General features: G+C 39.9%; 2 protein-coding genes across 2 annotated transcripts; one reads left to right on the plus strand and one right to left on the minus strand.

The window, feature by feature from the left end:
• The first annotated feature begins 45,025 nt into the window (after nucleotides 1–45,025).
• On the plus strand, nucleotides 45,026–220,394 carry LOC131903458 (cytochrome P450 7B1). Its single transcript, XM_059254045.1, has 6 exons — nucleotides 45,026–45,319; nucleotides 180,287–180,423; nucleotides 188,050–188,640; nucleotides 189,099–189,305; nucleotides 207,452–207,627; nucleotides 215,920–220,394. Exons 1-6 carry the CDS (start codon nucleotides 45,204–45,206, stop codon nucleotides 216,214–216,216), a joined length of 1,524 nt encoding a protein of 507 aa, XP_059110028.1. The 5' UTR covers nucleotides 45,026–45,203; the 3' UTR covers nucleotides 216,217–220,394.
• A 9,990-nt stretch (nucleotides 220,395–230,384) lies between these two features.
• Nucleotides 230,385–233,172, minus strand: Bhlhe22 (basic helix-loop-helix family member e22). Its single transcript, XM_059255690.1, has one exon. The coding sequence runs from the start codon at nucleotides 233,170–233,172 to the stop codon at nucleotides 232,060–232,062; it is 1,113 nt and encodes a 370-aa protein (XP_059111673.1). The 3' UTR covers nucleotides 230,385–232,059.
• Nucleotides 233,173–288,358: the final 55,186 nt, after the last annotated feature.

Genomic DNA, 288,358 nt, shown 5'->3' on the forward strand with positions numbered 1-288,358 from the left:
AAGAAATGTGCTGTGTAATGTCTAAATTGAGGTGCAGTTTGCTGGGAATGCCTCTCCTCGTATAAGCATATTGCTCCTTTTGAAACCTATTACCTGTGCTTAACATATGCATGGATTTCCCCATAAGCAGAGGCGTTAAAGTTACTCTAGTAATTGTTCTTAGTAAATATTCTTGTCTTAGGTCCTTCACATATATGTAAAATCTGGAACAGAACAAGAGGACCTCAGTTGTTTTTATGGCAGACTTGGAAAAGCACCAGCCCTGCACCAGTGCAGGAATACCCACTGTCCAGCTGCTGCCTGTGTGGTCAGATGTAGGCTCCAGTTCTCAGTTGCTCCAAGGCCAGTCTTGGCTTTAGGGGATGTTCCACAGAGCACAGCATTCTTAGCTCACACTCGGTGATGGTGTGTAAAGACTTGGCTAGTGTCATCCTGTGAAGGACACTCTGACAAATATCTATCACCCAGCATTCTCAATAGGTTGACTAGGACTGTAAGTCTTAGATGGCAGCCAAGTGTCCAGCCAAATCTGCCTTTTCGACTGTACTGGCTGGTTTTGTATGTAACTTGACCCAACCTACAGTCATCAGAGAGGAAGGATCCTCTTTGAGGAAATGCCTCCATGAGATCCAGCTGTAAGGCATTTTCTCAACTAGTGATCAATGGGGGAGGGCCCAGCCCATGGTGGGTGGTGCCATCTGTGGGCTGGTGGTCCTGGCTTCTGTGAGAGAGCAAGCTGAGCAAGCCATGGGAAGCAAGTAAGGAAGTAGCACCCCCTCCATGGCCTCTGCATCTGCTCCTGCTTGCAGGTTCCTGTCCTGTTTGAGTTCCTGTTCTGACTTCCTTTTGATGATGAACAGCAATGATCACGTTAAGCTGAATAAACCCTTTCCTCTTCAACTTGCTTTTTGGTCACAGTATTTTGTTGCAGCAATTGAAACCAAGACATCTACATTTCTTAATTAATTCCTACAAAATAGCCTGTGCCTCAAACTGTCTGAGAATCAGCATCTACAGAGAGCAGCCTGGGGGGGTACTTTGTCTCTTTTATAGTCTTGTGGCAAAACTTTGAACAGATTACAATATACATTATATTGGTAAATTATCATATGCTGTTTGATGTTGTTGAAAGTTGACTCTGAGAACAAAAGACTTATCTCAGACTGACACACATTTATGTCAAGTGTCATCCCAACCTCCTTATCCTGGGTCAGGCTGACCCTAGCCTCTGTGAGGGGAAGATTGGAAGATAGGACATAGCAAAGTGTATTAAAACCATTTTGTTCTCCAAAACAGGTAGAAGGTAAAAAATATCCAGTGCAGGTACAATGTCTATGGTGGGAATAAGAAACAAGAAGCTTGTCAATGGAGAGAAAGCTCTCTGCCCACAGCTCTCAGCTGGACATGCCAGCAGAAATCAGAGCATTCACTTGATGATGTTTCATCATCTATGTGCTAGTTCCTATTGTTCTTTTAGTTGGAAGCCTTGTCTGAAAAGAATGTTCTGCTCTACCTGGAATTCTGAATCAGGAATCCCAACTGAATGTCTCAGTGGGGCTTTCCTGGTCAGTTTCCACTGGATGTTGTAAGTACTCAATTTGATGCTATTCTGATATTGCTTTCAATCAGCATCTTGTGCTGGTGTCCTTAAGATTGGATGATGATTTCCTACCTTCCTCCTCCTTAATATTTTTCTTTTATTATTTCTTGCTATGTACTTAATACACTCATTCATTCAAAATGACAAGGACAGCTATCACAGATCATTCTCCAGATAGAAAAAAATGGCGTTGGCTGAAACCTCAAACCTAAAAATTGGTTTTATCCATTTGCCTGCAAATTTTATGATGTCATTGTTTTTTACTTCTGAGTAGTACTCCATTGTGTATATATTTTTGTGGTGCTTGAGGTTGAACCCAGGGCCTTCCACATGCTAGGGCCACTGAGTTGTATTCCCAGTCTATAAATACAAAATTTTAAAAAGTTGATTGATATGATATGCTTTATTGGAAATCAGTATAGCGTTTTCTCAGAAAATTGGGAATCAATCTCCCTCAAGACACAGCTATACCACTCTGGGGCATATACCCAAGGAATGCTCAATCATACCACAAGGACACATGCTCAACTATGTGCATAGCAGCATTATTCATAATAGCCAGAACCTGGAAACAACCTAGATGCCCCTCAACAGAAGAATGAATTAAGAAAATGTGGTATATATACAATGGAGTACTAGTCAGCAGTTAAAAAAAAATGACATCGTGAAATTTGCAGGCAAATGGATAGAACTAGAAAATACCATCCTGAGTGAGGTAACCCAGACTCAGGACAAACATGGTATGTACTCACTCATAAGTGGATACTAGATGTAAGGCAAAGGATAACCAGACTACAACTCACAGCTCCAGAGAAACCAGCTAACAAAGAGGATCCTAAGAGAGATGCATGGATTGCCCTGTGAAGAAGAAATAGATGAGATGTGCGTGAGCAAACTGGGAGTGAAGAGGGGTAATGGAGGGTAGGCAATGGGGGATGAGAACATAAGGGAACGGGATATTTGGGCTGGATCAGAGACAGAGTGGGAAAGCAAGGAAAGAGATACCATGATAGAGATAGATGGAGACATTATATGAATAGGGAGAAACCTTGTGCTAGGGAAGTTCCCAGGAATCCACAAGGATGACCCCAGACTAGACTACTAGCAATAGTGAAGATGGTACCTGAACTGACCTACTCTGGTAATCAGATTGGTGAATACCCTAACTGTCATCATAGAGCCTTCATCCAGGGTTTATTCAGCTTTATTTTATCATTGCTGTTCATCATCAAAAGGAAGTCAGGACAGGAACTCAAACAGGGCAGGATCCCAGAGGCAGGAGCTGATGCAGAGGTCATGGAGGGGAGCTGCTTACTGACTTGCTTCCTATTGCTTGCTCAGCCTGCCTTCTTATAGAAGCCAGGACCACCATCCCACAGATGGCACCACCCACCATGGGCTGGGCCCTCCCCCATTGATCACTAGTTGAGAAAATGCCTTACAGTTGGGTCTCATGGAGGCATTTCCTCAAATGAGGATCCTTCCTCTCTGATGGAAGCAGATGCAGATTCATGGCCTGGTGCCAGGCCAAGCTCCAGGGATCCAGTCAGTGAGAGAGAGAGAGAGAGAGAGAGAGAGAGAGAGAGAGAGAGAGAGAGAGAGAGAGAGAGGAGGGATTCTATGAGCAAAGGACATCAAGATCATGATGGGGAAATATACAGAGATGACCAGGCCAAACTAGTGGGAACTCCTGAACTGTGGGCCAATAGCTGTGGAGCCCCCATGGGACTGGACTAGGCCTCTGCATAGGCAAGACAGTTGTTTAGCTTGAACTGTTTAGGGGGCCCCCTGGCAGTGGGATCAGGATCGATCCCTGGTGCATGAGTAGGCTTTTTGGAGCCCAGGGCCTATGGTGGAACACTTTGTGCAGCCTTGGTGCAGAGGGAGGGCCTTGGACCTGCCTGTACTGAATCTACCATGTTCTGCTGACTCCCCATGGGAGACCTTGCCTTGGAGGAGGTGGGAATGAGGGGTGGGTTGGCGGGGGGAAGGCTTGTGGGTGGGAGGAGGGAGGAGAGGAGAATCAGTGGTTAATATGTAAAATGAATAGAAAATTTCTTAATAATAATAAAAAACAAACAAACAAACAAACAAAAACCCTGAAGATTGGAATCAAAGCCGAGAGCCAAGAGGTTAGGAATCCACTATTGAAAGTGGGGACCTCCTCTGCTTTTATTCCCAATAAAGCTGGCATTGTAATGTCTTCTACCCCAGGTACCAGAGATAAAATGAGGATGTACTAAGACCACTTTCTTCCTTTTCTATGGAAGGGTGGAGTTCTCTCCCATCCAAAACCAACCCTGGAACCAAGATAATTAGTCATAGAGGTTTGGAACTTCTTACACAGAAATTATCACAGTTCTTTTTTCCAATTAATCTGTTAGTGTGTTTGTTTATGAAGGAGGGAGATGTAAGATGGAAAGAGAGAGGAAAAACAGCAGAACTGAGAAGCCTGAAGTATGGATATAGACCAAAGTGGACATAACTCTATGATCATACTTGATCACTCAAGGAGGCAACTATAGGAGGAAAATTCACTAGATTCCTGCCAGGGAATGGGTCTGTGAGCAGAGATCTTATTAAAGTATATGTTCTGCCTCCAGGACCAAACAGTAGCCAGATCCTGTACAGCTTTCCCTGAAGGGATGCATTTGAGAGCCCAAATGGATATGTAAGCATTTCCCATACCTAGGCATTGCTGGCTACACATATCATTCAAAAAAGAACACGATATGCTGCAGCCAAATTGCAGTTATTTGTCTTGCTTTGCTGCTGCCTCAACCCTGGAGGATAAAGAACTTGGGATGTAGTGGGATGAAGAAAGTGAAAAGGGCATCCTATGAGCAAGGTTTCCCCCTCCTTATCCACGTCCCTCAACAGAAGCCCAGCAGACACAGGAGAGGGGAGAAGAAAGGGACGTGTAAAGCTGATGTAAGACACAGGTTTAAACTAGATTAACTGAGCTGCAGTTTTTATGCCTAGAAGTAACAAATGAGCTATTAGGTGTATGAGAAATGCCAGTTACAGACCCAAAAAGGAGATTTCCAACAGAACAGCTTCAGCAAGCAATCAGAGGAAATTAGACCCTTTACTGTTTATACTTCATTGGGTTATTACTCTTCACCAAGCTGTGTATGCTTACGCACAAGCAATAGTTTCAGAGTGTTTTCATGCTGCAAGGAAATGTTTTCTGTGTATTGATCTATGGTCAAAGAATTAGAATTCCTATTTTATCCTTAGCAATTCTCTTAGTATATGAAGATAGGCTCTGGAGAAAAATGGAAACATAGGAGGAAGAGTAGATTGAGTCGGGGGGAGAGATGTGGGGAGGGACTGGGGGGGACTGCAGTCAGGATGTATAAACAAAATAAAAATACAAAAAATTATAATAAATGAAAGACACTAAGTGTCATTGGGGGGAATTTTTTGCCCCTGATCAAAGGGTATAAGGCACATGTGAAATGGGCTGAAATCAACTTAAGTGTCCTTCAGAGTACAGCCTTATTGTAGCCCGTTGATCCTGCTTCCTAGCAGCCTCTGATGTCAGTTTGCTTCTGCCTTCTTCATTTGCATAACTTTCCTTCTGTATGTATGTATATATATGTATATGTATATATCCATATATGAAATAAAATCTAAGACAAAAATTGAGATACTTGACTAAATATCAATAAAGGGTATCATATCAACCTAATTTTTAAAATTTGGTATTTATAGACTGGGATACAACTCAGTGGCCCTAGCATGTGGAAGGCCCTGGGTTTAACCTCAAGCACCATAAAAAATATATTGTAATGTGTTTAAAATTTAGCAAATTTTTTAAATAACTTAGAAGTTTGACTTGGCCATTTCACAAAAATTTCTAGAAGGAACATGGCCGATGGCATGAGCCTCTAATTCCAAAACTCAGGAGGTCGTTGCAGGAAGACTGAGTATGAGGCATCCTGGATGGCACAAGAAAACCATGCCAACTCCTGTCACTACCACCCAAAGATATCATGGGATACTTGGTGCCAAACTGTGTGCAACACAACTCTCTTAGGTAGAAACTGCTCACCCCTGCTGTGACCCCACTCTCACTACATGAGGACCACAGGCAGAATTCTGTGTATCTCTTTCAGCTATCACCATGAAAATCCTACAGTAACCTTAGTCTCTACCACCTAAAGACCACCTAGAGAACCTCTTGAGCCTTACAGAGACTTCTGAGGATCTTCAGTGAAAACCTGCTAACACTATGGAGGATTTGGTTGTGTGCTCAAAAACTGCAGTTGCTGTAGCTGATCTAGAACCACTTCTGATACCCTCATTGTCTTAGTTAGGGTTTTTATTGCTGTGAAGAGACACCATGACGATGCCAACTCTTACAAGGAAATAATAGGGTGGCTTGCTTACAGTTTCAGAGGTTCAGTCCATTATTATCATGACGGAGAGCATGGCAGCATGTATGCAAAGATGGTGTTGGAGTAGTACCTGAGAGTCCTACATCCTGCAGGCAAAAGGAAGTCAACTGAGACAATGGGCGGTATCCTAAGCATAGGAAACTCCACCCCCACAGTAACACACTTCCTTCAACAAGGCCATATCCACTTCAACAAAGCCACACCTCCTAATAGTGAAACTACCTATGAGATTGTGGGGGCCAATTACATTCAAGCTACCACACTCACTGTATATCAATACTGGATGGCCCCAAGCATGGTTCAGTTGGTCCCACCAAAAAAAGGCCCAGGGCCAGACAGATTTAATGAAGAATTCTACCAGAATTTTAAAGAAGAGTTTGTGTCAGTACTCTTCAAATTATTCCACAAAATAGAAACAGAAGGAGTATTATCAAATTCTTTTTATGAAGCCACAGTCACCCTGATAACCAAAGTACAAAAAGACTCAACGAAGAGAGTTACAGAACAGTTTCACTCATGAACATTGATGCAAATATACTCAATAAGACACTGGCAAATGGAATTCAAGAACTTATCAAAAACATCATACACCATGACCAAGTAGGCTTCATCCCAGAAATGTAAGGATGGTTCAACATAAGAAAATAAGTCAATGTAACCAACCATATAAACAAACTGAAAAAGAAAACCACATGATTAACTTGTTAGATGCTGAAAAAGTTTTTGACAAAACCCAACACCCCTTCATGATAAAAGTCTTAGATCAAGGATACAAGGGGCATACCTAAACAAATAAAAGCAGTATACAGCAAGCCTATAGCAAACATCAAATTAAATGGAGAGACAGTCAAAGCAATTCCACTAAAATCAGGAACAAGATAAGGTTGTGCATTCTCACCATATTTATTTAATATAGTACTTGAAGTTTTAGCTAGAGCAATAAGACAACTAATGGAGATCAAGGGGATATACATTGGAAAGGAAGATGTTAAAGTGTCATTATTCGCAGATGATATGATGGTATATGTAAGTGACCCCAAAAACTCCACCAGGGAACTCTTGTAGCTGATAAACACCTTTAGTCAAGTGGCTGGATACAAGATTAACTAAAAAAAAATCAGTAGCCCTCCTACAAACAAACTATAAATGGGTGAGAAAGAAATCAGAGAATCAACACCCTTTATAACAGCCTCAAATACTATAAAATATCTTGGTGCAACTCTCACCAAGCAAATCAAAGACCTATATGACAGAACTTCAAATTTTAATTTTATTTATTTATATGTTATGTATACGTGTTCTGCATGTATACCTGAATGCCAGAAGTGTAGCTCCAGAATCAGTACAGGAACTTGAAGATAGGAACTGAAGCAGAAGCCATGGAGAGATATTGCTTACTCACTTTCACTCCTTGGCTTGCTCACCTGCTTTTTCATATAAGCCAGGATCATTTACCAATGAATAGCAATGCTGACAGTGGTTTGGGTCCTCGTACACACATCAATCATTAATTTAAAAAAATCCCACAGCTTTGACTACAGGGCAATCTCATTTTCTCTGGGCTCTTGTAAACTACAAATTAAGTTTCATAAAAAATGTACTATGGGATAACGAGGTATACAAGAAGTGGTTTAGTTTCCTCCTGGTTTGAGAGGGTCCAGTCCTTCCTCTTTGCTTTATTGATTCTGGGGCTATACTGAGAGACAATATAGTGAAAATGGGAGCATATGGCAGGGGCTACTTACCTCATGAGGGGAAGGAAGCAGAGGGAATGACAGAGAGAGGCCAGGGACAATTTATAGTCCCTAAGGAGAGCCCCATCAGACTGACTTTATCCAGCCAGGACCCACCTCCTATTTCCCAACCAGCTGGTGTCCAGGCCTTCAAAACATTGAGCCTTATGGCAGGGAGGGACAAACACTATATACAAATAATGATATTACACGCCTTCCTCCAAAGGCTAATGTGTATCTTGCAATGCAGAATGCATTGTCTATCTTCAAGAAATCCCATAGTCTTAGTTGAGCATGGTTCAAAAGTTCAAATTCAAAATCTTACCTGTGATTCCCTATAAATGTTTTTTCTTTAAAGTTGCATATTCCTAAGAGACAATGGCACAGAATACGTGTTTTTATTAGAAAAGGGGGGAATAGTGGAATGGAAAGGTGGGGTGAGACCCAAGCAAGGCTAAGACCCATCAGACAACCATTAAGTCCTGTAGCTCATGCCAGGCATCTAGAGCACATGGTAGCAGTGTGAGCTCCAAAGACTTGGGCAAACACATCTCTATGGCCTTGCTAGCTGCAGTTTTAAAGCCTCTCCTTTGTCTGGTGACACTCATGGTCTACATCTTTCCTTAGCAGATGTCCCATGTCCTGGCCATGTCCAATATCCTGGAGGTATCCACTGTAGCTGGGTCTTCACCTTTACAGTGTCACTTATCTGAGTCTCAGAGGTTATCTTCAGGTTGACTCTAACCCTGTCCGGACATTTCCTGGTCTTCTGTCCACCTGCCCTGTGGCCAGCAAGGCCAAGTCTCCTCATATCGAAAGACATTACAAAGACATGAGTGGAGTACCAGGACTCTTTAGGCATTTGAGCTCAAGCATAATGCAAACAAAGCACTTTTCATTTTATTGTTAAAGCAAGCAAAAATCAAGGTGATGTTTACATTTAGATTAAACAAATACAAGCACAGCAGGGAAATACAACTGGTGTTATGTCTTATCTTTGGTCATGTGAAAAGAACCAAGAATAATATTCACGGGCCATTGCCTTTCCCACAGAGATAGTGTGGACACGCCAGGGTATTCCCTTCATGTCCTTGCTTCCAAGTGCATTCACTTACCATAGTTTATGCAATTCTTTCTAGAAAGTCGTCTTATGAGAATAACATTTTGCACTCTGCCCCATTAATAGTTCACAATAAGTTCACAGCTTTCTTACACAGGCTCCCACAGTCTTCCATATGTCTTTTTGAAACTTAGGTAAAACCTTCCATGACTACTAACTCTTATATTTTTCATGTCTACAAATATCATCATCATGTAGAGGATCCCAAGCTCTGCCTTTAGCATAGGTCTCTTTAGAGTAGGGCTGCATTGGTTCTTCTGTGCTCTAACTGCCCAGGTAGCTGAACACAGTGAAATTAATTCTAAGGAAACACCTTCTAGGTGACCCTGTGCTAGCAAGGTGCCCTTGGAGGCCTTCCTTTCTTAAGGGCAAGTAATTCAAATTAGTTTATTTATTCTCTCCAGTCTGTGATGACTGGGTTCTGAACAATTCCTTAAATGCCCTCAGAGCATTTTTCCTACTGTTTCAATTCAAAGCATCTGGTTTCCTTTCAGCGAGGCTAATCTCTTCAACTATGCCTTCTACAGCCCCAACATTACATACGTTGATTTTCTGACTAAAGCACAAGTTTGTAAACTTTTCTGGTTTTTGCTAATTCTGGCTAACGGTAGCCAAGAATACATATGAAGTAGCTTGCATGCTGCATTGTCTTAAAATTTTCTGTCAGATTAATCAGTCCATCACTTTGAAATTCAGCCTTCCATTAAGTTCTAAAGCATCAACAAAATACAGGTTGTTCTTTGGCACAATATAACATGAACGGCCTCTAGTTGAATTCTCGATATAATTATCATTCTTATCTGAAACCTCCCAGCCTGGTCTTCACTGTCTTTTCCTGTAGGCATGTTGGTGTCTTATGATTTCCTACAACAACTGACCATTAAGCTTTGCCTAAAGAACAATAGGCTTTCTGTAGCTCATATCACTAAAGTTTTCTAGTTCCTCCTTCACATAGTCCCCCAAACTTAAGAACTATATGGTCGAGTTTAGTCTCAGAAATAATCCCTACCTCTCTGTGGGAGTTATCTTTCAAATTTGGTACCTAATAGAAAAACTTAAAGGAGAAAAGATTCATTTTTGGTTTATACTTTCAGAGGCTTCATTCCGTATTTTCTGCTCAATAATTCTGGGTCCATCATAAGGCAGAACAAGGCTGAAGGCCGTGTAGCACAGTTTAAGATTACCTGCTAAGATTGCACAGGATGGAGAGTAGGAACTTCATTGAAAGAGAAAGATGAGAGAGACAGAAAAAGAGAGGCCCAGAAAGAGATAAAATCCTAATGAACACACCTCCACTTCCAGCAACATACTTTTCCCATTAAGTCTCGTGTACTAAACTTTCTAGTACTCCTAAAGCAGTACCATCGTAACCAAACTTCCAGTATGTTAGTCCTTTGAAGGGACACTTCATATCTAAACCATATCACACACTAGATAAAGAGTCATAGTAACTAAAATAGCATGGTCTTATTACAAAAGACAGACCAAGAAAGAGGACAGAGCTGCTAGAAATAAACCCACGATTTGCTGTCAGCTATTCTTTAAGAAAGAGGTCAAAATATACATTGGAAATATGAGAGTCTATTCAACAAATGGTGCTCTGAAAATACACTGCAGAAGATAGACATTTGACCATTTTCTCTGAAATTTACTGAAATCAAATTGTGGTGGTTTGAATGAGAATGTCTGCAGTAGGCTCACATGTTTGAATACTGGTTACCAGTTGGTAGAACTCTTTGAGAAGGACCAGGAGTGTGGTGGCCCTTCTTGGAGGAAATATGTTACTGGAGGTGGGCTTTGAAGTTTAAGCAGAGGAGTGACATTCCCAGAGAGGAGAAAGAGTCAGGAGAAAGGAGATAGGAGAAGGGGAGAGAGAGAGAGATGAGGAAGGAACAGACAACTATGGAGAGGAGAGAGACTATTGGTGAAATTATGAAGGCCACTCCACGTAGTTAAAAGGGAGGTTTATTAGTGGCGTAACTTACAAATGAAGGGATAGGTAGGTCGCAGGGTTAGGGGAAGGTGTGTCACAGTCTGGCGGTGTTCACTGGAGAACTCTGCTCAGTCAACCTCCACCGTCCAGGGTCCAGGAACAGAGAGAGTGGGGCATCTGGATCTCGGGTCTTCAGGGCCCTCTCTTGGCCCCACCTTGTAGGCGTGACAGTTACCGAAGCCTCAATGGGGGTTGGAACTTCCAGATCAAAGCTGGAATGGCTACCCACTACAAGAGACAGAAAAAAACATCCTGCTATCTCTATCCGAAAGCAAGCCCACAAAAGATGGACAGTCAAAAAACAGAATACTTTTTATGTAACAAGCACTATATTACAGCCCATGGACACAATAAAGCATGTTCTACCACTTCTCATGTCTCTGAAGGCTGAGGGGATGCCAGAGCTTATGCCACTGCTGGGCTTTAGTGAAACACTTAAACATTACCATGGAAAGACATCAGAAAAGACCAGAAGCCAGGGTGTTGATCCTTATTGGGTTTAATAAGGGCTCTTATTCACTCATCTACCCAGGGGAGGTCAAGAAGAACAGCCACGGGCATCTCTATCCCTTTATTTCTTCCAGAGAGGAGTAATGACCACCCTTGAGCACCAATGGCAAAGATTTCCAGACTCTCAAGTACCAAAGGAGACCAACTGGGAACCTAGGGCTTCCACAATCCAGGGACATATGACACAAGATACTAAAAGCATCCAAGTTTTTACTGGAAATTGTTCATCAGTTCAGTAATTGTAATGATGCCAAGAGGAATAGATAGGACAGTCAATAAAATCCAGGACTAAAAACAAGAGAAACATGTTTTTTAGTTCTATCAGCCATTACGCAACCACTTCAATGAGCAATAAAAGTTACCCTTAAAAAACAAGAGTATACTGATACATCATAAAAGTAGAAAAACTAAACGAATAGTTTAGAACTTTGAAACTGAGTAAGGAAAATACTGAAAAACTCAATGAATGGGCTCAGGACAAAATTAGTGGATTAGAAGACAGGAGAGAAATTCACTGAATCTCAACAACAGAGAAAAACATTAAAAATTTTTAAAAGTTCACTAGGCCTGTGGGACAATATAATAAGAGATAATAACATCCATGTCATTGGAGACCAAGCAGGTAAGGAATGAGGATGAAAAACATCTAAGTAATGACTCGAGGCTCCCCAAAAGGTGAAAGGCATGAACCTTCAGGAGCAGACGCCCAATGAATCTGCAATACTGAAGGACACTCAATCCTGTGAGGGCACAGCAGCAAAGCTTCTGAAAAAGAAGAGGTGAAGAAAAAAGATTAAAAAACTGCAAAGTAGCATGAAAACCAAAAACAGCTTATTTACAAGGAAAAAATAGTTTGAATGACCTGAGTCCCCCTCCGAAGCCATGAGGATCAGAAGCAAGTGGCAAACAGTTTTCAGGTGCTATGAAAGGTTGTTTTTTTTTTTTTTAAAGATTTATTTATTTATTATGTGTACAGTGTTCTGCCTGCATGTGTGCCTGCAGTCCAGAAGAAGGCACCAGATCTCATTATAGATGGTTGTGAGCCACCATGTGGTTGCTGGGAATTGAACACAGAACCTTTGGAAGAGCAGCCAGTGCTCTTAACCTCTGAGCCACCTCTCCAGCCCCTTGTTTTGTTTTTTTAAAACATTTTTTAACCAACATTTTGGATAGTATCTTTCAGAAAGGGAAGAGGAAGTCAAAATTATCACATGAACAGAAATGAGAAATATTTATTTCCAAACATGACCTATGATAGTCCTCTAAAGACAAACTACTTTATGAAGACTGACCCCTGAACACAGAGGGACCTAAGAAGATAAGGTGGGGGTGAACACAAGAAACTTCAAAGTCCTGACTGGTGGAGTAAAACTGACTCATGGCACTTTTTGGTGTGGTTGTAAATGTATCTTGGGTTTAGTTTGTTTTCTTGTTGGGGGCGTTGTGGTTGTATTGACTTTTTGTTTGTTGTTTGGGAAAGAACTTAAAGTTGGGTAGGCAAGGAGGGGGAAAGGATCTGGAGGAACTTAGGCGAGAGGAAGAATTGAACTTGAAAGTTGTTTTAAACAACAAACAATATTATAATGATACTTTTTAAAAGTAAATGTATGTTGGGGACATAACTCATAAGGAAATGAGTTAAAGGAATGGTGGAGGGTAAAGGAAGAGGTGAAATTTTGCACTTAAATTGTTGTATTAGGTTCTATATAGAGACCAAATAATAGAACACACAGCTAGAAATATGTAAAAGGCTCACATTATCACAGCAGCTGAGAAGTCCAACAACAAGCTGTCCACAGACTGGTGATCCTGGCAGGCCAGTAGCATAGCTCAGTTTGAGTCCAGAGGCCTCAGAGCCAGGGAAACCAGGGAAGAGATACCAACAGGAGACCAAGAGCCCAGGTTCCTGGTGAGGGAGCTTTTGGTGGAAGTCTTGGGATCCAAAAGCCAGCCAGCCTCCAGTTCTAGATTTGCAGACTGGAGCCACACAGCTCTTATACGGGAGAAATTAAAGTATTTCCTATAGCTAGCTGTCTCCCCAGCCAACCACATGGTGCTCAAGCATACTGTGGATCTTCCTCACCTGAGAGTTGGCAGTTGTCTCTGAAAATACCCTCCCAAGGCACATATTAAAATGCTTCCCTAGATTTCTAGATGGTCCTCAATTCAGTCACATTGACATGTTGAATTAATCAGGCATAATGAGTTATCAAATAAAGTTTGGGGAGCTCACTGATTTTACTCAAGCTCTTACACCAAACACTAACTGGCCAAACTAATATGGAGTTTAGTCACAATAGCTGATTGTCAATTAACTGCAGGTGGCTCTTTAGCCAGCTGGCTACTTACTATGATAATAAGCACATTAGCTCTAATCTCACTTCTGTTTTCTGGGAACGCCACTAGGGCAGGTCACATTGGTCGTAGGGCTCAGAACCTGCTCTGGTTTGGGGAACTGTGAATCAATATTGCTTTGTTTTTCTCTTTAATCCTGTTTTTTTTTTTGTGTAAATGAATGCTATTAAATTTAGTTGGTGTAAGAAAATTTCCTTTTAACAGACTATACCCTAAGATTGACAGGTTATATGTATATAATATCTAGAGAGGCCACTATAAAAGCTATACATGGTGACACAATGGGAAATGAGTCCATTTAAACCTTAAGAGATGAATTGAAGGAAATCATTAAATAATTAAAAGACACATATCAGCACAGTGATCCATGCCAATGGGTCACAGAAAATACCTCAAGCACATGCTGTCTAGAAAAATTTAATTTAAATATAGCAATATAGTCAAGCTGCAAGTAAAGCAGAACAGATATATTTTAAAATAGAAGGCAGAGCAATAAAACTAGCCCTGAGAGACGTGAGTGTTATAGATAAAGGGGCTAGCCCACCAAGAGCACAAAGCAATCCTAAGTGTAGCCAGGCCAGAACTATATTGAAAAACTGACAGAATTGAGGGAGAGATAGTAAACCTACAATCCTCTCAACAACCGACTGAGCATTTGATTATCAGCTAAGAAGTAGATTAGAACTTGACATCACATGGAGGAGGAGCTAACTAAAATGTATAGGCCACCACAAGGAAGAAGCAGTTCAGCGCGTTCTTTTAAGGTTCTCTAGACAAACACTAAAATAGACCCTATTCTGTACCGTAATATTGAGTGTGTTTTCATGCCATAACAGAGCCTGATTAGAAGTCAGCAGGTTGGTTGGAACTACATTAGCAGCTGCCATAGAAGCAAAGAATAGGGGAGTGCCTGCTGGACTTAGGGCTTGGAGATAGAGCTGTGGGGACAGACATGCATGTGAAAGCCAGGCAGAGTAACATACACCTGTGATGTCAGCACTTAGAATGCAGAGGCAGGATCAACACAAGTTTTTGGCCCTCCTGGGCCACGTACCAGGACTTTTAGTGGAAAAGAAAAAACAAACAAACAAACAAACAAACAAACAAACAAAAACACACAAAAATGAAACCCCCCAAACCAAAACCACATTTAATTCAGAACGTTAAGTTACGTTCTATAGCAAAAGGGCAACTGTAGTTAACATCATCTATTTCAAAGTATCTAGAAGAATGGTGTAGCTGAAGTTTTCTCCAGTCCTACACAGCCCCATGGACTCTGCAGCTGCTTATAAAATAATCACTCAGAAGCTTATATTAAAACTGCTCAGCCATTAGCTCAGGCCTACTACTAACTAGCTCTTACATTTAAACTCAGCCCATTTCTGTTAATCTATATGTTAACACGTATTCCATGACTTTATCTGTGTGTCATCACATGCTGCTCCCTGGACCCTGCATGGTGGGCTGGTGTCTGCTGACTCAGCCTTCTTTTTCCCAGAATTCTCCTCTCTGCTTATCCTGCCTCTACTTCCTGCCTGCCTACTGGTCAATCAGCATTTTATTTATCAGCCAATCAGAGAAAGACATATTCACAGCATACAGAACATCCCATAGCAGAATGGAGTTTGGATGTTCCCAAAACAAAGAAATGAGAATTAACTGAGCTTATGAATATGTCAATTACCTTGACATGTCATATATATGTAGCAATATTCCACACTGTTCTCTGAAAATATGAACAGTTTTATGTATGGCAGACACAAGACCCTCATGAATGTAGACACAAAAATCTGAACCCTATAGTAGCAAATAGAATTCAGCAATACATAAAGTCTAAACTGCACGAAATGAGTTTTATCACAGAAATTCTGCAGTGGTTTAGTATTTGAACACTAATGCATGCAATCCACAATAGGTGGTAACGAAATATGTAGCATCCATAGTAAAGAAGCAAAATACATTATCCTATCCAATGATATTGGAAACATATTTCAAACTTAAGTTAAGTTCAAATTTAACAAGCATCTGATAAAAGTTTCTAGGAGAGACACCTGTAGCCCAACCACAGGCCATGCTTATCAGAAGAGGAGATAGGCCATCCACCTCTCCCTAGACCTTCTCCACTCTCTTGGTTCCCACAGGCAATCACACCTCCCTCCCATCCTCCTACTCCCTCTCCAACCACAGACCGAGTCTACCCAAAGAACAGATAGGCTTCTGGTAGGCCTCTAGTCCATAGACATTTCCCACTCTCTAGTTTCCAACAGACCTAATCCTCAGTTGTCCTTCTCTGCTTTTCCCCTTTGTCCCAGTCTCCAGCTCCAGCAGACAGCCCTCCCCAAACATGGGCCATGCCTGCCACAAGAATAGATAAGCAGCCTGCCCTGCTGACCTCCTCTACTCTCTTGGTTCCCCCCCCACACACACTATCATCAATCCTCGTCCCCTCCTCCTCACCAAATCCAAACCTGCAACTTGGGCAGAGACTCCCTGCTGGATCAGAGACCACACCAGCCACCAGAACTTCAGGTAGGCTGCCCACTCACACACTTCCTCCACTATCTCCTGCTCTCCTTCTCCCAGTGTTCCAGCCTCTAATTGGAATGGAGGCTCCCTGCTGAACCAGAGGCCATGCAGGTCTCAAGAACTTATACCCACAAATCAGGGGGAGACCACCTGCTCAACCACACTGTAGCATGGATCCTAATTGGTCTTAATAAAAACCTCGAGTCAGATATCAAAATGAAAGCTGAAAGATCAGAGAAGCAGAGCAGCCAACCACTAGACAATTCTTACCTCTACCGAATACTCAGCCTGAAAGAGAGCTGAGCTCCTATCTCCTCCCACCTTATATTCCTCTCTTTGCCCAGCCATATCACTTCCTGTCTCCACCTCCCTAGTGCTGGGGTTAAAGCATGAGATTCCAAGTGCTGGGATCAAAGGTGTGTGCCACCATTGCCTGGCTCTGTTTCTCTTTTAGACTAGATCAATCTTGTGTAGCCAGGGTGGCCTTACACTCCTCATTTTCCTGCTTCCTCCTCCCAAGTGCTGGGATTAAAGGTGTGTGCCACCACTGCCTGTCCTCTATGGTTAGCTAGTACCTAGCTCCACACTCTGATCTCCAGGAAAGCTTTATTTGTTAAAGTACAAACAAAATATCACCACATAGGCCAGAAGACCAGAGACGAAATAGAAATCAAGGAACAAACCATCCATCCAACAAAGACAAATTCAGAAACTGGCACCTAGACCTATGATCACCCCAAAGTCAGATGCCTAGACATCAGCATAAGAACACAATAACAACCAGGGCAATATGTAACCACCAAAGCTGAGCTATCCTACTACAGCCCTGAACATTTCAACACAGTTGAAGCACAGCAACAAAAAAAACTTAAAACCAACTTGACGAAGATAATAGAGGTTCTTAAAGAACAAGTGGATAAATTCCTTAAAGAAATCAAGGAAAAGAGAAACAAAAAATCAGAGGAAATGAGTAAATCACTTAAAGAAAGCCAAGGGGGGAGGGGGGAAACAGTTGAAGGAAATGAATGAAAATGTTCAAGACCTGCAAATGGAAATAGAAGCAATAAAGAAATCACAAATGGGGAATTCTAGAGATAGAAAATCTAGGTAAGCAAACAGGAACTACAGACAAAAGCATCACCAACAAAATACAAGAGATAAAAAAGAGAAATTTAGATGTTGAAGATATGATAAAAGAAATAGACATGCTGGGCAGTGGTGGCTCATGCCTTTAATCCCAGCACTGGGAGGCAGAGGTAGGTGAATCTTTGTGAGTTTGAGGCCAGCCTGGGCTACAGAACAAGTTCCAGGAAAGGCACAAAGCTACACAGAGAAAACCTGTCTCGAAAAACCAAAAAAAAAAAAAAAAAAAAAGAAAGAAATAGACACACTAGTCAAAGAAAATGTTAAATCTAAAATATTCCTGACATAAAACATCCAATAAATTGGCACTATGAAAATATCAAACCTAAGAATAATAGGAATAGAAGAAGGAGAAGAATCCCAGTTCATAGAAGAAAAATTTCCTAACCTAAAGAAGATACCTATAAAGATACAAGAGCCACAGAGAACAGCAATAGATTGGACTGGAAAAGAAAGTCATTTACCGCAGAATAACCAAAATACTAAACATACAGACCAAAAAAAAATAATATTAAAAGCTGCAAGGGAAAAGTAGCAACTAACATATTAGTGTAGACCTATTAGAATTACACATGACTTCTCAATGGAGACACTAAAAGCCAGCAGGTCCTGGACAGATGTCCAGCAGACTAAGAGACTACAGATGCCTGCCCAGACTATTACACTCAGCAAATCTTTCAATCAACATAGATGGAGAAAACAAGATATTCTCTGATAAAGTCAAGTTTAAACAATATCTATCTACAAATCCAGCCCTACAGAAGATACTAGAAAGAAAACTACAGACCAAGTAGTTTAACAACACCCATGAAAATACAGGAAATAAATAATTTCACACCAGCAAAATCAAAATATGAGAAGCACACACACACACACACACACACACACACACACACACACACACACACATGAATACCACACATACACCATCACCACCACCACCAACAACAACAAAATAAAGGGAATTAACAGTCATTGCTCCTTGATATTTCTCAGTATCAATGGATTAAATAACCCAATAAAAAGACACAGACTAACAGAATGGATTCCAAAAAGTATCTGTCCTTTTGCTGCATACAAGAAACACATCTCAACATCAAAGACAGGCATAATCTCAGAGTAAAGGGTTGGAAAAAGATTTTCCAATCAAATGGACCTAAGAACCAAGCTGATATAGCCATTCTAATATCTAACAAAATAGACTTCAAACCAAAATTAATCAAAAGAGACAGAGAAGGACACTTCATACTCATCAAAGGAAAAATCCACTACGATGACATTTTACTTCTTAATATCTGTGCCCCTAACACAAGGGTACCCACATTTGTAAAAGAAACAATACTAAAGCTTAAACCACAGATCAATTCTTATACATTGATAGAGAGAAACTTCAACATTGGGATAATGAAGTCTTCCTCTCTCTCACCAATGGACAAGTCATCCAGATGAAAACTAAACAAAGAAACTAGAGCTAACAGACTTTATAAAGCAAATGGTCCTAATAGATATCTACCAAACATGTCACCCAAACAAAAAAGAGTATACCTTCTTCTCAGTGCCTCATGGAAAGTTCTCCAAAATTGATCACATACTAGGTCACAAACTAAGTCTCAATAGATACAATCGAAATAACCTTTGCATCCTATCAGATCTCTACAGATTAATGCTGGATTTCAACAACTGAATCAACAGCTTACAAACTCATGGAAACTGAACAGCTCTCTACTGTATGCCTGCTGGGTCAAGGTAGAAATAAAGAAATTAAAGACTTCCTAGAAGTCAATGCAAGTGAATCTCAAACTTCTGGGACAAAATAAAAGAAGTACCAAGAGGAAAGTTAGCACTAAGGGCCTATATAAAAAAAATTGGAGAGATCTAATACTAGCAACTTAACAGCACAGCAGAAAGCTTTAGAACAAAAAGAAGCAAACACACCTAAGAAGAGTAAATGGCAAGAAATAATCGAACTAAGGGCTGAAATCAATAAAGTAGAAACAAAGAGAACAATACAATGAAAACAAAGAGTTGGTTCTTTGAGAAAATCAACAAGATAGTCAAACCCTTATCCAAACTAACTAAAAGACAAATAAAGAATATCCAAATTATTAAAATAAGAAAGGAAGAGGGGGATGTAACAACACCACAGAGGAAATCCAAAGAATCATTAGGTCATACTTTAAAAACCAGTATTCCACACAATTGGAATATTTAAAATAAATGGATAATTTTCTCGATAGATACTACTTACTAAAGTTAAATCAAGATCAAATAAACAACTTAAATAGACCTATAATACATAAGAGAATAGAAGCAGTCATTAAAAGTCTCCCAACCACAAAAAGCTCAGGACCGTACAGTTTTAACACAGACTTCTACTAGACTTTGAAAGAAGAGTCAATACCAATACTCCTCAAATTATTCCATAAAACAGAAATAGAAGGAACATTGCTAAATTCTTTTTATGATGACACAGTCACCCTAATACCCAAACTACACAAACACTCAACAAAGAAAGAGAATTATATACCAATATCCCTCATGGACACAAATACAAAAACCTCTGCAAAATATTGGCAAACCAAATCCAGGAACACATCAAAAAGTTCATCTACCATTATCAAGTAGGTTTCATCCCAGAGATGGGAGGATTGTTCAACGTAAGAAACTCAGTCAATGTAATCCACCGTATAAACAAACTAAAACAAAAATAACATGTAATCATCTCATTACATGCTGAAAAAGCCTTTGACAAAATCCAATACCCTTTCATGATGAAAGTCTTGGAGAGATCAGGGATACAAGGGCCATACCTAAACATAATAAAGGCAATTTATGGCAAGCCCATAGCCAACATCAAACAGAGGAACAATGGACAACGGATGCGGGAGAGAGGGAAGGTAGGGGGCAAACTGGGGAAGTGGAGGGAGGAGAGGCTGCAGTCAGAATGTACTGAAAGTAAATACATAAGTAAAGTAAGAATAAGTAAAACTAATAAAAATGTTTCCAGAAAAAAAATAGTAACAGAGAAGCCTTTCTAAACTTTATAAAGAACTGCTATTTGTTTTTTTGTTACTAATCATTGAATGTTTCACAACCAGTATCAAGGTAAGTGCCTGAGTTATTACTTTGTTAAACATCATGCTGACTGTCCTCAGCAGGACCTAAGGGCAGAAATAGAAATAAATGATGGATAGTCTGAAAAAGAATCAATCAGACTATTCGTATTTGTGGATAACATGATTGTCTGGATATGAAATTCTAAGTATTCACACACAGAAAGCACAGAGTGAGAGTTCATAAATGACAGAAAATCAAAGATTAGGACATAAAACAATTTGTACTTTTATATACTACCAATAATCTTACAAGTACTAAAATTTCTCTTACATTTCATTTGTAACCACACATAACCCAAATTAAGCACTAACATATAAATCCAGCAGTGGCAGAGAACTTGAATACTGAAAATTGAGAAGCGCTATAAGAGAATCAACACAACTTTAAATTAATAAAAAGACATTTGGGTTAATGAATTAGAAGACTAGAAATAGGTAATCAAAGGCAAAACCAAACACAAAGATGTGAAGAAACTGACATACGGATATATTTCTCATGAAAATAAAGTGGTATGGGTGATGGGTAAAATGGCACTGCTTGGTCAGGGGAAAAGTCAAGGGCCACGGCCAGGACTACCAGAGTGATAAAGAACTTTATTAGAAAGAAAGAGAGGATAGGTGGAAGCCAGGCCTGGCATGAGAGGGAGCAGAGAAAAAGCACAGGGGGTGGGGGGAAACGCAGAAAAAGTATGGGGGTTCACATCCAGCTTTGTAAGGCGGGGATTACATGACCACACAGCGGGTATGCAGTCGCCTGCGTCCCCTGATGATGTAAGATGCCAGAACCCAGAAGAGTAAGGGCAGGATCCTAATAATGGGCATCTTGGAAAACAATTTGTGGCTTTCTATTAAAAAGCCTAAAAACTGAAAAATATAAGTACCACAACTCTAGATCTTGAATGCTGGAGCATTGTCCCATAGAAGTTAAAATTCATGTTCACAGAAAAGCACATGCATGACAGTTTATATCAACTTTATGCCTACCAGCCAAACTTCCTGGGTGTATTTCCATGCCATAGGAGTTAAGTAAACTGTGGGCATTGTCATTGTGTCACTGTAAGAATCCTCTTGGCAGGGGAATGAGTGAACAATCAATGTGAAGTCCTGAGGACTCCCTACAGAATTACAATGAGTGTAAAAACCCAAGGCTTCAAACTTTCCCATGGTGTCATTCCATGTCCATGGCTTTCTAGTGCTGAGAGTGTTATAGGAAGGAGTAACTGATGGCGCTTCAGGTTGAAGAATGTTGGCGTGGGCGTGAAGACTACAACAGGGCAGCAGGAGAATCCTTGTCACTACAGGATTGCTCTGCGTCATGGCTGCACTCTCACCCACATCTTGGTTATGACATGGTACTCTAATTTGAAATAGATTATCATGAAGAATCTGTATACCGCTTCCTCTTTGTTACCTACAACTGCTTGTGAAGTTGTACTCACAAAACAGCTTATTCTTTTGAACCATTTATTCATTTTTTAAAATTTATTTTGTAGGGAAAGGCTTGAAGGAATTTTTAAAGATTCATAGTACTGGTAGTAGGGTAGGGCGGGGCAGAGAACAAGAAAGGAATGTCGCTGCGGACAAGCTCATGGGGTCAGGACAGTATCAGACAGTGTAAAAGCAAGATGTTTGTTGCTGTCAGAAAACACGTGAGAGAACAAAGAACTTATCATGGCTTTTGCTTTCAGAGGTTTAAGTGTAGTCTGGCTGGCTCTGTTGTTTCTGGGCCCATGGTGAAGCAGAAGCTCATGAAGTAAGGGTCCGGGGAGGAGCTTCTCAAGTCATAGTAGCCAGGAAGCAGGGGGAGGGGCAACAGAGGGAGGGAGGGAGAAAGGGAGGGAGAGAAGTGAGGAGGGAGAGACAGAGACCGAGACAGAGAGAGGGAGATTGACTGACTCAAAAGTATAACTTTCTGCTACCTCATCTTCCAAAACAGCACTATTAGCTAGGATGAGGGCCAGGGCCCTGGCTTCAACACAGAAGCCTGTAAGGGATATTGTATATTCAAACCATAACACCTAGAAGTAGTTGAGGTGTAGAAAACCACAGAGCCTCCCCAAACGTTAAATTACCTGCTGGAGCCCTGCAGTCATGAGGTTCTCTACCCACTACTAGTCTGAATTATGTCTTTCATGGTTTTCAGGGTCAGTCTGTACCCTTTCTAATTATGCTGATTCCTCTCATCTAAGGATTCCTGTTGTTTGTTTTTGCTCTTTTTCTCTTTGGGGAGCTTGCCACCCAGCTCCCAAATAAATCACACATGGAGGCATTAGCTAAAAATGCCCGGCCTTAGCTTGGCTTGTTTCTTGCCAGCTTTCCTTAACTTAACCCATTTTCTCTCTTTTGCCTCTGGGCTTTTCCTGTTCTCTTCCTTCTGTAAATCTTACTCTTTTTTTGGCGGGGGAGGGGGGGTTCGAGACAGGGTTTCTCTGTGTAGCTTTGCACCTTTCCTGGAACTTGCTTTGGAGACCAGGCTGGCCTCGAACTCACAGAGATCCTCCTGCCTCTGCCTTCCGAGTGCTGGGATTAAAGGCATAGGCCACCACCGCCTGGTTGTAAATCTTACTCTTACTTCGTAGCTGGCTGTGTAGCTGGGTGGCTGGCCCCTGGAGTCCTCCTCCTTCTCTGGCTACTTCTTCTTTTTCCAGATTTCTCCTCCTATATATTCTCCCTGCCTGACAGGCCCACCTATCCTTTCTCCTGCCTTGCTATTGGCCGTTCAGATTTTATTAAACCATCATGTGTTTTAGATAGGCACAGTAACACAGCTTCACAATGTTAAACAAATGCAACATAAACAGAAGTAAAACTCCACTATGTACTTACTTATTCTATGACTTTGATAACTGCTTATAGCTTTTTGTGGGGTAAAAAAGAAGGCAGGCTTAGTAACAGTTTCATTGGTTTATTCTAAATGTAGAATAAAGTTACTTCCAGACAATATAGACAAGGTGTTTATAAGAAACACACTTCTGTTATTTGATTTGGCTCAAAGTTCAAATACATGTATCATTTCTGCAAATATTCTAAAACTTAAAACAATATACTCTGGTTACTTTTAAAGTCATACAACTCATGAATCCTCAAAAGGGCTGAAAAGGTCCTCCTTGTGTTTATGGAACCACATTATAATGGTACACATAGCTTACTTACCTTGCTCCATCATGAGACTGTATTAGCAGACAGACTGGCTCTAAGGCAATGAGATTTGCTGAAACACATTCTTGGTTCTGTTACCTCATCTAGACTTCTAGCTGGCTTCCCTTCACTTTTCTGTGTCCAGGGCATACTCCATGACCATCACTGTAAGCCAAAGGGCTCCCTCCAGATTTGCTCCACCCTCCTTAATAGATCTCAGGCTTTGAAATGGCTGCTATACCCCCACCTCACACTTCCAGCAAGCTGAAATGCTTTGGATGCTAGAAAAGAAGCAACACAATGATTAACCTCATTCAAGCAAAGAGCTGACGGGCATTTCCATTTTTGCATCCGAATTTGAAATGTTGTGAAATTCTAGGCTTGGGGGAGAATTTTGTTTCCAGAGAAGGAGTAGGATGAAATAGGCGGGTTGGCAAGATCTTTCCCTGGCTTGAGGAACTTTACACAAGTCTTGCTACATTCTTAAATAATGTGTGTAATGCTAATTTTTTCTCAGTGTTTTGATGTAGGATAGTAACAGCTTCAGGCTTTTTACGTGTTTCTAACTGGAGGGCTTTTCTTCCCCCTTCTGTTTGCAATGCTGATGATCTAACACTAACCTTGGATATACTAAGTAAATACCCTATTACCTGCATCCCCAGCTTTTTTTTTTTACTTGTTTCTTTGGTGCCAAAATAAGCCAGTGGGTTGATAAAAAAAAAAAAAAAAAAAAAAAAAAAAAAACAGAAACAGAGAACTAGAGATGTGAAACAGCTTTCAAAATGCCTTTAAGGATCTGTAGTTGTTTGAATGAGAACGTCTCCCACAGACACCTGCATTTGATTTGTTGGCTCCCAGTTCCTGGTGCTGTGTGGGGAGGTATGGGGGGTGTCACTGGAGTAGGTTTTCAGAGCTAAATCATCCCTCACTTCCATGTTGCTTTCTCTGCTGTGTGGCTGGAGTTCAGGATGTGAGTGTTGAGCTTCCTGCCCAGGCCACATCTTACTTGCTGTGATCTGCCCCACCGGGGTGGATTCATCCTTCTGGAACCTTAAGCCCAGTTCAACTCTTTTTTCCATAACCTGCCTTGGTCATGGGGTTTTGTAACAGCAGTGGAAGAGAAACTAACGTAAGATCCCTTTCTCTAATAATGGATCCAATGCATGCTAACCATACAGACTTTGGAAAATGCAGATACAGGTATGAAGTGCAGTTTAGCCGCCTATACATCACCAGCCACTTTTATATTTTGGCATATTTCCTTCAAGTCCTCCTTACTCCGAACATGCTGATTCCTAAAATAATTCCTCCCCTTCGATTGATATTAGCAAGGTTAAATTATTTATTCTTGGTATATAAAAATCTCTATCTAGCTATCTATACACTTAAATTTTTTTAAAAATAATTGTAGTGATACAAGCTTGCTGAGTTATAATTGAAAATAGCAAAAAGTCAGGAAAGAACAAACTTTTCAAGAGTCACTTAGAATTCAAGCATTAGGTGGCAAACACTGATCTCATAATTCTGATATATAGTGAGAAAACTTTATTCTATCCCCACAGTGCTGCCTAAAATAAATAGAAACAGCCAAATTCTTCTTTTCCTATTATTCCTTTTAAATTTGTTTTCTGTGACTCATCTTTCTGGCAAATACTCAATTTTCACATTATACAATAATCTACTCAAAATGAATCATAGACTCAAAACTCTGAAACTGTATAGGGGAAAACATTTCAAGATATAGGTATAGGCAGTAATTCTTTTCAAAAAGGGTTCCAATAGCTCGGGACATTTCAAAAATCGACAAAAAGGATTCTGTGAAATTATGTTCTGTTGTCTCTCCCACAGCGGAGTGAAGAGACAGACCAGAGAATGCCAGACAATCTTCTTTAGCTATATATCTGACAGAGAATGGACATCTATAATCTATAAAGAACTCAAAAAATTAAACACTGAACTAATTCACTCAGTAAATGGGCAAAGGAAGTTAGAAAGCAGTTTTTCAACGAGAAAGCAAAACATGCAACTAAACAAATGAAAGAAAAAACAAACTGGCTAACATCCTTAGCTAGCAAGGAAATGCAAGTCAAAATGTGTGGTGGTGACATTTTACTTGTGCTGAAATGTGGTGATATTTTATTTGTATGTTAATAAATAAAGTTTGCCTGGAGATCAGAGGAAATAGCAAGGCATTAACACAAGTCAGGCAGTGGTAGCACACTCCCTTAATCTGATCACTTGGCAGGCAGAGTCTTTGTGCGCTCAAGGACACACTAGGGAACAGCCAAGCGTGGTGACACACACCTTTAATCCCAGTACCAACCATAGAGACCTGGAGGTCTGTACAGACAGGCAGTGACAAGGAAGTGAGGTAGCTGGGCTAAGAGCCACTGAAAAGGCAGAACAGCAAGGCAAGAAAGGTGTGGGTAGACAGGAAGTAGCTCACTTTGAGGGGCTGCAGAGCTGGTGAGATAAAGTGGTTGGTGGCTCTCACTATTTCCCTGATCTCCAAGGCTTTCACCCCTATATTTGGCTTCATGCTTTTTATTTAATAAGACCGTTTAGAAATTCGTCTACAAAAATGACACTGAGATCATCACAACTCTGTCACAATGGCTATTGTTAAAAAAGGAAAGAAAACAAACAAAACCAAACGCCGCTCCAGGCCGCTCTGCCTCCCTAGGTGGGCACCACTATGCTGAACAAATATGTGATGGAGAGATGACAAAGATGCAAAGAAGGAGCAGTATGTGTGTGTGGAGAAAGGCGGAAGTGGAGATTTGACGACAGTGACAGGTATGAGAGAGGGCTGAGGTCCACAGTGGAACCTGTGGTTGCCCAGTGGGGTCAGTGGGGTAACGTGCAACAGCCTGGAACTTTGGCAGATCAAACGTGTTACCCGCAGGATTGACCTAGCTCTGGGCAACAATGGAGGCCTGAGTTGAGGTACAGTTGGTTCGCTTTCTGGATTAGACCTCCTAGAAGGATCACCATGGTCAGTGATGCCACTGGAGGCCATGTTGGTGTCTGTGGTCCATGATGCTATTATGCCCAGAGAAGTAACATGCTCCCAGCACTAGGATTCTCAGTCAATAAACTACCAGCTTCTGAAAGCACTCGGTTTTATTCTGTCAAGGTACCTTTGTTCACTCTGTAGCACCGCCAAGCATGAGCTGTTGCAGAATCTTCTCCATCTTCTTGATGGCTATCATCTGTACTTTACCAAACTGGGAAGCTGCACTTGGCCCCTGCACTCTTTGTAAGCTGATTGCTCACCCTTAACTCTTCAGGTGCACTCATATTTCTCTCGAACATGTTCTGCATCTGAAAATCACTCAGAGGGTAGAATCGTGTCATCTGTATAACAAAGTGTCTTTACTTAGGATGGGCAGGATAACAAAAGCCTGCAAAAGTCCTGGTAAAGTACTCGGAAAGCCCACTGTCATCAACTCCAAGCACATGTCACATGATCTTGGATGTTTGAAAGTAAGGAGATACTAACATAAAATGTTAATGAGGTCCACCACAGCATGAAAATTTTCCATCCACTGTATCAATGGTCTATCTTCTCCATCCTGGGGCACTTTCCTGAGGCCTGCCTGACTTTCTTTACCCACAATGAACTCAGCAGGACTAGCTCCAGCTGTTAGGCTAGATCTAAAACCAGGAATGCATCTTGGCTACCACGGCTTCACTCACCTGACTGCCAAGGCTTCATCTACCCAATGTCTGAAGCTGGTGGACCCTTCACTGGTATTACACAGGAGCTGTAGTCAATTGATAACTCTCCTTTGACCTCTGAAAGGAGCCCTGGTTGGATGATCGAATATTTATGACTAAAAAAGAAATGTACAATATACATAGGGAGGGAGTACCAGTCCCTAGATCAAGCTTAACCCTTTTTACCTGCACTGCTATTACCCCCTCATATCCATCAGCTGATGCCCATTGCCTGTGACGGTCTTAGGTTTACCAGGAACCAAGGCAACACCTGATTCCATGCCCAATATTTTGAGAACCAAGAACCAAGAAATGTTCAAATTGACATGGGGCATCCAGGCACCCCACACGGTTCTCACCTGAAGGCACCCTTGGACAGCTTGTTAGAAACTGGCTGTCACAGTTCACACAGACAAGCACTCCTTTCCCCACAGAGGCTGGCCCAGTGAGGCTCACTGTTCTATTTCCAGGGATCTCTCTCGGCCTCTCTACCACTAGGATTACAAATGCTCACGGCCATGCCCAACTTTAAATCAAATGTGGATGATGTGATCCAGGTCCCTACACTTACTGTCTGGACGATCTTCACAGACTTTTAGTTTCTTTATTTGTTCAACTGTTGATGGGCATTTAGGCTAGTTCCATGCCTTGCCTGTAATGAATAGTACAGCAGTAGGCACAGCTTATAAGTATGTCTGTGGTATATTCCTTCAAGTCTTTCAAGTCCAACATTCAGAACTATACAGTTCAGTTTTCTGGTGTGTTGAGGAGCCCCCGTACTGATTTCCATAGTAGCTGTTATGGCTGCCTCAGTTTACAGTCTCATCAGCGGTGTTTCGAGGTTTCTCTTTCCCAACACTCTGGCCAGTATTTGTGGGTTTTTGTTTCCTTGACAACAGCCATTCTTACTGAAGTGATGGTGCATGAGGCCCACATGTTTACAGACAGCACTAGAGAAACCAGACTTGTTAAACACGTGGACTTTTTCCTTCAACAGAAGAAACTGACACCTGTTCACCTGGAAGGCTGGAGCGGATGTTGTTTAATGACCTGGTGAGCTTTTGCTCTTCTGTGGAGCCAGCCTTCACCTGAGTCCCCCTTATTTTGAGCATTGTTTCTCAGCCAATAGAGTCCATCCTCGAAGTCAATTGGACCCATCCTTATGCTTATTAGAAACCCTTATCCTGAGCATTGTTTCTCAGTCAACAGAACTCATTAAGAGGTCACAGGTATTTTGCAAAGGACACATACTTTGCAAAGGACACATGGAGTTTAGATGTGGTCACACTTTAAGCTTTGTTGTGATAATGTCATGCAGAAACTTTTTCCCAAAGTTTTACTGTATTTAAATATGTAAAAACTAAACTGCTCAGGGTCACACTCCAGAAGTTTGAAAAATCCCAGCTAACTAAGTCCTGCTGAACCAGGTTTCCTTCTTATGCCATGCAGATCTTTTCCCTGCTGTCTCTGAAGCTTGCAAGAACTCCCACAGAGTGAGACTGAATCTCAATGTGGTTTTGAGTTTCTCTGTTGGTTAAAGATGTTGAAGATGTTTTCATATGTTATTGATCATTTCTATTTGTTCTTTGGAGAGCTGTCAATAAAATTCACTTGCACATTTATGGGTTAAATTCTTTTTTGATGTTTAGTTTTTGAGTTCTTTATAGATTCTAGATGTCAGTTCCCCTGCCAGTGTATAGTTTGAATAGCATGTGCAGTACATGTAGATATTTTTTTCCATTTCTCAATCTGTTTCTTTCCTCTGCTTATTATTTATTTTTAAAAACTGACAATAATAGTGAATTTTACAAAAATAAAGGGGAATAGTGAAACATCCTATGAGCATGTGGTTTTTGTTCTTGGTGGTGTTTTGTTTCATTTTCATTTTTTTACCTATCATTAGTAAAAAATTGTCAGCAAAATCCAGGACACCTAAGCAATTTCCCTGGTCTATTTCTGTTTTTAAACTTCTTTTTGTTTCCTAATCTAAAGGCGGTGGGAGCTGAGATAATAGTTCAATAAATGAGGCAGACTAAATTCTCATGCAGTAGCCAACTGTATTCTGAGCTTCAGACAATTTATACTCTGAGGGTTAAGAAGAGTCACCTAGGTAAAGTTATCATGTATTCAAGCTGTATACAATCACAAGGACAAGCTGCATGGGGCAAAAACATGTTTTCCATAGAGACAGAAAAAGAAATAACTACAACCAGTTGTAACGAATAATCTGAAGTAAGCTCAGTCCTATCTTCTCCTACTGAGAGGAGCATGAAAGCATAATCCAAGAACAACTTCCTGTTCTGAAGAAACGGGGGTCACAAGACTCAGGTCTTGTTTTCTTGGAGCATTCTCACAAACATTCAGAATTCTCCTCACATGACTCCACTCTTAGAATGTGTTCCAATACTTTTCTTCAGTAGCCAAGCATTTTCTGGGTTGCGTTCTTCCCTTAAACAAAATAACTTTCAAGCATCCTTTGGTCACTGACACTGTAATGAAGTTATGTTGCAATATGCCAAGGAATATATGCCATATAAAATGCCAAGGAAGATAAAGCAAAACATGATTTCAAAAGCTTTGAAGTAAGGAATGTGATACTAGTTCTGTTCTATGTCTGAAGTTTATTGTTATTGATAAACACGAAAAGTACAAAATGAGCACACAGCTTCCATTTAAAATCAACTTCTGCATTCCAGAATTCCTTTTCAAACAATGAGAGGTAGACTGTATGTGTATCCCTTCCAAAACTTACATGGGGATTTAACTGCCATGGTAGCAGAGCTAAAAGTTAGAACATTTAAGAGGTAATTAGGTCATGAGTGCTGTGCTCTCAGGGGACAGCTAGTGCTGTTTAAAGGGCCTTTGATCTTCTGTCATGTGAGGTGCAGTTCCCTCCACTCTGAAGAACACAACATCCAGGGTGTCATCTAGAGGCTAGAGGCTGGCCCTTCACTAGACACCATGGCTTCTGCTAAGATGCTTTGGAGTTTCTCAAGCTCTAGAATTGCAAAAGATACATTTGTATTCTTTATTAAGTAAGCAATCTTTGTTACTCTGTTATAGCCACACAGAAGAACTAAGACAGGGAAAGAGGTTGACTTCCCAAGAAAATATCCCAGTTCTGGTGTGCAGAAAACTCAGATTAAATCAAGAACTTTATGAGTTATGTGGCACCGTGAAATGTCATTTTCTAAAAAGGTTTTGTGTGTTATACCACAGCCTATTGAGTGATTTTGAAATAGTCTAAAAAACAAAAGTGAGAATTCTGAACCCAAAGGTCTTCTCAAAAGCAGAACCTCCAGCCACAGTGGAGACAGGTATGCTTTGACACAGCACCTTATGGGAAAGGATGACACCAAGGGCCAGGCATGTTCTGGTGCAGCTGGAAGGAGTGACACACCATGTGTCATAAAATGCCAAGGAAGATAAAGCAAAACATGGTTTCAAAAGCTTTCAAGTAAGGAATGGGATACTACTTCTGTTCTATGTCTGAAGTTTATCGTTATTGATAAACACAGAAAGTACAAAATGAAAACACAGCTTCCATTTAAAATCAACTTCTGCATTCCAGAATGACTGAAATGGTCACTGAGAGGAACCCATGCCTCATCCCACCAAAATCAATAGATAAAACCTGAAAACTAAACATCTAACAAAAGACATCGAAGTATAAAACACTCACAGGGCATAGTAAAAGGAAGCCAGTATATATATGGTGGGTCTCACCAGTTCCCTAGACCACCCTTCCTCTTTTCAACATCTACAGTTGCTCCAGACCATTTCATTCACCTTAGACACTTTTAAGACACAATTGTAGATGCTACAAATTACAGGACCTGATTAATAATTGGATGCTTTCCTATGTAATGTGTTTCACAGTAAGAATATTGCTTAAATGTATACCAAACAGTAAATGGTAGCCATTTAGATGTAGATGTAGAGCAGTTTTTTTAATAATTCTGAAAGTTGCAGCTATTAATTATAATCATAAAAATATTACATCATTGGCTTTTGAATAAATTTTATATGAAGGTGTGCTGTGTGATAATGCTCTTGTACACTGGTTTAATAAAAAATTGATTGGCCAGTAGCCAGGCAGGAAGTATAGGTGGGGTGAGCAGATTAGGAGAATTCTGGGAAGAGAAAGGGCTGAGTCCGGAGTCACCAGCCAGACACCGAGGAAGCAAGATGACAAGGCAAAACTGAGAAAGGGTACCAAGCCATGTGGCTAAACATAGATAAGAATTATGGGTTAATTTAAGTGTAAGAGCTAGTCAGTAATAAGCCTGAGCTAATGGCCAAGCAGTTATAATTAATATAAGCTTCCAAGTGATTATTTTACAAGCAGCTGGGAAATGTAGGTTGGGCTGGATGGGAGAAAACTTCTGGCTACGAAGGTGGTTATGGATTATGGAGATTTTTCAAGGAAAGCTGGACAATATGAGTAGTTACTCTATGAGAGAGAAATGGAAGGAAAGGGGAGGGAAGAAGGAATGATACAGAGCAACACTGCAAGGGTTAAGTCAGAGTTAAGGAATTCAGACTTATAGGAGCAACGTCACATTTCTCATAACATGATGAATCAGCTTCAGATGTCAATGCATAATAGAAACTTGTCATGGATATGGCCACCCTCAGTGCACTCCCCTGTTTCTTAAGGTAGGAAAAACTCTTTTGCTCATATACTAACATTATTACTTAGGCTTATGGAAGAGATATCTGTAACAGCAACATTCACAATCCCAGAGCATTTACTTTCAGAGCAATTTGGAGCAAAGACACAAAAGCAGAAAGCATTAGTGGCTGGATCATCCAATGGGCATGGTGATACAACTGTATGGGTAAATTAAATATACCAAAATTGTTAAAAATTCATTTTGCTTTTAGTTTTAGAACTTCACATTTTTCCAATTGGATCTGAAGGCTACTCCACTGGAGGGAATCCATACCCAGTAGCACAAATCCTTTCAGGAGCTCATTGTTTGGGAGCTCATAAGCCCTAGTGAGAAAACTACTACCGCTATTTTATACATGGACATGTTAGCAAAAAGTCTTCTAAATATTTGTGTTCATACTCACAGATTTCTGCTGCTCTCTCCTTTGTAGAAGAAATTATCTTCTACAGTGGGCAACAGTTAACCCAGAGACTCATAACTTATTGGAGTACTGAGAATAAAAGGAATGATGAGGACCCAGTCCTACATGGGACGTCTATATGAACCCACAACCCAAGGCTTAGGACACAGTATGAGAAAAGAGGCAGAAAGGCTGTTGAGAGCCAGAGAATGGGAAAAAGTGCTCTGCTGTCTTCTGGACATAACATGGCTGTTATACCCCACAGAAGCTGTGTTTACCTACACAAGATCAAACCAAGATCAAACCAACAAGATTTATCAACATTCCAGTCAGAAGCACCAGTTGGATTCCAGCTGGACTCAGTGGATGTAACAAAATTTGAGAGGACATGGAAGTCTGTACTTAGAGTTTTCCTGCCTGGCCCACAGTCAGGACAAATCTCTCTCACCTGCCAGTCCCACAGCCCCTCAGACCCAATCAAGTAAACACAGAGACTTATATTGGTTACAAACTGTATGGCCGTGGCAGGCTTCTTGCTAACTGTTCTTACAGCTTAAATTAATCCATTTCTATAAATCTATGCCTTGCCACATGGCTCATGGCTTACCGGCATCTTCACATGCTGTTTGTCATCTTGGCGGCTGGCAGTGTCTTTCCGACTCAGCCTTCCACTTCCCAGCTTTATTCTCCTCCTTGTCCCGCCTACACTTCCTGCCTAGCCAATGGCCAATCAGTATTTTATTTATTGACTAATCAGCAACACATTTGCCATACAGACCATCCCACAGCAGCAGTGGGAGGAGGATATGTTGGAGAGATGTCTGAGGGAACAGGAGGAGGGATTTTTGTAGTGGATATGATCAATTTATACATGTGCAGAATTAGTCAAACAATAAAAGATAAGTAATTTATGTCTTTAAGTAAGAGAGATGGTTTCATTAATATAGCAAAGATGAAACATTGGATTTAAGAAGCAAAAAGTTAAAACAGAAAATTTTAAAAATGACCTATATTTTCTAATGTATATTTTTCTATCTTATCAGTGTAACTTAATCATTTGCATTAATAAATGGCATTTAAACATATTTCATCTCTCTTCCGTCCTCCCTCAATTTCTTTTGGCAAAATTTGGTCCAAGAGTTTGTAGATGAGAGAGAGCAAACTATCCCAACAACTCCAACAGCACAAGCAGAAGCCTACATAAACAGTGTGAGAAGGCATCTGCATATTTGCCCTGTGCAGAGTGCAGAATCCACTGGGAAGCAGGTTATGAGAATGGGGCTATGGAGGTACTGGAAATAGGAAGCTGGTTACATAGAGACATAACTGATGAAATAAAAATATTGATGAGTGAATCCATTTCCTCATTGTCAGAAAAGGGTGACACATATAAGCACACATACATATATATTAACATAATAAATCTGCATTGCTAACTGATCTTAACTTTTGAGGTTTACTTATCAGTCTCTATAATACACTTACCTTTCTTTGCTCATTTATGTATTGATTGTAATTATAAAGATACCTTTAACCAGAGAAAATGATGCTAGGTCATATGGCAACAGAGAATATAAAAATTAATTTCAATTTATATACAAAATTTTATTATAGCAAAATATAAAATGTTATCAATAAAACTCTCCAAGCATAAAACTATATTATGTTAGGATAAAATTTTGTGGGAGAAATGGAGTGGAAATACAAGTTAAAGAAGAAAATGGAACAATGTAAAATTTCTGGTTACTAAGAGCTTACTACTGTAATTTTAAAATTAATGAGGGTGTGCAAGAAATTGCTATTGTGTTTAGAGCACATTGCATGGATACATGAAAAAATAATGATAATATGATTTTATTATAAACTGTCAATAGCTAAAATATGTGAGTTAACACATCTTCTGAACCTATTTTAGGATTATGAAATTTCACTGTCAATTTAGAAATGAGTGTGGATCTTTTGAAAAAAATAAGAGATATGCAAATATGAGTATTTCAACTATATTTATAGCTAGATAAACGCAAGTTCATGGAACTAATTAATGATGCCAGTGATGGAACTGGAAGATTGTCTGGCTTTAACCTATACTCCTCTCTGTGGCTTGACTTGCCCAGTGTTTTAGTTAAGGCTTCTATTGTTGTGATAAAATACAATGACAAAAATCATCTTGGGAGGAAAGGGTTTATACAGTTTGTAATCCATCTTCCTGAAAAGTCAGGGCAGGAATGCAAGGCAGGAACCTGGAGGCAGGAACGGATGCTGAGGCCACTGAAGAGTACTGCTTACTGGCTTGCTCCTTATGGCTTGCTCAGCCTTCTTTCTTTATAACATAACCCAGGACCACCAGCCCAGGGGAGGCACCACCCACAGTGATTTGGGCCCTCCCGTATTAATCACCAATCAAGAAAATACACCACAGTCTTGGACACAGGACAATCTAGTGGGTGCAATCTCAATTGAATTTTCTTTTTTCTAAATCACTTTAACTTGTATGAAATTGACACAAAACTAGCTATCACACTAGTTTCCCATCTGCCCATCATGTCTAGCTTATCTGTTGGTCAGCTGACCCACAACTTCTCTAAACCTCTACCTTTCACTTAGCCTCAAGTGCACAGACCTCCCATAACTCTTCCCAGTTTGCCCCTTCCCAGCCTAGCTTAGCTATTGGATATGCCCAGCCTCACAATTTCTTCGTAGGTCACTACAACATGCCTACTAGCTATGTTTCTTTCTCTGATCTTTCAGATTTCCCTTCCTGTCTTCATTTCCTCAGCTCCTACCCAGACTAGTACAGTACAATTCCCACAATAAATTTCTTCTTCTGCTGGTGATATAGTCATTGTTACCTAAAGTAAATCCATAGTAATATAATCTGCATTCTGGCATGGACTGCCTGATCAATGACTGCACTGCAAGTGGCCAATGGGATGTGAGTAGTTCAGGACATGCAGGCACTTAAGGACTGGAGGGCTTGAGTTTTCTGGGACTGTCTCTGAGAAGCCAGACTTGGAATTGATTTCCAGATGCTTCGGAATCAAAGAAGGGGAAATAAAACAAAGAAACAGAGATAGAAGGAAACATCTGGAGGTCCAGGAACACCTAAAAGGAGGGAAGAGGAATTCTGCTCAGCCTCAGTTAAGACTTCTTACGTGTCTCAGCTGAGAACAGGAATAGTTAGCTATAGGAAGAGCAAAGTGAGGAAAAGACACATGAAGCCTAGAAATACAGTTCTTGATAAATGCAGGAAAGACACACACTGACTGACACCTGTTATTCCTAAAGGCTCCGATTAGCCAGTCACAGCATCTTTAAGAGCAGACATGAGAGGATTCCATTCTTCCTTATTTTCTTAGCATCTATTTACATTTATGAAAGAGAAAATGATGAATGCTGTTTCTTTAAAAGACTTCAAATTGTTGCTTATATGATTACCATTTCTATGATTATATTTTGAAAATATTCTATGATGCTTTTTCAGAAGAAATTATTGATAGCTACTTGTCATAAGAGATGCCAATTACTGGACCAAAAAAAGATATGAGCTGAATTGTTCTGTATTTCAAAGCCAAGAGAAATATGGTATTTGAAGAGGCAAATCTGGTAGAAGAGGAGAACCAGAGAGGCTGAACTGTGTTAGGGATAAATAATCCTACACGCAGATGGTCCAAGAGAACTAGTGTATATGAAATGTTGAGGATTCTTTGAGAAGTACCTGTGAAAGTTGTCAGAATTAAAATGAAACTACTTTTTTATTAAATCCTAAATTAAATGATGCAGAAAGTATGCTGGTTACTTTTATGTCAAGTTGACAAAAGCTGGAGTCATTTTGGAAGAGAGGAATTCAGCTGAAAAAAAATGTCCCTAACAGGATGCCCTGTGGGCAAACTTGTGGTGCCTTTACTTGATTGATGATTAATGAAGTAGAGCCAGATCACTGTGGGCAGTGCCACACCTGAGCTGTCGGTCCTGGGTGCTATAAGAAAGCAGGCTGAGTAAGCCACATGGAGCAAGCCGGTAAGCAGCACCCTTCCTTGGCTTCTGTATCAGCTCCTGCCTCCAGATTCCTACCCTGCCTTGAGTTCTGCCCTGATTTACCTCAGTGATGAGCTGTTACCTGGAAGTTTAAGTGAAATTACACTCCTCCATGCCCCAAGTTGCTTTTGGTCATGGTGTTTTATCACCGCAATAAATATCCTAGCTAAAATATAAATTTAAGGAATTCTGCAGGAAGGTAGCATTCTAACATACACCTCAGTAGTTATGTGAGTTCACTAAGTTTCTTGAAGTGTGGTCACTTTGTAACAGGAACAACTCACAAAAATCTCTAACTCTCAGAAACACACACACATGCTTCTGGAAGAATGACTATACAACTCTGTAATCTTGGCATGACATCACCTTGGTTATTAATCATAGCCAAAGATTATTATTTATAGTATTTTATTTAATCCTCCTCAGCATAGTTTACTATGATATGTGTACTCATCTTGCAATGCTCTGATATTCTCCAATAAACTTAATTATCTATACAGAGCCTTTGTATATTACTTAGGTTAACACTTTTCAGAGAATCAGCTCAGCCCAATCCAAATAAAATATTTGCAACCTATAAAATGTTCCATTAGTGAACAGAAGTAGACAGGGAACAGGATTAAAGGGAGTGGTTCTCACTGAAAGAAATGCGTAGGGTGAGCTTCATACTCTCACTGTTCAGAAATCCAGGTTCAGAGAGTAATTGGGACATGAAATGTTGGGAAATCCAGTGTAAGCCAGGGACAAAGAGTATGAATTGCAGGACTTGGCATGGGAAGTTTGGTCAGATCGTGAGAATGAACAGTTAGCCCACGATTATGATTTTATAAACCAGAGTATTCAAAACTCAACAGTGTACAGTTCATGCCAAATAGTTAAACAAGAAACAAAACCTCTCCAAGCCTTCCCTTCCTTTGGAGATAATCAGAGCCATCTGTTCCACCATTTTTAAAGCTGTTGCAAAATAATATACTCAGGACTTACTAGACTTGTACTTCATCTTCACAAAAGAGGTTTACATTGAACTACATTGCTGTGTCACCTTGCTTGCCCATTAGTCCTTGACTTGTTACATCATTAACTTATTTAGAGACAAGAACTCAGTTTGCATCTCAGCCTTGTCTTGAACTCCAAATCATCCAGCCTCTGCCTCCCAAGGCCTGGTGTACACCATCACAGCCAGCCAACATCATATTTAATGAAGATTCCTGCCTATACTGTCTATATGTGCTCTGCCTAAACTGAACATTCAGTTTATAAAGTCTTGCTCTATAGGAGAAAAGAGAACAAAACCCAAGGAAATAAATGATATTACCTAAGTTCTAAATGACAGGACAAACGGTGGTACTGTAATTTAAGACATTTTTAGTCAGGTTCAGTTTATGCATTTTCAGTGTCTCACCGGTGGTTTGCTATGTAACAACATTTGGACTTAGCAGCCGTATTTTACATGGTTGTGGCTAACTCAGCTGAGGTAAGAATCTTCGGGAAAGAATAATTTACATTTCATGGGACAAACGTAATAAGTCAAAGTACTGACACCTCAGCTGAGACAACCACATCTGGAGAACTTGTTTCTACCCTTGTTCAATGCAGCAGAAAATGCTTGATTCTGAAAACAGGAGAAACTCCATCATTTCCACTGTTACAAGTTACTCATCACAGGTTAATTTTCATATACCCACTAGGAAGAGTAGCTTCACACCCCTTTTGTTTTCAGAATAAAAAAGGTCAGATTAGGCTCACAGCTTCCTAAAGGCCAAGGAAAGCCAGCCTGGAAAACAGAAGCTCAGGTTCTCCACGGGCTGTCTCAGTTATGAACAACACAAGGTAAAAACTGGACCCATACAGACAGAGGCAAGAATGACTGGATGAATTTAGCTAAGCATTTGTGAAAGCTGTGAGGATAGGATGGGAAAGTCATAGACAGGTAACTTCACATTCAGAAACACAAGCTGAATAAGCATGGGTGTCCTGAAACTCCTAGTCTTGATTTTCTTTTATGTAGAAGAGAATTTACATTGGATATTCTCAATATGAAAAAAGTTGAAAATTGAAAATTTTGAACACTGATTGTAGCTGGAGAGCTTCCCTCCGGGTCCTGCCAAACTCCCGCAGTCCTGTAGCCCACTTATAAAATAAACACACAGACACTTATATTATTTAAACTGATTAGCCTAATGGCTCAGGCTTCTAGCTAGCTGTTCTTATATCTTAAATCAACCCATTTCTATAAATCTATAAGTTGCCACATGGCTCATGGCTTACCAGTATCTTAACATCTTCTCATGGAGGTGGCTGGCAGTGTCTCTCTGCCTCAGCCTTCCACTTCCCAGATCTCTCCTCTGTCTTTGTCCCACCTATACTTCCTGTCTGCCTACTGGCCAATCAGTGTTTTATTTATCAATCAATCATCCATAGCAACTAATGATTGCCACAATGGAAAATTCTACATTTGCCCTCAGGTAAGAAGTCACAACCAAAATTTTGGTGCATTGGAGGATCAAGTGTCAACATCAGTCTCAAAATAATAATAATAATAAAGAAATTAAGGTAGGTGTACTAAAAATACTGTGATGGCTTGTGAAGTTACCCTTAGAATATGTGAATACACATATACATATCCTAAAGTAACTCCCTAGACAGCTTACTTCACAATGCAAATATTATAAAACCTGAAAAAGTTCAAACTCCAAAACACCTCTGTCTCAACCAACCATTTCAGATAAGCAGCTTGTGATAACAGTACCTAAACCAGAGCTTTGAGAAGCAGATGAAACAGTGTATGTGAAACAGGTAACCCATCTTTTCTTCTTTTTCCTCTTCTTGACAAGTTTGTCCAGTCATGGTCTTGATTCTAACAGGAAACAGGAAATCAGAGTTACTGCAGGAAGAAGAAAAAGGAAGAGGAGAAAAAAAAATCACAGAAAGTCATACTTTGTAATTTGGAACTCAGGCTACATTTTATGTCAAAATATGATAGGGCTTTTTAGGCTTACTATTCAACCCTGATTTTAGATGCTTTATTACGTTAGGAAAAGAAAAGGTGGAATGCCTCTTGGACGTTTCCCATGGTGGTGCCTTTAAATGTTTCTCTCTTTCTTTTCTCTTCTTTCTTTCTTTTTTTAAATTCTTCTCTTCTATTGGAATTATATTGCTATCAATCCAAGGAGTCTGCTCACTGATCAAAGGAATTTATTTGGGGGTTAACTCATAAAACAGAATAAAGAAATTTGTGGCAGGATTCTGGAAAGGTGAGGCACAGTCCAACGCTGTTCTCTGGAGAGCTCTGCCTTGGTCTGTCCCAGCATCCAAAACCATGAGGTAGTAAAGAGAGAGAGAGAGAGCTGCTTAAGGGCACTCTAGGTCTTAAGGGTCCCCAAGTGGCCAAGCCCCAAGGGCATGTACCTTAAGGTCATAGGCAGGAGTATCAATTACCTGCTACCTCACTAGGGGCAGTGCTTCACAGCATGGCTCAAATAGCTCCTACTACACTCTTCTCCTCCCAGCCCCATCTGTCAGATCCACTCCTCCTGTTTCCCTTCAGAAAAGAGCAGGCTTTCTAGGAATATCAACTGAACACGGCATAACAAGTTACAATAAGACTAGGCACAAACCTCATATCAAGGTTGAGAGAAGCAACCCAGTAGGAGGAAAAGGGTCCCAAGAAAAGTCAAAAGAACCAGAGACAGTCCCAACTCCCACTGTTAGGAGTTCCATAAGAACAGTAGGCTACACAACCATAACATGTATACAGAGGACCTAGCTCAGACCCATACAGGCTCCGTGATTGTCACTTCAGTCTCTGTGAGCCCCTATGAGTCCTGCTTAGTTGATTCTCTGAGTTGTGTTCTCCTAGTGTCCTGACCCCTCTAGCTCCTACAATCCTTCCTCCCCCTCTTCTGCAGGGTTCCTTGACCTCAGCCTAATGTTTGGCTGTGGGTCTCTGAATCTGCTCCCAAGAGTTGTCAGATGAAGCCTCTCTGATGATGATTATGCTAGGCTCTGGCCCACAAGTACAGCAGAGTATCATTAGGAATCATTTCATCGAATTCCTCTCTCTCCACAGAAATGTTGGGGTCTCTGGGCTGTCCTGCATCTGGTTTCTGGCCTTCTATACAGTGTCAGGCATGGACTCCCTCTCCTGGTATGGGTCTTAAGTTGGGCCAGTCATTGGTTGGCCACTCCCATAAGTTCTGTGCCACTATTACCCCAGCACATCTTGCAGACAGGATAAATAGTAATTCGAATGTTTTGTGGCTGAGTTGGTGTCCCAGTCTCTCCACTGGAAGCCTTGCCTGGTTACAGAAGATGGCCAGTTCAGGCTCTGTATCCCCCATTACTAGGAGTCTTTGCTAGGTCACTTATGTAGATTCCAGGGAGTTTCCACTGCACTAGGTTTCCACATTGTTCCTGAATATGTCATGTACCAGATCCCAACTACATCATCTGCTTGGGGGAAAACTCAAATGATTGAAAGCATGTGGGTGCATGCTATTAAATTCCCCCATTATTACTCCACAATCCCATGTTGACTAATTTCTTTTCTTACTTTTATTTAATATTAATTTCTGTTCACTTCATGTCATCTTCTTTGAAAGAAGACACTGTATTTATGTTTTATAGATCCCACAAACCAAATGTAGTCCGTGGACCTGGCTTACACTTAAGAAATTACCTATAGAGGTAGGCTTAGTCCAGTGTAATAGAATCTGAGTCTGAACAGGAGAATTAGAAACACTAAGTTGAAAAGTTGGGGGGGAAAACCGTTACTCATTTTCCCTGAGAATCAAAAGAGAAGCTCTGAAGGAAAGGAGGGTCAGAATTTCAGCCTTAATACCCCGTTTGAAAGAGAGCAAAGGGGCTAGAAATTGGTTTCTTATTAGACCATCTGACCCCAGACTCAACCACTAGTGCAGAAACAGAGAAAGTATTGGCCACCTGTATTTGTCCACTTTTGTTGGTAAAACAAAATAACCTGAGCTAGATCTTTTGTTAAGAAAAAAATTGTTTAGATCAATTTTAGAGGCTGGAAGTCAAAGCTAGGTTACCCACATTGGCTGACCTCTAGTAGAGGCCCAACTACAGATGGCGTTGTTACTGTCTAGGGGTCTTGATGAGGTTCATTTTTTTCTACCAATTAAAGAATTAAAACGCCAAATCAGAAAGGCAAGCACATCTGGTTTGGAGTGGGAATGGGGTCCTAATGGGATTTTATTACCAACCAGAGGCACCTGTGCCTTCTTCTGAGCGGTCAGAAATGGCCTCACAGTCTTACCAGAGTGGCGACAGCAACAGAGCTGATAAGCATAATGCAATGTTTACTAGAAAGTATGCCTTAAATGTGTTTTTTTACTCAAAAGTGCTGACTCTGGAAGTATTTCTGCTAAGTGCTTTTTGTTTGTTTTTGTTTTTACGTTTTAAAATAAAATAAAATTACATCACTTTCTCCTGTCCCTTACCTCCCTCTGTCCCCTCCCTCCAACCCCTCTCATGTCCACCACCCTCTCTCAAATTGAAAGCCTCTTTTTCATGGATTGTTTTCTATGTATGTGTGTGTGTGTGTGTGTGTGTGTGTGTGTGTGTGTGTGTATCATACATATATACAATTGTTTATAGAAACAATATTGTTTTGTACATATAATTGTATAGACATGTGTGTGTCTTATCACGCAACCCCAGTGATTGCACACACACACACACACACACACACACACACACACACACAGAATATAAATACAAACATGTTGAGTCCATATACAGTTTTTCAATAGTTTTGTTTACTTTAACCCTTTCATAGAAAAGACAGTACATTTTGCTTACATTTCCCGCAAGCTCACAATGCCCCATTTCTCAAAGATCCAACCATCACACTGAAGACTAAGTCTCTAGCACAAGGGCCGCTCATGGTCAACCACATCTAAACTATGGTACCATTACAGTTATGTGATAGATAAGGGTGACCTGAACAGCATCCTGATATCCATGGCTCTTCTGGATGTATTGCCCTTTCTCTTGACTCTGCTTTTACTTCAGGTTTTTTTTTCTTCTCCTTGTCCCCACCCCCTCATTGGTGTGAAAATATCTGTTCTCAAAGAAAATGGTCTGATAAGATATGGTTTGTCATCTAACTCTGAAGACACTTCTGTTTTTGGAGACCTCAGGTCTTAAAGCTAATCCATGATGGCTCCTTTAGATTTGATTATTGATTGTGGTCCAATTAGAGCATCCAAAGTACACAAGATATTGCTGAAATCCAATGTTGAAACAACTGTGGCTGACTTCTGAAGGGAACCGGTAAGTAGCCATAATCACACAGTTCTCATAGCTCTTTGCAGTATAAGTCCACATTGGAATTAAACCAGTTTTTTCAGGTTTAACAAACAAAACCCAGATTCTCCAGTTAAAATGTGAATTGTGAATAGACAGCGAATAATACTGAAAGCAATATTTGGTATCTATTTTATTCCTTGATGTGTTTAATTGTGCTAAAATGATTCTTTTGCTTCAGGCACAGTATGCACCTATTCTAGAAGGAGAAACAGACATAGAAATAGCAGATGTAATGGAAAATGAATTCGCAGGGATGATAGTGGCAACAGCGGACTAGAAGGAAAGAGTAACAACAAAGTAGAATTTTGGATAATTTTATGAGGAGAGCAGGATTTAAATGAGGCAAACACCTGTAATCTCAGCACTCAGGAAGCAGAGACCGGAGGATCACCACTAGTTTGGGGCTAGGCTGGTCTATATAGGGAGTCCCAAGCAAACATGAGTTGCATCCTAAGACACAGTCTCAGAAAATGAAACAAACAAACAAACAACAAACAACAATAACAACAACAAAAACCTTAAGCAGTGGAATTAGAGCTGGACCTTGATAGGTAGGGATAATGTGAGCATTTAGAGGAGAGAGTACTTTTTGTTTTCAGGCAGAAGGAACTCTTAATCATAGGAGCGTGTGGGTGGGATGTGGAGTACAAAACGGCTCAGGCATGAGTTTCATGGGAACTGTCATAGAGCAAGGTGACTTGGTATCAAAGAGACAAATTGTGGAGGGCTTCTGATGAACTAGCCTGCCTCCATCTTAGGCTTGAAATCCATCTTGTAGTAAAGACAAACTGGGTTCATTTCTGTTTATGATTTAATCTCTGTTTCTCAAGGATTGTGCTATGCCCCACCTGTAACCTTAACTACGAATGGCTCTGTACTGCCTGTTCCAGGAAGTAGCAACCAGGCCTTTGTTTCAAAAGATTATATGACACCTGTTGTTATGACCACCTTGCAATCATGTCTTTGTTTCAAAAAGTTGTAATGACCATCTTGCTACTCAATTCTTTCAAAAGGTTATGATTACCTTGTTCTGACCATCTTATTATGACCACCTTGTTATGTTCTGCTTCTATAACCCTCCATTTGGAAACCCCCACCCCCGCCCTGCCCTATAAAAATTTTGTCTTCCTTATGTCCAATGATGACCTCTCAAACCCCACCCTACAGGGAGGCAGCCCCTGCATTCGGATAAAAAAGCTTGCATGAACTAACTTGGCCATGATGATTTGGGTTGGTGATCTTTCTCCTTGCATCTTTGGCATTGACACTTCTCATTGCACATGTAGTACTTATCATTTTCAGAGTCTGGGACAGGGTAAAAGCAGATCTGTGTAGAAAGGTGAGAGGCCTGGAAACCAATTTTGAAACTGTTAGTAATAATTGTTCAGGGATGGGGTGAGGGTATAAACTGTCTTGCCTAGTGGAGAAGATAATGAGGATTTAGAATAAGATTTAGTTAGCAGGGAAAATACTCACCAACTGAGTCCACAGGACAATTTGAATATCCTGATATTTTCTATGAACTACTGCTGAAACTTAATTGTAAGTTTTGGGAGTAGACACATAAACTGTCTGCTGGGTAGTCATTACTCAGGAAAAAAGCTATGTGTGTGTGTGGTGGTAGTGGGGTGTGTGTCTACTTGTGTTTGGTGTGGGTTCTTGTGTAGTTAAACATCAGGTCTCTTTCTCAACAGGTCTCACTTTGTTTTTTGAGGCAGGGTTTGACAGCCGCAAGCCTGTATCTACTGAACCATCACCCCAGCCCCCATGAGAAGATACTTTCCAAGTGTCTTCCTTCTCTGCCTGTACAACGTGCTGTACACCTTGGCTTGTGGTCTACTGCTGATTTTTACCTGTGGCTTCTTTCTGAGCTGTGCACCTCAGGTAATCCTTCTGGAAGATGGCCTGGCCTTCTTAGCCCAGTCTGTGGTGTGAGCACATATTATGCCTTCAACCTCAATCTAAGCACAGTAGGATGTTGGTGATGAAGGAGGAGGGGAGCACATCCTGTGCTATGTGCCAGCAGTTTAGGAAGACCTGCGCCACAGGGCCCAAGTTCCAAGCATGGTGGGTGGGAGAGGCGTCAGGCAGGGTCCTTCCTGTGGGTTCAGGGCTGACTCAGAAACAAAACCCCCCTCCTCCAGGCCTCCATCTGGGGAAATCCTAATCCTTTCCCTCTCCCTTGGCAGGGTTCCTGCCACTGGAGCGGGAGGCGGCGCGAGGCGGTGCGCTTGGGTCAGGGGGAGGCGGCGGGAGGAGGGGACTCCACTAACTTTGTAGTTCAGCTTCAGGGACCGCGGGGACATTCTGCTCGGCGCCGCGGCCAGGCCAGAGCCTCGGGTGGAGAAGAGAGGGCACCGTGCAGAAGCCATCGCCCCCTGCAGAGCCGCCAGCGTGTCGGGATGAAAGGAGCCGCGACCCCAGACGCGGACTTGACCGCGCTGCTCACCCTCCCGGGCCTGCTCTTCATCGCCACCCTGCTGCTCCTGGCCCTGCACCTCCTCACCCAGCGCACCAGGTAAGCGCAGAGGCTGCCCGGGGCCACGCATGCGCGGGATCGCGGACACAGGACCTTTTGGGCACCGGAGTCCCTTGGGGTGGCTGGTGCAGGCAGACCTTGCTCCGGGCCACTGGCGTCTGCGGGAGCCTGGGGCGCGGGTAGTGGTGGTGGGGGATATCCTAACAAAGGCTTCGTCCACCTCTGCATGCTCTCACCGCAGGTTACAGCTGTTGTGCCCAGCTGGACTTGCAGGCTGTAGCTTCCCAGGTTTGGTTAAGCATGATGCCACGGCCTTGGCCTGGGCCCATGCACGTTTTGTGGTCCAGAATTCCCCGAATTTCAAGGGGAGAATTTTCTTGAATTTCATCTAGTTCAGAAAGAAATGTTCATAAGAAAATGTTGGTGTGTGATGTGGGTGCTGCTCCGTGCCTCGGTTTACCCGTTTATACCTCACCTGGAAAAATAGAAACAACAGAACTTACCTATCATGGGACTTTTGTGAGAAGCAAATGTGTTAATAGTATTTATGTCTTCGCTCTATTATTTTTCTTAGGACAACAAATAGTAACAACAGTGAAACTCAAGTGCATAACTATCTGGCTTGAAACTTGGACGTAGAGAAATGTAAATAAAATTATTCACTTCCAATTTATTTCATTTTTTCCATTAGTGTCTTATCTTTTTCATGCACAGTTTTAATGGCTTTTGAGAATCAATTAATTTGGGGAGGATAGTATTACTATTTAAATATCTATCAATGGTTTTGGGGACAATGACACAGTCGAGGACGTTTCTGAAATCCCAGTTGAAAAATATTCAAGATAATAGTATTTGCATTTTCTCATACATGAGTTTTCAGAGAACTTTCTGGAACGTTCCCTTCCCTCTTCTGTAGTCTTTTACACGCATGCTGCTTCAGAACACAAGGTCTTTAACTTCGGGCTCATGTGATTCTACATGGGCTCCAACTTCTCACCATCAGTCATATGGTACTGCTACATAAGTAGTTGTGAAGGCTGTTTGTTCTAGTCTCCATTTACATGCAGGGCAGGAACAGACAAAGCTAAGTAGTTCATTGTAGACCATTGAGGGTAACTGGGTGAGAATGTGGAACTCGGGAGGACCACAGGGAGGTAAAAAGGCAAGTCAGGCTTTCCTCAGGGCATTCTGAGAATAGGCTGGTTTTTCTCTAAATAATGTTTGCTGAAATGTGCATGCCATCAATTTTCAGTTCCTTCTCACCTGGAAGACTCTATTGTAGGCCTGTAAAGCACTACACTCTAGAGCAGTTCACTGTGGTTCAATATGGAAAGATATGAGTATGTACCAGTTGGGAAAGACCCATGTGTCTGATGGCTTCTGTTTTCTGTGTCTGGACAATTTATTCTATCACCGTAGGAAAGCCCTGTCTGATGTCGCCTGTAAAACAGAAACCATGGTTGTAACAAGATATTCTCAATGTTTTGTGTATAATCATATGCTTGAATGCCTATCAATACAAATGTATAAGTAGAAGGAAAACACTCTATTGCAACTTGCCTTTTCCTACTGTATAGTATACTTAGGTGCCATTGCTGATGAATAGAGATAGTAACACACGAACACACACACACACACACACACACACAAACACACACACACACACCCTTGGGCTGTTGTGGATAGTGGAGTTGTAATAGTTGTGAAACCTCCTCAGTCACAATCTACCTCACTACTAGTTTTTTTAAGTCCCTGTCATATCACAATTAATTTTGATTGTGCTAGTCTGATTAAAAAAAATAAAGCTTTCTCTCTCTCTCTCTCTCTCTCTCTCTCTCTCTCTCTCTCTCTCTCTCGTGTGTGTGTGTGTGTGTGTGTGTGTGTGTGTGTGTGTGTGTGTGTGTGCGCGCGCGCGCGCATAAGAGCTGCTGAAAGTCAAACCCAGGGCCTTGGGCATGCTAGGCAAGTACTCTACCACTGAGCTACCTCCACAACAAAAGCTTCATTTAAAAAGTAAAAATTCCAATTTCTATTTGCTTTTGATGGAGTTATCTCTGAAAGTTTCTTTAATAACTTATTTTCTTTATAGATATTTATTTCCCCCCCACCCCAGTCGGCATTGAGCCAGGGCCTTGTGTATGCTAGGTAAGCACTCTATCACTGAGCCACATCCTCAGCCCTTTCTTATGAGGTTCATAGAACTTCACACCCTTCCGTCTCTGCTGCTGTAATTCTATTACTACTTTACTTTGTATTTAGGAGTGTCTGTGTATAAGTTTCCTTACTTAGAAAGCATTTTTAAGTCCTGACATGATAAAAATGTCCACCAGTGTTGTCCCTCATCACCAACTAATGTTTAAGGAGATGGTATACACACATTGGTTATATTCACTTCCCATCCTTTGGACAATTGTGTCGGGAATGCTTGCAACACAGTGTTTTATGGGAATGCTGCATGCTTTACTTGCAAAACTGCTAAGATGAGGGGAGAACGGGGCAACCCAGAGGCCGTTTATTGCTCTTGCCTGCTTTAGTGTATCTTTCATTTTTTTCCCTCCTGCCCTGCCCCATGCCCTACCTCCACACCTTTCCTTCTGGTTTTTGTTTTTTTGGGGGTTTTTTTGAGACTGAATCTCAGGTTAGTTTGAACTTCTGGGGTCAAATGATCCTTCCACTTTAGTAGCTGAGAATAGAGGGCATGCCACTGCTTTCAGGCCACTTGGATTTTTTTTTTTTTTTTTTTTTTGTGTGTGTGTGTGTAATTCTTTTTCCTTTCCTGGAAGATGACTAGTGAGATTGTCAACCACAGATACCATCATAGTGCGTCAAGGAAGGAGAAGAGGCGTAGCCGTGGTTATCACTTAGAAAAGATGGGAATTACTTAGAATCACCATATATTTTCGACAGTAGAGTTAACAGGATTTCCTAGTGGCAGATAAGAGAGAGAGGAATCAACAGTGAACTTTACATTCCCTAGGTTTTTCTCTGTAGTTCTCGGGGTGGAAATGGAGTTGGAAAATTGCTACTTGTCCAAAGCAGTCACACCATTTTTTAACCTTTCCAGTAGTAACATATTCTATTTTACTTGCTCAATAGCATCACCGAAATATAATGAAAGCTTCTCTGTAGGCCACAGCAGAAAAATGGCTCTCTGCTGACCAGAAAGCAGGACCTCACTAGATACTGAGTGGACCAGTCCCTTGGTCCTGGACTTTCCAACCTCCAGAACAGTGAGAGATAAATTTCTATAAGCCACTGGGCTTGCGGTATGGTGTTACAGTAATGCTTTGCACTAAAGAAGATGCCATTCAACCCTCAGTGCCCTCTAAATGCCGGCAGCTGCTGAACTCTGCTCAACCTACAGCTCTGGCACCTTCCCGGCAACTCCACACGTAGAGAGTTGGCCGAGAATCTGAGTGCTGTTTAGATGCAGGTATTTTTAAAGATGCTCATTTTTCATTACTTAGATTTCTTTCCTTGATTTTTGGTTACTCCAGTCGCCTCAAACCGGCACCTCAAGTGATAGTGTAGCTCTCCTGGGGAGCGCGTAATCCTCCAAACTTGGTCTCCTTTCCCCTTGATTTGTTCTTTAAAGTTCTTAGTCTCTCCACCACCTATTTGGGTCCAATTCTTCAGTAAATATATAATTTCTACAGTCATCTGTGGTAATGCCAATTTCCAAGCAACTCCATATTTCTAGAACCCAAATTCTATGTCAAAATATCAGGTATTCTGAGCAGGTGAGGTGAAAGGTGTGTGCCCATGCATACACGTTTTGTTTCTCTTTTATGAACTCACAGATGTTTTAATTCTAAGGTTTATTTTTTACTTTGTGTGTATGAGTGTATTGCTTGCATGTGTTTTTCAGGTTTCAAATCTTAAATTAAAATCTTTGATTCACTTGGAGTTGATTTTCGAGAAGGTAGAGAGAGAGAGAGAGGGAGGGATTTAGGTCTATTTTTATACACATGGATAGCCTGTTTAAAAGCCAGTTTTTAAGTACATGGCTAGTTAAACTTTAACTCCCTGAGCTCTGGGAATCACTGAGCTTTTTCTTATCTTCCTAATTTTGATTATCCCAGCATGTTCATGTATGTAGACTAGTAACATGCATTCAAGGCTCTTTTGTGATTGTTTATTGCTCCTGATCACTCATTAATATTCCTTCATATGAATGTGTACAGCGTGTTTTTCTACCTCCTAAAGAAAGTCTTAATGGTTTCTAATTTTGGACATCTGTGAAGAAGGTTGCTAAAAATTATTCATGTGAAGAATTTTATGTATACTTAAGTTTTCAACTTATTTTGGTAAATACAATGGCTTTACATGTTAAAGTATATTTAATGTCCTTAGGAAAACTCCAAGCTGTCTTCCAAATTGGCTATGCCACTCTGCTTCCCAACCAGTTCTGAACGAGTGTTCTCATTGATCCACATCCTTGTCATCACTTGGCATCTTCAGTGTTTAGTTCTTAGCACTCTAATAGGTGATTTGGTACTTCTTTCATGACTTTTATCTATAATTCACTGATGACTTTTGATAAGCTTGTTTGCTGTCCACTTGTTTCCCTTGGTCAATTGTCTGCTTGGGTATTTTGCCCAGTTTTTAATGAGATTGTTTTTTTTTTGTCCTTGTTGATTCTCAAGTGTTCTTGGTATACACAAAATTTTGTACTTTAAGGCAACTCAGCTTATTTCTTTTCTTCTTCTTTTGTTGATCATGCTTTAGGTGTTATATTTAAAAAGTCATTACCATATATTTTACATCTTTCTTTTTGTAAATGTTTACCCAAGTAAGTGGTTATTTTTGAGTTACATTTGTAGATTTTCTGAGAAGAGGCAGTTTCATATAACTGCATGCACCTAGCGTTCATTCCTGACTTGAATCCAGGTTCCCTCTCTTATCCGTTTTGAAATCCTCAATGAATACATTACATGTCTTTGAACCACAATATATCAAATGTACCACATGTATACTGAACACTTGTCTCACTGGAAACCTGAAATATCCAGAGAAAGTTATGATAAATTGTCATCCACTGATCACCAAGGCTTTATTCAGCAGTTTAGTCTAGTTACCTAATGGCAAGAAAGTAAACTAAAAGTGCTTTCTTCCTTTATTTGTATTTTATGTGTACCTGTGTTTTACCCACATGTAGGTCTTTGCAACATATGCATGCAATGCCCACAGAAGCCAGAAGAGGGCAATAGACTCCCCTGGAACTGGGGTTGTGAACATCCATGTAGGTGCTGGGAATCTAACCTGCATCCTCTGGAAGAGCAGTGAGTGCTCTTAATCACTGAGCCATCTCTAGAATCCCTTGAAAATATTTTCTGTCAGTGGCCAGCTACCGGAAGTGCTGTTGTTCTGGAGTACATTAGCCAACTGTATATGTTACAAATTCTCAAAGAACTGTTAATTATTTGTGCCTTTTCAATTTCTCAGTCTACTTGTTTTCTTCTGAGTCCTGCTCTGCCTATCTGTCTATATCATTAGCTATTTTAGTTGCCATAACTTAAAAGTAATCTAGACCAGGTAGTAAATTCTTTCTACCAGCCAATGCCTTTGAGGTGACCCTGTTCTACTTGTGTGGAATTTTCTTTCTTTCTTTCTTTCTTTCTTTCTTTCTTTCTTTCTTCCTTCCTTCCTTCCTTCCTTCCTTCCTTCCTTCCTTCCTTCCTTCCTTCTTCCCTCCCTCCCTCCCTCCCTCCTTCCCTTTCTTTCTTTCTTTTTGGTTTTTTGAGACAGGGTTTCTCTGTATAGTTTTAGAGCCTGTCCTGGAACTCAATCTGTAGACCAGGCTGGCCTCGAACTCACAGAGATCCACTTACCTCTGCCTCCTAAGTGCTGGGATTAAAGGTGTGTGCCACCATTGCCTGGCTCGGGATTTTCTATTGCACTGCTTCTCAGCCTGCTTTAATGAAGAGCTAGTTTTGCTTTTTAACTTTTTCTTTATATTTGCATCTGTTAAAAACATTATTTGGAAAATTAATGTAATTTTTCATAGAGTAAAATTTAAATGATACTTAAACCCAAGGTGATGTTTCTTTAATATTTGATTCAGTACAAATCACATGGTTCTGTCAAATGGGTTTAAACATTATGAAATCTTGATGTTCAGATTTTGTACTTATTTCTTTGCAGATGAGAGCCAAGAACACAATATGTGGTTTGTACCAATTTGGACTGCACTTCTAATAACAGCCATTTTTATTTTTTCTTTTCGGGATTATAACTTAGTTGCATTTCTCCTTTCCTTTTCCTCCCTCTAAACCCTCTTATATACCTTTCCCACTCTCCTTCATGACCTCTTTTTTCACTAATTGTTATTACATGCATATATATGTATATATATATATATTCCCAAATATGAACTGTTCAGTCTGTATAACGTTACTTGTATAACTGTATAGCGTTACTGCATAACGAAAACATGCTGTTTTCAGGGCTAACTGTTCAGTAACAGACAACCAATTGGTGTGCTCTTATGTGGGAGGACTGCCTCTCTCTCTCTCTCTCTCTCTCTCTCTCTCTCTCTCTCTCTCTCTCTCTCTCAGATTTCCTCAGTTTCTTATAGTTCTTCATGTAGACTTGAGGCCTCATGGGCTTTTCTCCATCCAGTTTGGCATGTCCATTGGTGTCATCCTTCTGCAGCTCATGTTTTGGCAGTCGGGCTGGTGAGACTTTATGGGTGTAGCCTCTGACATTCCCAGGAGACACACCCTCACAGCAAACTGCCTGATCCTCTGGCCCTTACAGTCTTTCTATCCCCTCTTCTACCATGTTCCCTGAGCCGTAGGTGTGGGAGTACTTTTGGTACTGGAAACTTATCTAACTACTCAGTGCTAGTGAAGTCATGGTAATTGGAGGAAAATTGACAACAACTAATTTACTAAACCAGGATATTCCCTAACCACAACCTATAAACATTTGTCCCTATATTCACAGATAAGTATAGTCTTCAGCCCTTATTAAGGAAATTTCTCTTTGCAACAGAGACCACTATAGAAAACCACAACCATTTAAAATGCAGAGTGTGGCGCCCAGTCCCAATGGATACACCAAAAGCTGCTATGTTCAAGTACCTGCTATAATAATGTAAACTTTGCCGGGCGGTGGTGGTGCACGCCTTTAATCCCAGCACTCGGGAGGCAGAGCCAGGCGGATCTCTGTGAGTTCGAGGCCAGCCTGGTCTCCAAAGCAAGTTCCAGGAAAGGCGCAAAGCTACACAGAGAAACCCTGTCTCGAAAAACCAAAAAAAAAAAAATGTAAACTTTAACTATCTGTAGTTTACTTTAATACCTGATACCACTGTGCTGTATTACCTAAGCATCTGATGAGAAAAAGTTCATTTGGTACAGTTGCTGTTTCTTCCTGGATAGTCTCAGTCTTCAGTTGGCTGAATATACAGCTAAGAAATCAGGAAATAAGGAATGTCAGCTGTGCTTAATCACTCCCAAGTAAAATGGATGAAGCTCTAGATTCACTCATTGCTATTCCTGCCCACTGAAGGAGAAGAACTATGCTGCCATCAACAATGGTTGTTTTACTTTAATCTCTCCCATTTTTCATAAAAACAGGAAAAGGATGTAGGCCATTCTGAGAAAAGTCCTGTGGCATTGGAGAGTGCACCAGGCTCACAGGTGGAATTTTATATTTTCACAATACATGAGAGATGTCAGGGAGCTCTCCATCAATGTCGGTGGCTCTTGGTTGAATAGCTGAGCAGTGAGTATGCCGTGCTATATAGTTCCTCTTCTTAAGCCCCAATTTTGGATGGATCTCACCACCATTTAGAGCAAATCACTGGGGTCTGAAAGAAGGCTAGTGGGTAAAATGCTTTTAGTACAAGCTCGAGGACTGAAGTTTGGATCCCCAATACCCATGTAAAAGCCAGGCAAGCTTGATGGCCTGCCTTGGAAAGAAGAGATTGGAAATCCCTAGAGCTAGCTGGTTAGCTAGACCAAGAGTCCCGGGTTCAACGTGAGAGATTCCATCTCAGTATATAAAATGGACACTGTGGTGGTTTGAATGAGAATGGCCCCCATAGATTCATATGTTTGAGTAGTTGATCCCTATTTAGTGGAACTGTTTGGGAAAGATTAGAGAGTGTGGCCTTGTTGAAGTAACTGTGGCCTTGTTGGAGGAGGTGTGTCACTGGGGGTGGGCTTTCAGGTTTCAGAAGGTCACACCTGCCCTAGTCTTCCTCTCTTTCTCTGCCTGCAACTTGCAGATCAGATGTGAGCTCTCAGCTCCTGCTTCAGTGCAATGTCTGCCTGACTGCCAACACGCTTCCTACCGTGATGATGATAGACTAACTTGTAAGCAAGACCCCAAATAAATGCTTTTCTCTTTAAGTTGCCTTAGTCGTAGTGTTTTGTTATGGCTATAGAACAGTGACTAAGACAGAAAGTGAGCGAGAAAGACACCCAATGTCAGTCTCTGGCTCTGTGCTCACACACGTACATGAATATGCTCACCTGCACATTTGTCCCCACACCTCACACACATAACCACATGTCCGTGAATATATGCACATTCATCCATAGTATGCACATGTATGCAAATACTGGAGAAGGAAGACAGAAACAAAAGAGTGGTGGTTGGGATGGGAGTACGAAGTAAGAAGGACTTCACTGTTGCTGGCTTGTTTTGTTTTGTTTTTGTTTTTGTTTGGGGGGAATTAGTTAGGCTTGGAGTTTGGACCCAGGAACTTGCTACTGGTCTTGCAGATGGATCAAGGATGAAGGAATCCATGACCAAAGAATACAAACAGCCTCTACCAGGTGGGACAGGCAAGGAAACATTTTTCTTAGAGGCTCCTGAAGGTGACCTAGACTCACCTGCCCTGTCAACACCATGATAACCCACTGAGACCCATGTTGGTCTTCTGGGCTCCAGATTTGTCAGATAATAAATTTGCAGTGATTTGCTCTGGCATTCATTGGAAAACAGCCTTATTTTCTATGCTTCCTTCATTGAACTATAATGCCTCTTCAAAGGCGGCTCCAAGGAGGGACAGGTTTGGGTTGTGGCTGACTGTACTGGTTGTCCCTGAGGAGCAGCATTAGTTACTCATAAATTCCATTCATTTTCTACCATGTAAACATGGTATTTTGAAAACTCTTCATCTTAGGCTTCACAGGTGGTGATGAATTATCCATCTATGTTTCTTCCTTATCTAGTAATTCACAGTAAGTTTTGAGTGTTTGTTATGTATCTAGCATCTCAATGCATCTATCTTCCAAATGTTTGAAAATGGGACACAGGCTATAGGCATTGGACCTCAGATGTGATTCAATCTGGAAGCTTCTTCTAACATAGTCTTGATACATATCTATGATGGTTGCCTTCAGCGGGGGGGGGGGGGGGGGGGGAGGGGGGGGGCTGGAATGACTGAATTATAAAGGGACCTGAGGGACTACATTGTACTGTCTTTCCAAAATTAAGAGTGGATCAGGCTGCAGGCTGTGGAGAAAGGATTGACAGCCTCTTGCAGCAGAGTGGCTCTGTACTTCATCCAAAGTAAAATCCCACTGAAACTGCTCCAGGTTACTGTTCTGTGAAAGGCAAAGGACAAAGCTGCAGAAAGCTACCTTGCTGAATAAGAGAAGGGGACATCAATTATATCCTGCCTTTTATAGCTGAAGTGCTCACTTTATGGCTTGGCTTTCTTTCTTTCTTTTTTTTTTTTAAACACAGAAGTATGTGGAATGGACATTTTTGTCTATAGAAGAGCAAAAAGGATTAATTAATTCTGTAATTGCTGAATATAAAAATTAATAGAATTTCTAACAAAAGTGTAACTACAGTATGATTTAAATTCATTGTCATTTCTTCTTGCACCTTCATCCTAAATAGTTAATGAAGGAAAAATTTACAAGTTTTACTGGATTAAGCACCTAGTTGAACGTGGGGCACTGAGTACCCAGGGAGAATGAGTGAATAAATGAACTGTTTTGAGCTGTCATAGTTATTTTTCTTCCAGTATGAATATTTTAGGGCTATCTCAACATCACAATATACAAAATCATACAAATTGATACTCAAAGCCATGCATATCACTTCTTCTTATTTAAAATGAAAAAGTGTCTTAAGCAAGTTCTTCTCAACCAAGAATGTTTATAAAAGTGAGTGTACTGGTGCAATGATTATTCTTCAGCATAAACCTATTTAAAAAGCACAGTAACTGGAGTGTAGCCAACACCTAAAATTCCTGTTCCTGAGAATTTGCAGTTTTAAAAAATGTCTAGTTGATTTTCAGTTTTAGGTGCTAGACTTTTATATCATATTCCCTCTGTCATATAGATGGATAGATACTTTGTTTAACAAAATAGAATTTATCTGTGAAAAAGTTAAGCCTGTTTTTGATAATCATACCCAATCATTTATAAATGTTTGGCTCTAAATACATTTAAAAACATGGCAGGACCAATGGTCATAGAATGTTAAAGGGACCAGGTTTTATAATTGAAAATCAAAGTTGTCTTGGTGAAAGCAATGCTTTGTAGTGACTGTAACTTAGGACGCAAACCATTTTAGCCCCAGAAAACAAGTGGCGTATTGTTTGATCACATTCATCTAGGGCAAAGTGCAGTTGAATTGTATTTTGGTAATGCTGGTGCTGGTCTTTGGGGATAGGATGTGAAGGAATAAACTACTTTGGATGTCAGACATCACTTTTAGAGTTCAAAGCCCCAGCACCTACATAAGTCAGGTGGAACAGCATGAGTCTGTAACTCAAACACTGTTGGGATGGGAGGAGTGGGTGGAGACAGGAAGATCCATGAGGCTTATTAGCCAGCCACCCTAGCCAAATCTATGAATTTGAGGTTCAGTGACAGATGTGTCTCAAAAAATAAAGCAACGATTCTGATGAGCTCTGGACTCCACACACAGATATAAGTGCACACACCCACACTAACAAATATACATCATGATACATAACAGCACATACACAAATTATTAATAAAATAAAATATAAAAGACATAGTGTTTGCAATAAGCCCATCTGTCTCTTTTTTTTTTAAGTTTTAGTTTCATATTTTTTTTTAAATTTTATTTTACAATACAATTCAGTTCTACATATCAGCCACGGATTCCCTTGTTCTCCTCCCTCCTGCCCCCCTCACCTTCCCCCCCAGCCCATCCCCCATTCCGACCTCCTCCAGGGCAAAGCCTTCCCTGCAGACTGAGATCAACCTGGTAGACTCAGTCCAGGTAGGTCCAGTCCCCTCCTCCCAGGCCGAGCCAAACAACCCTGCATAAACCCCAGGTTTCAAACAGTCAACTCATGCAATGAGCACAGGACCGAGTCCCACTGCCTGGATGCCTCCCAAACAGATCAAGCCAATCAACTGTCTCACCCATTCAGAGGGCCTGATCCAGTTGGGGACACCTCAAATGAATGGAAACATGTGAACTATGAAGCAATAAGCCCATCTCTTAATGCCACTATCTCCTCCTTTTTACTACTATTGTGTCTCTGACATAGGCACTCCCCCTTTATTAAAAATGAGCAAATTAAGACCTGATACAACTTGAAAACATTTCTAGTAGAAAGATACGCATACATGGATTAAAAATTTTAAAACAAATAGCATACTGTTAAAGAAGGCAGGCACATTTGGCTTTCCATTTCCTGTTTGCAGTAGACTGTGAGGCTGAGACATGTGAGGGGTAAGATGGGAGAAGTGGATCTCTCTTTTCTTGTCACATCTACTTTCCAACTCAGCAGAGCATTTGGGGTTCTCTGTTTGTCCAGGCTGCTCCATATTCAGATGATGTAGAGAGAAAGGATAATGATACTGGTTCGTCGGCAGAAGAGTCAAGAGCCATGGTTACCAGAGTTAGAATGGTTAGAGAAGAGGGGATAGGACAGAAGAAGCCAGGTCTGGCAGAGAGGAGACAGAAGAGAGAGAGAGAGACAGAGAGAGACAGAGACAGAGAGACAGAGACAGAGACAGACAGACAGACAGACAGGGGAACATGGCATTGCCTTATAAAGGCCAGGATGCATCTGAGCACACAGGTCCATGCTCAGAGATCTTATCATCATGTCCGCGAGACTATGTGACCATATAGCCATGGGGCATGGGTCACGCAGGACTTTGACCTGGAAATGACTAGACAGAGATGACTAAGTGTCCCACGGGGCATGCACGACCATGGGGCATGGTTGGAATTCCTATCATAGAGAACAGGACCCATAATACTCAGATCTGTAACATGGGGGAATGTCCAGGTTGAGAATCACAATTTGGTCTTTTGAAAACTTGGAAATTTGCTTCCCAACCACTGGTTTCCAATGGAAATGCACCTTGAAGGAACCTAGAGCCAAAGGAGAAGGGCATCTTCATCCTCTGACAGTCCATTAAAGACAGTTGAGTCTTTCCTCTTCTAACCATCCTCTCTAAGTGGGCTATGTAAGCGGTCGCATGTGACATTGCTCTAGTTACTATTGTACTTGAAAGGTAACATTAAATGTCGAATGAGAAAGTGTTACATAGTTCACATATTTCTTGATATAGCAGAGGATAATAGTTAATGCAATATCTATGGAATGCCCTGAGGTGCATGGTAGACTTTTAATCTTGTTTCATGTTTTTAATGACATTTTATACATGGGCAAAGATTTACAGAACCATATTGTATAGAGAATTCATAGCTTTATTTATGTTTTTGTACTCATACATGCTATATCTTTCATCATATATGCAATATATATATGCATGTATAACTATATGTATGTGTACGTATCTCAGACTACTTCTACCCTTTTTGTTTGTCAATGTGTTGTACCATATGGTGTAGAGCATTGTGCCAAAAGATAAAAATACTCCCAGAACATAACAAGTCATCAGTCAGCTGAAGAAGGGTAATGACTTTTGTCCAAGGCATTTGTAATGCTGCTATCCATGTAGGCAATAATACATGCCTTTAATACCCACAGTTCTAAACAGAACAGATATTTTAAACTTAAAATGGCTATTGATTTCTAAGAGAGAGAATCTAAATGTGAAGTCCTTGTATTTTTCTAGAGAAGTGGACTAAGGTTAATATTGCTTTCTGAATCAACACTTCTATAGACATGTGTGGAACTTGCCTCTTCTCTTTAGTCTCTAGAGTAACACACACTTCCCTCTGGTTTCAGAAGCAGAGGCCTTACAGATGAAACCCAGTGCAGGTGGATGGACTCTGAGTGCTTAATGACACAGGCACTGTGGTTTATCCAACTTATTCCAGGGGCGAGATGCTTCAGCTAATAAAGAGTCCAGAAGCTCAATAGACAATGTCAATATGCATGGAAGAGTCCTTACGTAATGTAATCCCATGTACAATGACCATACATGATGACTTTTCAATTAAAAAGACAGACAAGTACAGAACGTTTGATTTAACAGCATTCCTCGGGCTTGTCTTTTCTCATTTGTAAGGAATGAGAGGTCAGAGGTCATCTGTGCTTCATCTTTCATTGCTTCCCAGAATTTCTTCATTTTAAATCTCAGATAGATACATCTGTGTTTAACTGTGCTATACTGAATGTTCTCTTCAACTACTTGATTAAACAAGAATGAATGTATGTGAGAAACGTAAGTAGTTAATTTACTAGCCAAACATTGATAATTTGTGATGGTATCCCCTTAGCCTTCTTACCTTCTAGGGTATATCTTCTTAGTGTCGTGTTCACTGCAAGATTGAATTATGATGTGTTCAAATCCCACTGCTGTGGTTGCTTCATGAGATTCAGGAAGGTCTAAAGGCTATCCAAGTCGTAGTGTCACTCCAGAAACAACTTTCTTTTGATCATCAGGGAAGTAGCACATAGCAGATTATTTGTTCCCAAATGTAATTAATAAAATTAACTTGATAGGTAAAAATCCTTTTAATTATATTGTATTGAAAAAGATATGTATGAATGATGTTCCATCATATATGCAGTGCATATAAATGGACTATATATGTAGTATATAGATGTGCTTTCTGTATATTATATAATATGTATCAATATGTTTAAATGGTTAGTCCATCTCTTTTAGAATGCTGCAGTGACCACATCTGTCATTGTCATCAGTCTGCCTCAAGTCAATTTTTTTGAAACTCTGTATACTTGATCTCTTTTAGTACAGTTTTTCTTAAAGAGAAGAGCTCAACAGACATGTGAAGTCAGACAACCTGAAACCAGTGCTTCTACAGAGGTCACCAAAACTGTTATTTTCTTACCAAAAGAGTGGGGTGAAATAGCTTACAGAACCATGTTCCAATCTATAGGGTGTTCTGAGTCATGCAATAAATTGACAGTGTTGCTTATGTTATGTGACCCTGAAAAATTAGTTGTTCTTTATTTGTCAAATGCATCAAAAAAATTACTTCTTCTTTTTAAACTTTATTTAGGACATTCAAACATTTATTTGCAAATTTACCTCTCTCCTCAGAACAGGTAATTATCCCTTAATAAAAAAGCAAGGAGATGTACAAACACATTGATTTGTTACAGGATCACTCTTAAAGGAAATGAAGTTTGGCTATGGCCAGAGCATACTTATTTCAGGGTCTCTGACACTTTTGTAGGATTAGGTGAAGCAGGACCTGTGGCAGGAAGTGCTTTTATTCTCCTGTGTGTGTTTGCTAACCTTCACTGAGATGCTTTTGGAATAGCCAGGTCAGGAATATTTATCGCTACTGAAAAGGAAAAATGAGAATCATGCTGTCCATGAAATAGCAGTAGTAAAACTTCCACAGGAGCCGGGTGGTGGTGGCGCACGCCTTTAATCCCAGCACTCGGGAGGCAGAGGCAGGCGGATCTCTGTGAGTTCAAGGCCAGCTTGGGCTACAGAGTGAGTCCCAGGAAAGGCGCAAAGCTACACAGAGAAACCCTGTCTCGAAAAACCAAAAAAAAAAAAAAAAAAAAAAAAACCTTCCACAGGAGAGGAAAAGGCATGCAGACACTTGTCACTTTCTCTGACCTTTCATTTTCTCCTCTAAAAATTAGCGAGTTGGACTGATGAATCACTTTGAAGACAAGGACATTGCTATTTTTAAGCTGACCCCCAACACGTGTATTTTAGCAGTGTAGATTTTACCAGACAGCAAACTCCACATGCGTCTTTCTAACTCTTGCAATCCCCTCCTTTCTGTACTTCTAGAATCATACCAACGGCCCAGATTTGTGGAATTTTCTGAGCTCTCTTAGGCAAATTTGACTGTCTTCTCCCCAGAACCTCAAAATTCACATCACAGAACATCACTGTTTAGTGCCTATCTCCACCCAGCTTCTGTGTCTGCAGTTTGATGTGGATCAAAATCTGTTTTATATTTGTTGCTATGGCTGCAGCATTTAGAGAAATGCCTGGCACTTTGTAATTCGTTGGCAAACAGCACATTTGTAGAAAAGCCTAGTTCTCAAGTGGAATATGGTATCTAAGCCTTTGGACAATCTGCACAGTCATTGTTGGTTTTAAAAATGCTGAGAAATCTGGCATACATAGTTCACTACCAGGAATATGACTCATGACTCCACATGTTAGTGAGAAGTCAGTTGTTGGAGATTTCTTTAGGCTATTTTAAACAATAGTTTCAGGATTCTGTGTATCAGGAACACAAGGCTCCAGATCCTGATGTAAATGGAGGAGCATGAGAATTGTCTGGTTCCTGAAGATGAGAGCCAAACTGTTTCTGAGAAGCAAAGTGAGTATTTTATTGCTGCTCTTTGATGGAATTTGATAAGGATATTTGAAACTCAAAACCAGGACTAAGAACTCAGATTTGATTAAATTCACTTTGGAATCAAGACAGCCCAGAATTCAGATTAGTGATGAGAAGACCATTTATAAAATTAAGTTGACAGGTGTGGGAGCTCACGTCTGTAATGTCAGCAGTTAGGAAGCTGAGGCAGGAAGATCTGAAGGTCACGTCAGGTCAGTCTTGTCTACATCACAAGATCCTGTCTGGAAACAACAACAACAACTAATACCTCATTTTAATGTATAACATGTGAGTTGGACGAACCTCTTATTATAAAAAAGGGTGAGGTATTTGACTTCCCCCCCTTTTATTTGTTAAGAATAAGCCAGAGAGCTGTTGTCAAAGTGGGTGAGAGTGGGGCACTCACAACACAGATGATGGGGGTTTGAATACTAGTCTAACTACTAACCAGAAGTAAGGCTGGTTAGTAGTAAATACTACTAACCAGAAGTAAGGCTTTCAATAAGGTATTTTATCTCTGATGACAGGAGTTGTGGATGATTTTTAAAAATATCCCATGGCCTCACCTACATGGGAAGCAGGCAAAACTTTTGTTTTTTAGCCCAAACTTACTGTCCTCCAACAATGTGGGAAATACTGAGGTAAATGCAAAACAGAATACCCCCTAGATTCTGTCTTTCAGGACTTCACAGTAGAGTTAGGAACATGCGTAATAAATGGAGCCTTCCAAGTTCACACTTTCCTGCTCTATGAATTCAAGATTACTTATTTCCTGTATTCCTCAGCTTTACACATTTTCTTCCATTCCCACAATCTCCTAAGTTTTGGCTTTGTATTGAGAGGAGAATGGAGACTATTGGTGCTGATTAGCATAGGAACTTCCATCCCATTCCTTATCTCTGCCAATCTTTAGTCTACTCATTCTGAGCAACAAATACTAATTGACTGACTAATGTATTGCCAGCTCCTGATTATGCATCAAGGAAACTCACCAGGAACCCAAACCTACAGAGACATGAATAACCCAGCAATTCACCGCACAAAAGGGTATGGTATCAGGATAGAGCTATCAGGATTGATACTACAGAAAATCAAGTGTTAATGGTGGGATTAGATTGGAAAATTCTTAGAGTAGTAACTGTTGACTTTGGATGATGTAGGAGGAAGGAACTAAAGAGAAGAGAGGCTTAAATTTCTGTTTTAATGGAAGGTTAGGTTTCAGTTCAAGGGATGAGCCTACTTTATTGGACAGGTTACATGTGCAGATACCTGTCTTTGTATTCTCTTTGGAAATGTAATGTATGAACATTAACTTTTATATTCAATTCTATCTTAGCGAGTTTTGCAATAGGGAAGTAGAAATTAATGGAGGCAACTACCAGCTCAGGACAGTTCTCTCAGGTGCGGCATCTTCCCTGCACTCCATGAGTTGTCATCCACTGTTCCTTCTCAAGATTATGTCTTCAGAATCGAAGGAATTGGCTGGTAGATAGCGCATGACATTTGAGTCTTTACTTTGGCTGTTTTCACACCCTGCTGTTGTTAGAAAAGTTCCTTTTCCTCTAAGTGCCGGAAGTTATAAAGACGTCGGCCTCTTAACATCTAATAGCTATTAGCCCTGCCTTGTGGGAAAGGGGAATGGAGGCAAGTGGAGGATTTTAGATAAAGATTGTCTGATTCTGGGCTGACTTCAGCATTATCTCAGGTTTGTGGCCACTGCATTAAAGTAAGGCTTCCATCAGGTTTATCTATTTTTCTCCATCCATCATCCATTGTCAGGTGATGTGTGAGCTTCTGGACAGAGCATGACACTGGTGGAGTTACAGTTTTGTCTATGAACCAATGGACAGTGAAGGAACAAGATGATTGAGGGAGACCATGGAGGAGGATGATAATGTGTCCCCAGTTAAAGTGAGAAATGAACAGGAGAGGGCAAGTGGGAGAGAGAGCCAGAAACGGCAAGAAAATCTAAGTTCCTGGGCTATCCACTGGAGTTCTGTTCACACCTGAGGCTGGGTTTGCTCTTGATCTGAGATGCCATATTAACGCCTCTCATACTGTTTAGAAGCCCTGAACTAGATGACCAGTGAATGCTTAGATTACCACTGCATGCTACTGTGGGGGAGGGGGAAGGGAAGGAAGAGATGTTCACCTTTTCCCAGGGCAACTTTTCTAGCTCCAGTGCCTACTCTCCTGCAGAGTATAAGGAGGAAGGCATACAGGCATGCATGTCATTCACCCTGACAGGTTTTGATGCTGGTACACAGGCCACCATGAGCACACTGAGGCATGGCTGCCACCTTGGAGGGCCGTGAGATTTTTATTTGTGTTATTGTTTGTTGAATGTTTATTACGATGGGTTTATTGGTTTTCAGTTTATGGTTTAATAGTTTTATTCTTTATAGTATATGAACATTTTATTGCAAATTAAGACTCCTAAAATAATAAGTGTATAAAGTATGACACTCTTAATAGGCATTTAAAGCATGGCAGTAGACTGTACTGGATAGAGCTGTGCTCCATGTGTCAGTCAGTCAGTATTTTTTTTCCACTTCCTAGCTCTGAAATTCCAAATCAGTTCCTTACCTTCTTTATGCCTTGGATCTCTTGGGAAAGGATTGGGGGACCTTGTACTCAAGTCCTAAGATTCACTGCAATTCCCAAACTTTGTAACTTCAACACCAGTTTTTCACCCCAAATTATTTTTTCAGACAGGTGAGGTTTTAAAAAAAAATAATAAGAATTTTTATTAATTGTATTAAGAGGAATTCTATTAAGAATTAATTAATTTAGAGTACTGAATAACAAAAAAAGGAAACAAAAATGAATGTTAAAAACACTGGGGCTTGTCAGCTAGCTGTACTGCTGGCTGAATTTGCTTGGGGGAGGCAGTGATGCCTGACCCCGTGTTGTAAGGGTGGGCCTTCTGGGAACAAAGGATGTTCCAGCAACTGCATGCTTGGCTGGAGGTGGGGAATATAGGTGGGAGCAGCCAAAGGTCTGGGAGGAGGAAAGTGAAGATTATATTTGAGGAGAAAAAAATCTGAAAAAACAATTTTCATAAGCCTAATATTAGAAATACCTCAGAACAGCAAATTGCAAAGGGATTGCTCTTTCAAAACAAACAATACCTTATTATATGACCTCCTTTATTTAACTATTGGGCCTATCTGTCTAACACTAAAGAAATGTATGAACAGATATTATTCATCACTAATTATAACAAAGAATAATGAAACAGAAAAAAATATTTGGGAAGCAAACATACCACAGGATCTTTGGGTTAATTTTATTCATAAGATTGATGCATAAAACAGTTATCTGAAAGGGGGCTGGACAAAGCTGAATGTTCATGTATAGTATCATGAGAAATGGTTTCTTCTAAAAAATTGACTATACTCTGATGTCTGCTTCTCATCTGCAGACATTGGACTTTATAAAACGCAGGGCCACTGCTTGAGTTAGCTAGGAAAGTGCATGGGAACTTGCTGAAGTAACTTATTTTCTTACTCATGTGTACTTGATTGTCTTAAACTAATTTGGTATAAGTAGCAATGATTCACTCTTTTAATTTCCTTGCATGTAAGCTATTACCAGTGTTACAGAAATTCTAGAATTTGGGGAAGAGGTGGCAATTGTTTGGTCAACATAAATAAAATTGATCACTAAACTTTTAGCTGTAGAGGAGTCAAGTCAGAAAAATGTAGTATGGGCTCTCATTATCAGGTAGGTTTATTTTTATGTCACATAAAATAATTTGTATATAGCCCATCTCCTATTTAGATTTAGGAGCTTAGTAAGTGATTATCTTAGATAAGATAAAATTTCAATTGTGATATTGTTATTAGTGCAGGAAAAACAACAACAACAATACAAACCACAATGGTGGGTTTGAGAGTCCCTGTTAGGATAACCGCCATCCTAGACGACATTGCATAAGCCGAGTGTGTATGTTCTACGTTATCATTTATAACAGCTTTAGCAAACTAAAGACATTTTCCACATTTGAGAATTTGGAAAGCAGCTCAGAATCTCAACTTTGGAACGGGCCTGCCTTCCTTATTTCCTGCTTCCTCATATGCCCTGCCTTCCTAGGCATCGTGGGTTATCACCACGAGCGTTCTGAAGAGAGCACAGGATACGGTTCACACAAGGTCTTGGTAAGAAGATGGGACTCACATCTTCAAGCATATGGAGTGCTGAAATTTGGGGGAACAAACCAAAATGTTAATCTGAAATCTTATTTAGGAAACAAAACTTGTGTGACTAGAAATAGACCGTGTCCTAAATATATTCTGGTACGTGTGCATTCTGGTGCCTAACAAATGTCACAAAGTGAGGGTTTAGGGGTCAGCAGAGTATGGCACGTTTTTCTAGAGAATGTGTCCACCACTCAGGGAAATTATTGGACTTTTCATAGTTTGAGAATTTCAAATCTTTTCTACCTGAGTCACAAAATCTATATTTCAATTCTTTGAGGAAATGGGTATTCATTTTAAGATGCCCTCCACATTTATTTATGATTGATGAATAAAAAGCAGTGTATGTTGGAGCTGGAGAGATGGCTTGTCAGTTTAGATTGCTGACTGTTCTTACAGAGGACCCAGGTTTGGTTCTAAACATCCACATGGCAGCTTTTTTCTCCAGTATTCCTGTTTGTGGTTGCTTTCATATTTTAAATCCTTTTGTTAAAATATAAATTTGTTTCAGGGCTAGAAAGACAGATCAGTGATTAGCAGCACTTTCTGTTCTTGTAGAGAACCTGGGTTCTGTTCCTAGTACCCTTATAGCAGCACATAGCCATCTGTAACTCCAGTTCTGTGTGATCTTATGCCCTCTTCTGGCCTGTGGGCATAGGATATGCATGTGGTGCATATACATACATGCAGACAAGCACTCATATATGTAAAATAAAATAAATAATTTTGAAACATTACATATTTGGTGTCACACAATGATGCTACATTTGTGTAATCATTTCGACAACCATGCTAATTAACATGTCCATTGCCTTTATGATGATGCTCTGGGTTTTAATTTAATATTTAGGATTTCCACAATAAGTTTCAGTTATATACAATTCACTATTATTAAATATTGCTAATAACCTATATATTATACTTGCAGAAATTACTCATTTTATAACTGAAAGTTTGTACTCTTTGGCCACCACTTCCCATTTCCCCCACCTTCCAGCCCCTATCAATCTGCACTCCACTGTCTCTTTACATACAGCTATTTAAAATGTTACACACCTTTACTGTTATGCACTGTTTGTCTTTCAGGATCTGTCTTTCTACACTTAGTCCAGTGTTCTCCGGGTTCATTTATGTGATGCACACAGGAGTTCCTTCTTTATAGAAGATCAATATTTTGCTGTTTGTGTAAACTGTATGTTGTGAACTGTGTTGCACTGAATGGAGAGATATGTTCATATTTTTGTTGTTTTGTATTTATTGGCTTAAGTTTTTTTTTTTAATTTTTATTTTGCAATACAATTCAGTTCTACATATCAGCCACGGATTCCCTTGTTCTCCCCCCTCCCACCCCCCTCACCTTCCCCCCCAGCCCGCCCCCCATTCCCACCTCCTCCAGGGCAAAGCCTTCCCCGCAGACTGAGATCAACCTGGTAGACTCAGTCCAGGTAGGTCCAGTCCCCTCATCCCAGGCCGAGCCAAGTGACCCTGCATAGGCCCCAGGTTTCAAACAGCCAACTCATGCAATGAGCACAGGACCCGGTCCCACTGCCTGGATGCCTCTCAAACAGATCAGGCCAATCAACTATCTCACCCACGAATTGTTGAGACCAAGGTTGGATAAAGCACAGGGACAAATAGCCAAACGAACGGAAACATATGAAATATGAACCAATGGCTGAGGGGTCACCAACTGGATCAGGCTTAAATTTTTAATACAATACATTTTGATCATCCCCTCTCCTACTCCCAGATATCCTCACCTCCCTGCTTTCCCAACTTCTTGTTCTTTCCTTCTCTTTCTCTCTTTCTCTTTCTCTTTCTTTCTTTTTTTCTTTCTTTCTTTCTCTCTCTCTTTCTTTCTTCCTCTCTCTCAAAAAGAAAAGAGAAAAAAGAAAACAAGTAAAGAAATATCAAAACGATTACCTTTTTTTCCCCCCCACTTTTAAAAATGAGTGTATGTGGTATATAAATGTGGGGCACACACACAGGCGTATATGGAGCCAGAGATGGACTTCAGATTTTTTTAAACTGCTCTCCACTTTACTTTTTGAAACAGCATTTCTCACTGAACCTGGAGCTCACCAATTGCCTAGAGGAGGGGACCAACAAGGCCAAGAATGCTGCCGTCTCCACCTCCTGTTGCTGGGGTTATAGGCTTATGCTGCCACTCACAGCTCTTTTACAGGGTTGGGGAGATCCAAACTGGGGTCCTCAAGTTTGTGAGAGTACTTTACTGACTGAAGAATCTCCACATCCCCAACTCCACCACATTTTTATTAAAGGATTGGGCTTGTAAATTATAAATCTGTGGGAGCATAAACATGCTGAACATTAATAGTCCCGTTTTATTGATTATCGACTATGTGTCAGCAATGTACCAGGTCCCACTCTTAATTGAACACACTCTGGGAAGCTGGTTTCATTCTCTTGCCCTCACAGAGCGAACTTGTGTAGCAAGCCAGTCTGTGGTGCTTAAGGCCACTCCCGCTGAGCAGCTGAGCTGGGATTCAAAGTCTCCAAAATGTTCGTAAACCCATATTCTTTTCACTTCTCAGGCTGTGTGACTGGTAAAGACAGAACGGCTTGGCTCTTGTTGGGCCAATGCTTCATCTCTCAGCCTGGAACTCTATAAAATGTGCTCACTTCTGGGACTCAGGCTTGTCAACATCCTGCAAGTGAGTGAGCTGGAGCCCTGGCGGGTCTCCCACAGAAAGTGCTGGAAATCCCCATGGCACTTCTGACTCAGAGCTGTGTTTCTGAACCCATGAATTTTTAAACACAACGTCAGCAAAACTGACTCTGAAAGTTCCTAGAAACTGCGCTGTCCTCCATCCCAGCAAGTACTGGGAAGCCACGTTTTCTCTAGTGTACAGAAGTTCAAAAGCAGCACCTCCAAGGGTCCAGAGAAAAGGAGCGTCGAGGTCTCCGTGTTGTCATGTTTTCATTTCTGAAACATGATGTGAATTTGCAGCCTTAGAGGTCCTTCCCCAGCTGTTTTTTATTATGTAGAGCCCACAGTGACGCAAATCGTGAGATACATTTCTGTTTCTTCAGCACTCAGCAGGCTCTGCGTTTACCACGTGATGGTGGGATACAGGAACCAAGGCATTCGTCCTGCTTTGCTCTCTTCCTCTCCTTCATAGATGTCCAACCCATCCTAGCACCTAGTCATTCTGCTTCCAAAACAAATCCTGATCTTAAACAATGGCTGAATGTTTATTCTAAGATTTGGATGAAGGACCTTAAGTTAGTATTTTGTTGTTGTTAGCTGTATTTATATGTTGAAAATTCTTCCTAAATGAGAAATTTAAAGATGTGCCCCATTAATGACAATTTAACAAGTATTTTTTCTTACGGTGCTTCCCTCTCTTTGAACACTGTGTTTATTGTACTGATATTATAATAGACTATATATAATCAAGAGAAAGTACTCAGAAGATTCTAAAGAAAAGAGGATAGATACAAAGTTTCAGGGAAAATACCTTCAGAAGTCTGTTATATAATGCTGAGATTATAACATACACAGACTTTACCATATTTCATGCATAAACTCAACACTAAATATCATACATCTATTCTACAATGAATCCTACATGAAAATGAAGAACTTTTTTGCTTTATTTTATTGAATTAGTGCTTGACAATTAATCTGGTTGCTCTCTGTCCCCACCCTCTCTTATTTCTCTGCCACCTCTATCAACTTTCCCTTCCCTATTAGGCCCTTTTCAAAGTTTATAACTTTTGGGGTTTGTTTCACCAATCATTTAGTTTACCCAGGGCGGTGTGTGTGATCATGGATTGGGGAATATCAGTTAGCACCTGGTGAGGTCACTAATGCCTACCCAATTAAAAATGGCCACCCTCTCTAAGGATGCCTAGGCCCTTCCTCCATCTGTGTCTGGCTGTTGGTGGGCCTATTCTTGTGCAGACCCAGCACAATTACAGTTGCTGAGAGTTCTGCCTATTTTTAAAGAATGGAGCATGTCTCACACTCTAAATTCGCTCTTTTGGACATAAAACTGAATTTACCTACCCTTAACTAAGAAAGAAGGCTTTCCATTTAGGTTAAAAAATGAAATTGCAAATTTGGACATTTATGGAAATCCAGTTCACTGGTGAGATAGCATGGAAGCCAGACAGTCTTTTCCTAGTTACCTGCTCTGAGGCCACCAGATATCAAATATATAGAATGGTAGAATAGTGTGGCTGTGTAGAGCCGGAGTCAGCTGGGGAGCACAAAGCCATAGGAGCAAGGTTATGTTTAGACAATGTGACACGGTTATGGATATCCGAGAGGAGTCAGCTAAAACATGGCTGACACCAGACATCCAGGAGACCATGAATCAGCAAATGATGGCTGACACTGGATGTACAGGAAAACCTAAACAACATGTCTTCTATTATATAACTATTTCTGGCCATTATGTGTGTGAGCGTTGCATGGCCTTAAGTCACAAAACTTTTCCTCTGTCTTTGCCCCTGCCCATCTGCCTGGAGGCCAATGTGCCGGTTTCTGTGTGTGCTTGTATCCCGCTGTGTGTGGCCTGCCTATGCCAGTATGTCCCTCAGTGCCTGCAGGAGACTGCCTGCCTTTACCTCTGAGGATTCTTATCTGCCTGTGACTCCTCACACAGTCTTCAACCTCGCAGCCTCCCCTGACCCTCTTCTTTTCATGGCTTCAGGGTTTGGACCTCACAGCCAGCAAAGTACAGCCTATGGGTCAGCACAGTCCATCTTCTCTGCTTTTTCAGTGTGCAGTCTAGGAATGGTGCTTTTCTTACATGTAAATATTTGCAACTAATTTAATGACCGAGGGCAGTGAACTACAAGTGAAGTAATCCACTAAGGGAATTTCTGTCTCTTAATCTCATTAATTCCAGGTGTATGAGTTAAGCCTGCACCACAGAATAAAGAATTGTACTCAGTTATTATACTCTAAATGTCATCAGTGACAGATGTGTGGCAGTACAGTTCCTTCCTTTCCACACATATATCAACAGACTAGGGTCACTTTCACTCTTGGTTTGCAAACCCAGAAATGTACAATATCCAATCGTTTGCCAGCCCTTGTCTAAGAGGAAAAGCTCCCAGACAATAGGAGGGCTTACAGGGAAACAGGAGAGGGGAGAGGGGTGCTAAAGAAACATGATGTGCTCTTACTGGTGAGTGGGAAGAAATGGAATGCTCTTTCACCAGCTGTATGAATGGAATCCTTCAAAACTGGCCAATTTTCCTATGCTCCAGCAAAAAAATTGTCATTTCTGGTCGGATGGAGCAAAAAGTTATTACATGCGTTAAAACATGTCAAACATGTGCACACAGACAGACACGCACAGAGCACAAGCATGCACCAGGAGCTGGCCTGTTCTGAGGGAAAGATGTCTGAGTCCAAATCCCAGGTAGGCTGTGAGCTAGCTGATTCCTGAAGGTCTTCCCTGCAGGGCTGTGTGTTTCCTAGAGTTGCTGGTGAAAGGCTTCGTAAAGAAAGCTAGTGGGTTCAGTTCCTCATTCTCCTAGAAACTACACTGTTCTCCACGTGCCTCTCATGGTCCTTCCTAACCACTCTGTTGTTCTAGAATCCTCTACCGGAAAACCAACCTTGCCAAGGCTCATTCCTTGGCTCTCTCCCATTTTTTCTTAACTTCCTCTAGAACATTTGACTTCTGGAATCTGATCACATCACTTGGCTCTTCCACTTAAAACTCTGCAGGACGTCGTCTTACTGTTACAGAGGTTAGGTAACTGTGGATATACTGGGCCTGAGTTCCTGCACCTTCATCACCAGCGAGCCTCAGCTGTTCCGCTTCTCATCTTGCCACTGTCTGTGGTGTCACTGGACTCACATCCTCCAGTTCTTCAGGATTGATCTGACTCCTACCTGTTAGCCAGTTTAGCCTAAGCATTTAAACATACTATAAATTTAATGGCTTCTCATTTTCAACAGTTTGCATTACCGTCAGGCCAACAATTCCGGTATTAAAACATTCCCAAACTCTGAGACCACGGGAAGATCTTAAAAACCCAATTTCTGGATGTTGTTCATCAAGTTAGCATGGCTATTACGATGCTAAAAACATATTTACGATACCCACACTTTAGACAAGCTGTTTGTAGCCTACTCAATACACCACTCTAGCTGTAGACACGGATGGCTTCCTGCTGCTCTTGGAAGAGAGTGCTCACTCTAGGCTGGGACATAGATGCTTTCAGAAGCCTCGATTCTTCCTTTGCCCTCTCTTTTCTTAGGGCTCTCTCTGGCTGTAACGACCTCCTTGTTCATTGGAGGTACTCAGCTGACCTCGCCCTCCACTTGTGATTGGCGTTTGGTTCCCACCTTTTCAGGATTAGTTCACACTTGGGATCCAGAGAGACATTTAAATGTCACCACGATTATTCATTACTCATCACCCTTTCTCCAGTTTTCTCAGTTTGTCTGCAAAATGAACCCACCTCATTTTTTTTTTTACGTAGAATTTAGCTTTCTGGAGTTCGTGTTTCTATACTGGCTCTTATCTGTTTATAGTGACTATAAAGGAACATTAGGAAGGCAAGAGTCTTAACTTTAATGTTGCTATTTCCAAAGCCATCCAGACACTGTTCATTTATTTTGAATAAACAAGGAAATGTCACCACGAAGGGTCTGGTTCATTTTATGCAGGGGAAGGTCACTTTCTCTCTCAGTGAGCATCTTACATGTACTTGGGTTTCAGGGAAATCCGGCTGATATATAGAGGAAGCCATTTTTGTTTGTGAGGCAACAGGAGCTGGTATGATACTGAATACTATTAGCTAACTGTTTCAGACTGAAGCAGAGCAAATAAATAATCCGAGTGTCATAAATAAATTAAACATTTAACAAATTCCTTCACAGTAATAATGGAGACATATTTCTCTTAGAAATCATTATTATTAGGTTTTAGGAGCTGCTCCTGTCAGGCTTTTGAAATTATGACTATTGTCTTGATTTTTTAAAGGGCATTAAACATTTATAACTACTGAACTTTGCTATATTTTCAATAAAATTCATCTCTTTAAATTTTGAGTAAAATTTAACATTTCTAATGCTTAAAGACCTTAATAATGTTTGGACATCATTTTCTTGTACTCTCCTTTAAGTTGCAGACTATTAATTGTATGTGTACTTTATCTCTTATTTATTTATTCACTCATTTTTTTTTAGACAGGCTCTCTACCCTAGGTTAGCCACAGACTCCCTATGCAGTCAAGGATGATCTTGAGCTTCTGATCTTCCTGTGTTCAATTCTTTTTTTTTTTTTTGTTTTTTTTTTTTTTTTTGGTTTTTCAAGACAGGGTTTCTCTGTAGCTTTGCGCCTTTCCTGGAACTCACTTGGTAGCCCAGGCTGGCCTTGAACTCACAGAGATCCGCCTGGCTCTGCCTCCCGAGTGCTGGGATTAAAGGCGTGCGCCACCACCGCCCGGCCCTGTGTTCAATTCTTGACTGGGACTACAGGTGTATGTTATCATTCCAAGTTTACAGAATGCTAGGTGTTGAACTCGGAGCTTTCTGCATGCTAGCTAAAGTACTTTACCAACTGAGATATATTAGCCATTCTTCTCACCCATCCCTTTGTTTTTGTGTTTTTATCTATGTGTGTGGAGGCTAAAAATCGATGTTACGTATCTTCCTTAGTTTTTCTTCACGTTATTATTATTATTTTTTTTTTGAGACAACATCGTCTCTCACTCCACCTAAGCTAAAGGACCTGGCTGGCCAACAAAACCCAGGAATTATCCTGTCTCTGCTTCCACAGTGCGGGGATTGCAGGCACATGCCAATACTCTTAGCGTATACATATACACATATAAATGTATGTATATGCATATTTATGTTATACATGTGCTTATGTGTGTGCGTTTATGGATGGATGTATTGATGTATGGATGGATGCATATTTTCCCATAGGGTCAATGTTTTAGACATATACATATATAGAGAAAAGGACATAAAGTTTTGCAATTTCAAATACTGTAGCATGTAAATTCACACAGAGAAAACTAGAAAAATATCCGTTCTTTGAATTTCATTCTGTATCTCTTACCACCTACACCATACCCCATATGTCTTCCCTCATTACAAGCATATCTTAAAGTCATTAGAACTCAGTGGGTGGCAGAGATACATTGGAGAGCAGCTCATAATTAATATAAACCTCTTGGGGAAACTTTAGGATTTAACTTGATTTACACACACATACACACACACTTTATTTTAACAGAAATTGGACAAGGCATTTAATTATGAAGGCCCATCCCAAAGTTTACAGCCATAGTGATAGAACTTTCTCCCTATAATTTTTACATAATTTCAGGTGTCTTCTGTTAATGGCCCAACTAGAGCAGTGACAATTCTTAAAGAATCTGGCAATTTATACTTAAGTTCCCTTTTCTCCTGCCTAGTATACATCCTGGATCAGGCAGTGGCATCTGCTGGCAATGAATGATATTGCCTTCTAATTCTATAGGTGGCCTGGCTGTTCATCACATTCATCCCTGGTAGCAGAATTTTTCCCCAAACCAAATCTATACATAAGACAGTAACTAACAATATGGGGTGGCAATGATGCTGTATGGTATTCCGCATGAGGAAAGGAGAAAATGATTTTGAAGTCATTATGAGCCTCCCAGTTACTGTGTTCTTAAATACACTATCAGTAGTGAAAAGACCAGGGAGGTTCACACACAGGGCAAGGTCCCTAAACTCATGTCAGTGAGGCTCAGAGTAAACCCCAATCCTAGAAACCAGTTAGGATGACTTCGTGTTTGACACAGATAAACTAGAGAGGAATTTAGATTGCAATGAACACTTTTATGTACTGCCACTTGTATATAGCTTCAGTTTTTCTGATGAACAATTTCCCTATATGCATCTAAAGTCTTAAAAGAGTTGAGTGTGTGTAATAAGGACCAATAATCCCAGAACACACCAGACTAAGGCTGGAGGATTATGAGTTCAAGGCCAGTCTGGGCTACATGAGGCTGTTTCAAAACATCAAGATCAGAGAAAAAACAAATGGGGAAAAAAGAACAACAACTTAAAAGCATGTATGCTATTTAACTAAACAACACCAATGCTAGTAACTTATCCTTGGAAAATAATCATAGATTCTCTTAAAGATTTATTAAAATATAGTTATTTCATCTCTGTGTATGTATATGATATTTATTATAGTATTTATTACATAATGAAAAATAAGTTATCTAAAATAACTAGTAGCAAGGGGTTTTCATATTATGACATGTCCCTAAAATGGAATTATATTTATCTACTAAAAATACAGCAATGTATGATGGAATGAATAAGTGTTTGTGTTATATTGTTAAGGAAAAGATAAATTAACAATACTGTATGGTGTCATTGTAGGAGGTAACACTCCTTACATGCATATGTACGTTGTCTGGGTTTATACAGAAGATGTACCCAACTGATTACCTTACAATGATTTTTTTTCCACATCTCTATTTTTACATATTGTCTGAAATAAAAGCACTCTACTATTCAATTTTAAACTGATTTATATATTTTAAAGATTTGTTTCTGTTTTATGTGTATGAGTGTTTTACCTACATGTATGCTTGTGCAGTAGTGCATGCCTGTGCCTGTGGAGGCAAGAAGTCAACGTTGGATCCACTAGAACTGGAATTACAGATGGTCATGAGCTGATATGTGGGTAGTGGGGAACTGAACTCAACAGAAAATGCTCTTAACTGCTGAGTCATCTTTATAGCCCCCAAACTAGTATATCTTTTAAGGAAAAAAAAATAGAGTGAAGAAATCACCACCAGGGATTCTGAATAAAAAGAGACCTTGTGGAAACAAAACTGAATGGGAACATGTCTGTGCAGCAAGTAATCAGCGAGAAGCTACTATAAAACAGCAAGAAGATGGAGCCATGGGCGTAAAGGGGCCATGCTGGCATGCTGCATGGACGGTCTGGAAGCACGTGAATTATCTCGTGGTGGACTTGTCCAAATGAAGGGCTTTGCCATGCTGTCTCGAGAGTAACACCAGGATTTAAATCACCTTCGTACTTAAGAAGCCAGAAGAGAGCACAAAACAGAATTTAAGTTTGGTTCTAAGAAATGTATACTGATCTGGGGAAGAGAGATGATCGGATTCAAGTAGAAGTAAGTCATGGAGCCTCAGGATTCCTCATTTCCCTTTGATGACATTCCAATCTTCATTCTCTCTCCTGCCGCCGCACTGAAAAGTTAGAGAATCATTTACCTAGCAGATAAAGCACGGTCTCTAGTATATTAAACATTGCTTAAGGCTACTCATGTACTTGGAACAAGATGGAGAACAACAAACCTAAACCAACAGATGAAGCCAAGTTCTTATTTACCTAATTTTCCTTTAGGAAACAAAGGACTATTGAAGGGAACAGAAGGCCATACGGGGCCAGTTTTAGACAGTGTGGTACTGATAAGGAGCTCTGGTATGAATCAGCTAAAACATAGCAGACTCTGGACATCTGGGGAACCTGGGGCAAGTGGTGATGTAATCTGATATGGAACTAATTTTTGGCAGAATGCTACTTTTCCAGGGTTTTTATCAATATGGCCTTTGCCTTGGTCAGTCGTTCGGTGTGTGTCTGCTTGTTGGCCTGTGTGCATACCTCTGTGTGGCCTCTATGCAGGTCTGCATCTGTCCCTGTGCCTATATATGTGCAGCATGTGTGTGCCAACATGTGCTTGGGTGCCTGGTGGAATCTGTCTGCCTAGTGGTCTACATCACAGTGAATAAAGTAATGTATTTATTATGGGTCCACAGCTCTTCAGCTCCTGATTGGCCAAATCTGTCATGACCCTCTTCCTTTCCTAGCTTGAGAGCTTGGACCTCACTACTATGACTTCAAGTGTCTCTTTAAATTGAGATTATTTGCAATATACAAGTGTTCTCAACCTGTAAAAGGTTTAAGGTTGTAAAGCTTGTAAAGAAAAGACCAGTGGACTAAAGTCAGTCAATTCTGTAACATACTGGCACTCTTAGATCTTGGTATCACTGACGGAAGAGTGAGATAAAGATAAGATGTCCATCCTATCAACCTTGAAATCACGTATCTCTTCAGAACTGAAGTTTTCTTCTTAGTTTAAAGCTCATGTGTCTCCTCTTACCTGCCCACCCATCCACCCATCACTAAACAAGGAACTATGGAGAAGAACAGAAAACACAGAAGGCCCGACTGAGGGTGATCTGGCTCTTTCCTCTCTTCCCAGAGTATCTATACAGATGGTATGCTTAAAAGTCTAGGGAGAAGTTTAGCATTTTTTTAAATTTATCAAGTTTACTCATGAACTGTTAAGTAAGTGGTTTTATGCTTGACATTTTGCAAAGACTCAGGTAAATAAAATTTAAAATTCCCTTCAGTCAAAAAACGTTACAGTGTCTATTATTTTATATTCCTATATATTGCATTTCTTCATTTTTCCTTCTCTTTCCACTTTGCTTTTAAGGCAAAATACTTTGATGGAAGTTGATTTTATATATGTAAAAATACATATACATATATATGACATAATGACACAATGATATATACACACATTTATATATATATATATATTATAAAACATAAATGCTAGAAACTACTGGACTGGTGTAGGAGATAGAAGTGTATCTGGATGGCAATTACAAACTGTCAACTTTTTTCTATTGGCATTGCCTCCAGTTTGCCAATGTCATTTACATGGATTATTATACACCGTTTCTTATTTCCTCCTTGTGTTTTCTGCACCAAAACCAGTGATCTATTTAAAATAAAAGTTAGAGAAAGTCTTTTTTTTTCTGAATTTATGTATCTAAAATCTAACTAAATTAAGTTAGATCTGTCTTATTCATGTCTCCTAATCCATGTAACTCAGTATTATGATTGTGTAGTTATTATTCTGTCTGGCTTTACTGGAGTCTGCAGCTTATTCATCAATAATAAAATAAGATAAGCACTAGGGCTGCAGAGAGTAAGTCTTCAACAGCACTTGTTGGAAAAATGAATGTTGTCATTTTGGAGGCCATATTTAGTTGAAGTGATGAGCACAGATAACATTTACATATAGTAGATGCTCAGTGAATGATTTATTGAGTGAATGGATTAAAAACTACATGTAGGGATAACAGGTGTAAACAGCACAACCCTGATGAAAACTGGCATTTTATTGTTGATAGGGGAAGTTACATCTATATGTCTAGGAAGGGAAGCTAGGGGAGACTAGCCTAGGAGGTATCTTGAAAAGAATACCTCAATGAATGTTTCCTCGGATCCCCAAGACCTTGTACCTGGGTGTTAAGAATGGGGGCATGGGTGGTAGTCAGCAGATTCAAATTCTCCAGTGAAGTCAAGTATCCAAGACATTGAGAAATGTTCATGGGATTCAGCAGGTAAGATATCCTGGGTAATCAGCTGAGTGAGTGTCAGTTTTAGTGGAAAGTTTCGCACAAAGGAACTGAAGAAGGAGATGGGGAGTACAGACCACTCTCAAAAGGAAAAGGAGGAGGATAGTCAAGATGTAAATCTAGAGGAAGACATGTTTGTCTGTATCTAAAGCAAGAGTATGTTAAGATCCAATTAATCCTGAATAAAAACTTAACCTCTTGCTCTGCTACTCATCTGCATTGAAGCTCCTCAGCAGACACTTTGGTCCTGGGTGAGATGAATGAAGTTGGTAAACTTCAAGTCCAAGAATTTGTTGGGGAATATTTGTTTACATTGTGTGAAGATGTGTCACTGTGATTGATTTAATAAAGAGCTGAACGGCCAATAGCTAGGCAGGAGCGAAGGTAGAGAGAGGAAGTGAGAGGGAGGGATCTAGGTGAGCGGATTTTGCCAGCAGACTCAGAGCAAGTCAGATGTTCCATACTGAGGGAAGGTAACCAGTCCACTGTGGCAGAGAGTAGATTAAAAAAATATGGGTTAATAAAGTTATAAGAGCTAATTGAAGACAAGCCTAAGCTAAAGGCCAACTTTTCATAATTAATAAGTCTCTGTGTCATTATTTTGGGGGCTGGTGATCCAAAGATAGTCCAACAAGAAAGCTTGCTACAGGGAGTCCAGATCTTTAAAAGCACAAGGACTTGAGGAGATGGGAATAAAAAACTGTGCCAACACTGGGCCTCATTAGTATAGCAGTCATCTCTAAGTCCCCAGAAGAAGAGTTTAGGTAAAAATAGCAGACATGGACTCTAATTGTAAAGTGCTATGTCCAAGAGAGCTGCCTGCAAGGCTAGGCTATGACCTCCATTCCTCCTTTGGCAGGGTTTTGGCTTGACCCTTATTGTGGCTTCACATACCTTCCTGTTCTGTATTTTTTTTATATTTCTCTAATACATGATAATACATATTTAGCTCCTTAAGTACCTTTGTAAGCAATATTCAGTTCATATGACCACTTAATGAAACAGATAAAATTTGTATTCACATTGTATAGGTCAGACAGGTTAGTATAATGCTATATACACTATAAATATTATATACTTATAATAAATAATATAGCACATAATGTAATATGTAATCATCTATGTTATAGAATTGTTATATAAATACATTTGTACTAAATAATGTGCAGTTGTATTAATTTACTTAGCATACTTTACACTGATCTATAATAGTAAGTTATGAGAAAACTATAACAATAGGATTTTCATAAACGTATTGTAAAGTCATATTTTAATGTAGATTTGCAAATACAAATTGGGGTGGAAGACACACAAAAGGAAATGTCCTAACATAAGCTCATAAGCATGCCCATTTACTCTCCTTTGTGTCCCTAGAGAGTTGTAGCAAACACAAGGGGAATGTAGAGAAATATATAACATTTGTTACTTGGGGGTCCTTTTCTAAATTCCTATGCTCTAAGTAATATTAATGAAACAAATAATCATAACTTGTTTACTCCTCCATTTCTAAGAATTCGATTTTGAAATACAAACATTTCTGCTGGCTCACAGTAAGAAGTTCTTACTGTTAATGCTGACTATAAAAAATGCAGCTTAATTGGAATGATATCCCAAATATGACTTGTTACTGTTTGCTTTAAATTATCAAATACAAATACATTTAGTATCAGCACTTGAGTGGTCAAGCCAGTACACGCAAGTGATTGTAAAATATATTTAATATGATTTCTAAAGGAGTGATGGTATAGTGTAAGGAATTGACGGTGTCTCTTGCCTTATTCTCAATGTTACCCTCTGGACTGATTTTGTGTGTGTGTGTGTGTGTGTGTGTGTGTGTGTGTGTGTGTGTGTGTGACTAAAGAAACTAGAAGAAAAACGCTCTTATCTCTAGAGACCAGCACTCTGTGACCTCAACTACATTCTTATTTCTGAGTTTGTGTTGCAGGAATGCTACACATATCATACAAGAGGATCTACACTGGAGGTTTAACAAAAGACCTAGCTATACATACTTATTAAAGAAATTTTATTCTCACCCCCAAAACACTTCCTTTCTTTTTAATTTAACATGGACTGAACAAGAGAATTTAAATACATTTTGACTTTATAGTTGAGAGAAGTACTCCTTAATATCAAATAGATTAAAAAACATGCGTTGAATAGTTGACTCAGGGGCTTTCACTAAACTGGCCATGAATGCTGAAACCATCTGTTTTTCTGGACGTTGTCAGGGCGAGTGTGGCAGAGGCAGCTGTTTGCAAAGGGACGCTTTGGATGATGAACCAGCCCATTGTTTCTAAGCAATTCACTGGCATTCAGAGCGTCTACCCAAGCGTACTATAGAGCAATCAAAATCAAACTATTGTTTGTACCAATCATATTGATCTGAAAAGAACGTGGTGGGATGACCCCATTGTAGATGCAAATAGTTGTTCTGAGCAGCTGTATGCTGGCCAATATGTACCTCAGTAGGAAACAGGCTTGGAAGCTAGAGGGCTCTCTGCACCCTACTGGGGGAGGAGAAAAGATTATACCAGATTGAACTGCAGTTTAAGGGGACTGGAGGGAATGAAGACACAGGTCTGTTGGTATTAGTGGTAATTTTCTTTCACACACAAAAATGTCAATATTTACTCTATGGTGGCAAAGCTATTTTTATAGCTATTTTACACAAAAGCTTTCTGCAAACTATCATTACAGACTTTTTATAAAATTAATGACCTAAAACTATCACAAAGCAGTGATTTGCTTTAGTTTCAAATGTCAAGTCCTGACGAGAGTTACAAATTTAAAAATGCACAATCTTAGCTTATGTGAAAATTTTCATACACTGTTTAAAGTTTTGCAATTTATGTGCAACTCTGAAAATGTAGAAACAATCTTGATATTGCAATATTTGCGTGAATATTAAAAAGGACATTTATTTGCCTATGCAGGAAGCAAATGGAAACAGACAAATGAAAATGATACAGTTTAGTATTTTAAATAATTGGAACTCAGTGTTCTATCCGTTAACATTTCAGACTTTTGGCTGTCCTTGTCACTTCATTGCATGCATGCTAATATCTTCTCATATAAAATTTAATCTGTTGAACTAAATGAAGGAATTAGTATTTGAAAGACATCTTTCATTAAGCAATTAACGAATCTCTCCAACGAATCTACAAAAGCATATGTGTTTATATTTAACAATTACGTGTATGATCAACCTGTTATAACATGCATGCATTTTGTGTTTCTTGGGGTATTATCATATCTCAACTTACTGTTTATAATATAGAATCCTAATAAAAATGTGTTTAAGAATTTTTCTTTGCTCAAATTGCAACCATTTGTGGATTTTCCAAGTCCTCCATGGTTCGGTTTTGAAAAGGAAAAATCCCTCAAGTAGAGGTATTTGGCTGTGGATGGAATTTTGTTTTATATTACAGTGAGATGCGTCTGGCTGAGTGGAGGTGAGATGGTTCATAGGCTTTGGTGGTGTGCACAGAACAAGGCCGACTGCACACATGAGGAGGCCTACTGCTTCTGTCAAGTGTTTAGTGGCCATGATAAGATTTTAATTTGTGTGCTTTTAAAGAAGATATCTAGTTCAGCTTATTTCCATGGCTTCGGTAATTATTTCTGAGCCACAGTTTAATTAGCTGCCTGCATCTCTTTGTTTGAACACACAGTTACCTCAGTGCCACTGTGATCCCAGTGTGGGGCAGAGCCTGAGATAGACAGCATTATATTTTTGGCTGGACTGTAAGAACTAGTCTTTAAAAACAAAAGAAAATAAAGAGAAAGAAGCCAGCTAATAGAAAAGGCAACAAATAACTTTATTAATTGGAGTTAACATTACATATTAATGGCTCACTTTTGATAATTTTTTTCTGAGTTAATTTACTGGGAAACCCAATTGTACTAATTTTTTAGAATATTCAATTGTTCATATTTCTCTAAGTGCTAATAGGAGCGTTTAAGATTCTAAAGAAAACATCTTAGACTATTAAAATGATTTAGGAAATTAATGGCCTTATTTTAATGTACTAAGTGTGTTAATAGGTAAGCTTAACCTATTTGTATGGAGGAAATGATCTACTACTCTATAATAACAAAATGAAATGTGTGTATGTATTCAAAGCCTATGTTGCTTACTCATATGCATATATATATATATACATATACATATATGCATACAATAATACTTAATGAGAAAAGAGGCCATGAATTTGAAGAAGAGCAATTAAGGTCATATGGAAGGGCTTGGAGGGAGGAAAAGAAAGGGAGAAATGCAATTATAATCTCAGAAATAAAAAAGTAAAAAATTTAATTACAGAATACATTGTATGAAATTCTCTTTAAATAAAAAAAATAAGTTATCTATTGGCATGGAACTATTATAAAAGACTAGTTAAGTTTGTCAATGTACACAATATGCTGTTTTGCAGGAGCAAATATTTAGTACCTCAAAATAACAGCACACAAATGTTTGGAACTGTAAAATCCAATTGGTGGATTTTTTCTTCAATGAATACATTGTGTTCTTCCCCAACTCTGCTCATTAGTTTTGGCTTGAACTCTATTTGATCAGATATTGAAAGACCTACACCTGTTTTCTTCTTGATTCCATTTGCTTGGAACATCTTTTACCATTCTTTTACACAAAGGTGGTATCTGTCCTTAATGGTGTGGTATGTTTCTTAGAGGCAGCAGAAATATAGATCCTGTTTTCACCTTCCTTCCTCCCTCCCCCTCCCTTCCTCCCTCCCTCCCTGCCTTCCTTCCTTCTTTCCTTCCTCCCTCTTTCCCTCCCTCTCTCCCTTCCTTCCTTTCTTCCTTCCTTCCTTCCTTCCTTCCTTCCTTCCTTCCTTCCTTCCTTCCTTCCTTCTTTCCTTCCTCCCTCTCTCCCTCCCTCTCTCCCTTTCTCCCTCCCTCTCTTCCTCCCTCCCTTCCTCCCTTCCTTCTTACATTTCTGAGACTGTCTCTCTATTATGCACCTCTGGATATTGCAGAGCTCACTATGTAGATCAGATTAGCCTTAAATTCCCAGAGATCCACCTGCCTCTGTCTCCAGAGTGCTAGAATTAAAGGCATGAGCCAGCACACCCAGCTGGATCCTGTTTTCTAATACAGTCTGTTAATCTGTATCTGTTTGTTGGGGAACTTATTCATTGCACAAACCCAAAGGCAGAACTATTTTAAGGCATAAAAATAGGAAACAAATGTGAAACATGAAAAACATGTTTGAGATAAATGCATTAATATTATATAATACTCTGAAATAAATAAATATTTAAATATTATTAGTAAAAAATATAGGGTAATTATTCAAAGGTCTAAAGATTATTAATGTTCTCAGAAATTTTATGTTAAATAACATAGTACATGTCAATCATAGTTTCTATTGTAACAAATTGGTATAGTTGTAATTCAGTTTAGTTTATCACATAATTTTCTATTCTTGTAATCATAGCTCTTATGTGAGAGCAATGATAATCTATCTGATTTTGTCAAGTGTTTTATCCCATCAACTGATGCTGTAATATGATTTGGAGGATGGACTATACGTTTTATTAATAAAACTTGTTCATTGACAATTTCATTAAGCTACATAAAGCATTCTGTTACTCTCACTCCAACTTCTCTTATCTCCTCCCCAGACCCTCAATAATCTCTCCTCCTAATAAATCCGTTTCCCACATTCTTGTTTTGTTTTGTCACCATGGGTTTGGAAGTATCTAGTAGAGTGTGCTGGGATCACCAATGAACTTGAAACTGAAGGTGATGATTCTTTCCCTCCCTGAATCTACTGGTACCCAACAGTTCAGCAAGAGATATGGGGGTTTAAATTCAAGTCCTCATGCTTTCATAGCAAATGATCGTACTTACTGAGACATTTCTCCATCATAGTTTATGATTTTTTTATTTTTATTTTGCAATACAATTCAGTTCTACATATCAGCCACGGATTCCCTTGTTCTCCCCCCTCCCGCCCCCCTCACCTTCCCCCCAGCCCATCCCCCATTCCCATCTCCTCCAGGGCAAAGCCTTCCCCGTGGACTGAGATCAACCTGATAGACTCAGTCTAGGCAGGTCCAGTCCCCTCCTCCCGGCCGAGCCAAGTGATCTTGCATAGGCCCCAGGTTTCAAACAGCCAACTCATGCAATGAGCACAGGACCCGGTCCCACTGCCTGGATGCCTCCCAAACAGATCAAGCCAATCAACTGTCTCACCCATTCAGAGGGCCTGATCCAGTTGGTGACCCCTTAGCCATTGGTTCATAGTTCATGTGTTTCCATTTGTTTGGCTATTTGTCCCTGTGCTTTATCCAACCTTGGTCTCAACAATTCTTGCTCATATAAACCCTCCTCATTCTCACTAATTGGACTCCCAGAGATCCACCTGGGGCCTAGCCATGGATCTCTGTATCCAGATCCCTCAGTAGTTGGATGAGGTTTCTAGCACGACAATTAGGGTGTTTGGTCATCCCATCACCAGGGTAGGTCAGTTCGGGCTGTATCTCGACCATTGCCAGCAGTCTGTTGTGGGGGTATCTTTGTGGATTTCTGTGGGCCTCTCTAGCACTTTGCTTCTTCCTATTCTCATGTGGTCTTCATTTACTATGGTCTCCTATTCCTTGTTCTCCCTCTCTGTTGTTGATCCAGCTGGGATCTCCCACTCCCCCAAGCTCTCTTTCCCTCGACCCTCGCCCTTCACTACCCCCACTCATGTCCAGGCTGTAAGATAAAACTTGCCACAACAACAATTCATGCTTTTCTGTAGTGAAGAAGGAGTAGAAAGAGTCCAAGAACCAAGGGGACAGGGAGTTTTCTGTGAGAGTGTGTCCCCTGTAAGTGTAAGAGAAACTATACCCATGAAGTCTCCCAGCCATGGTTGCCTAATCATGAGCTGAACTAAGATACCACCAATGGACACACTCCTGTGGGTAGAGAAAAGTTCAAAAGATCTCAACCATGGACAACAACGACAGGCAACTAAGGAATGCTGAGAGTGGGAGAAATAGTCTTCCCAGGGAATAGCCTACCAATTGGTTATTCAATATCAAATGGTCATCCTTGAAGACATGTATATATACGTAATATTATACAGACTGAGCAGGTTGTATTTATATGTTTAGGAATACACACACAAGTGACAACAATTAAAGAAAAAGATGTCATGGATTTGAAAGAGAGCAAGATGAGGGTGTGAAAGGGAGAGTTGGGAGGAAGGAAAGGGAAGAGGGGAAATGATGTAATCATAATCTCACAAAACAAAAATTTATTGAAAAATAAAATAGAAGGATATATATATATATATATATATATATATATATGTAAAATTCAGTAGTATGTTGTAGGAATACTCTGAACAGCCCTGTTATGATGTAATATAAAGTTATATGAAAAATACACGTTTTAATTGGATGGAATTTATATTGAATATTGAGTATAGGCACTGGAGCTCTGCAAAGACACAAATGCCTATGTCTCTTCTAGAATTCATGTTGTAACTTAATCCTTGGCAAATTATTAAGATAAATGTCCATTGAAGGGTGATTGTCACAGAGCTCTCTTTGCCTCTAAGAATGGGTTAATGCCTTATTGAAAGGTCAAGGGGAAATAACTAGACCTTTCTTGCCCTTTTTCCTTATCTGTCCTTTCCAACCATGAGCATGGAACATTCAAATTCCCATCCAGGAAGCAGATCCTGAGCCTTCATCAGACACCAGACTTTCTAAAGCCTTGGTTTCAGATTTCCCACTCCTCTGAGCCATGGGGAAGTAGATTTCTGTTCTTTACAAGTTGCTCATCTCAGTCTGCTTCTCTGTATAGCTGCACTTACAGGCCAAAGCAAGATCTGGTTACGAAGCACACTGTCTCGTTCTTGCATGAATACATTTGTGATCACTAACAGAATTAAACCTGTTATTTGCTGCACTTCCTGACCACATGGTAAATGCACTTATTTATGTAGTAAATAAATAGGTATGTACTATGAGACAAAAACACTTGCTATAATCCCTTTAGCTCCAATCCTTTAGAGTAGGGTGAAGTTTCATTAGGTTAAGCTTTGCTGAGGGAATGACTTTTAACTCTTGACCTCAAGCTTAGCAGAAACTTGCAGGTATCTCTGTAACTGCCAAGTTTTAAGGTGTTTGCACAGAGGCTGGCTTCTTAGGTGTGAATTGGGAGATAGTCACATGGATAGTAGTGAATTAGATATGCATAAGTGTACGACTGCTGGAAATCAAACTCTTCTTTGCAAATCTAGCTTGTTTCTGTGGGAGTTGTTATAAGAATGCCCTTAAAGTCAAATAATTGGTCACAGGGTCATCTATTCCTATTTATTCTTATGCAGGTATCAAAAGCCCCTCTGGTGGCTGGAGAGACAACTCAGCAGTTAAGAGTTCAGTTCCTAGCATTCATTTCCAGTGCTCATAGCTACCTGTAAATCCAGCTGCAGGGGATCCAACACCATCTTCTGACCTCTGTAGGGAATCACACGCATGTACAACATACTCGTATACAAACCCACACACCTACTCAATATTAGACCCTAAGTTAACCTGTAAGCCCCATGCCCAAGGACTATGTAACATCCTGGGATTCCAAGAGTTATAGTTCTTGGAAAAATAACAACAAAGCTTCATGGGAAAGTATGGTGGACTATGGGTTTTGCCCATATATGACCCACCAACACATGTCTCAGGTCATTCAGCTGAAGTTTCCAAGTGATGGTCTTGACCAAATTCCATCTTGGTCAGTATTTAACATTTTAATAAAAGCTTGCTTAAGTTCAGCAACATGGTAGAAGTGATTTTTCTGCAAATTTCAGGATTAACAACGTAAGTAAAAATAAATCTTTTATTAAAGCCCCTCTGAATCAGTTGAGAAAAGTAGGACTGGAATCTGGCAGTGAGCAATCTCCAGCACATCTGGCTGTTGTTCATTTTACCTTTACAATGGTAGTAAAATATGCCCATTAAAATTGATGCGTTTCATTTAAAAACCTCTTCTTTACAGGCATACTGTGTGCTTGAAAGAAGAAACTCATAAAGAGATGACTCTGCGTGTATCATGTACAATAATTGTGTACATGTGTGTGTGGATATGTAGGTGGTTCTTGCTTTACATAGTTACAAGGTATATGAACTTCAACAACCATAGTTTAGTTAAATAACCCCAGTACAGTACAGTTCAAATTGTACTTACCACAGGATGTTAACTAGGTAATTATATAAAGTTGGTGTTAAGTCTCAGCCCAAACATTAGGTAAGTAACAGGTGTTCATCTTGATCTGTGGCTGGTCATGTTTATAAAGTTGTTGCGAGGGGTTTTTCAGTTTCTGTGTAGATAACAAAATGTGCGTTTGTAGTCCCTGTATCGTTAACAAAAATGTGTGTTTATAGTCCTTGTATAGATAGCAAAATGTGTACTTGTGCTTCTTCCTTGTATTCCAGAGAAAGACTTAGGTGACAGTTTTATGGAAATGGAAGTTCAAAAGAGGAGTTGACCCACAGGAATTAAAGCACAGGGGCCTGGGGCTGACGCTCAGTGGTGTGAATTACTCTAGGTTTGATCATCAGCACCACAAGAAGGAGGGGGAAGGGGAGAGGAAGGGAGAAGTGATGTGAGGAAGATGAGAAAAAGGAGGGAGAGGAGGGAGAAAAGAAAGGGAAGGAGGAGGAGGAGGAGGAGGAAGAGTTGTATATTGTGTTGAAAATATTTAGATGACATAACTGGTGGTCACTGCCACATTCACAAGACTCTAGATTTTCCAGCGAGAGGAATCCTATGAAGGTGAGCATTTTGCCAACGTAAGTGAGAAAAAATTCATAAACATGGACCAACAAATAAGTTGGTAAGGACAGTAAGGACACCAACAAATCCTGGATGAAAGAAACTGAGAGCTATTGGACAGCACTGAAAGCCCAGAGAACAAAATGTTAGAATCTGATTAAAAAGTGGAAGATAGTGTGATTCATTGAAGCATAGAAATGATGAGTGCCCCACACTGAAAGTCTTTAAAAAACAAACCTTTGTGATTCTTCTTTGAAAATTTCATAACTGTAGACAATGAAATATGAACATATTTAGCCCTCATTCCCCCGAATTCCTTCTATACCCACTAACACATTTCCCTCCCAACTTCACATCTTCTTTTCTTGTTCCATTAACCTATTAAGTCCCATTAGTGCTGGTTGTGGGGTCATCCGCCGGAGCACAAGAACCTTCTAGTCGCCACATCCTTGTATATTTTCAAAGGAGAAACTAATTCAAGTTATCTTTGGTTAAATATTTTAAGATGGGAAAACTTGTAAAAAATGTACTGTGTTCTAAGTAAATATTAGCTTTAATTCACTTTTAATTTCCCTTACATTGATAGAACTAAGAGAGTTTCAGTATCATTTTTATGACATTTTATTGAAAGAAATCTTCATACAATACATTCTGATCTGTTTCCCCTCCCCGAAAGTTTCCCAGAGCCTTTCTGCCTTCTCACCCACCCAAACTCCATGTTCTTTCTCTCTCTAGAAAACAAAGAGTCAAACAAACAACAGAATTAAAAAAAGAAGAAAAATGAACACAAGAAACACATACACAGGTCATAAATCCGTCCTAATGGTTCCCATTATTTGCACAATTTCAGCTTAAGTAATTTCGTTGGGTTTGCAATGTGTGTTTGTAAGACAGTGTTTGTGTGAGTATGTATGTGATGTGTGTGTCTGTGTGTCTCTGTGTGTGCATGCATGTAGTGCATGCGTATGTCTGTGTGTGCATATGGGGTGTGTGTCCATGTGACTGTTTCTATGCATCCTGAAGTCAAGCAACATTGGCAGTAAGTCCTGGATTAATGCTTTGGTGTAACAAATAACAGGGCCAGCTGAACATACATCTTCACATCTGCAGTTGTTTTTCAGCCTTTCTTTATTTTGTGGCAAGCTTTTGTTTCCTCGGCCTCTGACTATTATTGAGCAGCATTCCCTTTTGTGAAAAGTCCTTAACAACATAATTACATCATGAGACATGTAGGAAGCAGGGAATTCCCTTAACATTTTCAAATTCAGTTTCAGTTATCTTCCTGAGCATTTCAGAGAAAGGTATGATGATTTTTTGGCACTTTTCATCAAGGTAATGCTAATTACAGTGCTCAAAGCTGCTAACACTGTACAAATGGTCCATGCAGACTCCTTCATGGGAGAGTCCATTTGTACTTTTCTTCTACTCAACAAGTGTAATAACTTAAAGTCTGAGCATATCCAAGAAAAAATTTTCATATTGATTAGTGTAAATATAATATATACCTTAGAGATTATGCCAACTGAAGCAAAGCTTAGACAGAGCACAGGGAAGGATCAGGAAATAATTGTTCACAGCCTGAAACCAAGTGGCTCAGGTATCCTGAGATGTTCTCCTGAGAAGATCGGCAAGCTGAGCACTGATGTCACCGAGGGGAACAGACAGGCACATTTATCTTAGAAGTACTAACAATGTACCTGGGCACTTGGTTGTGTGATATAAAGAACTTAAGCATGCAAATGAACCAACCTAGTGCCTGGAGATGCAGACAGTGGCTGATAATTAAACTCTTCTAATATTCCCATAGAAAACTCAATGGGCTGTATTTACTTCTTCATGGCATTATAAAAATTATATATCCTTTTATATGCAGAGTGAGTTTCGTGGGGTATGTATACTTATGCATGGTCATTAACAGAAGAATGTGTGCAGAGCAAGTGCCGAATGCTAAACCCAAGACTTAGCACCCTAGAGGAGTGACGGAGTATCACTTCTGCTTTGTGGTGAGGGAAAGTATGAAGAACTAATGAGAAGGATGAAATGGGTGGATTTAAATGTTCCTGCTCCAGCATATGGGTAAACATTCATATTGTTTTCAAACGAACCAAGCTTCTTCATAGATGGAACCAGAGTGTGGCTGAAGCATTATCTTCTTCTCTCAGTTCTCTGCTTTGTAATCTGAAATACCTTTGGGAATCTGTCAGAACTGGCAAAGCACATTACCTTCACCACAAACCTTGAGTACTGGTTTTCAATCTTTGGATCTAACTCGATTACTCTTATTGGTTTTTCTAGTTTGACTTCCCATATGAGCATAACCTTTGCTTAAAGATTTCCCCCTTGCCATCTGTCCTCCTTTTCAGTAGAAGAGTGAAGTGGTGAGGCAGATGTCATCATGTGGTGCTGAAATCCTCATATTACTATTTTTTACAGGAACTTAGGTTCTCTGTATTATTTCCTGTTTTGAATAATGTATATATTTTGTGAATATCTAACTTGTGAGAATTATCAGGAAAATTTGTTCTTTGGCTACATGTAGATTTAAAGACTCTTAAGTGAGTAACAAATAATTAGTTTCAAAGAAATATCAATGAAAGCAATAGATCCTCAGAATTATATTGTTTGGAAACATAGCAAAAACAGACAGTGAATTATTGTATTATGCAAATAAAGAAACAAGAAGTATTTGGTGCTGTTTTTAAGTGATAGGATCAGTAAACAGGGTTATGTCTATATGACTCTAGAACCCCAGGTGCTTTCCTGATTTCTGTATAATTCCTTTCCAAAAGAAAACTGCTTTAAATGTTTGTCTTTGTGACCTGAGTAGTAGTGAAAATTCCCTGTGGGCACCCACAGTTCACACTGGGTTCTCACAGTCATTTTTCCATTCAGTCTCTATCATAATCTAATGACATGTATAATCATCCTTATAGATCAGGGAGATAATGTTAAGAATATGACTCGCTCAAAGATGTAAAGCCCCAAATATAGAAGTCCTAGACTGGGAGTGTGGCTCAGTTGGAAGAGTTCTTGCCTAGCATACCCGAGGTCCTGGGTTTGATTCCCCAGCACCATATAATTTGAGGGTGATGCCACATGCCTGGAGTCCTAGCACTTGTGAGGTAGAGGAAGGGGGATCAGAAGTTTAAGGTCATCTTGGAATATATATGGAATTCAATGCCACATGAAACTGGGGCGCACAAAACTTTGTTTTAAAGAAATGATATTCGCAATATATTTTAGAACTTGTATCAGTACCAGCTGCTCACACAGTAGGTTTTGTTTTCTGTTTGGGTTTACCTGTAATCAAGTCTGGTCTAAAAACATTAAGTGGAAAATTCCAGAAATAATTTTAAAGGTTTAGATTACACTATTCTGGGTAGTGCTGTTCTGGGTCCTCTATCATCACAGTGTAGTGTTAGAATTGTGGTACTTTATTATTAGCAATTTTTCATCCATAGGATATATTCATAGGAAGAATCATCCTTTTTGACGTGTACGTGTGTTTGGTATTCTCTGAAGTCCTGGGTGTCCACTGAGGATCAGATGTAGGGGAGTGGACTCATAGTTGCCAACTTCTAGCACACTGAACTAAAATAAAGGACTTTCTGATTCCACTGCAAGGTTCACATTCAGAGTTGAGTTTCTCAGAAGCATGTAACTTCATGCGACTAACCTGTAGTCGTTTAAAATTACCCATGAAGCAACTTTCTGAATACGAAGATGAAAACATTTGGAGAAAAGGATTCTCAAGTTCTCCTAACTGTCAGGGAGTTGAGAGCAAAGGATTCTTAGCCTAAGCATTTGTGCTTGTTCCATAAAAGGGGCCTATTTCCTGTTAGTTTCACCTCAAGAAGACTACACCTTAATTAAACTCCAGTGGGACAATTTAATTAAAATGTGTCACTCAGATTCTCACAGGGGGACCCGATACCCATGAAGCATGCCGTCTGCTTCTTCTGTGATTGTTTAGGTATCTCAAACCCTGCTCAGACTAGGGCTGGGTGTGGTGGCTACAGGCTGCACACATGCACTGTGCCTGCTGAAGGAAGCAGAGGCCTTCTGTGAGCTAACAGGGGAGCTGGGATACCAAGCAGACCATTAGAGCCCAGATTTTGAATCAGCACAAACTTTCTTTTCTAACACTGCATTCACCGAGGGATCCTTGTCATTTCTGTTAATCTCATAGCCAAGAAGACACTGGAGAAGTGTTTCATGCCTTCTCCCTTTCATCTATTTTTCTCTCTCGATGTCTCACTTCCTCTGTTTTATCTGAAGTTTTGTGTATATCTGAAAACCTTCTGTAGCTGCTTCCTGGAGGCTGCAAGGAATGACGGGAGAGATTGGGGAAACGGTTCGGAATCCTGATGTTCTGAGGGTTCATCATCACTTCTCCGTCCTCTAACTCTCTAAATACATGATGTCATTGGATGCCCAAATGCTAAGAGAAATCCAGATAGATCTTGGAAATTATAAAGGACACGAAAAGAGAAGCTGAGAGGGCTGCATGTGGCCAGGGAAGCCTCTAAATCGCTTCTCCACCATCTTGTCTTTTTTATTTATGAAACTAGCTTTATGGTCTTAGTATCTCTATGTAAATATGAAATATTTGTTGAAAAATTCAAAGATGACACAATAATATGATGCTTTAGTTAAAGGCCTTTGGGTGGGAATAGGTCTTTTTTGGATTACCAGCCCTGTTCCTCCTCTAACCCCGCCTCCCTGCTGTTCTCTCTTCCATGCTCACTATTAACACCTTGTTGTGTGGCCTTCGGCTCTTTCTCCTCGAGTATACCATGACAGTCAGCCTGTCTGCACACATCAATGCATAGATGTTTTACTATTTTTTCATTTTGAAATCTGTCTTTCCTAGCATCTTTCCATTAAAAACTTGTAGGGAAAAATTTCCCAGCCAACTGGTAGTATGTAAGCTTCCACAAATTTAATGGCCCACCTTTTTTTTCTAGTTTGTTTTCCAGATTTTATTTCCTTTGTTTCACTGTTATGGCCTTTTCTTTCACAGCTCCATGAAACAATTCTGGTCTATCTGTCTTTGGTTCCATATGATTCCATATTGTTGTTGTATGTATGTGAGATTTGTGAAGTTTTGGGAGAGATGGAAGAGTAAGTGTATTTTGTTTTAATAAACATTTCTAGATTGCCTAAGGAATTTGTAATTGCGCCTTTATCAAAAGCTGCTCTTAGCTAATTTATTTCCAAGGCTATGACAAAATGCCTGGGAAATATTTGTTTTGGCTCATGGTTTCTGAGAGAGTTCATGACCACTTGGCTAGAGTCGCCTGTGCTGAAAAGATGGGAACATATGGTAGAGAAAAGCAGATTATGTTATAGCAGCCAGGAAAGGAGGAGAGAGGGAGAGAAGGAGGAAGGAGGAAGAGAGAAAGGGATGTATCCTAAACACATACACACACAAGTTAGCTGATCCTAATATCTTTCCAGGCACATCCCTAGTTACCTAAAATCCACCCAGGAGGTCTCACCTCCAAAAGTTCCACCACCTTCCAATAGCCTCACATGCTGGGGACCAAGTCTTAGCAAGTCCCAGCCTTTGGGGAACATTAAAAATCCAAACCAGCCAGGTTTGGCTGTGCTCTTTTTGTTATTGTTTTTTGAGACAAGGTTTCTTTTTGTAGCCCTGGCTGTCCTGGAACTCACTCTGTAGAGCAGACTAGCCTCCAACTCACAAAGATCTGCCTGCCTCTGCCTCCCGAAGGCTGGGACTAAAGTGTTTTGCTGGTGCTTTTCAAATTCTAGTATCCAGAAGTGATACTGAGGCACAAGTGTCCTGACTTCAAGACCAGAATGAGTTCTGAAGTGAAACAGACAACAGCAAAAAGGGAACTCAACCAACCAGCTAACTAATCACCAAACAATCCCAAACTGTAAGCATGAAACAAACAAACACGGAGAAAAAGTCCAAGTTAAAGTCTAAGCTTTACAAATTCTTATGTTTGGTCAAATGTTTTGACATAATTCCAAACCTGGATTAGGTACAAACTAGAATTTACAGAAGTGGGTAGAAAACAAATTACAAGAGATAGTATTAGTAGGTTTATTTGTGTATGTGCCCACTAAAATTCTGTGTTGTTTAGAATTCACCAAAACTTAAAAACATTTGATCATTAGACATTTGTGAACTGGTTACATACTTTTCCTATCCTGGGCCTTTCTTTATAGAAACTCTGACACGGGTCATTGTTCAAATTCAATTTGATTTCTACCAGCTGATCCTGATTTTACCCAGAACACGGTCCCTCTTTGCACTGTAAGAAGAACCATGAAGTCTCCAGAATCTCTATGCATCATTGTCTTGATGGGCTGTGTTCATGAAGCATGCTGCAGAGGTGTTCCATGTGGTGCTATGGTCAAATCTGTCTTCAGATGATTTTCACAACATTCATATTTTTAAAAAGTAGAGAATTATTTAAGTTTAAGACACTGATTTCAGGTTTAATGATTGTATAGTTTATTAATCAAGTGTGTTTAGCAGGGGGAAAAAAAGCCAGCTACAATTCACTCACAATTGAGATTTTACTCCATTTTAACGTTATTTTAATGAGCTACAGATTTGAATGTGGGCTTTGTTCATCTGTTGCTTCCGCTCAATTGCGGTTTCACCCCAAGAAGACACGAGAGAGATTGATCAGGCTTCTAGTCATTGTGAGGCTTAAATGAAGTGAACGGGGCCGTATGTTTCTAAACCAAATGAGAGGATTAAGAGGAAAAAAACCAAAAAAAGAACCCCCCCTCAAGAAAACCTACTATTCTACACTACAAGCTATTTAAGTCTGTGTGCTGATGCAGAATTCACTATTATAGAACCCTAGTTTTTTTGGGGGAGCCACAGGGGAAAAAGTCATGCAAGTGAAAATCGCACATGTCCCTCACAACCCTGTACGTGTCAAGGACAGGGAAAGGCTGTTTTATCACATTTTGCACCTCTAATAATTTCAAAGCCAAAGTAATAATAGTATAATTAAGTTAGGTATTATTTTAGAAGATCATGTTTTATATATGAATGCAGAAAAATGTTTGGCATCTGATGCTTTCTTAAAAATTATTCTACATGGGTGTGATTTATATTAAAGCTTATTTGAATGGTTTCTGTGGTTAATATTCATAACTGCACTGGTTACTAGGGAAAGTTCTCTAGTGGGAAACAGAGGCTAGACAGGTTTTGGCTAATTTTGTTCCCATCTTGAAAAATGAGGCTTAGAAAGTCCGTGACTTCTAGCATGCTATTTTCTTCTGTAATTATACACTAGTCAAAATGCTTACCAAGAAGAAGGGCCTTCAGTTGCAGGAACAAAACCAACACCGGTCATCTTAAACCAATGGATTCTATACAGCAACTGGTTAACCTTATTAAGTGATAAATTCATTATGGTTTCTGAATGTCCATGGCTCAAACTTCTGATAACAAGACACTTATGCCACCACTATGTTATTTTCTAAACATAGTGGTTTGCAATTAATGTGAAGTTCCTCAGTTAACATTTAAAAATATACAGCCTCCTATGAGCAATAATTATATTTTTATGAATCAATTCTTGGTGGAATAGGTTCTGTGGATTTGTTTGAATGAACCATCAGTGAAAGTATTTGTATTTGATAATGCCGTATATACATACAATAATTATACATGTCATTTTGAGTTATGATATGATTATAACATTATTTCAGTTACTTTCATATATGTTAAATCTGCATCTGAAAGGTTTTTCATTTGTATGGAATATTATTTTGTATGTTAGATATTATCTGGAACTGTTATAAACAGTAAACCTTTTAAAAACTGTACATTTCCATAGGAGAGCAAGTCATTTCTGCAGAAGTCATTATCTGGTGTTATGGGTTAGGGTGTTTTGCTGTTGTGTACTTGTTTCTTTGATGTTTCTTTGAGTCAGGCTCCTACATGCAGGTGGACCCGGAATTCCTGCATGGTTCAGGTTGGCCTTGAACTTAGGACCATCTTTTGGCTCTGCCTTGAGTGCTGGGATTCCCAGTGCGAGAACAAGCTAGGCACTGTATCCTGCATTTTAATCTTGACATTGTTCTCTGTCTACTTTGTACATTGATTTTGCTTAAAATGTGATAGACTTATTTTAATTTTTCTGTTTCTTATTTTATTTTTCATATTGATATATTTGGATCTCTTAAGTAATAGGTGTGCGAAGACCAAAGCAATATCAAATAAGATATAGAAGTTAAGGAGTTAGGAGAAAGAAATGGGGAAAAATTCTATGTATGTGAACAAAGCCAAGAACCCAGTGAATACTTTCTGCCAGTGAGAACTGATCTTGGCATGTGCTTGAGCTGCTGTGTGACCTGATGAGTAACAGTATTATCATTGGAAGTGATAGGAGGTTTTGATTCTTCAGTTGTTCTTTGCTTTAGATTAATGTCAACCTTCAAATGTATCCCATATTAAAAACATTGACAAAATCCTCAAAGAAGGAGACAAAAATAAGGAAGAAAGTTGAGTTTGATTTTATTGATAGCAATTAGGTAAGTAGATCAAGGTTCCTATTGCTTGTCATTTGTAATTATGTTTGATTTTGTAATAATTTTAGATTTTGTCCTTCAGTTTTGTTTTTAAATAATAGATTTTTGTTTACTGCAACAATGTTTTATTTATGTATTCAGTTTTTGATAGGTTTTTGCATGAAGAAAAACAACCCTTGGAAGTAATTTACAAATAGATTCAATTCAAAAGATAATTGAGAAGCTTTTACTAAACTTCTGAAAATTTATGAAGTGTTTTCATTACACAGAGATCGTTATGCTAGCTATTAATTATGATAAAACTTAAAATACATCCACATATACTTTTACAATTATGTGTTTTAAAGAAATGTTTTAACATAAGATACTTATATTTGTTTAATGTTTTTTTTAAAATCTGCACATACAGACATGTAGGTCTTAGACAAAGATATATATCTTAAAGTTACACGATGACATATCCCATCTTAAAGAGTTTAACTTCATTTTGATGATGTGTGTATACAGGCATTACAGGGATGTTTTTGTCTTGCTTTGAATATTAAGATTTTCTCTGAATAGTCTATGGTCTAAGTAGCCATTATAGTGGTTCATTTCACTTAATGGTCATTCATATAAAATTAAAGCCTAAAATATTATTATTTGCTTCAGCTAATGCTATTTATATTACTTTTTTTATAGGTTGGCTGATATTTTCACAGAGCACAGATTTTTCCCAGTCTCCTGACTTTTTTATTTTAATGAGTTTTTCCTTTCACTCATATTGCCCTCCCAATAAGTTCAAGGTGAAGTTTTGGGCTCAAAGCTGTAAGTCAATTTTCACATAAACAACTGGCACTAAGCATCTTTGACCTCATTTCTTCCTTAGCCAGCCTTGTGTTCTCTTATGGAAACGACCATACCTGTGTATTTTTAAATATCACTATTTCTGATGGTCACATTAAAAAATCCTTAGCTATTCAGTGCTTTTCTTCAAATAAATGTAAAGTGGGTGCTTTGTACCTTAGATTAAAGGCCAGTGAGGCAGACAAAAGGGACACCATTGCAAATTAAACCATAAAAGTCTGAAGTATTATTAAGAAGTTCACAGATACTATGTTCCAATCAAGCTCAATAAGGGCTGAATTTCTATTATGTTTCTAAAGCCACCAAAAAGACATGGGAAGGCACCAGAGCTAAAGTCCTCAAAGAGAAAGCAGTGAGGCCAAGAACACATGAATGTATGGCTGGGTAATGGGCCTTTCATCTTCGAAATAAAAACAGTGTGGTTCAATTGGAACCGAAGTTTCCCCTTTCAGAAAGTTTATTTTAATGAGTTTCCATTTTATGCGTGGGTTGCTCTTTAATCGAGGCTGTTCCATTGAAGTCGTACCCAATGAAGACGCAAGACAGATTGTCCAAGCTTGCGGCTATTGTCAGGGGTTGATGAAGTGTGTGGGCCCTTATGGTTGATAACAGAAGTAGATGGTCAAAGCCAATAAATAAAACGTTAACTCTGATTGTTGGGTGCTTTATTCTGAAAGGTTCCCATTAGCATGGATCTTTGGTTTTGAAGGACTTGTGAACCCAAAGGCAGCATGTAGCTCTGTCACATAAACTAAGTCACTCGGACACGTAGCAATCTGTCTCTCTGGATAAACTCAGTGTGGTTTATATAATTCTGAATTTTTTGTTTTTAAATTGGAAATCAGCACTGTAAACATCTTGACAGGCAATTAGTGCCCTGTGAATCTGCAATACTCTTTACTGATTGAACACAAAAGGTGGCTCCAGGAGGAAGTGATTTGTGCTTTGCATTCTGGGGTTGTTTTAGAATTAACGATTTGATGTGTTTTAAGTAGTCAATACCTGAGTGTGTAAAAAAGAGGAAGAGATTTTATGAACAGCTTAGGCCACAAAACCACCTCAGGTTTTATAAGAGAAGTTTCTTTATTCAAATGATATTCGCATACTCTCTAATGGGTTTTTATTCTTTAAAATTCCATCTAATTTAAATTTGGGGCAATAAATACTATCAGTGTATATCGATAGTTATCCTAAAATATGTCAGAACTTCTTGTCACAAGCTGAGGTTTCTCAAAAATGGATTCCAGTGACCTCTTAATTATACTGTAAGAGTTTAGAAGCTGCTGTACCCCATGTCAGTTTAAGTCATGGTTGTCGCAGGAGAATGTCCAACTTTGATAAATGATCCTGAAGAGGTAACGTTACTCGGTAATCACCTTTCCAATGACACAGTCCCTCTACCTTATATTCCCTTTTCCTGCTACCCTGATGAAAATCTACCTCGATCACTGCTGACACAGACACAAATGCAGCCCTCAGCCAACTTACTGCTTCAGCCATCCTACAACACCGTTTTCTCTTGCATGCCTAGAATGAGCCTTTCTATCTCCATGAAGTTTTAGCAGATTTTCATCCCAGTCATGACTATTGCATAGACTCAAGGGTGCAGGGGATCATGATTGATTTCGTGACTGAACATGGGAAGATGGATATAGGAGAAACACATTTGTCCCAGAAGTGGGATTTCTATTGTCGAGGCAACTAATGCTGATATATGAGCACCTAAGCATTTGGTCCTAAAGAGCACTCTTGAAGGACCCTGAAACATCATTGATATACCTTACACTCAGACCCATGATGAATAAACAGGCACTTAATAAGTCTCACTTTCAATTTATAGCAGTGAAAAGAAATAAACACTCCTCATTCTGCTGTGGTGTAAGAGGTCTGTTTTTACATATATGAAGCCATGTGTACCTATGTATAAAGCAACATAAACACTTAAGTCAGTGACTTAAACTTTATCTAAGCCTTTGAAATTCTATAATCTAAAATGCTGACATTTTCATATATAAATTTCCTGAGTTGTATCTTTAATGCTCTTACATGGCCATGGCAGAAAGTATGTGAACGTTTTGTCTGTATAGTAATTTACACTAATATATATTAAGGCTAGTTGTTTCCTAATTCTATAGTACTATTACAATGATTTGGTTGCTATCATGCCATCATGTGCAACATTACAGTGATTTGCTAGAACATTCTAAGTTCTTTATTCTAAATAATGAGATTCTTCGAGATGTGAGTCAAGATGGACATGATAGACTGGTAAGGTGTCAATATGTTATTTCATACTTCATTACTTCTTCCTAAAGGTAGAAGAAGTAAATATGACTTGAAGGGCTATTCAATTTTGCTTCATTATATAAGAACATCTTAGTGTCTTTCACAAATGCAGAGGTAGCAAGTTGAGCAGTTTGTACAACATCCTAAGATATTCAGTTAATATGGTTGCAGAATTATATACACTGATCAATGGTAACAACATGGCACTCTCAATCCCCTTTGAACAATGTAGAATAGTTTAAACTCCTGTTCCCAGTTAGTGATATTTCATCTTTTCCTCAGAAAGATTACTGTTATTTTAAAAGTTGTCTGACATATATATTAGAGACAACTTTTTTTTTTTTTTTTTTTTTTCGAGACAGGGTTTCTCTGTGTAGCTTTGCGCCTTTCCTGGGACTCACTTGGTAGCCCAGGCTGGCCTCGAACTCACAGAAATCCGCCTGCCTCTGCCTCCCGAGTGCTGGGATTAAAGGCGTGCGCCACCACCGCCCGGCAAGAGACAACTTTTAAAATTACCAAAAACTGAAGATGGAGAGATAACTCAGTGGTTAAGAGCTTGTACTGCTCTTGCAGTGGATCCACATTCAGTTCCCAGAACTCATGTTCAGTTGCCCACAATCACCTGTACCTCCAGCTCCAAGGTGATGCAGTGCCTTAGGCCTTCTAGAGCACCTGTATTCACATCTCTCTAAACACACACACATACACACACACACACACACACACACACACACACACACACACCACTTAAACAACATAAATAAAAATAAATAATTTGAGAATAATTAAATTAATTGTGTGTGTCTGCCATATGTATAGGGGTACCACCAGAGTCAGGAAAAAGGCACAAATCCCATGAAGTTAGCGGTATAGGTAGGAGTGAGTTATTGTATTTGGGGGCAGAGAACAAACCCAGGATCCCCTGGAAAAGCTGCAAGCACACTTAACAGCTAAGCCATCTCTCTACCTCCTAGAATGTTAAAAAATTTAAACATAGTAGGCTCAAAAAGAAATGACAGCTAATGCTGATAAAAATATGGGGAAAGTGGGACCTTTAGCCACTGAGGGTAGGAGTATAAATCAGTTGAGGCAATGTGGAAATCAGTGTGGAGATTTCTCCAACAACTAAAACCGATCTACCAAAAGGACCCAGTGTTACTACTCCTGGGAATATGCCCAAAGAATTCTGCATCATACTACACATTGTTTGTCCATGTTCATTGCTGTCCTATTCACAATAGCAAGGACGTGAAGTCAGCCCAAGTGTGTATCAACAGATGGGTGGATAATAGGAATGGGGTACATATACACAATGGAATTGTATTTAGTTATGAAGGAAAGTGGAATGATTTGCAAGAAAATAGATGGAACTGGAAAATGTTGTGTTAAGGGAGGTATCCCAGACTCAGAAAGACAAATATACCTGTTCTCTTCTCATACACAAACCCTTCTAAAGGTGTGGAAACAAGTGTGGGGTCAACTAGGAAATTAGAAAGGGACCCATGAGATGAAAGAAAGGGGCTTTAAGGAGAGGGCTGGGCAAGAGAATGCATGAGATCAGGAGGAAGGGGGAGTCATTGGGAAGGAAGGATACAACAGTGACGGGGAGGGACGGGGGACTGGGTGGTAGAATTGTGTCTGTATTGATTGTGCACATTTCACATTACTGTTTCCTCAAGTTGGAGTTTACATAGTGTTTATATTGTACTAGGTATTACTAATTTTAAAATGAAATTTTAAAAAATCGAAATGCTAGCAATATAGTTCAAGAACAGAATGCTTATCTGGCATGTCCAAAGTGCTGTGTTCAACCTACAACATTGAAAAAAAATGCAACCCATAAATAAAATAAGAATTTAAATAAACAAACACAATAGTTCCTCTTTATTGGTTAGGAATACATTCCAAGACCCACGAAATGTCTGAAACTATAAACAGTACTGAACGTTGCATACACTGTTCTATCTTATATATACATATTTGCAATAAAGTTTAATTCATGAATTGGGCACAGTGAAAAATTAAGAATAACAGTAGCAAAGTAGAATTACTGTAACAATAGACTGTAATGAAAGTTATGTGAGTGTGGTCTGTCTCTTTCATAACATCTGATTGTAACACCCACCCTTCTGGAGGTTATCATCATCTGAGATGATGAGTGAGCTGATTCATGTAAACACTGTGAAGTAGTGTTAAGCTACAAAAGAAGGATTCTTTGAACGCAAGTGTTGTAGTTAATCACCATTAATGGACAGGTGGGTAGGACATACCGCGTGGATACACAGGACACAGGGGTGATTCCTGAGCCAGGTGAAACTGAATGCAGAATGCCATGGTATGAGATTTCATCAAGTTTTTTAGAACAGTATATATTTTAAAATTCATGAATTATTCCTGTAATATTCCATTCAATATTTTCAGACCACAATTAAGCACTGATAGCCGAGACTGTGGAAATTATGAAGCTGGAGGAGAGGGGACTAATGTAATAAGATGCCCAGTATGTTCAACAATAGAGGTCTTTGAAGTGTAACACAAATCCTAACTTCTAATACATTCCAACAAAGATACTTCCAGATTTCCAGCCTTTAAGTTACTGGCAGGAAACCTTCAGAGCATCAGAGCCTCAGGTCATTCACTAAAAATGCCCCCTTTCTCTATTCCTAGATTGGGGGGTTTAATTCTCAACTAGGAATCTGACAGTTTATTCATAATACAGTGAGAAGGGATTCTACATCATTTTACAGCATCCATTCTCTCTGCAACGTTATGACTAAATAATTGTTTAAAATGGTTAAGTGTTGAGTTTACCCTACTGATTTTTTTTACATTCAAAAACTAACATCATCTTTGTGTGCAGCCATCCATCGTGAGAGCAGGGTGATAGGGACATCATGTTTCATACGGTATGTGACACAGAACCAGAAATGGGACACTGTTGTGTCGAGACCAGTCTGTCACTGAGGGATGACCTAAGACTTCCTGATCAATTCTGACAAGTCACTGGCAGTTTGCAGGGGAAGCACATATGTGACAAAGGACAAGCAGGGTTTGATGTTGTCAGCAAGAACCCTCCAGTCCCAAGTAGGAGTCAGATTGCTGACAATACGGGTTTGTGGGTGCACTTGATTTTCACTTGAAATAAAACTTCAGGAAATCCCACATGCACGTTCATCCACAGATGCACTTTTCCCATTGATTGAGTCCATGGCTCAGTGGCAAACCATGCTGATTTGAAGGCCAGGATGTTCTTCTTCTTCTTTTTTTTTTTTTTTTTTTTGCCAGTTGGGTTATGCATTTTCTCACATTTATCCACATCATCCTGGATCGTGAATGATGAGAAGTTGGTGATATTATTTGTTATGTGTGTATGTGCACATATGTCCACCTGTATGTGTATGGGTATGTGTGTAGAGGCCGGAGGTCAACCTTGCATGTCATTCTTTAGGAACTGTCCACCTTGGTTGTAGCGATAGGGTCTCTCACTCTCACTGTGACCTGGGGCTTGCTAATTAGGCTAGGCTGCCTGCTCAGTGAACTCCAGGGATTCTTTTCTTCTCCCCTTACATGCTAACACAAGTGCCTTCTTATATAGAGACTGTGAACCAAACTAACATCTTTAAACTTATGAGGCCAGCACTGTACTGGCAGCTATCTCTAAAACCTCTGTGGGAGACCAGCTCTCACATTTATTTATCCCAGGTTCTCTTGAGGAATGAGGGAAAGAAGATTTAGATAGAAATAAAGAGGGGGAGAGAAACAGAGAGAAATGCAGGATAGCCTTGGGTGGGCCTGGATTCTTATCCACTGGCCCACAACTTTATTTCAAAGGGCTATTTATAACAATGTTAAGTGGAGGGGCAAAGGACCGCCCCCTTACTAGTAGGTACAGCCAAGTGTAGACCCTTACAAACACCTGGTACTCAGGCCCGTCTGTGATCAAATCATCCTCTTATGCAGTCCTGCTCAGTAAAGCCACTAGGAAGCCTAGATGGGCTCCCACAAACCTCTCAATTGATATTCTTTACAACACCACAATAAATTTCTTTGTATTTAAAATCACAGTTGGCTTAAAAGGGGCATTTCTGGCTTCTGTCTATGTTTCAAGCACTGATTCTTTGTCCATTGCGTAGATGATAAAGAGAACATGTGAAGTAATTGTTAAAAGTAGGACTGCTGAAGCCAGACCATATGGATTTGAATTTTGTTTCTTTGTAGGACTCCGGTGAATTTGAGCACAACACCACTTAACGTATGTGGAAAGACGTGTCCTTATGTGTGAAATATGGATAACAAAAGTTCTCTTTATTTGCTCTGCATGTATGTTTAGTGTGTTGGACATTGCATCAGGTAGGCATTGTGGAGGAACTGAGAGGGCAGCTTGCAGGCATCAGTTTTCTCCATGCACCTTGTGGCTCTTGGGGATGGAGCTCTGGTCACCAGGCCTGGCGGTTGGCGCTTTTACCTGCTGAGCCATCTTGCTGGCACCTGATGTTTTTTCGTTCCAAAATTCAACTTTTGTGGGATAGTATAATGCATAAAAAGAGGATATATGAGTTTACAACCCTAATCATAATTATAACCCTGAAAAATTGTGTGTCCCCTCCTGCTCTGTCCTTTTGGTCTTCTAGTCATTTGTATTGCTTAGATTGTTCACACTATCCCACTAGATAGCGTCACTCTGACGCTAAGCTTTTTTAAAACTCATTTTCTTCCTTTGTGGTAATTTCTCTTACTATTTCATCGAGTACATTCATTTTCTGCAGCACTGAACGGATCTGTTCCTAGTCTCTCCCAGTACTCTCTTCCCCACAGTTACTTCACCTTCTGTTTTTAAAGCTTTCCACTTCTTTGTGTCTACCACTTAGGGGAATCAATGGAAAGCAACTGAACAAATGCTGTATAAACATCTCCATCTACTCATTTCGTCCCCCCTCAATTGTGGGTATATAGAATTGGCTACTTTCTTGAGTACTTTATAATATTTGATTGCAGGGTGAGTATTAAGAATTTTAGGTTTGGCCATGTTACACTTCACTGTATTCTTTTAACAGTACTGGACTTGGTTCTAGCAATCAGTTAAAACTTCTGGATATTAATGTGGCTCATTTGAAATTTACTTTTAAACTTTGGAAGGCTGTATCTGGCCCTGGATCATTTGACAGGTCTCAAATTCTACTCTGGCAATTTGTTCAGTAGTACTAGTTATTAATTAATTTACCATCTATCCATTATTCAATGGATATTATATTCAAGTGCTTGGGTATGATCAATTAAAGACAAATAAAAATCCTCAAGGAGCTTACAGTTGAGAAAGCCCAATCAACACAAGCATAAACATTATCAGAAATAATATGTATTAATAGCATAATATGCAAAGTGCTGTGGACTTGTCAGCATATTACTTTCCCATGTGCATATGTCAAAATATTCTCATCAGATTTTACTTTCTGTTTAATATTGTCTTTTATAACTAAGTCTGGAAAGTTATTTACATAAAGTTTTGGATTTGTAAGATACACACACATGTAAAATGCATGTATGTGGGTGTATGTGTATATATATATGGAGAAATGCATGTAGCTATGTGTACATGCTTATGTAATTACATATGAACAAAGGAGAACAATATATTTACTTTCATAAGCACTCAAAAACTCATTCAACAAATATATATGATAGGCTGTTACGTGCCCATTCTGGAACTGGAGCCACAGTCACAAACAAAACCAAGGCCTTTCAAAACGCAAATTCAAAACCAGAAAATAAAGTGGCAATCACTCATGAACCGTTATCACAGAAGACGCTATCTATCTTCCAGCAGTGATGTGATGACGCTAGTGTTGTGTTAACGGTAGAGAACTTGCCCCGGGCAAGCCCGTTTGTTTGTGTTCTGAGATCCAGATTCTAAGTGCTAACATTGTGAGTTCCAGATAAGTGTTTTCTTTTCAAGGACTACTGATGTATCGATATTTTTGTCCTCTGGGTGCTATTTCTGTAGAACAGTGAATCCCTATTTATGGAGTTTTAGGGTTTAAATTTCAAGGAGATTCTAACTTGTAAAAGAGGAGGCGGGCTTAAGCAGCTACACATGCTGCTAATACATTTTGATGCCTCTGGTTGCTGCTTCCGGCTATGATCCCCTTAATTGTCACCACGTGCCTGTGCTGAGCGACGGGCTCTGCTCCGCTCTTTATCATCGCATTTAATCCCCGAAAGAACAGTGATGTGAAGGACAACGACAGCACAGAAGAGGGAATTAAGGACTGGCCGTGAAATCAGTTTTAAAATATTTATGAAAATGAAACATAGCCACCAAGACAGAAATAATTCTTAATCTGCTGTATTGAAAGTGCTACAATAAGACAATTAGCACATGCTACATTGCACATTGTAAATTGCAATTAGCATTGTTGATTAGATGGCTGAGTAGATGGCCTTCTGAGAAAGGCATATTTGGGAAATTCAGATCAAATCCTACATTGTTTTCTAAAAGAAAAGCATATCGTAAGAATATTTAGAATTTAGAATGGCCTTCTGATTTCTGTCCTCCTGAAAGGCAATGAAGAGTTCAAGTTGAGTAAGAGACAAAATGGGCTGGGCTGGGACAACAGCTGCTGGAAAGAACCTCAGCTTCCACTGGACCTTTGCAAAGCTGAGTAACTGTCAGAACTTCAGGGATGGGGAACTGCAATATTGCAGGTCCAGAGTCTAGTTACAATTTGCCTTGGACTGCCTTTAGCCCTCTTACTAGTCACTTTATGTTCATCTTTGTGTGTGACCAACATCTTTCTGACTAACAAGTGAACTCTTCCGTTAATGTCCACCAACCAAAAAGCTAAGAATGTACTCAAGTAGTATCCAAAGGCCTTGAAGAGACACACCCACTTTGCTGTAACCCATGTACCCGATGCCTCCACCAACGTATTTGAGAAGTGCTTTGATTTGTGATTGCCCTTCCTCCGTAACTGTAAGGACTTCATGAAACAGCTGCCACACTGGACCTTGCAATTGGAAGTAATACGATTCTGTATGCTGGAACTTGATGACTCATATTTGGCTCCTGAGTAAACTGTTTCGTATTCCCTTTGAGGTGAGAGCTATGTGTCTTGCACTGACAGGGCTCAGTGTAGTTGTGCCTGGAAGCATCTTTTTCTGCAAGCTTTGACCATGTTCTCTAAGATAGGGTCTCATTTCAGAAAGGGACAGATGGCAAAACTAACCTTGGCCAGACAGCCTTTCCTTGGCCCCTTATCTTCTCTGTTGTGCCATGATGGGTACTGTGGTGACTAGTACTTGATGGTGGAGCCACCAGCTAGGGACGGTGCCAGGTAGTTTATGCTGTGAGATCCCTTTTCAGTCCAGTAGATTGTATAGACCGAGAGAGACTTGGTTTTCAGCGATTGCTATCCCAGATGTTCTAGAAATCTCTGTGATGAGCTGGTAGAAGAGATGATGAATAGTAGCCTCTCCACGATAGTTCTGTGGTGGAGTAAACTTTGAACACTTTGAAAATGAAACTTTGCCTCACTCCTTTGTTTCACATTAGCCACAATGGTGCTTTTCACCTCTTATAAGAACAGAACAGAAATGAGACATCTGTAATGTACTCCCTCTCTATGTCCAGCTTGCTGTAACAGTGGAAAAAGTGCTTGATGACGGCAGAAAACTTTTTTTTTTTTAATTTTTTGAGACAGGGTTTTTCTGTGTAGCCTTGTGCCTTTCCTGGAACTCACTCTGTAGCCCAGGCTGGCCTCGAACTCACATAGATCTAGCTGGCCTCGAAATCACATAGATCTGCCTGGCTCTGCCTCCTGAGTGCTGGAATTAAAGGCCTGTGCCACCACCGCCCGGCGGCAGAAAACTTTTTGCAGATTTGTTCTTTAAGGTCATGAGTTTTCCTGTTATAAACTGCTAGAACTTAGATACTTCCTTCTAGTTGAGCTCTTTTGGTAATTTAAATAATTTTAAATATGAAAGTACGATTTCATCTTTTTATAGTGCCCTTTATGTATTATATATTATACATATAAATTTAATATATAATTATATGAATTAAAACAAGCTTGCAAGCTTCACCTACATTTTTTTTAGTACTTATCTTTCCATATTGATCTTTTATTCATTATTGATCTAGCCATTCATAAAACTTACTGAGTTACTGCTATGGCCATTCACTATAGATCTATAGTAATATATCAGTAAGTTTCTGAAAGTAAAGTAGTAATTGTCATAACAAATACAAACCACTAACAGAGTTGAAAGAAAAGAAAGAGGTGGGAGAAATTGAAAATGTAAGGAGAGTTTATGAGAGAAAACCAAATGGATGCTTAGGAGCTGTCCTGACATATTTCCTCCATGATTGGGAATGAAGGGTATTTGGCCTTGCAAGATGAGTCTGTTGGAAATGACCCCAAACCAAAGGCAACTGAGTGAGCAAAGGACTAGAAAAGACAAAATCCAGAGAGTATTTAGGAGATTAGGAACAGTTTGATGCTACTGGACTTTGAGGATTAGTGTTTTAAAATTGCAGTTGGTTCTCCATATCTGCAGCTTTATACTCAAGAATACTAACAAAATATTTTCGAATGTATGTGTGGAAAACGTCATAATGAAATCTCTCCTTTTGTACAACTATGCATTTTTACTAAGCATATGCATTTTCCTTCTCAGCATTCCCAAACAAAATATAGCATAACACTGTAGTGGGTATTAAAATTGACCTGGAGACTATTTAACTCCCATAGATAGATAGATATGCCTAGGCTATATGCCAATAGTATACAATTACACTAGCGATTTGGGCACCCAAGAGTTTGTGTATTTGTGCTACGGTCTTTGACAAAATGCACCACTGACCTGGCCAAAGCTTTGCTGACACTGACTTCGCTGGGGGCAACTGGTAGAAATGATGCCATTCCAGAATCACAAGGGCTGATTCTGAGAGCAGAGCAATCCCGGAGGTGGAATCTGCATGGCTGTTCCCTGCTGAAAGGTCACCCTCAGCAAGATGAACTGGAACTCAGCTTGATGCGTCCCACACAAAAATGTCCACTGAATACTGTGGCATGATACAACCAATCAAAAATGCAGACACATAAATGCCTCATATAGTGTAACAAGAGATGAAGCTGTGCTAGAGAAATAAAAGTCAACACAGTGAAAACAACTCAGGAGTGAAGTCATGGTTACTACTGTTTTATCTTCACCAGTCTCAAAGGCTTCTGGGAGAGAACTAAGTTGATTTTGCTTTTTCTGATTTTGTCTTTGAAAGGCTATACATTACTCATAAGATTTATGTCTTTTCTTAAGCTTGTTACATGAATTATGGTTGCATCTATATTAGCTCTAAGGAATCTCACTTCTATTATGTTTGAGAGTGGATTGCATCTTTATAAGACATCAGCATAATAATTACAAAAAATATTCCATATTTTGATTAAAAATCTTAGTAATTCTAGATGTCTGGATGTCTAGATTTTCATCATTCTACTAATACATTTATATACATTCTGAGTAGAAATGTAGACAATACTTGATTGAATATATGCAATATATTAAATTCTACATTTATACATACGTCTCCATATGATAAGAAGTTTTAGTTTCTTTTCTCCTCTCTCTAATCCATATAATTCAGAAATAATTAATAAATAAGACACAATGTAGAAATATTGGAATCTAAATATCAAATGTATAATTGCTTCAACTGGCCAGAAAAATGAGGCCAGGCATTTGCAGCTGAAAGGGCTTACGGAATATTCACTACTGGACTCTTCCTCACTAAACAAGCAAGTGATGGTCCACCCAAGCCAATATCTTTGTAGAACACATATCTACAGGACCTTCCCTAGTCTGTAACCAAGAAGGAATCCCCACTGCTTCACTTTCTGGAGATCAGCTTTACCCATTGGAATGACATAAACCATACATGCTGAATCACTCTGGTCCAGGATTAGATGAGTTCACATTTTTTTCTGTGGATGGAGACAAGGAAGTGGTGAGGAATGTATAGAGGAGAATGATTATATGAGGCAGATATATGTCTCAGCTTCATGGAAGGACAAAATATTTTTACTATGATTTTAGTATGTATGATTGAGACTTTTACTAGTAATTCCAGTGTTTTAACATTGAATAGAATTTGAATCAATATAGTATATGGTGGGTTGAATGAGAAATGTCTGTTGTAGTCTCATGTGTTTGAACACTTCGTCCTAGGTTAGTGATGCTATTTGGGGAGGTTGAATCTTGTGGAGGTGGAATATTCCTGGAAGAAGTAGGTCATTGGGGGTGGGCTTTGAGAATTTATGACCTCACCTCACTTCTAGATCTCTCTCTTCTTTGTATCCAAGAATGTGATCTTTCAGTTTCATGCTCCGCTCACCTGCTGTCTTGTTTCCCCTGCCCTTATGGACTCTCTTCTGAACTGCAAATCAAAATAAACTCTTACCTTAGTGGCTTTGCTTTGGATCGTAATATTTTATTACAGTAACAGAAAGCAAATGAGGACATAATATATACACAGGTACCTTCAATAATAAAGAATATTTTAATTCTTATTTCAAAAATATTATTAATTTCCACTGGAAAATTAATTCATAAAAGTAATGCTTAATTTAAATGTTATAATTACAATTCCTGCAGCCACACACAAAAAAGGAAAAAAAATCTTAATTACAACATCGAATGTGAACTTGTAGAACTGTTTCAGAAACTCTAGCTAAGCTTGTAATTATCAGTTCAAAAGTATCATTTCACTGGTTCACAATAACCACAAAATAATTTGGCCCCTTTGACTGTGCTCACATATATTTTGTTCTTTCTTATCTTTCATGGAAGCTTTGCAAATGAATCATTATTTTATTATGTTGTTAATTATGTTAATATTATTGTATTTGGATTATAAATTATTACTACTTTGATTAATAATATGTTATTTATTACTTTATTGAATTATCAGTTATTATTATTTTTTATGTTATTATTATTGCAATTATCTTGTCACTTACTGCAAAGCACTCAGTTTACATATCAGCTGGCTGACTGGGAGGATAGGGCATGAAGGATGAACTCAAATGACCAGTTATTCTGATACCAACATTACATTTATTAAATGTTTTATTACTATCTTAGTGGATTTCCATGGGAGACTTCTTTCTTTAAGGGTGTCATGTACAAACAAAAGTGTTTTTGCTTTTACAGAGTACCAAAGGAAAGCGGTAAGGTATTAAGTGACTACCCAGGGGTATCCTGCTATGATAGTCATTTGGAAAACTTCATTTGAGATGACAGGGGAATTCAGTTCCCAGTGTGAGCTTCTGATTATAAGTTGCATTTGCAGCTGGATTTATTGAGTTTGAAAGTGGCAATAGTCAATAAAATATATAAGGTCTTTGTTTACTCAAAAGAAAGGACCATGGGCCAGCTAGCCTGATGACTTGATTTTGACACTCTGCACCCAAATGGTAGTCTCCAACCTTCATATGTGATTTAAAAATTCAGAAAGAAAACTAAAGGGAGTGAGGAAAAGAAGGGAGAGAAGGAATACCAGCCTAGTTTAATGTGTCCAGTATGCAGTAAGTTCTCCCAGAAAAATTTGCCTGCGCTTTTAAATGAGAAGGAACGTGGAAATGACCTGTACAAACAGAAATCTGATTGACTATGAGCTGTCACAGTCTGTGGCCATCAGTTAAGCAAGCATACTGGGGCTTATTAGACTCTGGAATTTGGAAGATACTGTTAGCTCCCATATCCACCTTGTTGACTTCTCTAGCATTGATCAATACTGAATGAAAATGAACTTCATTAAGAGTGAAAGCTTCTTTGTGCTGTTTCCAGACTCGCTTTTCCTCTGGAAGAGTTGTTGGCCATGCAGATATGTAGTGCAATATCTGCTCTTTAAGTTCTTCGCCTGCAGATTTTAAATGCATACTCACGCTGTCTTAGTTCCTTTTCTATTGTGATAAAATACTATGACCGGGGCAACTTATATAAGAAAGCATTTAATTTAGGGCTCAAAGTTCCAGAGGATTAGAGTCCATGATCATCATAGAGCATGGCAACAGGCAGGCAGGCATGGTGCTGAGAGCTCACATTTTTATCCACAAGCAGGAGGGAGGGACACACTGGGAACAGTGCTAGTCTCTTTGACCCTCAAAGCCTACCCCGGTGACACACCTCCTCTAAAGAGGCCACACCTTCCTATCTTTCTCAAACAGTTCCACGAACTGGAGACCAAATATTTAAACATATGTGCATGCAGAAAAAAAATTTTCATTCAAACCACCACAAATGTGTTATTGTTTAAAGCTGAGCTAGTCAGGTTTTCGATTACCAATTTTAGTTCTGTAAGGTATGGGGGGGGAGCATTGATGGACTAATTACTCCATTGCAATGCCAGCATACTAGTCCTGTTTTCACTTTTAATAGCAATCTAAATTTCCTCTGTAAGAAAATTTTCCCAGGAACAGTGGTCTTGGCTCTTCTTTTCTATGTGGCAGTGAGAGCTGTTGCTATGTTACCTAAGGGATGAATGAAATTCGGAGGAAAGCCATGACCTAGCATGAAAAGCTTAAGAAACTAGACTCTGGTCTTCCTGATCTTGCTGGTGATGGGGGATGGGCTCTTTATTATAACAGCCACTTTGTTGTTACTGTTTTACTGTTCCAATGGGGATATAGTCCTCCTTATTAACTGCAGCTGATAGCAATATGAGGGGCCTTGTTTGTTTCTGCAGTCTTGAAGCACCCACAATATCCTGCTACAGTTTTCATATCAGAAACCAGACAAGCGAGGGAAATTTGCTTAAACCTTTGACCATTAATTCTACTCCATTACAATTAGGGACCGGATTTCCAAGGTCCAAAACATTAGGAAGTAGTGCTTAAATTATGAATAACTTCTCAAGGACCCTGTGGAAAAATTGGTGCATTGAGAATAGCTTCCTAGAGTGCGTATAAGAAAAGCACTTAAAGTTTAAACTTTCCTTCATTATAATTGACATTCAGCATGTTTTACTCAAGGTTTTATAGTTTCCTTTACCGTGAACCCCTAACTTCAACTTCAACTCCACACCCTCAAATTTTCCTGAGTTAAGGTGAATGTTACAGCTTAACTTGATCTATTCACTTCAAAGGCGATTCTGCCACCTGATAACAGTCACAGAGGAGCCTCCAAAGAATATTTGGGAATGGATGAGCACTGCAAGCGTATGCTGGGGAGGATGGTATAAGATAGTCTGAAATAATCCATGACTACAAAGATCAATACCAAAGGCAGTGTCTGTTCAGGATTCAGCAAATGGGTGTGGAGCTGTTGTCGTTGCGGTAGCATTTAGAGGAGGACTGAGGTAGCCTCTGCACAAGGTTGTGATTCTACCAGAGACCATTGTTAGTTGTTCTTTGCACACAGTCATTCATGCTCACCCTTCTGGAACAGCATTTCAGTTCATTATTAATTTGTTTCTTTTCGGTAGGGTTGACACAAGTGACTCCATTTTAGTTCTGATACATTTCCTAACTGTTATGGGTTAGGATCTAATAATATTTATTTAGAGGGTCCTTAATGCTGTTTTCATTTTTCAGCAAAGTATTTTAGTAAGTGCCTAATAAAAGTGATTCTTGCCAGCAGTGGCACATGCCTTTAATCCCAGCACCCGAGAGGCAGAGCCAGGCGGATCTCTGTGAGTTTGAGGCCAGCCTGGTCTGCAGAGCGAGATCCAGGACAGGCACCAAAGCTACACACAGAGAAACCGTGTCTCAAAAAACCAAAAAAAAAAAAAAAGGTGATTCTTATGTAAATAAAAATATCAGGCTCAGTGTAGACCTGCTGGGTTATAGTAAGCTGTTGTTAAATGCAGAGAGTTTATCTACACATGTCATTGTTAAATTCTCAACATACTAAAATGCCACGTTCCTGACTTTGACTGTTCTGGCTGAATTGCTATATTATCTTGATACTTTCTAGCATTTTCTGTGCAATTATTAAAACAGTTATGATGGCTTTAAAAGGATGTAATTGGAAAAGAAAGATGGCCTGTACTGGATGAAATTCTTAATTAATCTTTCACTGTTAAATTGTTCCAAATTAATCAAGTATATTGCCTACACCAAAGGCAACTACACTTTACATATCTCACTCTTATCTTCACCAAGCCATATATTAAAAATTAATTTCTAATTTAAAAGTATATTTAACTATAAAACCATCAATTCCAAATAACTTTATTAACTCTTTCCCCAAAATATCTTACAAGATTTCGTGTTAAAGAGAGTGCTTTGTGCTTAACACTTTGAGATTTTTGCGGGGAGGGGTGGGTAAGGAGGTATAGACTTTGAAACATCAAGTTAGGATATATATTTTCTTTTTATAGATAATCTTCTCTGGAGACTACTGTTCATTTACTTACTGGTTTATTTCATTCATTTGTTCAATACATATTCATTTTAAAAAGTCTTATTTTAGGTGCTGAGAATGAATGTGAAAAAATTCACAATAGCAGTGTTCTGGTATGTGAGTAAGCAGTCAGCAAAGTGAATTCTAATCTTATTGTACATAAATATTCTTATAACATTCGAGAAATAATGGAAGGTGATCACTCCCCTTCTCCAAACTGTTTTGAACACTGTATTACACTCTCCCCGGGTTCTTGCTGTATTTACCACCACCACACACCAGAGCAGTGACACACAGGCCCCCACACACTTTCGTCTATGCAGTGCTTCTCAGCTGGAGGGTGGCTGCTTGTCCTTCTGCAGGAGCTGGACATGAGTTAGGGTCCCTTAGCTTTCTGCCCAACTCCTAGGTTGTGAACCGTCAGCCTGTCTGTGATTTTTAATTACTGATTAGGGCCTGGAGATAAATGTCACATTTAGTTCAATACAAGGTGCTTAATGGTCCTAATACAGTCAGTATACCTATGTAGTTGATCCCCCCCACACACACACACACTAGTCAACTAACTGTTGATTCAATCAGTTAACTAGAGGTTTTATGGCATGCGTACAGAACCTATATGTTAACATAAAATGAGTTTATTATTTGGTCAGATATTTTGTTAAGATATGGTCACTGTGCTGTGGAATACTTGAAGATAAGCATGTAACAGACCTTCCTCACAGCTACAAGAAGGAGGGTGAACTACTGTATTGCCTTGAGTACAAGAGCTGAAGAAGATGCTTTGGTGATACAATGAAGGGCCCCTCTTGGTCTTACTACTTGGCATTCTGAGAATATAAGAAGCTTTTCAGTAAGATTAACATGTACAAATGACATGCCCTTCTTAGAATCAATGAAGTAAGATTATATCACTCCCTGAAAATTGTCTGTATTCTGGGAAGTGCTGTATTCTTAAACCCTCATGAAAAGCACATGTAATGTTACACATTAAGAAAGACAAGTTACTCAGACAAACAGTATTATGTGGATCAAATGGAAGCCACTGAGATGAATGAGATGTATCTCTGTAGTTTGTAGGTATTATTGATATATCAGATTTAATTAATATGTTGAATTCTGGCTTTGGTTGAATGACTTGCAATTTGGCTAAAATCCTTTCCAGGCCAGGCTGGCAATACAATCAAGGTGGCTGCGACACAGTCAAGTAGAAAGCTGTTTAATGTCATGATATGACAAACTTAAATAAATTTTTATTTTGTATTAAAGATACCCTCTGGCTTTCTTCTTTCAAACAGAAGTGTGTCTTTGAGGTCTAACATATCACATCCCTAAGCAACTTTAATATGTGTTATTTCTTCCTTTTTCTTTTGACCAGAAATACAGAAAGAGAAGCCCATAAAACATTAAGGAGAACACTACAAAACTTGAGTCCTGTGTATGGTTTGATGACTCTCTAGGGCTATTTATTGTTCACAAGGTTAACTCAAGAAAACCACTTTGAGAAATCAGCAAACAAAAGGCCAGGAATTGAGAGAGTCCTTCTATAATCAAAATCATTCACTTCTGTAATTTTTTGACAGGAAATGTTGTCCAATCAATTAAAAAAAAAACCTTTCCCCAGTAGGAAATAGACTTTGCAATAATTATTCAGGTTTGCCTAAAGTTTCCAAAATATACTATTTTGCTATAAAGAGGAGAACTAGAGCAATTAAAACAATTCCCTGTGCAGATTAGATTTGTTTTCTGAGTGTTTGTCCATCTTTTTCCCCCTTTTGGATATAGCTAGTAATACAGCAACTGATTCTGTAGGTGGTTTGGGATGCTGTGTTTCCAGACGCTTGGCCTCTACCTGGCAGGCTGTAACATTCATTCTGGAGAGAGGTGCCAGTCATGATGGCCTCTTGGCTACCTGTGTGTTGTTGATTCCTTTTACATGGTCTTAAAAATAGGATTTCACTGTCATTAGATGAAATTTACATTAAAGGCTAATAAAACAGTCAGACATTCGAGAGCTGGCCAGCTTTATCAGAGTAGAATATGTGCCTATGCAGAAGATGTCTGTGCTTCGGTTATGTTGTTGTTAAGAGATTTAAGTAAATGAAGATCATTTATCTTAGAAACTGGGTTGTTTGTCTTTTTTCAATGGAAGCTATTTTATTCAAAATGCATTCTAACCTTCTGTTTCAGAACAGAATGGGAGTTTCAAAAGATGAATGTTTTTGTTGTTGTTGAAAAAAATAGCAAGTAAAGCTGCTGACCCTTCCCTAGGCCTCCTGCACCCATCTCCAGACACGGTGACATTGGCACAGACAGGGTTTGTCACCCAGAAATTTATAGCTTATTCCCATCTCTTCATAAATTGACTAAAATTTTCGAAAGAAAAAATATATAGGTGTATAAAATAGCCAGTTACAGGTCGTGTTCTATTTAGCCCTTGATTGAAACGTATTGCTCCTTAGTATCTTTTAGCAATGAAAATTATAATATGGAAGAGAGATTAGAATGAAATTATCATGGCTAGGAGGCATTTACTCAGTGGTGGCAGCCACATAAACCTGGGTCCCGAGAATGATGATAATGCATTAGGTTCTGCATGCCCGATATTATTGCCACACATTATGTATGTTTCATTTATACTATTTCGCACACACCAGCAACGCTGACAGATAGGTAATTACTCTCTGCGCCAATGAGCAGTTATCAGCAGCACCGCTGTTTATTGCTGGAATGAAGTGCGCTTGTCAGTCAAGGTCACTTGTTTGTGTGTCCTCCTTAATAGTTCCTTCACAGTTGTTGAACTTTGCACACGGTTCTTACTGCAGGGCTCCTAGAGGTTACTTTACTGTATTTCTGCTGTGAGCTGACTCGCTTGTGTTGATCACCTTAATTGATAAACAACTAACTCATAGAAAGCAGAACCAAAGATGTAAAAAAAAAAAAAAAAAGTATTTGGCTAGTCAGCTGATTCCCAGAAGGCATTTCATAATGAAAGACCTAAAGGAGACGCCTTCAGCACCAGCCCTGTTGGGTTGTCACCTGCCAACAGCCTAAGTAAACATTTCTAGAAAGATTTCATTATATAACATTAACCTTAATTTCGGCCACTGATGGATACAGGCACAATTTCATAACTATAGCCGACTGGGCATTTGCCCCCTTAGAGGTGCAGCCATCTATTCATTTCCTGTGGTGTACACAGCTTATTTTCATTCTTTGTACTTATGCAATGGACAAAATCCATTTGGCTTGACTTCCAGACAGTCCCGTTTATTTTGTAGATATGTGCCATTAACTCTCCCCTTACTATAAAAAGACTATTAGTCTAATGCTGGTCCTCCTCTTTGTGTTGAAGCACCAGCCTTATTCTAAAATGAACATTGCACAGTGCGTTTTTGAGACTTTAAATAAATTCAGTGTCGTTGTGCTGATCCCATGTAGCCTGTAATGTTGTCTGTTACAAAATAAAGAGAATGGTTGGTCTTTTTATTTTTGTTTGTTAGCTACCGTGCTTTATTAGAAACTGGAATAACCTTTAGGGTATAATAATTTATCCAGTCAAGATAACTGGAGCTATTTCCTTAAGCCTGTGATCAGCTTGAGTTTGTGTGTTGGGAGATTTATATTGCCGTTGCTTATTACCAAAGAAACAGTTAAAAGGGATTTATGGCAGGGCACGCTATGTGTGTGTCTGGAATTTTTGTGTGTTTAACTTCTCTCCTTGCCTATCTCTGTTTCTTTTCCCCCTCTCTTAACATTATTGTCAAACAGAGAGGCTATCTATACCTACAATTAAATGCAAATTTTATTCAGGCATTTAAGCAGAATCACATTCATTCATTAAACCAAATGATTCCTTTATTTGAAAAAATATATCAGCACATGGCAGTATGACACCCGGCTTACAAGGGACTCCAGTTCTCTGTTAGTGCAGGAGTTTACCATTTCATTATTAAAAGATTAAACCACTGCAAAAGGTGCCTGGTGACTGTGAATGCTTTAGTTAATTTGATTATGCCCATAAAAATAGAATTTAATTCCATAGCCGCCACCGAATCTTATGCCTTTCCGACTGGTTTCAATGTATGACAGGTTTGATCTTGTCCTGGGAGAGACTGGATTTGGCTTTTGGGTGAGGCTGGGAGGAAGAGATGAGCCATTCAGTTCAGTGGTGAACTCAGGTTCACACCATGCCACGACATTTTCGAAACGCGTCCCCTTCTTGGTTCTTAGTTACCAGAATGTTACAAAGAAAGGGTTTTGATCTCATGTAGATAGCATAGCATTAATTACCCTGACACTAATTAAACTGCATCAAACAAATACCACCGTGTTCCTCAGGGGGACAACAGAAGGCAGTTTAAAATAATTACTGGAGCTTCATGCATGTGTGAAGTTTTCATTACTCTTAGGACATAAGCAAAAGAGATTTGATATCATTAAAATAGCCACCCTTTAGTGATTGCAACACCACCACCACCAACAGCGACTAAAATTTCCTTGGAGCATATTGATGTCTAAACGGGAGTGGCTTCACTTCTTGTGAGTGGTAAGTTTTTCTTAAGAATTGGAAGTCTGTGAAGCAGGAACAGGTGTTGCAGTCACATTCTGGTATGATTATGTATTAGCTTATGTTTGTCAGACCATTTCATTAACCACCCACTGCTACCACATATACATATACTGTGTTCTTTCTGAACCATGAAATGAAAAGCGTATATCTTCCCTAATGCTGGCTATCAATGTAAATGAGGAAAAGAGGCTTATCACCAATCACTGTGGCCATGAGGCCCACACCTCTGTGCACTTACAGGTAATAAACATCTTTTCCTAAATAGGAAAGAAAATGCATTGAGTTCTCCCTTCAGGAAGGCATAGTGATCTTGCCCTATTTTCATAGTCCTAGATGGCACTTCCTGCACACTGTAGATGCACTGCATTGGGACAGTTGTCAAACAAGTTTCTTCTCTAAGAGCCAGATGTGGTTGTTATCTTTTAAATAGTTTGCCCTTGTTGAGGTAAGCAACCTGTTCTGGTCACAGAACATTTTGAGCCAGCTGTCCTCTGGGAGATTGTGGTTGAAAGAGCTGATGTCAAAATTGCTCAACCCCGGCTAAAGGAAAGGCCAATGGGATATTGCAAGTGACATTGTCACTGTATCAGGGTCAGTTGTAGTGATTGCAGAAACCGTCACTGTGCGCGTGCATGTGTGTGCACACGTGCGTGTTCGTGTGTGTGTGTGTGTGTGTGTGTGTGTGTGTGTGTGTGTGTGTTATACGTATTCTCCTGACGTCTATTCTCTGCTTTAGAGCCTAGTATAACCCCAGACTTGTCCTCACAAGGTCATATGTTCTGTTGATCTATTGACAGATAACCAGCAGGAATCAGGTTACCTGGATTCTAGCACCAGGTGCCAGCCTTCCTTTCGCAAAGGTGTTAGAAATTAGAATAGGAAAGCGGTCACTTCCAGACTTCTGTAGTACATATTTCATCCAGTGAATGACTTTGAGTGCAATTGTGGAGGGCTGTTGAAAATGTAGCACTGTGTGCTGTAAGCCATTTATTTATTTATTTTACTTTCTCCTGAAAGCAATAATTTAAGAAAATTGTAAATCATAGGGGTTTTTCATTGATTTTTAAAATTAAAATAATACCAAATATTTTGGGAAACTAATGCTGAATTGATGTTTTATGATTGTAACACTAAGCAAAAAGGGGGGGGATCAAAGCTGAGTGTAACAGAATAAGAAGTAATGAATCCAGTTGTAGGATTTGATGTGTGCAAAAAAAAAAATACTTTTGTTCTGTAATAGCCAGATGGTTTGTCCTATTTTGGGCAGATAGTATCTTCATAATTCTTTCTTGAATGTCAGTGGTTTTAACTGGCAGACAGTAATGACTATTAGAATTTTCCTACTTTCTGGGTGATCTAAAGTATGTTTTTGAACATTTGGATGATCATACTGTACAATAAGAATTTTTTTCATTACACTTAGCTCATACTCAAAAAAGTGTTTATATAATTTTTTAAAAACCTCTAAAAATGAACAGTTCTTTTGACATGATGTTGACAGAAGTCACTTTGATCTAGTTTAGAGTCATGAATTTTCTATCTGTTCCATTTTTCCTGGGGCTCCATCAACTCAGACATCCTGGTCTGTCATTTTGAAACTCTCTGTGAAAGCCTTGACAGATAGAGGTTTTGACAGGCGCTGGACATGGGCAGCAATTCCGAATAAGCCGTGGACATTTCTCCAGGTGAAGTGACAAAATGTCTAAGAGCGTCAGAGGAGCTGAGCAGGCTTCGATCATATCGAATATTCTAAAGCAAGCCTCTATTTATGTGCTGTGTTTCAGCATCGTGGGGTGGCTAAGATTGAAAATACTGTCAGAACCTGAGATGAAAGTGCTTTGGCTAATTTACGAGTGGCCGTGATACTGAGAACACTGGAGCTGATGGAAAAGCCTTATATTCTTATCCAGTCAATGGCAATGGCCGTGCACTGCAATACGAGTCCCTGAAACTATAACACCCCATTCTGCATTTCCTGTTTGAGAAATTCCGCTTGATGCAAAACCACTTCCTCGTGCTCTCTTTTGAGTCTGTGGCTCAGAGTTCCAATAAGAGTAACTTTGTTGGTTCTAATTTCACCTGCTGACAAGCCCTTCATTTTTCAGACTCGACACTGCCTGTCCTCCTTTGTATAACCTACCAAGGGCCGTAGACCACCTACAAATTGTCGGCATCTTGAATTTGTTGTTCTTTTCATATAATTATTTGAGGCCTGCGCTCACTCAAGAAACAGCTGTTGGAAGTTGAGTGGGATGTAAAATGGCACAGCCTGGAGATGTTCTTGTTCACTCAGTCAACTCCCTCCTGATGTGATCCCTGCTGGCAGGGTTGGGTGGTGAATTCAGCTCCTTTGACAGCTATCAGCACGACTGACCAGTGGTTTGGGGTTTTTCAGTGAGGGAAAGGAAGAGTAGGAAAGAATTCCGTTAGTTCAGGGTTTTTCCCCTGCTGCTGGAGCAAAGCGTCTGCCAACAGCCATCGGAATCAACACCATGCCCCTGTGCTCTGCTGACCGAGGTCACCCCAACATCTGGCCCCACTGTCTGCTACTTTCAAGCTAGTTGCTGGGCAGTATCTGCTATGAAGTCTTTCTCAACCTCTTTTTGATTTGTCTGACAGTAAAAAGAAGCTCTGTTTACCCAGTATGAGTTGGGATTTTTTTTTTCTTAATTATTTTTTGGGAACTAGTAGGGTTTCTTTCTTTCCTTCCATTCCCATTTTAATCCTTTAAGTAAAAAGTTCTATTGCATTTGGCACAGACACATGGGCTGAGGTGGACCTTCTCTCTCAACACACACACACACACACACACACACACACACACACACACACACACAGAGAGAGAGAGAGAGAGAGAGAGAGAGAGAGAGAGAGAGAGAGAGAGAGAGAGAGAGGCCATGTATGTACAAGCACCTACCTCAGCCAGCCTGGGCCTGCCTTTCTTGGCCAAACTTTAAAGACTTAAGAATGAAACGCTAACTGTTCTTGGGTTTCTGCTTGCTTTACGCTCACTTAAGAGTCCATGTTGCTGTCTGCTGCCTCTTTTTCTGACACGCAAATCAATGGCAGGGATTTCATGCATCTTCTTTCACCCAACTTGGAAAACATAGGGCAGTGTGGGAACGTTGAGCAATTTCAGGGCATGTGTTGGAAAATAAAATAAACCACCTTCACCCAGTTGGGACCCTGGAATGCAGCCAGGAGTCAAACAGACGATCTTCATGAGGTGACAAAGTATCCCTAACTGGGGTTCTCTTTAGTTCTTCTGTCCTTTATCCTCCAAGGTGAAGTTCAAATTCAACAAATACGAATGTTTCTTCTGCTCCTAGCACCATCCTATAGAATGGGCAGGCAAAAATGGACAAAGGCTTGTCTCAGAGTTCACCATATGGATTGATAAGGGGTTTAAATTTTTCATGTCATAAACCCCAATTTTCGAAGCATGTTTGGCATTCTCTAGGTGTTGACAACTCCATAGTACTTACATGTGAGTTTGACTGCAGTAACTCATAGCAACGATTGCAAATAGATTTGAACACTACTGCAAACCAAATGCCAAAACTTTCAAGGAAGGTTGTAGACCACATTCTCCAGCACCTCCCTCAGAACCTGCCATGCAGCGCCTGTTCCTGCTGGGAAGCTACCATTGTCTTATGTATCTCTTATTCTACCAAATGACTGACAATTTCCTTCACCATCAAAGAAACTAAAGCTGTAGATAAACCGTTTTTTTTTTTTTGTTTTTCAGTGTGATTTAATTTTGACTAATTAAAACAGAAATTAATTTTTATAGCAGTTGTCACAAATTTCAAAGCGTTATTTACTAATTTGGTTCTGTTTGCTCCTCACAAAACCTTATAAATGTATAATAAACAGAGAGTTGTTGAACTCTCCAGTCTCCGGTAACTAGGAGAGGCTTAGGATCAGAAATCAGCTGATATTTTGGTAATCACTAATTTTAATCTCTCATTCTCATTTTGTAAAACAATCCACTGAGAGGTAGTTCCACCAGCTAATAAATGCTTCTCCAGGTGTTGAAATAATCAACAGAATGTAAAAAGGATGTAAATCTCCAGAGGATGAGAAGCTTTACCCATGGGATCTACACAGTCACAGATCACACTACACTACAAACCAAACAGGAAGAGTGTGGCAAAGGTGAGGCCTCTCTCTTGAGCACTTAGAAAGACTACAGCTCAGGGAACTGTTTGTTTTTTGTTTTTTTTTTCCCCTGGTCGTTTTTGCTAATTCTGTGACTTGGAGCAAGTCATTTGAGCTCTAAGGTTCTCAGCATTTTGTTGTTCCGCTGAAAAAGGTTTGAAAATTAGACGATAAAAATAATCATTTATAGGCAGCTGTCACCTTTTTTTCTTCGCAGTTGAGAATTTTCACACATTATCACCTTTAATCAAGTAAGAAGTTTTTCATGTTGAATAAAGCTTTCTTTGCAGGCATCAGATTGTAGATCCTGAAGAATGACCCATACCTGCTTTGGAGAGCATCTTCTTTTTTTCTGAATACTTATCATTTTTTATCATCTCATACTCAGAAAAAAAATGACTTCATGTCTAATAAACTATCAAAATTATAATTATCGTTTACTGTACACATTTCCATGTTACAAATACATTCTAAATTTTATGTTTTTAATATTTATAGTTGTCTTATTTAAAGTGCTTTAAGAATAGATGTACTCATTTTTTTTTTCTTCCTTTTGAAAACATCCTAATAAGAAAAGATCACCCTTTTTGTTAACGGAGAATTTACATATTATTTCTTTGACCACTAGAGGGAGTCTGCATTGTCGGGAAAGCCAGGAACCCAAGGGAGAAGGATGTGTGGGCTGGTTGAGAGCGTAGGTAAGACATCCATTGTCTGCCCACGACACCATGTGTATACAGAGTGCCGTGATAATAATATTTAATTTCACCAGTCACATTATTTTTTTAAAAGACATTTAGACACATTGTTGTTGTTGTTGTTGTTCTCTTCAAAAATGCACTACTTTCAAAGGATAACACAAACTTATAGCACTGCCTTAAAATCCGGACTCCGCCAAAAGGGGAGGCTGGAGGAGGGAAACCCGTGCTCCCTGGCCGCGCAGTTTTAGGACGGGCTTGTCATCTGGAAATGGAAACTTCCCCGCACCCTGCCGAGAGGCAACAGCTGTGCCTCCTGCATCCTGACCTGCTGTGGCATCACCCCCTCAACCCTCAGGGATTTCCAGGGTGAGAGGGTAATCGTGTCTCATGTTTGGTCAGTCCTCGGCCCCTCTTCTGAGACTGCCAAACAAGTGGCTTTGTGTGCGTGCGTGTGATCACGGAGCACGTTTATAAATGAGGAGCCCGACTGAAAACACCTGCTCGTTCACCTCAGCTTCGAGGAAGCAGGGCGGGTAGGGGCAGCCTTTCTGGTCTCCAGGTGCCTGGCTCCAGCCCGCGGTTTTAGCACTGAACCGCTCACTTGTTAGCTTTCCACAGTCAGGGTTGCCTGTAACACCTTGCCTTGCTCATCATTACATTGGAATTCATTCACTTCTGGGTTGTTTCTCGTTGACCTTGAGCTTGGAAATCAGCCAGAGCGCCACGAAATAATGAATGATCAAATCTCATGTTAGCAAACACAGTTTACACTCGTACATTTAACTTTTATGCTTGCATTTAGATGCTGGTGTCTTTGAAATTCTAGAAGGCTATTCCATTATTCCCAAATAAAACTTCACTCTGGAGGCCTGGTGGTGTGGTCTACTACAGCGCATCCTAACTGCCGTGGCAATGAATCAGTTCTCTTATTTCTTTACCAATTTGCTGAGGATCAAAATTTCCCTGAATTTCAATAAAATTGAATGACTAGAAAAGTGAAATAAAAAGCACTTCAAATAATATCTAATTTTATTATTCTAACCAACATAAAACGATTCTGGAGTCTCTCTGAGAGTTTCTATGCACATCTTCATCCCTTCCCTGTGTCCCGCTGTGGAACAGCACAAACTGTGTGTACAGCTGTTTTTTTTTTAATTTTTTAATTTTTATTTTGCAATACAATTCAGATCTACGTATCAGCCATGAATTCCCTTGTTCTCCCCCCTCCCGCCTCCCTCACCTTCCCCCCAGCCCACCTCCCATTCCCACCTCCTCCAGGGCAAAGCCTCCCCCATGGACTGAGATCAACCTGGTAGACTCAGTCCAGGTAGGTCCAGTCCCCTCCTCCCAGGCGCCTTCAACTGAAGAATGGATAAACAAAATGTGGTACATATACACAATGGAGTACTACTCAGCAGAGAAAAACAATGACATCATGAGGTTTGCAGACAAATGGATAGATCTAGAAAAAATCATCCTGAGTGAGGTAACCCAGACTCAGAAAGACAAACATGGTATGTACTCACTTATAGCTGGGTTTTTTAACCCACCTGTTCTGCCAGCAGGCCTTATTTCACTACACAGCCACAGACTCTTAAATATGCAACTGAGGTGGTGCAGGGTGAGAGCATCCTTAACCTGAAGACCCAAAGTTTTGAGTATTCCCAAATCTTAGACTTTGTATGCTTTGAGGGTACCACAGAATGCCACACCATATCTCACGTGACTGAGGACATCAGAATTGCAAGTATTGTATAAATGCACTTTGGGGCTCTGGATATAAAGTGCACATGAAACATGAGGGAACCTTCTTATTCATATACAAATTATAACACCTGAAAGAAATTCCCAACCTTTCTGCCCCACCCACTGTGGATAAGGGATCAGTAACTTGATTTGCTTTTCAAAATAATGCAGCTTTATCAGAACACCCTGGGTAGAGTTGGAGCCAGGGTCTATTTCATGAAAACGAAGTTTTAATTATCTGATCACAAACATATAGCTGAGGTTTTTGTACGGCTAATATTTTATCCACCTTAAGCTACAAAACGTTAAGTTTTAAGTTATTTTTGAAATGAATTTGGAGCTGGAATTCAGTGGAGGAGGTTCTTCATGATCATGAGATATTAACTAAGAAAGAATCTGGGCAGCTTAGTAGAATAATATACTGAACATGTTGCTTTATTTTTCTTTCTTTTCAGTCACCCTTTTGAAATAGAGTTGATGGTATTTGTTTTCCAACACCAGGTTAGATCTATACAGAGCGGTCTGAGAATCAGGAAGCCAGGTGACCATGTTGCCCCATTTACTAGCCACATGGTCTCAAGGACTCCTTGTAGACCTCAGCTTGCTTAAATCAGGAACACATTGATCTCTCTGCCTTCATCAGAGAGTTGGTCACTGGTAACCTGAAACTAACTAGTCAGCAGACCTTAGAGATCACAGGCATGTGACACTCTCTCACACATATTTGTATATGTGCATGGCTCTGTATACATGCAATGATTCTGCATTTCTCTTAAAGTGACATTTTTCTTGAATTCCCTTGAAATATATATTCTAAGTTCATTGTCAACCGTGTGTGTGTGTGTGTGTGTGTGTGTGTGTCTGTGTGTCAGTGTGTGTGTTTATGGTCCTTTTTTTATTCCATCTCCACTCCATTCATAACTTTAATTACATGATTATTTTCATTCTTGTTTTAAATGGTAGATGATACATCACAATAAAATTTTGAAAAGAGGAAAGGATCATTTAAATGCCATATCTAAAGACAGTGCCATTTTCTCAGTGAGATTTCTCAGAACTGTTGGGCCCAGCCTGCAGGTGAGGATAAAAGGAGTCCAGCCCCCTGACGATTTAGTGTCCCACTCCACTGTTCATCCTAGATATCACACACATGTGCACTGATATGCCTATATTCATGTGTACATACTTGACTACAAACACACAGGCATATTATGTACACATGCATGAGTGCACAAACACATGCCTGCATTGTATGTGACTATATATGTTGATGTGTGTACCAATGCATACAAGTGCTCACATGTCCCAAATGCCTGGCATTTAATTGTCTCTCTCTAGCCACTGCCAGGCCTTCAGTTTCTGCATGACAGCCCCCATCATCCTGGCTACACCTCAGAAATGCTCGTAATGGAGCTTTCTTTGTAAAACAGACTGCAAATGAGATCACAAGGTTATTGCCCTGGGAGCAAGGAAGCAGGTGGTCTTCCTGCTGTGGCACTTGGCAGAACCTCATCCTCCCCAGCCTCTTCAGTCCCCAAGGAGACAGATTTGAACAGTTTGACTTCAAAAATGAAGTTCTGGAGATGGAAATAGACGCATGCCTCTCTCCCTGGCATACTGGAAAACTCTGTATTAACCCCTAAAAGCGTAGTGAGTGGCCTGAGAACTTTTGAAACAGCATGGGGCCTCATTCACTTATCTATATACACATTCAAACATGTATTGGGTTCTTCCTGCATTTCAGAGTGCTTGGTGCTGGCCATACGTAGGGAAGACAAAGAAACAACAAGAAATCCAAAATGTAAGTCTTTGATTTCATGAAAAAAAAATGTAGATTGTAATTGAAGATGTAGAAATGTTACCCAAGGACATTTCTCTCTTCTGCTGTATTTGAACTTGTACCTAGTGTGAGGAAGTCAGGAATAAAGGAAGGGTACCACTTGTATTCATCTTTACCTTTACCCAGTTAGACCTGTGAGTCGCTGTGACTGGACTTCTCCACTAACTCAGACATGTCTCTGGTCATTTTCTATTGATCTTCATGATGACTATGCTAGTGCTGCTGAGGAAAATGCCTAGCAGACTGAAGTGTGGCCCAGACTCCATTTCTGTACATCAGGTCTGAGTCAACTTGCTGCAGTCTAAGCAACTGAGTTGATCAGTAAGTAGACATCAACCACCCACAAGAGAATGGAACATGCACACTTACAATCTTAGAAAAGACACAGGCAAATGAGACTGTCCACTTCATTATTTACAATCGAGGGTGAATTATTCCAGAGTTGAATGCTTTTGTGTATTAATCAACAAATGCCTTATTAATGTGGAGAGGAGCTAGAAGTCACATTGGTCTTCCAGAGGCTGCTTTAAGAGAGTGACTCAGAAGCAATGAAAAGTTTGAGGCAGGCCTATACTGTCAAATCGCTATGTATTCATCTCTGTGAATTATTTCCTCATGTTTTGCCTACAGGGGGCCTCTGTAAATGCTAATTTACTGTAATCTTTTGAGATAGAGTTTGGAAAGTACTCCACATTTTCCAAAATTAAGACTTTGGTTGAATGGCAGACAGTGCAGCCCTCTGGGTGTTCTCTGTGTCTCCACGGTAACCACAGGAAGTGCTGGGGAGTCTGGATCAGGAAAGGGACCCTGACCCAAGGATCATAGGACATAAGCTTTGCTTAGACCCTCCTTACTCTGCAGATGTCTGAGGTTAGACAGGGGAGCAGAAAGGCCCTGCCCAACCTCAACACTGACAGTCCCATGCCTGCTGGTACATGAGGCAGGCTTAGCTCCTTGGGTCCAAGAGAAATGGACAGCAATAGAGAGACTGAATAAGCCTATTGCATTCAGAGTTGACAAGGACTTCGGAGGTTAGACACACCACACCCAGCCACCACTGCCTCATTGGCACCCCTGTGTGTTGGTGCCTGTTGGATGTGTGTGCTCAGATGCTTCTGTTCTTGGCAGTCTGTCTTTAATCAGAGGACTCTTCCTCTCCTCTTCCCTGTCCTCCTTTTTTTTTTCAGACCGTTTGAAGAGCTATGTCTACACTAAGCCACGGTAACATATCAAAACTGCATTACCTACTTCATGGTTGAACTTATGTAAGGAAATAAGAGATTTCAGATCAAATCACAGATTTGACAAACGTTTCTATCCCTTTGGGCTGGTTAGAACAGCTGTGGGTGCTGCTTCTGTGTTGAGATAATACCCCGCATCGGCCTATCTCCTTTTCTGCCATTGCTTTGCTGCCTCTGTAGCTACCTGAGAACTGTTCCACCCTGGGCCTCCTTCTATCCAGAATGGACCAGCACAGGCATGATCACAAGAGGAGGGGCAGTGAGTCTCCTGACATGTGTATCTTACTTTGTGCATGGGAACTGGCTTCTATTTCTTACTGGAAGGTGTAATACTAATGCTTATGTGTGTTTGTTTAACATAGAAAAAAAATGTCCTGGCAGAAAGAGAATTTCTGGAAGTATCTGTGTCTACACCCACAGCCACAGCCACAGCCACAGCTGAAGTGCGAGAAGCAAGAACCTGTGGGGAGACATTGTTTACTCTTTCAAAATTAATTTCAAATATCATTGAGTAAAACAAGTTTCAGTGGATGTATTGTTGTAGTGCCCCCTCCCATTTTTGGCTTTTATTTGAAGCTAATGTTTTATTTATTTTTAATTTATTTGAGAATTTCGTACATGATCACACTGTATTTGCCAGATTTCTACGTACCCACCCCATGCCTGTGTCCCTCCACTAGTCTCCAGATAGGGTTTCAGTGTATAGCCCAGTCTTATGTGAAACTTGCAATTCCCCTACCTCTCTCAAATTTGAGAAAGACTAATACATCCCATTTGTTTTCAGCAGTATTTTGTAAGAATGACAGGAAAAAATATTTCAAGATTACAAGAGTCATGTACTAAGTACTTGGCTTCAAAGAACACTAGAAAGTCAAGTTTCCCATTTTCTCCTAAAATAAGCAACAGTCTGAGTTTGTTCATTATTTTCAGTAGGATGTTTTACCATAAACATAGAAAAGTAATGGTATCAAATACTGTTTTTCATATGTTTCTCCAGTGTTGGGATTCAAACCCAGGCCTTTGCATGTACCAAACAAGCATTCTACTACTGAGCCACAGCCCCAGCCCTGGGCTTTTTGAGTCAGGTTCTCCTCTGTGCTCCAAGGCAGCCTGAAACACACAGCCTTCTTACCTCCACCTCTCAGGTGCTGGGGAAAGAGACAGGGGTCACCATGCCAACTGCTGGCCAATTCTGCAGAGTGCTCAGCACTGAGAACTTCTTTCAGAATTTGAAAGAATCAAAATGTGGTTCTCCTTTTATGTAAATATGTATCTTGACAGGTAAGTACACAGCCCATACATCACTTGAAGCCTTTCCCAAAGAGCAAGGTTACCATTTGAAACTTAGAGTCCTATATAGTCACTTCTCAGCTGGACGGCTGGATAGTTAGGAGTCATAAATAATCCACAGAAGTGATGGCTGTTTCAACATGAACTGACTCAATTCAAAAACAACAAGGAGAAATAAGATCACTGAGCTATTTGTGATGGGGGATACTTTCAATAAGGGCTTGCATAGGATATTGTGAATATAGCTTTAATTTAAATTTCTATAGACAGATTTTAATAATTTAGCTCAAAGGGGATGCTTTAGGAGCTGGAGAGGTGGCTCAGTGGCTAAGAGCACCTGTTGCTCTTACAGAGGACCTGGGCTCGGTTCCCAGCACCCACCTGGCAGCTCACAACACTCTTGTTAACTCCAGACCTGGGGATCCAATGCCCCCTTCTGGTCTCCATAGGCACCAGGCACACACTGGTGCACTTACATACTTGCAGGCAAAAAGGCATACACACAAAATAACAATATTTTTTTCAAACAAGGATGCTTTGTATTTGCCAACAGTGTTTTTGAAAGATAAAAGATTACAGCACTATTTTATAAAACTAACATTAAGAAATAATTCACATATCTTGATCTTAACAGCAAGTACCTCAGAGTTTAATTTTTCAAGTGAACAGTGTCTACCACTGGCATTGAGACCAGAGTCCCAGGACCTGGCTGGTAGCTGAAGTAGGCTCTTGAGAGGCACAGGGCGGTGGGGAGGGGTGGGTGCATCATGAGCCTCTTTCAGGGTCTCAACTGTTGGTGCACCTTTAAAGCCTAGCATCAGACATATTTTAGGTTATGTAAGGATTCATTGCTAAATAAGAAAAATACAGAAGATGGAAGAAAAGGAGGGAAGAGATGGAGCCCCTTCCAAAGCCGGTTTAAATGCTTCATGTAGTAACTGTAGGCCCTGCAGCCGCCCGCTCAATAGCTTTGCTTAGAGAGATGACAAAAGAGTAGAAGCTGCTGGGAGGGACAAAGGTCCAGCCTGTACACTGGGTTTTATGTGTAGCTGTTCGATGATGACATTACCAGGTGCATGCTGAGTCAGGAAGTAGAGTAGATACTGGCTACCTGGGCTTAAGGCAGAGGAGACAATGGCTGAGCATTAGCTCTCAGTGCCCAATGTGTTTATTCAGTTTGTAACACAGAATGAGAGGACTCTGCAAGCCCAGGACATGGACTCAGAGGAAACAGGATTTACAGGATGCTAATGGAAGATGGACTAGCACTCTGTCTCCAATCCAGAACTGCTGGCTACAGTTAGCTGCTGCCTTAGACTAAAGAAGATCTTGCGAACAACCTTGGGTGGTGGGCAGAATATAAGAGAGACTGCAGTGAATCAGGAGGCTCCCATTGCTTCTTCTTTCACGGTGTTGAAACCAGATGGAGCTTCTCCCCAGCTGTGTAGAGTGGAGCCGAAATGGCAAATACTCAGAAGCTTCCAGTCGTCCGTGTGGTTCGTTGGAAAGAAAGCAAGTTTTGAGTACCTGTTATGCACCATGTGCTTTGAAATTCTATCATATTTTTTGTTTTGTTTTCAGTATTTTAAAGCTTTTAAAATGAGTGAAAAATCACTGAGTGTAAAATTCAGTGTTTTAATTGTGCGATACACAAAGCGTTACAAGGCTGTGTAATACTCAGCACTATCTAATTATGGGGCATTTCCATCAATACAAAAAGAATTAGCGATCACTTCTCCATTCCCTCCTCATGCTTCTATGGATCTGCGGGTTGTGGACATGATATGAAAATGGAGCCACAAGTTACACATCCCCTTGAGCCTCTCTTTCTTCGCTTAGCCTAACAATTTTCAAGGTCTGCCCTTGTTGTATATCTCATATCAGTATTTCTTTTTAACAGCTGGATAGTATTTCACCGTGCATTTATTCATTCGTGGGGTTGTGTATATCTTGTTGTTTCTACTTCTAGCAACTTTGAATAATGCTGATAGGAATGTTATGTACAACTTTTTCTACGGACGCCTATTTTCTTTTCTAGAAGTAGAATTGCTGAGTCACTTCACAATTCTGTGTTTAGATCTTTGAAGATCTGCCAGAATAGTTTTCACAGTGGCTGCACTATTTTACATTCTCACGAGCAGTGTAAATGGGCCATTGTCTCCCCATATCCTTGCCAACACTTGTCACTGTCTACTAATAGTAGCAGCATCTTGCTGTGGTTTTGCTCTGCCTTGTTCTATGCCTAAAGATAAAACATACCTTTTCGTGCGTTTGCTGGTCATTTCTACAGTTTCTGTGGAAAACGTCTAAGAGTTGCTTGTTATTATGCACCTCTGGGTTATCTAGGAGACAAAAAATTAAGCAGTCCATAGCTGGGTGTGGTGTCAGACACCTGTGATCCCAACCCTCAGGAGGCTGAGGAAAGAGGCTTGGGCGTTTGAAGTCAGCTTTGGTTATGTAGTGAAACTCTGCCACAAAAAGCCACAAATAAAATTAGAATAAGGCTGTTTCTTAAAGTCAACCTACCACGTGCTGTGTTCATCCATCACCCGCTGGCAACTTGTCAAGGGACATTTCTAGCAACTTTGGAGTGAGATCATCTCTGAACCCCCAAAAAACTAATTGACTTACGTATTTTGAAATAGATATAATTTATTATATATTTAATACATGAACAAATGTAGCTTATCAGCATTCATGCTGCTTAGAGAATCTGTTAATTTAATTGTTTAGCTGTAGTAACAAGCCAAGTGGGTACTGTTAGCATCCCTGGTTTAAAGATGAAGAAGCTGAGGCAGAAAGAGATAAAGGGCCTTGCTCAGTGTCACACAGTTACTGATGCCCCTTGGTTCTGGGTGATTCCCTTTAAGCCCCTGCTCTCCTGCCTGCCTTGTACTACGTTGTCTCAGACAGACTTGGTACTGGGGATGAGGGGTGCACAAAGCCAGTCATCCATCCATTTGATAAGGAGCTTCTGAGTGCCTACCTGTGCTGGCCATCATTCTACACCCTGGGGAACAACAGTGAGAAGAGAGGGCAGAGCGTCTGCCCTCAGGGGGTTCACTTCTATTGGACAAGACACACCATACCCATACACAGAGAGAACCATTTCTGAGACAAAGCAGGGAAGAGGGAGTATGGAGGGTAGGAGTTCACGTACAGGAAGTCAGGGGAAGCATTTCTGAGTGGCGGTGACAAGAATGAAGGGAAGCAGTCTGTGGCAGACTAGCATTCCAGACCTAAGGACCTGCAGGGCCACAGACCCCAGAAAGAAAGTTTGACCACTGGATTTTAGGAATAGAAAGAAAGACTTAACCACAGATCATTTGAAGATGAGGATACATATTGGGAAATGTGGTGGTAGTGATTGCATCATTGTCCCAACTCATACTTACATTAATCACGAGGGCTATTTTCTTACTACATACAATGGTAACAAGAGACTCCTGACATATAGTAGTGGAACAGTGTTAGCTGAAATATAGCTATACAGCTCATGACAGCATCCTATCTCTTACATCCCTTATATGTTTACTTATGGGGAGGGAGTGACCTTAGTGACATCAGAGACCTAGAGAACCTTTAACAGGCAAGACTCCTAAGCAGCATCAGGGGCAGAAGTATGGTTTGGTGCCAAGATCTCATGGAACACAGGAAGGGAAAGATGACTTTTAAAAGCAATTATCTATTCTCACAAATTCAACACTTAAATATTTCTTCCGAATTTACTTTCAATTTAAAAATCTGGGAAAGAGTAAAAGCATGCAAGAAGATCATCTATGCCTTTCAGGTGTGGTATATGTGCTCCGTTCGGATCATAGTCTTGGATAATTCTGAAATTTGTGTCTCTGTAACTTGTAACCATTTTACTTCTGTTTGTAGTTGTCAAAGGGCCCATGTAGTGGTTTTCTGTAACTTTTCAGGCACTTTACACACTTTTTTTCTGTAAGCATAAAATGAAACCTGGGTCAAAAGGGTCTGAATCTGTGTGTTTATTCAAAATGAGGCTGAAATCTCATAGAAATGGGAAGGACAGTGGTTGTCACATTGCCCTCTCAGGAGAAGGCAGGGGACAATGGAGCTCATGGATGCAAATGTGGAAAGGAACCTGCTGGGGAAATGAGGATGTGTTGGGGAGGAAGACTGGCAGTTAGGTGGCTGAAAGGGTGTGAGCGGCCCTGGAGAAGGACTGATGGTGTGGTGAGAGAAACCCTGTGGGGCCAGCTCTGGAGCTCTGGTGCGGGACTCCTGAGGTACCTCTCAGAAGCGTTCAGAAAAGCAGGTCACAAAAGGCCTTGGAAAGGAGGGTTGGTCTTCCTTGTGGAGACATTTCAAACAGGGAAAAGTGAATGGAAAGAGCTGTGCTCCTCACTAAGTAAAATTCACCAAGTTGCTAAGCAAAAAAAAAAAAAAAAAAAAAAAAAAAATTAAAATGGAACTAGAAATTAGAAAACAAGGAAAATGTTGGAAAACATGGTAATTTCTAATTTTCTGAACTCACTGGTCTCTAGTCTTCGTCAGGGACAAACTGATACAGGAGGGTCAGGAGATCAAATCTACATAGATCATATGGCAAAAACCCAACAAACTAACAAAAACCCAAGCTGAGCCATCTGCGCAGATACACTGAGGTAGGTGGGCTCTGTTTTATAAAGAATCCTGTTTAGCCGGGTGGTGATGGTGCACGCCTTTAATCCCAGCACTCGGGAGGCAGAGGCAGGTGGATCTTTGTGAGTTCGAGGCCAGCCTGGTCTACAGAGCGAGATCCAGGAAAAGGCTCAAAGCTACACAGAGAAACCCTGTCTCAAAAAACCAAAAAAAAAAAAAAAAAAAAAAAAAAAAGAATCCTGTTTAACTCAAAGCAGCAAAAACTACTTCAGAATCAAGAAAATGTTTTTGGAACACCTACCCATGTAGTAAAAACCTGAAGGAAGGATTTGTGCTGAGGTTTGAGGCTCAGAGAGCCTCAAAAACTGCTCAAGTTTAACAGATGTTTGCTAAATATTCAACGTGCTCTTATAGATGCACCTCAACTTCTTGCACAGGCCTGCTCCATTGTGCCCTATCTGTCAGAGCCTGGCCAATCAGGAATTGACCATGGTGGGCTGGAGAGGTAGTCCAGTCCTATCTGTCAGAGCCTGGCCAATCAAGAATTGATCATGGTCGACTGGAGAGGTGGTCCAGTCCTATCTGTCAGAGCCTGGCCAATCAGGAATTGACCATGGTGGGTTGGAGAGGTGGTCCAGTCCTATCTGTCAGAGCCTGGCCAATCAAGAATTGACCATGGTGGGCTGGAGAGGTGGTCCACCAGGTGAGAGTGATAGTTACACAAGCATGAGAACCTGAATCCACAGAACCCACAGAAAAAGGTGGGTGTGGCCATGTGCCTATGATCCAACATTGTAGGTCAGAGATAGGAGGATCATTCTCTGGTTTCTTTGTATTTTTACAGGTATGCTCACATGTACACACATGTGTGTATAACACACACACACACACACACACACACACACACACACACACACACGATGATATGAATCCTGTCTATCCACTTCTTCAAGTAAGTGGAATGAGTAGCAACTGAGATCAACCTTTTATCCCTCAAGCTGACTGTTAGATGAATGGATGAATGGATGAATGAATGAATGAATATGTATATGTGGAAAATAGTGTGACTATTAAACCAGTATGTTGTTTGTCTTAAGAAAATTGGATTTCAACAGCAAGACAGAGTTTTTAATCAATGAATCACAAAATGTACCTTGCCTGCTCCCTAGAAACTCCGAACCTACAAGGACTGTCATGCAAGTGTAATCAAATATGTGTCTTTTTAGTTTCTTCAAATTCTTTAAGAGCGCCATTCTTCTGGAATAAGACAGACCTGGACAGTCTACATCATACTCAGACAGGTCCTTTCTGCAGCATCGCCTGCCTGTGCCCAATGCATGCTTGTCATATCATATGTAACCTCTTCCTGAAAGAGGTGTTTTCCTCTCTTTTCCTGTGCATAGAATAGGTATCTCTAGTAGTGACTTCATGACCACACTTCAACAATGGCTTTGTTCTTTCAAAATATTCTAACAAAAAGCCTCAGCTTGGCTTAGCATAGGCCCTGTGCTGCGCTGGAGTACTGAATGGATATGGACAGATTAATTGTGTTGTACATGTGTTGGGAGGCAGTTTTACCTAGTCTGAAACATGCCCTTTTGGAAGGATGCTCATGAGGCCCGAGAAACTCACAAGAAGCTGACAGGACTTGAGACAGAGTTTGTGTAAGCAGTAAATAACTGTGCGAGAAGGCATATTCCTCGGTGATCCTTGCAAGTTGTGACGGCGTCTCAGGGACGCAGCTTTCACTCCATGCTGGGGAGGGCTTGGCAGTGGTGCAGTTGCTGTGATTCTGTAAGTAACCCCAATCAACCCGTCTCTCTGCTAAGACAGACTTAGATTGACTTGTTCCTTTGGTGTGCCCCTGTCCTCTCTACAGGCGTTAATTTTAGAAAACCTCCCAAGGAAAAGTATCAAAACAAATGTCATCTTTTAGGGGGATATGGAAAAAGAATACTTGTTATAACACCCTCAGTGTACATGACTTCCTGACAGATGAGTCAGCATGTTGCTGCTAACAAGTTCATTTCATCCTAGAAGAAAGGTTTTGATCTGTACAGGTGCTTCCTTTGGTTTTCAGGCCTCTCTGGGGTTAAATGCGAAGATATGGTTCCATAGCAGAGTGCTAGCTTAACATGTATGAAGTGTGTCTGATGCTCCCTATGGCAAGAAGGAAAAGATTTCAGTACTGAATCAACCTTGCTGGCCTAGGGACCTAGAGAACCCCACACGCCCCTCTAACGGAAGGTCAATGTCTAACTTTCCCATCGGCTGAAGGGATCAGTAGACTCAGTCTTAGAATATGCAGACAGCAGGCAGGTGAGAGGGAGTGCAGAGGTTACCCCAACTTTGCTTTTCGACAAATACAAATTTGAGCATAGCCTCAGGCTACAAGTGTGGTAAGTTCCAACTATAGTCTCTGGTATTGAGAGAGTACAAAGTACAAATGAGGTTGATACAAAATGGGTCGTAAAAGCAAGACATGCAAGCTAGGGCTTAGGACTGAAGCCTCTCTCTAGGCAGAGAGAGAACTCAGGTCTAAGGCAAAGCCTTAAACACAAAATTAGAGTACATCTTTCCAAACAAGGGCAGAAACAAAATTATTAGATAGTCATTATTATTACAAAGAGGCTGGACATTGCAGCAGTTAAGAGCATTGGCTGTTCTTCCAGAAGACCTGAGTTCAGTGTCCTCCAGCTGGTCTCTGAGGGCTCCCCCTACACAGCATACTCTTATATATACACATAGATAAAAAATCAAGTTATGGCTCAGCCATATGTGTCCTTCCATTAACCTTGGGAAGTGGCCATGGCAAACAATGAGATTCTGACATCGCCATATTATAATAATAATAAAAATTACAACAATTAACGTCTTCAAAAGCCAGACAGTATGCAACTGCTTTATCATGATGATTTCATTTGGCAAATCAGATTTTTGTATTTGGTTTATATTCACATGTAATTCTTAAATGCTGTATTTTTTACATAACAGAATGAAGGAACAGTGGGTGTTTCCTTTTTGTACATTCCTTTCATCACATAACCTTTGGGGGATATTTTGATGAATCCTTAATTTTCTGACATGCAATGATTTTAGATTAGGTTTTTAATGTGAGGGTGATACCCCTTTTATGGCCTGTCTTCCTCAGTTGCTTGAGAATGTTCTGGTGAGTCGCAAGTGCAGTACTTGGATGTAATTGTCATTTGCCTGGGAAATTGCTAATATAATTATCAGGACATCATCACCTCTCCCCCTCCTCCTTAAAATATTCTATTTACCTCCTTTTGGTGGTTTGAGTGAAATAAATTCCAATTCATACTTAGCTGTTATTCAAATATTACTAGAATCATAATGGCTGCTTATAACCTAGTACTGAATGCCAGTCAACTTTAGAATTAGGCTTCCCCTCCCTCCCTGAGGAGTTTGGATTGTCTAGTGAGTATCTGAGACCACTTTGTTCTGAATTTAGTGGGCCCTTAGGATAGAACACTTTTTTTTTCTGCATACATGTTACCACCATGCATGTTTTCTCCCTGTAACTCAATATATATATATATATATATATATATATATATATCCATTAGTTAATAACAAGCTTAATTCAAAATACATGTAAAAATATTTTGTTGAGTGAGCTTTTCTTTTAGCATTCCTGAGGGGTTTTTAAAATTTTTTTAATTTTTTTTTAGCATTGTAATGTGTTGCTTCTACATTGGAACAAAAGCCCCCACATGTCGGTTCATCAGCTGACAATACCAGTTTTGTCTCTTAATTAGAAAAGAGAATAAAGCTGTTTAGGGGTGTCAATAAAATGACAGATGCATCATTAGCAGGCGGTTATGGTGGATCAGTTCTGTGCAAATACTTGGAATGGAATTAATAGGAATTTTGCTAGCACATTTAAATTGGAAGCTTGGGGGGAGAAAACAGTGCTTTAATACAGTGCAGTAGTCAGAAGAAATGAAAAAAGACGACCATGGACTGAATTAAGACTGAAAGGGAATTCAGGCTGAGATGGAATCTAAGTTACTGAGATTTTTATATACCATTAACATATTACAAATGAGCCATTATGGGTATTATGTGATTAATTGATTTAATAAATATTTATTGAGGGTCTACTATGTGCTGAGCTGTAAATTAAGAGACTGAATAAGCTATAGTCCAGACACAATATGTTTATCCCATATTTTCAGCAGGATGAAATTTCAGTTCAGCCACGAGCATTTGAAGAGGTCCTTCAGAGGGTTTGTATTAAGTGGTCTGATATTATATATAAAACCCAGGTCATGTAGGACCATTCGAAGGAGAACTCCACTGAGCTTATATTTCCAGAGTACTTGGCTAGCTTAACCACAACAGGCAGGTGTATGTGGGTATCACACACCTGAGAGGCCATGTCCTGAAACACCAGAAAGGGATCACTCCAGAGACTGAAGCTCTGTCCCATTCCCTGAGTATAATCCCAGTCCTTGAAACTGTGCTGCCATGCAGTAGCTCCCCTATAAATATTTACTAACTGATGGTTGACAAAAGAATCCACATGAGCTGAACACAAGCAAGAAGCTGATAGTCAACTTAGAAGCAACAGATAGAAAGCTGAGTTTACTCTGAAATCTCCGACTGTTTACGGGTTCTGTCTCTGCTTGTTCAGTGAGAATTAGTGGGACCAAGGGTGGAAAAGTGAGATGTGATACCTGTACTCTCTAAGAGCTGAGTTTAGATGTCCTGAGCCCAGGGACTCTAATCAAACCACAGGTTTACACAGAAGAGGCACCCGGCAGCTGAGACCTCTAAAGTTGGCCTTGGTACAAGCACAGGGGACTTTCTTTAAATCTTTCCAGGAAAGTGCATTGGCCCTTGCTCAGAACCTAAATGTGTAATGTCATGTATTACCCTAAGATGATGCCTGCCAAGTGTAAGTGCAACCTTACACTTACCTGGCTGGCTCACCTGAGGCATTACCTGGCTCACTCTTCTCTCCCCTGCCTGTGTCCTGGTGTCATAACTCATGAACTTAACACTCACAAAGGGTTTTAGTCCTCTTTCTATATGGCTAAACCAAGTGCTGACCACTGTGTAGCAATCAGTAAAAATTATTTTTTGTATTTTAGTTTTTTAAATAGGAAACTCAATATTATAGATAATGTACATGATTAACTAAACTTGTCATGCATCAGCTAAAACCTGGGTTTACCAAACAAAATAATTCATATTGCAATTTTCATCATTTCATCATCTTAGGTTTAAATGTAAACAAAATCCAGAGATTTAAAGGGATGATGGTGTGGAAACACAGGGTCTGTTTCCTCACATTGCAGCCGTGGTGTGAATAGATTTGTCTAGAATCCACTGTTTACACAAGGTCTAGAGAAAACTGCTGTGTTCGGAAAAAGAAATTTCAATCAAAATGAGTGTACCCATTTATTTTTTTAACTCAACATTTTAAGTTTGCATGCATAGTAATGAGATTCATTACGGCACTTTATACGTAGGTGTCATTAACACTTGGCCTTATTCAGTCCCTTCTGCTACTGCCCTCTTCCCAACTTCACCCTACCTGTCTCTCTCTGGTTCCTCTTCTCCCTGTTCCTTTATCATCTCCCTGGCTCTTAAGATCTCCTCCTCTCCTCTACTGCCTCCCTTCATGTTTCCCTTTCTACTTTCATCACACACACACACACACACACACACACACACACACACACGTGTGCGCGCACGCTCGTACAACACTAGCACATTTTCAAACAGCTACATGATCCCTCTTGAAAAGAATTTCTGTAGCTGAGCCTGGCTATATCAGAAGAGTTGGCTGTATAACTGGTGATATCCAAAATTAAATTGCATGCAGAATGCCATGTTCATGAATGAAAATGTAAGAATTTTTGTCTTATGTTGCACATTCTCAGCAATTGTTTAGATCTTAGGTCAATGTAAGATTTTTAGTGTAGAGTATTTTTTTCTATAACACAATTTGGAATCATTGGTACATGATGATAATAAAAATCAGACTGGCTTTTAGTAGTTCTGTCATTGTTTTGAAGATCTCTGTAGACACTGGCCACATCAGTGCCCACATCCATGGTGGACGGACCATACACATGTTTTTGCCATTGATCTACCATTGTACTCAAACCTCTGTTCTGCATGTACCTGTAAACCTGCCTACCCATAGAAATGGGATTTCTTGCAGGCATTCCTCATCCAGACTCTGTGCAGATCCAAATCTCTGTTCATGGACTTCTTAGTCTTAACCATGTGCTTCCACAGTGTGTATTTGTTACTTGTTGACTGGTGCAATTCCTTGACTTATTTACACCCTACTCCTCACATCACAGCACCTGTACCTCCTGCCCCCCTTTGCCTTTATAGGCACTGATCAGACTTTTTGGTATCAGTCAGCTCATCTTGCCTTTTGCTTTGTTTTCTGTTCCAGACTCATCATGGTGAAATCTATTTGCTTGAGTATGAAATTCAGAGTACTCAGTAGCAAAGTGATGAGTGAGGGAATATTTTTGTCAGTTTTTTCCCCCAGTGGTTCTGTGGATGATGGTGGGATACGATGTTGCTATAACCAGTTGAGAATTTTGGGAATCCCACTTGACAGGAGTCAGAAACAATGAATTCTCTAAACTAGCAATATGCCAGTCAATATAAGCAGTCTTCCATTCCATGAGAAAGGTTTGCATATGATAGAGCTCATCTCTGAACAGATTCTGTTCAGAACAAGGCAAGCTGTAAAAAATGATCCTCAACCCACATATAAGGATTACCTGAGTTTTCAGAAGTGCCCATGCATGTCTCATGTCAGGCAGCTGAATAACAATTTCTCAACATGGGACCCTGGCAGCACTTTTTTAGAATTCTCCAAGTGATTCTCACCTTGAGCCAGACCACAAATTTCATGTATCAAATTTTATAGCCCAAGGTTTAGTCTGCACTAAGAATGGGCCCTAATTCCTCTAAGTCTAAAAAGGAATTAGGAAGTCTGAGGAACAGGCTGCTGGGGGCCAGCAAACAGAGACACCTCGATGCAAAATGCAACAGCGGGTTGTTTATCCTATTTAAGAAATAGGACTCTGGAAATACACACTCACAGCAGCCATGGTGCCCCACCTGTGGGCAGGGGGCGCTAGAGTTGGATTGGCCAGACCACTGGCTGGGCAGCATGCCCCGATGTGGGGGTGTGAAGGGATTTGACAGAGGGCCACACTTGGGATGCTACAGAACCTGTCTTCCCTCATTCTCCTGTGTAGTTGGCCTCTGGTGACTGGAATGAGCTGTCCTGTGCTTTCCCTTGCCTTTTCCAGCTTTTCCTCCAGTTTACACATTTTTCACATTTGTAACAGGGATTTTTTTTTTTTCCTTTTCAGATGAGAGTCTCATTTTGTAACCCTGGCTGGCCTGGAATTCGATTTGTAGACCAGGCTGGCCTCAAACTTGTAAAACACTGCCTGCATCTGCTCCCCTGAAATCTAGGATTAAAGGAAGGCCGTGCCACTGTGAGCAGCCTTTGACTTGTTTTGAGATACTATAGTGTCCTCTATCCCATTTTCATCCCAACCAGTTAGGGATACTATACTTAATTCTGACTCCTCTTGAATTTATATTTATCTTGCTACCCTTTTCCATCAGCTAAAACCTCATTTACTCTCCAATACATCATTGTCCAGACAAGCTGATATTGGTTCCCTCATTTCTGTACTCTATATAGTATGGTGAACTTCGTAGGGTTTTTTTTTTTTTTCTCTTAGAGAAGATTTTTTTCTTGGAAGTTGGGACAAAGTTGTTCTAAGTAACACCAAGTGCCAAATTGGTAATGATAGTATCACTGTTTTGTACTATCTCCTATAATAACTGATTATCCATGAAGGTGACTTCTGGTCATTAACAAACATTTAAATTGCTATCCTTGGGCAATGAAATCATACCAGTCAAAAATTCTGATAAAATTTATAAATATTGCTAAGCAGAACCTTTTGTGAGAGTTACAGCTATACAAAGCTGACTCACTCAAAATTCGACATTTCTCTGTGATCCAAAACAAAGCTACTGCCTTATTTTGAATTAATAGAACTGCTGGTTTCAGGTGGACATGAATTTCAATTAGCAGTGGGCTTCTCGAAGCCAGGTCCCCCTGGAAGATGCTCTTATGGGCCACAAGATGTTAAAAACATCCTCTTGCTTCATTCCTGCAAGGAAGAAAATGCCCCATTCTCTTCATCTGCCTTTTCCTTCCATTCTCCCTCCTTCCCTTCCTTTTATTTTCTTTCCTTTTCATAAAATAAATATGAGGCGGGAGGAGAAGGAACCGTAACAGCAGTATCATGACTTACTATGATCGGATGCCGAAAATCACTCCCATTTGCTATTTCACACGCTCATTCATTTGACAAATTCATATCAAACGTATAGGCCAGACACTTTGCCAGGCACCAGGCAGTCAAAAACCTAGCAGACACAGAAATCGGGATTGTCCTGTGCACCACAGCGTGGACAGCACCACTGGAAGGTGTGCACACTCTCAGCCTTGGGAACACAGGCTCTTTTGCAAATAGAAACAACAAAGCAACAAAAGCAAAATAGGAAGGAATTAAAAAATCTGTCTCCTCGTGCATTATCAATATAGCCGGTACTCAGCTGTTAAATCCAGCAAAACTTTCATTGCTTTAATTAATTTCTTTGTGCTGATTCTTCCTGGTAAGCCTTAATTTTAACAAAGTTAATTAGGTTGAAGATTAAAAATCCCATTAGTGTCGATCATTCACTTCTTGGCTCTGTCAACAAGGAACTAAACCCTGCTCTGTTCCAGAGGGGCGAGCAGAGGGAAGGAGTGAAAAGAGCAGTCGTGTGCTGCTCGGCTTCGTTCAGAACCAGGTACTTCCTACTGTCTTTAAGGCTTGCAGTGGATATCGGCTGCCAGCATCTGTTTCAAGCACATTTTGTTCTTTTGTAGGCGTCACTTATGTCTTCCAGACCTGTGGCTGTTTATTTTCCGAGGTCGGTGGTAGTGGTTACACTCTGAGAACCTCTTCCCATCTACTCTGATTATGTAATTTGCAGCTTTGCAGGACATAGATTTTTAATCAAGGAACTGTTTCTGCCGTCACCTTCTCCAACTGTTTATTATGCCTAAGGCCTCAATGGCGGCTAATATCTCACTCAGAACAGGAAAGAGTAAACAATTAATAGAATCATGAATTACTCACAGGTCATAATTCTGTTTAAAATGATGGTGTGTTTGAGTTATGCTTTTTGCCTTGGCTTCCACACCTGTCTTACAATACAAAGAATTGCTGACATTTATACTTCTTGATAAGGCCTTATTGAGGCAGTGGCTATGGGGCTCAAGTGGTAGCCATACAGAGAGAAGGGAACCATGACCATACTGAAGGAACCCACGCTTCAGTCCTGACACATTAGCACTTAACAGTGGAAAGTTCGGAATAATGAAGAAACCAAGGGCAAGTGCAGGTGACGAGGAACGATCTGCAGCTGGGTCCAAAGCACACTACAGTTGAAGGCCAGGGGAAATTAGGTCAAGGTTTATCATTGGATAACGTGAGTACATGTAAGGAACATAGGCACATAGGCACCCTAGCAAATTCATCTCAAAACAGATGAGAGGGCAGCCCCATAAAACGTCTGAGATTCCAGAATGTTCAAAATGTAGAAAATTCCAAGAAACTGGAAAAAATGGTAAAGCTAAGCAAGGAACTTAAACCTTCGGGGGGCGGGGCGGGGTGCATGTTCAGCAGAGAAATGGCACAAGCTTTTATATAATTTTCTGCACACAATGAGGTGTCTAAGAGTTGGCTTAATGAAGGAACCTGCTGATATGTTTCCTGAAGTACCTTTGCCTCAACTACAACCTGTAAATCCCTACCACAGCACTTAGCGTAGGAATCTGTTTTGGAGAGATGTGTCACTTGTTATTGGTAGCATTATGTACAGCTTGGGTAGTATGTACATCCTATGGCAGTGTGATTAGCTGAGACCACAGCAGGCTGGCACACGCAATGTGAAAAGGGCAGGATTCCTGTGGTTTCTTACAGTAATACCCTAGCATAGGGCAAGCTCTGAAGAAACAGCTTTCTCTTAAGAATTTATTGACAAGCCTGGGTGGCTTCTACTTGAAGAATAGAAATACCTGTTCCTGGCATGAAATGTGGGTCTTCTTCAGAAAAAAAAAAAAAAATGTGCTTAAGACCATCATTGCAGTAATGAAAGAAAAGGATCAATTTTATCTATGTGGTCCATTTTCATTCTGAAACAATCTGATTCTAAATAATGAAGAAGTATTTTCTCAACTGTTCTTAGTATAGCCTTTTCCCTTCCTTTTCATTAAAAAGAAAAAAATCAAGTTTACTGCCCACGAACCCATCCCAATGCATAGCCCTTCTACCGTAGAAGTCCCGTTCAAGTCTGTTGGCCAAAGCATTCTGTTTCTCCAAGCCCAGGTGCTAATTAAGTCTTCAGCAGTGCCCCTTATCTCTCTGCACAGTCCCAGTCCTGGTCAACCTCTACTGCTTCCAAGAGTCTGCCTCAAAAGTCTGCAGACAGCTCTCATTAGATCAGAGGCCTCTGCTCCTGCATCCTGTGTCACAGCTAAATGAGGAACAGGAAGGTCTCCAGAGGGACAGCCCACAGATGCAGGCCTGGGAGCCAGCCTCCTCTCTCCTGGCAGGGTTGTCTTTGTCTTCAGACTTGGTATCCTGACCTGAAACACGTTTGAACCCACGGCATCCCCGTCATTCCCAGTGCCCCCCGCAATGGAACAGTAACACATAAGTTTCCCAGGCTCAACACTGACGTTTTCAGCTGATGGGAAGCAAGAATGAGTCCTCTGGAGATGCGACCAGAAGTAATTCTGAGTCTGTCTTTCCTATGAGGAATTCTGCCGTGATTGAAGTTTTGACCCTATACCTCATTTGTTCATTTTCTCTTTGATATAAACTTACTCCTCACACATAGTACAAAACCTAGCTTAGAGGAATAAATCATTTTCTCAGCAAAACTAGCGATTTTCTTATTTTTGAGCAGTTGAAGGCCGGAGGAAATGAGATGCTTCTTATCTCTTTCTCAGAAATTTGCAATCCGAGAGACAACCTGAAGGGAGCTCACTTATTGCTGGTTGCCCCGGCTTTTGTTCGCAGTTAGCCTTTAGTTGTATATGTGCCACACACTCACACACAGAAGTCAGCCTCCGTGTGCCAAGAAACAAACAGCAAGTCAGCTTTGTCTGGAGCTTGCTATGCCTTCTGGCATGCTTCCCTAACCCACGGGGAAGAGGTGAGGCTCTTTGGTAATAAGAGCATCTCCTAGGTTCAAGTACAGAGAAACCTCAAAGTTATTTTGACCACTTCTTCCCTTACACACACACACTCACACACACACACACACACACACACACACACACACACACACACACATAGCAGCAGCAGCAATAAAGTCAGTGGGCATGACTGGTCATATAGTAGGAATTATACACTGTTACGGATTATTACTTAAACTATATACAGCTGTGTTGCATTTGTTTATGCTGCATTTGTTTAACTATGTTAGGATATGCTGCTATTTCAACTTGCCTGCCCAAGGCACTTGATTGGTCTAATAAAAACTCTGCATGGCCAATAGCTAGGCAGTACAGGGATAGGCGGGGCTGGTGGGCAAAGAGAATAAGTAGGAGGCAGAATCTAGGCTTGAGAAAATGAGGGAGATGCCCAGGTCCGGCAAACGCAGCTACCAGACAGACAGACATACAGAATGAAAGAAAGGTAAAATAGCCCCGAAGCAAAATGTAGATGAAAGGAAACAGGTTAAAGTGGGACAAGCCTAAGCTAAGGGCCGAGCATTCGTAACTAGTAAGTCTCCATGCCATGGTTTGTGGAGTGGCGGTCTGAGAATACTTGCTGTGACAGACAAACATAGGAAATGCAGAATCTTTTCTCCTTGAGCAATAACGTCCCAGGCCAAAACTTCCAGCTTTCTGGTGGAAGCTTTATCGACGCTTTATAAGAAAGGAGAAGTGGATGAGCAGGTGACAAACAGGGACACAAAGGGGAACTTGTTCTGCCTTGCGCCTTGTTCACCACTTGGTTGTATCTGCACTGTTTTCCAATTAGTGCAGGTTAAAGCAATTGCATACTTAAAACGACTTAATCAGTCTCCTCCATTCATTAATCAAGTTAGAAACAAGATCCTCCAGCTCCGGGTTGGTGTAATTTCAGCTTGGAGGAAAGATTCTTCTTATTAAGGTACCAAAGTTAGCTTGTTTCTTAGCTACCTGAAATTGGAATAGCCAGTCTCCCTTAAGATCACATTATTAATATATTCATTATTTATTCCGAATAATTTATTATGCTCACACTATGTAAATTTCTCTATAAAAGATCTATGGAAGAAAGAAAACAGTAATGAGAATGTCACTCCTGTTTCTGTTTGAGTGTCAGTACTTTGAAGAGGCCGTCCCTGACCAGCAGGTCCATGCAGTTCACTGATTACAGGCAGCCAGACCTGTCACACTGTGTTTTCAGAACAGTCTGGTCACTGTGTTTCTCAGGGTTAGCAATTTGTTTAAGGAGTTTTTCTTTTTCCCCAGAAGAGTGTCAGTGCCATGGTTCCGCATGCACCGTGTCCTTATATTCTGCCGACTAGGTTTCATAGAGACTAAAACTAGTAGGAGACACACACATGTGTGCCCTGTGTGCGTGTGTTTTATATTGTGGGTTTATGACTTGTAAGGAATTAGCTCATGAGACTGCAGGAAGTGTTAAGTCCCCACTCTGCAGGCTGCAGGCTGGAAGGAATTGATGGAAGTTCTTGAGCAAGAATTTTACTTTTCAGGAGAACCAAACTTCGCTCTGTTAAATTTCTTTTTAACTGACACATTAAAATGTTTTTACCGAGCCGGGCGGTAGTGGTGCACGCCTTTAATCCCAGCACTTGGGAGGCAGAGCCAGGCGGATCTCTGTGAGTTCGAGGCCAGCTTGGGCTACCAAGTGAGTTCCAGGAAAGGCGCAAAGCTACACAGAGAAACCCTGTCTCAAAAAACCAAAAAAAAAAAAAATGTTTTTACCTATTCATGGGGTGCTATGTGATGTCTTGATACATATCGCATAATATTTATATCAAGGCACATCTATGGTCTCAAATATTTACCACTTCTTTATGGTGAAAACTTTCAAAATATCCTTCCTGGTAGCTTTTTAAAAAACAGACAGCATGTTCTCATCATCTCCCATCCACCCCGCGGCACCCCAGAACTTCTCCCCCTGTCTAGCTGTATGTATGTTGTCATCATCCCCCATTCCCTACTGCATACAGAAACTTCTCCCCCGTCTAGCTGCACCTTAGTACACATTGATCGATTAGTTTTGCTGTGTATGAGTGTGTGTGTGTGTGTGTGTGTGTGTGTGTGTGTGTGTGATGTGAATGTTTATGTGCACATGCCTGTACACATGTATGTGTAAGTAGAGGTTAAAGAACAACCTATAGTGGTTCTTCAGGTATCATGGCCAGCAAGCCTGCCTGTCCCCACCTCTCTATTGCTAGGAATATAAGTATGTGTGCACCTCTCTATTGCTAGGATTGTAGTATGTGTGCACCTCTCTATTGCTAGGATTGTAGTATGTGTGCACCTCTCTATTGCTAGGATTGTAGTATGTGTGCACCTCTCTATTGCTAGGATTGTAAGTATGTGTGCACCTCTCTATTGCTAGGATTGTAGTATGTGTGCACCTCTCTATTGCTAGGATTGTAAGTATGTGCCACCATGCCCAACTTTTTTTACATGGGCCATAGAGATCCAACTCAAGTCACCTGGCTTGCGCTTTACCATATGAGCTCTCTCTCCAGCTCAAATACATTTGGTTTTAAGGTTTTCAGTTTACTAGATATGGCTCACCCCCATCTCAAGGGCAATCTCTTTTACTTAAAGTGAACTGATTGTAGCTGTTCACCATATCCATAAAACACTTTTAGGGAAACATGTGGATTAGTTTTTGGCTAACTGATTTGGCCCTTTAGCCAAGCCATACTGATATGCTAACTAACATCACACTTCACCCTCTATCATTTAGACGAGTGTGCATAGTAAAGCAACAGCAATATTGTCAACTTCCTACTAGTTAACTCATTGTCTATTCCTTAGAAGACACTCCACACAATAAGACTGATGTTCTCTTGCTTGTAGTCTGAGGGGGTCCATCCTGGACAAGAAATAAGTCAGCCCCAAAACTGAGAAGTATATGATTCAGAGCTAAAATTAAGCATAATAACACCAATTTAAAAAAACAACAGGAATTCAGAGAAGGGAAGAGTTTTGTGAGTGCAAAGACTGGGAAGGATCCTTTGCGTGAGTGTGTGTGTGTGTGTGTGTGTGTGTGTGTGTGTGTGTGTGTGTGTGTCTTGGGGATGGCTATCAATGTGTGTTGTTATTTCACTGCAGCTCTTCACAGGGTGACAGTCACAACCCGGCAAGGCACTTTTTCTTTGCCTTCTCAGAGTCTACAGCTTCACAGTTCAGTTCATCTGTGCTGGTGAGGCTGGCCGGCAATAAGCTTTTCTTTGTGGGGAATGTGCTTGCTCCCTGCTGCACCCAAGCCTGCATAATGAAAGGTAGGTCTGCCTCCTTTCAGCCACCATCCTCAGCTACTGATTGGGTGGGAGGTGACTTATTTAGGCTTTTTTGTACTCAGCAACCTCAGTGTTATATTTCACTGGTCATAATCAGTGTTGTCTGGTTGGTTTGGCCGTCCTTTCTGTCTTAAGGGAATTGGGGATTTTCTGCCTTTTCCTTGTTCTGCGTACTTACTCAAATCATCAACTTTAAAAGTTATTCTTAAGGAACATAGAGGACTAGGGTGATTGCAAACACTCACACACATGTGTGATTGCACACACACATGCACATATGATAGTAAATACTAAAAACAATATGTAAGCAGAAATTGATAGGAAAGGCATTCTTGTGGTTTTGCTGTAACTGCTGGCTAGTCTTGGCCTTCAAGAGAAAAGGTATACTTATACAATGGAAGGTTTCTAATATTCTCTTCATTCAGCCAACTGAGTATGGCCTTGGGCCAATCATGTTGTCATTACAAGGATGAATTTAAAATTTGAAGTGGACTTGGACTAGCCTTTCAACATGTTTAATCCTTAAAACATTGCTCATACAAAATCTTATTTTTAATATTAATTTGTGCCATCAGAGAAAGGCAAAAAGAGAGACTAGAATAGACAGAGAAGTATGTGCTTACACACTTATACACATGCATGTCTGAAACTCATTAGCTTGAAGTTTCATTATCTGTCCCAAGAAGACCCTGGAAACTCCTAAGTCTTTAGAGGAGTTTGCAAACAATAGTCTCGAAGGAACAGAATGCTGACTTCAACTGCACTGAAATTTGAGGTAATTCATCTACAGATTTTCATCAGTCTGTGCTTTCTTTCCAATAGTAATTGCTGAAGAAACATGGAATGGGTCTTGCTATATAGTCTGATCAACCGAGGAATACATAGTGAGTAGAGGGTCTCTTACCTACATCAGCTTCCTCTGTCCCTCACACCACACAGCTCGACTGAGGTGTTCTTAGGAAGCTTTACACATCTTCATTGTTGCCCACTGTGTATGGAAGGTAGAGACGTTTTCATAAACTTGACCGTATTCTAGTATTGTTCTATAGTCCATGCTGTCAATTAACAGTGTGCATTAAATATCTTTCCTTCTTGGTGTGAAATGCCTAATCCTTTCAGAGTTTGAATAGCTTGAGAATTCTCCCTGCTCATGTTATAAATAGGCCTGAAAATGACCAGTCTTTGAGATGCTGCCTACAAGAATGGCAAATTTGTTATCTTCCTGCTGTTTTCATTCATCCTCTTGGATTCTTTTTCAGCTGGGCATTGTATGTTGGCAAAGTAAGGACCCCATGATCTATTTGCTCATATTAACCATGGAACCTGTTTAATTGAATCACTGACATCATGCTTGATGTGTCTGGGAAGAAATCAGACCTTATAACTTACAAAGGAGTTTGCTGTAATTCAAGTGTATTTTCATGGACTAATTTTCATTAGTGGTATTGGATAAGAAATATTTTACTTATTAGAGGAAGCTTTCTATTCTTGTGACAAAATGTAAATAGAGTTTTAATACATAAACACAATAATTATTATACTTACCTGGATTAAACTGCAGGTCAGAAAGTATAATGCCACCAAATTCTCCTTTAATGCCCACTTTTAATTTACATATTATTTTGGTGGGGACTCTTTTGCTTATGCAAAGAAAGCAAAGCTGAGTGTCAAGATCTTCCAGCTTCTTCTTTTGCACAATGTTTTGTCAAGTAAGTTGCCAAACCAATCCATCATAAGGAGGTACGGAACTCCTAAATAAATGTCAGTAAAAAGGAATAGACTTAGTAAGATTAATAATCATTTTAATTTATAGTACTCTTCTAGAGACACTTGAAAAGCTTTACAAACATTTGAGCTAAAACGCAGTTTAAGCTACTGGGAGACAGATATGTAAAGTTGCCCAAAAATAAAATATGAGCCTCATACAGTGGCCCTTCATATTCAGAGATGACACATTCATATTATATAGTTATCAGCTCAACAAGTTTTTACTGCATTTTATTTGTTCTCGCCAAAGCCTTATTTTTGATAGATGATGCCTAAGATATACAGGGAGCTTCCTTCCAATATCCTGTGAGTGATGAAAGGCAAAACAAAACAATTTATCAAATCACACTGCATACATCCCTATAAATTTGGAGAGTGATGAATCTGTAAGCTCATAGAGTGTGGCATGCCATGTATTCATCAAAGGTAAAGCCCCAAACATCTCAAACACTGCAGTTGACAGGATAGCTGCTCTTTCTTGGAGAAAAAAAAAAGCAAGTGGAAAGGAACTACCCTCTGAAGGTGTTCTCATACCGTGAGAGTTCTGAGGAAGACTGAGCATTATCTGAGACCACTGAGCTCAGATGAGTAGAAGATTTCATTGTGACTAGTTCAGGAGAAATTCTTGTTTAAGAGAGTTAAGTGAGGTTTCAAAACCACCTACTATGTGCTATGCTGTATTTCTGGATGATAATGAAGATACAATAGAAATAGCCCCTTCAAATGTAAGAGAAGGAGCAGTAGTGCATTTCCCCATCATTCCCAACTAAACAAAAGCCAGTGGTTGCTTCTATCACTGAAACTGGGATAAGAAGCACACTTTCTTAACTTCCTTCCATAACGGCAAGGCACCCACTTGATGCATACTCAGTGATGAGTCTTTGCCCACGTCACTTGATTAGTAGACTGATACGTTAGTGCGGTGTGAGGGACCAGATAATCTTCTTACAGGTGTGAAAGCCTAAAGATTTGTGAAGGTCACTGCTGCCATCAAGTACTGAACAAGTGAAGTTGTTTCCTGTGAGCAGTGTAGGATGGCGATGGCTTTTTAGGGTCTTCTGCATGAAGATAGAGATTTCACCTTGTCTTGCTTCTGTTTGGCTTCTTGCACTAATGTGCTACATGTTAGCACTTATTTTTTTCTGCTCTAAGGACTTAGTAGGGAAGTCATAGGGGACTATATAATTCTGCTCGATTTCAAATTACTCAATTATTAGGGTAACATTCCTAACTTTGGAAGTCACTTTTTGTTTGTTTGTCTTTTTCTTTCAAGGCTACAATTCCATCAGCACAACTTGGTGTGTAGCGGTAGAGGCTGGTTTTCTGTTTGCCTGTTTGTTTGTTTGTTTGTTTTTTCCCTTCTAGCTATTGGGGAAAAAAAGTTACCCTTTGAGAATAAATACCTGTAACGAGAGAAAATATCTTCCAGATTGTCCTAGTTAGGGTTTCTCTTGCTGCAATGAAACACCATGATTAAAAAAAATAAGTTGGGTAGGAAAGGGTTTATTTGGCTTGCACTTCCACATTGCTGTTTATCATTGAAAGAAGCCAGGACAGGAACTCAAACAGGGCAGGATCCCAGAGGCAGGAGCTGATGCAGAGGCAATGGAGGGGGTGCTGCTTACTCACTTACTTCTCCTGACTTGCTCAGCCTGCTTCCTTATAGAACCCAGGACCACCAGCCCAGGGATGGCCCCACCCATAGTGGCCTGGGCCCTCAGTCAGTAATTAAGAAAATGCCTTACAGCTGGATCTTATGGAGGCATTTTCTCAATTGAGGTTCCTTCCTTTCAGATAATTGTAGTATGTGTGTCAAGTTGACATAAGATGAGCCAGCACACAGATCAACCAGGAACTTCACTTTGGTTAGAAAGCCCTGATAATGTGAAAAGATGGCTTCTTTCTTGAAGATGTTGGTAACTTCAAAGCTAAGGGAGAAGCTTATGACAATGAGGGAATTAGATCCCACTCTCTTATAGAGCCTGAAGTTAGTAGACAGAATAAATTCACATAATAGGGTGAAAATTTTTCATTTGAATTTTCAAGACTGGAAATGAATGCTACCTCCACACAACATAAGGGTTGGCGGGTGGGGGGTGGGGGGAGTAGCTAACAACATTTGCTGTTCAGTGCTGTGCTCGTCATTACTATAGCAAACCAACTAACCATGCTGCTGAGTAACAGCGATGCTCAGCACCTTTGAAGGGGAGGCTCCAAACACATAACTCAATGTTAAGCTGCTTCGCTTCAGTTTAAAGCTCTGGCAGCTCTATTCACTGTCTTTCATTAAAGCAGCTGTATGTTAGTGTCGTCAAAGCATAACCATACAACAGAATTCCAACGCATCCTCCTGAGGAGTCCTGTCCGATCCTTCTGCTGCTTGCCTCTCCCCAGGCAGAGAGAACACTGGGGTTATATCCTTTCTAAAATACATTGTGTTAACATATAAAAAATAGGTTCAAATGGAGCATAATCCATCTGTTTAGCTCAAGTCAGTTAAATTTAGTGTTGCAGTCCTAAAACTACATTTCCAATGAGAAAAGTGGTACTTGTGTGCATGTATTTGGGTGTATATATTATTTAATTTGGACATTTTTTTTCTCTTTCATAAAACTGACGCTCTAAAATCAAGCTTTTTATTATGGAGCTCTCTTGTTTAAAATGAGTACACTAAAAAAATGCATGTTACTGTTGTTTTCAGCTCCAGAAAGATATAAAAGAAAGGGTCTTTTCAGCTGTTTATTGTAAATTGGCAGAACATTGTAGCTATTATGTATAACACAATACTTGGAATGATGAATAGGTGGATGGGTGGATAGAGAGATGGGTAAATGATAGACAGATGATAGATAGATAGATAGATAGATAGATAGATAGATAGATGATAGATGACAGATGAAAGATTGATTCAGAGGACCCTCTTAGGGGTATGACCTCTTGTCTCCAAAATAAGAGTACTTCATGCCTTCTATTGACTTAATCTCCCTTGTCAGTCATGTCTTTCAGACCCCACCCCCTTCTTGAAAATGAGTCCTAGGGATGGATATAGTCATAACTCTTCATTTCAGGGATGCTACACACAGAAGCTGGTCCTGCACACCCAGGAGTTGTCAACCAATGGATGTCTGCTGCAGTAACTTAACAATTATTAATGTGTGTCCTTTGGCTAGTCATAAATGGGTATTATTTTCATATATGACACATTAAAATTTTCTAGCCAGGCAATGATGGTGCACACCTTTAATTACAACACTTGGGAGGCAGAGGCAGGCGGATCTCTGTGAGTTCGAGGCCAGCCTGGTCTACAGAATGAGTTCCAGGACAGTCAGGGATACACAGAGAAACCCTGTCTCAAAAAAACAGAAAAAAAAAAAAGGTTTCTAGAGTCCAATTCACAGTCCAGCTGAGGTCTGAGTACCTTTGTCATGAGAACTTCAATGTGAGCAGGAGAGACAAATTTTAATTCCCTTCATAATCAAGCCAAGTTGCAGTTGGTTTGGATTCCTTTGGACAAATTATTCCATTTTTATGTCAATATTTCCACTCTATAGTGCGTCACAATGTTTCCCAGACTTCAGTGCCCTTAGGACAGACAAGAATTAATGAAGCCCAGCTACTACTGTCAAGGAACAAGGTTGAGTTCGGAGCCTGTCCCCTCACGGGTCTCTCAGAGGTTTATAGATACACCCCTAATTCTCTGTGCTTACTAATGGAAAGTCAGTGAAAGGGCATCAGCTGAAAGGAGTGACAACTTAGGGCGAGGCTTCAGTGCCTGTCAACTGAGTCTGCAGACCCGAGAGCCAAACAGTAATACGCTGTGAAGACCACCTGATCCAAATTCCTGCTTTCCTGACGCTGAAGTACCTCAGTCACTGTCTGTCTCTCTCTGTCTCTCCCTCTGTCTCTCTGTCTCTCTGTCTCTCTGTCTCTCTCTCTATCTATCTATCTCCCTTTGTGTGTCTGTGTGTCTGTCTGTGTGTCTGTCTGTCTCTCTGTGTGTGTGTGTGTCTGTCTGTGTGTGTGTGTGTGTGTGTGTGTGTGTGTGTGTGTCTAAAAAAGAATGTTAAAATCAGCTAGGGAAAGTGGCTGTAAAGATTAAATTAGATAATCCATTCAAAGCACTTAACACAAAGTCTAACATAAATTGGTTCTATAAATGATAGCTAGCATTATTAAATTTATCTAGATAGAGGAGCAGCATGTGTGTGTATATGTGTGTGTGTGTGTGTGTGTGTGTGTGTGTGACAGAGAGAGAGAGAGACAGACAGAGACAGAGACAGAGACAGAGACAGACAGAGAGTGAGAACAGGTTCTGGAGAGTCTTCTGTTGGAAGAAGCTAGCAAATACCTTTGAGTTTTCAACTTGAAAGAGCTGGAGGGCACATTGGTTATTTACTACACTTTTTGAAATGTTGTTAGATCAAGCATGTCCTCACCACAAATAGCAAAAGAAAGTGAGTCATGACTGAATACATTTCAGGAGCTTCTGATTCAGAAATGACTACTGTTGATTCAGCCCTTCCTGCTACCCAGGGAAATCTCTATTTGCTTAGTCATTTATTCATATGGTCATTTTTTTTTAGCATTTAAGTATCAAACCCTGTGCTAAGAGCTGGGCAAACAGAGATAACTATAAGGTACATTCATAGACATTCAGTGATAATCATTGATGAACAAACTGAATCAATTTGTTATTCTTTACCATGATAAATAAATATTAATGACAAAAGTATGGTTCCCTTACATGTCATTACAAAACATTAGAGAAGACTACAGACTTCTCCTTTTCAGACAAAGCCCTTAAAGGTAAAGAGAGGAAGAATCCGGAGTCATATCCTGCAGGGTAAACCCATTTTTGTCCATCAGTAAGAGCTGAACTTGGCATGCCCTCTGGGATTCCATTCCCTGGTCCACTATAATGAAAAGTGTACATATCCTGTATGGCTGTGGTCAGAGTTTGTAGGCAAAACCCTGGAGACTCAGAGAGTGCTCCATGTTTAACTATAGTCATTATCATTTAAGCAATGGGCTAAGAAATTTGTGCTGTATGTTGTCTGTGCCAAGGAGCTAACACTGGTTTTGACTGACAGTGACTCTCTTTGCATTCATGCTCTGACTGGATGGTCCAATCATCTATATCTGATGCCACTGCAAAATATTTGAAGCTGAGTATTTTATTAAGAAAATGTTGTATTTTCTTTTGTCTGTTTATAATTTGGAAAGTTGAAACTCCAAGACCAGGCAACCCCATCTGCTTTGCCCCTGTGATGCATCATGGTGGATGGCTTCATCATGATGGTAGGAGTGTGTGCAGAAGAAAGCATACAGTGGGACAGGAAGTCAGAGAGATTCAGGGACCTGATTCATTCTTTTTATGACTCACTACTGCAAAACTAAACCATCCAAGTCACAAAAGACATACATTAATCTCCTCTGAGGTTGGAGCCCCCACTTATCTCCTTACCTTGCACTAGGCCCCACCTCTTAAAATGTCAACCACCTCAATACTGCCACATCTGGGGCTGTGCTTCCAGCTCATGAACCTTTGGGGCACACCAGATATCAACCAATGAGAGAGGTAGAGTTGACTTTTGATTAGAGCAAATTATTTAAATTATCTAAGTGTTAGTTGGCACATCTGTAAAATGGAACTTAACCTTTTCTTGTATCAATATGAAAGTTAGATGATATCTTGAAAATTAATAGCATTGTGCCTAACCTAATAGGGACCTATCAATGTATCTTAATTGTCATTTTTAGCTCATTTTGTAGGGATGGGATTGAAAACAAAAACAAACTGGCAGAGGAGGCTGTTGTTCTAATAGTAAAGTAAGGACTGTATCAATGAAGTTGACCAAAGAGCACTAAAGTCAGTATTTAAGAATCAAAATTGAAGCTAGATACTTTGGTGTGTGCAGGTAGTCCTCACTTCGATGAAGGCTGAGGCAGGAGGATCATTTGAACCCAAGGGCTAGAGAGCAGCTTGGAAGCACAGCAGGGAAAGCCTTGTCTCCAAAACAAACAGAAGTTCATTCGTGTGATACGTTAGTGTAGAAGAGAATCTTGTTGGGACTTTCTCATTCCCAGTATGCTGCTTTCCTACAGAGTTTTGGGCTATAGTTAAATAGATTGTTTTGACATGAGCATGTCATACACAGACACATGCTTCCAAGTCTGTGGGGCCTACGTTCTGGGTGAACCATTATAGTTGAGTGCCACAGCTGTAAGAAGAGGTTGCCGCCATCCAGATTCCAGTGTTGCTCAGTGCTGTGCTGGGCCCACACGCGGTCCTTCAGTTCCTCCCTTTAGCCTTTCTCAGTGATGTGGTGGACTGTGCTCTGCTTGCCTGCTGCAAGCCTCTCCCTCTTGGTGTGTGTCAGATTGACTAGTTTGCTTCTATTGTTAGAAAGTAAAAATTTTGCATACATGTATATGTTACACTTACATCATCTTCTACCTCCTCTTTTCTCTCCCACTGATCCTTTATTTTTCCTAGTAGCTGCTCTCTTGCTTTCCAGTTTCCATATATAAAAGAGAGAGAACTTAATGATACTCATCCTTTTGAGTCTGGCTTGTTTCATGTAGTGTAATGACCTCTGATTCCATCTATTTTCCTGCAAGTAATTTTCTTCTTTCTTTTTTAACTTTAGTCTTCATGGTTGAACAGCATTCCTTTCATGTACACACACACACACACACACATACACACACACACACACACACACACACACACACTATATTTTCTGGGTCTATTAATCTATTGGCAGGCACTAGCCTGATTCTATAGCTTGGCTATTACGAATAGTATGTGATAAGGTGGGTATCCTGATGTCACTATTGTGTGGGAACTTCCTTTCCTTCTGGTGCATACCCAGGAATGGTATAGGAAAATCGTATGATGGTTCTATTTTTAGTTTAAGGAACCTTCACAGTGATTTCCATATGGATTGGACACATGTCCATTCCTTCCAATGTGTAAGAAGGGTTCATCTCTCCCACACCACTATCCTCACCAGCATTTTTTGCTTGTTTTTACCTTTAGTCTTCATGTGTGTTCTAGTGATAGCCATTCTGATTGGGGTGAGAGGACTCTTGCTGTACTTCTGACTTCCATTTCCCTGGTAGCTACAGAACCATTTCTTCCATGAATTTGCTGGCCATTTATACTTGTTCCTTTGAAAAGTATCTGTTCATAGCATGGGGGAAACAAAGCAAACATACAAGAGTTGCCCTCTATTCCACCCTTGCAGATTGATTTGGCTTCTCACCACAGAGGGCAGAACCATCAACCACTGTATCCTTCATAGGGGTGTTCCCTACCCTTTGAAGTTCTCAGCCAGCTTATGACAGACCTTATCTCTTTCAAGGACTGTTTATTGAGGTTGTTTCTCATAGTCAGTACGACAAGGTCTCCCCCAGAACCCTGGAATTATAGTTATTTTGTATTTTCTGATCCTCAGAGTTGTTTTGCTCCAACAGGCTCCTTGAAAAAAAAAAATGGTATCTTATTCAGGCTTTCTATCACTGTGAAGAGATACCATGACCATAGCAACTCTAATAAAGGAAAACATTTAATTGGGCCTGGCTTACAGGTTCAGAGGCTTGTTCCATTATCATCATGGCAGGAAGTGTGGCATCCTGCAGGCAGACATGGTGTTAGAGAAGGAGCTGAGAGTTCTACATCTGGATCAACAGGCAGCAGGAAGAGAGGGAGACACTGGGCCTAACTTGAGCTTCTGAAATCCCAAGGCCCGCCCACATTTCAGTGACACGTTTCCTCCCATAAGGCCACACCTGGTTCAAGAAGGCCACACCTAGTTGGGGCCATTTTTATTCAAAGCACCACATTCCACTTCCTGGCCCCCATAGACTTATAGCCATATCATAATATAAAATGCATTTAGTCCAACTTCAAATGTCCCCACAGTCTATCAGTCTCAACACTGTTTAAAAGTGCAAAGTTCAGTCTCTTCTGAGATTCAATGGCAATCTCTCAACTGTAATCCCCTGTAAAAATCAAAATGAAAAAGCAGATCACATACTTCTAACATGCAATGGCACAGAATATACATTCCTGTTCCAAAAGTGAGGAAATGAAGCATAGTGGGGAAATAATGGACTAAAGCAAGGTGGAAAATCAGCTGGGCAACTGCATGTCTGATGTCAAAAGGCTCTTCAACGTTCCAGCTTCTTTTAGCTTTGTTGATTGCAACATACTTCTCTCTCTCTGGCTGGTTCTACTCACTGTTAGCAACTTTCCTCGGCAGGTATCCCATGGCTCTGGCATCTCCAACATCTTGGGGTCTCCAGGGCAATCCAGGCTTCACCTTCACAGCTTCACACAATGGCACTTATGGGCCTCTATGCAGGGACACCCCTGCCATGCACCTGGCCTCAGTAGCGTTCCTAGCTGGTGCCTGGTTATAGCTGAAAGCTACTGATATTGCAGTGACTTCTTCTCTGGATGGCTCCTTATGTGTGTTATGCAGCAATTGCTTTCAGACCAGACCGGACCGTGTCCCCATATTTGATTTAAAGCATACAGAAACTCAGATATTGACTGTAAGATTATTGGTTAACTATTATCACTGGGTCTGCTAAGGATTGTTATAGCTGTAGTTGTGACTTGCTTCACGTGTTTCTCTCTGTTGTCTGTCAGCTTCTGAGCTTTGGAGGTTTCCTGTCGCCATTTCTTGTTTTGCAGAGTTCTTTTCTTCCTTCATCTCAGGATCCATCTCTAATTCCTGGGAACTGATTTCTGTAACAAGGCCATTTCCCATATTCAGGGCCCAGGAAGGTAACTAGCAACATTTGTGTGGCCTAAAGTCTGTTCTCATTGTTCACAGTTTCTCTTTCATTCTGAGCTTCTCAACTAAAGGCAAATGTTTCCATAGTGGCTTAAAATTAATCTGCCTGTCACACTTCAGCTACAACCTCTGCTTATCATATAGCTGAACGCATCAAGCAGTGACAGTTAATACCAACAAATGAGTTAAGAAACAAAATCTCCTAAGTTTTTTCAGAGCCTAAGTAGCTGAGCAGGGTTTTCCCAATGAGCTGTTATTTTCTATGGAGTTTGCTGTGATGGCCTTGTTTAAAGTGCTTCTTTCTATAAAGCGTGCTGGGGTCTGGAGGTAAAAGATAGACTTCTCAGGAGAATGGCCACCTTCCCTCTGAATTCTGCTCCTCTTTCAGCACTGCACAGGTAGTTGGTCCTGATGCCTGGCGAGCCTTTTGTGGACAGGAAGTAGTTGAGGGTATGTCACTAATGTGAATCATCTTGTGGAAAGAGGGCCTTCTTCAGTTTGTCTTCAACAAGCATTCTTTAAGTTAAGGACCCACTCACTCCTCACCCCCAAACACTTGCTAATCTTCCTTCCAACCCAAAAACCAGAGCTCAGTTTTGGACCTTACAGAAACTTAAAAGATTTTTGAAGAACTAAGTCACCATATTTTGGATTTTGCTTGCTTTTTATTTTTCTCCTTTTTTTAATCTTGCTTTTCTTTTCTGTCTTTTTCTTTACCATAGTAATTTCTTTCTTTGAAAGGAAGAAAGTATTTTTTAATGCCAAGAAAATAATACAACAGGAATTTCAGGGATATGGCTAAAATTTATTACAGTGATATAAGAATGTAAAGTTTGATAACAGTCAGTAACTTGGAAAGATGATAAGCCAGGAGCTAAGTTGCAGATTTGTGTATTTATAGGCTATTTGAATGTTATATTAATTTCTACCTTATGAAAAGAACTTAAGGAAGGAAGGGCTTACTCTGACGTATAGTTTGAGGGAGCAGTCCATCATGGAGGGAAAGTCATGGAGGCAGAAGCTTGAGTTAGTTGGTCACATTTCATCCACAGTCAAGAAGCAGACATTTGTAAGTGTATGTGTTCAGCTTGCTTTCTCTTTTTGGTTCAGTTCAGAACACCAGCCTGTGGAACAGCATCGCTTACATTTAAGATGGCTCCTCTTACCCTCACCAAGAAAGTCCTCACAAACGTGCTCATTTCCACCTCAGTTCATCTAATCAAGATAGTCCTCACAAACGTGCCCAGAGATTTGTTCCAGTGGCGACTCCAATCCCATAGAGTTTATAAACAAGATTAACCCTGACGTGCTTCATTTGCACTTCTGTGACTCAATGTTTTCATCTGTCAATGCTCAGGTCAGATGATGAGAGTCCCTGTAATGGCTACTATTAAGAAAGCTCCTAGGAGTTCAAATGTTCTCTGATATTGGGCATATTTCATTGGATCCTTATGGTCACCAAGTGAAGGAAAGAGAATTTTTAACCATTGTTTGAAACAAATAGAAGGCTACCTTCATTCATTCTGTCGCAGCAGAATTCCAGAGTCTGTACCTTGTGAGCAACAGAAATACGCTTCTTGCAGTTCTAGAAGCAGGAAATCTATGACTAGGCTACCAAAGATTGGTTGTCTAGTGAGGACCTGCTTCCTGGTTCACAGATGGCTGTTTTCTACTGAGGTTTGACACTGCAGAAGGGGAGAGAGAACCTTTTGGGGTTCCTTTCAAAATGACAAGCCTTTATACCTAAGTCCTACTTAACCACCTAGGACCCCCAACATCAATTGCTATCACCCTGGGGGTTGAATTTCAACTTGGAATGGAGGTTACAGAATTCAGTTCAGTCTATAGCAGTAGCCAACATGCAGAGAGAGACCTATCCCAAAATTGTGTATTGAGTAGAAGGTGAATACAGGAGTCAAACCTGGCTCCTGATCCTGTGTTCCTCATCTCCAAGATTGTTAGAGTTGGCTCTCAACGTGCACTTTAAACATGTACTTTAAATTCTCGAGTGTTCATATGTTCATCTGCTCCTCTCAGATTCTCTCAAAGAGATAGATGAACACCTTTTCTCCTTCAGCATTATTTATAAAAACCATGGCCGGGCAGTGGTCGTGCACGCCTTTAATCCCAGCACTCGGGAGGCAGAGCCAGGCGGATCTCTGTGAGTTCGAGGCCAGCCTGGGCTACCAAGTGAGTTCCAGGAAAGGCGCAAAGCTACACAGAGAAACCCTGTGTCGAAAAACCAAAACAAATCAAAAACAAAAACAAACAAACAAACAAAAAAACCATGAGTTGGAGTCATTCCAGATATTCTTCAATAGGTGAATGAATGGATAAGGAAAATACTGGTATATACATACAATTAAATGTTATGTAATCTATAGAAGTTAGAGAACTCTCCAATATCAGGGTATGCACATTGGATTGGAAGAGTATGCAAAACATTGGTCCTCGGGGTGAGACACGCAAAAGAACCAAACCTGAAACACAACTCTGTATGTGGCTTTAACTTGGTGGCTGGAGCTGAGAATGTGTTTCTTACTCAGTTCACTGTGAGTCATTATGTTCATCCCACATTCCAGAGATAAGGAAAATCTTCCACAAAGGATGGGCTTGATTTGTGAAAACAATACAAACATTACGGTGCTTTTACAGGGGCATGTCATCATTCTTTGCATAGGTCAAGGAAAATCACGTGACCACGCCTGGCATGTGTGAGTTCCCTCAGGCAGGACATCTGATGAATGTCAAATCTTCATCTCCCTCACTTATGGGGTTGACAGACACAGTACTAGGATGCAGCTTGCTTGAATCTCTGGCTGTTTTTAATCACGAACAACCTGGTCCTCACAAATTCTTCAAGCTCTGCTTCATTTTGTTACAACAAGAAAAACCTGTATCTCTGAGTGGGTGATGTTGATGATTTTAAAATTTCCTGGCTCAGATGTCCTCCTTTAAAAAAAAAATGCCCAATTTTTGTGTTATTTTTCATTGTCCACAGATGGCTTAAAAACAGGTATTTAGCTAGACTAAGAAGCAACGAAAGATGTGTCTGGTGATGTCTCTTTGAGTGTAGCAATGGAAAAAAGGTCCTGATGGGCTGTAGGGTGTGGAAGCCCTTTAGCTACTACATTCTGGCTGGTATCAAGTGGATCATTTTGTTTCCAGAGAATAAATGCTGTTTCCAAAAATTAGCTCTCATATGGCTCATTCAGGTAACCTGTGTTGAATATGGAAATTAGATTCTTGTTCATACAATTTTATTACATTATGGTTTATGAATTACAGTGGCTATGTGCCAGAGTCTCTTTCAAGCTAAGCGGCCTCTTTGCTGTGTGATTCCAGCTGAGTCTTTATTTGAAGTGTCTCTTCATCTTGGCTCATTTAGCTGCACACAGAAGTTGCCCTATGGGAGATAACATCTTATGTTTATTTGCTTTATAGAATTATCACTTCTAGGCTCACTGCAAGTGCAAAACACATCAGGAAAGAAAAGAAAATCAGATTTCAGAATGACAAGATGCCTGCGATGCTGACGCGTGCCTCTTTCCTTGCTGCAAAGAAAGCAAATCCTTGGATTATGAGTTGGAAGGCCTGGCCACGATTTTGTTTGCTGGGTTGTGCCAGCGAACTAGATAACATGTGCAAGTCCCTTCCAGTCGAAGGACCCTCTTGTGCTTATGGGGTTTTGCAGAAGTCATATAATTGTCAGCAAAAGCCATTAGAGAGTTTTGTTTACAAAATTGGAAAATAAAAATATTTCCTCATATGCAAGCATGGTATGAAATTGTTAACACTACCTCAAATAAAGCATTTTTAGCAACACAATCTAAATATTTACATTCTGTAGAATAATTCTAGCTTTTACTGTACCTAGTAGTAGAAATTTAAGTTCTGAGGGGTATGTACTTGTTGGAAAGTTAAAAAATGAAATTGATAATAGAGCATTCCTTGTATTTTTCATAGGTTCATTGTGCTGTGGTTTGTAATTGCAGAATTAGATGCATCTTAACTGAAACAGTTGTACACTCACCAGCACCAGTTTTAGGACACTTCTATCACCCCTGAGAATTGCTCTATGCATCGTGTGGTTAATCCTCATTTACTTAAAATGCCAACAGAACACCAATCTGTCTTCAGACCCTAGCTTATCTTTTCTGGAAGTTCCATGTAAGTGGAAACATGTATCAGGCTTCTTTCTTCTAGTGCATAGTTTTGGGGATTATCGATGCTGTTGTAGTAGTAATGGTTTCTTTATGTTGTTGAGCAAGGCTGCATTCTGTAGCCAGCTATTAGATAGCAGACATTTGAATGGTTTTGTTATTTTCTAACAGTAAGTCTTTGTGTGGACACATCTTTTTGCTTCTTCTGTGTAGAAGTATCTCAGAGTGGAATTAGTAAATGCTGTATTTTGTATATGTGGAACATTACAAGGGACTGCTATATTTTTTGTAAACAGACTGTACTATTCTATATTCAATGTACAAGAACTCTGGCTCCTCCTTGGCAGATTTTTGCACAATTATTCTTTTCTTGTTTTAGTTATCATCCTCACTAAGTGTGCAGTAGTATTTCATTTTAGTTTTTAGTGTTCATGTTCGTTTTCTCCAAAGACTAAGGACATTGAATGCTATGTGCGTATTAACCATCTGTATATCTTGTTTAGTGAGATACTTGTTCATATGGTAACCATTTTTATTATTTGTCTTTGTTGTAAGTGTCTGTGTGTGTGCATGCATATGTGCCCAGGTGTGTGCATATCCATGTGTGCAGGTGCATGTGTATACATGTAGAGGCCAGGGGTCACTCTTGGGTGTCACTTTTTAGAACACCCATCCATCTTGGTTTTTAGGCAAGATCATTTGCAGAGAACTAATGCTTGCCAGTAAGGCTAGGCTGTCTAGCCAGAGATCACCATGGATCTGTCTGGGGAAGCTATCACCTCCTCAGCACTGGGATGACAAGAGCAAGCCATGGCACCAGCTTTCCTCATGTGCTGGGGATCAAACTTGGATCCACATGTGGCACCACAAACACTTTACCCACTGAGCTCTTTCCCCAGCCCTTCTGTCTCTCCTTTAAAAATTTAAACTAGCATGCAAAGTAATAGGTTCCGGTAACACATTTTCATATATAATTGATGGTTGCTGACCCTTTCCCCCTTTTCTCTCCCTCTCCCTGACCTCAACCCTCAGTAACCTCCTTTTTAGTTCATGGCAAGGGTTTTCTGTTGCCTTCTGCCTAGATTTTTCCCTTTCGTACCTCCCTTTTACTTTCCCACAACCTAAGCCCTAGTCATTTTCCAGTATATATATATATGTATATATATATAATTTAATGTGTGTATACACACACACACACACACACACACACACACACACACACACACACTAAAAGCTAGAGTCTGCATATGAGAAAAAGAAAAACTTGTGGGATTTGTCTTTCTGAGTCTGGTTACCTTGTGTAACATAATCAGTTCCAGATCCCTCCATTCTCCTGCAGATTTCATTTTTGGTTATAGCTGAATGAAATTCTACTGTGCAAGTGTGCCACACTTTCATTATCCACTCATCTGCTGAGGGACATCCAGGCTTATTCCATTTCCTTGCTATTGTGAACTCAACATATTGCTTATATCATTATTAGAGATTAGTAAGGATTCTCTGTATAGCCACCCTAAATTTTACGTCTTTCCCTGCACCACTGTTGACATAATACAATGCAATGTAAATAAATTATTCATTTCTTTCCCACTCATTTTTTGAAATGGATATTTTAATTCTAAGAAAAGAGAAGGAGTAATTTTTAAAGGTTCGTAAACCACCATTAAATAAGTGTCCTTAAACACTTAACCTGGTAGCATTTACAATGGTGGAGTGACCCTTTACAAGTCTAACAGGGGCCTCTGCTTGCTCATTTTGTGCTTTAGAAAACAATACATTTTCTATAAATGCAGAGGCCTGTTGGAATCCAGCTATTCCCGAGGAGTGAAGAGGAAGTATCTGAGGCACTAGAATCCTAATATCTAACTCTTTCTGTCTACTGGGACTTAAGACATCTGTCTTCTGGTGGGGGCAGGGGGAAACTCTGTAGAATAAATTAAGTCGACTTCAGCGTAATTTAATTTTTTTAAAAAAAATTGTAAATGTGCCATTTCCTTATTTTCATTTTCTCTTAATTTTTGAGATAAAGTTTCATTATTTATGCACAGGCTAACCCTAGTTTTCTCAGTGCTGTGATTACAAGCCTGCACACTATGATTTTCAGCCTATTTCTTACTTTGGGTTTTTCTGTGGATTTTCTCTCATGTTTCAGGAGTGTTAGAGTAGTTTTGAGAATAATGCCATGGAAAGCTAAAAATCCTTTATGTACTTACACTTTTTTAAATAAGAAATACACTCTCTATACCATGCTCCATCTTCAGAATTCCCAAACTAAAAAAATAAATAAATAAAAAATATACAGCCTCACCCATGTATCTAGTAAAGAACTAGCACATTCAGATAATGAGATCCTCTTCTAACCACCATGTGGGTTAAGTCACCTGGCCCCACCAACACATACACAGACTTTCTTCAACTGCAAGAGAAAGCCAGCAGTTATGGAGTCTTGGAATGAAGTTTCTATCACAAAAGATAGAAAATTCAACAGCAAAACAAACAGAAAAGCACTACCAGAAGATACACAATTCTTGGAACATAGCAAAAACACCCCAAATCATTATCATTATTAGTCATAGAAAGAGATAGTTTGCACTCATCAAACAAGAACACAATAGAGTTTTATAATATGAACTCAGAGATCATAAAGGATTATTGGAAATTAAAAAATATAGAATAAAATACTTTGAAAATGAATAGGTGTAGAAAATGTCTCAGAAATGTGGATACAATAAAAGTAGTGGAAAACAGAACAGAAGTTATACGAAACATATCTGGTCACAGTGAAAATGAGGGTGAGCCAAAAGGGTAGAAGGAATAATGAATTCTTGTAAAATCAGGCAAAAAAGAGCGCAGATGAGTTGAACACCATTTAAATAATAATGACATAAATGATGAAAACTGCTATCACCAAATAAGAAGTGGGAGGTCATAGATAAAATAGAAGAGCATGAATAAAACAAACAAACAAATAAATAAAACTCTACAAGTATTATATTTAAAATATATCGGGATTTGTCTCAAATAGGATCTTAGAATCTGTAGTTCCTCTTTATAGATTACTTCATGTGAGTGTGATGTCTTGCTTCCCGTGGGCCATGATCCAGTGGTGATGACAATGATTTTCCCGAATTAGTTATAATCTTGTGAGTGACTAAAATCTATTGCGAAAACTAGCTTTGGAAAATTTCCTCTAGCGTATGGCAAGATCAGACATTGCCTTTCTATGCTGTGTGCTGTGTGGTGGATTAAGGGCATTCACTTTTGCCCCTCTTTACAGCAGCAACTTTTTCATCCAACACGGAAACACGGTTTGGGTTAAGGTATTGTTCAGCAGTACAGTGCATGGTGTGACAGCTGATCTCGATTGTGAACGAGGTTCATTTAGAATCATCATGAGAACATATATTTCCAGAAAACTATAAGGAAGAGGAAAGACTCACACTGAATGTGGGAAGCATCATCCGTAGGATGATGGCTCAACCTTAATAAAAACAAGAGGACAAGCTGAGTGAGTGCCTCCATTCATTTCTGTCTGCTTCCTGACTGTGGACATGATGTCACCAGCCCCCTCACACACCTGCCATCATGCCTTCCCAGCCACAGTGAGCTATATCCCCTTCCAACTAGAGGACAAAATAAGTTAGTTCTTTAAGTTGCTTTTTATATGGTCAGGATGATCAGAAAAGGAAACTAAAACATGTCTTCAAGCTTTTCTTTAGTTGCTCATGACAGCAAACCAGGAAACCCCTAATTCTGTACTTGAAGATTTGGGTGCTGGCTTGCAGCAGGGGGACTTCATGTCTTCATTGGCATGGGTCAGTAGATTGGCATGCCCTTTGATTACTTGACCTTGCATTTATACAGCACTGGCATTCACCTCTTTGTTGTCATTGCTCAGGCTCACTTAACTAGTTTTGTTTTCATAGAATTATGATTTCTAGTTTTCTATTAAATATTTTTAAATCGAATGATTTAATCAAATGTAAGAAATGATGAGTTAATGGAATTGATATCTTTTCCATGGAGTTCAATCAAATCCCATCTGTAAAATAAATTAGCAACTGATCATCACAGAAATTACAAAGTCAGTTGCATGGTTTTCTATTTTTATTAAGGAGTTGAAATAACTTTCACTTATGAATTGATTCTCCCCTTTAGATTTGCCAAGGCTTTCTGCGTGTGTTTGGCTGGCGTGCTTCTGAGATCTAGTGTTCTCTTGAGCCACTTCTCTCAGGGTGTAATTTACTAAAAGAATACAAAAAAAAATTACACATTAAACCTTCCTTTGGAGGAGCAGGTCACTCTATACCTGATTCACTGGCTAGTCAATCATAAGTGGGAGCTATAAATCAAAATCTGAATTAGATAAACAAGGCATGTTCATGCGAATAAGGGGAAAGGTCTTGAAAACAGGTATTGTGCTATCCACATTTAGGAAGAAGGCAGTAGAGAGATGAGATGGCGTGTTCATATGAGGACAGTGTTAACGCACAACAGTGGCAGTTAAAGTTGAGTTTGCCTTGTGTTCACACCTTTGTCTTCTATTCTTTACATCCACTTGCTTATTTGATTCTTCCATAAAGAAAGCACAGCAGTAGATCCATTTCACAGACTAGGAGACAGAGGCAAAGATTAGCCAGTCAATCACTGAAATTTTGGGAAGAGCCTGGGAACTAAGCCATACAAAGGCCAAAGTCAGTGTGGTAAAAATAGTCTACAGGCTACTGGACTTCTGTAAGGATATACAAAGAAAGGCTGAAGACTTGAATTGTTCTCCATAACCAACTTCACAAAGACATGCATTGCAAGCCAGGCATGATGGTACATGCCTGTTAGCCTAGCACTCAAATCAGAAGTATGAGGATCTTGTTCTCAATGCCAGCCAAAGTCATGTAAAATGACCCTGTGTCAAAAAACCAACAAAAATAAAGGATTTTCTGTAATGATGTGCTTATTCATTGCTTCATGGCTTGAGAGTTCAAGTTTTAAGTGATATAACGTGTGTGTGTGTGTGTGTGTGTGTGTGTGTGTGTGTGTGTGTGTAGCACCAAATATATTCTCAATGAAACATTATATTGATGAGGTTAGGCTTCTTATCCACAGAAGCACTTGCAAACTCCTCACTCTGTCCAGGCACAAGTATAAAGCTGCCAATAGTGCCAACTTTACAAGGCACATTCTGTGTAGGGTATTATTTGGATCATAGGTTTGCATAGAGAGACTGGTTACTGAGGGTTCAAACTGGTGTATAACTTGAAAGCATTCTCGAGTATGAAGATAGATTCAGTTATGTTATATTGGACTTACTCAGACTGCACACCCGTACTGGAGGTGTCTGACCACTCAGCACTGTTTATTTTACACTTCCCTCATATAGAATGATTTGATCAGAAGCATTTAAATTGTGGCCATCTTTGTTGCCAGGACATTAAATTTACTTTTAATTCAATTGCCACCTAGATAGCATCAAAACCTTTCAGTAGTGAAGGCCTTTTTCATCATTACAGATCTTTCTAGAAGAATATGCAAACATCATTAAAGAATAGAGTCTAATCATTTATACAGCCTGGAAAGTGACATTTTTATCCCGGGATTTTTCATGTGTTTGCTATGAAGCAGAGGTTATGTGAACACCAGATGCTGATCACATAACACCAGTGGATTTGTGAGATTATGGGACCGGGCAGGGGAGATAAAGGTTAAGCACAGGACACAATAGAGATTACTTATGGTAATGAATTGCATAATTTTCTAGACAAAGTTAGATTAATGTTCATTGTGAAAAGGGATTATAGATCATATTCTTGGAGTAAACAGATATTTAGCAGTTTACTTGTGTTTATGTGAGTCACAGTCTTAAAGAACATGTGATACATATCTAAGGGTGAAATGACCTGTTCCCTAACTGCACAGGTGAGATCGCATAGGGGTCTAGAAAGGAAGGGAGACTGGGTGTTCCGTGTCACCCCTCCTTTGACTGGGTTTTTCCTCTAAGTAAAGCCTGAAAGAGCCAGGCTGAAGCAATTCTTTCTCCCATGGCTGTCATTAAAAAAAAAATGTAGTGGAATAACCTTTTTGTACACTGTGAAGATGTGTCATTCTGATTAGTTTAATAAAAAGCTGAGCAGCCAATAGCTAGGCAGGATTTTCAGGCACACAGGATGCTGGGAAGAAGAAGGATGAAGTTACCAGCCAGATGGAGAGGAAGCAGCATGGGCAGTACAGAGTAAAGGTAATAAAGCCATGAGACAAAAAGTAGATTGATAAAATGGGTTAATTTAAGTTGTAAGAGCTAGTTAGTAACAAGCCTATGTTATCAGCTAAGCTTTTATAATTAATAATAAGTCTCCATGTCATTAACTGGGGAGCTGCCTGTCCCAATAAAAAGGTCCAACTACAAGATGATATTTCCTGACTCATTAGCATATCATCTGGATCCATCCTGAGTTCATAATTACAGCCTCTGGCCTCAGCATCTGCCTTCTCTTCTCAGAGTGCAGGTTACACGGGTTGTGATGGTCCTTATTGCAAGTCTTAGGCTGATTCTTGGCTCATCTGCCTTAGAAACGCAGAAGGAATCTTTAAAATCAGTCTGATTCACTGGTAAAGGTTGTAAATGAATGTCTGTGGAAAGAATATGACAGACTCTGAGTGCCAGAGGGACTTCTAATGCCCCATCTATGAATTTGGATTCAGGGTGGACAGCTACCACATACTCTACATGGCATATCCTTTCTCCCTACTCACCATCACACCAGCACTCATGGATACCGTTGACTATCATGGTTATGCAGTCAGGGAATGGCTCCAGTAAGGCATTAGGAACTCATTTTATGAGCTGGTATATCTAGCACATAATCTCTGATTTGATTTCAAATGCTATTGTTGCTGGAGATAGGGATGAGTAATTTCTAGAATAGGTTTTCAATCTCCATGCACAAGTAAAAGGGAAGATACTATATCCCACCCAGTGTTCCTGCCTCTGCTCTTAAAAGTTCTGTCCTTTAAAAGGCAGGGATTCCATAGCCTGAATACATAGATAACTGCAGGCTCTATACCCCTCTGTGGAACCAACTTACCTGATAGAAAGAGCTCTGGTCCAACATAGGGAAGCATGTCATGCAAAGTTTGAAACTTGTGGCCAAAGGTACATTCACTGCAATAGCTAACATCTGCAAAATTGTTGTTGATGAGAGCATACAAGGAGCAAGGTCCCTATGTTCAGCACCCTTTCCTTATAGTGGTTTCACTGCCTAGCAAACATCACCTGGTAGATATCGACTTGGGTCTTCTCTTCCTTTTTGATACCATATTTTCAAATCTGATACCTCTGTTCTTCTAGCATCTTCCATGAAACAGTGAAGTGTCTCTTCAGTCAAATAAGGAATTATTATCTAATCTTCATGGTAGTTTTTAGAGGATGGAGAATCCTGAAGGCCTTCCTAGTGATCTTTATAGCTAACTTTTCTAGTCAGGATATCCTGAGCTAACTTCATCTAGAGGAGCCAGTTTTGGACAAAGCGGGTCTCTTCAGCAACCATAGCAAATCCAACTCTGGCGCCCTTACTTAGGGAGAAAAAAACTGTCTTGTTATATTAAAATCAGATGAAAATCTAGTGGCAGGGTTGATCCAAATCACTCTAAAATTAAAATCACTTCCAAATGCCACCTGTAAAATCTCTGTTTACATAATAGAATCAAAGCAAAATGCCATATAAAAATGAGTGACAACAAATTCTAATGAAATGAACTACACTTCAAATGTAGGAAAGGCAACAATGAATGAATGAGAAAACAGAAAAATAAGAAGAAATAGTAATATGAAATAATGAGAAACAGAAGAACAAATGAAAAATACTGAAATATATTGTCTTGGTTATAATATATAGTATATATAATATTATATATAAAATATATTGCTCAGTTGGTAAAAACCTGAGTTCATACCCCCAAACCAACGTTTTTACAAAACTGTCTGAGAGTTGGGGTATGTGCTTACAACCCTAGTACTGAGAAACAAAAACAAAGCCCACAAGATTGGAGAAATGACTGCATCAGTGAAGTGCCTGGTGGACAAGCATGAAGAACTGCATGCAGATCCTCAGCACCTTTGTAAAGCTAGTGGTAGCAGTGCCCATCTGTACCTCCAGCGCTGAAGATGGGGAGATGAAAGTGGAGGACGACTCCTAGAACTCATTGACTGAGCCATCCCAGCCCCATCAATGAGCTCTGTGCTCACTGAGAGACCTGGATTCAAAACATACAAGGGACAGTGATTGAGGAAGACACATGATGTTGACCTTAGGCCTCTATGTTGCATACATTCACATGTACATCTTCACCCATACGAACATATCCAGAGATACACACATACACACATATACATGCATACATGAATTAAGACCTCTGAGAAATAATGTATTAAAACTGTAACTCAAGGAAGAAAGTGACTTTGGTTAAAGTTCCTCGGATGGCTGAAACCAGCATACTGTACTAAAAGGGACAGAAACATCAGCAGGGCCTTATGCCAATGCTTGAAGCTGCTTATGAGAAGAAAGCAGAGCGGTCCTGCCAAGAACAGGGATCCTGCACGGTGCTTTCCTCTGTTTAGTTTCTCTAACCTCTATTTAAAGAATAATGTGTAGGTTACAGATATTAATGTCGACCTTATATGATACTAAACCCGACAGAATGCTTCATTGACCTTTTCATTTTGAGTTAGAAAAGCTGTAATAATTGGCTTTTAAAGAACTCATAATGTTTATGAATAAAATAGTCAATTATTTTTTTAATTATAAATAACTGCTCTCAAAATATTTCCAACTACTTAACTCTTAGTGTTATATTTTTAAAACCTACCAACAAACCTGGAGTCCCCTACCTTTTCTTCAATGTTATTTTCCAAAGATTATTTTGCAATTTACAAATGTGTCTCTCATTTGTTTTGAGTTCCTTGCTGTGAAGGTATAAAAATGTCCCTCATATTTTTGCATGTAATCACAGGTGTTACAGCCCTTGTTGGAAAACTACCCTGTGGGATCCTCTTAATTTTTGCAATCCACTTGCTATCAATCCATGAGGACAAAGAGGCGCAATTGATAACAGAGATCTTTAGATGGCCTTGAACGCAATGGAGATAGCCCTCAGGGATATGACTCAGTGAATCAACTCAGCTTTATTCCAGAGTAAAGGAAATATATAGGATTTGGAAGCCTGGGGACAAATCCTAATTTGTATTAAGTGCCATGCTGCTATCATATAGCTGGATTAGGAAGCACAGCCCTATCAAAATGGCTAGAACATTTACCTGATTACCATGTGGGCAGCAAGGGAAGAGCATTTGCAGGGAACTGTGTCAAGGGTCATCCTTGAGATAAAGTCATGAATCAGGGCCTAGAGACATCCTCCAGATAAAGCTAGATAGAGAGCAGGAAGCCTTATCTGGGAGAAGAGAGTCTTCCATGTTGCAGAGCTTAGAGGAAGCTGCCAGGCTATGGTAGACTTCAACATCTGACCAGTGGAGCCTCCCAACATTAACCTCTCTCCATTGACCCACGTTTGCTAGTGTCTAAGGCTAGTTGACCATATTTATTGACCAGTCTACTTCTGCATTTATTACTCTTCCAGTTTCATCTATGCTACTTTTCCTTCATTTTCAACACACTGTCTTTGTTTCTGCACCTTCATGTCAACACACTGTCTTTGTTTCTGCACCTTCATGTTGTCATGTTGTCAAGTGGTATGGGTCATCCGATTCTCTTCTCTTTCCATAGTGCATTGATTCTTTGGGGTGTTTGTTTCTCCGGAAAAAAATCAAAAGTTCATTTCTCGATATTCACAGGATAATTTATGGGGATTTAAGCGTTTTTGCTTGTTCCCTTTTTCTTTTTCCAATCCCAATTTGTTTTCCTCATATAGATTTTGTGCATATTTGTTTGGTTTATACCTAAGTATGAATTTTTATAGTGAATTATAGAATAGTATTGAATTTTGTGCTAATATAAATGGTATTGTGTTTCTTATTTCAAGTATCAGTTATTCATTGCATGCTTATAGAAAATCAATTGGAGTTTTTAAATTTATTCTTTAAATTTTATTTATTGTTATTTTATGTGCATGAATGTTTTGCTTACATGTATGTATGTGCATCACATGCATACCTGGTGCCTGTGGAGGCCATAAGCAGTCAACGCATCCCCTGGACCTAGAATTGCAGATGATTGTGATGGTTTCACTTGACTCAAATTTGATTTCTGTTCATTAATAACTCCCTAGTCTTCTCTGCTCCCCATCATAATTGCCATCATTATTTGCTTTGCTTATGTGAATTTGGCTTTTTTACATAGCTCCCATATGTGGTTCCATGCAATGCTTTTCTTTCAGTAACTGGCTTGTTTCATTTAACATGATGCTCTCAAGGTTCATCCCTGTTGCCACAGACTACAATTTTCCTCTTTCTACAGGTTAAACAATCTTGCACCAGGTTCACATGAACATTCTACATTTTCTTTATTCATCTGCCAGTATACATTTAACTTGTTTCCATCTTTTGGCTATTGTGCCTAGCCTTGCAATGAACATGGAGATACTAATATCTCTTCCAGATTCTGTTTTTGTTCTTTTCAATAAACAAGTGGGATTGTTGGATCATAAAGTAATCATTTTCTTTTCATTTTGAGCAATCTTCATATTATTTTTTCCATCACTTTACATTCCTAACATTATTGTGGAAGGGCTCTAATTTCTCCACAGACTCACAGAACTGATTGTCTTTTGTTAAAACAATGAATGACATTTCATTATGAGCTGTTGTTTTTGTTTGTTTTTTGCTTGCTTTTTTATATTTCTTTGAATTTCTTTCTTCATATACATGTTGACTATTTGTACTTGTTCTTTGGACATATGCCTATACAAGTCCCTAGCCTATTTTTCAAACAGGCTATTAAGATTTCACTTTGAATTGTAAGAATTCCTTATACTTTTTGAAGATAAGCTCTGTGTCCGGTGCATGATTTGTAAATATTTTCTTCCATTCCATCATTTCCCTTTGCTATGTAGAAGCTTTTTGCTTTTCTGTGCTCTGTTTATCTTTTGTTCTTGTTGCTTGTGCTTTTGGTGTCAAATCTCTGGACAAATGCCAAGACGAATCTCAGGAAACTTTCCCTTATGATTTCTTCTAAAGCTTTAGAATTTGGAGTCCTATAAAATACTAAAATTTAAGTATTTTATCCATTTTCAGTTGACTTTTACATGTGGTAGAATGTACATAGGTATTAGATATTGTCAAATGGTTTGTTTTTCTCAACCTATTGATATGACTAGGTGATTATTTGCTTTAGCCTGTTGGTGTAATAAGCTACACAAATTTTGAATGTTCAACTAAGCTTGAATACTTGAAATAAATTCTACTTGCTCATGATATATAATACTTGTTGAATTTAGTTGGAATTTAGTGGTTTCATTGAGAATGTTTTTATCTACATTTATAAGATATTAATTGTTAATTGTCCTTCCTTGTGACGTTTGCAATGTCTTTGTCTTGTTTTGGGATTCCATCTTTTATTTGGCATCAACTGTAGAGAAATTCTATCATGTTCTCATATATTTAGAACTTACCAGCAATATTCTCTAGACCTGGCGCTTTCTGCATTGGAAAGCTATAAATGATTAATTCCGTGTTTTAGAAGATATGTCTCCATTTTTAGCTATTCTTCCTTTGGGTGGAACTCTGAAATCCTCCTTCAGGTTGTGCCCCTAGGAACTTTTCTTTCCCTCTCCTCCTTCAAGTTAGTTTGTGCACAGTCTTTACCAAGAGTTTCACTTTAATTGCTCCTGTTAGCTCGTGGCCTCAGCAGTAGCTTCTGTTCCTGTCAGCTGTGGGTTTCTCTCTCTCTCTCTGCCTGCTTCTTGCTTTAAGGGTGGTGATTCACCTTATGTCAATTTTCTTGTGGACTGAAGAGTTCTTGACTGTGAACATGTTCTGTGTTCTTCTTGTGAATATGGAAGTGCTGTTGTCTTCCATCCTCCTTACACACCTCACCCACAACTGGAAGTCCCAAGTTCAGATTTTATGGTAATTGTTTCCATAGTTTCCCAAAACTGGTGGTTAATTGGTTAATAATCAATAAATGTTGTGTGTAGTCAATTTTTCTGTGTTGATCTACTCTTAAAGGGAGAAGGCTTAGATACTTTGTATGATGTATTTGGATTCTTCTCCAATATTTACTTTCAGATAACTCTGGACTTGACATTTTGTATAGATCTTAGGATGTGCCCAAGCACCTATGAAAGCAATCCCAAATGCTGATGAAATTGTGTGTACAAAGAATTTGGATTTGATCTTTGGAAACACATAAAAGCTCAAGTGAATATGAGTGCTATAGCCTTTAATACCTTAAATACTAATTTGAGAGTGTATATATTATTAAAGTGAGATCAAGAGAGAGTATTACTATAGGCTTTTAAACTTCATATCAAAACGTCAGGCCTGGGTTCATTCCAGCCTTAGGATTTTGTTAGCCACAAGTGGCACTGAGCATCTTGTGTCCTCACTTAGTAGAGAGCAACAAATAGTTCATTTTCAAAGCCATAGAGCATGAGTAAGACAAATAGCAGTAGTTGCTCTGTGCCATGTGTCAACAGGCCTTTCTGGACCACTATAGTGATGTCTCTCCTCCTTATGTAATTTTTTTACAAATGTACCAATAAAGATAGATTGATATCTGTTTTGGATGGGTTGTAAGTTGAACAAGCACTATATTTTTTCCTAGTGTACAGTTGTGACACGGTGCTTAATAGTCTTTAGCTTACTGTTGCCAAAATAAATACAGCTGTAAGAAATGATGACCCTGCCATGCCTGTAACAATAAACTGGTATCGGAATATGGTTCCCTAATTTGGAACACAGCTAATGTTCCCTTGGATTTCTGCATCCCATTCTTTTCCCTGTGGAAGCTCCATGAAGAGTACAACTTTGGTTGAATGACAGCATAGAAGATGACATTAGTTGTATTAAATTAGAATATGACAGAGGACCTTACTAAATCTTATTCACAATGCAGCATTAAGCCAGACACAGAAAAAGTAGATCAAGGAAATAAGCTGAGTTAGTATTTTGAAAGGAAATGCTCTGAACTAGAATGCTTATAAACTCCAAAGGATCCTGGACTAGTTGTACAACCAATTCCAAACTGTGGGTCCTGCTCTCTACTCACATGTGTGGTCTCTTCTTCTATAATGTTTGGGTAGAAACTGGCTGGGGAGATACTTTGGTGGGTGAAGTGTCTGCCCAATAAGTATGAGACCTGAGTTTGGAACCCCAGCCCCATGTAAAAAGCTGGGTGTGGTGGCTTGTGTCTGTCACCCCAGCACTGAGCGGAAAGTTGAATTCAAGAAAATAAGTTGAAAATAAGTTGGTGCTATATGCCTGTAATCCTAGTATAATGATTCAGGAGCATGGGCAAGAGCATGCCGAATTCAAGGCCAGCCTAGGAGATGTCCTGTCTCAAAACATGTAAATTTTAAAAGTTTTTTATTAATTAAATTTATTCATTTATTTTATATCCAGACCACAGTTCTCTCTCTCTTCTCCTCCCATTCCCTCCCCCTGCTTCCTCTCTGCCCTCTCTGACCCACTCCTCCTCTGCTTTTGTTCAGAAAGGGGCAGGTTTCCCATTGGTATCAACAAACTATTGCATATCAAGCTGAGGTAGGATAGATGACATGATAGTATACATAAGCAACCCCAAAAATTCTACCAGGGAACTCCTACAGCTAATAAACACCTTCAGTGATGTGGCTGAATATAAGATTAACTCAAAAAAATCTGTAGCCTTCTTATATACAAATGAACAGGCTGAGAAAGAAATCAGAGAATCAACACCCTTCACAATAGCCATAAACATTGTAAAATATCTTGGCATAACTCTAACTAAGCAAGTGAAAGACCTATATGACAAGAACTTCAAGTCCTTGAAGAAAGAAATTGGAGAAGATATTAGAAGATGGAAAGATCTCCCATGCTCATGGATCGGTAGGATTAACATCGCAAAAATGGCAATTTTATCAAAAGTAATCTACAAATTCATGCAATCTCCATCAAAATTCCAACACAATTCTTTACAGACCTTGAAAGAATAATACTCAGCTTCATATAGAAAAACAAAAAACTCAGGATAGCTAAAACAATTATGTACAATCAAAACATATAATTTTTAATATAATATTTAAAAGAGAATAGAAGGTATGAAGAATAAGATCCGTGGGTTTTTTATTGTGTTTTCAAGTGTCTCTGCATATATACTTAAACACTGGCATATCCATTAAATTAGCAATAAAGTAAACTGCTTTTCAAATAAAGAAAGCAAAGTCTTCCCTTGATTTCTATCACAAATCAGATTTTGTTTTGATCCCCCCCCCACACACACAGTGTCAAGGTTTGCTGCTTGTAAGTCCGCTGTGTTGGTGTGTGTGAAATGAAGACTTCTGATAAGGTTAATATAGCTACATAAAAGCCCTTGCTGAGATGTCCATAATCTTGACCTTTGATTAGATCTGAGCTAGTAATATTTGTAATTGATCAAAGTGAAGCATGTAGTCTCACAGATGGATCAGAAAATTGAAGTCCTTTTGAATTTTTGTTTTGATCCTTTCCAGGATCAAAAAAAAAAAAAAGATTACTCTGTTTGTCTTATTTTTATCTTAAGTCAGATTGTATTTATCAAATAAATGACTGGAAGAAATTTTGAAATATAAGTTTGCTAATGTCAGAGATCAAAAAAGAAGAAACTTTAATTCATAGTATTTTAAGGAATGCTTCACATCTTTAAAAATTAATTTATGAGGCTGGGCGGCAGTGGCACATGCGCACACCTTTAATCCCAGCACTTGGGAGGCAGAGACAGATGGATCTCTGTGAGTTCGATGCCAGCCTGGTCTACAGAGCGAGATCCAGGACAGGCACCAAAACTACACAGAGAAACCCTGTCTCTAAAAACCAAAAAAAAAAAAAAAAAAACCTTTATTAGTAATACTTAACAATCAATCCTAGTTGTATTTATTATTTCAATAAAATTCTTCATAAAATGATAATAAAATATAAAACTTAGGAAAATTATGCTAAGGTTTTGTGGGTTTCCTTTTTGTGTGTGGTAGCAGGAATCAAACCCAGAGTCTCACAAACTAGGCAAGCACTTTACCTACAAGCTATCCTCACACTCTATACTGACATCTTTATTATTCTCAATACTGTAATTTATTTTTCAAGTTAATTTATTGTCACTCTCTGATTATGTAATTCCAGCCTGATTGACAGCTGATAACAATGAGCTTCACTCTGGCAGCTAAACTATGTGACATCTAACACCAGAGCGCAGCAAGAGCTCTCTCAGATGTGCAGTAGACTGTTTACTCCATGTGTCTATCAGTTCAGCCAGAGAGCTATGTTGCTGGGATTTTTTTATTGGGTTCATGGATTGACTTATTTTCCTGGGTGGCTGAAAGCACAACTGTGGGGCTGCAGAGCTTACATGTCCTTAATCTTTAGGTAAATGTCTTGACATCTGAGACCTGAAATCCTTTGGCCATAAAAACAAAAAGAATACACTGAAGCCTCCAAGATGACATCTGGTTCTAAACTCTTTGATCAACCAAATGAATGGGAAACATACACAGTGAATAATATGACTTGTTCATTCTAAAGAGCACACCTCTATTTAATTTGTAAAAATCACTAAGATGTTTTGAAAACCTTTAACTCCCATAGTGCACCATTTCCCTAAAACTTTAGCATACATAAACACAATGGAGTCTTATTAAGATTTAATAAACTCATACCCTGTATTTGTGGTAATATGTAAGTGCTTCTGCATACATTTGGGAATTACATGACCAAGTCCACGTAACTGAACACTCCATGCTACTATGAAGTAAAGTATGGGAATCTATGAAATGAAATAATCAGCAATTGTGATGCATTGTTTATAAGTAGTTTAATTCTATATTAGATTAGGCCTATCTCACAGCACTTTAGTGTACTAGTTTGCTTTCTGTGGCTGTGATAGAACTCTAACCAAATGCAACTTGGGTGAGGAGTTATTTGGTTTGTAATCCAATGCCACAGTCCACCGTTCAGAGGTATCAGGGCAGGAATTCAAGCAGGAACTGAAGCAGAGACTATAGCGCTCTCTCTCTCGTTCTCTCTCTCTCTCTCTCTCTCTCTCTCTCTCTCTCTCTCTCTCTCTCTCTCTTCATTCCTGTCTCTGTCTCTCTTTTTCTCTCTCTTTCTGTCTCTCCTTCTCCCTCTCCCTCCTTCTGGCTAGAGCATAGTTTCAACCAATTGTCTTATAATATCCAAGGCCACTTACCCAGGGTAAGGTAACAGCCCACAGTGGACTAGACCCTCTTCCATCACTTAGCAATCAAGAAAAACATCCCACAGACACGCTCACAGGCTAATCTGATGGAGGAAATTACTCAATTGAGGTTTCCTCTTCCCAAGTGTGTCAAGTTGACAATTAAAATAGGCCATCACACTTGCCAAGTACATAACCATCAACCACAAATGTTAGTTAAAACTAAATTGGTGGGATTTGCTAAAGAGAAACCTCAGAGATTAAGGATACTTGTGGTCTCTCAGACGACCCCAGTTCGATTCCCAGGACCCACATGGTGGCTCTCAACTGTCTGTAACTCTACTTCCAGGGTATCCAGTGCCACATTTGGTCTCCTCAGTCACTTGGTACACAAACATAGGTGCAGACAAAACACCTACATATACAATAAAAATTATAAAAATAAAATAACAAGCTCAGTTCTCATTAGATTAAGTAGGTAACATTTATAGTGTGAACTGTAAAAGACAAAAAAAAAAAACAGGCAATTAACTTTTTTTTTAATCAGCATTGTACCAAACTGACAATTTTGCAAAATAAATTCTATGAATTGATTTGGTTACCTACTAATCCACTGAGCCACAGACCCTTCAGGTGTCTAGTGTTACAATGATGGAAAACTGAACATGTGAGAGGTAAGTACATCGGACTGTGGCGTAGCTGTCTAGCAGCCGTGGAATCCTTATAAGAAAAAAAGGTATGAAAAGTTGCTCTACAGCAGTAAGGAGCTGAACTACCTACCCTCTATCCACACAAGCTGAAGAAACGACGAGAGCCCATGTCGATGATGACATAAGAATCAATGAAGAGGTGAACTGACAGAGGCTGTGCAATTCAAGCCATTGATTTAGACTGGATAAATAACCCGCATGCATTAAAATGTGGATGATTTCATTTTTCTTTGTTTTTTTCTCTTCATAGGAGGCCTGGTGAACCTCCCTTAATAAAAGGTTGGCTTCCTTATCTTGGCATTACCCTGAAGATCCAAAAGGATCCATTAGCTTTCATGAAAACTCTTCGAAGGAAATATGGTGATACTTTCACTGTGCTGCTTTCGGGTAAGAAGCTCTGCTCCAGGACTTTGCATGTGGCATAATCTCTTGCTGGCTCTTTAATGTCTTCATATTTGCTCATGGGCAAAATGTGGAACATTCATCTAGCACTGTAGAGCAATTGCAAAAGAATGGCATGTGTTAGTCCAGTGAGTGATCTTATACAAAGCCTGGTTACAGGACCCTCCCCCACCTCCTAAAGACATCATTCTCCTGTCCTCACTTGCCAATTTGTTTTGGGTTGGCTTGGGTGTTTTGAAAAGAAAAGAGCTAGGGTGTGTTTTGAATGAATGATTTCTTTATAGAGCAGTTTTAGGAGTGTAAGTAAGTTCACCAGATAGTTCAGAGAATACTCATATGCACTCTCCCTTGGTCACAAGTTCCCAGCTAATAAGGTCTCATCTCAGTATGGCACATTCACTCCAACTGATGTGCTGATGTGGGTACATTATTTAAGGCCCTTTATTTGCTTTCCAGTCTACTTTTTGTGTTATTCTTTGGCTTTTCATAGATGCATAATGTCATATACACACCATTACAGTACCATAAAGAATGGTTGCACAACTCTAAAAATCTGAATTCTCCACATAATCATTTCTCTTCCCCTTCTTTGCAAACACTGGTCTGGAGTATACTTTTGCATTTAAACTGTTCAGTGTAGTTCAAACTTTTCAAAATGCTTTAAAAACAAAACACATACTGTTGTTAGAGGACTTTGCTCTTTTGGGGGCCCACCACCCAGCTCCCAAATAAGTCACACAGAGACTTATTCTTAATTATAAATGCCTGGCCTTAGCTTGGCTTGTTTCTAGCCAGCTTTACTTAACTTAAATTATTCCATCTATCTTTTGCCTCTGGGCTTTTATCTTTCTTTATTTCTGTATACATCTCTTTGTTTCTTACTCTGTGGCTTGCCGTGTAGCTGGGTGGCTGGCCCCTGATGTCCTCTTCCTTTTCTGGCTCCTTCTACTCCGCTCTTCTTCCAGATTTCTCCTTCTATTTATCCTCGCTGCCTGCCAGTCCCACCTATTCTTTCTCCTGCCTTGCCATTGGCTGTTCAGTTCTTTATTAGACCATCAGGTGTTTTAGACAGCCACAGTAACACAGCTTCACAGAGTTAAGCAAATGCAACATAAACAAAAATAACACATTTTAAAATGATATTCCCCAACAACATACCCATCCCATGACTCTCCTTGTTACATCACAAGGCCTTCATCTCATGCCTGGATTTCTTCACTTTGGGATTTTGTTCTTAGCTTAGAGCCATATTATATGTCTCCTGCTTTCATTTGATTTTCAATATTCTCTCTCTCCTTTCTTCTTTCCATCTCTCCCTCCCCCTCCTTCTCTCCCTCCCTTCTTCCTCCCTTTATCCCCTACTTATTTCCTACCCTGCCTCTCCTTGTTCCTCTCCCCTCCCTCCCTGTCTCCTTCCTTCCATCCTTCTATCTATATTTCTATATCCATCTCTATCTCTATCTCCTAGATATTTTTAGAAAGTGACTTGCATTTGCTATCTCGAGTAACTTATCTTCTAGAGTTCTCCTAATGGTACTCTTACTCATGGTCAAAGTTAGATTAGCCTAACTAGTCCTTCTTAGTGCCCTTAATGATCTCTTCTTCTTCTTCTTCTTCTTCTTCTTCTTCTTCTTCTTCTTCTTCTTCTTCTCCTCCTCCTCCTCCTCCTCCTCCTCCTCCTCCTCCTCCTCCTCCTTCTTTTTCTTCCTTTTGTTTATTGAGACTGGGTTTCTCTGTGTAGTTTTGGTGTCTCACTCTGGGTCTGTCCTGGGTCTCACTCTGTAGACCAGGCTGGCTTCAGACTCATAGAGATCCGCCAGGCTCTGCCTCTGGAGTGCTGGGATTAAAGGTGTGCACCACTGCCGCCTGGCCTGATCTCTTCTTTATTTCTGAAATATCCAGTTGCTTCCAACTGTCTTGAAACTTCAGCTTCCTCTTTGACTCTGATTGTCCTTATTGTACCTTATGTTTACACGTCTTTCTACCATTATATTTTTCCCTGTAGCCTCTCTATTCTACTCCTAAAGAACTACTTCTATCTTCTGCCTATAATTACTTTGCTGAAGATCAGACACATACTGACTACCATGTAAATGTACCATTTGAGTAATTAAAGGATGGAGATCCAACTTGATTGACTCATTCACGAGGTTAGTTTTATTTGATTCAGGAACAGGCAACATTTGTTTTATTACAACTTACTCTTTCCCCTAACAGCTGACAAATTTCTTCCAATGATAATTGCACGAACTGTAATTTCAGAAAAAGGGAAATGAAAACTATCATGCATCTTAGAAAGAATTGTAATATTTAATATGATCTTCCCAAGACTTCTATCCAGTCCACTTCCATCCCTTCTTACTATCTTGTGCTTACAGTCTCATTAACATGCCTTATTGCTGGAACATTGCTTCACACATACCATGCCTTTGTGCCTTGGTCCTTCTTGCACTTCTTTCTGCCAGAACTCTGCTCTTGACTGACTTTTGAGTCCCTCTTGCACATCACTTCCTCTTCAGATCCTTTCCTGGACATATCACCCAACCTTTGGAACTCCTTCCCTGGGGCCCAGTTATCCTCAGTACATCTGCTCAGTGTAATTCATACCACAAGAGTTTATTTACCACTGGTTTGCCTGTCCATCTCCTTCTTTTTCTGTTATGACTCTCAATATAGTTCAGAGATCAGTGCTATTTTATTCATAACAAATGTTTGATGGGGAAAATCTCTAACATCTTAGAGCTGATGAAATTTTATTAGGTACATAAAGAGGATGTACCCAGTGCTTCATTTCCAGCTGCACTTGGGGCTAAACCAAAGCTGCAAAGCAAAGCTTTTTTGAAAAATAACTTTAAAAATGTATCTCAAATTTCCAATGAGCAGTACAAAAATTATTAGACCTTCCAGCTTTCTCTTTTAAGACCTTATACAAAAGTTGCCTAAAATGATTCAACAAAAACTTGTAGACTATTTGGATAGTTTTATTCAGCACTTGGGAGATTTAGGCAAAACAGTCTTGAGTTTGAGACCAGCCAGCAACATCCTGTAAAAAACAAACAAAACTTTATTTTATAAAGGAGGAAGCCTGGGAAAATAGGTCAGTTGGAAAGTTCTTGCATGTGGGGCTATGCACTTACAACCCCAATTCTGGGAAGGAAGAGACAAAGGGATTTATGGGCTCCCTGTCCAATTAGCTGATCCCAGGCAGCCAACCATAGGTCCTGGTAAGAGACCCTTTCTTAAGCAAAGGAAGGTGGGTAGCACCTGAGGAACAATAACTGCAGTTAACCTCTATTGTTTACAAGCACATATGCACACATAAACACATACAAACAAAATAAACAAAAGCAATCAATCCATGCTCACATATGATATCTTAATCTTGAATTCTAAGAAGCCTTATACTGACTTAAACACTGACTGCCTAAATAAGTTAGCCATCATTATGCCTGTGAACTCAGTAATAAACAGCCACCACTGAATAGTTCTGCTGCCATCTCCCACTCCCCCTGCATTAGTTTGAATACATCCCTATTGAAAAGGTCTGTGAATACATGGTTTTGATGATCAGTTTGTGATATTAAAAAATGTGATATTAAAAAATATTTTAAAAAATGAAGGACAAAGTCGTCCACCCTTATCCATGTCATGTGTCTCTAGTGAGTGTATGTTTTCTGCAGGACGCACAAATAATTGCCATCCCCCAAAGTCCCATGGGATACAACTGTCACCTTAATAAAGAAATGGAAAGGTACAGCTTTCTATGGGAAACCACATACATTCGGGACCTGCCCCAGAAATAGTTTTCTAATTGGTTTTGTGTGTTAGTGCAATGGAATCACTTTCCCTGAGTGTCACCCCAGAGAAGCTCTACTGTACATCATTGTCAACTGCTAGATAAATCTCCCTAATAAGGGGGAGGAGATACACAATGGTGGTCATTCTCGGCAAATAAAAAGCTGGCTACCTGTTCAGCTTCCCAACTGATGCTTACAGGGAGACATTCAACTCAAAATTGCTGGAGAATTTCCTACATAAGGAGATTAAAATCCTATAATTTTAGAAAATTTATTTGAAATCATTTTTTTTTATATTTTATTGACTGAACAATTGACTTGAATTTCCAGGCCAATGCCTCCTTGATACCAAGTCCTACATGAAAACAGCAAAACTCACTTATTATCTAAAAGCTAGACTTCTTGTGTATAAAACTTCAAGGTGATTTAGGTATCTGTTCAAAAACATATTTATCAAACTAGTTTGAATTATGGAGCACTAGCTTCACAAGGAAATAATATAAAGAAAGAAAAAGGAGTATTGGGTTGGCAAAGCATTGATGGCTTATCTAAGAATGCTGGGATTAATAGTCACAGTCTGCTCCACAAAAGGGAAGAAAAATGAAATAATTGGCAAGGGAGATATTAAAGTTGTTGGCCCAATTTCAAATGTAATGGGCAGAAAAATTATTTTATACTGTATTTTTTCAGACATGGGCCTCATTTTGACATTTACATTTTAGACAAATGAAAACTCTAAAATTCTTGAAATCAATATTTTATATCCACTCTGACAGCATTTTCCTCTTTTCAAAACATGGCAGAGGGTATTGTTTTACATTGGAATCTCTATGAACTAGGCACATGTCTATTGACACTTGGCATTCACTTACATAAAATCACACTGAGCAAAAGTTAATTTCTCTCTGAGCATTCATAGCCTTCAAGATAACTTTTCAGAAAAATTTCTTTGTTAGGAAATTTAAATTCATTTTATAAATGTATATGTATTTTCCTAACTGTCTGATTACGGAACACAAAGAAACTCTGGTTTTGCATCTCACATTAGCAGATGGTGGACAGATGGTTTAAATTAATATTAATTTTGGAAAACTTAGCTTAAATTGTTTATGCTGAAGATTAAAAGTTGGAAAGCCAGCTAAAATCTCCAGGGTTATTGGTACTTCCAAACCAACTTGAAAAGTAAAATCAGAAAACCAAAACATCCAGTTCTGAAGCCATCCATGTGTCCTTCAGAAGGGGTGAAGGTAAAAGGCAAGAAAGTGATGTCTTGTTGGGGAAGAAAATTAAAATTGGAATAAAGAAGAAAAGGTGCAGACCCTAGAGAGGAAACTTACTTTGAACTTCTCCATGATGGTCCTTTAAAAGAACTCACTACAAAGACTTGAGAATGTTCAGTTGGTACCATGCCAGTTAATTTCACAAGAATAAGAACCTGATTTTGGATCCCCTGCACCAGCACAAAAGCCAGTGATGGAGGAGTGTGTATGTAAGTGTGTGGAGACAAGCAGATTCCTTGGAGCTCACTGGCCAGCCAGCCTCCCTGAGTCGATGTGCCCCAGATCCAGTGAGAGATCTTGTCTCAAAACATAAGATGGAGAGTGGTTGAGGAAGACAGCTAGTGTTTGTTTCTGTGCTCCATGTGAACATGTACTTGCAAAAATACACGCACACACCCACACAACACACCTACAGCAGACATGTGCACACACACACACAACCTAAGACAAACAACTAGTTTTTTTTTTTTTTTTAATGAATGTATTAATAGGCGCCTGGTTCAAAGGGTAAAAGTTGTAGGCACAGAAGCATCACTGAGTAGGATCCCCAGATCCACTTAAGAATCTGGATACAGTTGTGCACATCTGTAATCACAACATTCCAACACACACACACACACACACACACACACACACACACACACACACACACACACAATGAGAGGCAAAGAAGAGAAAATTGCCTGGAAGCTCACTGGCCCATCAGCCTTGGGTATATAGCCCAATAGCAGAAGCAACAAGGTGAAAGGTGAAAACCAACTTCCCAAAGTTATCCTCTGGCTTTCACAGGCACACTCTGGCACATGCACACCCATAGCACTTGTGCACCTGCACACGAGACAGCACACACGTGATCAATTTTTACAATATGTTAAATTTGTTTGCTGACTTGAACCAATTATTTCACTTTCCCTGTTTATATTTTTACTTGAAATGAACCTGATATTTTCTTCTGATAGGGGGAAGTTAAAGAGGAAGGGAGAAAATTAAAGAGAGAGAGAGAGAGAGAGAGAGAGAGAGAGAGAGAGAGAGAGAGAGAGAAGTAATAAGAATGTGTCTATTTCTAATGACTTGGAGACAGAGCAGAAATCGGTATTTATCTGGTCTCTACTTCAAAGGCCAAGCTGTAATGGCTGATAGTGCCTGGACTGATACATTTTTTTTTCTCTTTGGATTTAGATGAACGTAAAAAAAAATGATTAAAAAAATTCAAAATATTTCCCCAAAATTGTGATACAAATTAAACCTGGTGTGTACTCTCTGAACTTTAGATATTAATTTAAAAGCATCCTATTAATATTTAACAAAACTCCTTCATTTGGGAAGAAGGATGCATGAATCATCACCTGTGAAAATACACAGCTTTGCCTAAAATTATCTCTTTTGAAAAATGAGAAAATTGACTCCTGCATCCCTGATTATTTGTCAGGCAGATGCTGGCCATTTTAATTAAGTTATAGTGGTAAAGCAAGTGATTTAAAGTGCCCAAATCCAATGTGGTCCTTTTTGCTGTTCCTGAGGCAAAACAAAGAATGAATGAGAACAAAACTCTGCTTCCTTTGTAGAAGGCAGTGCTGTATCCAACCAGAATGAGCAGCTAACTTCAGGCTCTCCCTCACTTCTGTCTTGCCTTTCCCTGTGAAATGAATCAAGGGGAAATGGAGTGAATAAAAATCACTGTAAGGAAAATGAAAATGAATCACATCATATATATTCACATATATATTTAACACTTAAGCTGTATTTTTTAAATTGCCAAATAAAAACACATTTATACTGTCTCTAGGATTTGGTTGACAATGATTCTTTATCTAAAATGTCGTATACCAATCTGATTGAGTTTTGCAAACACATTTGGAATTACCATAAATCACAAGGGAAAGTTTTTCATCTAAGAAAGCTATACACACACACACACACACACACACAGAGAGAGAGAGAGAGAGAGAGAGAGAGAGAGAGAGAGAGAGAGAGAGAGAGAGAGAGAGAGAATTGAGTACAGACACTAATTGCTGAACAAGAACACTGAAGGGTTATCCAAATGCAGTGTGTGTTTTTAAGAAGAAGATGCTCGTTAACTGTTACGGTTGCATAAAATAGTCCTAGTCAGAAGGAATCTTAAAGCAGCATTGCAGTGAGAGACCAGAGCTGAGTGAGGATAAGCAAGGTGCAAGGCAAAGACCTTGCTGTGAAGACTTCGCTTCTCAGCAGTCCCTGGTTCTCTCAGCTGATGAGTGCAGGGGTTCGGCAAGGAACTCTCCAAAGTTTTTGCCAGTGTTGAGAGACAGGCCCTAGTGAGCGATGAAGTTTAGATCTTCAAGAAATTTACCTTCTAGCTTCCAGGGGTGTTTCACATCATCCTTCATTTTCAAAGGGTGCAGAGTAGGCCTTTGAGTGGGATGGATGTCTGTTAAATTGGTGTAATAAAACTATTAACTTCTTAGTAAAGAAAGTCTCTAATTTTGATTTAAATATTTTCAGACTTCAGATATGTGTTTTGTCTTGCTAACAAATAAACCATTTTTTTTTTTAAGGGAAGTACATTACGTTTGTTCTGAACCCTTTCCAGTACCATCTCCTAATGAAAAACTCCAAACAATTAAGTTTCGGGATGTTCAGCAGAAAGTTATCAGCGAAAGCCTTCTCCATCAAGAAGCTGCCAACTAATGATGACCTTAATGACGACATTCACAGAGCTTACCTGCTGTTACAAGGCAAAGCTTTAGACAGTCTCCTAGGAAGCATGATCCAAGAACTAAAAGAAATACTTGAGCCCCAACTACTAAAAAGCACAGATTGGAAAACGACAAGACTGTTTCCATTCTGTAGCTCACTGGTATTTGAGGCCACGTTTACAACTATATATGGAAAAGTTCTTGCTGGTGACAGGAAAAAAATTATCAGTGAACTAAGAGATGATTTTTTAAAATTTGATGATATGTTCCCATACTTAGTATCTGATATACCCATTCAGCTTTTAAGAAATGTGAAATCTATGCAGAAGAAGCTTACAAAATGCCTCTCATCAGAAAAACTAGCTCAGATGCACGGATGTTCAGAAATTGTTCGGGAAAGGCAAGATATACTGGAGAAACACTATAGGCGTGAAGACTTTGAAATAGGAGGTAAGAAAGTTCTGAATGATTACTCACTAAAATAAAATAATTTACAGAAGACCTTTGAGATAAAAAGAAAAATGGCGACCTTGAAAATTTTTATGCTCTTTCTAATTGGCTAGTGATAAAATGTTTTATTCTGAAACAACCCTCTGTGATAATTGATTTTTTTTTTTTTTTGCTGAGGTGGTAAAACAAGATACTTAATGATGATAATGAGAAAGAGTATAACTAAGCGGCATTTACTCCCCTTATCTCATCCCCCACCTTCCTGCCCCCCCAACACACATTACATTTTAAACTATTCTCATTAAGCAGAAAATTAGACTTCAGAAGCCTATTGGTTCTCATTAGCATGCACTGATCCTTGGCTGGGTCTGTGTCCTAACATCTTTTAATTAGCACACTGCAAATCTAATCAGTGTAATAAACGCTATTAATCTTCCTTTTCACTTATTTTCTCCCAGCACATCATCTTGGCTTTCTCTGGGCCTCTCTGGCAAACACCATTCCAACTACGTTCTGGGCAATGTATTATCTTCTTCGGCACCCAGAAGCCATGGAAGCACTGCGTGACGAAATTGACAGCTTCCTGCAGTCAACAGGTCAAAAGAAAGGGCCTGGACTTTCCATCCACTTCACCAGAGAACAATTGGACAGCTTGGTCTGCCTGGGTAATTTATTTTTATCTGTTATGAAGAGAAGAAGGTAGCTCTCTGCAAACTCAGTTTATCACTCATAGCTGTTTACCAAGAGGTGGAGGACACAGCTGCCTAATTGACATAATAACACCCATTTACATCAATTATAAATTATGTAGTTTATAGCTGTAGATACTCTCATTGCATGTAAACATTAAAGCCTAGCTAATTAACTATGCAAGGTATGCAAAGGGCTAAACCAAAGCTTTGCAATTATTTGGGGAAAAAATGTGTATGCCTATTAAGTCATTTGATTCTAAGCATCTGTTGGCCTGCTGATGCTTCCCAAACACTGCTGTCCTATCTTGACAAGAAAAGGATTCCACGGCTGAACAGGAAAATATTTGAGGGGCAGCTTGTGGGCAAAAAGTACTTACTCTTCCTTAAAATGGCGTCTACATTTTCAAGCACAGGTCGTGGTATTTTATATGGTTTGGAGTATATGGTGCTTAAGTTAAAATCCTTTCATTGTGGGCTAATGGTTTAATTACGCAAATAAAGAGTGAGGCAAAGAAAGAATGGAAAGAAGGGAGGGAGGGGTGTGAGGAAGTGGGGAAGCAGGGAAGTGGAAGGGAAAAAACAGCTATAGACTTTTAAACATTGGTACTTTAAAAAATATTACTGATTTAGCAAATAAAGGTGAACATTATTTCTGATATGTCCGAGGCCCGTGGGAACTGGTTGTTTTGCTTTTTCTCCCTCCTGCCTCCGCCTCCCTTTTTATGTTTCTCCTTGACTCAGTCAGCCTTCCACTGGACATGAGCCCTTGAAATGCAGCAACTGCATTTCTATTTCCTGGGTTTAAGCAGGCTGCTTGTTACCATCATGTAGTGAACTGATATTCCTAAAATTAAAATCTGTACCAATACATGGCAATTCCCTCTGTATTCATATCTCATCCTATCATATTCTTGGGGATATAGTACTTTCAGTTTCTTTGGACAAATACATCGTTGGTAAACTTTCTATTTCCTCAGCTATTTGACTTAATAAGACCCTTAATTTTACCCTGTTTTGACCTCAAGTTTTTAATGCATAAAATATATCCTCCCTCCCTCCATTCCTCCCTTCCTCCCCCCCCCCTTGGCAAATTCTGAGATATTAGGTCCTAATAGTTTTAATCACAGTTAACTACTTGGCACTAATAAGATAGCCCAAGTGTTACAAAGGTGGATCCCTGTGGCCAGGGCAACAGCAGTCACTGTGACTTATACTGCAATCAATTATGAAAGTTGTGTCACCTGTACTGTGAATTATCAAAGGAATTCCATGTTTGTTTTGAGGAAGAATATTATCCATCATTATCAAAATGCTAATGTTCTTTTCTTTTTATTTCAGAACTCTTAGGGAACTAACAAACAAAATTTAGGTAAAATATGGGTAGTTGCCGATACTTGGAATAGTAGTGTTTTCTGAGTTGATTTGGTTTCTATGGAGATCTAAGTTGCATTTTCCATATATCCAGGTAACTACCCTTTCATTTTAAGAATGAGATGATCAGGAAATAATGCAAATGAACTCCAAAGAATATGTTTGTATTCTGTACATAATTATTCCTTTTCACAGTTTGCTTGAAATTCAGCAACTCTCTATTTATAGTAGCTGTTTGTCATTGAAATAAAAGATTGTTTTTAAAGTACAGTATTAAGAAAGAAATGCTCGGGTTTATTTGACCAGAAGAGATAAGTTGTAATTCAGGTCCATGTAAGTTCACCGCTAGACTTAGGGACTCTCATCCTTGGAGCCCTCATAAATTTGCGCCTCTTCCATGCTTAACCAATGAACAAAAACAACAAAATCTTTTATTACTATTATTATTCTCATACATTAAATCCTGACCGAAGTTTCCTCTCCCTCTACTCCCCCCAGTTACCTGGAACCTCACCTCTCCCCCAGATTCATTCCTCCTCCATTTCCCTTCAGAAAAGAGCAGGCCTCCCAGGGATATCAACTGAACACTCTAAGACTAGGCACAAGCCCTTATATCAGGGCTGTGTGGGGTAACCCAGTGTAGTAAAAAGGGTCTCAAGAGCAGGGAAAAGAGTCAGAAACACCCCCATTTCCACTGTTAGGAGTCCCACAAAAACCCTAAGCTACACAACCAAACATATATGTAGAGGATCTGGCATAGACCAGTCAGGCTCTGTGATTGTCACTTCAGTCTATGAACCCCTATAAGCACTGCTTAATTGACTCTGTGGGCTGTGTTTTCCTGGTATCCTCAACTACTCTGGCTCCTACAGTTCTTCCTTCTGTTGTTCCTAGGGCTTTTCTGAGCTCCAAGGGGAAGGACCCCATGGAGTTCTCCAATTTGGGCTCTCTCTCTACCTAATGTCAGAAACAAAATCTTAACCTATGCTAAAGCAGTGCTTTCCATAGCTAGATGGGTACCCTGTGGCCCAGGTGACCAGTAGAGGTCAGTGTCATTTATTAAAAGAACTCATGATAAAGGTCATTACCTTCTGGGAAAGAATATTTATATATTCTTTCATAAAATAAAAGGTTCGGTCAGATTAGATCAAACTTGGATGGATCAATGACACACCATACAACTTCTGCACCATAAGCTTACAGTGCTAGTCACCAGAGTTTTACTAAATAATTGTAAGTCTATTTCTTTTTTTTAAATTTCAAATCATGGTATGTTGCTGTGGATATCGCTATATGTAAATAAACACTGATTGGTCAATAGCCAGACAGGAAGTATAGGCGGGACTAATAGAGAGGAGAATTGAGGAAGGAGGAAGGATAGGAGAGACTGCCTGGAGCCACCGCCAGGACAAGGAAGATATAAAGTACCGGTAAGCCACGAGCCACATGGCAAAGTAAAGATTAATAGAAATGGGCTAGATATAAGAGTAAGAGCTAGACAATGATAGGCCTGAGCTAATGGCCAAACAGTTTAAATAATGTAAGAGTCTGTGTGTTTATTTTATAAGTGGGCTCCAGGACTGGTGGGACTTTGTGGGACCCGGAGAGAAAAGCTCTCCAGCTACAGTATGTAGTCAATGAAATACTTGTAGGTAGGCAAAAATTAAAAGATAATTAAGTTGGCTACATAGTCTTTTTTTGTTACAATGGAACATTTAAATAATAGCTAAAAAGTATGTTCCTCAAACACTTGGTAGGTGGTATAAACTGTAAAATCTTGGGTGTATAAACTCCTAAAATTGACTACTATAGTTTTTGTTTACTACAATTTATTCTTACAGATTATTAATATTTATTTATTTTCACCTTAATCTTTTCTTAAAAATAGATGTTTTTCCTCACATAATATATCATGATTATAGTTTTCCCTCCCTTCACTCCTCCCAGTTATTCCCCACATCCCCTCCCATGTGGATCCACTCTCTCTGTGTTTTTCACTAGAAAACAAAGAAGTTTCTAATGGATAAACATAAAATAAGATAAAACAAAGACTAACACATTGGACAAAAACAAAAACAAAACACAAATAAATAAACAAAAACAAAGAAAAGAGCTCAAGAGAAGGCACAAAAAACAGAGACCCATTCATTTGCACACTCAGGAATCCCATGAAATTCACTAAATTGGAAGCCGTAAAATACACACAGAGGACCTGGTACAGACCCGTTTAGGCCCTGTGTGCTGCCTCAGTCTCTGTGAGTTCACATCTGGGTCTATCCTTTTGATTCAGAGGCCCTAGGTTTCTGGGTGTCCACTATCCCCTCTGCCTCTTGTATTCTTTCTGTCTCCTCTTCTTTGGGGTTCCCTGACCTCTAAGGGGAGGGAGTTGATAGAAGCACACCAGTTAGGACTGAGTGTTCTGTGCATAATGCCAGGCAGTGGGTCTCTGTATTTGCTCCCATGTGCTGCCAGAGGAAGCTTCTCTGGTGATGGCTGAGCACTGCACTTTGATGAGTAGAGCAGAATGTCATGAAGAATCATTATGTTGCTACATTTTGTTATTGTTATTATTGTTGCTGTTATCATTTTCTTTATTCTTTTCTTATACAATACATCCCAACCACAGCTTCCCCTTCCTCCCTCCTCCGAATTGCCCCTCCCACCTCCCCTCTCCCTTATATCTACTGCTCCTCCATTTCCCTTCAGAAAAGAGCAGGCCTCCTAGGGATATCAACTGAACACAGCATAACAAGACACAAAAAGAGACTAGGCACAAACTCTCATATCAAGGCTGGATAAGGCAACCCAATAGGAAGAAAAGGGTCCCAAGATCAGGCAAAAGAGTCAGTGATACCCCCAACCCAATAAAAACCCCAAGAGAAACAACCACAGTATGTATGCAGAGGGCTCAGACCCATGCAGGCTCCATGGTTGCAGCTTCAATCTCTGTATGCCACTATGAGCCTTGCTTAGGTGATTTGGTGGACTGTGTCCTCCTGTGTCCTTAACCCCTCTGGCTCCTACAGTTCTTCCTCCCTTTCTTCTGTTGGGTTCCCTGAGCTCTGCCTAATGGTTGGCTGTGGGTCTCTGCATCTGCTCCAATCAGCTACTGGAAGAAGAAGCCTCTCTGTTGATAATTGTGGTAGATCATTTCTTCTTTTTTTTTTTTTTTTTTTTTGTCAGTCCTGTTTGATTCCACCCTAAGTCTCTGAACCATCCAGCTTCTGGTTCCTGGCCATCCGTGCTGTGTCTAACACGGGCTTGCTCTTGTGGCTTGGATTTCAAGTGATACCAGTCATTGGTTGGCCACTTCCACAAACCACCATTGTCCCGGTGCATCTTGCAGACAGGACAGGTTGTGGGTCTTAGGTTTTGTGGCTGATTTGATGTCCCAGTTCCACCACTGGGAGCCCAGCATGGTTAAAGAAGATGACCAGTTCAGGCTCTGTATCCTCCCTTAATAAGAGTCCTTGGTAGAGTCACCCTCATAGGTTCCAGGAAGTTTCCACTGCACTAGGTTTCCACACCATCCATTAGGTGCCCACCTATTCCAGTGGTCTCTCCCCATATTCTCTCCCTCCATCCCTCCCTCCTCAACCTGATCCCTCCTGTTCCCATCCCCACCTGCCTCTAGTCCACTCACAAAATCTGTTCTATTTCCCCTTCCCAAGGAGATCCTTAAATACTCCTCAGGCCTCTCCTCTTTATCTAACTTCTTTGGATCTGTAGATTGCAGTGTGATTATCCTTCACTTAACAGGTAATATCCACTTGTAAGTGAGTACATATGTTTGCCTTTCTGAGTCTGAGTTGCCCATCTCAGGGTGATTTTTTTTCTAGTTTCATCCATTTCCTTACAAATTTCATGATGTCACTTTTTTTCTAGCAGCTGAGAAATACTCCATTATGCAAATATACCAAATTTTCTTTATCAGTTCTTTGGTTGAGGGACATCTAGGCCCCTTCAGGTTCCAATTTCTTGCCATTATGAATAACACTGCTATGAACATAGTTGAGCAAGTGTCCTTGTGGTAGGATGGGGCATCCTTTGTGTATATGTCCAGCATATCCAGTATATGGTATAGCTGGATCTTGATGTTGATTGAATCCCAATTTTCTGAAGAACCATCATATTGATTTATACAGTGGCTGTATGATTTTGAATTCCCACCAGCAATGGAGGGGTGTTCTCCTTGCTCTACATCCTAGACAGCGTGAGCTGTCACTTGTGTTATTGATCTTAGCCATTCTGACAGGTATAAGACGGGATCTCAATGTAGTTTTGATTTGCATTTTCATGAAGGATAAGGATGTTTGACATTTCTTTAAGTGTTTCTTAGCCATTTAAGATTCCTCTGCTAAAAGCTGTCTGTTTAGATCTGTATCCCACTTTTAATTGGAATGTTTGTGTTTGTTGATATCTAGTTTCTTGAGTTCTTTATATATTTGGATATTATCCCTCTATCAGATGTGGAGTTACCAAAATTTTTTTCCCATTCTGTAAGCTGCCATTTTGTCCTCCTGATGGTGTCCTTTACCTTACAGAAGCTTTTTAGGTTTATGAAGTCCCATTAATTAATTGTCAATCTTAATGTCTTTGCTATTAGTGTTCTGTTTAGCCAGTGCCAATGTGTCAAAGGTATCTCCCATTTTCTCTTCTATCAGGTTCAGTGTGTCTGGTTTTATGTTAATGTCTTTGATCCATTTTGAATTGAGTTTTCTGCTGGGTGATATGTATGAATCTATTTGCCTTATTCTACATGAAGATATCCAGGTAGACCAGCACCATTTGTTGAAGATGCTGTCTTTTTTACATTGTGTATTTCTGGCTTCTTTATCAAAAATCAGGTGTCCAAAGGTGTGTAGATTTATGTCTGGGTCTGCAATTCAATTTCATTGATTAACAACATCTGTTTTTTTATGCAAAAGGAATGATGTTTTTATTACTTTAGCTCTGGAGTACAACTTGAAATCAGGGATGGTGATAGCTCCAGCAGTTCTTTTATTGTTCAGGGTTGTTTTAGCGATCCTGGGTTTTTTGTTTTTCCATATGAAATTGAATATTGTCCTTTAAAGTTCTGTGAAGAATTGTGTTGGAATTTTGAATGGGATTGCATTGAATCTGTAGATTGCTTTTAGTAGGATAGCCAATTTTACTGTATTAATCCTACTAATCCCCAGGCACAGGAGATCTTTCGATCTTCTGATATCTTCAGTTCTTTCTTCAGTGTTTTAAAGTTTTTGTCATTCTAGTCTTTCACCTGCTTGGTTAGAGTTATCCATATTTTATATCACTTGGGGCTATTGTGAGAAGTGTTATTCCCATGATTTTTTTTTCAAGGTCTATTTGTCATTTGTATATAGGAGGGCTACCATTTTGTTATGTTTTGTTTTTTGTTCTTCTTGTGGATGTTTGTTTGTTTGTTTTTAGTTAATCTTGTGTCCTACTGCTGTACTGAAAGTGTTTATTAGCTGTAGGAGTTCCTAGTGGGATTTTTAGTGTCACTTATACATACCTTGACTTCTTCCTTTCCAGTTTGTATCCTTTTAATCTCCTTCAGTTGTCTTACTGCTCTAGCTAAGACTTCAAGTACTACATCTGGTAGGTATGAAAAGAGTGGACAACCTTGTCTTTCTGATGATTTTAGTGGGAATGCTTTGATCATCCACTCTTTTTAAGTGGATGTTGGCTGTGAGCTTGTTGTAAATTGCCTTTATTTTGTATCTCTAGTCTCCCCCAGGACTTTTATCTCGAAAGGGTATTGGATTTTATTGAAGGCTTTCCTGTATATAATGAGATGATCTTTTAGGTTTTTCCTTTTGGTTTGTTCATGTGATGGATTATATTTATCTATGTACATATGATGAATCATCCCTGCATCTCTAGGATGAAACCTACTTGATCATGATGCATGATCTTTTTGATGTGTTCTTGGATTCAGTTTGTGATTTGTTGAGGATTTTTGAATCTATTTTACAAAGGAAATTGGTCTGTAATTTTCTTTCTTTTGTGGGGGTCTTTACATGATTTGGGTATCAGGGTAACTGTACTCTTAAATTAGTTGGGCAATGATTCTTCTGTTTCTCTTTTGTGGAATAATTTGATGAGTATTGGCATTAACTCTTCTTTCAAAATCTGGTAGAATTCTGCATTAAAACCATTTGACTCTCGGCTTGGTTTTTTTTTTTTTTTTTTCGATTGGGAGACTTTTAATGACTGCTTCTATATCAGTGAGGGTTATAGATCTGTTTAACTTGCTTATCTGATATTTATCTAACTTTGGTAAGTAATGTGTATTGAGAAAATTATCCATTTCTTTTACATTTTCCAATTGGGTGGAGTATGGGATTTCAAAGTATTTCCTTATGATTCTCTGGATTTCTTCAGTATCTGTTGTTGTGTCTCCCTTTTCACTTCTCATTTTGATAATTTGGAAAATCTTTCTCCTCCTTTTAGTTAATTTGGATAAGAGTTTATCAATCTTATTGGTTTTCTCAAAGAGCCAACTCTTTGTTTCATTGATTCATTGTTTTGTTGGTTTGTTTGTTACTATTTTATTGAGTTCAGTCCTGAGTTTGATTATTTCTTGCTGTCTACTTCTTCTGGGTATGATCTTTTTCTTATTGTTTTAGACCTTTCAGGTGTACTGTTAAGTTACTAATATGAGGTCTCTCCAAGTTTGTTGTTATTGTATTTAAGTAGACATTTAGTGCTATGAACTTGCTTCTGAGAACTGCCTTCACTGTGTTCCAAAAGTTTGGGTATGTTGTGTACTCATTTTTATTCAATTTTAAAATGTCTTCAATTTTTTTCTTTATTTCTGTATTGATCCACTTTTCACTTAGTAGTGAGTTGTTCAGTTGCCCTGAGTTTATAAGTTTTCTGTTGTTGTTGATATCCAGGATTAAAGGATCCTTTACCGTGGTGGTCAAATAAGATATAGGTTTTTATTTAAATTTTCTTGTGTCTGTTGAGACTTGTTTTGTGTCCCAGTAGGTGCTCAGTTTTTTAGAAAGTTCCTTGAGGTGCTGAGAAGAAGGTATATTCTTTTGTGTTTGGATAAAATATTCTGTAAATATCTGTTAGGTCCGTTTAGTTTATGGTGTCTAATTAGCTCCAACATTTCTCTGTTTAGTTTTTGTCTGGATAACCTGTCCATTAGTGAGAGCTGAGTATTGAAGTCTCCCACTATCAATTGTGTAAGGGTCAATATGTGATTTAACCTGTAGTAGTATATCTTTTACAAACTTTTGACCCTTGTGCTTTGGGCATAGATGTTAAAAATTGATATGTCCTCTTGGAGGATTCTTTCCTTTGATGAGTATGTAGTGTCCTTCCCTATTGCTTCTGATGAGTTTTGGTTTGAAGTCTTATTTTGTCGGATATAAAAATGGTTATAACAGCTTGCTTCTTAGGTCCATTTGCTTGCAGTATCCTTTTCCATCCTTCTACTCTGAGGTAATGGCTATCCTTGATGTTGAGGCATATTTCTTGGATGTAGCAGAAGGTAGATACTGTATTCACATCCATTCTGTTAGTCTATGTCTTTTTATTGGGGGATTCCAGACCATTGATGTTGAGAGATACTAGTGAGCAGTCTTTGTTGATTCCTGTTATTTTGTTATGGGATGTGTGGGTGTGTGAATGTGAGTATGTTTGTGTGTCCTCTCTTTTGATTTGCCATTCTGGAAATATGTTTCCTGTGTTTTCTTCAGTGCAGTTAACCTCTTTAGGTTGGAGTTTTCTCTCTAGTACCTTCTGGAGTGCTAGGTTTGTAGATAGATATTATTTAAATTTATTTTTTATCGTGGAATGTCTTATTTTCTCCATCTACAGTTATTGAAAGTATTGCTGGGTATAGTAGTCTGGACTGGCAGCTGTGGTCTTTTAGTGTCTGTAGCACATCTGTCCAGGCTCTTCTGGCTTTTAGAATCTTTATTAAGAAGTCAGGTATAATTCTAATAGGCCTGCCTATATGTTACTCTTTCCCTTGCCACTTTTAATATTCTTTCTTTGCTCTGTATATTTTGTTTCTAAAATGCCAAAGGGACTTCCTTTTCTGGTCTAGTCTATTTGTTGTTTTGTACTATTTGCTTCCTGTACCTTGATAGGAATCTCCTTCTTTAGGTGAGGGAAATTTTCTTTTATGATTTTGTTGAAAATGTTTTCTGTGCCTTTGACCTGGGTTTCATCTCCGTCCTCTATTCCTATTTTTCTTAGATTTGGTCTTTTCATAGTGTTACAGATTTCCTGGATGTTTTTGCCAGTTTTTTTCCCTGAGGTATCCATACCTTCTATGTGTCATCAATGCCTGGGATTCTCTCTTTCATCTTTCATTTCTTGTATTCTTTGGTGAGGCTTACCTCTGAGCTTCCCCTTAGAGTTCCTACACTTTTTATTTCCAGATTTCCTCCAGTTTCAGTTTTTGTTATTGATTCTATTTCCATTTTCAGGTCTTGATCTGTTTTACTCATTTCCTTCCACTGTTTGTGTTTTCATAGATTTCTTTAAGTATTTGTTCATTTACTCTTTAAGGACCTCCAAGGGTCTTTTTCTTGTCTTTCAGCTATGATACAATACTCAGAGCCTGGTCTGTAAGGGTTGCTGGGCTGTAGTGAAGACATACTTTCCTGGCTATTATTGGTTGTGTTTTTACACTGGCATCTAGGCATATGGGATTAAGAAGACTATAATTCTAGGTGCTGATACCTGGTTTTGTCTTCATTGGCTGGCTGATTTGTTTCTTGGTTTCTCTTGCCTTCTCTGGTTCTAAGGAGAGTGTGGTGGCTGTCTGTTGCCTGGTAGAAAATTCTTCTGGGATCCTGATTGGTGTGGTCACTATGGGTCCAAGTAAAATGGGTTTCTAGGTATTGAGTGCTAACACTTAGGAATGGATCTAAAGGTTGGAGGAAAATGAGGTGTTCTACTAGGATCTGCTTAACCCCCTGGAGATGGGAAGGATAATTAGGAGAGGCCACAGCAGAAGGTCTGCTACAGAGTTGGTGATGAGACTGGGAGGTTGGACTTGGAGGAATGGGGGGTCATGTAAAGATCTACTATTATCCTACCTGCTTTACTGGTTAGAGTGGCCTGTGGGTTTCCAGGCAATTTCTGTTGGAGGTAAGCTGGGATAAAGCAAGGAGTAGTGAAAAAGAAGTTTGGAGGCGTAATTCTGTGGGGTCCACTAGAGGTGGAGGTATGGGAAGGGAGTCTGTAGCAGGTGTTTTGCTACAAAGCTGGAGGAGCTGAAGGAGAAGTGAAGATCTGCAGATAAGCGACCTGCCTCCCAGGCCAGAGTGTAAACCTATTTCTTGTGAGTAGTTGGGATGGGGAGATAGAGAAACCCAAACAGAAGGGCTAGTTGAAAAATTAAAGATGCTGTAACAAAATAATAATAATAAGTCTATGTTAAAAATATGAGTTATTTAAGTCTTTCAAAGTAGTTTACAGTTATCATGTGGTTTTCACCAAGGTGCACTGAGGGATTATGGCTGGTGTTGCATCTTTTCATTCTCTTTACAAATGAGAATATTCTCAGAATGACAGAGACAGAGTTTTCATTTGCATTTTATGACCATCACTATATCTTTCTTGTGAGATATCTCTAATTCAAGATTCTTTTTCATTGTCCCCACTGAGAGGAGAGAATTTCTTTATATCTAAATTAATCCAAGCTAGCTACCACAGTATGTATGTCAACAAGATATGGAAAGGGAAGCCAAGTCTTGACACTGACAGAGGTTTTAACTTCAGGAAAAGATGATAGGATAATAATGAGTTGTTGATGATGGTACAAGGGATTAAACCAATGCTAATGAAGTGTTCTACCTCCAAGCTATATTTCTACCCTAAAACTATTAACAATTATTTGAACAAATGCCAGACATTGTGGTAGTGCTATTTTAACTTTCTTATTATTTTTCATTTGATCACTGGATAGAAAGTTCCAGAAACAGAATCAAATATCAACCATGAATCTAAACAGTAGTAAACCAAGAAAAAATGATTAAATTGACTTTAATACCTGATGGTAATTAATCACTGTCACCTCAGGCAAAATTATTAGAAAAAGGCCACTATTTTTATCTGATACGTACCACTCAGATATAAATACAGCATTAAATATTATAAAATAACTGTGTAGTTGAAAAATTAGAAATTTAGATAATTAGGAGAGTTGTGAAGTTTACCAAAACATTCTTGTGAGGAAACAGAGAAGGAATGCATTTCCTTTCAAGTTAGGAATTATTTTCTTCTCTTTTTTACCATATTGGGGATAGGGCCCAGGGCTTCTGCATATGCTAGGCAAATGCTTTCTGACTACAGGACATCCCTAGTCTCCTGAAGGGGAATCCTGAGAAAGAGTACTTCAAAAGCAGACAGTAGACAGTAAAGTTTTATGTGTAATATTAGGGAAACATCAATGAAAAACACTGAGTTCAACATTTATCAATTTTGCATTTTAATGCAAAGCTAAAAGATTCAGAAAGGGAAACACAAGCTGACTGGAGGGTAACTTTAATGCCAATTAAAGTAAATCCACCACATGAGTGTTAAAAGTAAACCAGGACAGAACGGGATGGGGCTTCTTAGCAAAACCCGGCTTCAAGCCACAGCTCTCAACTTGATTGTTCATTGGAATCATCTGGAGAGTTTTAAAAACACTCAACCCTGGTCCTGTCCCCAGAGAGTCTGCTTTTGTTCTGGAGTGAGGGTTGCTGGTTTTAAAAGCTCCCCAGGTGGTTCTAATACGTGGCCAAGGTTCAGCAGCCCTCATTTAAAGGTTTTAGTTAATGTTGTGGTTCTGATCACATTGATCTGGGATGGAGACGTTATCTTTTTAGCCAATCCTGGGTGAGTCTAACAGGCAGCCAGAGAAGCTGGGAATCTCTGCGATATGAGAGAGCTTCAAAGAAGTGGTTAAATTATTTCAAATCTCTGCTCCTCATCAGCTTCCACAAGAGAAACATTGATAGAAGTATGGTGTCCAGGGCATAGAGAATGAAAGCCCCTCTCTGCTTCCCCAACTCAGCCAGTGCTTGTACTTCTGGTACGTTGTGAGGATTATATCGACTCTCCAAATTTACCAAGCATGTCCAAAGGCTGATGTCATACCATCTCTGACACAAAGTGCAAAATGATTACTATAGGCTGGGATACAGCTCAATGGTAGAGTGATTGCCTAGTGTGCACAAAGGCCTGGATTTGATACCCAGCAGCACCCCTACACAACAAGAAAATGATAAAATATGTATATGTATTTAAGGGGTTGTTAAAGGTTGGAAGAAGGATTAGATTTTCTGCCTGAATGTTTTACAAAGGTTGAAATTTAAGGGAAGAAAACTTGATTTCAATGTGAAAAAATACCTTTCTTCTAAAATTGCTTTCAGAAAACTGTCATTGGAGTTATATACTCAGAAACTGTGCTTATCAGTCAAGCATGTGATATGGGCTGTAATCTTAGAGCTGGTGAGGCAAGGCAGGAAGATCATGAGTTAAGGCCTGCTTGGACTAGAAAGGCAGACCCTGTCCAAGAAATGGAGTAAAGGAAGGGAAGGGAAGGGAAGGGAAGGGAAGGGAAGGGAAGGGAAGGGAAGGGAAGGGAAGGGAAGGGAAGGGAAGGGAAGGGAGGGAAAGGGAAGGGGGAAGGAAGGAAGGAAGGAAGGAGGGAAGGAAGGAAGGAAGGAAGGAAGGATAAAATGACAAGAAGTTACCCAGCATGTGCAAGGCCTTGGGCTCAATCCCTAGCACCACACATACACACAAATTACTTGATATTAATCCATGCAAAACTTGTTTGAACTATGGATGTAACTCAGGGGCTGAGCACTTGCTTAGCATGAGCAAGTCTCTGAGTCCCACCCCTTACATCTCAAAAAAAAAAAAATACAATGAGAAGAAAACTGCAAAATCAAGATGCTAAGAGTTAAGAACTTTCTTAACAGTTAACTGATAGATAATGCATGTGCTGACTAAACCAATGGAGTTGTTCCGCAAAGCCTACATGTTGCCAAAGTTCACAGTCTTTGTCAATTTAAGAAGTAAAGTATTCAGTATCTAAAGTATTCAGTATCTAGTAGCTTGGGGACCAATGAATGGGCTCAGCTGATAAAGGCACCTGCCATCAACCCTGACAACCTGAATTCCACCCTGTGTTCCATGAGGTGGACCTTCACATACATGCACATTTGGTCAGCTCTGCACCACACACACACACACACACAGAGAGAGAGAGAGAGAGAGAGAGAGAGAGAGAGAGAGAGAGAGAGAGAGAGAGAATGAATGAATGAATGAATGAATAAGGAAACACTTTGAAGTACTATCTTAGAAGCCTCTTGCTTATGTGTATTTTTCAATTTTGAATTCCTTGCTGCATGAGTATAGGTCAAATCCACATGTTGCATTTCTTTCCTCCAGCCAGTGTGCCCGTGCTTTGAGAAGAGTTAAGACCTTAACAAAATTTTATTGAGCATATGAATGTTTAACTTACATGTGTATAAATATACAGCAGAAACCATAAATAACACAAACCAAAGCCTTTTTCTGCAATGCAGTGTGAAGATAGGCATTTGTACCATTTCGGGTTTATTTTTAATTTTATTCAAATACACCATTGTTGATCCAAAAATTTATGATTTGCCTTCAAATTATATATTAATTATCACAATTTCTTACTTACTTTCTCATCTGTCTAGAAGAGCTATATAAAGACACCCAAGCGTGCGCACGTGCACCCTCAGCTGAGCTGCATTTCATCTCATCTTCCGGAGAAGACCATTTTCATGGCCATCCCTTCCCCTTTCCTAGCCATTTGCTTTTTAAGACCATGCATGTGTTCAGCCCTAGTGACCACAGTGGGGCTGGCTGCTCATTTCACTTCTGCCATTGCTGCTATCCACTGATCACCATGGCTAATCAGACGGCACGCCAGCCTGCACCAATCATTAAGATGACCCAAATTAACAGTCCAGCCGTGTCACAGTACATTCATTCCACATACACAGACATGGCCTAAGTATGAGGCAGAAAGCTGCACGTGCTTATCTGTGTTTGCACTGTAGCTAGCTTTATTGATTATCATGATATGCTTTGGCACTTAAAATCTGCAAATGGGAATCATTTCTGAATTATTCCAAAGACAAAGCGGATGTGCCTTTTCCTCCCAGTCATTCCCTTCACTTGTCTTTTTCCCTCCAGTTGGATTGTAAAACACCACAGCTTGACACATGCTCAGCTCTTTACTTAGAAGGGACTTTTAATCATATTAGTTTTCTTGTTGTTTTTTGTTTTTGTTTTTGTTTTTGTTTTTTTTGTTTTTGTTTTTGTTTTTTCGAGACAGGGTTTCTCTGTGTAGCTTTGTGCCTTTCCTGGAACTCACTTTAGAGACCAGGCTGGCCTCGAACTCACAGAGATCCGCCTGCCTCTGCCTCCCGAGTGCTGGGATTAAAGGCGTGCGCCACCAACGCCCGGCATATTAGTTTTCTATCTTAAAAAAGAAACTCATTTTTTTTTCCTAGCCGGGTAAACAGGGCAGCGCAGACTCAGAATTGTGAGTGCATCATCAAAATTTTGTGACCCAGTTGTCTTGTAGATGGTAATGGTAGTCAGTAAAACTCAGTTCTTAGCAGTTATACAAGCAGCCTTATCTTAACCACAGCTAGGACTGTTGGCACCTTGCAATGCCTGGTGAAAATTTATCCTCCAAATATTTGCATTCTCGATAGTCATTTTTCTACAATACAGTCTAATAATTAGAGGGTCCCATTACCTGCTAAATGTTTGCATAAATTATCAATCCATTATGCACAGTAAGTTTTATAAAACATTTACAGATAGAGATCATGTTTAATTAAAATTAACTTCCATATGTAAGCCAAGTGTGCACTAATGATTCACGGTGACCTTTTATTACCTATAGTCCCTTGTTTTGGATGGATGATTGACAGCTTGCTGTTTGGCTACCATGTTGAATTTTAGCTGACAAGACTTTTCATTTTAACTCAATTTGCCCGCCTATCACAAGCTGGTGGCAGGCCAGACCCCAGTCACCCAGCTTTGCCTCAGCAGCTCGCTCTAGTTCTCATTAGTACGCATTTATTCAGTGGGAATTGGGAGACAAATGCTTGAAGGCATGTGAACTAAGTATAGCAAATGAGGTTTAAAGACTGAATATTTATAAGTGTATGGAAAGTTGGTTGTTTTTTTTTTTTTTAATTCTAGAGCAAATTGAGAACCAAGTGCTAGCTTTAGTATAAAAGAAATGAAGATAGAAGGGGGACAATTCTAAGAATAAAATACTATAAGCCTTTTCTTTCCATTTTGGAAGTATGTAAAATCTCTCTGACAACACCTTATCAAATAAAAACCTGGCTTCTCTTTCACGGAATGCTTGCACAATGAAGTTTAGCACCCCGTGCGTGAGAAGGGGGGAAAACTGAGGGTCATGTTCATTTGTTGCTTGGTTATCCCTTGGTATGTTTTAAACTGCCTTGTTTGTTCGGCACTAGCGCAGAAACAGATGTTGCTCTACCGTGCCGGATAATTTACTGTACCTCCTGGTGTAGCATGGAAGTCCTCCCAGGGCCCAGCTGGTCTGTCAGTGGCACTGGCTGGTGTCTGCTCAACTATGACAACGACAAGGAGAAGCTGTAGTTTTTTGGTTTTTGTTTTTTTTTTTTTTTTTCATGGTACCATTGTCATTCTTCTCAACCTATAGTTCTGCCCATGCTCATTCTGGGGCTGGTGGAAATGCTGCTGGCTTTTGTGTCTCGGTGCTGTGCCGCAGACCCCAGAAGCTCCCCTCTCCACTGGCGATAATAACACAACTCATTACTTTTGTCGCCTAATGATTATCGGCATGATCGCTCAGAGCAAGAGCCAACCTCGTCTTGCACACATAACTGGTACTGGAAGGTAAAACAGATTTGTCACTTACGATCTGACTGCTGAGCCACACTTTCAGCTCCATTATTGTGATTAACTTCTGCATAAGATATGCTTGCCCAATTGTCATTTGTGATACTGCAGTGGGCACAAGCTGCCATGCTTCCCAGGAGCACACCAGCCAATAGGATATGACTGTGTTATTCGGACTGTTAAATGCCTACCCTTGTCACAGCAGCCACCCCAAGCATTATTTTGCTTTTGTATTTCTTCTTCCCACACCCTACTGGACTTGTGTGAACAGAACTACTACATATGCCAGCTACGATTTCATACCACATGTTAAAATGATGCCATACTATTGTTGGTCCAACAGGGCCAGCAGCAGGACATGGAAAGTGGATCCTTGATTTTCACCATAGAAATGTTGGTTGTTGGTGTCTTGCCAACTGAAATCTGTCATGTCAGGTGCCTTGTGGCTATCTGCAGTGGAGTCCATGTTCCAAAACCAAAGTTCTTTTCTAGCCTCATCACCAGCAAACCGATTTGACTCTGCCTGATTATAATAACGAAGGCAGTCTAAGAGAATATGCACAGCCTCACTGTACGTCACATTGAATCACCACACTGCCCACACAGAGCTGACCGCAGCCCCATTTCTTTAGACAAACGCATGCTTAAGGAAAAACCTCCCGGGAGAAGGCACCCAAAGCTACTACACGTCCCTGTACAAGCTGTTCATAGGTTTACATTTTACCAAAATAATGTTTATTTCTGTGGTTTTTTTTTTTCTGTATACAAGCCCCCACTAATGGGTCTGCTTTTAATAATCTAATAACTGGGAACTGGCTGACAGAGCTGTGCTCGGCACCAAGAAACTAGGCTCTGAACATGTGTATGTGTGTGTGAGGTTTCTAAATTGCAAGTCATAAACACAATCAGTTATTATCATGTGAAAGGGGGGAAGCTCCATTTGGAACTCTTTCGCGTTGCTGATTAGAAAGAATCAAGCTTTATATTCCAGGATCCATTCACGCTGGTGGAAACATAGTCAGTTTTGATTATGAAGGGAGAGATGCAGCCCTAGACAGGAGCTACACACTGATATGCATGCTATCAGAATGATTTATGCAAATTATGCATATTATTCCCAAAGGAATTCCTCCTCAAACTGCCAGGATAAATCGCCGGAAATTAGCCATAAAATCTGCCGTGCTAGGAGCAAAAGGTGAAGGCCACTGGGATAGCAAGGACATTCGGCTTCTGGAATCTTCCAGGATATGGTGATGGTGGATGTTATTCTCCCTGGATAGTGAGGGAAATGTGGTTTTCTTCCTAATCCTATAAAAATGTGTTCCTTGAAAAATTTCCAGCAAATGCTGACTCATTTTATTTACAGCTAGCATAAGAGAAATTAAGTGTTAAGCTGTCTCCAAATGCACCTACTACAATTACTTTCTGGTTAACTGCCTAAATGCTATTAAGCAGCTAAGCCTGGCTTTAAAGGCATCACTCCTCTAAAGACTGGTGAAGTAACCCTCCAGTAGTATGCTGTGAGAAGGGTATAGCTTCACGTTGTGCTCCTAACAGATGAGTCCTTTCTTGGAGACCGTTCCTTCTTTCCTCTGTCCATAGACAGCACGGCTACCTCCTGCCCGTAAATCCTCAAACGATGTTGGGGCAAAGCCACCAGGTTCTTTACTCTCAGCATCCACAGCGTCATCGACTCTCTCTCAGGTCTCAGTGGATGTGAAGAAATTATTTTCCTACCAGGCGAGGTTGTTGTTAATGAGTTCTAACAGCCAACGGAGACAGCGTCTCAAAGCGCTCACTCATGTTACAAGAGCTGTTTTTGTTTTCCTCAGAAAGCACCATTCTCGAGGTCCTGCGGCTGTGCTCCTACTCCACCATCTTTCGTGAAGTGCAAGAGGATATGAATTTCCACTCAGAGACTAGCAGTTACTGTCTGCGGAAGGGAGACTTTGTGGCCATCTTTCCTCCAATCTTACACACTGACCCAGAAGTCTTTGAAGCTCCAGAGGTAAATAAGCATCATGTTGGTTATTGCTGCGCAATAAGCAAGCTCACTCCTGCATCCTTTCGCAAATCTCTCACTGGAGATTTGAGGCAACTTGCTGATGACTTCTCTATTTCCCTCTAATAGGAAGATTTTTGCCTTTACAGAAGTTTTTTCCCCCCTAAGAATCTGCCTTTGACAGGATGTGTGTGGTCTGTGAACAAAAACTCAGATAAGTCTAAATGCTACTTAATTCAAGTGAAATGGACATTTTACCCTAGTCACCATTACTTTTAGCCACTGAATTAGAGTATCTTTGACAAGGAATTACTGAAATCCAAGAGGGCTAGCTACAGATATGTGGCATAAAAATTAAATAGTAATAGCTAGTTTGCTAAGCTCTTCCAAAATGAAGCTACTTCAGAAGTCAAACACCATCATCACTATAGTTAGGACCAAATAGTAGTTAAGCCTTTTAGCTAAAGGTATGTGGCCCTGCTTGATGAATTAGCATGGCACTATGAACTTCAAATTGTAAAGCCGCTGCTCCCGGGTGAAGCTCCGAGGGTAATTGTGTCATCTCCTTGTATTTTTTTTCTGAAGCTGGAGTTAATGAATATCAAAGACTGGAAATTAATCCACCTTGGTTCATCCCTTAATACCACTTCAGAGAGTCATCCCCTGCATGCCAATTGACTGCAGTTATAGTCTGCTTGTGCTTGACAGGAAGTGATGCTGCTGACTTGTAACATTTACCATCCACCTTTTTAGAAGGAAACTTCCATCCTCCTTTCAAATACTTCGTAGATGGACCACTTTTAAACACAGGTTCGAAGATAGATGTTCTGCAGCCAACCTGAATTATAATATTGAATTAGGAAATTAATAAAAAGACAGACTTCAGAAACAGTGAAATGATTTGTATTTATTTAACCAGCAAAGCCAATGTCTTATTACAGGGGGAAGTGTGCATGGTTTCTTAGGCAAGGCATTATGCAGATAATGACAGCGGAGAGGATGTAGAGTTTCAGCCAATGAATGAGCGTTCTCCAGAGATGAAGCTGCATCTCTGCATTTGTGAATCATTCCAATTGTTAGTATATAGTCAATGAATAACACAGCTGAAATTAATATCTGAAAAAATATTTGTAAAGGTTAAAATAGCAACACTTCTTACAATTTTTCACTTCTGCTTAGGGTTTTCTTTGTGATTATTTGATTAGTAGTGGAGTTTATTACTCATGTCATGAGAGTTAAATCAGAATTATTGTTTTCATCAAATAAGAAATGTTCACTAGATTGCCTCCATCTTTATGAGTACCTTTCTTTGTGCTTTTTCTACCTCTCACTCTTCTACACCCTTTAAAAAAATCTGATTGATAACTTTAAAAATTTGAAAGCCAAAATTATACATTATGAGAGTTAGGGTCAGGCATGATGGTAGAAAGGCCATCAGATCTCTGTATGCTTGAAGCCAGCCTGGACTACACAGCACATTCCAAACCATCCATGGCTACATAGAAAGACCCTGTCACACACACACACACACACACACACACACACACACACACACACACGTGCATCAAAGGAAAAAATTGTAAGTGTTGATTAAGGAGCAGTGGTGTGCATCCATAATCTGGCATTTGGGAGGTTGGTACAGGATATTAGCAAGTTCAACACCAGGCTTGGCTTTTAACAAAACTGAGAGAGAAAGACGGGGGTAGGGAGGTGGGGAGGTAGGGGGTGGGGGGGCGGGAAGAGGGAGCTGGAGGAGGAGGAGTGAGGAAAGGGACCGAACTGTAATTTGTGTATATGTTGCTCTGTGGAATGCAGACATTACCCAAATGACATTAATAGTAAACAAAAGGTTTGCCTCATACTAAATCAGTGGGAGAATAAAATTTCATTATTGTGAACAGTGATTTAAAATCATTAGGATCACTCTAACGAGACTCAATGGACTGTTATTTAGTAGGTTTTAGCATTATTCAGTTATACCTGACTTGTGTTAGGATTAGAGAATTTTTGCTACAGTGTTATTTTCTTGAAATTAGTTGTGGAATGATGATCATTCTTTGTACAAAAACAAAAATATGATTTGGAGCTATTTAACATGATTTTGCCAGTTATTATTTATTCTATAAAGATTTCTAAGCCCATACCACTGTCAAGTGATACATAACTGCATTTTCTTTGGTCCTTAAGATGGCAACAAGAACACATAATAGAAACTTGGGTTTCAGATGCCCATGCCAAACCACCATCTACTAGCAGTAATGAAAAGTCTGAAAATCATATCCTGGGCCATTTGGCACTGAAGTCACGGCCCCTGAGTCCTCAAGAGACCCCTACTCCTCACTATAGACTTTATATCCTTTAGGCTTTGATTGGGAAGACTAGGAATTACAGCTAGAAGAGAGGCAATAACTGAGCCAACACTATGAGGCTGACTGGCTCCAAATGCAAGTTTCCTAGCTCTAGGAACCTAAAACCCCAGGATCCTTAGCCCATCATGGGTTCTGAGCATACTAAAGTGTAGTTTCAGAATGTCTAAATATCACTCCCCAAAGCATGCCCTGCTTCTCCTTCACACATTCATCCCTTTGGTACCTGTACCTTTCTGCTCCTGAAATGCCCCCCATTACTTATCTCTCTGTTCAGGGAAACCCCCTCCTTACTTGCCTACCTAGAAAATTCCAAATTCCTCCACGATCATCACCTCTGTCATCTCCTCTTTGAAAACGAGCAGTTTCCACCAAATTTGTGAGAATGTGTCACTGCCCATTTGTTGCCTACATGTGCTTTTGCTATAGTGCATGCCAACAGGGTATTACTACCTTGCAAATGTCAAGTATTTTGCAGCTACTTACTCAAGGGTGGTCCTGCCAACAGAATACTATCCATGTAAAGTGATTAAGGAGATATAAAGATTAGTGAATGCAATGAAAATGAAACTATGTATCAGTTAAGAAAAAGAGGTACACACTGAAATATGTACTGGATGCAAATAGAGTAAATTAATAAGTAGCTTGAACACGAATATAGTCATACTACTAATAATGTTAAGAACAATAGTGAAAGGACACTTGAGGTGGCTGGAGAGATGGCACAATCTTTAAGAACACTTGCTGGTCTTGCAGAAGACCCAGGTTCAGTTCCCAGCACCTACATGGAAGCTCCCAACCATCTGTAATTCCAGTTCTGGTGACTCTCTTCTGATCTTGTCAGATACCAGACACACATGTGGCATACATAAAATAAAAAAGACACATAAAATAAAAAAGACACACACACACACACACAGAGAGAGAGAGAGAGAGAGAGAGAGAGAGAGAGAGAGAGAGAGAGAGAGAGAGAGAGAGAGAGACCTAGAAGGCATCTAAATGCCACAACTGGGTAATCCTTGACCTTCAGCCATTGCAAACATTAAGAATAGTTTTTAAAGATTTTATTTAAATGGATTTTAAAGAACCTGAAAAAATTGACTTTGAGATGAAACTGAATTTTTAAATATCCAGAAAACTAAAGTTTCAAGCAACATGGGATAAACAAAATGTGTTCTGAAATCCTAATCTGGCCTATAAACTACCAACATGTAACTAGTATATTAAGGATTATTCTTTTTCTCAATATGGGCTCCTTATCTTGTGACATCTCACATTTGGATGGCTCCTGTCAGTGTATGAAAACATACAGGCAAATGAAACATGCACAATGAGAGTGAACCAAAGGGAACAGTCCTCCTTGGCTCTCTCCTGCTTTAGAGGTAGACATGCTACCCAGCAAAATCTGTTACTTGCCTAGCAGTGAGCTGCTTATTAAAGTTTTTCTAAGATCTTCCCTAAATTCACCACTGTTATAGGCCAGAAATCATACAACTGGCCATCAAGTAATGGGAAGGAAACAGTGGTGGTTTCTCTTCTACCAGGAAGCCCAGAACTGGAGCTATGGCGTGAATTAATGCCACAGGTCCGTTTTCCTAGGTCTAAATATGGTCAAGAATAGAGAAGCCTGTTGACAGTGTCAGAGTATAGGGAACACACAGCACCATTTAAGATGTCACAATCACCTTGCAGCTCCCGAGGTAAAGATAGAAAAGCACAGCACCTTCAGAATATTTTAGAAAAGCTCTGCTATTACAAGGTCTGGTTTAACCTCATGCAGTGTGTCCCCATCTTCAGAAGGCTGTGGGTGTAATAAAAAGCTAAATCAATTTGCAAGTTGCCAATCACTATGGGAACCTCAATGTCAGGATTATTTTAATTATCCTCACTGTTCTTAGAAAAGACCAGTTATCACAGGTGAGTAAGATAAAAAAAATGATTCTCTGTCTCCATCAAGAATAGAGATTGTGCACTCTGTTGAGCTCAAAGAAGTAAACACTTAATGAGCTGCTCTTTTCCCAGCAGCCCTGTGATAACATAAGGTGACAGAGAAATAAAAGTTCCCCTTGTCCTTTATTGTTTACCATACAGACCTTATCACATGGCTTTTCCCCCATAGCCAGGTGCTTTATATTAAGGGAGTTTCTGCCATGCCAGCAAACTGACATTTCACACCTACCATATTGAAACCCTTGGTGTCCTGGTGAAATGGTTTTGAAAGATCCAATCTGTAATATTAACAGTTTCTGGTGCAAACACTACTGTACTGGGGAGGTAACATGTTACCATCGTGAAGCCTCTGATATAGAGCCTGGGAGATTTGTGCACACCCTCTCAGAAGCTAGCACTAGCTGGCAACAACTCCTAGTTGATTTGAACCCAGATCATGGAGGTACAAAAAAAACTTCTCTGCCATATCGTCCTGTCTCCAGGAAGACTGGAATCCAGGGCCATCACTGGAGTCCCCTTAGCTTTTCCAAAAACTGAAAGGTTTTTTGTTGTTGTTGTTTTCATTACTAGAAGGTTGTATCTTTTGTCTAATTTAGATTTCTATAGTCAAGTCATGAACTGAGTGAACTAAAGATATGAACATATCAAGTGCGCCACCTCAGCAGGACTGTGCTTTATGCCTTTGTATTAGCAATGTTTCTTATACAGGAAATACGTTTTAAAAAATCTGTTGAACTGAACTAAACATAGTATTCAGAAAGCACAAATGAGGTGGTTATGCGATTCTCCTATGTCATGTATATTAAAAGTTCCTTTCCTCTGGATCCCAAAAAGTGCATCTCCTATCCAAACTGGACTTCAAATGCTTCGGTGTTGCACATTTTCTGCTGTTTGTATACTCTGAATATGCAGCCACTTCCCATTCTCTGTATGCTCACGCCCACATTCAGTCATCTTATCTTTTCTTCAAGAACGTGAATGTGGTTTTAACAGTAGGCATGACTATCCTTTGTTCACTAGTCCAAGAAGCATATGTGGAATCCTGCCACGGGAGTGTCACTGTACTAGAGGCTGTGAAAATGCGATGCAGACTAAGACGACACCGGGGTTCCCTCACTTTGCCATTTTCTGTGAGCTGGTCCTAACTGCAGTTTGTCCTTGTCACCTATGTGTGACAAGGTCCAGAGAAAGGCTGACCACAAGCCCTTGTTTTCTGGGCTGCTTTCTTTCTAAGCAAAGGACTTCTGGAGGTCCCCACAGACTTTTCTTTTCCTCTGTGCCATTGGCCAGATTGCTTCAAATTCCTAGACCCCAAGTCAGTCAGAGGTTGTTATGCAATTCATTGAGCGTGACCACCTCCAGGACATACCAGTAGAACACCTAGTGGGCACCAAGCAGGTGTGGTGGCTTTCATATCTACTCCTGTTTCCAACACCCTAGGGTCACTTGGAGGCTTTAAATGATTGTGTCAATACTGAGTTTGAGTGGAGCTTGCTGGCCTTTGTTTTACATTGCTATTATCCCAAATAGCTCAGGTGAGATTAAATTATGCTTCCCTTTAGGAGCTAAAACTAAACATAACTTCCTAATGGAGATCATAAGCCTCCCCAACATGGACCTATCCAGGTTCTCCATGCATAGGCAGTGGAACAAACAAAATGAATCATTACTAAAATTTATTTTCATCGGGTGAGGGTGGCACACGCCTTTAATCCCAGTACTAGGGAGGCAGAGCCAGGCAGATCTCTATGAGTTCGAGACCAGCCTGGTCATAGCGTTTCTAGAGAAGGAGAGGTATTACATGAAACCCTCTTCTGGTGAACTTCTTCCATTTCTGGGGTTCATGCCTGCCTTCCTGAACTCACCACTGATGCATTCTTCTTCCTGTTGACCAATTTAAGGAGATTAGCACTCTTTCCTACAGCTTCCTGCTAAGGCCAAATAGTTTAAGAAAATTTTGACATGAAAAACAATCCCTGAGAAAAAACAATTCACTGTAGTTCTGGCATTTGTGCCAGAAAAGGCAAAAAAGAAAACAACATAAGTTGTGAATCCATAGTATCCAGCTAGTGTAAATAAAATAAGCCCCATGATACCAAGGATGCCCAGGCTCTTCTCAGTGACCTCAATGGCTGCCCTGTGAGAGGCTAGGGAAGTTTCCTCAAACTTCTCACTGATCACTATGTTACTCTTCTAGCTTTCTGTCATCCTTTTTCAGTCTCTTCAGAATTAAAATCTCAGAAATTTCCATTTTATTGTTTATTTAGTAAAGCTCAGAGGGAAACTATCAGTAGCATTTACTCTGTGACTGTCATGATAAGAACATAAATATATAAATTTGAATAAAATTTGAAAATAATTTTTTTTGGTTTTTTGAGACAGGGTTTCTCTGTGTAGTTTTGGTGCCTATCCTGGGTCTCGCTCTGTGGCTGTATGCTCACAGAGAATACCGTTGTACTGACTTGCATGTTGGGAGAGAGTAAGAACTGTGCAAAGGTTTTCAAAATTCAAATACTTAAGAAATTTAGTATTCTGGATTAAACTAAGGTAAACCCAATACTGATAAAGGAAATGATTGGCTTGACATTATTAAACTTGCCATTAAAATAGTTCGAGCATTTGTGATGCATTCATAATTTAGTCACATTATAGAGTTTCACCATAACCTGAAACATGTTGGATCTGACCTACCTCTATAAGTTTGACATCATGTAGTTTACATCAAAGTTGTGGTTGAGCAGATCTAATGAGCTCCAACTATTGGAAATAATTGGTCATCTTAATTCAAACTGTGAACATTAATTTAATTGATGGTTTAATTCATGTTGAACTAAAATAAGGTCACTCAGTACCTTTTAACAAACTCGAGAGTTGAGCCAGGAAATTTTAGCAGACTGGCAAAATTAAGGCTGCTGGTAAACTATCCTAAACAAACCAGCTCTCTAACTTTCTGTAGCAAGTATTGTAACTTATTTATAAAAATATGTCAGAAATGCCTGTTACCTAGAATTAATCCAAGCAGAGTGCACTCTAATAGAAATGTCATAGGGGAAATTCACATTAACATAGAAAAAAATATGTTTTTCAGCTTAGGTTCTCTCTGGGGCTTTGTTTGAATTTTATTATTTTCTGTCTCTTTAATCCAAGCAATGATCTAAATTCATGATATTCATCAATAGATAGATGGGAGGATAAATGAATAGCAAACTGGCTGCTGAGATGTACTACTTCACAGTAACAATGGCAGCAGTATAGGAGACCCCTTCTACCCATAATTGGTATATCAATAGTCTATGTGTCAAGATCCATCATAGAGGATAGAAATGGAGATAGATGTAGCCTTTGTGCTTAAAAAACTCACTGTAATCACAGTTATTTGAGTATTGAGTGTCCCCTCCAAAACTCAGCCTGAAATCTGAATGCCATTTTGGTGGTTAGGTTGTTAGGGTTAAGGCCCTTTTCATGTTAGTTATCACTTTCTTGACACCATATTGGCTACCAGAAAAGTGGGTTATTATAACAATAGACTGCCTCTCTTATTTTCACTCTTCTAAATGCATCATCTTGCTCTGAATGGATCAAGGCCCCATTAACACCAGGCTCTTTAACTTTTTGGACTCTAGAATCATGAGCTGAAATCAATGTTTTTTTTTGTTTGTTTGTTTGTTTGTTTTTATCAATTATCCGGCCTCTAGTAGTTAGTGACAGCACAGAAGACTAAGTAAGAAAAGACAAGACAAATGTGAACAGAGAAGAAAAGTGGTTTAGGTATTTGAATATAGGTGTTCCCTGTAACATTTTAATTTTTTGAAGGTTTGAATATGGCTTTCATGTATTCGAGTTTTACTTCCTCCCGTATGTTTTCAGACAAAAAGCAGCCTTGCACAACAAGACAGACAAGGAGAGATAGCAACCCGGTGGACCTAACTCTAGCTAGTTCGTGTAAAATTTTAATTTTAACAATGTCTATTATTCTTTATAGGAATTTAGGTTTAATCGATTCATAGAAGATGGCAAGAAGAAAACAACCTTTCTCAAAGACGGGAAAAAGCTGAAGTATTGTGTTCTGCCATTCGGATTCGGAGCCAGCAAATGTCCAGGCCGATACTTGGCAGTTAATGAAATAAAGCTACTATTGGCTATGATTTTAACTTATTTTGATTTAGAAATAATTGACAAGAAGCCTCTAAGACTCAAGTACAACCGTTTGTTGTTCGGTATTCAGCATCCCGATTCTGATGTCTCATTTAGGTACAAGGCAAAATCTTGCCAAAGCTGAAAGGGTGGCAAAGAAGTTTATCAGAGTGGAGCTACATGTGCTGAGCTCCGTGGTTTGATGGAGTCCTGCAAACGCGACTACTATGTTTGTCTGTTTGAAAATGGCAAATTTATATTTGATCCCAGATCAATTCAGTTTGTTCTTGGTGACAAAACCTATCATAAAATACAGCAGGGCAGTGGCATAAAAAAATGTCATGGCGATCATTTCAGGATAAATTCAAAGTAACAATTTCAACTTTGTTCTTACTGCATTTTTTTTTTTATCATTTGTTGTGAATGTGCTTTTCCAGTAATAAATTTGGCCCTGGATGATATTTTTTAAGTTACTGAAATCCTATAATATGATTTTATGTTCTGCCGGAAAAGTGTGCCATTGGACAGTCTAACAATTTCCAAATTCTCAGAGGAAAAGGAAATTAAATCCCACAAGTTACACTGTATGAAAATGTTCCCTTCAAGTAGAGTATCAAAAATGTCCTATCACCAGGGTACCTTTGCATTAAATGAGTTTTGCAATAGATTAAATGTTCCAACTTCCCTTCAATATTTAATCATTCATAAATGCTTTTTATAACTTTTTATTCTACAGCTTAATAGAACAAAATTTCTTGTTATGTAAGACCTCTCATGTTCAAGTTAGATACTGTTAAAATTTAACATATAAGAAAACACAAAGGCTATTATATATTCAGCAATAGCTTGAGACATTAGCATTAGGTTTATTATGGAGGGAAATGTTGAAGTCATTATAGCATTGACGGTAGTATTGGTCTTTAGTATAAATTGTGTTATTCTAATACTGCAATGAACCCTTTTCTAAATGTTTCCATTTATATAAACTGGGAAATTAGATAGTACTATTTATCTACAACCTTCTGGACTTAGAGGTTAGTTGTATTATTTTGGACAAGCACATTAAACTATACAAAATAATTTCATATGACACAATACAGCCTGTATCAATGATTAAAAGATTTCTACTATCAAATTTCCCAGTGATTGACATTTGACATAAATGGAGATACAAAATGCAAACTCACAGGGCAAATAATTAAGCCAGATTGATTCATGCTGCATTAATTAGATATTCTAATGCTTTGGGAACTTTCTATTAGTTTTACAAAGGAAATTGACTTAAAATATCACTCTAAAATACCTTTCATACTAGGTAAACACAACATGGTAGCATTTCTTTTCTCCTTTCTAGAGCATATGCTCATTGAATGGTGCTTGCGTGAAGGTTTACTGGCATGAATTCTGTTTTTGCTTGATTGAGGTTGTCTTTATTTTCAATTTCCTTCCTTTATTAAAAAAATTGCCAAATGACCATTTATAACTATATAAATTCACAGAACACAAAGTAAGGTTATGGCTTATGAAAATGATGTGGAATGATTAGACCAACCCAAATGATTAAATCAACTCAGATACTTAACACCTGTTGTAAGAACATTTGAGGCATAGTCTCTTAGCATCTTTTAGCATACAGTGCTCTCTTGTTAACTGTATTCACAAGGCAATGTGCTAAAACCTTTCCCACATCCCCCAAGAAGACCATGTTCCTCCTGGCTGAGATTTTTATACTTTTTGATCATTTCTCCTACACTTCCCCAGCCTCCATAATCACCATTTTCACTCTGTGCTTTGGTAAGTTTAATTATTTTGAATTTCATATATTCTAATTTTTTTCTTGCTATGACAAGAACATTGTGGTCAACAGTAACTTGTGGAGAAAAGAATTTATCAGGGGTCACACATCCAAATCACAATCCATTACTGAGGTCAAATCAAGGCCAGAACTCAAGGCAGGAACCTGATACAGAAACCACAAAGAAATGCTGCATACTAGCTTGCTCACTGGCTCATTCTTAACTAGTTTTCTTATTGGCCAAAGTCCACCAGCCCAGGAAATGGTATCGCCCACAGGACCTGGACCCTGCTACATTAATCATTAAGGCAATCTTTCATAGACATGGCCACAGGCATCTGATGAAGGCGAATCTTCAATTGAGGTTCCCTCTTCCTAGATACTCTACATTGAACCAAGATGAAATTAAATTAAAGCAAATACATGAGGTAGAGTACCTGGTATTAGTCTATCTCTGCTTGGTTCTACTTCACTTAATGTTCTCTAAATCTCTCTATGTTGAATCAAATAACAGAATTTATTTTTTAAGGCCAAGCACTATTCCATCATGTGTATATACCACGTTGCCTCTATTCCAAGGCTATCTCCAACCACCCCTACCTCCTCCATACAATTTCATGACACCCTTCATTTTCCTGAAAACAAAGGACATGCGTGATGTCCCATCCTCAGGCCCATCTGACCCTCTTCCTTCGGAGAGTCTCTCTGGTTGATTTGGACCCACCAACTTGTCGGCTTTCAACTTTTCCATCTCATGTAATTTCTAAGTTCAGTGATTGAATGTCTCAGTTGATAATTCTTCGTTCTTCCTTTCTACCTGGTCATATTTTGTAAATCTTGTTCCTCTAATGTACCTTCACTGTCTCTTCAACTATAGTCAGCATGGTTTATATTCTGTACCTGGCATCTCAAACCCACTCTTATTTTATGGATCTGGTTCTGTAGTTCCCCTTTCCTGCAGTGCTTCTGATGGCTTAACTACTGAGCCTCTGTTCGTTGTAATTTTACTTCTGAAAAATGTTTCTGACCGGGGTTTAATGTTCATTCCTCAACGTATAACTTGTGTTTGGTTTTTGTCTTACTGTTTATGTTTCTGTCTAATTCAGATTACTGGGAATGCTCACCTGGAATATTTGGGAGGGGTCATGGTACACTGCTAAGTAACTGTGAATTCTAGCCTTAAATGAAACACTGTGATTAAGGGTGTTTGGTTTTGTTTGGGGTGTTTGCTACGGTTTTGTTGTGTGTTTGCTTGCTTACTTGTTTGTTTGTAAGATAGGGCCTCATTATGTAGCAAAGATACACTTACAAAGGTCTGCCTGCCTCTGCCTCCTGGGTGCTGGGGTAAAACTTAAAACCCATGATCAGGAACAGGCAGGTGGGCCATTTGATTGCTTCTTCGTTTCAACCAGACACAGATTAAGACATACAAATATGTCTAATCCTGAACTGTAGAGCAATGTTTCTAGTCCACCCACCAAGTATGTTGACTCTGAAAATTACTGACTTTGTACAGAAGTCTTGGATTTTATACACACACATATACACATACACACATGCATGCTTATGCCATGTTGAGCCCTAGACTTTCTCTCCTACCTGCCACAAAATACAGTCTATTTCATTTGTATTAGGATATGGAGTCTGCCTTAATATCTGAATGGATATCCTCCATATTGTAAAATTCAACAAGCAGTATACTTTCATGATATTGCAGCAGAGAAAAACACAAGAAATTATTGCATCCTAACTTCTGCTTAATATATACTTAAAAGTGTATATACAAATTTAAAAAAAAATAAAAAGAATGGTTGAAGAACTATTATGTGAAATAATTAGAAAGAAGCGAGGAACATACCGGCAACCTTAGTTTTTGGGAGGCTGGGATAGTAGGAACCTAAATTCTTAGAATAAAGTGAAACCCTGATACTTACCAAAAAAGAAAGAAAGAAAGGAAAGGAAAAGAAAGAAAGAAAGAAAGAAAGATAGAAAGAAAGAAAGAAAGAAAGAAAGAAAGAAAGAAAGAAAGAAAGAAAGAAAGAAAGAAAGAAAGAAAAAAGAAAGTCATGGGATCTAGCTGCCTTATTATCCTCAACAAATGTGAACTTACTTTGAAAACAGAATTGGAAAGTTTAACAGATACTTAAGCAACTTTTTGTCTTTTAAAAGTTATTTTGGGGGCGGGGGAGAGGGAAGAGAGATAGCTCAGCACTTAAAAGCACTTGCTGCTCTTCCAGAGAACTGAGTTTGGTTCTTAGCACCCACAGTAGGCAGCTTATAACTCAAGCTCTAGGGGATCCAACACCCTTTTCTGACTACCGTAGCTACCCACACACATATGGCATTCATATATGCAGACATAAGCACATACTCAAAAATAAAAAATCTTTTTATTTTTATTAGTTCTTTGGGAATTTTGTACAATGTTTTTGATCATATTCCTCACCTTCCCCCAATTTCTCCCAGATGCATCTCCCTCGCCTACCTGGCCAACTCTGTGTCCCCTTTTTCCATCAGGTACAATTTGTGCTGCCCTTATACTCTTGGGTGTGTGGCCTTACTGGAGCTTGGTTGACCCACCAGGGGCAAGACCCTTCAAGAAATTTCCATTTCCTTTTCCCAGCAGCTATCAGTTTCCAGTTGCAACTTAGCTAGGAGTGGAACGTGACTCCATTCCCATCTCCCACAGGTCTTGTACATGCTGTTACAGCCACTGTGGCTCATATCTTCAACTGTACTGGTATATGCAGTCAGTACTGTTTTCTAGTAGTCATCAGGTAGCCCTGGATCTCACAAACTCTCTGCCCCTTCTTCTGCAATCATCCCTGAGCCTTGAAAGGAGGAGTTGTAATACAGATGCTCCACTAGGGCTGAACATTGCACAATCTGCTATTGTATGAACCTTGACCAGTTGGGGTCTCTGTGATAATCACAATCTATTGGAAAAATAAGTTTCACTGATGATGGTTGAGAGATGCATTAATCTATTGGTAGAACAATAAGATAATAGGAGGTTATTTAATACATCATGTTAATTCAGTTGAGTAGTAGCAATAGGTTTTTCTTTACGTCACATGTCATATATATCCACAAGTTCTTGATTCCAATAACAGTGCCAAGCATGGGTTTCAACTTGTGAAGTGGACCTTACCTCCAACCAGAAAGTGATTCGTTAGTCCCATGATGTTTGTGCCACTCATGCACTCGTCATTATTGGAGCTCAGCTGGGTAAGATTGATGACTACTTTTCCCCGCTGGTAACACTCCTAGCATCTTCCAGCACTATGAGAGCTAGCAATTGGGAATGAAGTTTCCAGGCCAGCTTGATTTGTCCATGCTGTATCTCCCAATTATGTAGTGTCTTTAGAAGTGGGATTTTACTGTCAAATTCTAGATGGTATCCAAGAACATTGCAATAACTGTAATGTTATGGGTCCATGTGACCTTAATGACTAGCAATTCCAAAGGAGGTAACCTATTCTTGGCACTGGGTGGGGCATTTTATTTGTTGTTTCATGGTATATAGTTGGAATCTTGTTGCATCATGATAGGATAACGCCATCAAAAATCATTTTATATATGTGTATGCTTATATTTTAGGAAACTTCTAAAGTAGTAGGTCATGTGTTTCATATAGGAATATTTTAGAGTTATTGTTTTCTCATTCATTTATTTAAACAAATATTTTCTGAGCATTTCCACTAGTTAGATATAATACTGTGCAATGGATTAACATTCCCCTTCATGAATATCCTTTTTTTTTTTGAAGAAAATGATATATCAATAACTTACCTGTTGCTAGTTTGGTTGTAAAGAATAAATTTCTCTTTTTAAAATTATTTTAATACCTGATTTAGTATATCATCTAAATAGCCTTTTCCAGTAACCATTATAAAGTAGTGTTCCATAATACATTATCATATACAAGTTGCACAAGCTAAAATATATATAGAAGGACTATGGGGTCACCAAGATGGTTCAGTGAGTAACTCTGCCTGCACTCATACCTGATGACCTGAATTTCGTCCCTGGGACCTTACATGGTAGAAAGAATTGACTCCTACAAGTTGTCCCCTGTCCTATATACACACACTTACAATCACACACACACATATACAGACACACACACACACACACACACACACACACACACACACACACGCACACACAGGTGTGAATAGACACATACATATAATTAATTAGTACATGGATACATGTAATTTTAAGGTATTGTGATGGTATGATTAAAAAAAGTATAGCCAAAAACAAATAGTCATTGAGTCTTCAGAATTTTGTAACTATTTCATATATCCTAAATTTTCTTTTCATTTTTACAGCTTCACACAAGTTTTGAGTAAATGTATATATACTATTGTTTTACATCTGTGACCAAGTATAATTACATATTTGATTTGTAGCAGAGACTAAATGCCCTGTGAGGCTCTTTAGAACTACTTTTTACTAAGTAAGGCACGCTGAAGAGCAAGCTTTACTGGACTTTTCGTCTGCTTTGTCCTGGCCTCCCTGACCCTGTTGTTGTACCAGCTGCATTTTTTTTTTGTTTTTTTTTTTTTTGTTTGTTTGTTTGTTTTTGTTTTTCGAGACAGGGTTTCTCTGTGTAGCTTTGCGCCTTTCCTGGAACTCACTTGGTAGCCCAGGCTGGCCTCGAGCTCACAGCGATCCGCCTGGCTCTGCCTCCCGAGTGCTGGGATTAAAGGCGTGCGCCACCACCGCCCGGCCATTTTTTTTTTTTTAATCAGATCTTGGGTCACAAAGTAATACTCATAATTCAAATACACACTGTTCATCTGTGCTTATGTCATCATAAAAAGTTATTTGAATAATATTTCCTTTAAACAGCTTCTCACTTAACAATATAATCTTAACATTTCATCAAAGACCAAAGCACAAAATGTATTCAGGTTTTAATTGTAGAATAGAACGTGGCTCTACTGTGTAAAGCGTGGTTTCCCGGCATTAAAATGTGCACTTTGTAACCTGCTGAGTTTGTCAGTGTTGTAAACTCTTGTTTAGTTGTGCTATGTTATTAGGAATTTGTGCGTGAATACTCAACTGGGAAAAAGTTAGCGTGCAAGATTACTCTCTGTAGCACTATTTTGAGTTATAGCGAGCAATTTAATAAAACTGTATCACTTACTTAACACAATCATTACTTACTCTTCTTACAGTGTTAGATCAGTGACCAATGAGTTTTGAACTTTTTAACTTGAATTTATTTTTATATTAAATTTCTAGAGTAGATAACATTTAATTCATGAAGAATTCAAGCACGCAATTTTGAATAGCTGAAAATTTGTCAACTGTTACCTTTCAAGATGTGTTTAGACTGAAGTGTTCTAAAAATATGAACTATTGTCTTGATACATTTGCTTACTATGTTTGATTGTTAAAAGATACCGACAAATCTATAAAAATGTAAGTTATCTTAAAGAAGTGTTGACTAAATTCAAATATTGTACAAATGAAATATTTAATGTTAATTTACAATTAAAAAATCAATAAATCAACTTTTAAATCACAGATGAATGTTTATGTCTCATTTCTTTACTAAGAGCAGATTAGTTACTTTTGGTTACAAAAGCAGATTTTTCTCAGAAATAATTATGTGATATGAATAATCCAACTTCATCCCTCATCTTCTTTATGTATATGTTCTTATCTTCTCATGCTCTCCCCGCAAAAGGGTAGTCTTCAAAATATCTTTCAATACATTTTAACTTTGTCTATATGTGGAATAAAACCAAGTTCAAGAAAAAGCACTAAATTTGTAATGCTGACCTGGCCGGGCTACAGTTGTTAACACTTTCTAGTCTGTGAAAACAGAGCAGTATAAGAATGAGAAATGGAGGGAAGTCTCAGTCTAGCTGGGCTTGGTCTTCAGCAGTTCTCTTCACTGCTCAACAGAAAAGGAAGCTGAGTAATATTTGGACAGTACTCAATTCATTCATAAAACTGAAATGCAAATGCCAAAGTCTATTAACAGAATAGTGTTGATGAGAATGAAATGAGTCTCCTGTAGTAACTTACTGCAGTACTACACTGGGACACTTGGCATTCCTTAGGAACACCGATGGTATGGAGGCAACTCTGATACAAGCCTACTAGGAGATGCTCATGCTCCTGTTAACAGGTAACAGAAGCCAACAACTGCAGAAGGTGCACCTGATCCTTTGAATTGGTTGGTTCAGTATTCCTCTTTTCCTAATTAGGGTGACTTGCTCATTAAACAGATATCTTGTGAAAACTATACCTTGACTTTCATTTGTACTCTATAGAACACTTACTAAGTGCATTAAAATGTGTAGAACTCTCTGGAATTAGTATGATCGTGTAAGTAATAATGTCCATTTTCTTTTCAGAGTAGGGCTTGTTAAAAAAACATTCTATGGTTATGCCAGAGTCTAAAGAGTATTTGATATAAGGAAAGATTATATTACAGGCAACACAGTAAATAAGTGCTTGGAGATAAAATCATTATCTATTGGTACATATAACAACAATTTGTGCTTAGCATTGAAGCAAGAAGAGAGAGATGAAAATACCAGAATCTAATGATTCATCATTGAAATGATATTAAACATTTGTAAATATGAAGCATGTATCATTCAGAGAGATTTACGTACAAAAAAAAAACCAACTCTGCATATAATTTCCATTTCTAAGAACCAGCCATTGTAGTTAACATTAAATGTGTCATTAATATTTTACATATGAACATTTTAATAAATGCTTGTCTTTTATTTTTGAAATTAATGTTTAAATCAAGCAGACATTTATTCCAAAATTATAAAAACTCATATAATTGAGAGTTTTTGTAAGTACCTTGGTCATACATTAAAGGAATGTTTGGTTAAGTGTTTGAGATCATCTGAATTCTTAGTGAAGCCCCTGGTCTACATGCAGCAGTGCTTTTTTTTATTATAAACATGGATTTTCAAATTTAAACTAACTTATTTTGAATTAACTTAACCCTATTGAAAAGGTATAAATTTTTTTTCACTTTTAAGAAAGAAAGTAGACTAAACAATACTTTCAAGTAATTACACCTAAGGAAGGACTCTTGGACTACTGGACATTTTCATTAACCTTTGACCCTAGGTAATGACCATCCACAGCTCTTCTCCAGGGCAAGAGATCACAGATGATATCTAGGCCATAGGCATAACTTATATTTGCTGCCCCATTCTCCATCATCCAAATAATTGTTTTACTTTTAGAGAAAATAATTTTTAATTTTTCAAAAAGCACAATTTGTTGAGCAACTACAGTTTTTTAAAATTTCATTCGAGTCAATTACACTTTAAATATATGTATACCTGATGTTTCTGCAAAAGAAAATTACTGTTACATAGACCCATGTGTTAATTGAGCCCACTTGCTGATATACCCAGCATCCCATAGATGGATAACCTTTCCTCTTTCATGGCTCTTTGTATGTCTGTGGAGGCCTGGTTAGGAAAACCATTCCCTCTCACTGAAGTCAGGAATGAAGGGCCCAGGCTCAGTCTGACACTGGATTTTGAACATAATACTGCAGAGAGACTGCACACAGCATGTTTAGCTGCATTTACTTGAACAGACAATGCACAATTCAGCATTTTAACTAGTTAGGCATATAATCCACCACCATTATTACCCGGTGGGGGGTAAAATGTCTTTTCAAAGAATACATAAAAATGTTTAACAGAGAAATTCTTGCAGCAAAAACTTGTCAGAGTTGAATAAATGTACAAAATGAGGTTGGGTCATGAGGCATTTTTATGTTGAAATCTGAATTCTTATCCCTAAACACCCCTATTAGCATGACGGGTTTGAGCTGAAATCATTCTCCTAATAAAAGTCCAAACATACCTGGACTTTATCCTAAGACTTATAAGGAGAACTAATAATTGCTTTATATAACCACTGATACCACTTTAACATTTGATGAAGATGTTAATTTATGGTTGGTTAGCAGTTTATGGCTGTCATTAGTTTTTCGGTTTGATCCACATTAGAAATCTATTTTTCTTTTTTCTTTTAATCTGTGATAATTATATAAAGATATGGTTATGTTTTATCTAAAATGTATCATTCCACTATAGCATTTCAAATTATTCACAGATCATAGTTCTTATATGTGCATATATGAATTTAAAAATACAGCAATAAAATGCTTGAAACAGATCATAAATTTGCTTCATGTTTTATTGCATCTGTGAATCAGGTTGAAAGACAAGGACAGCAACGGTCTTTGGGAAAGAATTAACCCTTTCCCAAGCTGGGAAGGAGATGATGTCATATCGAGCATAACTAAAGTCATCTCCCCATCAAAGCATCCTTGTGACATGTAAGATGGACATCTTTGGCAGGGGTGTGGTTGGGGCGGTGCTCAGTGTTTGAAACCGTCTTTCTTTCTGCACGTTGACCTTTCCAGCCCTGACATTTCCTTCCAATGCTGCCTAGTCTGTATTTCTGTGTTACACAACAAGAGAACATGTCAGAAAGGGGAGACAGAAAGCGAACTCTCCCTAACTCCCTATTTCTCCCCCACCCCTCATTTTGAGAAAATCCAGAAAAATATTAAAACCAATATCACTAATTCAGAAAAGGTGACAGAGGGAGAAAGAAGAGTTTCCCTTCCCGACAAGGAAGTAAAACTTCCTCCAGATTTAAAACTGAAGCAAGCTCTCAAAATCCCTGGGGTTGGCTAAGCTGCAGAAGGTGTGCCTTTAAAAGGAAGTGCCTGGAACTGAAGTGCAGGGGGCTAGCCAGATCTGGCATCACCTGGGAAGAGAATTCAAGGCAGAGCGCCTGAAGTTCACTTTGTGTCCCGAGAAACTTGGAGTCTGGACCACAGCGGGCCTGAGGGAGGAGCGGGAAATGCCAGTCTTTGGGAAGCCAGGGGAGAAAGGTGGCTGAGCAGCCAGGGTCGCCACCCTGTCACTGGGCGCAGAGTGAGAACAGCTCTGTGGGTGCTCATATTGCTGAGGCGGTTCAGTTTCTCCACTAAGCAGCTCTGGACAGCCTTCTCTTTGCTCAGGCTGAAGCTAGGAGACAAGCAGTAGGTCTTGCCTGGGACCTGGGCTGGACTGGACTCCTGTTTATCCTTGGTAGCCTGCAGAATGCACACCAGTTGACCTGAAGAACCAGAGATCTGTTTGAGAAAAAAAGAACTCTGATCCTGAAAGTTGTTTGTACTTCAAATACTGGCATTACTACCTCTTAGTTTTCCTTCGTTCTGTGTCTATGTTTGTTAAGCTTAAAGGCAGAGTTTAAATCAGTCTGAAATTCATTGGCTTGGCCAATCCAGAGGCTCAGGAGTTACAAAGGCAGGCATAGATTGCAGGAGACAGGCTCAATCATTTCTTTTGCCCTCACAACAACAAAATCGTAAATCGATGTAAAGTCCCTTAGCAGTGCATGATTTTCGTCTGCTCTGCATTTTGGTTAAAAGAAGGCTCATTTTTGTGTCTGGCGCTTAGGTTTTGCGATTTGGTTTTGTGTAGAGGTGTCATTCAGTTCTTCCCTCCCCCATGCCACCCTCCTCCCCAGGCTGAATCCCATTCTCATTAAAGGTTGGAAGAGGAAGCTCGGAAGCCTTCCCCCCTCCCCCCAGCTCAGGATTCTTTCCCTCCCTCTTTTCTGGAACACTGGCTGACCTCGGGATCCGCACAGGCTCCGGCTCTCAGCCAGGCAGAGCCGTCACAGTGTGCTGCAGGACCGGAAGTGAACTCTTATCCTTATTTTTCAAAGTCTGGGAAGTGTATTATCTTTTTTCCTAGTGGTAATTAGTTACCATAGCATTTAATACGGAAATGTGCCCAGAGCACACCATTCACAGTTAAACGGAGGATTCAATTTAACACATGATTATATCTTTCATAAGTCATTGCTCTGCAACAGTCACTGCCACTCTGCCAGGTCAGGTCCATAGGCAGGTGGGAAGGGTAGAAAGATTTGGTTTGGGTGCCGCCGCTTGCCAAAAGTGCATGGAAAAGGCAATTCAGGGGGCCTGGGTTTTCTCTAGTGGATCCTGGGCTGATGGTAGGAACTGGGTGTAATTGCAGGAAGAAAAATTCCTGTACAACACTAGGTCATAGTAGGGATGCTCAGTGGGAGAGTGGCCAGAAAGAAAGAGCACTGCAGTGTGTGTGTGTGTGAACACCACACAGCACACACACACATTGACTCACCTCAGGGAGGAGGAAGGAAAAGTGACTTTTCCAAGATGTTCACTTGCAGGAACCTTAGCAAAGGAACAAAAAGAACAGTTGACGTGTCTGTCAGGCCTCAGTGGTGAACTGGTGCTAGAATTCAAGTGAGACTCACAAGACAAGTGGGACTTCAGTTCCCATGTGCCCACCCTCAGTCCTCCGAGGATCTGCTGGAGGGATGCCCCTGAGAAAGGGTCCTAAGGTCTGGTGGATACCCCAGAAAGCTCTTGGATGATCCACTATTGGCTGGCACATGCCCACACTTTAGGACACCTGGACAAGTGTACTCTGAAGGCCCTGGTGCTGAGTCTTCAGTTCTGGTACAAGTGTCCCACCCGGACAGACACTATGGTGCAGCAGTGAATGGGCTAATTCTCCAGAGCAGGTAGAAAATAGGGCTAAGAAGAAAAGTGGTCTGGGGTGGGGGTGTGGGGAGGTAGAAAATTTCTCTACCCATCCTTTTCCTTAACCAGAGCAGATGCCGGAGAAACTATAGAGAAGATGGAGTTGAGGCAGAGAGGGACACCTAAGTAAATCTGAAGCTTCTTTGTCTTTTAGATGTCCTGGGTTCCCTAAAAGCACTTACTGAATAGCTCCCAAGTCTGGAAAGAAGGTTGACATGTCTGAAAATATTAGTGTGAAAATGAATATCATTGTCCCTGATGCATTGAAGTTACACCTGTTTGACATTCTCTGTCAACATCCTTCTCCAATCCCTTCCCCCTTGCATTTGAGTTCTCTTCTGGACTAAGCACAGAGCCTGGGTGGTTAGAGGGTAAGGGGAGAACCAGATTTCTGTTTCCTGAAGTTCAAGGTTTGTTATTCTGACCCATTTCTGATAATGGTTGAACAGTGCAAAGGTTGTAGGGGAAGTATTTCAAGGAGGCCTTCTCAATAATGCAAGATATGAAGCAGTAACTCTTGCAGCAAATGTGTCCCCTACAATGTTAATATGCAAAAGGGAAAAAAAACCTGACTAGTGGTGGCTGTGGCTAATTCCTAATCAGAATGATGGACAGCAGGGCCAGAACAATACAAACTAATGGCTGTGTTGCTGATCACTTTACCCCTTGATTAAAGACACCCAATTATGGTGCAGAACAGTGTCGTAATTATGTTTCTTAATCACATCCAGGAGGTTTAATTGCCTTAACGATGTGTTTCATTAAATGAATTTAGGTATTATAGTCGACAGTTTTCATACACAGTTGTTTTCAAATTAACATAATATTAGACATCGTCATGGAAATTGTTTTAATAATCATAATTAGACGCACCCAGGCTTTGTCTGGTAAATGCTGAGAGACGGTCTTCTTCTGCCTGGGGGCTACCCTGGTCCCTTCCTCCTCTACCCCCACTCTCTGACTGGGAGGGCTTCAGTTTCAAGGCCTTTTGCTCTTATGTTGTCAGAAAAGTTACAGGTTCTGATTAATCTTCTTTGATGGCAAGTGGAGCAGAAAACATCCTTCCTTACCACCCCCCACTAAGTTTGATGGCATTTAGGGATATCTTTATGAGCTGAGGCTGCACAGAACACTGCCCCCCCAACACACACACACACACACACACACACACACACACACACACACACACACATGCATTTAGGCAACCAGGTTCAGCTGAAGCTCTGTCCTTCACACCTCCACACCAGCACCACCATCTCTGTGATGTCCACCAGGCTACAAATTATAACTTCCACGTTCAAGAGCAAAGGTCCAAATACAAGCAAACACATCATACCTTAGTAGATTCCATGCCTAATGCTATTCAAACACCAACATCTCATTAACAAGCAACACAATAAACTCCAGAAGTCTCTATGGCCATTACTTACACTTAGGTAATTCAATCAAGTTGACTCTTTTGTCACAGAAAAGTAGAATGAAGCCACAGTGAAGCTGGTGTTCAGAGAATCCAAATCCATCTTTTCCCTTGGTCTTCAAGCATTTGGAGGCAGAACTTTTGATTAAAATGCCTTTAAGAAAGTTTACCCACTTCGGCAGGTCCTAACATGGCCTAGATACCATACATGTGGGACAGACTTTAGGGAGAGCCTGGCTTGGTAAGTTCCTGCCAGTTTCAGGAGTTCTGGGCCTATTCTGGGTTCCATCACTGACCCCTCTCACCTCTGCTTCCATGGGATCCCAGTTGTCCTTTTAGTAAACATGTGATCTAGGGCTACTCATAATTGTACAGCACTGACCAAACTTTTGGAAACACCTTTCCTTTTCTGTCACTTTCCAGGCAAGAATAACACAGGAGAGAGGTGGTGTCTCCTACAAAGCACAGCATAATAAAATGTTTGATCAAAATATTTTAATAAAGATTCTTTCTGACATAGATACACATACAAATGGTCGTACATAGCTGTCATAGTCTGATTGACCTATTTAATATATATATATTTCATTCTTTACACATCCAAAACCCACCAACAGATCCATCACAGCTCCGAAATCATCACCCAACCTGACAAACTGAATTTGTATTACCTGTAAGGAGTGGAAAACAGCAAGACTCCATTTCTTAAGAGGTTTTTCTGGATTTTCATAGGATGAAAGGCAGGCAGATAGCCATGCAAACTAAAACAGAAAGCTCACTTTGGGTAAACAGCTTCTTGCTCTTCCTTAGCTTTATTTCATTTCTTTTAAATTTTTATATTTTTTAGAAAAATAACAAATGATTTCACACCGTAAGCAAATCAAAGCAGTCTTTTAAAGTAATAAGTCTTCACAGTTAAAATAACTTATATATGTACATCTATATTAAAAGCAATTAAATTAGACCCTTTAAAATGCACAGCACAACCTGGAAAATATATTTGCCTAGCATGTTCTTGCTTATAAGATCTATTGCTGTGATGTTTTTCCCTTTTGGAATGCAAATAGGTCCCCTTTTGAAAAAGAAATCAATTCATTCATCAATTAAGAATACACCTTTCCTGTAATTTTTGGACTGAAGCAATTTATTAAAGCTCAATTTAAATACAGGGATGATGCAACTGAAAATATCCAGGTGACCTTTCCAAAACCTAAGCAGCTCAGATACATCAATATTTCTCTTCAAACTTGTTGGCAAATAAACCTTTAAACACTTGGCACACAGTGTAAGTTAATATATAAAACAGAATTTTGGAAGCAATAAAAAATATCTTCACATAAGACCCAAGACCTTAACACATAATAAATACTGTTGATGTGGATCATTGAAGAATAACAAATAAATACCATGAATTGCTAATACATCATTGCAGAGTAAAAAGTAACAAGGTGCACATAAATATTTTAAAAGCAATTCTTTCAGCCACAACCTGCTTTTTATATCACTCTCCCCAAAACTTTGAGCATTTTCACGGTTTTTTTTTTAAGTCCAGAGACAATAAAAAATACAAGTCTTTCATAGCAATGTGTCTCTCTCTGCTTTTCCCTCCACTTAAGTCTGCATTTCAAGTTTTTCTCCTGGCTCAGAATCAAAATTTATTTTCGAGTTCCCTTTCTGATTTGTCTGAATGAATATTCTGTCCCCATGCCTTTCAACCCGGGACTCCTCTGCCCTTCAGCACTAGCCAAATTAGCAACTCTTAGTAGGATTAGTATTTTGCCATTCAATACTTTTCACGTCCAATAAACAAGCACTACTTTCCAACTTATTTTTCACCTTCAAAGAAGACTGCTTCCTCGAAGTCTAGGTTGCCACTGAAGTTGCCACTTTTCTGAGGGAAAAAAAGACATCCACACTCCATCCCAACTCAACCTCCCTCTTCCCTCCCTCCTCCCCACCCCAAAGACCGAGATTCAGGGCATGCCAAGGCTGAAAGTCCAGTTTGTCTCTGATACTTCTCAGTTCCTGCCTCTGCTTTGTTTGCCCTGCAAATGTTTCGCAACTAGGAGAGGACCAAAATAAAAGGGGTGGGGAGCAGCTTCTCGCTTTCCTCTAGCTTTGGGGTCGGTCTCCAGGCTTTTGAGGGAGGGAATGTTTAAGGCTTCTCCGTGCACTGTTTGCAGAGGCTGGATGAGACGCTGTTGAATAGGGCACACTTCTCAGGGCAGGAAGCAGCCGGGGGTAGCCCAGCGCTGAACGGGTAGCCGGCCGCCTGCTCATAAGCGCCAAGCGCGGGGTGCAGGGCAGCGGCCGCCGCCGCAGCGGCCGCCGAGCTGGGCAGGGAGGCGGCTGAGATGGCTTGGCCTTGGTTGAGGTAGGCGACTAGGCGCCGCATCTCCTCCAGGGCCTGCGCCTGCATGAGGATGTAGTTCTTGGCGAGGAGCAGCGTGGCGATCTTGGAGAGCTTCCGCACCGAGGGGCTGTGCGCGTAAGGGATGACCGCGCGCAGCTCGTCCAGAGCATCGTTCAGGTCGTGCATCCTCCGGCGCTCGCGGGCGTTGATGTTGAGGCGCAGCGCCTTCTGCTCTTTGGATTTCTTGCTGCTGCCGCCACCGCCACCGCTGCCGCCGCTGCCGCCGCCGCCGCCGCCGCCGCCCGTAGGGCCCCCCGGGGGGAGGCCCGCGCTGCCGTGCAGGTGGGCGTTGGAGCAGCCCTCCACCACCTTGGCGCCTCCGCCGCCCCCCGCTCCCGGGGATGCCCGCGGGTCGGCGCCCCCGGCTCGCAGCACCAGCTCGCAGCGGCCGTCGCTGTCGTCGTCGGGGCTCTGCTCGCCGCCGCTGCTCTCGGCCACCGAGCCGCGGCCAGCGCTCTCGCCGTACTTGAGGCACAGGGCAGCCCCCGCCGGCAGGCTACTCAGGCTCGGGTCGCCCCCCACGCCCGCTGAGCCCACGAGGAGCCCAGGGACACTCACCCCACCGCCGCCGCCGCCGCCGCCGCCGCCGCCCGCGCCGCCTCCTCCTCCGGGCGGCGGCAGCAGCAGCCCGGCCCCTTCGGGGTCAGCCGGCTCGAAGCAGCCTAGAGGTGACGAGGACGAGGACGCCGGGCGTTCACGAGGCGGCGGTGCCAGGGACAGGTCCATGCCTGGGGGCGTGGAGCGGAAAGCTGCCTCCAGGCGCTTGGCGGTGGTGGCGCCCAGGCTCTTGTGCAGGAAGAGGTCGTCTTCGCTCGCGGCCGCCGCGCCGAGGTGCAGCCCGCGCTCCATCGCCATGGCCCGCCGCGCAGCCCGGCACGGCCACCGCCTGGGCTCGGGAGTCAGGCGGCCGCACAGACGCGCGCCAGCCGGGCTCCGGAGCTGCTGCGCGCGTCGGTGCCCGCGCTGCCCGCAGCCCTGTCCCCTTCTTTCTTTTTCTTTTTCGCCTTCCCCCGCGCTCGCCGCCTCCTCTTCTTCTTCTTCTTCGTCTCCAGCCGACGGTGCTGGCTGCTGGGGCTCACCATGGGCCGCGGCCCCTCATGGTGGGAGGGTTGTCGCGGAGGGAGTGGAGCTGCCGCCGCCGCCGCCGCCGCCGCCGCCGCTCTGAGTCCAGCCCGGCGCCTCCTCTCCGCACCGTTTATCTTGCTTGGATTCACCTTCAAGAGATTTCCGGACCCATCAACCAGCCGCCGCCACAGACGGGGGAGTCTTTTACATCATTATCTCTGAGTAGGTTATTATGAAGAAGACTCGCCTGTTGGGACAGCGCTTTCTACCCAATCAGGTTAACGTTTTAATTAATAGGATTAAAACGGTAACAAACAATCGCAGGCGCTATCTGGCCGCGAGTCTGAATAGTTTCATTTCCCAGGTCTGAAGACAGGCAGCAGCCAGAGCTTTATAAAAGGCGCCTGCTCCATTATTCTGCCTGCCATCTGTATACACAGCTTAGCGCATATGTTTGCAAGGCGCTGGGTCCTGTTAGTAACCCAACAACTGCCTTTAGCTTGACATGTGTGGCGACTTTCACTCATCAATGAGCACACTAAAAGCCCTACTTAGAGCCGAGGATGTTCTTTGCTCCTTCAGCAAATTGTAGATAGGCGGCAAAGGCTGGGAGTTCGGTGGAAAGCAGACACCCCCACCCGCCCCCACGGCGCCCCACCCCCACTACCCTTCACTCGCCACTACTGTCTCAGCTTGCTCAGTTACCCTCTGAGGAGAGAATTACATTCCACCCTGTTCATAGCATGTCTGCATTTAGAGATGGGACCTGGGGGGTGGGGGTGGGAGTGGGGGAATGATGTCCCTGCTGGCTTGCTCCGAATTTACTCTAGATTTTCAGCTAGAATGTGAGCGAAGCAAGAGCGAACCCAGATCCCCTCCCCACCACGACTTTTCCTCACACCCCTCCACCGCCCATTTCCTACACAGAGGAGAAAAATTAAAAGTAAAGCACTAAAATGATGATCAAGTTGCTCACATAGCCCGTTTGATTTAAAACTCGAAGGGGGTGGGGTGGGGGAGGCTTTTGTAACCGTCCCCCCACACTGCTGAGGCGGTGGCGACAGAAGCGCACGGCTTCACGAGCAGAAAGAAACTAGTCTCAAACTTTCCTCAAGATTTAAATCCAGTTGCTTCGCAAGAGTGAACAGAGAGAGTCCAATCCTCTCACACACCAAGTGGGGGCATTCGTGCATAATTATTTAGCCGCAAACGTAACCGCCGCTGCTCCGAAGCCCTTTGGGGACATCTGGATCCATCTGGGCTGTTCCTGGAGGGTTAGTTCAGGGCAGAATTATGAAAACAAGTGCTCTCCGCATGGGGACAGTACACGCGGTCCTCGCGCTTCTGAGTTCTGTCTCTCGAAGCACATGGTATTTAGCGGCTAGTTTTCATCCTTAGAACATAAGTAAAAACAATATTCCCCAGCATCTCCAGTAAGTCTCTCTCGTGGGGCAGAATTACTAAAGACTGTGTAGTTTGGGTTTTTTTTCTGGTTTCATTAAAAACCTTTTAATTGTGGCTTTCAGAGTTGGCCCCAGGTGTTGGACTCTTTTCATTATATTTCGCTCTAATGTGATGAAATTCTAATTCTCTCCTTACCATATGGTTAAATTTCCCCACTGAGAATTAGTTGAAAAGGGAGAAATAATCTATTAATCTCTGTAATAGATTCACAAATGAGGTTCACCACAGAACCTGTTTTTGAATGGTAATATCAGAACAGTTGGGCACCTTATTTCATACATGAGGCTTGAGGACGACATCGAAATGCCCGCATTGTCACCTGGAAAGGATGGAAAGGAGCCTAGCTCTGCTTTTCCAGAATGACTGCCTGAGATACAACCTCTAAGAGAGAGAGAGGCACTACCAGGTCGTCGGTTACTGGTGCTTCTTCAGCAATTATATTGGAACTCAAACATCGAGAACCAGCAGGCTGACTGCCTGAAGCTCCATTGCCTGGGATCTTGGCCTGGGGGTTAGCACAAGGTTGGAGCCTGCCCACGTGTGTAGCTGTAGACCAAAGTCGCTTTGGTGCTTTGGTGCTAGGCGGTGCCTCTCTTGGGGCTCTCCCTTGCCGCCTCCTCTTTCACTCTTCCGTTCCCAGCAGCTGTTAACCTGTCCCTTCAGGAAGCTAAAGACACGCTAGTGTTATTGTTTGTCAATTAGCAGCTTTGTTTTCATAGGGATTATAAAGGAACGGTCTCTATAAACACAGGTAGGTCGTGTTTGGCTGGTGATAGGCTGATACCAGGCTGCTAATACAAGGATGGAGGCTAGGCTAGCGCCATGGTGGTTCGGGGCAGAGTGGCTAAAAGTCTTCCCTTAAAGTCTGACTTCTTTCTCCAGTGTGTTTTTGTTGTGTTCCCTAAACTTTTCTCAGGATGCCTGGATTCCTTGGGGGGTGGGGGGTGGGGAGTGGGGGAGGTCACAAGAAAGTATTTAAAGGGCATAGGATGTAGCAAGTGCCAGTTTGAGAGGAGCAATAACTTAGCTGCTAGTGTCTTTCCGGGTGACATCCAGGAGGGCCAGGGCGATAGAAAAGAACTTAAAAAAAAAAAAAAAAAAAGACCGACAGTGGCAAAGATGCCAGGGGACTCATAGCAAGACCTCAGCAAATCCTGGTTCTTTTCATAGGTATCCCATAACTCATTACCTGAGGGTATATAATCTCATTTCACTAGTCCCACCTCCTATGCCCTCCAACACCATAAATTCTACAGCAAAGTTTTGCTCAACTGTATTCCCCTAGGTAGTAGCCACCCGCCTCTTCTGAGATCGGAGAAAATCCCCCCAGGCTCCCCGAAGGAGGTGGCTGTTTAATAGTCACTGGAAAGTTGTACTGGGGAAATGGCCAGAGAATTTATGGAAGCTTTAAACGCGGGCCTTATAACCACCTTCGGGGAATGGTCTTCCAGGTTTATGCACTCGTAAACTTTTGCTGATTGCTTCTGGGAAGTTGTCAGGCACTTAACCCTGCATTTATCTCACAGGGCAATGAAAACACATCTGCCCGACGTCTTGTTACCTGGTTTAATCATCACTAATCCCAAGTCACTGCCTCAACTTCCTTTCGCTTGGGGTAGAATCAGGCCGCCGGGTTTCCGGCCCAGCGGAGGGTGACGTCAGTAGCTCTCTCAATGTCCTCGGGCCGCGGGAACTCCAGAAATCTTAAACTTTGATCCTGCCAGAGTTATTAGAGGAAAGGCCTCGGCTCCTGAAGCAACCGGCAAGTTTCAAAATTGAACAGAAAGTTCAAACCAGAGCTTTCTTCTACGGAGAATGAGGTCGGGACACCAACCAGGGCTCGATCCCCTGACCCACATGTAATTTCCCTCCCTCCCCAGCGATGGAGAGCGTAGGACCGCCCCCCCTCCCCCCTCCCCGCCTCAACCCCCGCTCCCCTCTGCACAGTTTAGCCAAAATGGGTTTGGGAGACCAGAGACCCAGGGGACAGGTCTTTTAGCCAACACCAGCGGCAGGGACAGCTAGGGATACTCAAGGGAAAACAGTTGGTGGGTTTCCCAGTGAGCGGACTGGTTGTCTCAGTGAAGAAGCCCCTTGGCCAACGCGTCCGAAAAGGGTGATTTTCGAATGAGTGCTGGATGCCAAGTATATACACATCAAAACGCTCTCATAAAGATGAACAAATTTTATTATTGTTGGAGGAATCACTCTGAAAGCCTCGAAAAGAGTCTAAAATATTCAGCAAGCATCACCGCATTGGAAATTAGAGGGCGGAGTTGCAGACCCAAGTAATGTGCAGGTCAAACTTATATTTCTTAGAGATGATTCTAATATTTGTTTGGATTTGAAAATAGCTCAAGCAGAATCATAATGGAACTCACCCCACCTTTAAAGTGGGATGCTAGGAATTTCACTATGGTATTTCTGCATCTCTGATAACTTTATGGCTCATCTAAATTAAGCAGCCAGGAGACGTCTGGCTCTGGCTGTCTGCGTGTTTCAATTTATCTATTTCAGAACACTTTGGAAAATAAAAACAAAGTTGAGCAAAAATAACATAAACTTTAGTTTGGGAGCCGCTCGGGGTTGGGGTTGGGGAGAGTGAATTCTCTAAGAGATGTGGGAACAATGTGACAGACTGAGGGGGGTGGGGTGCCTTCCCGTTCCGAAGGTCCTGTCTGGCAGACCGCTGAGACCCCAGAGACCACCTCTGACATACTGCTCCTGCGCTGACAAATCCAATGCCAGGAAGCCTGGGCACCCCCACCCCTCTAGGCCAAGGCTGCCTTGGCTGTCCTCCAGCCCCAGGAAGAGACACCTTGACCTTGACGTTGAATTTGTTTCCCCTACCCTGTAGTGTTTGGTGCCGCTTGGGCCGGCTGAATGCCCTCCCCGCCCCCTGGTCCCCAGAGATCTCAGTGGCACAGAGTCAAGTCCATCAAAGGCCGGGGTAAAGTTTCTCCCGGTATTTGCTCCACCTCTTTCAAAGCTCTCTGGAAGGGTGGGGTCTGCGAAAGTCCTAGCACCATCGGGATTGAAGAGAATGCGCAGGGAGGAAGCAGGAGCCAGGATAGCGGCCGAGCTGGAACAATTCTGGCAGCCCTCCAAGGGTCTCAACCTTCGCCTTACCATACAGCTTCCCAATTCCCAAGATTCCGACCTTGGAAGAGTTGGGGCTTTTTCATAAAGCTCTACCCACGGAGTTCTTCCCCATAATCTATTTTAAAGAAAAGAGGTTGATCTTTACTACTTTTCGACGACACAGTACTTCAAGTTGGAATAGATACGGGGCAGAAATTCTCAACGTCCAAAAGCAATTCCCAGAATCCATACAAACTGGCCCAAGCCCGCTGAAGGGAAGTTCCCAATCCTGGTGACTTTCAAGTCTAGGCAGTCTGTGTAAGGAGAGAATAATATGGTGCCTGGTTATCACTGCTGAAACCCAGAGGACGACCTAAACTACGTGGCTGAAATAAATGGATAACTAGTGGAAAGAGTTCACTGCAGCCTTTTTTACTTTAGACATAAAATGTGGCGTCTTCCGTGGGGAATGCCAACAATAGACTTCTTTGTCCTATTACAGGAGTCTCTCCCCTGAAATCTTATCTTCATAATGTTAGAAAACATTCGAAAAAAAATGTTTAAAGTAATTCTAACAAAAAATGGTGGATACTTTAGGGTTTGACCAGAAATAAGAAAACTAAAGATGTAGCTGGGCTTTGGGATTGTTAGCGCTGAGATTTAAAACCCACAGCGCCATCTGCTGACATCAAAGAGAATATCATGGTGTATGATAATCTTTGGATGCTAAAAAACAAAATATTCAGGTACCAGAGACACACTTTATTTTACACTTCAAAAATCATTTCGATGATAGCTTGGTTCTGATGAAAAAGCATTATCTAGGCATCTATGACCATTAAGCATTGTCAGGTGCAATTCTCAAAGGGAATTATTTGTAAAGAGAAGTTTGTGTTCTAGTTTTATATACACATCCATTTTATACGATCAGATGTAGTTCTGCTGGGTGTTTATAATAAAATATTATTTAATTTTTCTAATACAGAATTTGTTCATAGGAATTAAATCATAGGTTAACTTCTAAGGCCGACTGAACTATTTTTATAATGCTGTAAGCGTTAAGTACTGTCAAGAACGAACAAGTCAGCAAACACTTAGGTATTCGATTACTGTTCAGGTGATTTATCACCATGTTTCAAAGGGTGAGTACTTCCAGTAAGGCTGCTCCCCCTTGCTTTGGAGAATGGTACTTACCACCTCTGGTGGAAAAAGAGTAGGAGCAAAGGGGATTCTTCCAGGCACAACTGCCCCTGCCTTCTCATTTGCATCCTCATAACAAACATTAACAAGTAACCTAGCCCCATCTTCTCAATGGCCTTCATTTTCTTGAGGAAACAGTTTCCTCACCGTACGATCCTATAGAAAGGCCATTTTAGGCTTTGACCCTGAAATACCATATAGGGTAAATAATTTTCCAGAAAAGATTAGTGTACATTCTAGAATTGCGCATGGTATTTCAAGGTGTATTTTTAAAAAGCTTGCTTCTCTTATTAATAAAATTGGCACCTGATAAGACACAGAGATAAGGCTGGAGTAGACAGCCAATTGATTGAGTAAGTGCTTGCTTACATGTCTAAGGTGCTGCATTTAATCTCCAACTTTGAAAAAAAATAGAGATGATACCCTTATTAAAGCATTTCTCATTTATGATTGCATACACAGGCCAGCTGCTTGAACACAAATAAAAGTAGATACACTTTTTGTAGTGTACAAAATATTATGAATATCCTTCAAAAATAGCAGATCAAACAGACAAATGCAAATGTCATTTTAGTGAAAGATTAATTTTATTAATTACAGTGAAGATCTATTAAGCTAAATATTTGGACTCGTTTACTCTGTCATTGTAAGAGCTCCTGTTTGAAAGAAATTTGATTATATATAGGAGGAACTAGATAAACAGATGGTTAGCTAGAGAGCTTTTCACAGTAAATTTTTGAAATTTAACATGGAGAAGTTTGACACATTCTCAAATGTTTTTGATGAGGTCATTTGATCTACTCTAGCGATTTGGTATTGCTGCACATAATCATATTAACTCATACTAAAGAAACATTTAACTTCGCTGTTTTGTTAATATATTTCAATGAAAAGTGGGGATTGAATTGTCTGGTTAGAACACAGAAAGAGAGGGGAGGGAGGGAGAAAGAGAAAGAAATTGAGAGATCACATTTGTGGTATATTTACAATGTTGTCACTGTATATTGTAAAAAATTATACATATTATACATAATATATTTATGCAATCTGGGTATGGTGGGACAAGCCTGGAATTTGGACAATAGCTCCAAGTCAGCCAGGGCTATGTCTGAAGACCCTGTCTTAAGATAACAAAAACAAAACAGGAACTATCAGCAGCAAGGGCATCATGACATGAGTGTCAATACACAATGTCCTCCTATGGAAATTTCCATGCCAAATCTCTGAAGGAGGACATCTTACAATATTGTAAGTTCAAATGATGCCGTGGGGAGAATGACATTACCATATGGATGGTATAGAGACAGTAATACATATTTCAAACTGACTTGAAGAGTCGCTGGGCCATAAGCATGTTCCCAAAACAAAACAAAATAAAACAAACAACAAAACCCCACTCTTGTCATGGATGAGAAGTCTAGATTTTTCCAGAAAGATTGTTTGTATTTTTACTCCCTTGAGTTATTTCCCATATTTGCAAGAACAAAGCTCATGAGGAAAAATAAAAGAAGTCAATTGGGACAGAAGGAAATATGTGTATTTGAGTTCAAAGAATGTATATAGTATATACAGAACACATGGGAAGGACTGTTCCATAGAGGCAGTCTTTCTTCTGAGAAGTTCATGAATTATGATTCACGTATGTGTTGGACTTGATTGCACTGCCCTGTGAATTGTTTAAAGGTAAGAATAGCTGTAGCAGATCTACAGGACAGTAATATTTGTAATATGTAATATTTGGCAATTTCCTTGATCCTTCTGAGGTTCAATAGGAAAATGAGCCCGTTAATCATACCTTTCCTGACTTCCTCATGGTATTAACTAATGGAGACTATGAAAGCAGTTTCTAAGGTGACACATGAATTTAATTTCAACACTATATTATGTTTCTTTCACTATTCAGTATAAACCAGTTCACTCACCTTTCACCTAATAGTTTATTCATGATTTTTATCTTATTGACTTTTTTTTTTCTATCAGAAATTTCAGGTACTAGCAGATTTCAGAGCCCCTTTCATTGAATGGATCATGTTTGAGTCATTGACGCAGTCAGGCAGAGTGGTCCAAGCCTGTCATCTCAGCACTGAGGAGGCAGAGGAAGCGGATCTCCGTAGGTTCCACACAAGCCTGTTCTACACAGGGAAACTGCCAAAAAATGTTGAGTCATGGGACGCTGGACATCGGAGTGTATCCCTGTAATCACAGCATGTGGGACAGAGACCTGTTAGGATCTGAAGTTCAAAGTCAGCTTTGGCTACATAGGAAGTTCGAGGTCAGCCTTGGATACAAGAAACCCTGTTTCAAAACACAAACAACAGCAGCCAAAGAGTCACAGAATTTGGAGACCAAATTTTGATGTTTTATGTTCTCAGACCCTCAGTGCCCACACCCACCCCTGTCTTTCTCTTCTGCCACTAAGAGTATCCCTCTGTCCTTGAGTGCTTGCGGGAAAACCATCTCATCTCGAAAAGTCCTACACTCAGTTGCCAGTCTTAGTGTGAGGCCTGTTTGTTTCTCATAGTGCTGGATAATCAGTGGTGCCGGTATTTCCTTTGCTTATGGTCCATCAGGCACTTTTCAACTCTGTGAGAGTATTCACCCCAAAGAAGCCTCCCAGAGTTAATTTCTGATAAAAAAAAAAGATTTATGAAGACAATGCATGTCAAAAGGTGTAAATTTATCATTATATCGCTCGCCTTTGTCACCGGCTAAAACTGCAATATTTATTGACAAAAACATGCTTGTCTGAATTATTTTTTCTTTTTAAACCTCAGCTGTTTGTTGTGCCATCTTTCATTATTCCTCAAGATAAATTCTACTCATTTTTTTCTTGTATTTTTCTTGAATCAAAATTAAATCAATCAATAATCCCAGTTAAATCTGGCTTCCTATTAATTGGGAAATGCAAGTCATGTGATTGAAGAGCACTGTTTCTACAAAGATGATTTTTACAGACAGTGCACAATGAAAGTCCTTTCTACACAAGGTAGAAACCAGGATTCACGAAGGAAAAGGTTGGTGCACTAAAAGACACTATATTTCCTGTTCTGTAAAGAAAACAACCATAAGCAAAGCCAGAAGACAAGTGTCATATTGGGAGAAAATAAACACACCAAGCATACAAAGGACATCTACAAAACAAAAAGCCATTTAACGGAAACAAAAATGGAAAATAATTTAATCTGGTAATTAACAGAAAAGGTAAAAAAGTCCAAAATGGTATAAAAAAGAAATTCAGGATTTTTTATAAAATCAAAGTTAAAAAATAGGTTAAATTTAAAAATAACTATATGCAGAGTTATAAGAAACTGTTGTAGTAAAAATTGTTACAAACAAATGTAGTAATCTAAGCACCCACAAAAGCACAGGTCCATGTAGAAAAACCTCTAAGGATTTTTTAAAAGGTGGAAAATATGAAACAACCTAAAGTCTTGCAAATGGTTAAATACTTTATAGAGTCCCCATCTCATCCCACAAAGTAATGTACTTTATGACGAGTGACTGTGAAGTTAGATGTGGTGAGATGCGCCTGGAATCCCAGCACTTGGGCAGACACAGAAGCGGGAGATGGAGAGTTTGAGGCAAACTGCACTACACAGCAGAGACTCTTTGTTAAAACAAAAGATCAACATTGAATGTGGCAAATTTATATAAGCCATGTCCTGAGAAGAATCTTTTAGTACATAAATCGAAAAGAAAGATGTAGAACATAAGATATTCAGTACATTTTAAAAACTGTAAGATCCTTTTTACTGTTCAAAACAATAAACAGTGTGCCGGGTTTCCAGCACAAAATTCCAGACTTCTCTGGGACTTTGATTAGCGCCATCGTCATCTGGCTAACATAGGAGCTAGGACCCACATAGCACCTCTGTGAAGTGGGTCAAGGGGATCTGAACTCACTTCTCATTGATGGAGGGGCGGTATGGTGCCTCACATCAGCAGAGAAGGCTGACTGGCACTCAGAAAGAAGGGTAAGCCGTCTCAGTAACCACCTGCAATGTGAAAGCCACACAGGAAAAAAAAGACAGCTCTTCTCTTGCAGTTTTTAGAAGGAAAAGGGCAGCCATAACAATGAGAGCCCAGTGAGAGTGCCAGCCATCAGAGGACCAGTTACAAAGTATGAAAACAGCCCATGAGCAATTAACCTGCCAGCCTGGTGTGCTGGTTGGCATCTGTAATTCCACTTTTGAGGTACGTGGATTGCAACTAGTGGCGGGGGCCAGCCTTGGCTACATAGCGAGAACCTATAGCAATTTTATTTCCTATTTGATGGAAACTATTTTATAGTTAATTTTCTTTCCCTCTTGGCAACTGAGATAGGGAGATGGAGGATGAGGCATTTTCATAAATTTCTTTAAAACATCTCTACCAAAAGTGGAAAGAACATTGGCAGATGTTTGATTTCTGTAGGAGAACGAGGACAAAATGCCAGTGTCTTCTTCAGAGCCTTCATATCACAATCCATACTCTCCTACATTTAGAAATAGAATCATCACTTTTACTAATTTTAAAATGAATCTGAAATTATTCTCTTCCAGCTATCATCCGTTTATACCTCTTTCTTTCATTGTTGCCTTGATCAACAATGTTTTTTAAAGTAATCATGCCATTTGTCAATATCTAGTGCCTAACCAAACACATCTGCTTTCCCTTACTATTCTTTACACATATGAGGGACATTTTCAACATTCAAAACATGAAATTATCAGAATGCAAAAGTAATGGCTTTATTGAACTTCAGTAAAGAGTAATTAGGACTTAAACTTTGAAAATTAAGCCACTTAGTGCATACAATTTCCTATGACCACCGCGCTATTTTCTAAATACCAAAAGAGACACAGATTTGCGGAGCAAGAATCCTCACTTACTTCTTTGAAATAAAAAAGTGATTTCTGGGTGGGATTTTACTCTTTCCGTGTATGTACATGTGTTTGTGCTGCGGTTCACCCATCGTAGCTCCCGGTTGAAGAACAAGGGTTTCTGTGTCCAGTTGCTAACGTCCTCACTTCAATCTCTCAGCGATGGTTATTTCTGCGTCACACTCAGATGTCTGATTGTCAGCTTTATGTCTCAGAAAGTGTTTCCTGCAATTCAGGCACAGTAAAGCATCTCCTTCCAGCTAGCCTCCGAGTACTATATAACTTTTATAGTCATTATAAAAAATAATTTATTGAAAAAACCTAAACCTTTTCCAACTCAAGTGACTTTTGATTTAAATGTCTGTGGTCATGCTTATGGTAATCAGTTATGGTAGATTTTTTTTTTCCTGAATTAAGTTTGCTGTTTAGATTACAAAGTTTAGAAAATATAAAAAGCAACATCATTTCAAACAGAGCCCACTGGGAAAAACGGAGAGTCTGTAGTCCACGTTCATCATTACTTGCTTTTGATTTGTATTTAATACAGGGCTTGGAGAAATTTCTTATTCTTTGTGTCGTATTTTTCCTCTTCTGTATACTTTTTTACTTTATTTGTATGGCTACACAGTAAAATCCAAAGTGCAATCAGCTTCACTCTGCTGTGATTATTCGAAACACTTTTTTTGATGAAATTATGAGAAGCAATTTAAGGCATTAACAATACCATTAAATGTTCAAAGAAACAATGGCTTATTAAAAGAATTTTGGGAGGTTATTTAAAGGTGATAGCACAAGCAACAAATCTCCATGAATGCTTAACCGTTAAACCTCTGGGACATAAACTCTCGATATACTGTGATCTGAATTTGAAGGCACTACCCTGACAGTGTTATTTCCTATGCACACGGGTGTAGCTGACAAGATCAATGTGTCCCATACAACCCTTAGACACATCAATCAAAAATTGCACCTTTCTTGCAAGACATACCCCCCTCCCCTGTTGCTTTGTTATCTAGACTTCAGGCGTTAAAATGAAATCATTCCTTGCTCAAATGCAAACAGCACCCGCGCTATTTTTATATTTGCCAACTGAGCTATTCCGACTCGGACTGTGGTCAAAGCAATTAAGTCATCTTTCATCTGTGGGTAGTTTGATGTGCCAAGATCCAGAAATATCATTTGTTATCATGCTACCATTTAAAGTAAAGCAATTTGCATACTACTTAAGCTCAGAACAGCTCTTCTCTGCTGTTTCATTTGGAGTTTTGCTTTGATCAAATCTCTGTATTTTCTAGCTACCAAAGCTGATGCTATGGCTTTACTTCTTTGAAAAGTGTGGCCTTATATTCGAAAGATATTACAATACAAAAGCAGACACGCAGAAAATAATCTCAGACTAGAGCAAAGGGGAAATTAAAAAAAAATGAATACAGGTTTGTGTGTGTATGTGTGTGTGTGTGTGTGTGTGTGTGTAACTAGATACTAGTGCTCAAATGAAAACATGATTGTTAGTTATGACAGTTTTAAAATAAAAGTCTTTTGTCTACTTCAAAAACAATAGAAGGTAAGAGGATAGAACCTCTATCAGGAGAGACTTAAAGAGATCTGAAAACTGTTCACTAAGTGAATAAAACATTTTAAATTATGTGGGAGACGGCTCAGTTGGTAAAATGCTTGATCAAACACAAGGGCCTGAGTTTGATCCCCAGAACCCACTTAGAAGCTGCATGGGGTGGTACACAACTCTAACCCCTTCACTGATGGGGATGGGAAAGGAGACCCTGGAACTTGCTGATCAGGAAGCTAGATGATCTCCAGAGCTCCAGGTTCAGTGAGATATCCTGTCTCAAAAAAATTAGGTGAAGAGTGATTAAACAAGAAATTGACATGGATCTCTGGTGTCTATACACATGTGCACACAACGTGTGTGTGTGTGTGTGTGTGTGTGTGTGTGTGTGTGTGTACTCATACACACACCAATTAACATGTGAGATAATGTTTTATATTAAAAGGAGCTTCAAGAGGAAAAATATTAAAGATGCTTTCAGATGATGATGTATTTGAGGGAGCATTGATTCTCAATGAGTGTAACCCATAACAGAAGTGACAGTTTTGAGCCATAGGTTGATTGGGAAGAAAAAAGAGGCAGCAGCAGAGTGCTTTCACTAGACTTTTTCCAGTCTATTTTTTGAGGAGCAAAGGTCCTGCAAGGTGAAATTGCTTCAGAGCTCATTATGAAGATAAAATGTGATGCTTCATCTTCATGAGGGTAAGCTGTGTGTTGAAAACTCACCTGAAGGAGCAGCTAGGAAAGCTCCTGCCTCCGTGAAGCATGTCACAGGAATTTTATAACCTAAATTAAGCTAAGTGGTGACAAAACCTATTTAAACATCCCTGCACTGTCTGTGCTAATGGGATTCACTGCCAAGGAATGGGACTCAGTCCCACAGAAGAACAACATAACAAATACTCAGCAATAGCCCATGTGACTATCTTTAAAACTAGCTGTCCAAGTAAAGCTTGATCTGTCAATACAATTGTTTTTTAAGAACAAGAAGCCAATTCTGAGTGAGATGTATGAGTTATCCAGAGGCCCTGGATGCTATGGAGGCATGGTGACCGGTAATTGAGCTGAAGTTTTTGCAAGAGGCTAATGGTTCCTGGATCATGCGTCTTCCACCTAGTGATGGTTCTGGGAAACTGACTTAGGTGGTAAAGTGCTTGCTGTGAAAGACTGATGACTCAAATTTGATCCTGGGAGAACACATAGGTGTGGAAAGAGAAACCTTTATATACATATCATGACACATGCACCCGTACATACAGTGACCACACACTGTAATAAGAAATAAAAAAATAATCCAGAAAAAGAATCTTCCTCAGGCTAAAGTAATGGCTCATAGCTAAAGAGTACTGACTGCTCTCCCAGAGGAACCAGGTTCAATCCCCTGGACCCACATGGAATTTGTAACTCCAGCCCTGGGCATCTGATGCCCTGTTCTGGCCTCCCTGGGCACTCCACACACATGGTTGTTCATGTTTGTGTGTGTCTGTGTGTGACAGCACACACACTTCCGTACAGATGGGGAGGATGCCTGTAATCCCAGTACTCTGGAGAAGCAGGAAGCTTGGGAGTCCAAGGACAGCCTGGGAAATTTAGTGAGCCATTGTCTCAAAACCTCAATAGGGAAGAGCAAAGATGGATGCATTTCTTGAATCTTTTAAGAAGGTAATTTTATACCATACCTTTAATGATCTTGTATTTCTTGTGCAACATTTCATTATTCCAACATCATTCTCTTTATTGCCCTTTAGTTCAAGATCTACATGCCCCGCCCCATTTATTTTATGCCATCTCCTTGTCAGCAAACAACAACAACTCAAAGGAAACAAATAATATACACATTGCATCCTTTTCAAGATCCAGTCACAATAAGTTTGAATCTAGGCCACTGCAGAAGAACACAGGATCTTGGTAACAATCTATATAAGTCTAATTGGTACCATCAATCTCTATGGGCATAGATCAGTAGCAAGAGTGGTACTCAAAGTACATCAGAGCAGAAACCGAGGAGGATGATTTTTGTTTTGTTTTGATTTGAATTCCTGGATTTGAGATATCTAATCATAATTTTAAATTTTTGTTTGTTTGTTTGTTTTTTGTTGTTTTTTTTAAATTTTTTAATTTTTATTTTGCAATACAATTCAGTTCTACATATCAGCCACAGATTCCCTTGTTCTCCCCCCTCCAGCCCCCCTCACCTTCCTTCCACCCCACCCCCCATTCCCACCTCCTCCAGGGCAAAGTCTCCCCCATGGACTGAGATCAACCTGATAGACTCAGTCCAGGTAGGTCCAGTCCCCTCCTCCCAGGCCGAGCCAAGGGACCCTGCATAGGCCCCAGGTTTCAAACAGCTGACTCATGCAATGAGCACAGGACCCGGTCCCACTGCCTGGATGCCTCCCAAACAGATCAAGCCAATCAACTGTCTCACCCACTCAGAGGGCCTGATCCAGTTGGTGACCCCTCAGCCATTGGTTCATAGTTCATGTGTTTCCATTCATTTGGCTATTTGTCCCTGTGCTTATTTGAGGCAAGAATAGATCCAAAGTGTAAATTCATATTATTATAAAAAACAAATATTTTGTTTTAAAAGCACTGTGTTATTATTTATAATTACCTCAGTTCTGTTAATTGTCTCCTGAGGTTTTCTTAAAACAAAACCAGAATTTCTTGTTTGAAGTTACAGACAGCAACACTGCAAAGTGAAAATCATCTTGTTCACCAAGCAAGACACTGAGGAATATCTAAAAACCAAACTCATAGTTAGGAGAAAGTGTTCTAGTTTAAAAGAAAAAGGCTTGAATTTTACTCAACTAGAAAGAACCAGGCATGGAAAAAACAGGTACCCAATACAGAGATAACAGATGTTTCACTGTTTGAAAATCCAACCAATAAAGCAGAGAGGTAATTAAAGTATTTCAAGTTCAATAAATAAGTTTTTTGAAATGAAGTAAGAATTGAGTTTATAACGACAATGAGCACATTGTGTTCCAGAGGAGATTAAGGTAGAATAAGGGGACCTGGAGAAACGGCTCAGCAGTAAGAGTGCTTACTGTCCTCACAGACAACTCAAATTTGGCTCCCAGCAACTGACTTCAAGTGCCTCAATCACCCGTAAGTCCAGATGCAGGGGATTTGATGGTCTCTTCTGGCCTCCACTGGCACCTGCAATTCACATTTGTAGGTATCCACATACATGTAGACTGAATGAAAAAAAACCTTCTAAAAAATAACTAAAGATGGGGTAACCAGCGTAGCTGATAGAGTTTGGCTTTGCAGTCAAGCACTTGAGTTCAGTCTCCAAAACCTATGTAGAAAGCAGGGCATGGATACAAGTAAAACCACAGTTTTGCTGGCTATGTAGCCTACTCTGTGTGGTGAGTTCTAGGACAATGAGAGACTCAGTCTGAAAAAAAAAAAACCACACGTGTACATTTGTATATTCACAAACACATGTGGACACTTGCATACACTCCCACACATGGACACTTGTATACGTACAAATACACATGTATACACAAATATACATTCACTCTTTTGAGTGAATGTATCCTGATTTATATTAGTTTATATTAGATATAGTATACCTTAAGTTTCAATATTTCAGATATAAAATGGCCAAGGCTGGGCATGGTGACTAATGCCTCTAATCCCAGCACATGGGAAGCAGAGATAGGAGGATTATTGCAAATTCAAAGCCAACCTGCTCTATACAATGAGTTCCAGGCTATTTAGGATTATAGTGTGAGACCTCATCTCCAGAAAACCCAAATAAATAGATAAAAAGGCACAGTGATGCATACTTTTTACATTTTATTTCAGCACTTGGGAGGCAGTGGCAAACACATCTCTGTTTGAGGCCAGCCTGGTCTACATTGAGTCCCAGGCTGGTCAGAGTTATATAGTAAGACTCTGTCTGAAAAAATAAACAACAAAAATCTCCTAACCTATATAAAAAAAAACAAATAAGAAATGATTTAGACACTTAAATAAATAAATAAAACAGCAACTAGATGATACCTACAGAGGAAAAGTCAGACCTGCCTCAGGTTTTTTCACAGCAATATCCAATACCCACTAAGAAAGAGGTATTATAAGCTTAATCCAGAGACAAAGCTGGTCAAAGAATATTCTACCCATATAAAGCTGTTCACTAAATGAGATGGCAAAAGGCACTCATTCTTAAACACAAACAGATTCAGCATTGCTGGGTTCTTCCTGAAAGAGCTGGTTGATACCGGAATTCAGCCCGGCACACAATGGATTAACACACATCCTCCCTCGGGAATGAAGAGGACCTGGGAAAAGAATGAACACAAACTGAGGTGAAACAACTATAGGAATTCCATTGGGACAAGGCAGGAGGGTGACAATCTTTGGGACAGGGCAGGAGGGTGGCAGTCTTTGGGACAGGGCAGGAGGGTGGCAATCTTTGGCAGTCCAGGAACAACAGTTAATTAGCACAAACAAAATAAAAGGCAGGAGGAAGTGTGACCTTTTTCCTGTCTTTCACTATTACCAAATAGCACTAACTAGGAACTAAATATGTTTTTAATAACAACCATAACTCAAACCACTAGTTTTTTTCTTTGTGATTTTGATTAATTTTGGTGGGAGAGAAACATGTTTTAAAAATAGAATGCTTCATATTTCAGCTCTAATTTGTTAAGTAAAATTAGATATTTAAAATACAAAAAGTGATTTTCATTTTAAAAGCACTTATGACTTTATTATTTAGTCCGTATATGCTCATGAAGAGTTATGGTGACTGACATTCACCCATGAGAGAATAATTTCTGATTAGATTTGAAATCATTATTTCTTTCTATCTTTAAATTTTTACTTAAACTTTATAAAATACACACATTATTTTACAAAAGCAGTAAGGAATTTTTGTTTTAACTTTTGTGTGTACACACATGCATATGTCATACACATATACTCATGCATGCATTTGTATACAAGTATGAGGTCAGAGGAGAACATCAGGGTCCTGATTTGTCAATTGCCACCTTATCTCCTGGAGACATGGCCTCTCACATACCTGCAGCTTCCTTTTTTCAGTTAAAAAGCTCCAACTGTTCTCCTGCTTAAACCACCAATGCTGGAGTTATAAGTGAACAAAGCCATTGCCAACTTTTGTGTGGGCATTGGAGATCTGAACTGAGGTTCCAATGCTTACACAGCAAGAGCTCTTCTTATCTGCTAAGAAAGCCCCCACCCTAGATTAATAGCTAAGCAAGCTTGCACACACACACACACACACACACACACACACACACACACACACACACACACACAATGTTTGGTGCTAGGAACCTAAGGCCTCACACTTCTACAACTGAGCTACACAAAAAGTTCCACTTTGTCTTTAACTCACACCATTTTCTTTACTACAATTTTGGATTTTAGAGCTTTGTGGATTGTTGAAAGCATCTTAAATGCTTTATTATTTAAGGGGGCTTGAAAAACCTGGCACTATTCAAGATGCTGAGACATAATGCAAAGATAGTATTCAAATTAAATATTACACCAGATGCACTCACACCATACGTGTGGTTTGCAAATGCTGCTTATTGTGCGTTATGCATATTATGATTTCCTTTGATACCTAAAACTGTGAACTTTCATTAGAATGCAATATTGTGATTCCAAACTCTTAACTCCATGTTGTTAAAATTGTATATATTAGTGTCTGAGATTTGAAAGGCAGGTCCTGTGAGTGTTCCAAATGGAATTTGAAAGGGTTAATTCAACTTTAGTAAAAAAAAAAAAAATATTATTTATACTGTGAACGTGAATATGGAGTTTTAAAATTCAATGGAAGTTTTGGGAAAACAAAGTCATTTTTGGAATATTTGCTACATGTTAATAGACAACAATATACTTTTTAGACTTTTGGAGTACCCCTTAAAATATTAGGATCTGGTATAAAAGAAGAATGTTATCCTTGTCCAGTGACAAGGTCGTGAGTTCCACTGTCAGTAGGAACTGCTGATTACCTGAATATCCCCTTCAATGACACTGCTGCATTGAGGGATGCCACCCACCGCTACTCCACATCAGTGACTGCACGAATAACTTATGCTTTCCTTTAAACTCATGTCCTCTTTCATTTGTGTTTTGTTCCAATGTTCTCATTTTGCCCTGCTATGAGTGTTGAAATAGGCATGAGGAAGTTGAGTTGAATGTTTATTCACATAGCAGACACCTTCAGTATACTTAAGCATCACACTGTGCATATGTAATATGAAGACATAGATGTAAGCGTAACTCCAGAGAGTTGAAAAGATGGGAAGGACGGTATCTGTTCTGGTTTGTCTCCAAAATGAATGCCCATTCACCTACCAAAACAGCAGCAGTTTTGAGGGATGGTGAGAATGTGAGTTAAGTCAAACAGACATGACATCTTTATTCAGCAAGTATTTGTGAGCTCCAATTTACTCAAGTTAAAAAAAATAGAAATGAGTTGTGAAGAGAAGGCATTGATGGAGATATCCCGTTTAGGACTGAGTGCTCCAATATCTCTCACTCTGCACATTGACCCATTGAGAGTCTGTGTTTGTTCCTGTCTTCTACAAGAAGAAGCTTCTCTGATGATGACTGAGCAAGTGAGGCACTGATTTGTGGGTACAGCAGAATGTCATTAGAAGTCATGTTATTGCTGTGTCCCTTTATCAGAATAATAGTATTAGGTTTTCCCCTAGACCCATGACCTAACCCAATTTTAGTTCTTGGCCATTTATGCAGTGTCAGGCGCGGGTACATCTCAGGGAGTGATCCTTAAATCCAACTGATGAGGAAGAGGAGGCAGAGAGACTGTGGGAACCAGAGGTGATGATGACTCCAAGGAAACAGCATCGTCCAGACACAGGAGGACTGATGTACTAATGCATGAGAGAGAAAAAGAGTATGAAGTTGGATGGGTATGGAGGTGGGGAGGGCATAGGAGGAGTTGAGAGAAAGCAAGAATTTGATCAAAATACAGGCTATGTAAAATTTAAAAACATGGAAATGATACCTTGTGAAGCTTGTGCTATGGACAGCTCTGAAAAATGTAACAAAATGGGAGAGCATTTCTGAGACTAGCCTTCCCCAGTCACTTTGTACTTTCTCTATAATAATTCCCTTGCTTCCTCCCCACTTAATGTGTATCTGCAGGGTTAATATTAAGTAGGTGCCAGTGGATATGTATCTATGAAAACACTTTTTTTCCACTTCGTTTCACACCATACATTCTTATATCAGAACCTACATTTATCTCTCTCTCTGTAGTCTTAGGGTTTTCAGCCAAACTTGGTTTTCAGTGCTTTCAAGTGTTTGATTTTCCATCGTCTCAGTACTCCTCCCATTTTTTTCTCATGTGGCCTGAAACGTAATTGTCTGTGTTTTCTATGTTCTTTACAAGTCCTACAGCCAGATCAGGCAGCCACCCCTCCTACAGCTGCCCTCCAAGTTAGCTCATTTGCCTGAGAGCAAGAGTTGCCTTCCTAGCCGGGCAGTGGTGGCGCACGCCTTTTATCCCAGCACTCGGGAAGCAGAGGCAGGTGGATCTCTATGAGTTCAAGGCCAGCCTGGGCTACAGAGTGAGTTCTAGGAAAAGCGCAAAGCTACACAAAGAAACCCTATCTCGAAAAACAAAACAAAACAAACAAACAAACAACAAAAAACAAGAGTTGCCTGCCTTACCATCCAAGGCAAGGCTCTTCCTGAAGACCTCCCATTTCTCAGGTGCCCTTCCACATCTCACACTACTCCATTTCCACTGTGGTATTTGCTGGAGATCTAAGCATCTAGCAGTCACTCCAAATCCCAAACAAAAATGACCAGAACAAAGCACGATTTCGCTCACCCCTATGGTGTCCACTAGCTACCTTCCTCTGGCTTCCTTCACCTTGAAAAAAGTATTTGACCTTTCTCCTCTCTAGTTTACCTCCCCTTCAGTCCTATATCCACTGCAGGTTTGTGCATTCTTGATGAAAATTGATTTCACTAAAGTCTTATATGATGCCTTCATGTTTAAATCCAGGGCAGTGAAGAAATATTCATTACAATTCTTACTGGAGGGCCTGTACAGTGGCTCAGTGGGTAAAGTTGTTGGAGGACAAGCCTGATGTCATGAGTTCCAGCCTCAGGAGGACCCACATGATGGAGAGTACTGACTCCCAAAAGTTATCATTTGATGTCCATAGAGGTGTGCACGATTGTGGCATGTGAATATGCATGCCCCCCCCCCAAATAAATGTAAAAAAAATTAAACATCATTTGACCTCTCTGCCCTACTTAAAAAACGGTCCTGGCCACCTCCTTCCCTCTAGCCATACTGCCCCACTCGCCACATTCTACCTCATTTTCTGTGGTGCAGTGGGCATGTATTCTAAGTAGAGCTTTGCTTTCTTCCCTTCACACTTTTCACACTCTCTTGTGCTAGTTTTCCTTTTGTAACAGCTAGACGTTTAAACAAAAGAACAGCTCCATTGTAGACATAAAGATCTGGGACTAGCGATGCAATGGTAGGAAGGGCTTGAGCAGTTCTGCAGGCCTGGTCCTGGCATCTTCCATCACACTTGCCTGGCCCTGTGGAGGAGATGTCAGCTGGCAGCTCTCCTAGCATTCTTTCCTTAGAGACTCTGGGTTCCTTACACTGTTTTGACAGCATGATATTTAAGATAATGGCTGGAAGGTGAGTATGAGAAGAAATTGTTTATAGTTAGGTACCACTGCTGGCTACATATGGGGGGCCTGGACTGATCTGTGCAAGTTCTCCAGCATTGCCTCAGCTGGACCAGCCATTTGCTTCACTTCTATACAGAGTGGCTCTGTCCTTGATGGTCAGGTATCCCCACAGCAACTTTAAACTACGGAAGGGGGCACTAACTCTTCTGAGTTAGCCAGCCACGACTTATTACATTTTTCAACTTTTATATGACTTCAACATTTCTCAGTAACGATGGCATTTACTCTCCCAAAGGGTAATTAAGTGCTCTTTTGTGTCTCAGCAATGATCGTCATTAACATTCATGTTATTGCAGATGCTGATGCATTTAATGTTATAATTAGGTACCAGGGAATGCAGCAGATTGTCTAAGGAGGGACCTTGTCAATATCTTCTCTCAAGTCCAACAGCTTTCTAGTGTCTCTCTGCCTCATTGATTTGCCATCTTTCTCCAAATCTCATCTGAAAACATGCCCTTTACTTTGGACTGTGCCTCTTAATTTATTTCTTCCTCTGCTCTTTATTATTTAACTGTGTATTGTTTAATTAAATCAGATTACATTACTATATGTTGGTGATGGCATTCCAAGAAAATTGTTACACAGTATTTAGTCTTTTTATTTCATACTATGTTACCAAAGCACTTTACACAGTATTAATTCGTAACTTCTCACAACATTTCACAGGGGTGAATTAATTGTATCACCTTTTCTGATGAGAAGCCCATCTAAGTGAAGGACAAAAGGTATTCTTTGCTTCACAGGCACATCTGTCTGAATTCCTTCCCTTTGGTTCAGTCCTAATAGAAGTTTATACTGATAGAAACACCAGCAATTATTTCTTGAGGCCCTTTGATACCATCATGTAAACACCTATGTGGGTCAGACCTGCAGTCTTCACAGTATTCCAGTAAGGTATTGCAAGGGATTACATAGATCTCGAAACAAGCTTTGAAACCCTGGTTGACTTATTCACATTTAGGGAAGATAGCCCAGAGCAGCACTGGTGGAACGTTTGGTTAACAGGTTTATAACAAATGACGACTAGGTAACTTAAAAATTATGCCTTTTATTTCCTCTCCTTCCTATCTACCTCTAGTTATTTTTTCTGCCACTATTCAATCACACAACTAGACGGAGGAAGTGCTTTCTCTAGAATGCCTGGTGGTGGAGTGCTGAGAAAACTTACAGGAATAATGAGTCATGAATAGAAATTCACTCATGGATGTTCAGTCCTTACTCAGTTCTTGACCCAGAACATTAGCTAGCTCAGAATTGACTAATCAGGATCTTCTGTGGAAGGATGGTGTCAGTAGAGTTTAATCTAAATTAATTTTTATTATGGACAATAAATGGCTGGGTTGACAGTTGGGTTAGCTAGAAATTCTGGCTATGCAATGAGCAGTTTTAAATGGAATCATAGGATAATGGTGCGAATCATAAGATACTTGTGTGACTCCAAGTAGGTTTTAACAGAGATCTGTAACAAATATAGAAAACAGAAAAGAGACAAAATTGTAAGTGTTTTTTTTTTTTCTGCTTATTTTCCCCTCTGGTCTTTCCTCCTAATGATGATCCCACGCCATCTAGGGAATCCCTTCTCTGGTCATGCTCACTCTTGGTTGGTTGGGCTAGATAGAGGTGCTATAAGGATTTCAGGTGGGATGACCTGATTTGCACTGGTGCCCCTGAGATGTTCTAGGGGCTGGCCACATTTGTGAGCTCATTCTGAGGTGTTCCTTTCTTACGCCTTGTCTTGGTTTGTCCCAGAATACTCTGCTTTTCCTAGATAATTTAAATACTTCACATAGAATAAGCCCACATGTAACATAAATCTTAAAAGGTCTTATAATAAAAAACCCAGAGCCAGATATTGGGGTGAAAGTTGAAAGATCAGAGAAACTGAACAAGCTAGCCGTGTTCTTACCTCTAGGAAATCCTCAGCCTCAAAAAAGTGAGTTCCTGTTTCCTTATGCCTTGTATATCATTTTCTGCCCTGCCGTCTTACTTCCTGGGATTAAAGGCATGTGTGCTTCCCAAGCAAAGGCAAGAGATCTCAAGTGCTAGAATTAAAGGTGTGTGCCACCACTGCCCGACTCTGTTCTCAGTGTGGCCTTGAACTCACAGAGATCCAAAAGGATCTCTGTTTCCCAAGTGATAAGATTAAGGGTGTGTGCCACCACTGTCTGGCCTCTATGTCTAATCTAGTGGCTGGCTCTGTCCTCTGATCCTCAGATAAGTTTATTAGGGTACACAGTATGTCACTACACCCACACATCTTAATATAGAAGCAACTGAAGGTATTATATATCAGTATATTAAGTGTAAGAACTATAACCGATATAGAAATGCTCCCAAACACTAACTTGCACAGATTCTCAGTCCACTATGAAAAATCTTACAGCATCTAAATGGAACCTGTTGCTCACTTCCTTGTATTTTTCAGGGATTTTCCACCATTTGATATTGTGATATGATGATACTATCTACAGAAGTTTGGGGCCTCAGTCAAAGCTATACTGAGATGCATGCAGCCACATGGCACACAGGTTAGTTACCTGCTAAATTACACAGATTGTTGAAAATACCCAATATTATATAAATACTATGTAAACAGTTGCTAGTCTGTCTTTAGTTTTGTTTCATTTTTGTTTTCCGAGATAAGGTCTCATTAAAAGCTAAAGCTGTCCTAGAACTCATAATTGTTTTGCCTCAACTACTCAAGTGCAGGGATTGCAGGCATGTGCTAGCATTTCCAGAGCAGTGCAGTTTTTAGAAATCATTCTTGACGGGCGGTGGTGGTGTATGATTTTAATCCCCGCACTCGGGAGGCAGAGCCAGGCGGATCTCTGTGAGTTCAAGGCCAGCCTGGTCTACAGAGTGAGTTCCAGGACAGGCTCCAAAGCTACACAGAGAAATCTTGTCTCAAAAAAAAAATCATTCTTATTTTGTTAGTGTGTATGTGAGTATGATGGAGTTGCGTGAGTGAAGGCATGGTTGTACCATATCATGCATGGAGAGCTCAGAGGACAACTTTCAGGAGCCGTTCTCTTCTTCCACTTTGCTTTTGAAGTGTGTCTCTTCTGTTTCTGTGGCACAAATTAGATGACACACAAGCTTCAGGGCAATCCTCCTGTCTATCTCCCGTCTCCTAGTGTTGGCATTATGGAGGAGTGCTACTGCATCAGGATTTTTATGTGGGTTCTGGGGATCAAACTCAGATCATCAGAGCTGCACAGCCAGAGCTTTTGCCTGTCCAGCCACCAAATGGCCCCTAGCTCAGTATTTTAATTTATAAACAGTTTTCTTTTTCATCTTGCGTGACTGAAACTTTACACCCATTAAAGAGCGACTCCCAATTGTCCTGTATCCCTACCCCTTAGAACTATTATCCCACTTTCTACTTTGATAAGTTTGGTGACTTTAGATACTACATAGAAGTGGGTCCACCCTCCACTTGTCCTACTGTGAGCATCTCATCTCAGCATAATGTCTTCCATGCTCACCAGCTGTAGTTTGTGACATGGTCTTTATTATGGTTGACGAATATCCTACTGAACTATATACTTCACTTCCTCTACCCTTTCACCTGTGAAAGGCATTTATGTTTCTCTACTTCTTGGCAGTTGTGAATGAACTTGCAAAATAAAATGTGAATGAAAATCTCTCAGAGATCCTGATTTCAAGTCTTTTTAAAAAAATATATTGAGCTGGGTCATAATAGTGTTGTTTTCAAAACTTTTATGTGCAGCTGGGTGGTGGTGGCACACACCTTTAATCCCAGCACTCAGGAAGTAGAGCCTCTCAGATCTCTGTGAGTTCGAGGCCAATCTGGTCTACAGAATGAGATCCAGGACAGGCACCAAAACTACACAGAGAAACCCTGTCTCAAAAAAAAAAAAAAAACCCAAAAAACAAAACAACAACAACACTTTTATGTGCTTTCCTAATTTTCTTTCATTCCATGTGTTGTATTTTCCCTCTTTTTCTTCCTTTCTTTTGCTGTGCAGACATAGTTCAGGCTGGTCTAACACCACCTACCTGTGGTTTTAGAAATGTAAACACTTTTGACACTGAGGATAAAGTAGAACCAGGCATTCTGGGTTGGTGTCCTAGTTGTTTTCTGTTGCTGTGACAATGTACTGTCCAAACCAACTAGGGGAGGAAAGGGGTCACTTGGCTTACGGGTTACTGTGTATCACTGAGGGAAGCCAAGGCAGGAACTCAAGACAAAAGGTTGAAGCACAAACTGTGGAGGACAATGATTGCTGGCTTCCCCTACCTTCCTCGTATGATCCAGGACCGCTTTTCCAGGGATGGCACCACCCCCAGTGAGCTGGGCCGGCTACATCAATTAGCAATTAAGAAAATGACCCATGGAGATGACCGCGGGACAATCTGATGGAAGCAACTTCTTGGCTGAGGTTCTCCCTTGCCAACTGTGTCAAATGGACAACCAAGATTAGCCCTCTCAATGGACAACCAAGATTAGCCCTCTCAATGGACAACCAAGATTAGCCCTCTCAATGGACAACCAAGATTAGCCCTCTCAATGGGCAACCAAGATTAGCCCTCTCAATGGGCAACCAAGATTAGCCCTCTCAATGGGCAACCAAGATTAGCCCTCTCAATGGGCAACCAAGATTAGCCCTCTCAATGGACAACCAAGATTAGCCCTCTCAATGGGCAACAATTTTGTCTCAGAACTTTGCATATATTACCTCGTTCCTTTATGGTTTGGAGAATTATGCCAAAAATCTACTGACAGCTGTGGGAATTTCCTTATAAGATTCATTGTTTTCTTACTGCTTTCAAAGTTCTTTTTTTTTTCTGTTCAGTGCATCTCCATGTCTCCATGTGGACTTCTTAGAAGTTAGTTATCATATTTTATAATGCCAGGAGTTTCAGGGTTATTTGCCAAAGATTAGGATATGTATATTCTGGGCTCTTTCTTCTTTCCTCCTCTGCATCCTCTACCTTAATCTCTTCTTCTCTTTCTACCTCTGCGTCTCAGGTCGACTTTAAGGTTGTTAAGTAGCTGAGGATGAATTTTAACTCCTGTTTTTCTATCTACACCTCTCAGTGCTGAGAGTGTAGGCATGCTCAGTTTGGGGCTATTATTTGTTTGAATAAACCTTGGCTCTCTTTACCTTCTGGACATCCCATAATGTATATATTGGTTTATTTGATGGCATCCTATAGATCTCTTTGGCCTTTATCATTCTTTTTTCAAAGTCATATACCTTCTCTTTAGAGTTTGTATTTAAAGGGTTTTGTTTTTTTTTTCCTGATAAGAACGTCTTTTACTGCTTAGACACAGACATAGCACAGAATGGGTCAAAAGTAAAGCCTGGCAAATAAAAACTGAAGGTGGGTTTGAGTCCTTAATTTTAAGCCTCTGGCCAAGAACCCAGTGGGTGTATCACAGCCTCAAACTGCTTTCAAAACCAGCACCTACCCCACCTCTTTTCTTCATTGGCTTTCCTGTAGGACAACTCAAAGGTCACTGGCCATGCCGCGGCTAACAGTTCCTCAAAGCAGGCTCTCACTTCCTCATTTTATTAGGCCATTTCTCTTTAAGCTTATTATAACTTTGTTTTGATATGTGTATATTTAAAAAAAACCACTTATTTCTACTAGTCTTCACACACTATTTCTGTCCAGCAAAAGACACCAACGAACCAATCTGGCCAGAGTTAGGGCTTTCTCTATATTCCCCTGTGCAGCGTCTTCTTTGGGGTTGCGTGTCCATATAGATTCCTAACAGAGAGATTACTGCCCTTCCTCCCTCTGTCCCTCCCCCTTTCCATCCCCCTCTGCCTCTTTTTCTTCCTCCCCCTCCCCCTCTCTTCCTTCCTTTCTTTTTCAGACTCATGGCTTGTTTTCAGGCATCTGTTCTAGCACAGGCTCCCTTTGGCTTTTTTCTTGGTGTCCTCGGGCATCTGAGGTACATAAGCTGTCAATGCTCTGAAAAAGAGACTCACCATTCCTTGGAGGAAAACTGTAAAGTACCAGAATGCTGGATGACTAGAACTATTTTTTGTTTGTTTGTTTGTTTTTGTTTTTTGTAGATAAGACAGTGTTTTACTATCTCAGGCTAGCCTTGAACTCAGAATTCTCCTGCCTCAGCCCATTGAGTGCTGGGATTAAAAATGTGCACCACCATGCCCAGATCCGTACACCATTCTTCTCTCAGAAAGGGAAGCCACTCAGCTTCTTCCTGCTAGTTCTCTGGGTAGTAGCACATCATCTATCTTCTTTGTTCTCAACAGTTCTCAGGTGTTTGGGGCCTGGGTGAATCCTGTCAAAACAGGAAAGACAGAAACCAGTTATTCATGAAACAGTAGACTAGTCCAATCTTCTCTTTCTTTCCCCAGCAAGAAGCTCAAATGGACAGTTACATTTAAATCTCACAGCTTTGTGCCAGGGGAGGTACAATGTTAAGAAGATGCTATGAGCTTTGATGCCACTGATTTCATGCTAATTTGGGATGCAGCAGTCTCTTAACCACGTTAGAGGGAACAATAGGACATGTATTGTTGCTGAACGGTGTCTGCCTAGGAGGATAACTCAGGAGCTTCTGCTCGGCCATGTCATTCCTTCTCATGCGTTTTATGTCTTATCTTAAATTAAAATTTATTAGCCGGGTGGTGGTGGCGCACGCCTTTAATCCCAGCACTTGGGAGGCAGAGCCAGGTGGATCTCTGTGAGTTCGAGGCCAGCCTGGGCTACCAAGTGAGTTCCAGGAAAGGCGCAAAGCTACACAGAGAAACCCTGTCTCGAAAAACAAAAACAAAAACAAACAAACAAAAAAAATTAAAATTTATTGTTTTCACATGACTATGGTAACTTACTTTACATTGTTCTACACTATGTTAAATTTACAAAATAGTAACTCCAATATTATTGCCAACAGCTGGAAAGGAGTAAATTCTTTTTCCTACATGTATGCAAATACACATAAACCAATATATACACAAATGTAAAAAAATATAGATCATAAACAAAACTAAATTAATGTGGTTGTCCATAAGAACATAAGGGGATGAGCATAGTTGGAAGATTAGGGAGGGAAATGAGACTATTCTAAATGTCTCTACTTTTATACAGTACCTTTTATTTCTGTTTCAAGCACTGATATAGTAATCCTTTAAAATGTCTATTGAAATATATTTTAAGTAAATATTTATAATTAATATTTAGTAAATGGCTCTGGAAATATGCACATCATACATAATCATGAAACAAAATTAATAGCAGTAGAATCTAAAATATTGAGAACAAGTGGTAATAAATATTCTTAACTGTGTATCAAATTGCAGGAAAGCATTTTTCAAGTGAGTTTAGAGTACTGTATTTTAGTTACACATTTTTAGCACAATATATTACAAAGGAAAAGAGTTTTTCATAAAATCTTAATATTCTCTTATTCATCTAATTATAATGCTGTTATTCTTTAAAATTCATTTTTGTTACAATTATTTACAAATTTGTGGAGGAATGTGTGTTTCACCCATGTGTGAACATACACAGATGACACATAGAATGTGTGGATGTCTGATGAGAGGACACCTTGTGGAAGTCAGTCCTCTCCATCATGTAGATCTTGGGGATCAAACTGCTGGTTCCCAGATTTGGGGGACAAACTCTTTTAAATGTTGAGTAATCTTACCTGCCTAGCATAGTTTTGAATATTTTTATATACTGTGTTATCAAGTGATTATATCTATGTTGTTAGCAAACAAGGTTGTCAATGTAAGAGGCAGATAAAAGCATCAAGTGAAGTAGTTTAAGTGAATACACTATAATTGTAACTTTCCTTTGTCATGAGCTCTGTGCATGCTCGGCAAGCACTCAACCGCTGCACCCTGAACCTGGTCCTTGAACCTTGCCTTGGAAAAAACAGTATAAATTTATTTTCCTTTCAAAATAAGTATTTCACAGCTTTGTTTGCTGAGATAGCCCAAAGGCAATGGCAGCCTCATATCTTCACTCTTCAGTTTGTAGCTCGTACATATGATTCTCCAGCAGGAATTTCAAGATACATTGATACAAGTCTGTGAGAGGAAATCTACAAAATGATTATAAAACTTCAAGTATCAGGAGCCTCCAACCAACAAGGGGTGTCTGAGAAACTGCCAACTCTTAGAGTCTGTTGAGGAGACACGATAATGAGAGCAATATGGCATTGTGGGTGGGACCTGTGATGGAAAAGGATTTTAGGTACAAACAAAGGAATTGTGACTCATGTAAGAAAAACTGTAAACGAACACCAAGAAGGTATCCATGTATACACATAAAAAAAACTAATATAAATCTTAGCTGCCAGGGTTGACTCCAACCTTCCGTAAGCACAGAGCACGAGAAATAAATTGGGGTGCTGCAGTAAGCACATAGGTACACCTAAAGAATGGAAACTGAGTGATTCAGTTTCTAGCATAACTCAGTGGCATGATGACCAGAAAGCTGGAGGGGGTAGGCTTGTCTTAAGAGAGCGAAGGCTCATCAGATCCAAAGCCATGTGTGGGCCTTGTTTATATGCCACTTTAATCGACAGCTGGGATTTGAAATTTTACTTATTTAATCATTAATGTGTATGTGATGCACATGTGTGGAGGTCAGAGGACAATTTTGTGGAATTTGTCCTTTCCTCCCCCCATTACAAGGGTCATCAGTCCCAATAAACCCATGACTCAGAATTCATTTTAAAGAACTAATTGAAAATGTGACCTTAGATTCATTGGGATGGTTTCTGAAACATTTTACATCAAAAACAAAGTTTTGAAATACCTTTGGTGTCAGCATGGACGCTAATGTGTTACTGTGCATCCACTCAGGCCATACTAGGAAGCATCAGAACTGATTGTGTAGGTCCATACGCACTGACGGAAATTGCTACAAGGAAGACGACCAAGGAGAAGGTGACCCTAGGGGAAGAATCAAACATGTTCAGCATTCTCAGAAACTCATCACTAGGTTGCTACTAGAGTTGAATCTTTAGGCTAATTTCCAGGAGCACGGACCTTGGGAAAGAGAGTAAGGACAATTCTGGGTGTTTCCATACACGTTGACCATGGCCTTCAGAGGTAGCATTTTGCTGAACACTGGGCAGTTCCCAGAATTTCAGCTTTTAAATGTCTCTGCCAGTTTGAAATACAACATAGCATTTCATAGTTTTAATGTGCCTTTCCTTGATTACTATTGGTTTTTTTTTTTTTTTTTTTTTTGGTTTTTCGAGACAGGGTTTCTCTGTGTAGCTTTGCGCCTTTCCTGGAACTCACTTGGTAGCCCAGGCTGGCCTCGAACTCACAGAGGTCCGCCTGGCTCTGCCTCCCGAGTGCTGGGATTAAAGGCGTGCGCCACCACCGCCCGGCCGATTACTATTGTTTTATACACATCCCCCACATGTTTGTATACTGTTTGATCTCATCTTTGTGAAGAGATTTTATTTGAAATTTTAATATACTTTTATATATTGTTATTTTTCTAACACGGAGAGGATTTTAGAATTTTATTCTCTTCCTTTCAAACATTGAAATTATCCCTTTTCTTAAAATTACTATATTACTATAATTTTTTTCACCATGAATCTTTGAAGTTCTATGTTTTATATAGTCAAATTTTAAAATATTTTAAAAATTGTTTCTGTTTTTTGATGTGATCAATATTAAGAAGACCTTTTATTTATATATTTTTAAAACTTAAGTTACATTTTTTATTTGTGTTATGCAGAAGAGGACCCATGAGTCATGGTGTACTTGTGTAGTCAGAGGACAACCTTTGGGGATTTGTCCCCTAATACTACTATGTGGGTCCCTGGGATCAAACCTAATCATCAGGCTTGGTCATGGACACATTTACACTAAAGTCATCTCACCAGGCCAATAAAGGACTTTTCAACATATAGTTATATAAATTATCACTCCAGATTTTGTTAATGTTGTATAGTTATACTTTAAGCTTAGGTCTGTAATCTGTTTGAACTTTATTTTGGTACCATATACTATATTAACTACCACAATATCAGACAAATGACTTGATGATTTGTTTCAAAACCATTTAATGAATAATGTAGCATTTCTTTAGTAATTAGGAGCTCTAATTTTTATCAAAAATGTTATTATATATTTTTCAATATATAATATATATTACATTTCCATTACTTTTGTGTGCTGTGATAAAACACTGTGACCAAAAAAAAAATATAGCAGGAATGGTTTATTTTGGGCTTATGACTCTGGAGACATGAGTCCGTTAGGCACGGTGACTGAAGCTGGAAGCTTGAGTTGAAGGCTCACATCTTGAATAGCAAACATGGAACAGAGAGAACACACTGGAAACAGCACATAGCTTTTGAAATCTCAAAGCCTTGCCCCGGTGACATGCTCTCTCCATCAGGGTCTCACCTCCTAAGCCTCCCCAACAATTTGGGACCAATTATTCAAATACTTGAAACTTGAGGGGGTACATTTCCCCCATAACACTACAGACTCAGTGGTTGGCAATTTGTGAGACATTTTCATCTTCTTTCATATCCATCCACTCTCATAGTTTTTTTTAATTAAAATTTTATTTTATATTACATGTGTGGGTGTTTTGCCTGTATGTATGTCTATTCACTACTTGTGTGCCTGGTGCTCATGGAGTCCAGAAGAGGACACTGGATCCCCTGGGACTGGAGTTACAGACAGTTGGGAGTTGTCATGTGGGTGCTAGGAATTGAATCTGGGTCCTCTGGAAGAGCAGTCAGTGCTCTAACTACAGAGCCAGCTTTCTAGACTCTCATAATTTTCTTTCTTTTTCTTCTTATCTAACTGTACTTAAGGTTTGAAAAACAATTAATTTGTTTTGAATATTACATCAAGGCTGTGAACAAGTATATAATTATAGTTATTTTTTCATCCACATCCACATAGCAAATGAAAGACACACTTCGAAGATTTTATCTCCAGGAATAATTGCAGATTTGCTGAAGACAATTGGACCCCACTTAAACTTGAGTGTTAATTTGAATTTTGGTAATGCATTTTGTGACGGTTAATCTTCATTGTCAACTCAACTTGATTTATAGTCACCATGGAAACACACCCTCCAGGTTGTCTCTAGGAAGGTTTTACTGAGGAGGAAAGACTCACTTTGAATATGGATGTCTCACTAGAATGGGGTCTAGAACTGAATCAAAAGTAGACAGCTAGTTATCTCTCAGCACTTACTGATAGCTGCCTCCCCTTTCTGCCACAATACCTTCCATTCCTCAATGGACTGTATCTCTTTGTAAGCCAAAGTAAACCCTTCCTCCTATAAGCTGCTTCTTGTCAGGTAACTAGCCACAGCAATAAGAAAAGTAACTAGTACACTCTTCTTCTTTGAAATGGGAAGATGTTATTTTGTTCTATTCCTTCAAAGTAATTTATGGTGCTCATTTTCTCATCTTTGGTTGTCATAAACATGTAGTTGAATGCCAGCTGACCCCATCTGCTCACATGTGGACAGTCTCAGAAAGACACATGAATACTATGTGTCAAATGCTACTGTGGAAGGTAGAAGACCCCTCCACAATGCCCTGAGGGAAAATGGTGAATAAAAATTTGGAGGATTTCCCGAGCTACACCTAGTGTTTTGCATGGGTCTCTGCATCTGTTTCCATCAGTTGCTGAATGAAGCCTCTCTGATGACAATTGGACTAGGCACTAGTCTATGAGTATAGCAGAATGTCTTTAGAATCCTGCAGAAGAGGGGAAGAAAGGATTGAAGGAGACAGAAGGGTCAAGGACACCACAAGAAAACTCATAGAATCAACTAACCTGGTTTCATAGAGGCTCACAGAGACTGAATTGGCAACCAGGGAGCCTGCATGAGACTGACCTAGGTACTCTGCACATATGTTGTAGTTGTATAGCTTGGTCTTCTTGTGGTACTCCTACAGTGGGAGCAGGGGCTGTCTCTGACTCTTTTACTGGCATTTGGGACCCCACTCCTTATACTGGGTTGCCTTCTCCAGCCTTAATACTTGAGGATGTGCTTAGTCTTACTACAACTTGATATGCCATGTTTTGTTGACATCCATGACAGACCTTCCTTTTCTTGAACAGAAACAGGGTAGTGGAAGGGGGGCAGTGGAGAAGCGGAGGGAGGAACTGGGAGGAGAGGAGAGAGGGGAAACTGTACCAGGATATAAAATAAATAAATTAAAAATAATTGATTATCTAGAACTCAAAAAAAATGGAGGAATTCAAAATTCTGTGGCTATACAATATCTCCTAAGTTATATGATTTGAGGACAGTGGAACGGTGTCCAATCTTGGGAAGTTCTACTTTGAGGCATCAGAGGGCATTTTATTTTCTTGATCGATGTGAGGCTAGTTTCTATCACCCATCTCTTTCACTTAAAGTTAGTAAGGATAATTCACTTCATATCGCTGAGGCTTGGATTGGCTCTGAAATTTGCTTTCTCAGCTGAAACTAAATGATACTTTATGTGTCCTCCTCAAATAGCAAGATTAGAAAGCTGTGTGTATATATAAAAAGTGGTAGTGAAGCACATTAAATATGTGATAAAGTAAGTGGTTTTGTAACTGATTTCATTACCGAAGTTCAAATATTTTTTTCTTAGCAGTCTTTGTCAATTATAAATGAAGATAAAAGAAGCTGGAGAAGAATAACTGAAGCTGTGTAGAATGCTTCAGGGACCGCATTTTAAGGACTATTAAACACAATTTGTTTTTGTCAGATTTCAATTTATCTGTATCTCAGCCAACCCAGGGCAGGCAAGTTCTGACACTGTGTACATCCTTATTAATTATTTACGCTTGGGTTTCTGTACTTGCTTGACCTTATGGACTACATGCTGTTTACTCTTGAGAAAACTAAACAGAATATGCAGAATATTTATTTTGAATAAATAGACCTGACCCCTCCTTGCCTTTCTGGTTGTAAACATGTTAAATATTTGGTGCTTTTTCTACCCACAATCATTTCTTTGGAGAGGAAAATGTTAGTAATAAGTAGAAGCGGCCTTTAAAGAAGTAATGCTATTATGTGTTATAAGCTCTGAATTTTTTTAAAGGAGTTTAAGCACCTGAGTTTGCTTTCTATATCCACAGTTATTTCTGGGAGTTCTAGAGTGCAATGTCTCTTCCTTTACAATCAATTGCTGATGTCCTTGAGCAGCAAAACTCTTCTTTCTAGAGAAATAGAAGGACAAACTTCAAATTTCCAAGGAAGTGTAACAGTTTCCTCCTGTCTGAAAGTACCTCTTTGATAAAACTTTAACCAACTTTAAGATACAGGTTCAGGAATGTTTCTCCTTTCACAGGAAGAAGAACGTTCTCAATTTTAAAGAAGCTACCACATGACAGGAAGATGTTCTATGCTCCCAGATTGGCAAAATTAGAATCAAGAAACTGATGAGATGGTAAAAAGTAATCTACAGGATTTGGCATACTTGCTATAAAATTTCTGATGATATTCATCACAGAGCTAGGAAAAAAATCTAAGTTTCATACTAAGCCCAAAGGACAATGACTAGAACAGCCAAAACAATCTTAAAGAGTAAGAACACACCTGGATGCTTCATAAATTGTATCTCAAATTGTATTACAGAGCTGTAGTGACAAAGGCAGTGTGGTATTGGAATAAAAATAGGCAAGTAAGCCCAAAGAGCAGAAAAATGAACTCAGAAATAAAACAACAAAGATATGATCATCTAATTCTTCTTTATGATAGCATAAAGAACAGTGAATGGAGAAGATAGCGTATTCAAAAAATGGTGCTGGAAGAAATGTATGTCCATCTGCAAAATAATGAAATTAGGTTAATATCTTTTACCTTGCATAAAAAAAGTAACTTGAAGTGGGCAAATATCTTGATTAAAAATTTAAAATGCTGAAACAGAACTCCAATACCACAGACACTAGCTTCTAGAATCAACAAATGGCCTCAGTCTTATTCCCGGATTCGTAGCAAACCATCTATTGCAGCCTCCTCCCTCTCTCTGTCCCTATTCCCAGTGGGTCGCACAGGTCTTCATCTGTAGCTTTTCTTCACTGTTCCATCCCTTTGTCTCAGCCACCAACTCCTACAAAAAATAATCACAGAAAATATTTTCAACAAAATCATAGAAGAAAATGTCTGTAACCTAAAGAAGGAGATATTTATCAAGGAGCATACAGGATGTCAAATAGACTGGATCAGAAAAGAAATTTCATACTTCCCATGACATATAATAATCAAAACACAAAGAGTACAGGTCGAAGAAACAATATTGAAAGCTATAAGAAAAGACCAAATAACAAATAAAGGTAAACCTATTAGAGGAACGTCTAACTTTCAGTAGAGACTCTAAAAGCCAGATGTAGATGAACAGTCTTATTAAATAAGAAACACAGAGACAAATGCAAAGTTAAAAGCCCAAGAGGTCAGAGCAATAGCTAAGAGTTAAAAACCCTTTCTTACCCTTCACTGCCGCTGCTGTCCTTCCCCACAGTAAGAGACCTACTTCCTGTGTACCTGTCCATTTATTGACTTTCTGTTCTGCCTTCTCATGGGTTGTAAACCCAACCACATGACCTCCTCAACACTGCCTGTCTATACAGATCTCCAGGTCTTCCATGGTTGGTATTGAGATTAAAGGCATGTGTCTCCATGCTGGCTATATCCTTGAACACACAGAGATCCGCCTAGCTCTGCCTCCCAAGTGCTGGGATTAAAGGCGTGCACCAGCACTGCCCAGCTTCTGCTATGGATTGCTATTAGCTCTGACCCCCAGGCGACTTCATTTATTAACATACAAATAAAATCACATTTCAGTACAAATAAAATATCACCATAGCCAGAAGAGCCTAGATTGATGTATGACAAACTCTAAGAGACCACAGATGCCAGCCTAGACTATAGTACAAGTAAAATTTACAAATTTCAAAAGATAGAGAAAATAAGACATTGCATGATAAAGACCAAATTTAAGTAATATCTACCTACAAATCTAGCCCTGAAAAGGTGCTAGAAGGAAAATTCCAACCTGAAAATGTTAAACATACCCAAGAAAATACAATGAATAAATAATCTCAGACAAGCAAATCAAGAGAGAGGAAAAAACCCATACAACCACACCAAAATAATGGAAATCAATAAATACCACTCAATGATAACTCTCAACAATAGTCTTAATTCTTCCAACAAAAGACACATACTAACAGACTAGGTTTGATAACAGAATCTGTCCTTCTGCTACATTCAAGAGAAACACATTAACATCAAAGACAGACATTACCTCAAGGTAAAAGGATGAAAAAAATAGTCCAAGCAAATGGACCTATGAAAGCAACCTGGTATAGCCATTTTAATACCTGACAAAATAGACTTCAAACCAAAAACTAAGCAAAAGGGCTAGGGAAGGACACTACATACCCATCCAAGGAAAAATCCACCAAGAGCATATTACAATTCTTAACATATATGCACCAAACACAAGGGCATCCAAGTTCATAAAAGAAGCACTGGGGTGGTGGTGGTGCACGCCTTTAATCCCAGCACTCAGGAGGCAGAGCCAGGTGGATCTCTGTGAGTTCGAGGCCAGCCTGGTCCACAGAGCGAGATCCAGGACAGGAACCAAAACTACACAGAGAAACCTTGTCTTGAACCCCCCCCCCCCAAAAAAAAAAGAAAAAGAAAAAGAAACGAAAGAAACACTAGATACAGCTCAGATCACATATTGACCTTTACACAGTAATAGTCAGTGCCTTCAATACCCACCTCTTGCCAATAGACAGAATATCCCATCAAAAACTAAACATGGAAATGCTGCAGCTAAATGATGCCATAAGTCAATTGGGCACAACAGATATTTGCAGACCATTTCACCCAAACATACAAGAATACACCTTCCTCTCAGCACCTAATAGAACCTTATACATGACTGACCACTCACTCAGACACAAATCAAGTCTCAGCAGATACAAGAAAATTAAAATAATGCCCTGTATCCTATCAGACCATCACTGATTAAAGCTGGACTTCAACAACAAAAGAAAGAACAGAATGCATACAAATTCATGGAAACCAAACAACTCTCTGCTGAATGAAAAATAGGTCATGACAGAAATTAGGAAAGAAATTAAAACCTCTTTAGAAGTGAATAAAAATGAAAACATGACATACCCAGATTCATGGGAAACAATAAAGGTGGATCTAAGAGATAGGTTCATAGCATTAAGTCCCTACATTAAGAAAAAAAGAGATATTTCATGTTAGTCATTTAATGGAACACATAAGATCCCTAGAACAAAAAGAAGAAATAACACCCAAAAGGAGTAGGTGGTAGGAATAACCAAACTAAGGGCTGAACATAATAAAATAGAAACAAACATAAATTATAAAGACTCAATGAAACAAAGAGCTGGTTCTTTTTAATGAGAAAATCATTAAGATTGACAAACCCTTAGCCAAATTAAGCGAAACTCGAGGAAAGAACATACAAATTAACAAAATTAGAGGCAAGGGGGGCATAATAACAGACACCAAGAAAATCTAAAGAATCACAATGACCCCCACCAAGTTGGAAAACCTAAAAGAAATGGATAATTTTCACAATATATATCACTTACCAAAGTTAAATCAACAACAGATAAGTCATTTAGACATACCTATAATCTCTAGTGAAATATAAGCAGTCATTAAAAGTATCCCAAACAAAAAATGCCCAATTTCCTAAATGAACATAGATGCAAAAAATCTCAATAAAATACTTGCAAACTGAATCCAACAACACATCATGAAAATCAGCCACCATCATCAAGTAAGCTTTATCCAAGAGATGGTTCAACAAATGTAAATCAATAAATAAAATCCACCAAATAAGAAAAATGAAAGACAAAACCCACACAATGATCTTATCTGATGCATAAAATACCTTTCATAAAATTCAATACCTCATCATGACAAAAGTCATCTCAAAATAATAGAGGTGATTTACAACAAGCCCATAGCCAGCATTAACTTAAAAGGAGACAAGCTCAAAGCATTCAATAAAATCAGGAATGAGACAAGTTTGCCTACTCTCCCTACCCATTCAATATAGTGCTAGAAATCTTAGGTAGAGCAATAACACAACTGAAGGAGATCAAGGGGACACAAATACAAGAGGATAAGCTAAAGTGCCATTATTTGCAGATAATATTATTGTATGCATAAGTGACCCTAAAACTTTGACAAGAAACTCCTACAGTTGGTAAACACTTTTAGCAAAATAAAAAGATACAAAATTAATACACAAAATAAGTGATTTTTCTATATACAAAGGACAAATGGACTAGAAAGAAATCAGATAATACATTTCACAATAACTTCAAAAAATATCTTGGGGTAATTCTAATCAAGCAAGTAAAAGACTTGTCTGATAAAATCTTCAAAACATTGAAGAAACTGAAGAAGTTATCACAAGATGTGAAGTTCTACCATTCTCGTGGATCATTAGGATTAACATAGTAAAAATGGCCATTGTACTCAAAGCAATCTACAAATTCAATGCAATTCCCATTAGAATTCCAAAAAAATTCTTCACAAAACTTTAAAGGACAGTTTTTTAGCTTTATATAGAACCACAGAATCCCAGAATAACTAAAACAATCCAAAATAATAAAAGAACTACTTGATATATCACCATCCCCAATCTCAAATTGCACTACAGAGCTATACTAATAAAAACAGCACAGTATTGGCACAAAAACAGACATGTTTATCAACAGAATCAAATTGAAGGCTGAAATGTATGTCCACACACCTATAGATACCCGTTTTGATAAAGAAGCCAGAAATACACACTGGAAAAGGAACCATGTTCAACAAATGGTGCTGGTCAAACTGGATGGCTGCATGTAGAAGAATACAAATAGATACAGATTTACCACCCCACAAAAACTCAACTCCAAATGGATCAAAGACCTCAACATAAAACCAGATACACTGAACTTGATACAAGAGAAAGTGGGGACTAGTCTTGAACTCATTAGCACAGGAAGAGTTTCTGACCAGAACACCAATAGCACAGGCACTACAAAGTACAATTAACAAATTGGACCTTATGAAACTGAAACTTGGCAAAGAGTACCCCAAGTCATGCAGAAACAGGCTAAAGAATGGGAAAAGATTTTCACCAACATGACATCTGGTAGAATTAATATCTGAAATATATAAAGAAATCATATTTGAAGAACTCAAAAAAACTAAACATCAATAAAACAAATAACTCAATATGAAAATGGGATACAGATCAGGTTTTGGGTCGAATTTCTTGCTACCATGTCTGGGCACCAAATGTAGCTGTAAGTTTCTCTGGTCCTGCCTGGCTTCTACAGTCAGGACAAATCTCTACCACTTGTGTTCTGTAGCCGCTTGGTCCCAAGTAAACACAGAGAGGCTTATATTATTTACAAACTGTATGGCCTATGGGTCAGGCTTTTTATTAGCTAGCTCTTATATCTTAAATTAACCCATTTCTAATAATGTATGTTTTGCCATGTGTTCTGTGGCTTTATTGGTCTACTGGCATGTTGCTCCTTGGGTAGTAGGCTGGTGTCTCCCCAGACTCCGCCTTTCTCTTTCCTGTCTCTCTCCTTGGATTTTCTGTCTGCTTCTAAGCTGCCTTGCCATAGCCAAAGCAGCTTATTTATTAACTAATGGGAACAACATATATTCACAGCGTACAGACAGATGTTCTCCAGAAAGGAAACACAAATGGCTAAGAAACACTTAACAAAATGTTAAACATCTTTATTCATCAGGGAAATGCAAATTAAAACTTTGAGAATCATCTTAAAACAGTCAGAATGGCTAAGTTCAATACAACCAATGGGATCTCATTTGGTGAGGATGTGGAGCAAGGGGAACACTCATCTGTTGCTGGTGGGAGTGCAAAGTTGTACAGCCACAATGGAAATCAATGTGGTGGTTCTTTGGATAGCTGGGAATTGATTTACCTCAAGACCCAGCTTTACCACTCTTGGGCATATTCCCAAAGGATGCTCATCCTACTACAGATGTACTTGTTCAATCATGTTCATTGCTGCTCTATTCATAGTGGTCAGAAAGTGAGATATCCTAGATCTTTCAATTCCTGTCTTCCCCCCACATTCTTCCATAACTATCAATTATACTTCTCTTTTTTAAAATGGGATCTATCTGTCCTGCCATTCCCTTACTCTATACCTAATGTCTGTTGTTCTACCAATTATAGGTTAACTATCATCGACTTACCAGCTAATATCCACGTATAAGTGAAATCACACAGTATTTGTTTTGGGGGGTCTGAGTTACCTTACTCAGTATTTTTTTATAGGTCTATCCATACTGGACTTCCATCTGGTATTTACGTTTTCGACTTTGTCCAGAAGCTTCAGGTTTCATCTCCATCCCACACTCTTTAGATTGCCACATGGACCTACTGCCTAGATTTGCCTTTGCTGGGTGCTAGCTCCCTGGTATGGTATAGCCTTCCTATTTCCAAATGAATGCAACCATCTGCCTGACTCTGGCTGGGTATTCTTGGGCTGTTGTCACTGTGATATCAGAAGAATAACTTATTCTAGTAAATGTTGTGGGAGCCCGTTTTCAGGTTCCTCATGGCTTTACCCAGCAGGTCCGCATAGAGGATGATTAGGACCACAGGCCTGAATGCAGGTGTCTGAAATGGTCTGCACTTGGCTGTGCTGGGGTGGGGGGAGGTCTTTTGCTCCACCCCTTAGTGTCTCTATAAATACCCTGGGGCAGAGACAGTCAGGGCTCATTGGAATAGGTTCCAGGCCCTCTTGAGGCTATCCTGTATTTTCTGTTTATCTCCACAATCTAAATTCTTCTAATATTTCCTGCTGCTCACACTCAAGAAAACTCTGGGGAACTGTAGGGTTGGTGGGTAAATGCCCTGCAAAATGTACAATCCATAAGTTAGTTCAAGATTGGAAACCTATCAGGCCACAGGATGAGAAGCTCAGCATAGCTTTTCTTTATAAACAGAGTTGACTTTGGGCATCAGGGTCAGTCAGAGTATGAAGCCAAATGAGCTGGCAATAGGAACTGATTGATGAATAATCAAACATTGGCAGTTCACCGGGGTCCACTGTAGGAAACCCCATGGAGTTCTAGGATTACTTCCCCAGAAGGGTCCTGAAAGAGCTCAGTAACCAGCTAAAGACCCAGAAGTTCTAAATCGGATGGATTGTCCTAACCACCATAAGACACCAGGCCTTAACCATGCACCTAACACATCAGAGGCAAGCCTCACAAGTGATGCCTGACTTGGAGGTTGCCCTACCCACAGCCTTCAAGTTTCCATAGCTGATTGTGATGTAACCTGAAAGAATGTAAATCGATGTTCTCTGGAGGGTGGTGGTCATGCTCACCCCCAAGTGGGTCCAGGATTTGGAAGACAGGGTTAGAGTGTTGCGAACTAATCATACTCATTTCAGTTCCCTTCTGTAGAGCACAGGGTTACCTAGATCATCTCAGCATAATCTAGCTTGTCTTGATTAGTACATTTGTCTTTTAGGAAATTGTTCATCATGGTCAATAATAGAAAACAAAATATAATTGCCCTTCAAAATGGCTCCTCATGATATGCTTACTAATTACAAAGAAAACATAGAATTTTACAGTTATAAAACCCAGTAGGTACTGTTGTGTGACAAAACTTTTCATGGGGAAATGAAACACACACTTCTACTCTCCTCAGATAGAGAATCCAGGACAGATCAAAATACAGATACGACCAAAGTCCAGCTTGGTGAATTAAGTTTTATTGGGGTTACTTACAGTAATATGGGTGAGGGATTATTTATAGGAGTAGAAATGACTCAAAGACAGGTGCATCATCATAGCCCACCCTCAGCATGAGTGACAGCTCACAAAAGCTGGGAATCTGGAATCACTGGACACCCTGCAGGCAACTCAACAGGCTGGAGAGTGTCCTTTCCAAGTGACTCAGTTGATCTAAACCTCTTTCAATAGCTGGCTGGTTTCTGCTTCTTCCAGGTAGCTGGTCTAAGGTCAGCTCTTCTGAGAGTCCTCCTTGCTGCTCAGCTTCCTTCCATCTGAGAGAGACTCTCAGCTTTTATTACTTATTCTGGCAAAGAGGGGTCTAGCGAATCTTATCAGTTTCAGGGACTTTCTGAGCTCTTTTGAGTTGTTTGTCTTCCCATTTAAGGAGCTTCCCATCAGGGTCGAATGTTTCAATCTTGGAGGAAACTGTTGCACAACAGCTACCAACACAGCAAGGGTAAGTACATTGCCATAAGAGGGTAAATAAAATCTCAGCATTGTCAATAGGATTCATAGAGAAAAAGATACATCACTACCTTGGTGACAGTCCTGGAACTAACTCAAGCCCTGAACTCATCCCTAGAAAACAATAGGAAGAATTCAATTGGAGCTGGAGTTACAGATGTGTGGTTTTTCAGTGGGTGCAGGGATCTGAATACAGTCACCATCATTATACAACAAACACTTTACTGATTATCTCTGGCCCCTTGAGCAGCTCTTTCATCTACTTTCAAAAGCACAGAGATTTGTTTTTTATAAAAGCATGAGTAAAGATGTAGAGACACATATTGTTTGTTGTTTACCATTGAAATGTAACCGCTTAACAAACCATGTAAGTATATTTATACCCATTTTGTACTGTAAGGAAAAATGTATTTTTTTTTCTGTAAAAGGTTTGACTTTCTTACGATTGTTATTTCCCCAGGTGCCATTTTATTCTTACCAGGATTCTTTCTCTCCTTTCTAGTTACACCTTGGAGATATTTGTTCACAAACAGAAAAAAAAGTTCAAATTCCCACATTGATCTTTACATTGCTGAGTAACCTAATGACTGGGCTCCCTTTGTTATGGTGAACATTATGTTTAGAGGATAAATTTACTGTACTAGGCTTGTAATAACAGGTGCTTTTAGCTTGTGTGAGCCAGGAGGAAGTTGCTTCTACCTTGAATATACCCTGTCAGCTGGTCCAAGATGATCTACTTTCTGGTGCAGTTGGGTGTAGTAAGCTTTCCCGTAGAAACCACCAGCCCTCAAATAACAACACAGAGACTTGTTATTAATTATGAAAGCTTGGCTTTAGCTTAGGATTTCTTCTAACTAGCTCATAACTTAGTTAATCTGTTTCTATTCATCTATGTTCCATGATGTGGCTTGATTCCCTTTCGTCTCTCCCCTATGCCTGACTTGTTTTGCTTTCCGTTGGCATTTCCTGAGCACCCAGATTCACTTCTTCTCTCTCTCTCTGCTGGAAATCCTGCCTAGCCTCTCCTGACTAGCTATTAGCCATTCAGATCTTTATTATACCAATCACAATAATACATTTTCACACAGTGTACAAATATCCCACATTTCCCCCTTTTTATTTAAATAAAAAGGAAAAATTTTAATCCTAACATAGTAAAACTATGTGCAATAAGAACAATTACCAGATAAGAATTACATTCACAATGTTCAGTCCATTTGTATTTGACAAATTTGAAGAAAGTATTGTAATATCTATCTTTGGGAGTACAAAGTTTTATACCTAAACTATTTTTCTATCATAATTTGCATTACCATCCTAAAAATACCCTTTTAGACCTTAAAACATATTTTAGTTAAACAACTTAAGCTTTTATGTTCCTCAACCTTATAAACTTTACATCTTTTATGTAAATTTCTTTTCTGAATTTGGCAACAAGAGAAACTATAACTATAACTATCTAGTCTTCAACCCCATCAAAGATTGGAGAAGGATATAATATTACCTGAGTAAACATGAAGTGCAGAGCCAACAACTTCCAAAACTATAGAAATGGCAAAGACAGCTGGCTTCTTGGACAGTAACTCAAGATTCCTCTGTAATGTTGGGGTATTCATATTCAGCCTACAGGCCTTGAATTTTTGTGAAGCAGGAATTTTGAAGGACTGTCCTACCTTGTCTTGGCAAAATTTGGTCGGTGCTTTCTTTTGTGTCCTTCTTGTCCAATTTGGACAACATACTGTCATCAGTTGAGGCAAGGGCAGTTTCTTGACTAATGGCTAGTTTTGCCACATTGAAAGCAAACTCCATATGAAGGTTCTTCAATATACACCATCCTTTTTTGAAGTAAATTGGTGCTGCCAGGAGCAGACATGTCTCACTGTCATGAAAAGCCTTATGTTATTAAAACATCTTAAATGTCATATTCTGTAGATATCTTAAGTGTTTGAAGACCACTTATCTATCTAATATATACCTCTGTTTGACCTTGAAAACATACCTAACATGACTACATGTCTGATTGTTATAGAAAACTACTAACCTGAATTTCTTAATTATCTTACATAGCTTATAATAGTTTTCAAGGACTAGAAATTTACATTACATTGTTAAATAAACTCCATAGGCACAATACCTTAAACAAGAGTAGAAACATATAACAAAATAACCTTAAATTTGTATCAATGTACAAAAATCCATACCAATTTGTTGCCACGTGTTCCATGGCTTTACCTGTGTGCCATTACATGCTGCTCCCTGGACAGTGGGCTGGTGTCTCCTCTGCTCTGCCTTTCTCCTTCTTCCCATCTGTTTGGATTTTCTGCCTGCCTCTAAGCTGCCTTGCAATAGGCCAAACAGCTTTATTTATCAACCAATCAGAGCAACATTTTTTTCACAGCATACAGAAAGACATTTCCCTATCACTTCTTCTTTTCTTTCTAAACAAAAGGAAGATGTTAACTTTAACTTAGTAAAACTACATATATCAAGCAAGAATTACAATTATAATATCTAGTCTATTTGTATTTGCCAAAATCAAAGAAGATGTACTATCTATTCTATATATGTGAGTCCAAGGTTTCATGTCTACCTTATTTCCTATCAAAACCAAGGAAAACAATAATTATCTAGTCTTCAACTATATCAAAGACCTTAGAAGGATATAATACTATCCAAGTAAACAGGAAGAGCATTGTAAGCAACTTCCAAAAACCTAGAATGACAGAGACAGTTGCCTGCCTGGACAGTCAACCAAAGTTCCTCTGCAAAGTTGGGGCAGCCATCTTCAGCCCATAGGCCTAGTCTCTCAGTCACTTTTCTCTGTATTCTGTAGAATGTCTGGCAGTTTCTTCTGCGAAACAGAAACGTGAAGGACCATTTTGCCTTGCAAAGTTCAGTGGTTACCTTCCTGTGGGTCCTGCATATCCAGTAGATAAAACATTTTGTCAAGCAGTTCAGGCAAGAACAGTTTCTTGCCCAAATGGCTATTTTTGCCAAGGAGAAGATAAACTCCATATGGAGTCTCTTTGATGCTCATCTTTCTCTTTGAAGTAAATTGGTGCTGCCAGGAGCAGACGTGTCTCACTGTCCAGAAAGTCTAAGTTTTTAAAACATTTTAAATGCTATATTCTGTAGGTCTTCAAAGTGTTTGAAGATTACCTACCTAATTGAATTATATCTATGTATACCTAATTGAATTATATCTATGTATATCTAGAAAACTTAACATGACTATAAGTTTGACTATCATAGAAGACAAATTATTAATCTATATTTTTTAACTATTCATTACACTTTAAATGAGCTTCACAAACATAATATCTTAAACAAGAGTAGAACTATACATACAGTATAACAATATTAACTTTAAATTTGTATCAATAAACTAAAATCTATACCAATATAAAACATTTTAAACAAATTGCTCTTTAAAAGTTGATTCAACAATCCATCATTTTATCCTATCATACCTATATCCTATATTTCCATATCATATCTCCCTTTCTTCTTTTAGAAAGATATTGATGATGGCCAAGAACAATTTGTAACCAGCAACCTAAACAAAGACAAACATCCATAATCCATTTTTTGGGAATGTGGGCATAATGTTCTAGGCTACTTCCTGCTGATAAAGGGCACTGTATTCTTATGGGGATCCTGAGAAAATTAAGAATTATGGTCAAGTCATTACTATTGTCACTCTTCTGAGCTCTTTTTCCACAACACTCTCCAAGACACTATGGGGTACAACACTGAGTGTCTCTTGTGAAAATATTCTGATTATTTATGTTGTACTTAAGAGACCTTGGGTGAGGGTTAGGTCCTCCCCAATCTCCTGGCCATTCTCAATTAGTGGGGGATGGAGTTGAGTTAAAGACATAACTCCCAATCTCTTTTCTTTTTTGATACTCTTCTTCACCTGCACAGACCATTATGGCCTTAAAAAAGTGGTTCTTGCTGGGGATGTCTTTCTGTATGCTGTGAATGTGTTGCTCTGATTGATTGATAAATAAAATGCTGATTGGCCAGTAGCCAGACAGGAAGTATAGCATAGGCGGGATAAGCAGAGAGGAGAATTCTGGGAAGTGGAAGCCTGAGTCAGGAGATGCTGCCAGTCGCCACTGCCATGAGAAGCAAGATGTGAAGGCAGAACTGGGAAAAGGTACCAAGCCACGTGGCTAGACATAAATAAGAATTATGGGTTAATTTAAGTGTAAGATCCAGCTAGCAAGAAGCCTGAACCATTAGCCAAACAGTTTTAATTAATATAAGCATCTGTGTGTTTATTTGGGTCTGAGCAGAGTGTACTGGTGCTCTTAGTTTATGGCCACATCCAAGTGGAAGATAAGTGGTTGTCTATCCACGTAGTTTTGACTTACCTAGCTCCTTCTTGTCTAGTCCCCAAGCCCCTTTCTGCCGTATCTTCTTGCATTGCAGTTTTCCACTTCCTAGTGTGGTTGACATTGATCATGTTAATTCTTTCTTGAACTCTTCTGTGCAGTGAGAGGCTGGCCCTGCAAAGTTAAGGGAATTAGTCTCATGGATACATGAAATGGCTAACTTTTTGAATCTGAATTCTTTAGTCTTAAAAAGAATATGTGGAGCAGCCACAGTGTAGCCCAGGCTTCACAGTTTGGCACCAAACATTTCCTTGTGTTTTTGGAACACGAAGATGTATGAGCCTAGTCAACAGCTAATAAAATGAATAAACATGTTACTTGTGTTAAAATCTAATGGGCAGTCCCTAATCTCAAATTAGGCCTCTGTTTCTGGTCAGCAGCAACAGGCTAAAGGGTATCTTTTTTAAGCTGCTGACAGGGTTCCAAGTCTGCAGGAGCTACTGAAATGTTGCTAAAATGTTGCTCTTGTCAGATTTCCTTGGCTCACACATTTTAGTCTGAATTAGCATTTCAGGGCATGATGTTGAGGTGTCCACTTCCAATGGCTCCTCAGAGGATGTTTATGTGGCAAGAAGGTATGACTACCAAATTCTGATCAGGAAGGCCCCGGCTTCAAAGGATAAGTGTGTGTTTTGGGTAGGACAAGTCTTAAAACCGGTTCTGCTATTTGCAACCTGTGTGTTGAGGTAAGTCCTGACATTTTCTTACTTTTATTATCTACAAAACCGTTACTGGGAAGTCACCGTTAGGATAGATGCTTCTGGGTTCTTGCTGCCTTTGTGCACAGGACTGGAGAAGATGCAAGTGGAAACACAAAGCACCAAGAAGTTTTATAAGAACAAAGCAAAATACCAACTTTTTGATACACAAGAGGAAACAGATCACAGGAATGAGTGAATACTCAAGGGCCCAATTGATGTTCGTAGGTTCTCTTTTAAGAACCAGGAACAGGAGGAGCTCCTTACTATGGTGTAGCTTGAGTAGTTCTTTTTTTTTTTTTTTTTTTAACTTTTATTGATTCTCTGTGTATTTTACATCAGGTATCCCAATCCCACTCATCGTCCCATCCCCATCTGCCCTCTGCCAATGCAACCTCCCCCCTCAAACCAAACAAAACTTAAAAGAACCAAACAAACCAAACCAAACAAACAAACAAGAAAAGGAGAAGAATCTCACGGTGGAAGCTGTAGTGTGGCCCACTGAGTCACAGAGTTTACCCTTTACATCTTTACTTATGAGTGTTCACTGCTATAAGTCATTGGTCTGATCCATGGCCTGGCTTCTGCTACTGGCCTCTCCCTGGGGTTCCTCCTTGATATTCTGTTGTCGTCCTGTGTCATGGAGATCCTGTTGTTTTCGACCTGTAGGTTCATTCCCTTCATATGCCACAACAGTTCATAGATGGGGCGGATATTGGGGTGGGCTAACTCACAGCCCTGATTCTGGGCCTGAGTGGTAGCTGGGCTGGTCAGCCCACCAGTTTTCCCTCATGTCACTACCCAGCCCAGCTCTCCAGCACTGCCTCTGCTAGCTCACCTAACGCAGCCTGTAGCAAGGAGTGGAGACAATTCTCTTGTGCTTGGTTCCATCCATACTAACACCACCAGGGCCAAGGCAAGATGCAGGGCCCTCTCTCCCAGTTGCTGAAGGGGGCATAAGGATGGTGAGGGGGCGGGGATGGCATCAGCTCTCCAGCCTTCATGCCTTCAGAGTTAGCTCACCGGTGATCATGACAACAGGGTCAGCTCTAGTGTGCTGCCCAGAGGCAGGGTGCAGAGCCCACTCTCTTGTGTGCTGCAGCTGATATGGGGCAGAGCTAGTTCTCTCATTCTTATGACCTTGGGGCCAGCTCTTTTGCCTGCTGCAGGTAGCAAGGGGTGGAGGGGAGAGATCATCTTTCCCTCATCCATGCCACCACATACATGGCAGACATTGTAGGGTGGGGTAAGTTCTGTTGCTCTCATGTCCACAGAGTCAGCTCATCTGTGTCCCCAACAATAGGGTCAGCTCTAGTGTGCTCTAAGTTGCACACCTGTGGTGAGGGGTGGGGCCTTCTTTCCCAAGTGTAGGGGCCATCTCTTGAGCTGCAATATCCAGCAAGGGTCAGGGTCAGCTATCCCAAGACCAGTGAAGGGTGGGGCTGGCCTAGCTCCACCCTGGGATTTCCACGCAAGTGGTTCCTATGACCTCCTGTGCTAACATTAGCCATGGATATCATCACAGACCCTAGCTACAGCAGAACCATGGACCCAGACATGGCTCTCAGAAGCAGCTGGGGCCTGTAAGTCACCATGGCCCCAGTGGCAGCACAGGCCCCCCAGATCAGTATGGTCCTGGTGGCATCCAGCCCTCAGACACCGACATGGTCTCAGTTGACTGACTAGACCCTGGGCATCTACAGAGCCTTCGGTGGTAACAGGAGCTATGGATAACACCCCAGACACTGGTTGCTGTAAGACCATGGACCCAGACACATCCCTAGGCAGCGACCAGGGCCCAGATGTCTCCATGGCCCTGGGTGGTAGCACAGGCTACCCAGATCAGTATGGCCCTGGGCCATTGGCCCTTGCACACCAAAATGGTCTCAGATGGCTGACCACATCCTGGTCATCTGCAAGCTCCTTGGTGGCAATAGGAGCCATCTACATCACTCAGACCCTGGCTGCTGTAGGGCCACAGACCCAGACATATGAGTGGTTCTGTTTCAATAGACAGATGTATTGCATAAGTTTTTCTTTACTGTGCAGGTCTTTTCCCATGATGCATATGATTTTAATCATATGTATTCAACTATTCACTGACTTATGATAGTAACCAGGGGATTCTACCTAAAAATTTACTCAAAGACAGAGTTTGCCTTACTGCCCATATAGTTAAAATCCATACAGGTTGTATCTGCCCCCTGTATTCAAGTCCTGGGTAGATCTTGGAGCACGATTGAATAGAATTGAGATGTCATCAGTTGCTAAGGACAGTAGCTTGATTTGTTTCTGTTGTTTGAATCATGAATACTTGCAGCCTGATGTGGGTGGCTGAGGTGTTGCAGTATCACAGGTTGCTAACAGGTTGCTTACGGGCACTGTTATCTAAGCCAAGTAGAGTCCCTAGTGGCCAAGCTTTTCCTGTGTTTGCTTCCTTAAAATTAGGCTCTGCTGAGAATCAAGTAGCAGTATTGGTAAAGCAATAGATTGAGTGCTAAGGATAGGATGAAGTTTTTGGTAAGTGTTTTTTAGTATGATTTTATTATTAATCCTCATGATTCTCTTCAAACGGCTGAAACTCGGCCATCCTTCCTCTAAAACAATGTTTTTTTTTTCCCTCTTTGTCACATTGAATGTCAGTGTGGACTGCTTTTCAGGACTTGAAAATGATTCAGCAGAGTGGGCCTTTTGGTTAATGTTGTTTACTGGAGTGGGATTTGAGCAGTGGCAATTTAGACGCATAGCTGGCAGATGGCTGGCGGCCTTCAGAGGCCACACCATTTGCTTAGAATACAGAGTTTGAACTCTCTCTTCAACAGCCATTTAAAAAATGAGTCTTACTTAGAATTTTACTGACACACACTAGCTCAGTATATATTTACAGCCTGCAAACCCAGTAGGTATAATCCCAGCAGGTCCTTAATCGTAAAAGCAAATTCCACAGGTCTCTTAGAGTCCCCGTTCTTTGTGCATCTAGGAAGATACACTGGAAAATCAGCTTCTGCCCAGATCCCAGGCCCATAACAGAAATAAAAATCGAGAAAATAATTTTCTCTCTAATTTGTAAAGCAAACAAGAGAAATAAAAAGAGCAGGAGGAAGCCAGCTGCTAGAACAACAGCCAAATGGGATACTGTTCAATAGGTGAGAAATCACAGCCTGCACAGAACTGGGATACAGGTGCTCCCAGGCTTCCCCACCTTCCATCAAATAGCTAAGTGGAAGGAAGGAAGCATTTGACGATAATGGAGGGACACTGATGACAGGGCTGTGGAAAAATAATGGCTCATCTTTGTGCTGTCAGAGCCCAAGAGCAGAGCCCACTGAGAAGGCTCCTCTGTCAATCAGAGGTGGCTGACAGGTAGTTTTGGAGCTTGGTGTGTAGGACACTCTGTGCTGAGACAATGAAGGAGCTTCCTTTGCCCAACCAACACCGTGAATGGCCACAAGAATGCTCTTCACCCTGCCCCTGGTCTTCTTCCCAGTGTGCCAGCCTGTGTAAACAAACCAACCTGTCCAGTGTTTCTCTGAAATGCAAGCCTCACTTTGGAAGGGATGGGAAGAGGACACAGCTAATAAAATGGGAGGTCACCATTATGATACCTTGCCTATGTGCAGGGGTCTTTACAATGACAGCTCACCACAGGAAGCCTGTGCAGCTGATTTCCCACATACTAAGGATGGCACCTTTTCCAAGTTACAGCAACTAGCAAAGTTCATCTTACATCCCAAAAATTCTGCTTCTGAAAACTATCACCTTAACTGTTGCCTTGTCCAGTGTAGCTCCAGGGATGAACCTGACTGGGGCATCAAGGGAATAAAGAAAAGACAGACAAACAAATACACTGACAAAGACTGTGATCTGGTAGTCTGGGCTCTGAAGAAACCATAGCACCCTGGAATCTCATCAAATATATTGTATAGACTTGGGTTATTGCATATAGCTGGACAAGGGTATATACATATAGATAAACAAGGATACAGGGTTTATGGTAAAAAGCTAGATTAACAAAGGCATGTTTAGTTAATCTAGGTAGAAGTGGGAGGGCAGTCTTCAGGTTGTAAACACCCTGGGGAGAAATCTAAGGTGAGTATATTCTGCTTACATGGCCAATACTTATGATCAGTTCCCTAAGGAGGGCTTTGTCATGCCTCTGAACCTCATGCCATGGAAAGGCATTGCCATTCTTCATTGGGTCTAGGGCTCTGTGGTTTGACATGGCCAGCTCATGTCAACAGACACGTTCACTCAGTACTTCACACTCAGGTTTTTTCCCTACTCTCTTTAAATGCATAGCTTTTTCATTGTAAGTAAGTCTACAAAACCTACAGTGTCCAAGGGCACAGAGTGAAGAACCACATTCCAAACCCAGATGCTTCTGAGATGAAAGGTATCTACCTAGATTCATTTAGGGTGGTGCTTGAAGCTGCCAAAAAGCTGTGCCGAGAGGTTTTTGAAGAATGCAAAGCTTTTACTTCTGACAGAGTCAAGATTTTAGCTTTACCTTTTATGTGCTACATATTTTGTATCTTTCTTTGCCCAAGGGCCCGGAGACTTTTCTTTATGCTTCTGTTCCCCCTATGCCCTGCTTTGTGGCTGAACAGGAACCTGTGCACACCTCTGTTTTCTCTTCTCATCAGACCAGTTGTTTTTTCTCTTACTTTTCTCCCAGAAGCAGTTTCATCTGCCTGGTAATTTCTGCTTTCTGGTGGATTTAAGGAATGCTACAATTGTAACTCATCTGGATTTTTCACACATTTAATGTGAGAGTGGCATTCCCTTCTGTCCTTGTACATCTTAGGTTGAAGTAGAACTCCCAAGACAAATGTACAATGTGGAGAGTTATTTGATTTTACTCACTGGTTCCAAGACTAAAAATAGTCAAATATAAAACCATATCTACAGTATAATCTCAACTTTAATAAAAACTTCTACTGTGCTGGGCCTTTGGGCAGGTAATATCAGCAAGTAAGATATTTTCCCTTCTTTGTAAAGAAATGATAATGAGACACAAGTCAGAGTGGGTGAGTGGCCCACCTAGCAGCAGAACTGTATTCCCCTTTCTGTCCACTGTGACCCTTCCCCAGGCCAATGCCAACCCAGTTCATCCCTGGCCCTGCATTTTTTGCTTGTCTTTTTCTCCATTTCCTTACATGATTTTTTATTTTCTCTTTAAGGACTTCTATTATTTTCATTAAGTTATTTTTAAGGTGACTACCTCATTTGTCATTGGAGACATCCAGTGTCCGACGGAGGCACATTCAGAGACCCAGGGCCAAGCATTGCGAAGAGCTCTGGGGAATCCTGCTAAGGAGAGGGAGGAGGGATTGTAGGAGCCAGAGGTTCAGGGACATCAGAGGAAAACCCACTGAAAAGGCTAGCCTGGCTCATGGCAACTCACAGAGTCTAAACCAAGAACCAGGGAGCCTGCATGGGACCAACCTAGGCCCTTTGCTTATATGTGACAGTTGTGTAGCTGGGTTTGTTTGTTGTACTCCTGGCAATAGGAGCAGGGCTGTCCCTGGTGCTTTGGCTGGCTCTTGGGAACCTAATCCTCATGCTGGGTTACTTTGCCCAGTCTCAATACAGGAGGAGGTGCTTGGTTTTAAGGTAGCTTGATATGCCATGCTTTGCTGATGCTGATGAGAGGCAAACTCCTTTCTGAGCGAATACCGAGGAGGGGTGCTTGGAGGGGGTAAGTGGAAGTGGGAGGAGAAAGTGGGAGGAAAGGAGGGAGCAGAGATTGTGGTAGGGCTATAAAATAAATAAATAAAACAATGATGATAAACATTCTTCTGCATAAAGATTGAAGACATCTGCATATCAGAAAAGCAGCGAAACTAGAATGAAAAGTGACAACGTGATTTTGAAAAGACATTGATGTGGGTAACAAAGTTAATGTTGGTGCAAACAGAATATACAGAGTATGATGAATTATAGCAAGAGCTGTCAGTATTTTCCTTATATTTCCTTGGACACTTGGCCATTGATTTTTAACAGAATCTAAACTCTGTTAACTATACTTCTGATTTCTTTGTTAACAAGATCAAACTTTGCATAAAAGATCAGAACAACCTGGGAGTTCATTCACTCCTCATCCCCAGGAGAATCAGTAATATCAGCCAAGAGACAAAACTCCCCTTGCTTTGATAGGAATTTACAGAAATGGCCTCTATCATTTGAAACTTTTCCAGGTAGAAGTACAATTTTTTTTTTCCTATCCCTTCCTTGCCATTCCACTTCCAGACTTCCCCATTCTATTTTCTTAGTAACAGTTCCTACAAAGCTGTTTTTGTACAAATCTTTGTCCCAGGATCTTATAGACAAGCCATTTCTCTACTTACACTAATTCATAAATTTAAACTAAAGTATCAAAAACACAGAATGAAAAGCAATAAGCTAAGGACACAGACGAGGGCATTAAAAAAAAAAGGAAATGGTGGGGGCAATATGATGACTCGTGGGCACATTCCTGTCTGCACAGGCCTGATGACCTGAGTTCAATTCCTAGAACCCAGTGTGGGAAGTGAAAACTGACTCCTGAAAGTTGTTCTCTGACCTCCGTTTGTGCACTGTCGCACATGTGGACCATGGCATGTGTGCACTTACTGCATATGTGTGTCACAAAGACAATAATAATAATAATAATAATAATAATAATAATAATAATAATAAAATAACATAAAGAAGACATGTCATCCTCTATTTAGCATGTTTTAAGAAAATAGAAATTTTTTCCTCTGCTCTAAGTTCTTCCATGTTTGGTAACTTCTCACCATGCTTCTGTCTCCTGTTCTTTCTAAGTCTCCTCTGAGGATCTTCTTACTTTCCTGGCCCATTTTTCTTCCTGAATTTGATGCTTCTACTACAATGTTGGCCTACGTGGATGGGTGTTGGTAAGGAAATCCTTTTTTATTTATTTCCTTCCTTATATATTAGTAACATGGTACCATTTTATGCTAGAACATTTTTCATCTCATCATAGAAAGCAAAACCCTCACAACAAAGACTAAATATTCTGATGCTCCAAATTGAAGGGATCAAAACTGCCATATTTTTCTTGTTCTTAAAAGGCATTGACTCTAAGAAAGGCTCAATGTCAACCAGGCACCTCTACTCTAACCTTGTCCCAGGATTCTCTAGGGAGCTAGTATTCATGTCTCTTAGCTGGTTTAGCTGAGGCTTTACCTGATTCCATATCCTTCATAGTTCTGACAATTACTGTAGCAATGGGTAGGTATTCAATAAGCCAATCAATCAAAGCCGTTGCTGGGATTTCTGCTGGAATGATTTGGAAAGAAACCTGCTTTAATTTTGGTATTTTGATCACTAAAGTCCCTGGTCAGACTGAGCTGCTGAGGGCTATGTGGATAATAATGTAGAGAAGCCTGAAAGGGAAAAAGCACAGAAGAAAAAAGGCTTAAAGAGGAAATAGCCAACAATAAGATTGCCATCATTTTAGTGACTGCACTGAGCTTCTGTGTTTCAAGTTACTCATGATAACAAATGCCTATATTTTGCCCCGAGTATTTTGAGTTCAGTTTTTGTCACATGTAACCGTATAGATTTTGATTTATGTTTATTAAGAGAAATAATACACCCATTCACAACAGCACAATCTCCCAAAGTCACATAATATTTTTCAGAAAATAAAGATGGGAGACTGTCTTGATTTTTATCAACATTGTCATTGCTTGTTTAGTTTTGTTTTATTTT

This window comes from Peromyscus eremicus, chromosome 2 (assembly GCF_949786415.1).
Source record: "Peromyscus eremicus chromosome 2, PerEre_H2_v1, whole genome shotgun sequence".
In the NCBI taxonomy this organism is placed as follows: Eukaryota; Metazoa; Chordata; class Mammalia; order Rodentia; family Cricetidae; genus Peromyscus; species Peromyscus eremicus.

Excerpts from the sequence above, each read along its gene's own strand:
- LOC131903458 (XM_059254045.1), top strand. The coding sequence starts at position 45,204 with ATGAAAGGAGCCGCGACCCCAGACGCGGACTTGACCGCGCTGCTCACC. Across the intron at positions 188,641-189,098 it reads TGAAGACTTTGAAATAGGAG|CACATCATCTTGGCTTTCTC; the intron begins GTAAGAAAGTTC and ends ATTTTCTCCCAG. Across the intron at positions 207,628-215,919 it reads AAGTCTTTGAAGCTCCAGAG|GAATTTAGGTTTAATCGATT; the intron begins GTAAATAAGCAT and ends TATTCTTTATAG.
- Bhlhe22 (XM_059255690.1), bottom strand. The coding sequence starts at position 233,172 with ATGGCGATGGAGCGCGGGCTGCACCTCGGCGCGGCGGCCGCGAGCGAA.